Source organism: Akebia trifoliata, chromosome 1 (assembly GCF_017979445.1).
Source record: "Akebia trifoliata isolate Shusen 1 chromosome 1, ASM1797944v1, whole genome shotgun sequence".
Classification (NCBI taxonomy): domain Eukaryota; kingdom Viridiplantae; phylum Streptophyta; class Magnoliopsida; order Ranunculales; family Lardizabalaceae; genus Akebia; species Akebia trifoliata.
Genome location: NC_141375.1, coordinates 31756979 through 32044358, shown reverse-complemented (window position 1 = coordinate 32044358; position 287380 = coordinate 31756979). Strand labels below are relative to the sequence as shown.

Here is a 287380-nt window from a genome sequence, read left to right as displayed (position 1 = left end):
TACAATGAGTATATTACATCTTCAAATTTTTTTCTTTTCTTGAAAATTGTGATTATTAATATATAAAAAAATGAATATTTTAGTTGATCTTATTATTTTTCTTCTCTCTTTAAATTTGTTTATAGTTTTATGTATATAAATCCTTACAAATACTAAATTACCTAGTATTAAGGAGGAATGAATTAACCCAACCAACCCGACTTGATTAGGGTTCAGGTTGAGCATTTCATGCTCGAGGTCGGGTTGGACAAGGGCAAGTGCTCGGGTTGGTGTTTGTCAAGTTTAGGTTGGAGCACAGCTTGATCCCCAACCCGGCCCAACCTGCCCAAGTTAAAACCCTAATTTGGGTAGATAGAAATGACTAGATGATCAAAGTGAGGGTATTCTGATCATTTTGTATTGACCCGTGGAAGGCATGATATTAAATCTCATCCGAGACGATCTCGATATTGTCCAACAAGAAGTAGGATTTACAAGTCATCTTAGACTTAACATTATGTGAGATAAACCATATGACTTAGACGATATTTTAAAAATCTCATACAAGTCAGTAAAACTCAACTGATTCAATTTGAATTTAATAAAATTTTGATTAAAATAATTAAATTTTTTAAAATTTAAATGTTTATTATATAAATAAAATTTGTTTTTATTACTGAACATCTTCTAATCTATCTTGTTTTATTAAAAAATATGTAATTATTTTTATTTAAATATATATATGAATTAATAATTTTAAATTAAGTTAAATGGTATATGTTGTCCAAGATGAATTGACTCATCCAAGTCAACTCAGTCTCATTTATAGACGAGACAAGGCAGCAAACCGAGTTTTGAAATCATGATGGAAGGCTCATCTCAAAAAGGTATGTCAAGGTTTGAAAATATTGTGGTATTTCTAACTTCAACCAAAATCTGGAGGGGCACACATAAATTACTCTTACTTTAAATCATCAAACATGTTTTATCAAGGAAATATTTGGCAGAAGAAGAGAAAATATTAGGAGTTCGTTTGGTGTATATGAAGTACGAATAAAACAACATGGAAAGGTTGGAAAAAATACATGTCAATCAAGGATTTCACAAAATCAAGATCGAACAATGACATGAACTAGCACGTATTGAAGGCATCACCAATCTAAACAACTACTCACTTGTGATTAGTCATCCGCAATTCTATGAAATCCTCGATTGATTTTTTTTTTTCATGAAAAATTCTCTCCGTTGATTCAAGGGAATGACACATCCCGAGTTAGATTACCCAATCCACTTCAAGATGGTAACAAGGTGAGTCAAAAAACCTATTGACTTGTCAGCAATTTTTGTGACCATGACTCAATATGAATCGACTGATTGGAGTTTGACTTGCATTCCACTTCTAACCCAGTTGTACAATTTATTTAGCTTGACTTGTATTCCTTTTTAACTTTTTTGTGATGAGCGGTACCACAGAAGACAGTGAATCGAGTCTGTATTTGGGCTTTGCCTAATCCATAAACTATGGTCTTGTTCAAGGATTAGTCCTGTTGCAATGAGGTAATGGCACTGAAATCCTAGATGTTATGGATTGAGAGGCTAATCATGCCTCTTATGACTCAAAACAGGTTATTTAGACATGCCTCCAAGTTTTGACGAATTTTTCACATACCCGAGTTTAAAAACTAAAGACATAATCTTCACCTTAATCATCTCTGAGAGACTATCATAAAATCTTCAATCTCTCACCAAAAAACCCTCCATTTTTTTTTTCTCAAAATCTTTCTTTGCAATCATTCAGTTACTATTTTTGATTGGTAAATTTTTTGGTGTTGCGACTAAGTAAACTTATTTTTAATGAGCTGAGTGAGTTGGTGGTGACTGGGAATTGAACCCAGTTCAATGTTTTTTCCTGAATACAATACTGATTGTGGATGCCAAACTCTTTCAAACTTTAATCTTAAGCTCTATTGACTTATTGATTGATTTCGAATAAGTAAAAAAAGATTTAGTAGAGTAGCGTAATTTCTTAGAGTGAAATTTTGTACTTCTGATTTCATCATTTATGTTTATATAAAATTTTGAAAGTCCTTGGCCATATCATGTTTTCTTATGTCTATTATGTCATTTTTATTGAAAAATACAATACTTGAAATCCTTTCTAGAATTTGTGAAAGTTCATTTGCAAATAACAAGTTCTTGTCAATGTTTGATTATGGTGTCTTCGATCTTCGAATTGCCAAACCACATATTGTCCATTATGTACTCATTATAAAGAGAACGCGAGCCAATAATCGTCGTTATAATCTTTGATATTCAAAGTTTAATTTATCAGAACAAACCCTATGGTTGTCCGTGCACCTTTAAATCTCATCCAATGGACTTTCAATGCAACAAAATTGCTGGCTTAAGGACAACCGTAGCACTCATGAACACTCTAAGGGCCATTTTGGAATTAGGAGTCATCCAATGGACTCGTTCTCATCTTTGTTTGGTATTTGGAATGATATAGTCAAATGCAAGAATTGAATTTTGAACCATTTTATACTGACTCTGAATTTTTTAGGTACTTTTTCAAACACGACCTCTTCTAACACAGGCCATCATGAATCACGAATCACAAATCACAAATCACGAACCATGTTTTGTACACCTTTAAATAATAAAATTAATAAAATAATATTGAAGTGACTTCAGGCTGGAACCTCATAGAACACTTATTGACGTGAAAGTGTATGAGAATCATAAGTGCTTTTTATTGGGATATGAGTGAAAAAGCATCTATGATTCCTATCCACTTCCACATCAAAAAGTGTGATATGAGATTTTAACTTGAGATCACTCCAGCACTACTCATATTAATATTAGGAGGCTTTTTAAAGAGATTAGGATTTCTTCTTCTAGGTTTGAGAGAGAGAGAGAGAGAAGAAAAGAGGTGTACAAGGATTTCAAGACTTAGGTTTGGGATTAAAATAGTGTTTGTTTCTTGTACGGTACTTCTCATTTGATTTCTTAATGAAAAAGATTGGATTTATCCATGAACGTAAGCATCATTGCCGAATCACGTAAATTTTGAATAATTTTTTGTTTGCTTTGTTATTTTCTTTTTAATTGTATTGAACAAATACCTCAAAATTCACAATAGGATTCCTACGAAGAAATAATACAAATCAATTGTGACTTTTAGGATTTAATACAGTAACTATAACGTATTTAAACACAAAGTTCGAGATTAAGAGATTCAATGGGTATGATAATTTAGTGTAGAGAAGATAAAAGAGAATCTCGATTCATGTGGGATATATTGGAACTCTCTACAATGCTAAAGGTTTCTTTACATGTAAAAATATTGCAATTTTTTTTTTAATCCGGTGACCCCGTAGTTCTGGAGTTGACTCAATAGGCTTTGGAGTGGACTCGAGTTTTAGAGTTTTAAAACTATGGCTCAATAGTTGTCTTTGACGGAAGAGACTTTCAGAGGGAAATGACCAACTTGTCCTCAATTATTTCTTTCTACTATCTGGAGAAAAAAATCAAAGATACAAGGGTAAATCTGGCCTTTCATTTGATATTTCCCAAGGAAATTTCACTACAAGTCTCTGATCTATCAGTGGTGGAAAAAAAAAACATATACCAAGTTCAGGGGATTTACAAGGTTAGAATTGGTAGTTAACTATGATAAATGGAAACAGAGATACGAAACAACTAGCACAAAGAGGCTGTCAAATCAAAAGGGTCCCATCTAGAAAGGTAGATCAAGCTGACCAAATGGCTATACACACAAACATACCATGGTTTTAAATCTCAGCCGAGACGACCGAAACCGAGACGATTCCTCTAATACATCTCAGTATCATCCAACAACAATATAGATAGACAAGGCAAGGATGAGATTTAAAAGCATGGTTCATTTGTCTCATTGTTGAATTAGAAAACTCAAACATATCAGAAAATTTGTTTGAGACGATTCGGTCTTGTTAAGGGACAAAACAAGACGTCAAAACGAGTTTCAAAACCAAGACGAACACACACACACACACACACACACAAAATCCAATAAAACTGTTCAACTGGGTTGGTTTGGTGATATGGATATTAAGCAGAAATCAGTCTAATGAAAAATATCTCAGTTTCTCTAAAAGGACAATTACTCACATTGTGGAGATCCAAGTATATCAAATGTATATTCTGATATCTGCATAAATAATTGAAGGCATAACTTTACATCAAGTACACATGGCACACATACTTTAAATCTCGTTTATTCTTTATTGCCTCCATTTAGGCAATTAGTCATAACGTGCCCCAATGACCATCCCATTGCCTGTTAATCATGACCAGGTCGATTACCATGAACAATGGGTCCAGGATTCGGTATCGGAGATCTGATTTTTGGAGGAGCTTCCCTTGTGCTCCGACGGAACCCACTTCCTGTCATCCATCAAAGTTCTAACAAATAAGAAATGATTCGGTAACTTAAGGATTGAGCTGAGTCACTGATATACCAATTTCATATTCAAATACGAGGAACGAAGTTAAGGTGTCGATTGATCATCTTATAAAAGTATAGGGACATATATGAGTTTTGTTGTAGGTAGGGATAAGAATTAACAAGTATATACCTTGTGTAGGTTGCTTGCCTTGGAAAGAAGGAAGAAGATGTACCACAATTGATTCTGCCTTGAGAGAACATAAATTTTGTGATGCTAATAGAATAAGCAAAGCAAGAAAACAAGCCTGTGAAACACTGCAAAACAACTTCCCCATTTTCTTTTTAGTTCTTCCTTTTGAATCAAGGCCAGAGATGAGAAGAAATGGAACAACAAGAACCTTATGGATTGATGGGCTCTATAATTCTGTCTATTTTTATATTGATCAAGTACATTTAATTTGAGCATTCTCATATTACTGACTTGTGAAGCTTTATTCAAAAAAGTCACTCCCAACCTAATCAGTTTTTTCAAGGATCCAACCACACTTATTTATTTTTATTTTTACAAAGTCAAATTGCACTTATCAAATGAAGACATGCGTCACCTAGAAATCCAAGTTGACTCTAGGTCAACTTGATCCATCTGTCAGGGAACACCAAAAATATTTGTTGATCTAGCAGATCTTTCTGGATCCCTAAAAACCAAGGGTTTAACTGTCTGAAATCTTGGATAGGAAAGTATTCTAATTAGTTAAGGATTTGATCAGATACATCCTTATTCAAGATTCACTTTCTAAAAAAGATAAGGATCTAGGAGGAAATCAGATCTAGGGAAGATCCCGAGCTTTTCTTTATAAAAAGGAGATTAGAGACATCAAAGGTATACTTTTCCACCCCATTTATTGTTACTCTGTTATTTTTTCTGGCTTACTTGATTAGGGTCTCAAATAGGTTTTATTGCATGCACACCTAGGAGTAACAAAAGTGAAGATCTTAAGGACTCACCAATCTAGAGGTGGAGCAATTTTTGCATCCATAATATGGCACCTAATGTTGGATACTTACAAGGAAAGAAGCAACCAACTCTCCAATGACGAGAGTGAGGGCTACTTTTGAACAATAATCGAATCGAAGTTAGAATTTTCTATTTGACTTAGTCAAAGAAAGAATCAAGGTTGCCAAGATGTAGAGTACACCCAAGGCAAGATGTGTTATCGCCATAACCAAATCAAGGTTTCGCGGTAGGGATAACTCCAAGAGTATTCTCGGGATGGGTAAATTTTCATGGGACAAGTAAAAAACTCTAAGAGGATTATCATTTGCACATAACATGTACATTCCAATAGGGTTGCAAGTTGGGCGGGCCAAACACAAACCCAATGGGTTCAACCTGACCTTGGATTAGGCTTGGGCACACTTAGCTAAGATTTGGGTCCGGGAAAAAAAAATTATTGAACCAAATCGGGTTGGATTCGGGCATAGATGTCGGTTGCCAGATTTGGGTGAAACTCAAAACTAATATGGTTATAATTTAAAAATATTTTTTGTTTCTTTCTCTGTATAGTTCAGTTCTTGGTTTGAGCCGGACCAAGTTGCCCGCACCCCTACAATAAATATATTACATACCTGTCAGGTTAATATAAGTCATTATCATTGCTAAATTATCTAATATTAAAGAGGAATTTATCTAATATTAATGAGAAATGATCCAATTGAAAAGGTCAGATTACGCACGGGCACAGGCATATGCATGGATTGGTATTTGTCAAATGTGGATTGGGCACAGATTGATCCCCAACCCGACTGAGTTGCAGCCCTACATGTCAATATTTGATTATGGCGTCTTCGATCTCCAAATTGTCAAACCATTTGACCCATAGCCATTGTAGTAAGGCCTTTTTCTTCATTATCTTAAAGGGTTTCTATATCGTCAACTGAAAGATTTGAACTTTTTAACCATTTTATTTCTGCTGACCCTGTATGTTTACTTTTCCAACACATTCCATCAGGAATCGTGAGCGGCGTAGGCCCACCACCCGAGTAACGGCATTCCTCGCTTCCTGTCGCTATCGTAGACATTATATATTTAGTATACCAAATACGGTTGTATATACATACTTACATACTGACTGACCGACCGACAAGAAGCACTGCCACTGTGCCATCCAAAGAAAACGACATTAAGAGGTGGGCCATCCAATAGGCCCAGGGGTCCACCACCATATTCACGTGAGGTTACACTCCGCATAGTACGAATTCTGGTGGGTCTCACCATGTGACGAACCTAACTATTAACCATACTGTTGCAAAACCCCAGCCTGTCGGACCAACTGTCCATGGTTAAAGCACTAGTACGCAACTGGATCTCGACCATTTGATACCAATCCAACGGTGCAAACGAAATCACCCCACCAATCTATGATGCACGATGTTGCCATTAATAAAAGTAAAAAGCTCTTAGACTCCCACACGTACTGCGCGTGAGCGACATTCTGCCGTAGCCCACAGTTGTTTTTAACAGATTAGAAATTCAGAGCGAAATGACCAATTTGTCCTCGATTATTTTTTTGTACAATTAGGAGAAAAGATGCATGCATAGATAAAAGAGTAAATCCGCCCTTTCAATTGATATTTCCCAAGGTAATTTTTACTGCAAGTCTCTGATCTGTTGGTGCAGGAAAAACACCAAGTTGAGGATTTAACAGTTAGAATTGGAAGTTAAACTATTTTACTGAAACAGAGATACGAAACTATTATACAAGAAGACTGCAAAAACTAGGGTCCACAATTCAATGGGTTTCATCCAGAAGGTTCACTAGGACAAAGATCAAGCCGAACAATTACCATAGACTCTAAAAAACGAATAAAAATCCAATAACATTATTCAACTGGTTTGGTGACAAGGGTACCAAGGAGAAATCAGTCCTGCCAAAGGAATACTCCAGGTTCTCTTCAAGGACGATTAGACAGACTTTGTGGAGATTTGCAGCTTAACTATCACATATATACATTAACTTAGAACATATATGCACTTTTGGAATGGTGGATCAAAAAAGAAGCAAAGAACAAAGATAGCATGGACTGGGGGTTCTTTAGTTACTATGTTCCTGGGAGAGCGTGTACATAAAGAATCAAACTAACACGAGCTTCTGATTCATAAAAGAACCTAAACAGCAAGTGACAATGACAAAGATCGGCAAAAATATATGCTACATCTGTACGGAAGGAGAAAAAAAAGCGATTGGAGATACCATGGGGTTCCTTTATCGATTGATGTTGCAGTCCCGCAAGTAAACTTGATCATAATCGACGAACTTCGCCCAGTAGCCTTTGTACTTAGGAATGCCTATTTCTAGCCATGGTTTCATGTTTCCGTTGTAGTGTATGACAGCCGCTCGGTCAATTTCCTTCTGGTTGACAGTTGGATTGTAGCCAAGGCCCAAGACATGCCAAGACCGATCTATGGGAAACGTTCGGTTCCAAAATGTTATCAGACCGGGTGGCAGGGTGCCCAACTTCCATAGCTGTCTCCCCTGGTTCTGTGTGCAAAAAATGTGTTTCAGAATTCAAATTTCTTATACAATAGCGAAAATGAGTTTTCACGTGTGAACATTGAGCATAGCAATTGAGGATAAATGCATGTCAGAACACAGCAATTGAGGATAAATGCATGTCAGAATACGTTCTATGGTAACATGCTTGACATATGGTTTGAAAACTTAAAATTGAACTTAAATTCAAGGTCACAGTATCAGTTGGGTACTCATTTCAATTTTTTGAATTCAGAGAACATATGATTTAGTAGTACTTTTTCTAGATAACTAATTAGGAAGAATTTCCTCATGTCTCAAGCTTACAGCAACAACTAGGCACACCTAGCAATAGATTTTAGTTGTACCAAGGCCCACCTATCACCAATCACAAGCTCGATGGAGTGTTCTCAAAACTTATTTACCTCAGTTCATGTTTGGGGGGCCTTCATACACTTAAAGAAGTTCATCAAGTATTTTTTTTTTTTTTCATAGGCAAGATGTTTTTAGGTCCTCCATGGGATCTCCAACAAGGCATGAGAATGTTGGCGTTCAAGGCTTTAGTTTTTGGGTTTTTGGTTGACATTTCAGTGTCAATGTGTAGGACATGAGAATGTTGGTGTTCAAGGCTTTAGTTTTTGACTAACATTTCAGTGTCAATGTGTAGGATTTCAGTTTATATCTCAGCATTTAAATTTTTTTTTTTTTTTTTTTTTGAGTTCAGAGAAATCAGATACAAGCAACAGTTACTTTAAAAAGATTCATCACAGTTATATAAAGATAAATAAACATATATCCCTTACCAGCTTCTGCCATGTGTGGTACACTTCAGTTATGTTCTGCTTCTTCCATTCCTCCAAATCAAAGACATTCATTCCATAGGCCCATCCACAAGCACGAGGGTCAAAGTTCTTGGAAATAAGAGGATTAGAGAAGTTGAGATAGCGATCAAAACGGTGAAAGCTTTCCCCACAAGTCTCAACTGCACCATTAACCTTCCCTTTCAGATTGAGTGACCAAAGACCAGTGAGATCTCTCTGCACTACTATATCATCATCTAAGAAGAGCACTTTATTGAGCTTCGGGAAGATCTCTGGCAAGTAAAAACGCAGGTGATTTAAGATAGAAAGGTATTTTGGGTTCCGGAACTTCAAGTTTGAATCAGAGTTTGCTCGATGAGCCTTGAAGTAATAATCTATCATGGACTGAGAACCAAGCTGCTTAAGAACAGGACTGTAACTTGAGTTCAGCCATGTAAATTCTTCAATGCTCTGAACCTGTATAGTAGCTTTGCCTGGCGGATTAGCTAGAAACCACATTCTCATTGCCGCATAATTGAGCCTATCAGTGACAATGTGGAAAACATGATTCGCTGGTTCCTGTATATACTATGCACTATCAGCTACAAAACCTTGGATATTTGTAGACAAAACATAAACCTATCAACTAGAGCTTCACCTTAGCATGATTAACAGTTGAATTTACAACCACTGCCGCAGCCAATATGTTGTCCGAGAATAGCGCATAGTGGTAGAGCGAGGGGTCTTCTAGTTTTTCTTCATTTGGGAATTGTTGCTCGCTAGAATTCAACGAATAGTACTCTGTTGAAAGCCGTAATGGAAGACAGTGGAGACCTTTAGGAAGGGTTTTGGCCGCAAGTTGCGTCAAGAACATGGTCTGCTTCTTGTGCACTCTGAGCTGTTCTTCTGTTGAATGGAGTATAGCACGAAGCTTCTTTATCACAGCGGCACAGTCGTCTTGAATTTGCTTTCCCTTGGCCAAAGTTTGCTCCATTGCCTTCAATTTGTCGTAGGCACTGGATTCAGACAACACAAACCATAGCTTAAAACAACTGTAAGATTGTAAAGTGAAAAGGTGCTTCACCACTAGAAGATATTCTCTATAAAAAATCTCGTACATAAACTCCAAAGGAAAAAAAAAAGGTTCGGCACATAAACAGAATCAAAGATGGTCATGGAACTTACTTCCTTGGTAGCTCAGAATCCTTAGTTGCATCTCCAAGTGCTCTCTGAACTTCCTTCACTCGCAGTCGGAGTTCCCTAATAAAGTGGGGGTTGTTTCGAGTAGCTCCAAGGCCCAGGTAAACCTTTGCTCTAATAAGCTGATCTTTAAGGTGGCGAACTCGGGCGTCTGGCATGACAATTTCGCCATTTGGCCTTGCCATTTTATTCTTTGGAGGTTCGTCTGAATTGGTTTTTCCATCAGCATTTACAGATTGTTGCCCGGCTTTGTCGTCCTGAAATCAGAAGTCAAAAAAAAAAATGAAAATCAGAAATTACTTCTAACTTTTGGGCGTCAGAAATTCATATTTTTCTTTTTCGACTTCTCATATCATCTGAGAATGATGAATCATATTTTGTTTAAATTATTCTAACTAACAGATCTTCAGGAAAAGACTCAATCTTGTATTTGATAGTTAGCATAACAACAGGCTCCATTCTACAACTAGCCTCACTTACCAACCAATACAACTAGAAATGTGTACGACAGTGAATTTCTTCAAACCCTTAGAATCATAGTATCTGCTGTTCGAATTTTCACGCAACCAAATGGTAAATTTCAATTTTAAAAGCGTAGTTAACTTAGTAGAAAAAGATCAGATTAACAAGTTCAGAACGAGGAGGGTGCTATGCGATCACATCAATAATCATAGTGTTTTCTAATTCTGTATCTCAGTAATCACTTTATGTGGAACCTCAAAGCAGACATGTAACCCACTAAAAAGAATAGTCATGGAAACCATTTTAAAAAAAACTTTATATTCCAAACAACTTATAACCAATTAAATCCAACCTTTAAAAGTCAGAACCTTGAAAGATGACTATTTCCATCACCAGAACCAATAATCACAACCACGAATATACCCATAATTAGATCAAATAAGCCCCTCCTAATCAACAAAAGTGACCCAATACCCACAATTATTTAAATATTTTGCAGGATAAGAATCACAAGGGGATCCTACGCATAAGAAACCAAAAACAGACACCCATTGAAGACTTCTTCATGGTTGACCCATTCTCAGGTATCCTAAAATTGAAATTATCACGAATCAAGCAAAAACAGATCTAACAATAAAATTATGACCTTCGGTTTCTCTTCCTTCACCACATCATTTGTTCTTTCCTCGCCTTTCTTTTCCCCAATTGATTTGTTTATTTGTAATCCATCACTCCCATTTCCTTCACGAACTCCATCATTCACTTGCTTGATGGGGTTTTCTGTAGCAGACAATACTCTGGTTTTGTGCTCAGTGGACTCTGCTAATGGTAATTCTGCAAATAAAAAGCATATAAACATTTACATCAGAATAGAGTAATTTATATTAACATGTTGCTTAAGATAACTTCGAATTTGAAAATTTTCCGATCCCTTTTAGTTTTCTTCATCAGCAACTCTAATTCCAAATTCGACAAACAGTTCCAAAAAAGAAAAAAATCAAATCTAAGGAATTACCAACGACAATACAGCTTAAGCAAATACCTTCAACTGAATCTTCGATCTCGTCAGAAAACAATGTAGAATTCCTCGAATTATCAGAATAGACGATTCCAATAGGTTCTTTCAAGGTATTTGATGATTCCTACTTGATTATGAAAAATAAAAATAACAGAAATCAAATCGGGTCTGATATTCAGTAATTTATTTAGAAAATTAGGATGAATCCAGGGGAAAAAAGAAAAAAAGAAAGAAAGATTACCTGCGGAAGCACATTTAATTTCCTGATCTCGCCACCGAAACTCTGAAAGAAAAACACAAAATAAAATAAATCGATTAGTTTTTCATCAAAGCAGTTGAAAATAAAAATCAGATCTTCGGATAGAATAAAACTTACAAGAGTCGAAACATCTTCAATGAATTCGTTTCTAGCTGCGAGAACATCAAGAAACACCCCAAAAGAGAGAGAGAGAGAGAGAGAGAGATCAAATTAGAGGAAAACAAATCAAAACAAACAAAAAATCTGTAAATTTTCTCTCTTTCTTTCATCACTGAAACTTACAGTCCAAACTAATGAAACTTCCGAGTCTATCTGTATATAGAACGATCGGTGCAAGAACTGTTACAACCAGCAAAAACAAAACCGGTTTTCTCACCATCATCGTTTTCCAACCAAAACCACCTTTCATCCAACAACCAAACCTAAGCAACTTTTTTTAAACAACAAAACCGCTCATTTCCCAATAAAACCACGCGTCCGTACAAATCTGCACTGAGAAACCGCTTTTCACCAAACCAGGTAAAGTCTTTTTGCAGAGGAAACCGCTTATCTTCGAAAAATGACCATTTCCATCCACGCCAATCTTCTTCTAAGAAAGAAGAGAAGAATTCGCAAAACAACGCTTTTGACTACAGATTCTTCAGAACAGAGTAAGATCTTGCATTGCGGAAAACCGCTTTTCGTAAGGAAGCACTGAGACTAAAACCGCTTTTTTATGTGGGGAGAGAAGGATATAGGGCGGTATGAGGAAAAAGAATCAGAGAGAAACCATTATTTGTGCTCACCTGTAGTCCTGTACATCCCTCACATCCGCGTTTAACTTCGACATCTTTTCACCCCATCGCTGACGTGGAATGCCACGTGGATTGATTTTGTAAGGCATGATTGACGGACTGCTTTCCACATCGTCTGAAGTGAAGGATTAATCGCTAACGATATCCGATTCCTCGGCATTTCATTTCGGAAAGAGACTCGTCCAATTCTCTAAGACAAGTTGCAAAAGATCTGCCATGTTTCTTGTGTTGGATTGGATCGGTAAAGCTTCCTTTTATTAAACAAATACACGAGGGCAATTTTGTCATTTCAGGTGAATTTCGTTTAATTCTGCTATGGGCTTAGAACTGCATCTAAGGTCCGGCCCAAATATGATTTACTCTTGCCACGTTTCAGCATTCCATAACTACACGGATCCAACTCAAAGATTTCCTCGCTTCGATTGTCGAGCCATCACAAATGGGCGAGGAATTTTATAGACTACGCCACGTCATTCATAAGGCGTATAATACACGTATATAAATAAACGTATACGTATAGTATTAAAACGCCTAAGGATAGAAAGGCCTCGAAGAAGTGTCGGCACAACGGCTGAGAGGTTCCCATGCTTTTTTATATTTAATGAAATAATAATTGCATTGTACACAAAAGTGTACAGCGATCAATGAACTTGATTGCTTGGTACCGCGCCTCACATTTTTTTAACTAACTCAACTGCACAAATTCGCTACTAATTTAACTTTTCAAATACCAACTACTATGAATTTTAGAGGAAATATGGTTCCATTGAGACTTGTAAACGATTACATGCCCTTGTAAAATTCCCTAAGAAATTGTATAAATTTTAATGGAGAAATTTGTAAGAGACAGCGCAAATCACAAGTCCTCCATTACACCTTAACCTTGAAAGAATATATAATTATGCAGTTTTATAAAAATCCCTATTAGATCACCTCACTTTAATCATGAAAAAGTTGGCTCTCTGTTGCAGTAAGGAATACTTAAATGACAATAATAATTTTTCTCTTTTTGTGATGATCTTATTTTGGTTCAATAGATTCTTGATAGATATTTTCTTAAAGGATGTTGATTTTCTAACTCGGTATGATAGAATCACTCAAAAACTCACGGGCGCCGCATGTGCAAGAATCATAGATTTTTTTTCTTTGGGATACACAACTGCATAAGTTTATGGGGATGTGCGGTTGTGTATCCCAAGGGAAAAAAATTAGATGATCTAGCTTTAAATCTTAGACAACCTAGTTCACCTATGCTAACCATTGCCTACCTTGGAAGAAAAAATTTCTTCACCATTGAACGATTGATTGATTGATTGATCAATTAAAAGAGATTGAGAGAGATGAGTGCGTAGGTGACTTCATCCATGACATCTAAGTTTATGGTAAAAAAAAAAGAAGAGTAGATTCCTTAATCCAAAATTTTGAAGTAAATTGGGAAAAAGAAAAAACTTTCTTTATAATTGATTTTAGTGATAGTTCAGATTGCTTAAGCATTTATAGTTCGATTGAAATGGTGTTTAATGGTGAATCGAGGTAATTGTCGGACTCAATTTTTTGTCTAATCATTTCAAAGTTAATAAATAGTGATATGAGTTTGGTTTGAGTTTCTATGAAAGGAGTGCAACTTTTTTTTCTTAAAGTAAAATCCCGCCATGAAGTGCAAGGAGAATTTTTTTAGTGATGGATCCATCTAGTTTGGTCATTTTCCTTTATTCCTCAAATAACTATCATTATGTCCTTCAAATTTGTACGGATTTACTTTTTTTTTTCTCCCCAATTTTTAGACAAGTAGTATACACATGGTCGAGCAATAGCGATGATATTGTACTCTTTGGGTTATGTAGTAAACGACAACAATGTATATAATTGAACACATAAATGATTAGTTACTAATTAAAAGTCTAGATATTTCTAATATCCAACAATGTGCAAAGGCATCAAACTTATGACAATGATTGGGATTCAATAAAACTAGTCTTGTTCTCCTATTCTATTATGCTCAATCATGTATTATTACGAGCAAGAGTGAGTACACATTTACTTTCACTATATCTATTCATGTTTTGAGTCTTCCTCTAGTTGAATATGCCCAAATCATCGATCATAGGCGACTTTCTATATTTCTCCGGAAAAAAAAATGACCGAGATGGTAAGATATTTTGAAGATCTCTTAGAAAAAAAAATCCATAGAAAAGCTGAACAGATCCCTAGGAATTCTGTATTTCCTTCACATCTCAGCTGTAAGTTTTTGAAGCTTGGAATAAGTCCTTAAAGTCTAATCACTTTCACATACTTTCCCATATTTAAATACGTCTATATTAGAATGATTACGAGGCCCAGAACAAGAGACTTGAAGATGAAGAATATAAGCGTGGAATACACATAAAGAACCCTCCTTTTCCCCTTTCTCTTTTTTCCTTTTTCCTGTTTTTTGTCTTTCAAGTACGTATTTTTTTTTTTTTTTCCCATGCTTTACGCTTGTATGTTTTATTTATTTTTCCTCAATATATATTTGTTTACTTTAGATACACATAAACTATATTATAACATATTTCAACTCTGGGCCAATTAATTCAAGTTTCAAGGTGAATCATTTTAAGTTTCAAGTTTTCTCATCAAATCCCTACAAACACGGCATACCTGAAATCCAGTGAAATTTTCTCCCCTAAATTCCAACGTACTCAACTCATTTAGTTTTATATCATATTTGGTTTGAACAATTTTCTAAAATAATCCTGGTATTGATGTATTGTGATCCAATATGACAGAAATTAGAAATTTTATTTTCTACATGGTATTAGACCCCTCATTGAGAATAATTAAGACCAAAAGTGGTATGGGCAACAATCAATCCATGGTGGAATGTACCTTGACTTATTTGTAGTCCAACAAAAACATTCAGATCATGTTTATTTTTCGGATAATACTAAATGGACTCAAAATAAGATATTCAAATACACTCAATTGACGTGGAATGTGCACCTAAGGAAAAATTTCTATGGTTTTGTGTGCATTCCACGTCAATTGAGTGTCTTTTTCTTGAGTCAATTTAGCACGGCTCTTATTTATTTTTGTGAGTGATAGTCCCTCATCGCTTACGTACCATGACCTTGGGCTATATATAAATTAACATGAGGCAATCCTCACCTTATAAACTAGGTTTGTGAGGATGAGTTAGGCCCATGGACTTTTACATGGTATCAAAGTAGATACGTGAGGGGCAGAATGAGCGATAGTCTTACGTCGTCTGGGTATCATGACCTTGCGCTCTATATAAATCTGAGGTAATCTTCACGTTACAAACCGGTTTTGTGAGGATGATTAGGCCCATGGGCTTTTATAGATTTATCCAATTTGAGTTGATTTGTTTATCGTTCTTTAATAGTTATATGATCACTAGAGAACTCTTCGTCTACAAGTGTTGAATTCTTCACCATGTGTGTGTGGTGTTCTCTGTCAAAATGATCCGACACAATTGTAACCTTGATGTGAAGTTGGACTCCCATCCTAACTTCAGAAGGGTTGAAAGTAACCTCCCTTGTCTTGGGAGTCATCCTGAGAACACATATAACCATAACAAACTAGGGGTGCATATTGGATTGGGTAAATTCGAGATCCGAACCAATCCAAAGCTTTTGGATTGGATTGGTTCGGATTAAACACACCCACAGTTTGGGTACGAATCGAAGAAAAAAAATCTGGTTAATTTGATTCGGTTTCGGATTATAATATAATAGAACCAAACCAATCCGAAAACTGAACCAATTATATATATATATATATATATATATATATATATTTTAAAAAATAAAAATTTCGATTTTTTATTTCTTTCTTCTTCTTCCTGTTCGAAGAATTCTGAAAACAGAACCCTAGCCGCCGTCGTTCTAAATATCAGTCGTCTCTCTCACTCACCTCACCTCACCACCTTGCGAACTCATAGGAAAACGAAGATTGAACTCTCTCTCTCTCTCTCTCTCCCTCTCTGATTCAAAAAGCTTCAATAAATCTTTGAGCTATCGATCTCTCAGGCGCCTTTAATTAATGGTAAACAAATTTAAATTTTTCTCGAATGGATCTTGAATATATTTCTTATTTGTTTAGGAGAATAACATAAAATGCACTAAATGCCATTATTTTAAACCTCAAGCCAAAATCCCTTCATTTTTCTTGGAGAATTTTTTTCATTTTCAACTTATTGAACTCATCATCTATAAAATCTACTGTTTTCTACTTATTGAACCTCATCTGTATCAAATTTCTTAAATGAAATATAGAAAATTTTTAATTTTTTTATTATCCCAAAATCCACGCTTAAAAAAAGTCCTACTTGTTTTTAAGCTTTGAAGATTGAAGGAGATAAAATGTTTGGATTGAGGAAGAAGATATCTATCTTTAATAAGTATGAGAACCGAGAACCAATCTGAACTAAGATTGTATTGAATTGATTCAGTTCTATAGGGTAATTGGATTAGTTCGATTTCAAATTTATAGAACCAATCATGTTTGATTCGATTCCAATTTTGTCAAAATCCGAACCAATCCGAACCATGTACACTCTTATAACAAACCAACGGTCATCCAAAACCCCATAACAGATTGTGAGTAACACAATAAAAACAACTCCCAAGAATAAAGAGACCCCTTTAATACCAACCCGTGACACGGGCTAGCATGCATACATAGCATAGAAGAGGCACAAGCCACGATGATTTCTTGGATGAGTGTGACGTGCGGGTGTTGCATGTGCCCCGAGATTAGTCCTTAGACAAGACCAGGCAAAGCCCAAATACGGGCTCAGTCCATTGTCTATAGGGACACCCGGTTATATAAAAAAATAAATAGTAAATATTGTGAGACCTCATAGAAGTAATTGTGTTAACATAAAAGTAATATCATGCAGACTGATTGGGTCAAATCCACATAATCTCTCAATTTATGATTGGCATCCACAATTATCATGTTGGATTAAAAAAATAATCAGACTTGTTTGAAGATGATTTAAATAATATGGTTCAGGTTTTGTCCCACACATTGTCTTTAAAAAGACTTGAACCCACAATATTTTGTTTTGTATGTTAAGATCTTATTGTACGAAAGTAGAAATGTTAAAAAATTAAAGTTAAAACACACTTTGATCTTATTTTAATCCCACATTGGAAAGGAACAGAGTTTTATCCTGACTTGAATATAGTCACTCATTTCTTGTTCCCTCTTATTCAAATAGAGATAATAGACAAATGATAAAACGGTGAAGTTGCTCTGATCGTGATCATGCATATGAGCATGTGTGCAACTCCATTTGGACATTTTTGAAACGAGTCAGGATCCAGAAGAGTGGCCACATGTTGTGATCTGGTAAGGGTTTTAAGAGACATTGAGCACCTCATCAAGCCGTTTTTTGTATGGCATGCATCCCAATGTGTTTGTTTTCTAGTAAACACGTGCCACGCAGACCCCTTATATTGCTTTAGGAACGAGACACCGTTCTGGATCGGTACTCTTTTGAAACACGCTCTCTTCTATGGATTATGGGCCCATGCATTAATTTCATTTTGTTGAAAATCCAAATGCATTATGAGTAATGGTTTTAAAACATCCTTCTCAGCTCATCCCCCCTAAAATCCAAATTGATTCATCCAAGTCAGCTCATCTTGGTCGAGTCAAATAGTTAAATATAAGTTAATTCTTATAACTTTGTAATTTATATTTAAACAACAATTATTCTCTATCGTAAAGTGGATTAGTAGAAACACATTTACAAAATCTTATTTTTAAGATCACAGACATTTTAATTGTTCAAATTTGATTATTTTATATCAAAAACATCAAAACCAATTTGACCATAGCAAGATTTTCAAATATTGCACTACTTATATCAAATATCTAACGAGTCAATATGATGGATGACTCATTTTGCCCCTCCACATAATGTACAATTTGGGAACAACTTCACAACAAATATATCCCAAAATGTTATTAACCAAAGAGAATATGCATCAAAACCAAAATCATGATTCCTCTTCTGTGACCAAAAACAGAATTCTAAAGGCAAAGATCAAAGAAAAGGAAACATCTCTCACCTTTACACTATTTCCTCACCACTCGTGACTCACCCGTTAGAAACTTTTCTTGGTCCAATGGAAATTGGCTGATTCAGAACAGAACTCCAAATGCAATCAACACCATCAATCTGATCACCATCAAAAAGCCATGATTCGTCCTCCAACTTCTCGCTTGGGATCTCAATAAGAATGGGTGTTCGATACAATTCATCACTCTCACTAGTAACATCGATTGCAGCGGCTGAGAATACGTCGTCGAATTTCCAAACATCTTCATTAACCAAATTTTCTTTCAGCCATGGGAAATCAAAGACTTCTAATGACTTAAACGACGAATCAGATATTTTGAAAAAATTGTAGTCATCGAAGCCCATATGTTCTTGCTTCTTAGCATTCTTCTCAAAATCTTTATTTTCTTCTTCTCTTCCTCTTTTCCTGTTCTCTAGTTCCATTTTTTTTTTTTTTTTTTTTGAGAAATTCTATACAAAAAGATAGAAATGAGATGCAGAAATATTTGATTATAAAGTAACAAAAAGATTTATCTCAAACAGCTCAGAAATAAGTATCAATTAATTAAGTTTAATAGGAAAGGTAGCTCGAAAAGCTTGGAAAAAAAAAAAGATTCAGCAATTTTTGAATTTCGAAAATCTTGAAAGAAAGATCGAATAGAATCTGATTCACGAAAATCTTGAAAAAGGAAAAAAAAAGCTTGAAAAACACAGAGAAATTCAACTAAAAAGACCCTGAAAATCTCAACATCAAAGCAGAAACCTTCAAATATATAAGAAATGATATCAAACTGAAGGAATCGAAATGTGAAGGAACTCCAACAATAATAGCTGCGAGAAATCAATAAGAAACGATCGAAATCATCTGAAACTCAAAATTAACTTTAATCTACAGAGAGAACTCTAAGAAACCTCCGTAATCAACAAGAAATCGAACGAGAATCATCGAAAAAGACGAGGATTCAAATCCATTTTTATAGGCAAAGAGAGAGAGAGATCAAACTAATAACAGGTGTACTGATTTTAATTATTTAAATACTAACCACTCTCTTTGTTTCGCACGCTTTCGTATGATCGTTATTCTCACACGCCACGATAACCTGAGTGAAACCGTCTCAACGACATGCTTTTTGATCCAGCTTTCTACCTCTATCTCTCTCTTTCTGAGAAAGAAATCGGTTTCTATTTTTCTCTCACATTCTTTGCATTAATTTATAATACACGAGAAAAACTTTGCTATCCAATCCGAAGAGCAAAGTTTTCTGCGCTACAAATCAAGACTGATCTGATTGGTTATTGATTGATTATTGGATTCAAATCAGATTTCCTTTTATGATATCCAACTGATAAATGTCTCCAATCAAAGCTGATTTTAGGTTTTTATCTTTATATACGAAGATCGATTAAAATTTAAGTTGGTGACTCTGAAGTAGAATGTTGCTTGGCATTTTGGGAGTAGACATCAAATTTAACACTTTAAGTGAAGTAGCAAAGTTTTTCTTTGACGAGACAATCCTCAACACAGCTTCCTCGTTGATTTCTTCCGAATTTAGTTTATTTGCCAAGTTTGCCCCTTTGTGAGATACTTAATTACAGTTATGATTCACGTAGATCCTTGGTTGAGAAGTTCAAACTTCATTTTGAGATTGGTAAAATTTCCTAAGAAAGAGGAAAATACTAGGTTGGGACTCTCCATCAAACAGATGATGAACAATATACTTACCGAATCCAAGAAAATGAATATCGGTCCTTTTAGACCATATCACTAATCCACAAAGAACGTGCAGTCACCTCCCACCACATGCAACATAAATTTTTTTGGGATAAATCCCTAAAAATGGCTCTAAGGAGGGATTCGAACTCAGGACCCCCACTTCTTATAGGTGTGATCTTGGTCATCTCATCAATTCTTATTGATCTATAGATTAGTATTGATTTCCTAGAAATTTGCTTTTCGAAGCACTATTTAGGAACATAATTCCTTGTTAAATGTATGCTTGACAGCCCACTTTAGAGTTCATTTTATTAGAGTATTAGTTCATGTTGTATGATATGAGGATGTACATTGAGACATCAAATCATTATCTTAATGTAGTTAAGTATCATGGAGTTAGATTAGTTATGTTGTACAATTTCTCTTATGTACAATTCATCTATTGAGAGTCTTAAACATTGAGGCTTGTGTCTCCCTAAAAAAAGATGATTTTGATATATCCCTATACGTTTTGATCAATATTAGATATAGCCTCCTATGTTTTTAAATTGATATCACAACCCTGTGAGTTAGGTATTCTCTAAGAAATTAAAATAAATGACCTAAATATCCTCTTGTAAAAAATCCTTTAAGTTTTTACCTTTAGCCATCAACGTTAATATTTTAATTTCTTCAACATCCAAACCTCAACAATAAGAAATGATTTTAGGAGACATATAAGGATGGATTTTTTCAAAATCAGTCATCCTGGATAAAATCTCTTATCCTCAACCTTTAACATGAAAATTCTAGGGTGAATATAGGGAAATTCTCATTCCATTATACTATTCAAATTAATTCTCAAAAGTTGAGGATGCTTTGGGAATTATCTAAAAATTCTACCTATTTCAACATACAAATCTCAAGAGTGAGATAACTTTTTCTTGGGAGAAGAAAAGAAGATGATAACTGATTTTGAGTAGAAAAATCAAGGATTTTAGTTAAAGATTAAAGACAAGGGTATTTAAATCATTATGTGTTAGCTCATGAAAGAAGACCTTGGTCAAGAAAGGTACGTCATATATATCTCTAATATTGACCAAAACGTTGACCGCTATGTCAAACTACTCAACAGCCAAAACAAAAAACAAAAAAAAACAAAAATTTGCAATTCATGAAAAGTTAAAAAATGTGTGCCCCAGATGGAAGATAAGGATGCTTTACCACCTTCATATTGGAAAATGTGGCACACATTCTAGTGGTTTTTAACATAATTTAAGCGGTCGGTCCCGCGCCACACTCCCACCTATGATAAAACCGCGTCTCACGATAACACGATGATGGTAAGAAAACCAACCTCCCTTCCTCACCTATATAGCAACCCTACAAGAAGAAAGAAAGTTAGATGCAACATCCAATAACTAACTGGCACGAATTCCGAGTGTTTATGCGAAAACAAATCTTTGTTTTTTCTCCCTATTACAAAAAATAAAAATTAAAAAACACAGAAAAAGTTAACTTTTATTCTCTGGTACACCATTTATCAATTGAAAGAGAACGAATTTGGTTAAAAAAGAATAAAAACCTAACTATATGACATACCAAGGATCATCGTATCCCACATCAATAATATAGATAAATAAAGAGTTGTAATAATATATTATCACTCGCTAGGTGACATACTCAAATGACTTCATGACGGGAAAAGTTCGAATACTATAAATTTGTATGCTTTGGGATACACGATTGCACATCCCTGTAAAAAAGTGTATCTTAAGGGAATCATGTATCCCGAGGTATGTAGATCCACGATTCTAAAAAATTTTCACGTCATGAACTCATAAATAAAATCTATATAATAAAACACAATGTTGTTCTCTTTCCTTTATCTTGGTATTTACATAGAAAGTATCTCACAGATTTTTTTTTCTTTTTTACTTTTTATCTTCACCCACCCTCCTAGAATATTCCTAATTTTATTATTTTTCCTTTTTGACAATTTTTTTTTCAAAAAATGCTTCTAAATTTTGTATATTATTTTTTTTCCTTTTATACCTCCCCCTTTTTAATATAATGCCCTTCCAACTTTATTGTCTTTCCTCTTTTCCTCTCTATTTTTCGATAATACCCTTCCAACTTTATTATTTTTTTCCTCTTTACTTGATGGGGTCAACTACTGATGTTTTCCTATAGTTAGATCTGAGGAAGGGCTTTGGAAAATATAATAATTCTTACTATATTAATATATTTATACTAGAATTTGTGTATCCTCATCTTTGGTGTTTGTGAGCCCTTATGAAGTCATTTTTTCTTGCACTTAGTGAAGTAAACTTATACGATCTTCATAAGCACATTGAAGAACAGAGGTTGCAAATACCAATGATGATATAAGTTGATAATGCATATTTGAGAAATCTGATATAAAGGAGATGTCACTGGCAAAGACCAACATTTATCGAGGCATATTTTGAATTGCCCTAATCAAATCAAAATAACGTTGGTTTGTAGTACTGTCGGGATAGATCTTAAGAATATCTTAGACCCAAATTTATTGTTTCTCATTTGGACTCGGGTATACATAATTTAGGGACCAAACCCGACCATTAGACAGGCCGGGCTCCGACTAGATTTTTGAAGCCCAATTAGGATCGAACTGTTTACGACCCGGCCCATTGGTAGCCCTGGTCCAGAATGACAATGGTGCATCTTCTCTCGATATCTCCTTTAAATTGGACCATGGTCCAATACCAAAAACTCTAACGCATATGCCCTAAAAGTCTAAACATACCATCCATTCGATGGAGTTTTAAAAGGGGGTTTATGCTCCCGCTTATCAACTGGCTTTGCTTTTCGAGCCCTAGAGTTCTTCTCTCACTCTCAATCGCCCAAAAATGAAGCTCGTTAGGTACGATTTTGTTTTTCTCTCTGTTTAATTTTTTGTTCTTAGAAACATTAATTCCAATATCTGATCTTCTCCTTGTTTGCGTTGTTGGATTCCAAAAATAAAAAGGTTTTTGATGAAGTTGAACAACGAAACTGTATCAATCGAGCTCAAGAACGGGACTGTTGTTCATGGCACCATCACAGGTTCCTCCATCGCTTTGTTTCAGTTTTCTAATTAACATATACTGATCTTCTGATTCTCATTTGCGTTACCGTACGGTTAGGGTTTTTGTTAAACCCTAAAGTTTCTCTTTTTGTTTGTTCTTCTATTATGTGATTAGTTGATGGAGATCTCTCCATGCCATTAGTAAACATCTTCAACTTTTGGAGCTAGTAGTAGATTTGAGGTTCTTTGTTTCCTTATTTGGAAGAGAATAATGGAATATAGGAGTTTCTCTTTTTGTTTGTTCTTCTATTATGTGATTAGTTGATGGAGATCTCTCCATGCCATTAGTAAACATCTTCAACTTTTGGAGCTAGTAGTAGATTTGAGGTTCTTTGTTTCCTTATTTGGAAGAGAATAATGGAATATAGGATATAAATATGCAATGAGAATTAAAGAATCAAGTAAATTTGGAAATTTCCTTTATCAATTTAGAATGGGATTTGGTTGAGTGTTTTGAGTTTTGCAATAGAGCCCTCACTAGTACACGTTCATTGAGCAAAACAAATTAGAAGAAATCATATAAAAGGAGAGTTTTTTGGCACGTGAAACTTGTAACCATCAATTGACTTTCCAAAGAAAGTCTCCATCTTTGGAGAAATTGATGTTTTATGAACTTATTCAAATAAAGTGGGTGTTCCACTAGGGTGAAGCCTTGGAAATGATCAAAAGGAGAATCTTCATTATCTATTTTGTGTCCATTTAAAAAAAAAAACTTTGAGCACTGGTCATAGCTAAACATCTTCTGAACTTTTTAGTGACCACGTGTAGATGTAAATCCCTTTCAGAAGATACTACCTTGTTAAAATCAAGCACCAATTAGTTCTACAATTTTACTTATTAAAAAAAAAAAAAAAAATCAACCACCAATTCCTTCAAATTGATTTAATCTGTATAGCCCTGGGAAAGCATGATCCAAAGTGTCTTCATGTCATCACTCTTCTTCGGAAATCTAACTCCATTTGTGCATCACTAAATATAATTGTCTCTGTAATCTCATGAAATTGTAGCACAAAAATGTATGAGTAAAATTAGAAATGGGCAAGAGAATAAAATAAGAAAAATTCTCTAAAAGTTCAAAATAAGAAAAATTTAGCATGAAATTCACACACGTGTCTTATCGCTCAAATGAAAATTCTAAACAGTTGATAAAAATCATTTTTTTGAACTTAAATAAATGGTAAAACACTCTTACTTGAACTTTACTTCATTTGTCTTCCTTTTTATTGTCTATTTGTTCCCCAAATATGTTTATGAGTAAAACAAAATGGTAGTCCATGAATAAGGTTCAACAGAGCTTCAAATTGTACGGTTACATTGAGCTCCATTGGTGGCTGTTTGGGGACCCACAGTTCCCTCCAAACTGAAATTTTTTATTTGGACTGCAGTTTGGGGTAGACTCCTAACAATGGACAACCTGATTTGGAGGGGATTCTGGGGGGTTAATGGTTGTCAATGTGTCTCCTCAACGGTGAATCAGGGGACCACCTTTTCCTTCATTGTCTATTTGCTGCCCAGATTTGGGGTCATTTCTTTGGGCTGTTCGGTATTGTCAGGTGCATCCCAGCCACAGTGAGGCAATTATTTGAAGGATGGTTTATCCAATGTTGGGGCATTGGAAAGAAAGGAATAGGAGAGTGTTTGAAGCTAAATCATCGGACATTCAATCGATTATCTTGTCAGTACTATGCTCCTTCTATTGGTGCAAAGCTTTTGACCAATTTAAAGGGGTGGGTTTTGATGATTTTGTAGTCAATTGGGATCGGGTTTGCAATCTTCAATTACTTTAGTGGCTTTGTATTCGGTCGTTGCTTGGTTGGTCACCTCACCCGACCTCACATTTATTCTTAATAAAAATTTTGGCTTATCAAAAAAAACAAAAAAAATTGTAGGGGGAAAGAAGATACAGAAATGGTATCTGAATCGGAATGTTTCATTTCTGTTCACTCATTCTACGGAAACTTAAATGTAGCTCTAGTCAGATCTCTTGAACATTCAATAATTGCTGGTTTGCTGAATAATAGAGGCTTTTGTTTTGATAGCACTGTTGGGTAAGCACCTAACTATGTAAGTTCGATGATGGTACAAGGCGTCTAACACAATCCTTTGAGACTGAAGTTCTGACACTTAAGCATGTATTATAATGTAATATTTTAGTCATATTTAACTTAGAAGTTAAAAAAATAATAATAAGGAAAGTATAAGAAAGCATTTGTAAAATATGTGAAGTTTTAGTATTCAAAGTTTATTTCAAAGGTATGTCGCGAATGGAGTTTTGGCATCTAGAATATATGCAGCTAATCATCATTCTTTCAATTGCAATTGTTCTTTGATGTAGACTTGTTTGCTTGTGCCTGATTTACCATATCCAAGAACAACTTTTCGATACTAATAATAACTGTGACTGGAAAGGTGCCAGCTTGCTAAGTTGGTTAATGCCTATGAATGTTGGTTCCATGACCTTGGCTGAAAACCTGCCTTCACCTGCCTGATTACAAACTACCATCTTTGCTTATCCGAAGTTCCAACTTAGTTAAGTGGTAAGACGTGTGGAGTGTTGTTCCCACGTCCTAGATTCAAACCCTCTTGAACCAACTTCATTTGCTAACCACCAACTTTATACCTATTTAAAAAAAAAAAAAACTATCTTGCTTATAATAAAATAAATAAATAAATAGCAGTGATTGGTAGAAGAAAGAACTAGAAACAGCTAATTTTTTTTGTGAAATCATGTCTTCTGACTAATGTCTGGATTGTTGCAGGAGTGGATATTAGTATGAATACTCATTTGAAGACGGTGAAACTGACACTGAAGGGGAAAAACCCAGTGACTCTTGATCACCTGAGTGTGAGGGGTAACAACATTCGTTATTACATCCTTCCTGATAGCATAAACCTTGAGACTTTACTCGTTGAGGAGACTCCTAGGGTCAAACCCAAAAAGCCAACTGCTGGTATACTTTTATTTATGGTGCAAATCATTTATGATAATTGATCAAAAACATTTCACAATTTCAACAAAATTTCGTTTTGGACTTTTGTTTGAATTGGATTGTGCCTGTTATTTAAAATCTATGTTGGTCTTTTTTTATCTTCAGGGAGGGCTTTGGGACGTGGTCGAGGCCGTGGGCGTGGACGTGGGCGTGGCCGAGGACGCTAGGTGTTGCCTTCTTACCAATTTTTGCAGCATCTGCTTATGTACAAATAGCTTGCGTGCATGGGGAGAAATTTAGTGGAGATGTTTGTTTGAAGCTTAAGAACAGCAAGATTTCTACTTACCTTTTTTATTATATTGCTAGGATGTCCTAATGTTACTTAAGCCTTTGTTATTTGAGTATTTCAAACAGAAATGCTATCTTAGAGCACATTGATTTATTAAACCATGTGGGGATGAATGGAATGAGATCTATAAACATTCAATTTGTTTCAGCAGGTTAATGAAGTTTTATCATTATCAACAAGAGGCACTTGTTGCAAAATTTTCATATGGCACTAGTGTGTTAAAATATACAGTCTTGCATTATATACTAATTAATGCCTTGGTACATTACAAAAGGATGAAAATGCAAAATATTTGCCTTTTCAACATTTACGAATGTCTTTGATGACTTATATCTAGGGGGGAGATGGGGGAAATCAGAGGATTCTTCTGGACAGTAAATTGAAGAGTTGCCATGCCCATGCTACTCTCAATCAAACAATGTTTGTCCAATTTTCTTGTCGCCCACCACAAACAACCTATGGAAAGCAATATTGCAGTTGGTAGAATATGATGATCTAGCTGTAAAACAACAAAAAGAGTTTATCAAGCATATGTGGGAATGAAGAAAAGTTCATGGTACAGGGTGTGGGCGGATGCAAATGATAGTTCTTTGAAATCAATCTACGTTAGAAGGCAAATCAATCGATAAACGATGAATTATTCTAAATCTTAGCCTTTTGTTTATGTGGATAAATCTTAACTATTGGATTTTGTGTTCACTTGGTGGAGATCATGTGTTTTCTCACTCTTCACGAGTGAACGGATCCCAACCCAAAACTAAAAGCACACACCAATTCAAAATTTCCAAAAATTACCCAGCATTAAAAAAGAAAATAAAGTAATTACCCTGTGATGCGTTAGTTACAAAGACCCAAGAATTAACAAATAACCAAATCAAGAAAAGAAAATTTGCAAGAGATTGAGAAGTTCCAACTTTTCCCAATTCAACAGTTCTGTACTGAACTCTATAAAAGCATTTCCATTAATCAAAATCTTACAAATTATTAAATATCCAACTGGTAAAAAGGCCTAATGTAGCTGTAATTGGCTTCTACAAGGCTACAACATTAAATGAACCAAGTACATTTAGATTACGGGTTTCCTTTTCATCTCTTTAAATACTTGCCCATTAGCAGCACTTCCTTGTCAAAAAATCATAAAGGCTTTCCATGTTCATCAATATATGAATTTTGGACTCTAAAACCAGAGATTAAGCAACAATAACCCAAAATCCAAATCTTCAAGCTGCCTGCCTGCCAAAAACAATATTAACAGAAAAACAAGATGGACAACACCTTCATAAATGCCTAATAAGATGAACAAAATTGTGGCCCATCTCTCGACAAGGGGGGCCATTATGACCCAATGGAAGCTTGCGTTCTTGGAACTGAACCCAAAGTTTTGAGCAGATTCATCGAAGGTCTTCTCACAGAATGGGTTAGGAGGATCATAAGTGTCAACAGAGTTAATGCTCCAGCTTGATGGGCAGACCCAAGGGAAACTGGAACATATGTGAGAAGTGTAGATATTCCCAGTGTGACCTGCAATAATGATAAAATTAAGGAAACAGTTACTAAGCAATTACTTAAAAAACATATTGGCACTAGGAAAGACACATTTTATATATGTGAACACAAAACAACCTGAAGACCAGCCATGCCCATGGTGCTCCCAATTAAAGATTTCACTGCAGGATGTATGTCCAACTTTCTTGTCGCCCACCACAAACCACAGATTGAAAGCAATGTGGTCGTTGCTAGAATACGATGATCGAGCTGTAAAACAATCAAAAAATGAATATAATTTAATTACTACTGAAATAATAATACTCTTTAAAGAACTTCTGGGTACGAAAGGCCTTATTAGCCATTTCTCATTTTAAGCTAGTGCACATAGTTTACTGAATCGGAAGCAAATCAAGCCTGCCTCATTTGAAAAGCATGGTCAATCACAAAAATAGAGAGACTAAATCACCATAAAGGTTAGGAAAACACTTTCATAAAAAATAATTTGATAGATAACTACAATTTAAACTGTCAAATCGACAAATAAAACCATGAAAGTATCTGTATACCCAATAACTTAGCATGGAAAAGGTTACCTGTACGGTTGATGTGTTCTCAAAGAAGTTGCGCATAAGTGGTTCCATGCTAAAAATATCATCTGGAATCCATGTATCACCCATCTTTGGAAAAGTATTAAAAGCATGACCCTGGTAACCGAGCATGTGATCAGTTATTACATCATAATTTGCTTTTGGGTGACAAGTGACAACCACCTAGGCTATCCACTAAATATTTGAAAATAATGAAACAAATGAGAAGAATGGGAATAATTTCATACAGCATCATTTCCTGCGACAAAAGCTCCTGACACAACAGTAATGCCAACAAGGAAGCTTATAGGGAGGGCAAGTCTCTGAACTTTAGATGCCCCACGAACCCAAGCAAGAGATTCAGAAGGTGGTTCAGGCATGACAACTGAAAGACCAGTCCAAAGAAGGCCACAGTATATAACAAACGCTGATGTAAGATGAGCTGCAAGACGGTAAGGGCTGACTCTCGGCTGAACATATTCAGAAACTGGCTCCTACGAAAGCAGAACCATATTAGTGAATTTCATGACTAAAACAAGTCAACACACATTAAAAGAATGTTTAAGTGCTTCTTACTTCTAAACCACTTTTCACCATCCACCAGCCAATTAGTCCCTGCCCAGCACCAAGTGCAAGGAGACAAGAGAGTCTCAGACCAAGTCGAAAGGTTATAAATCTCTTGCTAAGAAAATATGTAAATGGAAGAGCAAACATGACACCAAGCCCCCTTCCCCACATCCGATGTGCATATTCCATCCAATATATGAATTTAAAATCTTCAATGCTCATCCCTTTATTTACTCTGCAAGTGATCAAAGGGTGATTAAGATTGCCAAGGTTACTGGATCTTGTAATCCCACAAAAAACAATATAATAACCGAGATATCTCTTCTTAGTTACAAGCCCAATATGACTAAGACAAGGTACCAAGACATTAAAGATGGAATATGAATAGCTATTCTAAACAAGAAATACTTGTTCTATCAAGAACTAGACGAAGTTGGTTCGACACATTGCAAAACAACTTTGAGGTCGTGGGTTCAAGTCTAGCTTACCCATAACAATAAAAATAAAGAACTAGACGAAGTTCTATGTAATTAAAAGCAATTAAAATGAAAACTCAAGAGTAACAGCATTGCAACTTGAAAGCATATTGAAATCTCTAAGTAAACCTCATACTTCAGAATTTCACAGAGCAGGTATAATTGCTTTTAATTAGTGAAGAGACATTGTGTTGTTTAGACCTTTTTTTTATAATTAGGGTTGGTGGTTATGTTGTTTAGACTAACCGCTTATACTCAGGGGATTGCTTATATTTCTCGAATTCAACCAACCATTGCTCCTCTGATAGAGGAGGGAGTTTGCCAGTGAATTTCCAATCAGTCATGGACAGACCAGATCGGGTAAGTCGTGTAACACCACCAAGTACCACCATACTGAACACCCAAGCTGCAGAACCAAAAATCCATATTCCTATCATTTTCTGAGCGCGAGGTCCTGCAGTAACCAGTAACTTCAATCCCTCTTTACTTGACGAGCAGATGGATGCAGTGGTGGTCATATTCCTTGAGCATGGACTAGAAAATCCCTGAAAATCAAATTAACAGATAAAATCACTCAGTTTTTTTTTTCCCCCCTCAAAAACAAAAAAAACTATTTAACATTAAATGACAGACAGTCATTAAGTAGGGATTTAAAACCAACTGAAAAAACATAAAAAGTTATAAGTACAAGCAGTATAAACACAAGAATTGCAAATCCATACCATCTCCCAACAGATATGTGGGTCATCATGCCATGAGCAATAACAAAATAAGGATGACGAAAGTAGTGAAAATAACACTTTCTTATTATCAAATTTGATGAGCGTCGCGCCCAGATCTTTTAAATAAGATGCATAAGCAAATTGGGAAATCAAAACTGTTGGTCAATCGACAAAAAGATGTCAGGAGCATAGAACAGGAGTGAAGTGCAAACAGTGAAAATGGCCAGTAAAATTCTTTACCTATGAAATTGGTTCAATTCAAAAGAGTCCCACATTACTTGGTAAAGAATTGTGGTTAGGATCTATCAATGATTAGCACAAGCTACATAACACACAAACACTACCCTACAGCCATGGATACCCCCCCCCCCCCTACCCAACACACACACACACACAAAATGCCATGTACTGAAATCTGATAGGAAGGTTCTTTTATTTATTTATTTATTTTGTGTGTGTGTGGGTGGGGACTAAGTGTGTTTCAAATCTGTTGAGTAACATATCATCTTGAACAAACACATCTTTGCTTGATTTGAAACTAAGATTTCAGTATGTCAAGAAATGTGATTGAAAATAAAACAATGTTTCTGCATTAAACTCAATGAATGGTTCAAGGAGAGGTGGAGCTAAAGTCACTACTCTTAAGTTCAATTCTACAAGGATGGAGTCGAGAAAGGCCTTCCGATCGTTACACAACTGACGAACAAAATTTATTTGGAATAATGCAAGAGCGTAAAGAGACCGAAAATTCTAATTGAATTAAAATTGAGGTGAAGAATTTTGGAATAATGCAAGATTGTAAGAGCATCTCCAACAGGTCTCTAAAACTCTAAATATAGAGGGAGAGAGGTAAGAACCTAACTCAAACTGGTCTCTATTTTAGAGAAACCTCCTCTTATTTCACAGTTTACATCTTCAAATATAGAGATCTGGAGAAATTTTGAAGGACTCTGTAAATCATTATTCACCTTTTTTAAATACCTACTTTATCACCCTTTTTCCTTAAATATCATTTTTGATCTTCTCCTTTTATGGAACATGTTTTAAATACCATTTTTGTCCCCTTCTCTTTTCAACTTTTCAAGTGAATGAATAGCATTTTAGAGAAGGGGCCGGCTGGAGTTCAAATTGGTTCGGAGATGATGCCAATTTCAAGGAAAATTTTATTAGAGACATGGATTGGAGATGTGGCAAAGAGATTGAAAATTCTAATTGAATTAAAATTGAGGCTACAAACATCGTAAACAGCTATAGATAGAATTAAATGAAGGAACGTGACTGACGAACCCAGATTTTTGAAGTAAGGATTTGATGATGACGATGAAAACTAACATCAGAAACACCACATCTTATGATCACATTATACAAACATTGCAACTTTATGAATCAATTTAGTTCTACGTAAATCCCTAATTCTTGCAATCAACCAATTAAATTTCTTGAAAAAAGTTCAAATTTCTACCAAACAGAATAAAATGAGTAAAGTGTAGTTCGTAATTTCAGTAGTTTTTGTCCATAGATCATCAATAGGATCTGGACAAATGAATGAACAAGTGAAATACGATAAAACATAATCCCGGAAAATGAATCGTAGCAGAAAGTTGGATAGAAGAATTCGAACCTTGTAAAGGGATCTGAAGCCGTAGAAAGAGTTTTTTTGGGCAAATGAACTAGCAGAGGGTTTGGAGGATTGAAGAAAGGATTCATTTGAAACCCTTGAAGAGGTGTCCTTGATGCGAGGGAAGTAATTTAGGGTTTTGTTGCTTCGGAGAAGCGAAATCAATCTGCTCCGAAACATTCCTCTCGCTTTCCCTTTCACTCTCGATTCTCAAATGAGGGATTTTACCGGGGTTTTACGTTTTAGTGATCACTTGGGCGTTGGAGTGGACACTCGTACAGCCATGTATCACGTGCGATGCATGTTGGCTCATGAGAAGGGCATTTATGTTATTTGTGATTGTGGTTTTAAAACTTGGTTTCGTGTCTCGTCTTGTCCATGCCAGATACCAAGTCATTTTGGATGGGTTTTCCGATATGTTTGAGACGTTTTGTTAAAAAAAAAAAATGAAAAATGAAAAATGAATGTGGGATTGAATATCTCATCCAAAAAATTGACTTGTCTGTCTATCTCGTCCATGCTTGATAGCAAGACAACTTGAGCAATATGTCTCGGTCTCGGAAGAGTTTTGAAATCATGTTTGTGATCCGGCTATAAATCGAATGGAAAAAACTTTACTAGGGTGACATTACCTCACCCCTTATTAGCAATCTCCCATTTAATTCTTGAAAAATTCATGACTTTTTCATTTTTTTTTTCAATGAGTATTAGTTTTCAGATTATTGAATTATTTGAATAATTCACAGATTTTAAGTTTGAAAAGAATAAACATCATTTTTTTTATGAATTTTATGACTTACAAATTTTATAAACTTCAGTGGAAAAAAATGCTACTTTAACTTGTTGTATGTTGCAAAGTGTAAACTTAAAGTTGTGACGTGTAAAACAAGTCGACTTTCAAACGATGCTACAAATTTTTTGAGGAATTCACCTTTTTACGTGATAAGTGTCTATTTTATCTTTTAAAAAATAATGACATGCTCTACATTTATTTGAGAGTACATCTTAATTTTTCAAATTGATGATTTATCCCTTGACTTTGATCTTCTTTTAAAAATCAATGGAACAATAACCTCAATGTCCTCATTATCACCACCATCACCATCACTACTAGCATCATCATCATATGTCCGAATTTTTTATTTTTGAATTTTTGAAATGAAATGGATAATACACATATAAAGTATATGCCACATATTTTTCATTTATCTAATTTTTTGTCAAATTTTAGATCGGATTTTTACAATCAAACATCGAATAGAACTTGAATTTTTCATGAATCGAATTTTTGTTGTATTCTGAATTGCTATCAAGAATCTTACCAATGATCAGATGAGTTTTCGCACAAAAATTTACAAGGCAAAATAACGTTATGATTACCTTCATTTTAATACCAACTTAAATAATACATAAAAATTATTCATGGTAAAAAAAAATAGGAAATTACTAAAAGAGAATTAAATATTTTAATATTTATAAAAAATATTAGTTTTTAAAAATTTATCAAAAAAGATTTAATCACGGGACAGCCCTACATCTTAATAATTCACCCGACTATCTAGTGTTTTAATGTGTTTTATTACTTCTATGATGAAAATGTCTAAGAGGTACACATTAAAACGTTGGACAGTCCAGCTGTCCAATGACTTGAATCGTTTTTGATAATTTTTGAAAAAATAGATTTTTTATAAATATTAAAATATTTTACCCTCTTTTAATAATCTTCTCAAAAAATGCATATATAAATCTTATCTATTTCGGACGTAATACTCATCAGACTCCACAAGAAGAAGCATTGGAAGTGACCTAGTCGGTTGTGACTTTCATTTAATATCCTTTTGGCCCCCAAAGTAATCCTTTCAAGTTATTCGTACCATGAATGCCAACTTTGCGGGGGAAGATTATTCTTCTTTTTTCGGATACTTTGAGTAGTCTTTTTCGACTTCACTCCTAAGGTTTGAATTGAACTAATATACCTGATAACAGAAATCCATCTAATAAAGAGAATAGAAATAGTGTCTATGTGATATGTTTTGATTGGAAATTAAAATTCATTAAACTTTTAACTAAACCGTTCTCTTCATGACACGCAACCTGATGTATTTAGTCTGTAATAAGAACAAATGTCTACATAGGAATGGGACACCACTCTAAAGCACCTACATTTAAATGTTGCTAAAAAATTAAGATCTTATGAACTGGGGTTGTAACATGATTTTAAAACTCGTCTGAGCTTGAGATGTATTGCCTGAGTTAATTCAGTATCAGAACTTAACAAGATCAATTCACAAAGTCACTATTTTTTACCAAACTTTAGGACTCACAATTTTTTGATTTTTTGAACAAGTCTCAAACATATTGAAAAACGAGATAAGACGCGAAACCAAATTTTAAAACCATGGGTTGTGATACATTCGCAAAAAAATTCAAATATAACTCGTTAATAACAAATGTACGAAGAAGACGATATTATTATAAAGAGTAAATTAGACTTTTCTAACAACAAACTGCATGTACATGCGATCACAATCAAACTAACAATTGAGATAAGAGAAATAACTTAGATTAACTAAGAATCAATATACGTTTTCTAGAGATCCATTTCATATGGGAATCACCAAGGATCAGGTATGGATCAATCAAGTCCTCCCATAAAATGAGAGAAATTCCTTAAATTATTTTTCATTTTTTATTTAAATGTACCAACTTTATTTATATTTTGTATATCATCAAAAGGGATTTGATTCTATTCGAACACAATCGGTTTATTAAACTGAGATCTTAAAAAACCAATTCTTATTGCTGCCCCAATGTTTCGAGATATTAAGTAAAAGATCTCAGGTGAAGAGGGTAAATTGAGAATAGAAAGAGATTTATGGGCTATGCGCGAAATAAAGGATTGCAAATACAACTCTATTTAACAAAAGGACCTCCTTCTTCTTAGATATTACAATAAGGCCCTTCCCACATATAAGAGATTTGATACTGTGCTTTAACTTTCCAGTCCCATGGGACGCCCAGTGGTCCACTCTAGTCAAATGGGAGACTCCGATAAGATTCGATCCACTTTTAGTGGTAACCCACTTTGAAACTCAACGTACGGATAAGCCATGGGTTGATCAACACCTTCTTGTTTCCATCTACAAACAAGATAAAAGGCCTTAAAATTTAAGGAAAAAATAGATAACATGGAGAAAATAGGGGTTGTTTGGCTACTGTGTTATCCAAAAATTATGTTGGTTTAAGCAAATTTCAATTATGGGCCAGGCCCATGGACAAAAAATATTGAGTTTCAACTTTCAACCCGTGAAAATGCACAAATCCAATGGTGCTATATATCACCAATCAAGTGTTTTACAGTGGATAAGTCCATCTACGTATCTGGAGGTCTTGTTTAACGCATCTTGAGACCTGTTAGTCCCCAGATGAGGCTTAGTGAAGCCTTTTTTTTCCTCACTAAGTAAGGCTAGTCGGACTCAAAAAAATGGCCTTACAAAAACTCCTGCAACTCTAATCAAATATACTATTATTGTTGCAACCAAACACCCCCTGAAATAAAACAGACTAATTACCTGAAATTTAGTACAAGGTGGTGGAGGAAGAATGCAGTCTCCACTTTGGCAAGTTCAGATCCAGGGCAGAATCTTGCTCCTCCACCAAATGGAGTAAATTTCTTGCATGTTTGGTTCTGTCCCTGAAATTATAACTTTATTATTGCAAATTATCTATCATAAAAATATAATTACAACAAAAGTCAGGTTATAGAAGATGAACCCACTTTTGGTGGGACTCATCCAAACAACCCCCCCACCCCAAATATATAAAAATAAAATCTATTCTGATGATGATGCAAACCCATGTGGATCTATTAAGATAATAGAATATGGTCAAGACCAAGTATTGATATTAGATAGTTAATCTGTTTAGTGGGCTGTTGACTCATGAGATTTTCTTAGTGGGACCATCACATGTTGGGGTCGTAATCCTCTTTTATGCAAATAATTAGTGCTGCAGATGCACAGGACCATAGAAAGTAAAAGTCTGATCCACAACCCCACCATTGTTATTTATTTATTTATTTATTTTACACTTTTACTTAAAATAACAATATGACTTTTATTGAAAATTTTATAAAATAAAAATAAATATTACCTCCCATCTCCAAGGATGAAACATTGGTGCACTTGCATGAAGAGATGGGTCTAGATGTGCTGCACTAAATACTGGTAGGACCTTCCAACCACATGGAATCAAATAATCTGAAATGTGAAGAAAGCAGATTTTTCTTATAATTAAATAACTCATGCATGCAAGATTATTATGTGTAAAGTATCTAATTTGTTTAATTTATATAGAAACCTTTAAATCTGACATCTTTGATAGCTTTTCGATGCACAAATTTGACAATGTTCCCACACCTAAGAGTTTCATTAATAACCTACATTTAAAATATCACAAAAACAAATCACACCATCATTTTCCTTGAAAAAAATAAGAAAGTTTATAATAAAAAAATTACTGAGTTAGGGAGTGAGAGATTCTTACATTTTGAGTAAATTCCATCTTCTTATAGTCTTCCCAGTTCAAATACTCATCTTTTTGCTTGATTTTTCTTATATTCTGATGTTCTAACTGTGAAAAATAATAAGAGAAAATTATATTTGATTTCAATTCTGAGATAGAACTTAAAAAAGACATAGAAGAGAAGAAAAAAGGAAGTTACCTTTAACTGTTCTAGTGCAGTTGGTGACTGACCAAGAAATTGTACTGCCATGGTCATCAAGAGAGAAGTTGTTTCATAGCCACCCAACAAAGAATCAAGAACAAAACTCACTTTTTCATCTTCAGACAAGGTGTTAACTGATAGAAGAATCTCTAGGAAATCACCCTTGTTAGAATTTTCACCATTTTTTCTCCTTTCTTCCACAATTGCTTTCACAGTGGAAGATATCCTTGTTCTAGCCTGTAAAGTGAGACCAAAAGTTGATCACAAAGAGTGTTTCCTCTAAAAAGTTAATAGATGATGAACAATATTAAAGAAAGAAAGTTATCAAAAAGATTTACCTGAACAGCTCTTGCATATGGGGTGCCAGGAATAAAAAATGGGAAAGAGATCAATCCTTTCATGAAAGTGAGGAAATCTTCGAGTATCTTTGTAGTTTGTGAATCATCTGGTGTTAATCCGAGGACTTGCTTTACTATTACATTGAATGTGAACTGGGAAGTTAAAAGAAAATTGCATGAGTACCTTTGATTTTTTTGTCTAATAATTCATAAATAAAATTCTAGCTTTATTGGGTATTTTGAGATTTATTGTTTTGGGTTTCTTTTGAGATTTATTTACCTTTCTGGCTTCCTCACAGAAGATGACTTCTTGTTCGTCTTTCCATGAACCCAATATCTCAATGGCTATCTTCTCTATATCATTGAGGTACTCAGGCTTTGATTTAGTTGTGCTGACCATTGTCAGAGCCAAGTTTCTAAGTCTCTTGTGTGTGTCTCCCACCACCACAAGCATGGAAGATTTCCCAAGAACTCCATGAATGGGTTTTGGGTAACTGCATTGGAACAATTTGTCTTCATTTTGAAGTATGAAGTAGTTCAACTCTTGGTCACATGAGACAATTGTAGGGGAACAAAATAGATGGGATTTGAAAACTTTCCCATACCTGCAAAACCCAAAATCTTACAAATCTCTTAGACACCCACCTAGATTATTCAATGTAACAAGTAATTATGAGCCACACCCACATCAAGAAAAGAACCAAAGTGCACAGGAAACTAAGTCTTGTGATGGAAATGATGGTGTCATTATTATAAAAAAATGTTGAAAATTAAGAGTTTTTTTTTTTAATTATTATTTTTACCTTGAACAATGGCCTTGAAGAAAGGAGCCAAGAGTATTTGAAGCATGGGGTTTCAAGAAACTGAGGGTTTCACCAAGTATAGGCCAACCAAAGCTGCCTCTTGGAGCAACACCAAACTTCAACAACAAGGGGAAGAAATGATTGAAGATTAGACCCAAAAAAATCCCAATCAGACCAACTAAAACAACAAAACAAAGACCTCCAACCATGAGTGTATTCTATTCTACTAAACTGTCTCTCCTATTTTCAATGGACACAGTTTTTGAGTTGAAAACGCCCTGCAATTGCAAATTTAATTGGCTCCAAAGCCTACCACCCTCAAATTCCTATATATAGAGGTGAGAAAGCGAGGCTACTATTTATTTGACACAGGAAGCAAAGCAATTGAACTTTTTTTTTTTTTTGCAGGTTATTATAGGTCGGTGAGATTAACATTATTAGTCGGCCTACGTAATGTAATCAGCCCAGTCTAGGATCTACTTTCTTATTTGAATAATAATAACCAGAACTTAAATTCTATATTTGCTCCCCATTCAAATATTTGTTGATTGCCTGCCATGCCATATTATTAGTTTTCAAACGATATTTAAAGTCACAATACGCTCTTTGATGGTACGTGGGCCCACCATTTATTTACCTCTTTTTTTTTTTTTTTTTTTTGTTGTTGACGTTGTGGGGTTGCTATTTTAAGAGAGTTTCATTTTATTAACAACTTCAGCTATAGAAATCAGAATCTCGAACCCTCATCCTGCCTTACTTTTACGTTAAGTAGTTTATATTTTCATTCTTAGTTGATTTTTACCAGTTTTAGTAATTTTTTATATTAACTATTTTCGTGTTTTAGTAGGATTAGAATTTTTTTTATTATAAAAGGGTTGTAACTTCAATGCAGAAATAATATTTAGTGTAATAAAATTCCTCTTTAAAAATTAGTGGATTCCAAATTTTCATATTCCTTCATTATTTCACACTGCATCATTCTTAGTAATAATAGATTACATATCTCATGTTCTTTATGCAATGATTTTTTTTCTTAACTGAAAGAGGAACCACACCCATTCGATATGAATAACTATTAAACTCACTCAAACAAAGACATACACATGACATGGAAAGTGCACATAATCATAATTTTTCTTGTGTATCTTGCGAAATAAAGTCAATGGTTCTGTGCACATTCCATGTCAGTTGAGAGTATTTGAGTGACTTTTTAAAGTCAGTTTAACATGGTTGAGTGGATGTTATTGCAATCTCAATAACATTTTCTTTTGACGAACACTTAGCTTACTAATTTGTAAGATTTCAAATCTTGTTAAGGATCGTTGCACCCAAATGAATTACTACATTGAGAATTTAAAACCACAGCCTTTTAGATTTCTTGAAAAAACTCAATAAAAAAAAAAAAAATTGAAATTCATCCAAGGTGTTGAAAAAGTCAGCCAAACTCCCAAATTTAAAGTTAAAATTCATCTGTTAAAAAAAAAATCAAAATTCTTAAAATCTTGTCTTCAACATCCTTATGGCATCGGATGGTATCCTTAAATGCCACAGTGTGAAATCACAACCTCAATAAGATTTGAAATCTAACTATATTCTTTTTTAACAAAATTAAGTACTTTTCTAGCCTCAATCTACAGTTGAGACTTGTCGACATGTCCCTTAGGATTTGAGGAAAAATGCAGATTTCCTAAATTTCGATTCCAATCTTGTAGGGATTAATACATATCTTCCTAGGGATACATTTTTCCTGGGAATCACTAACATCCCAAGGGCCATCGTGATGGAGAGCCTAAACCCTTGAGTTGAGACATGAAACCAACAGTTTACCTTTTTTTCTGACAATTTCTTTTTTTTTTTCCAGTTTTAACGCATGTAAGGATTTTTACACAGTTGACTTCACGTGGAACCCTATTGGCTGACCACGGGACTGTAATATAAAGTAGAAAATACACTCAACACTTCACGCTTCCAATAATATGTAATTACATTTACAAGTTAGTGGATCAAAGCTATTGTTAGGCTACCTATAAATAGAACTCCCCTTTCAATCAGACACACATCGACAGACTAACCCAACGAAGTAAGGGAAATGGAGAGCTTTCTCATGTAATGTATACATCATATCTCTACTCTTTGCCCTCTTGAACATGTAAATGGTAAAACCCATGTTCCTTATCAAAATACATTCCATCTTTTATAGTTGAGGGGGATTTATAATACTAGGGAATCTCCAACAATACTAACTAAAGTAATTAAAGAATATCTAGTCAAAAAATAATAAATACTACTTTAATTTATATAAATTTTTATTTCAATTCTAAGGGACTCAACATTTATTTTTTGTTTTTTTGTTTTTTTTCTTTCTTTTGATACTTATATTAATAATTTTACTTTTATCAATAAATTCATATGACCTTAAAATTTTAAAATCTCTTATATTTTTATAATATTTTAACAATAATTAGTTTGCAAGCCTGTTGCATTTAGCTAGTCAAAATAGACACGTACACTATTTTAAAGTTTGGGTACCCATTTTGATAATTAATAAATACGCGACTCATTTGATAAATATTTTAAAGCTTGATTGGTTAGTTAGTAGTCATGGCTTCTATATGACCAATTTGATTCTTTCCCCGAAAATAATATACCCAAACAAGAAAATAGACTTCTTGCTATATCTTACTTCCATATTTTCTCTCTTTAAAGGGAACCAATTTAGAGATTGAGTCGTAATTTTCTAACTCCCCTCCCCACGTAGTTGTTCATAGAATCATAAAATTTACCCTCGAGATAATTTTACGGGACTGTAATATAAAGTAGAAAATACACTCTACAGTACTCCAGGCCTCCAATAATATGTAATTACATTTACAAGTTAGTGGACCAAAGCTATTGTTAGGCTACCTATAAATCGAACTCCCCTTTCGATCAGGCACACATTGGCAGACTAACCCAACGAAGTAAGGGAAATGGAGAGCTTTCTCATGTGTTGTATACATCATATCTCTTCTCTCTGCCCTCTAGAACATTGTAAATGGAAAAACCCATCTTCCTTATCAAAATACATTCCATCTTTTACCGTTCGGGGTGATTTGCAATACTTAGAGAATCTCCAATAATGCTTAGCTGAAGTAAGTAATGAATATTTGGTTAAAAAAATTATAAATATTACTTTAATTTATATAAATTTTAATTTCAAATGCAACAGACTCAACATTTCTTTTTTGTTTTTATATTTCTAATATTTATATTATTAATTTTACTTTTATCAAGAGACTCATATGACCTTAAACTTCTAAAATATCTTATTTTTTTTATAATATTTTTTGCATGCTCCCTACATTTAGCGAGTCAAAGCATACACGTACACTATTTTAAAGTTTGGGTACCCATTTTGCTAATAAATAAATACACGACTCATTTGATAAATATTTTAAAACATGATTGGTTAGTAGTCATGGCTTCTATATGACCGATTTGATTCTTTCCTCGAAAATAATATACCCAAACAAAAAAATAGACTTCTTGCTATATCTTACTTCCATTTTTTCTCTCTTTAAAGGGAACCAATTTAGAGATTGAGTCGTGATTTTCTAACTCCCCCAAACTCTCCCCACGTGGTTGCTCATAGAATCATAAAATTTTCCCTCGAGATAATTTTACAAGACTGTAATATAAAGTAGAAAATACACTCTTTACTCCACACTTAATGTGTAATTACATTTACAAGTTAGTGGACCAAAGCTATTTTTTAGGCTACCTATAAATAGAACTTCCCTTTCGATCAGACGCACGTTGACAAACTAACCCAACAAAGTAAGGGAAATGGAGAGCTTTCTTATGTGTTGTATACATCATATCTCTTCTCTCTGCCCTCTTGAACATTGTAAGTGGCAACACCCATCTTCCTTATCAAAATACATGGATCTTTTACCATTAGGGTGATTTGCAATACTTAGAGAATCTCCAACAATGCTATCGAAAGTAATTAAAGAATATCTGGTAAAAAAAAAAATATATTACTTTAATTTATAGAAATTTTAATTCTAATTCCAAGGGACTCAACATTTTTTTTTTTGTTTTTTTATTTCTAATATTTATATTATTAATTTTACTTTTATCAAGAGACTCATGAAATTAAACTTTTAAAGTCTCTTTATTTTTTTATAATATTTTTTGTACAATAATTAGTTTGCATGCCCGCTACATTTAGCTAGTCAAAGTAGACACGTACACTATTTTAAAGTTTGGGTACCCATTTTGATAATAAATAAATATGCAACTCACTTGATAAATATTTTAAAACATGATTGGTTAGTGGTCATGTCTTCTGTATGACCGATTTGATTCTTTTCCCGAAAATAATATACCCAAACAAGAAAATAGACTTCTTGCTATATCTTATTTCCATCTTTTCTCTTTTTAAAGGGAGCCAATTTAGAGATTAAGTAGTGATTTTCTAACTCCTCCAAACTCTCCCCTTGTGATTGTGCATAGAATCATAGATTTTTCCTTCGAGATACACAACTACACATACCCATAAATATGTGGGGTTGTGTATCCTAAGAAAAAAAAATCTATGATTCTATGCACAATCATTCATGAAGAGTTTTGGGGGGAGTTTGTCAGGAGGGGAATCAATGTATCGTTATTCTTTAGAGATACATGGAGTGGACTACATGTGGACAGCTTATACAACTACAACAACAATAATAATGAAAAGCTTTCCTTTTCATAGGCTTCTATTTTAGGATCTTAATTTGGTCCTACGAAATAATGGCTGTTTGGATATATTAAAATTTGACACATTTAACTCATTTGTTGATATGGAGAAATTTTATGACCAATTACTTTCCCATGGTGACTTTATTTAAACATGGTTATCATCATTCTTTGTATCTGGTTAATAAATTAATTTTAATTTCTAGCTCAATTTCCTTTTTATTGGGTATTTTTTCTGTCTCTAATCGAATTTGTGGTGTTAAACAATCTAATAATTTATTATATTTTGAGCTCATAATTTTACTTTGATGATCAAATTAATCAATTATTAAATTTTAAATTACATACCTTTATCTTCAATAATACTCTCTTTTATAGTCTAATAAATGTAGATTAAGCATAATAGCATTTGTAACTGAATAGTACTGGGGTGACATAGGATTTATTGTGATTCTTACAATTCTGACGTGAAAATGCGTAGATGATTTTTACTCATGTCACGAGGAAACACATTTATGATTATGTGAACGTCAGACTTGTGAGAATCGCAGTAAATGCTCTGTGTCATTTCAGTATTTTCCTTTGTAACCACCATCAGAATCTAAGAGCCAAGAACTTATTAAAAAATATATATTATTTCTCTATTTATTTAAGCGGTTATTATTTTCACACCAATTTTTATTAATGCCACACTAATTCCTATATAAATGGTGTAAAGAATTGAACACAGCTGATGTGGCGTTAGTAAAAATTTGTGTGACAATAGCAACCCTTTTATTTACTTATTAAAATCATCCTTAATCACCCAAGCTGTCACCACTCTTAGTCGTTTAGATGAAGTCTGGCATAGTTGTCATTGATTTGACGTTGGATTGTATATCCCTATAGGCTATAGGCCATGAAAAGAAATTGAAAATAACTCCAAGTAAAGGGAAGGAGAGGAGTCAAAGCATATCCTGCAACCTGTTCTTCTTGGGTTTCTCAAAATTATTGTATCCAAAGGGACCAATCCCACCCCTTTATATCTTTTTCCACGTGAGGTGGGTACCAGCACTTCTGGTGAGAATCCAAATTGCAGCTAAGGATGGTGCTACAATTCAACAATAAGAAAAATTAAATAATAAAGAATAAATTTAAACAACTTTAGCTCTGAATTAATCTATTTTTGAGATCATCAAAACTCCCTTCCACATTTATTATTAAGAATTTTAACGATCCCAAATCATGTGATAAATGATTTGATTGGATCAGAATCTTTTACTTTAAAAGAAAGCTAATTTACCATTCCATGCATCAAAATTTTTTTTAAAGAAATTTACATTATTCAAATTAATTCTGAAAATCATAATATATTATTTTAAAAAAATATTTTTTTATATAAAAAATAATAATCAAATTTTAATATAAAAAATCACTTACACACATTAATGAGACAACTCTGGAATAAAATAATCAACCTTTATCATAAAGATAAATTATAGAGATAATGTAATAATGTGTATGAGATGCCTTATATCGTTATCGTGATACATCTCATTTCATATGTTAAATATTTCAATTAGATTCAATTTAAAAATATTAACTTTAATTATTATATAGGAACGGATTTAGCGAGAGCACTTGTTCTTACAAAGTTTTTTTAAATTTATGAATTATTGTAATAAATATTAACGATACATAAAACTATTTGTATCTATTACAATTACACACATAAACACAAACACACATACAAATTTATATTAATTACTCTCATGTGGGCAAAATCTTGACTCACCCCTGTAACTCATGGGGTGATTCTCCATCAACAAGATGGTCAGGACATTAGAATTATCAAAAATTTATATATAAATATATGAAAAAAGAATCTTAATACCTAAATAGATTGATAGTAACTTGTAGGAAATGTATGCTTTTACACAAATCCTGATAGAACCTTTAATCTATATAAATCCTAATCGGTTTCATGCACATTATGAAATTGCCTATATAACTTATATATATTAGTTAACAAAATCGTACACTTGAGAGATTCATCAAATTAATTATTAAATAATTAGAAATTAAAAATTAAAAGATGGAAGTTTAAAGGAATGATTCTGTGATTATTCAAGGATTGGGCAATTTTTCTTTCTCTCACGTTATTCAAGATAGTACGAGTAGATGTCAGTTGGACCAAATTGTTAGCTTGTTTGTCTCTCTCTCTATATATCTTTTGTTTGTTAGTTACAGAGACAGTAAAGGGAAAAATCTGATTCGAATATATAGAGACAGCGTAGAGAGATTGAGATTTGACCGGTTTCTCTTTGGAGACATATGGGTGTGAGAATCATATATCAATAAAATATTGGTGCCTTCCACTTTGGTCAAACAACTGGTACATTTTACGTACGGAATCCTCTGCCCTCTTTTTTTCAAGAAAGTAAAAAAAAAAAAGCCAAAATGATAAATCAATGATCTTACATCACCCAGACTCTCAACCACGTGGTCAAACCTTGTCCACATTCTCACAATCCTGTACCATCTCACCAATTATAGAAGATTGTAATAAACAAAACAATCTCTTGGTGTGTATAATTTATCACATTTGTTCTATAATTAATCCAAACTCCCATATATCATGAACCTTCAACTATAAAGGCCCTCCCTCGGGATTCACAAAACATACCCATTTGAAGGATCATCCTATGGTCAAGATAGCGAGATTACATTAAGTCACAGCTGACATCATCACTTACAAATTTTTGAGTCCCTAGTCCCCTCTCCTCTCTCAGTAGAACAAGTAGTGGACTGCTGTGGGGTTTGGTCAAACATGTACAGTAGAATCCAAGTTGCACGTGTAACCATGTGGTCCAAACGATAGAATCATTATTGGGGACAATCTTTGGTGCTAAGCCGTACTCCCGCGCGTGTGATAAAAGTCAGTTCGGCAAAAAGAACGAGAAAAGAAAAGCAGCGGTTGGTAATCAATCTCTGGCTTCCGTAGTCATGATTTTGGGTTGCACGTGGGAAGCATCTAGAGTGATATTATTCCTTTTGAAATTCTCGTGCTTTGTCTAACCATCATTTAAAGCTGCTCATGCTGGATTTGCATGATTATTTGAGATCAAAGTGGATGACCACGACTTTGATGGTCCCATAACTATAGTAAATCTCAATATATAGAAGATTGATGATAGGTATGATAAGAGATTGATGAAAGTTTAAGGGGATATAATTGTTGGATATTTTAATATAATACACTTTTAAATTTACATCGAGTATGTAGTGTTTGTCACATCAAGCATATAAGGGTAGTTTTATAATTAAAAAATATATTTTTGTAAATTATAAATGTCATTCAATAGATATGAGTACATGTTCTTGTGTAATTTGCGTTTCATCAAGATAAGGTGTTTCAGAAGATGTTTTCGAGTCTGAATGAAAATGAGTGATCAAAAAAAAAAAAGTGATTTTTTGAAAAAAAAAATAGGAAAATCATCCCATCCATTAGTCTTGTTCGAATGTCCTCCTCTTCAACAACTCTTTATGTGTGGTGAGGTACATTATTTTCCCATCAGAGGTTTAGAACTTTTCAAGTAGACGGGCATAATCTTTGACCTATTGAATGAGCAATTCACTAAAACATAGATATTAGTGGATCTTAGATTAATTTTTGTAAATTCTGTGAGCAAAAAAATAAAAAAATCGATTGCAAAGAGAGTTTTCAGCTTTACCCTTATAGTAGTTAGGTAAGAAAAAAATCATACACTGTAGAAAATGTGTATGAGCTTGAGTGCTTGACCAACTAAATAGGTTTTTCATTTCTTTAAATCATTCAAAATTAAGTGGGTGGCAACAATAATTTAAATGTAAAACCATCCTAGAGCAATGGCTCATAATCATTCTCATCTTTCTACTCGATTTGGAGCAAATCTTTCTAATCAAAATCTATCTTTCTAATTTTTCAATAGATTTTGGAAAAAATTTCTTGGGTAAATTACCATAACTAGTAGATTCTATTAGATCTTCTCCTAATAATGTTATGATCACGAAAATAAAAAAAAAGGTACAGGAATTGAAGTATTGAGGGTTGACAACAATTCTCCAAATGAATTCCAATGGTGGGACTTGAAGTTCAGAGTCTTCGTAGAGTATCGAACATAGAATGTCATCATGGATCACCATAGGAATATTATCGGGACTGAGCATAAGTAGAGTGGGAGAGTGGAGTTGTAACTTGGACCATTTTAGGTGCAAGTAGTGACTTACACCAAACTTCATTAGTCTACCCTTCAAAAAGGTCCTCAGTTTGTAGGTCTCCCAATGTCATTTATTCTCTCTCCCTCATTTCTTTCTTTCCCCCTTATCTATATTAAAGCTTTCTTCTTCTTTTTCTAGGATTTTTCCAAATAGAAGAAGAATACCTTAAGAAATGAGATAAAAGAGGGAAAAACTCACAAATCCTACTACTTATCCTATCTTAGCTTTCTATCACAATCCCTCTTTTCCCTCTATAAATCTATCCTTCTCCCTCCATTTCTTTCTCATTGGTTTAATTGTGGAGATTAGAGCGAGATGATGTCATAAAAAATAAAAAATAATAGGTAATCTCTAGTCCTCCCACCCCTTTGAAAATCATGTAATTCTAGATTGGTTATTAATTAGGGAAAATTAGTTAAAGGACCTTGGCGGAGGGATTTCTTTCTAATTAGTCCCTAAGTTTTAGGACTTCTCCTAATAGTCCATTTAGTAAAACTTTTCTTTCTAATGATCCTTGAACCTCACTATCCACATTTCTCACGATTGAAATGCCGAATGTGCCCAAACCATTCGAACTCAGCGTTTTCGACAATAAATAAAAAAGTGGTGTGCTCAACAATAATGAGGGACCATGAAGAAATGAAAAGTTTACTAAATGGACTATCAAGATATCACGCAAAATTCAAGGAATATTTAGAAAGAAGTCCCTCCGTCAGGGTTCTTTAAATAATTTTCCCTATTAGTTATAAGAAAAAAGAATGATGTGGCAATGTAGGTTTACATTTTTCTTTTGTGGGGACCAATAATGACGTTACAATGGCACGTCGAGATCAACCCAAGCTCCAATAGAAGGACACTCAACCCCAAACGGGGGATAAAGCCTTGTTCGTTGATGATGACGATGATGATAATTAATGGTTCAGCTGGCCCAATAAGGCTACCATACACAGGGTAATAATGTCCAAGTCCCAAAAAAAAATTATTTAACTAGAGCATTGGGCTAATATAATCAGGTCCAAGCCAGACTAATAGGCAGGCTTATAGATGCTTCCCAAGCCCAATCAAAAGGGTAATTGCCCATTAAGATGGGCTCATCATGTATGTTTATATTAAATACCATGAATGAGTCCATGTTACAATTTGGTCCCATTGGCCCAATTGCAGGAACCTATATGCCCAACTAGTTGGAATAAATGATCCTAGTCATCTCATCAAATCAATAGTTTCATCACCCATACACATGTAGATACTATACTCATTTGTGTAGATGTTGTTGGCATAGTTCCACAACTCGGTACTCAGGGTGTGCAATGTATAAAGTGTGGGCAGCCCTTTCCTTGAAAGCCGATTTTCAAGGATGATTGAGGCCCATGGGCTTTAACAGATGTGTGATTGCAACTTCATGACCCGTCAAGAAATTTTAGAAAGGAGATTGGACTATAACAATCCAAGGCAAATTCATCTCATCATCCAAAAGGTTGCAAGTAAAGCTTTCATAAACCAATTTGCCCCCAAATTCTTTCTTCTTTCATTTTAAAATGGAGAAAAAAAGTATTGCAAGTATACTAAAACAATGGTCCAGGCTATTTGCACCCACCGTTTAATGCTTAGTGCACCCACTTTCCTCTATACATACATCTCATTACAAAATATGTTTTAAGTGAGGTAAGCACAAATGGTGGGTGCATTCAAATTCTTTCTTCCATGGTTTTAAAATGGAGAAAAAGGAAGATGATTGCAAACTTTCGCGAAACCAATTTGCCTTCAAATTCTTTCAACTATATAAAACTTTTACTAAATCCATTTGTGTTCCAACTATTTTTTCTTCCGTTTTAAAATGAAAAATTTGTTACCAACCCAAAGAGATTTGAGATTTAATTTTCTGCACCATTAACACCTAATTATTTTTCAAGTATCTATTAGATGGGTTTTTGTTAATGTGTGTCCTTAGGACACACGTTAAGCTACATTAAATACACTCTGAAAATTGAATTTTCTATCAAAATTGCTCTCAATTTTTTTTTATGTATCAAAAATATCATCAAAATACTTATTTCTAAGGTGTGTTTAATGCAGCTTAACTTGTGCCCAAAGGGCACATTTTTACAAAACCCCTATTATAACATTTGGTATCAGAGTCAACACCACATCTCATTCATTCAAATTTTAGAATGAGTGACTTAAGGAAATGATTACCTAGGAGTCCAAATAGAGGGTATAAAATGAAAGTTGCTTCAAAATGGACATTGGGAACATTAAAGGAAGGGGAATTTTTTGCTCACAGTGCTTGTAGAATTCGGGATCCATCGATCACATAAGCCCATGTATATTGAATGGGCCCATACAAAACAACTCTTGTTAGGCTTGACGTGGCTTGCACTGGAGAGTCTATGAGCACTGTGACAAAAAACTTATGCGAGCAAAAAATCACTCAGTGGAAGGAAGGACTTAGGAAAAGAATTACAGGCATGGAAAGAGGGTTATTAATTTATTATAGCATGGTTTTAAAATCTATCTCATCTTGTCTCACCCCCACCAAAGATATTGAGTTCGCTCATTTGAGTTATCTCGTTGGACGATATAACTCAACCTTTTGACTTGTTTTACAATTATATATATATATATATATATATATATATATATATATATATATATATATATATATACATACTAATAATATAATTATTTATAAATTCAGATGGATTAGAAGATTATTAGTTATAATATCATATTTTAATTTAAAAAATAAAATATTTAAACTATACAAAATAATTATCTTAATAAAAGAAATACAAAACCCTAGTTGACATGGTTAAGTTTTATTGATTACTCAGTCGAGATTGTTAAAATATCATCTCAATAATCTCGATTGTCAAACGAGAATTTGTGAGAGATGATTCACATGCTATTCCTTAAGGTGTCGAGTCGTCTCAATATCAAATTTAAAATTTATATGTAAGGCCCACAATTGCTATAATTTTGTGGGAATAAACTTCTTATCCAAGTTACAATTTTTTGATAATAAACATCTTATCAATTTTTGTAAGATTCATTTTATTATTTTTCATTTTCACCCCTCTAATTTTATTATATATATATTTTTTTGGATCGACTAGTTGCACACCACTAATTGTTGGTTGCATTTTTATATTAAAAAAAATTACTTTTTTTTATTAAATTTGATTTTAATCTACTAATCGCACTTTATTATGATAATCATATAATTTAGGGGCTTATTCATCCTTCCCATGCCTTCTTTTATATTTTTGTGATTTTACTTATTTTCTCTTTCGTACCAATTGAAGGTATTGATTTTCCAATCTCTATTTATGCTTTATTATTTAGAAATTGATAATAAAATAAAATAAAATAAAAGCTTTGCTTGAATTCTATGTCTTGGAATTCTATGATTAGTGGTCAGCCTGAACTATTGATATGGATTCCAACGAGTTTCTTAAGCTTTACAATGAAGTTAAAATAAGTCAAAACCAATCCTTCCTCGGTTTATCACTCTGAAAACATTATAAGGGATTTGTGATGTTTACACACAAGTTAGACCAAACAAAAATAGGGAAGCAAAAGAAGAAAAGGAGTGCAATATTTTGCTATTATTTTTGAAGTAGAATCATCTAAATGAAGGCAAAGGGAAATTTTTAAGTGATGGTGCAATTGGTAATGGGTGGTGTGCAACTAGTTGATCCCTTTTCCTTTTTACCCCTTTAATATATATATAGGGAAATGTTCAACACCGTACACTTTACCCTATGCTTTACCAAACATGTTTTGTCCTACATGGGTTAAAAGTTTTGGAATGGGCTGATTTTTGGTGAGGATGATCTCTACGATTAGAACATCTTCTTCACCAAAAATCAACCCATTCCGAAGTTTCTAGCCCTATGTTTACAAATTGAAAAATCGTGGACCGTCCATTTTTTGTAAACCATTTTTTATGGGGTTAGAAGTTTTGGAATGGGCTGATTTTTGGTAAGACTGATCTCTACGTTACCAAAAATCATTCTTACCAAAAATCAGCCCATTCCAAAACTTCTAACCCATGTAGAACAAAACACGTTTGATAAAACATAGGGTAACATAGGGTAAAGTGTAATGGGACCCATATATATATATATATATATATATACCCCCCTTAACTCCTAAAGATGATGCGGGCAAGCTCTAATCGTTTATAAGAGGGAAAGTCATCAAACATGTTAACTGCAAATCATGGTTTTCTATTATAATCGTGAAAGAATTATGAAACGTAACTTCCCTCACCATAGACGGAGTTTTTTTTTTTTTTGTGCTCACATAGTCTTTAGTGTGTGCCACGTCAAGCACAACAAGGGTAGTTTTGTAAATTAGAAATACATTTAATACACATGGGCTTATGTGATTGGGATCTCCAATTCTGTGACCACTGTGAGCAAATATTTTTTCCAATAAGACCACCTAAGAATTTTTTGGTTTATTAGTATAAAATCCAATTATACAACTATGGTTTATTAGTATAAAATCCAATTATACAACTATGTCCAAGGAACAGTTGAGATGGGAAGAGATTCCCTGGCAACATGATCTCTATAAAATTACACTTCCTAGAGATCTGCTTCCCGAGGAATCCCACATTCATTGGAGACCATAATTTTAAATCTCATCTGAAATCAAGACGACTCACTCGATATGTCTCGGCATGGTCCACCAATGAGACGGATAGATAAGTCCAAATGTATCGGACGAGATTTAAAATTACGATTCATTTATCTTATTGTTGAATAAGACAACTCAAATGTATTAAAAAACTTGTCTAAGACAATTCGGTCTCGTTCATGGACGAAACGTCAAAACGAGTTTTAAAAACATGTTCGAGACACGAGTTCAATGTGTTGGAAACTCAAATTTGGTATGGTTTTAAATTTGAATTTGAGTAAGGGCTTGGAGATGGCCTAAATTAAATCTCAAGAATCCTTATTCCAACATTCTATAACACGCCATCTCATTGTCCTGTACATTTCTAATTGGTACAAACGGAATTCCCGTGCTATCGAATTTGGGGATCCGAAAATCTGACCAATGATGTCTTACGCTTACCTCTTCAAGTACATAATAATCGGAGACACTGGTAAATTTTCATTCATCTCTCCTCTTTTATTATTATTATTATTATTATTATTATTATTTTATACATTTCAATTTGTTTGGATGACTTGTTCATGCAAGATAATTAATGGATTTTTCTGGCTTCTTGATTTTAAGAAGCATTCCTGTGTAGTCTGGGTTGAATTTTTGGTAATTTTTGAATTTCCCTTTGTTTGAATTCCTTTTGATTTGGACCTTGGACCCATTTTTTTTTTTTGTTGTTGTGAATCTAGGTGTGTTCTTCATCTAAATTCTTCTTGATCATCACCAAAACCTTATCCCAAAAGTTTTAGATGGGTAGAAGGAATCCTGTTTTCCTTCAAGTTTGTCTAGAGTCATGTCTTTTGTTAGAGTGTGTTCATATCATCTATCTTTTTCTCAATCCATAGCTCTTTTGGCCTTCCTCTCGATCTTTTAGAGGACTACTCATACATTTTCACATTGGGTTTCAGTTCTAATTGTATCTTTTATTAGTTGTGCCTAATCTATGAACGTGTTGTTCTTAATTAACCAACATTCAGATTCATAAAGCATATCCGGTCTTACTATTATCTTATAAAATTTAATTTTAATTTTGATTCTATTGGGACTTTTTGGTTACATGACACTCTAGAAGCACATCTCCACGATAGAACCATGGTGACGAAGAGGAATGTACCGATAAAAAAAATGGTTTCTTCGGGATATTTCTTCGTCATTAATTTTTTATTGGACCTTCTTTTATACGTGTTTCATTGCTAAGGTTGCTTCAAAAGAAAAAAAAAATCATGAAAATTCAATGGTGTTTTCTTCCTTGGTTTTATGACAGTGGTTGATGGGGATCATTGATATAAACCCTAAGAAGGTGTTTATGTGTTTAATGTTTTATTATCATGTTAGGTGTCCTAGTTGTCATTGTTTCTGTCTTCTATATGTTGAGCTTTGAAGACCCACTAGGGGTGTCAGTCGTTGTAAGGTTGATCAATCAAACACTTACTCATGTTTAAAATAGAGGATAAATAATATTTATATATATATATATATATATATATATATATATATATATATATATATTAAAAGAAATCAAAGAAAAACGAATCAATGTTATAACACATTATGTGTTGGGGTCGGTGAGTTTGATCCATGGGTTTATAATTATGGTAATGATTTTCTTGTTAATGGTTAAAAGACCACTGTGGGTGTGATATATTTGTAGTGTTCAACACAATTTCATGTGCCTTGAATGTTGATATTTGAGCATTATTTCGTTCCACCTATCTTGTTTTGCCTTCTCTTAAGTTTAATTTATGGGGAAGCTTTATCTTTTGAAATCCCAATGAGAGGAAGTACAAAATTTATGTGGGTTTGGTTATCTATTATACAGGAGTTGGAAAATCATGTCTTCTTCTACAATTCACTGACAAACGGTTCCAACCAGTGCACGACTTAACCATTGGTGTTGAATTTGGGGCGAGGATGATCACGATTGATAGCAAGCCAATAAAGTTGCAAATATGGGATACGGTTTGTTTGCTTGCTCCTATTGTTTGTGGATTTGCCATATACAAAAGTTGGTTAAATGAATCATTGGACTAAATCTTTTATGGGTTGTAGTTCAATGGCCTCATTATGATAAATTATACGCTATTCTTTGGTTGGTCCTTCACCTTAGGTTTAGGTATATATATAATCCTACCAAACTCAAAATCACAATATTTAATATCTACATCCCCTAGCACAGAGATACCGAAAGAGTTCATTTGTAAAATAAGGGGAGAGGCCCATATATGATGTCAGATTAACCATCACATGGATTGTATGCCCAAGTGCCATGTGTCATCAACTATGTGACACTAAGCACCATGAAGGCTCGAGAAACAGTCCATCGAGCAACTAAGTGCTAGTGGAAGCCATGAATACACCAACAAAACACTTGAAATACATGATGTAATTTTAGCAAGACATTCGTTGTGCGTGGATATGTCTGCAACACATTGCATTACCTCATTTGGTGGTGTTATTATTATGGGATATAATTGGAGGCAAGGTTTTATGGCCCCTAAAAAAGCACTCATTGATGCTTCCATATAGAACACATTGGTGTTGATGTAACAAGGAGACTCCTGTTGGAGACCATATCATAAAACTAAATGTTCGGATAGGTGTCAGAGCATGTTTTAACACCCATAACAGATTTGAAGGTGCATTCTAACTCACATGACAAAAATCTTGTGCTGAAGCACTTTCTCACTCTCTATTATGTGACCCAGATGTTGTCACTCCCTCGACTTTTCCCCCATTTCGTTGTCACTCCAGTGCCTTTATTCCTTTTATCTCCCTTGACACAAAAACAACTACTTAATGACTATCAACTTGATTTAGGCAGAAGTTGGAGGCACCTGTTGATTAATGTTAACCTAGTTTAATTTTTCTTTATATGTGCCTATATTTTGAAGCGTGGGCGTGTGAAAATACCACATACCATATTGGGTTGAGATTCATAAGACTTGGGACCATGTTTATTTGAGGGCTTTTATACATACATTTAATTGATAATTAAAAAAAAATCATTGGCACAGCTGGTTGAGGTAACCAGCAAAGAAAGTACACAACTTTCTTCAGCGTGGTTTACTTTATCACCTACTCTGTAATGGAATTATAGTGGTGCATTGTCTTTGCGGTTTCCAATGGTCTTTTCATAGGGTATTGGGCTTAAGATCAACTATTGCTTGGGCAAGAGAGGACTTGGGTACCGAGACTTTTCACCAAATGGGGACGTTGGACGCCAAAGTGCATTCTTATACGTCCCCCTGATATCTTCTTGTTCATGGTATCACCTATTTGGGTACGTTTTCCTATCCAAAAGAAGGAAAAAAAAATATAAAAGAAGAATGATTTGGTCTTTGGATGGTTTATTGGGTCCAAACTTCTTGTACAGGACATGTTTTATTCTGATGGCGACTTGTGCACCTAGCCTTATGGCAGGATCTTCTCCCTAAATGGCACATTGTGCACATTCATCAGTATGTGGGATTGTTCCCCAAGTTGTGAAATTATGTGGCCTCCTCCCTCGACAAGGATGAAGTCGATGTTTCATGCCAACTGTTTAAAAAGCCAGCTATCTCAAAGCATGGGGGTCCCCATTTGCGGAACCAATTTTTGCCATCCACAAACGTTTAGGAATCTTATTCTGTTGCTGGCTATATCTAGTTGGTACTCTATTCAAGTTCTAATGTTATCAGAGCTTGTCCTGTTTGTCGAGTTGTTGAAATTAGCATGGTGTTTCATTCTTTCAAGTTTCTCGTGAAGTTATGTGATTTAGAGCTCTTATTTTCACCAAACTCTTTCTCAACCTTTTGGATTTATGCTAAGCTTTCACAGCCTTGCTATTAGATTTTATTATGAAAGTTGACAAGAAATTCACAACATCCTGTGCACTCTTGTCTTAGTAGTTTATGGTTAATCAGTTTCAATTATCCTTATAAGTAATAAAAAACTCTGAGGTACATATAAGTCTGTTATATTTCGTATCTGCTGGCAATAAAATTTAATGATGCTGAAGTTTCTGTGCAATATACAAGGCAGGCCAAGAATCCTTCCGATCCATTACAAGGTCCTATTACAGAGGGGCTGCTGGTGCATTGCTAGTCTACGATATCACCAGGTACTACTTGTATTGTGTAAAGGTATGTAACAAGGTAGTTTGATCTTTTAGAGAAAAAAAAAAAGAAAATGCACCATTACTTTTATTGTTTTTAGCTTATAATTCAGGAAAAATTTAAATAACTACAGAGCAAGGAATTTAATTATTTTGATAAAGTATTTGGGGAAAATTAGATGTCATTTAAATTTAGAAAGGCTGCACAATACTGTGGAAATAAAAAAGTTATATTTTCCAATGTAATATAACAATCAACGTATATTCTCTTTTCTCCTATTATATTGGTACACTGCAGGTTGTGAGCAAATCACAAAGATTAAGTACAATTCTTTACTGCATTTCGATTTGTGGTTTTCAAGGGGTATATTTCGATAGGCACACAACGACAACTATTTTTTTTTTTTTTCATATCTTAGGAGGGAGACTTTTAATCACCTGGCAAGTTGGCTGGAAGATGCAAGGCAGCATGCAAATGCAAACATGACGATTATGCTCATTGGCAACAAGTGCGATCTTGCACACAGAAGAGCTGTGAGTACAGAGGAAGGCGAGCAGTTTGCCAAGGAACATGGGTTGATATTCATGGAGGCCTCTGCAAAAACTGCTCAGAATGTCGAGGAGGTGATGAAATTTACTGATAATGCTGAAGAATGTTTTCCACCATGAACCTGGTTTTTTCAGCAATTATTCTGATCTGAGCTTAACTTTTCTATATCCCTTTCTTTGTTTCTAAAATGAGAATTGTTTTGTAGGCTTTTATAAGCACTGCAGCGAAAATCTACAAGAAGATTCAAGAAGGGGTTTTTGACGTATCAAATGAGGTTAGCTTCGTTTTATCTTTTGCATGTTGGCTGGCTTGTGTCGTTATATTATTCTCATGGGAAGATTGAAACTGTAGGGAAACAAGCACACCATTGCATTAAAACACCTTCATACGTATGTTACTTCATTAGAAATTAAGGATGCTTTTCACTTTCGTTTCTTTACTAGAACTTAAAATAGTTTGAAAGAAAGGTACTCGTTGGCTGTTTAAAGGTTAAACTTTTTTGAAAATCCATTTTCTTCGTAGTCTTTCAGATAAGATACTTATCTTCTTGTTCTTTTTTTTTTTACTATTTATAAAATTCCATCGCCAAGTTGGAAAAAGGGCCATCTCTTACTAACTCATTTGCACAACCTGAGGCAAACTTATGGAGGCATAAGGGTGATTCTATTTATTTTATCCCAATGAGTGGCTTGTTTGTAATTTCTGGGGGTTGATTTGCATGTTTCGATATAATGGGTCGGCATAATTTGAGGATAAATTGTGCAAGTAATTGTTTGCAAGAAAACAAAAAGTAAAAGAAATAAAACATAGTAAAGTGATTGAAATCAGGTTTTGAATCCAGGTCTGTGGTACTTGGTCACAAAATTATTATTTAATTGATCAACATCTTCACATATTATGGTGTATTTATCAAGTAGGTTTGCACTCTTATGATTGACTGATTTTGGCTAAATATCAAGTGAGGACTTTTGTCTTTACTTTTCAAACTCAATGGAAGAGAACACCCATTGTTATGGATTGTGCCATTTTTATTCTGCTTCTGACCTTGTATGCAGTCTTATGGAATAAAAGTTGGATATGGAGGAACGCCCGGACCTTCGGGAGGAAGAGATGGCTCTGTTTCTCAAGTGGGGGGCTGTTGCAGTTGAACTTTTGTGCTCACTTCAACTAAATTAAATCCCTCTACTTGCTTTATCATGTTTTATTACCTCTCTTGTTCATTTGTTGACTGAAATTTATTAGTTGGTTTCTTTTTATTTCAGGAACTCGAGCCAATGAAATATGGTAAATGGAAATCCTTGTACAATTCTGCTTATTTTCCTCTACTCTTCGCTCGTACTGTTTCATGAGTTATATGTGATTTTTTTTTCTAAGGTCCAAGTCTCTTGACAAAAAATTACCATTCTTGGCTGATTTTAATGAGATTTACATCCTTATTACTTTTAAAAAGGGTAAAAATATCTTTAATATAACATAAATGAATTTATTTTTTCTCCATTGTTCTCTTCTTTCTACGATTATTCTTATTTTACTAAGCTCCTCTCTGTAGTGCAAACTCACCTCTCTCAAGACCCTCATAATTGTTGGACTAATGCTTCTCACCATATGAAAGTCAACGCGTATAATCATAGAGTCTTAGAAAAAGTTGGTTTTGCATCAGTTGTGTTGAGACGATCGCCAATTGTTTTCTGCGTGATTTGGTTAATTAATCGAGTTTTTCGTATGGTGTGTATGATTGCACGGGAAAATGCGATTTGCAGGTATTAGGTGTATAATTTCATATTTTCATGTCTTGGTGGAAAAATATTTTCCGACCTGTTGACTTCTAAAAATGCCATTCTCTAATTCTCTAATGTCATTCTGACCAAATGAACTATATTTAAAAAAAATGGGTAGATTACACTTTGACCTCCTGTAATTTGGTATAATTTCATTTTGACCTCTTAATATTTTGATAATTACACTTACCTCCCTATAATTATCTAAGGGGTTCACTTCCCCCTTCTGTCAAATGGCCGTCAACTTAAAATTCATTTTATAAAGGCCATTTTGCCATTTTTAAAATGTTATTTTTTTTAATAATAAAAAATAAGCCAAATGCCTAGACAGTGATATTTAATTAGAATGCTGATTTTCTAATTAGAAATTCTTCACTCGATCAATACTCGGCTCACATGACATGGACTCGGAGTCATAGATCTTTTTCCTTGAGATACACAACTTCAATCTTTTATGGGGATGTGTAATTGTGTATTCTGAGGAAAAAGATCTATGGTTTTGTGCTCATGCCAAGTCGGTCGAGTATTGACCGAGCGAAGACTTTCTACTTAGAAAATCGTTATTTATTTAATAATAATTAATTTATTAAATCTAATAAAAAATAACATAAAATTAGAGGGTAAAATAGGAACATCCAAATTTTAATCCCATCCAGAGATAAGTGTAATTATCAAAATGAATTATACCAAATTATAAGAGGTCAAAGTGTAATTTACCCTTAAAGGATGATATTTTCATGGGTTGAAAAAATCCTAATGTCATTAAAATAAAATAAAAACAAATCTCATTTTAACATTTTCTAAGTTGCATTATGTGAAATTTTATCTCTACGATCATGCATGCCATCCTGTTTTGTTAAGTCGTGCTGGTGTAACATTAAGATTGGCATTAATTCACACATCACTGACGTAGAGGTGAGCATAGAACCATGTATGTTTTTCACTCGTAGTTTGATGAAAAGCATCTATTGCTCCATACATACATTGGCATTAGTAATGTGTGAATCAATGTCATGGTAACATTTTTCTTGTACCAGTGAAGAGAAGTCGATATTCGAATTTGCTACTTCACCAATCCTAATCAAAAATTTTATTTCATTTTAAAAATTAAGTCTTAGACAAAATTAAAAAAATTAAATATTGATTCCAAATTTTTAAGAGGAGACTTTAATAATGATGACGACGAAGACGAAGGTGCAAGACAGTGGCGTATTGGATTTTAGACTTTGATGACGACAACAGCCACACTTTATAAGATTATTACAATATTTTTTTGTGGGAATAAAGATTAAAGAATTTTTGGTGGGGTACCTCAAATATGCATAAAAATTCAGAGTGGTATGCCTAAATTACCCTTTAATTTACTACTCTCCCCCTTGCGGGTCTCGAATCTTGATTCTTGACTTCTATCTCTCTCTCTCTCTGCCTCTCTTCACTCTCCATTCGTAAACAGTAACATTTCTTCTTTCTTTATTTTTCCTTCCCTCAGCTTATAGGGTTTTGGGGTCTCGTTGATCCCTAATTCTTCAGATCTCAACACACACAACAGCTTCTCAGCCTAAGCTTACTCTCTCTATCTCTCTTCTTCTTCTCTCTTTGGAATTTCTGTTTCAGTGATTTTACTTCTTCTTGATCAATCTTCCTTCCTTCCTTCCTTCCTTCCATGGCTTCAGCTGGGAATCCAAATCAAGCTGGACCATTCGACATGCAAAAACTATTCAATCCTTCAAACCCTAATTCACCAAACCCTAACACATCTCTATTCCCCACATCTTCTTATACTCCATCCCCTTCTGCTTATCCTCCACTCACTGGCCCTTTCTCCTACCCACCTCAAACTGCCCCATTTCATCCACACTATCTCCCTTTCCCACAAGAACAACAACTTGCTAACATGCAGCACCAACGTCCCTTCCCTTATCCTACACCCCCTTTACAACCTCCTCCAAACCTCCCCTCCCCAAACCATAATCACGGAGCCAGATTGATGGCTCTATTGGGTACAAACACACCCTCCAACCAAGAATCGGCCCCTCCTCCGATGCCCACATCATCGACAACGTCTTCGGCTTCTTTACCTTCTGAATATTCAATGCCCGTGAACCCTCCAATCTTGCCAATGATTCCATCAGCCGTACCCACCAACCTGGCAATCCCGCAGACCACACCAACGAGATCGGTGACTAGCAAGATCCCTAAGGGGCGTCACTTGATTGGCGATCACGTGGTGTATGATGTGGATGTTAGGTTTCAGGGTGAGGTGCAACCACAGCTTGAGGTAACTCCTATTACAAAGTATGTATCGGATCCTGGGCTTGTTGTTGGCCGGCAGATTGCAGTTAATAGGACATATATATGTTATGGATTGAAGTTGGGGGCCATCCGAGTCCTTAACATAAATACCGCATTGAGATCTTTGTTACGTGGACACACTCAGGTTGGCTGTTTTGCATAACTTGAATTCAGCTCTAACATAGTTGTTTCTACAAGTTTGTGCTTTAGTTGATTTGGGAATATTTGTTTATAATCTGTTATTATGTTCGATAATTAAATTTGAGTGACTATTTCTTATTTCGTTTGTAGGGCGAGACCATATTCTGACTTGTTGGTTCCTAAGTTTATGTCATTTCAGGTTGAATGTTTAGGCTTTAGTGTCACACAATGTTGAGCTTATGGACGTTTCATAAAATCATTCAATCTATAATTCAATTATGTCATGTTCCATTCCGAAAAAAAAAAAGTTTCATGATTTAACTTGAGTACTATTATTAAAAAAAGCACCTAAAGTATTTTACGATAGTTTATGGATAAAGGGTGATGAAATGGATATGCAGATAATTTCCAATGATTTTGTTATTTATGTTGCCACTCAGTAAAGATGGGTTTTGAACCTAGGTCTATTGTATCAATGCCAACAGACATTACGAACTAAGCTAGTTGACACCTTCAACTATTTGATTATTGATTATGAAAGCGAAATGATATGGATAATGGTCACAAAGTTGAAATTTGACCTAGGATGCTAAAATATGACGTATTCAATCACACTTTCTTTAAGAAATTTCCCATGTTTCTTTTAGTTTGGAAATGAAAAATCAAAACAAAACATCTTAAGGATTTATATTTGTTTTATACCAAGAAATATGAAGTAGGTAGTGTTTACACTTGGTCTTGCAGTTAAATGGTTCAGTCCAATGTTGCATGAAGCATTTTATATCTAAGCTACCTCACCCATTGAGGACTTCTACTCCTTCCTAGTCACAATCAATTTTTTTTTCTCGATGTAAGGGTTTGTGACACTCTAGCCAAGACTTGCCAAAAGAAAATTAAATGATTCAAGTACTCGCACAACCTGGAAAGCTGGAACATTTCCTCCGCCAGGTCAATTCACATTTCTTTTCAACTAAAGAATGGGGAATCTTTCTCCTGTTACATGAATCACATTTCATCTAGGAAAATCCATCTCTTTCTCAACAAGGTCTTTGCCATTTGATCCAATAGCCTTTGTGCTCAATAACTGATCCTACTAACATTCATCCATGTGTAGTCCAAACAATAAGGAATATGCAACTCGTGCATATAGTATTGAAGGTCACCAACCCCTACTGCAATCCTTGGTCATCACCCATGTATTATGTATGTGTAGCATCCAATATCCAATGGTGCACATAGGACACTTAGCCAAGCCAACATGCCAAACATTACCCACCAGAATCATTCATGTACACACCTCATTTTTATGCTATTAAACTATGTGACAGCTCGGCCTAGGGGCACTGTGCTTCCCTGCAATCTACGACGTGTTTGAATTAGGATATCATAGGATAGCTTATTCCGTTAAATAGTATAGCATCTCCCATGATGAGAAGCATCACAAGCCTTGTGAGCCAACTGATCTCTAGTCTGGGCTTGGCCCCATGGCATGTTCTATGTCGATGGGAAAACTTAATGTCTTACACAGTATCCTAAGAATCAGCCTTCGGTGGTCCCATGAAGCCATCATTCCATGCAGCCAAGCCAAGGTGTTGTCCAACCGGGGGGGGGGGGGGGGGGGAGTTAAGGTTGAGCAATGCCCCCCTCCTAAAGGGACTGCTAAGCGTTTCCCAGTCGAGAAAGAAAGTGTAAACTTTGTAGCCAAGCATTTTGAATATTGACGAAGATACAATTCAAGCATATTTACCAAAATCTTATTCATGTATGCTCCTCATCCAACCCAACCTTCTTTCTATGCGGCCAAGCCAAGGAGATGGCCACAGTGAAGGCCATCAAAATTTTCATGACATCCCTATCCTACTTTATATCATCAAATCCAACTATTAATTTCTGCTCATAGTCTGGATATTGTTAATAATCCAAGTTTTTTGGTAAGCATAATAAAAATAAAAAATTAAACGAACTTTATTAGAATGCATAAGAAATGCAAGGGAGCCAAGAAGGAGACCTACCAAGAGGCTAATTAAAAGTTCAAGTTCCTTTCGGCAGTTAATAAAGCTGTGATGTTGCTAATTTAATCGTGTGATCTATTACTTTTGTTTTCATGAATTTTGAGTGTCCAATATCCATTCTTATTCTCTGTGATCTGTTATCTTTATCTTATCCTCTGAATTCACAAGAATGATTATTGAACAATCTAGGCTCTGCTATTTATGAGTTCACCATTTAAAAAAAGGCAATTTCATTTTCATATCTTTATTTTTTTTTCACATCTATGCTAATCATTTTTGTCCTGTATTTTTTTTGTTAGAGGGTTACGGATATGGCTTTCTTTGCTGAGGAAGTGCACCTCTTGGCCAGGTATCCATTTTTGTTGCCTTTTGATTTTCTCCATTTTTCTGTTCTTGGAAGTGTGCTTACTTGTTTCTTTGCAGTGCGAGTGTAGATGGGAGGATTTTTGTATGGAAAATTAATGAAGGTTCAGATGAGGAAGATAAACCACAGATTACGGGAAAAATCATTATTGCCATTCAGATAGTTGGAGAAGGGGAATCAGTACACCCACGAGTCTGTTGGCACTCCCACAAACAAGTAATAATGAATTATAATAAGTATTTCCTGCAACAAGAGTTACAGTTTAAATGTGAATTCTCTTTACAAGGCTTAAAATAATTCAGCTATTGGTAATGGAGTTGCTTCAAAGTCTAGGTAAGTGTCCTAAGAATTTTCTTACAAAAATATTTTACAGGAATTTTTAGTGGTTGCTATTGGAAAGTGTGTTCTGAAAATTGATACCACAAAAGTTGGAAAAGGCCAAGTGTTTTTGGCAGAGGAACCTCTCAAGTGTTCTGTAGATAAACTGATTGATGGGGTCCAAATGGTTGGTAAACACGATGGGGGAGTGACTGACTTGTCAATGTGCCAGTGGATGACCACTCGTTTAGTCTCAGCATCGTCAGATGGCACGGTTTGTATTTTGCTTATTTTTCTTCTGTTCTTTGCGCATTTTTTTGCTCTAAACAATTATCGATGCATCTGTGGTTGATTAAGTGGTCTATGGTATGTCCTTGGAATGTGTGTGCACACATATGTTAGTAATGTCGGTATTCTATCATATAAACATTGATTCTTGGTTGTAAATGAGGATCTGAGTGTTAGGCTATCATAAGCATTAGGATGAGTTCAATTATGAGTTCTTGTGATCTTTGCTTCACACCTGTGTATCTGATGTTGCGTTGCAGGGCAAACATTTTTTGGTAATTTCCTTTTACATATGTGGTTATAGGGTAGTGGGCCTAGTAGCTAGGCCCAAACATTATTCCTTGCAATATAGTCCTACTTATGTAGGACAGTGGAGAACTTTTATCATAGTTCCCCTTAAGTGAAGAATTTTCTGTTTGTTGGTGGGGTGGGAAAAAGGCTTTATGATGATGATGTGATTTATCTAAACTAGGATCCAGAACATGAACAAAACAGGTACATGATAATGGATGGAATAAACAGGAGAACCAGAGAAAAGAGTTTGAATTGGAGAATTATTGCCTATAACTCGAGAGGGCATACAATTTACTAAATATCAAGCAGTGTTGACAAATTCAGACCACAAAGACTTGGGCTCTTGAATTTGAAACAACCGAGCACAAGTTACCTCAAGAAGATGTCTGATTTTCTTTTAATCAACGCCATTTCTCGGGGGAGTCCTCGCTTTCCAAGCAATGTGATTATTTCTTTTGAAGTGAAACGCAAATCTTCATAATGAAAACAAATTCTCATTGCATAATGACGGTCTTAAATCCTTTAATTGAAGAGCTTGTCTTACACTAGGATTAAACCTCAAAACTCTTGATGCAGTGCAAAAGATCGAACAATTATTAATGATTTGTTTCATAATTATAATGGATGGGTTGGCAATATTCAAAAATAAATTGCCTGGTGGACTTCCAGTACTGTTTCTATGTTGGAACACTGAATTCTCTACCATTTAAAATGGTCAAGTTCATGGATTTATCATTTCTAAATAATGCTGGAGAAATTTCCTTGGACTTCGAAGAGTTGTTTTTATTCATATACTTTTTTAAATATTTGCATTTGTTTCTTGATTTCGTCTGCTTTGGCTCCAGATCATGAAATATGTTCTTCACCCATTTTATGTTTGTTTTGTAAAACAGGTAAAGATATGGGAAGATCGTAAGGCACTACCCCTTGTGGTATTGAGGCCTCATGATGGCCAACCTGTTAACTCGGTTACATTCTTGACCGCACCTCACCGTCCTGATCACATTATTCTTATAACAGCGGTATGCACTCCCTCAGTTTTCGTGTTTGTTAAATAGAGTTTCTGTTCATGCTGTCTATATGCTTTTGAATTGTAAGTATTTCTATTGTTTGTTGGGTAACCAGTCAACAAGAGATTACATACCTATAAAAAAATGTGTTTCAAATGTGGCAGTTCCCAAAGTGTTAGGCATTGTGATTCTTTGGTAAATATTGATTTAGAAACAGTATATGCTGAACTGACAATTTTTGTTTTTGAATGTGATTTTCAGGGGCCTCTGAACCGGGAAATTAAGATATGGGCCTCAGCAAGCGAAGAAGGGTGGCTACTTCCCAGTGATGCTGAATCGTGGCAGTGCACTCAGACTTTGGATCTGAAGAGTTCTGCTGAAACTCAAATTGAGGAAGCATTCTTTAATCAAGTTGTAGCCTTTCCGCATGCGGGGCTTATTCTACTTGCAAATGCTAAAAAGAATGCTATTTATGCCATACACCTAGAATATGGTCCATACCCGGCAGCAACTCGCATGGATTATATAGCAGAGTTTACTGTCACAATGCCTATTTTGAGTCTTACTGGAACGAGTGACCGCTTACCTGATGGGGATCATGTCGTTCAGGTTTACTGTGTCCAGACACAAGCTATACAACAGTATGCTTTGAACTTGTCTCAGTGCTTGCCTCCAGCAATGGAGAGCATGGGTTTAGAGAAGATAGATTCCAGTTCTCGTGCTTTTGAAACACCTAGTTCAAATGGGTTTACTGGTTTGGATCAATCTCAGGGAAGTGTGCCCACTGATGTTGCACCCAAACAAAATATACGAATTAGCAGCTCTGAGGGTACACTTACAGCTAGATATCCCATAAACTTGGGAGCTGGTGAAGGTCCTAGCTTGCATGAATCATCTTCTTTGGGTATGGAATCGAAGCAAAATGCTTTGCCCATGGTAATGTCCGATAGCGATATTATCTGTGGTGCATCACCTCCTCTTCCGTTGAGTCCAAGGTTATCTGGAAAACTAACTGGTATTAGAAGCCCATCAAATAGCTTTGAATCAGCACTCAGTGATCTTGGTGTTGAGCAACCTGTTCTTGATCATCATTCTGTTGAGAAGAGAGTGGACGCTGTTCTTACAAACTTGCCTGATGTTACTTCCTTTGACAACAACTCCATGAAGGGTGGAAACAAAGTTATGCAAAATGATATTTCTATGGTGCCAAATGCTCCTGCTGTGTTCAAACACCCTACCCATCTGATAACTCCTTCGGAGATATTATTGAGGGCTGTTTCATCCTCCGAGAATACTCAGGGAGTGGAAGGGGGAGAATCAAAGATTCAACATGTGGTGGTCAGCAATGACGTGGATAGTGTTGAGGTGGAGGTTAAAGTTGTGGGTGAGACTGGATCAAGTCAGCATGACAAATTTGACCCTCAAAGAGAACCCCCCCACATTCTTGCTGCAGGGAAGGAGAAATCCTTTTCTTCCCAGGCTTCAGATCTTAGTGTCGAGTTGGCCAGAGAGTGCTGTGCCTTGGCTAGTGAAACTCAATGTGTAGAGGAGGTTCAGCAAGTTGATGATGCTGGTCTTTCTGAGGCATTGGACCGGCCTCCAATTTCTGGTGAGGAAGAAGTCATAGATTTTTCAAAAGATGTATCTGGAAAGGTTTCTGACTCAAGTGCTACTGCGACTACAGTTCCAATGTCCACTGCCCTGGCTACAAAAGGGAAGAAACCAAAGGGGAAAAACTCTCAAGTGTCTGCTCCATCTTCACCTTCTCCAAGCCCTTTCAACTCGACAGATTCTTCCAATGAACCAGGAAGCAGTTCAAGTATCCTTTCTACGGAGGCTGCTTTCTCTCATATTCTGACTATGCAGGAGACTCTCAACCAGGTAATTGTTCCGAGTTTTGCTTTCTGGCATATGTTGATATACCCATACGATGGTTCATTAGATTTCTCCACATGATGTTAAGTTTCTGTAGGAATGACTAATATGGTTTTATTTGTTTCATAAAAGTATGTCTTGGCATGTATGTTTCTTTCCGTTGGGGTGTGAGATGTTTTGTTTCTTTGTTTTCTTCTTTCCTTTCTCCTGTGTTGGGTTTGTTATCTCAACCCTCTTTCTTTCTTCTCAAAGAGTTCTTATTAAAAAAAAGAAAAACTTGTGTTACATCATCCTGCTACCTAGACCTTGTGTTTTGAAAATTATTACGAATTTCTAAGTTATATTTTGTGCACATACACCTACATACAGTCATGTTTAGTATATTTATGTGATATTCTTTTAACTCTTTTCAGCCTGAGTATGTGGGATACTCATGGAGATGATTCGAAAGCTTATTTTGGTATAACTTCATTTGTTTTGTTTTTTCTCTCTCTATATTTGCAGTTAATGGCCATGCAAAAAGAAATGCAGAAGCAGATGACGTCAATGGTGTCAGGCCCTGTTACCAAAGAAGGCAAAAGAGTGGAGGCAGCCCTAGGCCGGAGCATGGAGAAAGCTCTTAAGGCCAACAATGATGCTTTGTGGGCTCGTTTCCTTGAAGAGAATGCAAAACATGAGAAGTTAGAACGAGATCGTACACAGCAGATTGCAAATTTGATAACCAATTGTATGAACAAAGATTTTCCTGCCTTGTTAGAGAGAATATTGAAGAAGGAACTATCTGCTATAGGACAAGCCATAGCTCGCCTAGTTACTCCGGCAGTGGAGAAATCCATTTCATCTGCTATCACCGAGTCATTCCAGGTTCAAATCTTGGGTTTCATCTATTAAACTCTTCTCGCTCCCTCTTGATCTTACCTTACCATGCTTCTTGTGCAGAGAGGTGTTGGAGACAAGGCCGTGAGCCAACTGGAGAAGTCAGTCAATTCAAAACTTGAAGCTACAGTGGTTAGGCAAATTCAAGCACAGTTCCAAAATGCTGGCAAACTAGCACTTCAGGTATATATGGGTTTTTCATGAAGTATCTTGTATGGGCACACTTATCTAATTCAGATATCTATATTCAATTTGCTCGTATCTTGTATGCTAACCTGATGTAAATTTTCTTCTTTACCCTGGATTGGGACCGGCAGTTTTGTGTAAATAAACACTACACTGCTGGAGTTAAATGTTAAAAAAATGAATAGAGATGGCGGAAATAGCCTCTGTGAATCTGAAGAACCTTTTCTGATCTAATTTCTGAACGTGGAACCCATACATGCAGGATGCATTAAGGTCTACTTTGGAAGCTTCTGTGATTCCTGCATTTGAGATGTCTTGCAAAGTTATGTTTGAGCAAGTTGATGCAGCATTCCAGAGAGGGATGGTTGAACATACTACCGCTGCTCATCAGCAATTTGAATCTACACATTCTCCATTGGCAATTGCTTTGAGGGTATGTAACTGCTATTTGTGATATTCATAGTCGGTGTAGATCGGCTTCTTTTGAATTTTTTTCTTACCTCTATATTCACTCTTGTTTGACTTTTCTCATGATCATGGTTTTGCACAATGTTCAATTACAGCTATTTCCTACATAGATGAAAAATCACATTACATTTCTTTGATAATTTTACAAATCGAGGTTTTTTTTGGATAATTTTTGTTGGGATGTGCTCTATTTTGGAAATTAGGAAATGTTGCAAGAAATAATGTTTTCTACAGATGTCTAGAATATTATGATATATGCATTGGATCTTGTTGTTGTAATTTATTGAATAAAAACTTCAAGATTTCTCAGTTTTATTAAGTGTTTTTTTCTTTTCTTCTTTCAACTTTACAATTTTCATTATCAAACCCAAGAACTAAGAATTTTAAAATTCCTTGAGAATATAGTTTACAGACCATTACCAAAACATGCTTTGTGATACTTTCACACGTCCATGTTTGAACAACTCATGTGATACTTCACACTCCGATGAGTGAATTTCAAAACATTCATGTTAAGTCTCTATACTTCTACTGATTTTTTTAATAGGTATACTTATACTGAATTTTTCAAAGAATTTTGTAGAAATCTATACAGATGAGCTGATACCGTTATAGACTCCCACCTAAATGGAAAAAAGGTCCTTTTGAATTCCTCCCGTGCTTTGGGCCTAAGGAACAATGATACTTAAAATGGACCACCATATGCATCCGACAACATTCCTTTCTACCCATTACTTAAAATTGGAAGTATAGGACATGCACAACCATAGTTTTCCAGACCTATGTAACATAGAAATGGAAACATGTAATGGTGTCTGGCACAAGTATGAAATATCAGGCACATGGCCCCGCATTCATCACGTTGGTATACTTGATTCCATATGTTGTAAGATTTGTAATTTAGAACACTTCAGTTCTCGTTTATTTCTCCTAGAATTGGTGGAGAGACGGCTAATTTTTGTATGTTGGGAAATATCATTATTATCAAGGTTTAAAATCTCGTTTTGTAGCGTTCTTTCAGTCAGGAGAAAAACCAAGACAGTCTCAACCAAAATATTATGAGACATCGAAACATACCAAGACAGGCCAAAACATTCCAGAAACATTGAATGTTTCAAGACCAAGCTGAAACTGGAATGTCTTGGCTGAAACATCCCGAGATGGTACTGAACTTTAAACCTTGATGATTTTTGCCTGATCCAATGCCTATATTGCATTTGCAGTAAAAGAGTAATTGAACAAACACTGACTAAGACAGGACCTGATGGTTCACAAGTGGCTAAATATTTGCTAAGTATTCAATATAGAAAGAATATATTTAGGTAATCTGATGTACATCAAAACCATATGAATAATATATACGTAGTTGGTGAAAGAAAAGTTATATATTTAGGATGGTGTGGGAATTTTGTGGAGAACAGAGTGTCCTTGTTTCATATGTCCTGACAAAAGATGTCGAATACCATCATGTAGTTGATAGTTATTTCATGTTTCACATACATTTTTTTTCTATTTTCGGCTGTTAACTTTATTGTTTTACTTGCAGGATGCAATTAATTCAGCATCATCAATTACTCAAACAATAACTGAAGAATTTGCTGATGGCCAGCGCAAGCTCTTGGCGCTTGCAGCTGCAGGAGCAAACTCAAATGCAGGAAATCCCTTGGTTACGCAATTAAGCAATGGACCTTTGGGTGGTCTCCATGAGATGGTATGTTCTGCCTAGTTTCTGTGCAAGGATACAATTGCTCCATCTGAGAAAATAGATCTCCAGATGTTGAATAGCACCACCTCTTATGTGGGCATTGCTTTGGTCTTTCTGAGTTTAAGCTACCCCTGTACAACAGGTTGAGACGCCTTTCGATCCAACCAAAGAACTGTCCAGATTGATATCAGAACGCAAATTTGAGGAAGCATTTACTGGAGCCCTGCAAAGAAGTGATGTTTCGATCGTGTCCTGGTTGTGTTCTCAGGTATGCTTTGCATTCACATGCATGTACATAGTGGTCTACGGATGATGCAGATGCATACATGTGTTTACTTGTTTGGACTGTTCAAATATCAGGCCGTCCAAACACAATCCAAATATCACATCATTCTGAATCCTGTATTTAAATCAGCATACTTTTACCCTTGAATTTTATGACCTTTTTTCTTTTCCTGCCACCTGATATAAGATCTTTTGAACAAATGGCCAAAAGACTGACCTGTCTGGTGTGCTTTGGGGTGGGGGGTCCTTATCAGATTCGGATAAACAGTCCTAATAGTGATGTAGTTCATTTTGTTCTTATAGGGGGTTGATGGTATGTTTTCTTTGTGTGGTATTCTATTGGAGATGTTTTCATAGTGGGTCATCTCGTTGAATACTAATTGCATGAAAAAAAATGATCTTTTTTTTCTCTCTTTAGTCGCTGTTAGTGGTCTTGCTGAGGAACCTGATGTAGGTTTGGTTTGGCTGAGAGAGACACCATGGTTTACTGCTCACTATCAAATTTTTTCTCATTCTAATGTGGATATACTTTCTCGATTTGTTTTAGATTGGAAGATGGATTAGAATTATCTATGTTATAACATCATGTATGCCCAAATCTCCAATTTACTGGATTCTAGTATAGAACTACTTACTTGGCAACTATTTTATCTCTTGGATTCTTATTGATTCACCTTTTTTGTTTTCTTCCCTTCTTTTATCAGGTTGATTTACAGGGGATTTTGTCAATTGTGCCACTCCCTCTGAGCCAAGGAGTTGTTTTGGCCCTTCTCCAACAGTTAGCATGCGATATCAGCAATGAGACATCTCGGAAGCTGAAATGGATGACAGATGTGGCTGTTGCCATAAACCCAGCTGATCCTACGATTGCTGTGCATGTTCGGCCCATTTTCGAACAGGTCTATCAAATATTGGGCCATCACCGTTCCCTACCCACCACCTCTGCTGCCCAAGCTAACAACATTCGCCTTGTCATGCATGTGATCAATTCCATGTTGATGAGCTGTAAATGAGTGTGTGCGGGATTAACATAGCGACTTTTGTTTTGTATAGAAAAGTGGGAAATTTGTTTTTTTTTTTTAAATATTTAAATTGTTACTTGGAAGAATATTGTGTTGCTTATGTAAAATAGGTTAGTTTGAGATGTTATTAGGTGGTAAAGAGTTTTTGTTTTTTTCCTTCCCCATTTTAGCCTTTTCTCCCCCTCAAGGTGGACGGGTGGGTGGTGTTTTTAAGGTGGGCGCCGATAACAAACAATATGACCAACCTCCTTTTGGAACAGTTTTTTTAGGTCACACAAAACAAATGCATCTTCTCATCCAGTGGGCCACAATAAACAAAAGAATATAATCAGAAACTGACTAAAAAACGGATATACTCAACTGGCTTGGAATGTGTACGGAAATGTAGTTTTTTCCAAGTGTATCTCGAGAAAAACATGTATGGTTCTGTGGACATGCCACTTCAATTCACGATCCTAATACACAGACAAGAAACAGGACCACATTAATATTCTGAGTGCTAGGAAAATAGAATGGCTAAATTTTATCTTCTTTTTATCATAAAACACCGGTGGAATTTTACAATATATATATATATATATATGTGACTTGCCATGTATATTTCCATTGCAATAACGATGGAGTTGGCTTCTTTGAGAGCAATCCTCTCTGGTTTTTTGTAGCATTTTCAATTTTTAATTACTAACCGCAGCTAATCAGATCCAACAACCCTTCATCATTTCAACTTGTTCTGGTTTACTACTTCTTACATGTAAAGTGTATATCCTTTGTGATAAAAGTATGGGGAATTAGTAATTCTCAGCGAGGGCAGTTTAGTTTATTAGAAATTAATAAAAAATTCTTAATCCAGATTTATTGACACACCAACTTTTGCTAAGAGCACGCCAATTCATATGAAATCATCAAAGAGATTTTGGGATTTAAATACCTATGAATTCGTAGATATTAGAAGTGACGAACTCACGAGTTTGTAGGTTTAAGAGAGATTCGCCCCTAAAGAATTGGCACACATCTTGGAGTGCTCTTAGTAAAAGTTGGTGTGGCAATATAAGTTCTCTTAATTTTTTTTTGGTTACCCACCCTATTTGGAATTACGATTCTAGAAATCCAACGAAGGGATTGAGATGTGAAGATAAATATAGATGGACTAATGGAAAAGAGTTTCTCCAAGGGAACTAAGGAAGCACATTCACAATGGAACACCGTCTCATCTTAGCCATTCGTTTGATACTGGACACGTAACATCATTGTACACGTGGACCATTAGTTTAGGACTTCAGATCCTTCGTTTCTACGAACATGCGAGTCGCATTACCTAAATAGTGTTCTCCTTCCCATCCACGTTCTTTCCCGAATTCAACCAAACATCATTAAAGCAAATTAAAGAAAATATAGACTTTGATTTCTTTGCAAAAAAGTTATCTCAAAGGAAAATAATTTCCAATGAATAAAAAAACAACAAAGATCGAGCCATACAATTTTCCCCATATTTACCCATGATCCACTATATGTCAGAGAAGAATTACTATTAATCGAACCTATTATTCAAATAATTGACATTTTGCCACGTCATCCCATTTATGTACATGTTGTTGTGTTCCAACCCACCCACTACCAGCACTGATCGGTTTCCCACCTTCTTGTCTGACGCACAAAATCAAAGGAGCTTCCGGTCGCATATCTGGACCGCCTTCCTGCACCTACAGAGAGATCATAGCGAGCCTTAGCCGTTGGATCTGAAAGCGTAGCGTAGGCATTATGAATCGCAATGAAATTACGACTGTCCGATTCCGAGGTCGCTGCATCCGGATGAAACCGCTTTGCCAAACTCCTGTAAGCGGTTTTGATCTCAATTAGAGAAGCTGTTTCTTTGACTCCCAAAACATCGTAGAGGTTCGCTGGTTTCCTCACCTGGATTCTTGAAACGGTTTCAGCGGAGGCTTGAGCCTTAATCTTGGTAGGATTCCGGCTGGTGTAAGACATCGGACGGCAAGATCTGGACGTTTCCATGGACGAGAAGCTGTTTTCCGGCATGGATTGCGGTGAAAACCTGACAGGGAGAGTTACTAGACTGCTAAACATCTGGAGGGTTTAGGGAAGATTAGCGGAGAGAGAAGCGGTTTTAAGGTCACAGAGAAGCGGGATCGAGTCTTATAAGGAGAACGAAAAAATTATAGAGAAAGACAGAAAGCGGCCAATGGGCGACTGCCCTTGTTTTGGCCCACTGTTCTGTAAAACCGCGTTGGAGGGTGTAATATCCAACTGTGCACGCGTTGGTTTTAATCTATCAAATGTTTGGATGAGGCTGCCACGTATACAAAGGCTAAGTGGGGACTACTAATAATTTAGAAAGAAGAAAATACTTATCCGTTTGGATAAAGTGGCCTTCGCGGCGGGGGACACCTCGACGTGGTGGGGGGCGTATGTTCATAGATGCATTTTATTCATACCTCAGAGAAAATACATCTATGGGTATGCATGCGCCACCACGTCGAGATGTCCCCATGTGTATCTATTGGGATCACTCTAGCATTAATCGTGTAAATATTATGTGAAAAATGTCAAACTAACATTAAAATTGACATCACGTTTAGACGTGGATGTGTTTATAGGACCATAGATTTTTTTCATCGAGATACAAGTGAGAAGCATCTATGGTTCTGGGCACACACCACTGTCCTAGACGATGTTAAGTTTTGTGTTACTCTAGCGCGACTCATATTATGTTGATTAATGTTGGAGTGACCTCAATAAGGGACATTTTGACGTGGTGGCATACTCATCTTCGTAGATGTGTTTTCTTAGAGATAGACATAGAATACATCTACGGACATGTGCACACCACCACACCAAGATGTCCCTCGTGTGTCACCCATTGAGGTCACTTTAACACGATTCTTATGTTTTTTTACAATTGTTCTAGCTGGATGATAATTATACCACAAAAACTTTTATGTGGGTTTAATATTCCAGTTGTACTTCCTTTTTTGACTCACAGTGACTTACATTGGATGATCCAAACACCCAACATCATTAGCCGTTTCACTTAAAAAGGAGTATTTTTGTCTGTGGTGCCGCAATGTTTGATGGACCATTGAGATTGAAAGATAATTCGTAATGAAATTGATCTCTAGGAATCCATTCCTATCTTAACCTAATATTGGGCGTTGTGGGTCCAACTATGTTGATGATGAAAGTATGCAAGGAATCATATTTTTCACTTGTATCTCAATGAAAAGCATCTATGGTTCCACATCCACATTAACAAAGTGTGAATCAATGATTTTTAAAGTCACTATGTATTGTTGAAAAACATTTATATTCCATAGTGTGAATCGATGTGAATTTTAAAGTCATTGTATTATTATTATTATTATTTTTTTCAATGGGTAAGCTGGACTTGAACCACAAACACAAAATTGCTTTGCAATGTGTCGAGCCATTGAGCCATGGGTCTTAGCCCTACAAAAAACAATATTTGAAATTATATGATGATTTTTGTGGGTATGTCTACTAAGTGGATATAAGACATGGTCCAAATGACATGGCACTTGGTTGGCGGGTTCACAAAATCACATATTTATTTCACATATTTTGGTGAGCTTAGAAATAACAATTTAGAGTATGATGAAAATTTCAATAGGATAATAGCATGATTTAGAATCGAGGTTTACGAATTCAATAAGAAATACTAAAGTAATGTATAAGAAAAAAATACAATTCTAAAAAATAGTTTAATATCATTCAGAATTAAACTGAGAAAAAATGATATAAGTTTTGCACTTCTGCATTAGTAGGTTATTAGTCCCAATTAACCCTAAGTGATTGGCCTAATGGCAAGCCAAGCCTTGGTAAGTTTCTCTGGAAGGATAGGCCAAGTGTTCGAACCCCCATGAAACTATGAATTCCTTGGGGCCACCCTCCAAGGTTTGATTGACTCTCGACTTAACCAATTGGACGCTGGAACTTTCGAGAGAGCGTGTGTGTAATCGTTGGATTAGTCTCACCCCAAGGTTGGGCATACCCACGAATAAAAAGGTTAGTGATTCTAATTTGTTAGGAGTATTTATAATTGTTTTCTTCGAGAGAAAATATTTTAATTCTTTTTTTAGTCTTTGAGTATAGTGAAATCTGCGTGACATTGTGCCTTTTAGCAAATTTAGATTCTCAACATAAATTATGGTGCTGTGGTTGATTTCTTTTCTTCTTCATTCTCTTTAATTAATTTTGTAATTCGGGGATATGGATTGATGTTTCCAACATATCCATCTATGATCATCATTGTGTCATGCCAAGTGTTGCTCAATAAATAACTTTCGACCAATAGACTTCTGCAACCAAGGTTATAAATCTAGTATCAAAGTTTTAAAAAATTAAGACTCTCAACAAAAGTATTCGCAAAACTTTCAATTTTTTAAATTCAATATTTTGATCTCGATCAAAATTAGAAAGCTTCACTTTAAATATTTTGAGTTGTACAAAATTTCAAACCATACAGACATTGAATCACACTTCGATTATGCCTACAAAAAAATAAGTCAACTGTAAAAAAACAACACTTTCACCCAAAGAGCCCAAAAACCCCAAGTTTAGTTTTGTTGTAACATCAAACTCGAAGTGATGATTTAAATTAAATAGTATCATTGGAGAAGAAGATTATTAAAAAATAAACAGAAAATAATGCCTACAACTTAAGATTTGGGGGAAAGGTTGAAAAATATAATATTAAAAAATAATAATAAAATAGATTTTTTTTTTAAATTAAAGAAGATAATTAAAAAAACTGAAAAATTTAAGAACCATGGGTGAAGAAGGTTTAAATCCAAAAACATGAAAATTTTAAATTTTACATTTTAATAGATGTTTATATTTGATTTTTTAAAAGAAGCTAAAATCTTTATTTCAAATTGATGGGATCGGATCTAATATGGACCATCTGATAGAGAAGATCAAAACATGACCTATATCAGTATTAAAATTATTATTAGCATATGCTCTCACGTAAACCAATTTTTTTTCGAATCTTATATTTCTCATTGCAAGACTCGTGGCGATACATCCAAGAAGTTTAAAAAGCCGAGACAAAGCGTTTTTATGTACGGATTGCTTTTGGGCCTTGGAATCTGACGTGGACAAGTAGGTTGGTTGGTGATGGGTAAAATTGTTTCTAGAAGATGTACAGTAGTAGAATGAGACTTGGCACGTACAAGGCTACCTATAGCAAGTGTGGGGAGTGGGGACCATTTTACCTGTTTTTGTGACTTAAGGTGTCGTATCTATCTTGGCACGCGAAAATGGCGTCCTTAAGCTCGTCTTCTCTCATCAAATATCTTGTTTTGGTATAGAGGTGTTTTCTCGCGTGGGTCCCATTTTTCTTCATCATTCACAAAGGATAGGCCCGTTTGATTGCTGGTTGAACATAGGTGAAAAAATGATTTTTCATGAAAAATCAACATTTCTTATAATTTGGTCATCAATTTTTTCTGTCGACAATCATTTTTTCCACTAAAATGGAATCTTTGTCAAAGTGGATTTATGTTTTTCCTCTGGAACCAAATCCTGGGAAATTGAAATTCCCCCTTCCCCTCCCCTGCCCCCTACACCCTCATCATAGATGCATTGATCATTTACTCGGGATACGTAAGAAAATTTTATAGTTATATTTATCCCGAGACAAATGATTTACGATTTTGTGATGAGGGCGTGTGTCAAAGAGGGGTGTTAGAAAATCATTAATCTTTATCATTTTCTCTTGATCATTTAATTTCCCTTAAAAATCAAACTTCCTACAATCAAACAGATCTATAGTGTTTTAGTTGTTCTTCTTTTATTGGTTGTGATTGGTACATATGGAGTCTTCTAGAAGCTTTTCTTAAACCCATTGAGATTAATTAAATTTTAATATTTTTTATTGTTTAGTTTAATGAACCAATCCCCAAATAACCTACCCAACAAAGACCTTATATTTATATGAAAATATTATACTGCCATCAGCATAATATATATTATGATGAGATTCCATCTCTAATGCAAAAGAATTTAACCGAAACAGCCATTATTAGTGCATATTATACAATTGACTAGTGAGTCTTCTTAACCCATAAAACCCAACACTTATAAAGAATTCGGTTGCTTATAGATTTCCATTAATATAATATAATATAATAATTTAATCGTTCGTTTGATTATAAAACCTTAATTCAATATCTTAGTGGCCAACAATGTGACCGATAGATTTCTTGAGTTACAAGTTAAGAAGATATGTAAACCTTAAAGAAGATAAAAGAGTGACATATATATTATGCTAGCTTTTGATTTATTTCATAAATATGATCGGAGAATGATTTCTTTTTCGAATTTGAGAATTTTATTAATCGATTATATCTCGAGAAAGTCAAAATCCATTCATATTTCTAGATTTAATATTCAAAATGACGACGATATACAAATTTTATATAATGAACATAAAAATAATGTAATCAAGTAGCACGTGATTTGTCAGTTAGATGATTATGATGTCATAATCAAATATCACTGTTTAAAAAAAGCTTCCATGAAACTTTGAAAAGAACATTTATTACAATTTCTAAATATAATTAAGCATGACAAATTATGAGACAATCAAAGGTTTTCAAAAGTTATATAAGATCGACAAAGTTCAATAATTTTACTTTAAACAACTCCGTTTCTTCATCAAAATTTTTACTAATTTAATTGTTAAATTATAATTATCGGAGTAATGAAGTTGAAATTTGACAACCAAAACGTCAATAGGCAGAAGAACAGAGTATTGAGTTGGAAATGATTTGATACACTCAATTATTACAATATTCCATCAAGGTATTCTTGATTGTGTACGGTATTGATATTTTCCACGAGAAATTATGTTGATTTTGTTTTTAAATTGTGTGGCATTCTTATTCTATTCTTCTCACCGGCCTTATATATTTGGTTTCTCGAGATCTTCATTGTACTTTTCTAAGGATATAATGCTCGCTTATTTCAATAGGAATCTGCTGAACTGCCTTCGTTTGGACACTATGTCCAACACTTAGAATGTGATGGGGCATAGAGAATCATAGGTTTCTTTTAGTATTAAGGAAAGAAGTCTGTGGTTATCTGTGCACCACCACGTTAGTTTAGTGTTGAACATAGTGTCCAACGAAGGTAGTGTAAGTTCAATACGAGATGAGTTTCTAATAAACTCAAAGCTTAATAATAAATAGAAAAATACTTTGATGTTAGATTTGGGGCTCTAGACGTTTTTGTGTGGATCCAATCTATTGGTGTATTTGATACACCTTGTATGGTTCATCTCTATGAAGTGTCACATACAACTTTCCAAAAGGGGAATGTGGAGAAGAGTGATGGAAAGCCAAATCCAGACACACATCTTAGGTATAAGCCCACACAAGTTTACAATACAACATAATAATAATTTGATTATGGTTCAGTTTAAGCGACTCACAATTTGCCACATTCTTTTTTTGTTGTGCCAAGAGAAAATATCTCTACGACAATATCGATAACAAGTTAAGAACATAGCTCCCAAAGATTTGGGGTTGGCTAAACGACTCTTGTTCTTCCAGTTTGATCTTTCCAAAACCAAGTCTTTGATATCAAGAGTGAGTTCATAACTACTCTATTATCTCCATATCCAACTTCTTTTGGGTCTTCCTTTCATTTATTTAGGATATTCGATTTGAATATTCATTAAGTAGAGTACTGTAATTAGTCTTTGAACATGCCCAAACCGTCTTGATCAACTTCATAATTTATTGTTGATTAGATTTACTATTACATTTTTTCAATTGCGTTGTTGTTGTTTTTTTTTTTTTTTTTTTCAATTTTATCTTTCCTAATTTTTTTATTCATCTATTTCAACTTCTCATCTCTATTATGCTTAATTTTGTGTTTTGCTGCAAAATGACTCTGTTTTGCTAATGTGTAACAAGAGTAATAATAAAAAAAAGGAGAAATGAACAAATAAAATTTACGTGGTTTAGTAAAATGCCTATGTCCTTGAAGGAAAGGAAGAAAAAATCCACTATCAATGATAATGATTACAGACTCTTTGTCCTCAGCTGCAAAGAATCATACAAAGCAAAAAAGATAAGAAAATCCTACTTGAAAATACAAATAGACCAAAAAAAATTTGTCCGCATCCCTGCCCCCTCCCCCGTGTAAGCCCAATAAGAAAAATGGACATCTCACAATAGACTAAGTAGCACTACATGTGCAAAGAGAGAGCCATAATTTTTAGTTGAATGGATACCACTCGTATCTTGAGATAAAGCATTTATGATTTTCTCTACCTCCTCAAGTACACTCTTAGTGTTACTTGGAGTGTTATTTCGTCACTTGAGTATTTTTTTTTTTTTTTTTTTTCTCAATTTATTACCATGATGCTTAACAGAAAATATTTTAATTTAGAATTGTGTTGGGGTGACCTCATTTTGCACTTTTTTGATGTGGAGGTGCTCACAGAACCATAGATGCTTTTCACTTTGTATCTCGATGAAAGCATATATGTTCTTACACGCCTCCATGTCAGCAAAGTGTGAAATGAGGTCAATCGTTGAGGTCACTTCAGCAATATTCTTTAAAATTATTAGTCAAATTATGCTGATTAAGTTAATTAAATAGGTCTCCCCTTCCTTAAAATTTAACCGACTTTGTGACTATGGTCCAAACCCTCTAAATGCTTAGTTACTTACAACGTATAATGTAATCCACCAATTCTGTTCTTGGTAGAATGAGCAATAATAAAGATCGGCAACAAAAATCCAAAGATCCATATATTGAGCGATGAACATCTCCAACCATGCACGTGGGCATGGATGCTGTCCCATCACTAATATTAGGTGTTCTAAAGGCCAAAATATGAGCATCATCATTAAAGTCTTATCTAAGAATAAATATTTTCATAAATTATGGGCTCTTAATCTATAAAATAATTTATTTTAAATGAAAATGACCCCCACGGATGATCTTTGCCCCAAAAAAAGGACCATTGAAATTATTTATATATATATATATATATATATGGGAAATGTTCAGCACCCTAAGTTTTACCACACACTTTAACAAACGTTTTTTGTCCTACATGGGTTAGAAGTTTTGGAATGAGTTGATTTTGGTGAGGATGATCTCTATGATTAGAAGATCATCCTCCCAAAAATCAGCCCATTCCGAAATGTTTAGCCCCATGTTTACACGTTGAAAAGTCGTGGACCGTCCATTTTTTGTAAATCAATTTTGATGGGGTTAGAAGTTTTGGAATGAGCTGATTTTTGGTGAGGATGATCTCCTCACCATAGAGATCATCCTCACCAAAAATCAGCTCATTCCAAAACTTCTAACCCATGTAAGACAAAACGCGTTTGTTAAAGTGTGTGGTAAAACTTAGGGTGCCGAACGGGACCCTATATATATATATTGTCAGAGTTTTGGTTTCAAGGGGATTGAAAATTAGCAATACCTATATGATCCCTTGGAACAATTTCAATGCTAATGCTATATTTACCTCTCTCAATTTCATTCATTAATATTTTAGACAATAAAGTGCAAAAATGTTATATTTAGTTCATATCTCTCGAATGCTTTATCTATATAAAAAAAAATGCAACTTGTATGTTTTAAATGACAATTTGGTGAATTTTTTTTTTTTTCCGTTTAAAAGTCATTTTAATGTTCTTGAGATATTATAAAATTAATGTCAAATATAACATTGATTTTAACATATTCTATTTTAAAGAAGGCATTTCAATACTTGCATTAAAGAGCATTTGTGAGAGACTGTCCAAATTTTGAAATTACCACAAAATTTCAGATATTGTAAGAGATGCTCTTTTAAACTTGTGACAAAAGAGAATATACACATTCAAATCACAAATTGAAATTTGGAACGAACCGCCATAACAACACAGATACCTATAACTCAATTTTGCTACAAAACCATGTGAAAGATTTCTTAATATGTTTTGTCAATTTAAAACATGAGGAATTGAAGTATAAGCCTTTTGTCATTCTTTTCCTTCAATGCATTAGTCGTCATAGTAAATAAATTTGTATTTGATAATCATTGGGGGTTAATTGAGACGGTAAAGAGCAATTGGATTTGCTCGCTAAGTCGTGTCTTCAAATCTCTACCTTCACAGAAATGTAGCTACTTAAATACTACATACGACTGGGTGTTGGATGGCATGTGCGGCTAGGTAGATTAGTCTCACCAAAGGTGGGGATACGCCTTGGGCTATCAAAAAAGAAAAAAAAATTGTATTTAACAATTATTCAAGGGCTGTTGGTTTAGTTGATTATAATAAATCAGGAAATTTTTTACAAAACATTCGGAGTTTATTTTGAGTTTCTTTCGAAAAATCCAATCTTGTGCGATTAAAAAGTTGAAGAGGAAGAAGTGTTGAGGTTGAAGGTTACAAATCTAAGGTTGATGACGATTAATTTTTAATTTACAAAAAAATAAAATAAAAGAATGTTTAATAAAAAATAATATAATAGCCACCCCTTGCACAACAGACACATTCTCTGCCACTGGGTCACCCCTGCAACTTTCTTTAAGCTATATAACGGCTACAAAGCTGACTCTTAAATGCTCATTTGCATCATCGCTTCCGTCATTTGTTGTTGAACTTTCAAGGTCAAATCTCTGTACTGGAGCACGACAAGAGGTTGAATAAAAAAACGTCTTTTGTCACCTTTTAAAATTGAAGATGTGGACGGACTTTCGTTCTAAAGCCCCCTTAGAGGGCCATAGGCCATAGATGATGCTCGAGCTCATGATGAAGTCGACATTGAGCTCACTTACTAGTTCATTGAAGATGCATTTTTAAATTAAAATACAACAAGCATTAGATCAGCCTATACCAACCATGGCCCAATCAAGGCCCATTTGAGTTGTGTTATTTGTTTTTTAAACACATCTAGAATACTTGATTCGTCATCGATCTTTGAAATCAATCATGGTGTAACTATATCTCATTGAGGACACATTTAGCAGAAACAATTCTTTAACGATCTTTCAGACATGCAAATGATTTGCAACTATTCAATTTATTGGGGATACAAATTTGACGATAGTGGGTCAGGAGCAATGAAATCAATAGATTTTGTGGATTCAAAATATGCTAAACTCACAACAATCTTTGTTCTCCCAGTAGTTTGAGAGACGGTATTAGAATATCAAATAGAATTCATTGTAATTATAAGGTATATATTACTACAACAAATCATTTTCTTAAAGATCAGGATAATTTTATATTAGTTTAAGATTAGGACTAGATTAGATGAGAGATAATTTTTCTCTACTAAGGATTTATATTGTTATTTTCCGCTTCAATCCAGGAATGTTCGTTATAAATCATGGGCTTGAGCTTGGTATTGGGCTTGAAGAGAGGCCATTTAGATGGGAAAATTGGGCCAAGCCTCGCCTTGGATTGGACTTGGGCTAAATCTCGAATTTCAAACTTACCACGTGGAGAACAAGAAGCTGGTCCAACACACCACCTAAACTGACGTGCCACACTCTTAGACATGAGTTTTAGCCCACCCTTTACTGGGCACACAAACGAATGCAACCAATCAGATTAGTTTGTGTGGTGTGGATTTCTTCATCAGTGGGCCATAAAGAATTGTCCACGTGGCACTAAGTGCGGTGAAGGTACATATAGGGCCACGATGGATGTGGTCCGTCCTCTTGTTCTATTGTAATTGTACCTAGTCGAGAGATCATCTAATAAGGAGAGCTACTGAATGTGAAAAGTAACTCTCTTAAGTTTTAATCGACCTTTCTTTTGACAAGTATATATAAAATCGAAGAGAACTTGCTGGGTAAGTAAGACTTACGAGTTAAAGACTTAAGAGGGAAGATTTCTCTGCAAAAGCTTCTTGAATCTGTTCTCACTTCTCACGAATCCGATCTAAGAAGATGAAGCTCACTGTGATGACCACTGACGAACAGTTCATCACGTTAGACATCGATCCAGACGAATCTGTAATTCTCAAATCCTTCTGGAACCCTAATTCCTTGTGTTTCATCGATTTTGTCTGATCAGTTTCTCTTTCCACTGCTCTATTATACATTTTTTTTAAAATATATTTAAGATTCACTTTCATCTAGATCTAGCTTCGATTCTGTTCATAATTTTGATGTAATTGTGTGTTTTACAGGTTGAAAACGTGAAGGCTCTGCTCGAAGTGGAGGTGAGATGGCCTAGTTTCAATTTTCGAATTTTTTCCCACAATCTTCTTTGTTTTTTTTTTTTTAATTAAAAAAAAACTCTTATTGAGTTTGATTTTCGTCTGTGCAGACTAGAGTTCCACTTCAACAGCAACAGTTGCTTTTCAATGGGAATGAGATAAAGAATGCTAATCGATTGAGCATTCTCGGCATCAGAGATGGAGATTTAGTAATGATGGTCTCAAATGTTTCTAGGTATCACTTACACAATTATGTTGCTTTTTGATTAATGCAAAGATACCGAATTGCATTGGCGATATTTCATGTGGTATCATCAATAGTCACTTAATTTGATAAAAAAGTTGAAATTTTGATGAGAGTTGGAATTTGATTCATGTGTGCTAAATTGCAGTGTAGTTTTGATTAGAATAGCTTTCAATCTTCTAATATGTTAATTGTGACCTAATTAACATATTAGTTAACAATGACCTCTTGTCGAGAAAACAGCTCGCTCACTGTCGAAATTTTCTCTAGACAAATGATCCAAGTTAAGAAAACCACCTTGGAGAGGATACTGAAAACTCGCTTGTCAGGTCCAGAAGTATGGGAAAATTTTGAAGGGTGTGGATAAGTTTGAAAAGGAGATTAGATACAAAGTTGGGATGGGGGATAAGGTGAGATTTTGGGAGAATGTTTGGTGTGGAACTTCAGCTCTGTCTACACAATATCCATCCTTGAACGCTTGCTCTTTGAAAAAGAATAACTCAGTAAGGCAGTGTCTGAATCGGGTTGAGAACACGGACTCTTGGGATCTGGGATTTAGGAGGAATTTCAATGATTGGGAATTGACGGAGGTTGCATCTCTTCTAGATCTTCTTGATTTGGTCCAATTCAGAGAGAACAACAGGACAGAAGGGAATGGGTCAAGGCTAAGAATTGTCTGCTTCCGGTGGGTGAGATTTCTTTCTCTTCATCTATCATTTGGTCCTCTCTTGTTCCTTCGAAGGTGTCGTTCTTTCTTTGGCTTGCCTTTTTGGGTAGAATTCTTACCTTGGATAACTTGATCTATCGGGGGTGGATTACTCCAAATTTTTGTTTTCTTTGTTCTAGGGATGGGGAGTCTGTCAACCACATTCTTATTCATTGCCCTTTCTCCCGTGCCATTTGGGTATTATTCTTATCTCACTTCAGGTGGATTGGGTCCTTCCTTTATCTTTTTGTGCGCTTCTAGAGGGTTGGAGCTTCAACATCTTCCTTGCTAGAAGGAGGCATCTTTGGGCTATCCTCCCTTTCGCTATTGCTTGAGGTCTCTGGAGAGAGCGCAACAATAGGGTATTCCATAGCAAGGAGAACTCGTCTCACGCAGTGATGTTGGAGATTTTGGGTCTTCTGTTTCTTTGGTCAAAGTTGAGTAAAGTCTTTGAGGGATTGTCGTTTCAAGACATTGTATTTAATTGGGATACCGTTTGTGACGTGTAGGTCCCCGCTGGGTGTGTTTTTTCTTTTTATTTGCGGTTTTTGTTTCTTGTTATTTTTCTCTCTTGTTGTTAGGGAGCTATCTCAGCCTCCCCTTCTTCTTCTCTTTTCATTAATATAATTTATATTTATCAAAAAAAAAAAAATTTCATCTCCCAATCATTCAAGTTTCTTGTAAAACCCAAATTCCAGTACAATCCCTCTTTGTTCCTCTCCCTACAATCCCTAATAAGGCAAGCCCGCTTTTTATTTGACAATGAGAACATTGATGGAAGCAGATCTTCAACTTATAAATTATCATTGCTACTCCATACATCTTCCCATAACAGAGCTCTATCACCCCTACCAATTTTGAACTGAACCCCTTTTTAAAATTCACTTCTAACATTTCGGATGCCTCTTCAAATGTTGAGATCATTTGATTATCGCACATCTACACTGTCCGACCTTCTTAACTTGCACTCATACTTACTCACCAGTTGCAGTCTTTTTCTGGCCGAATTTCCATAACAAAGTTTTGTTCATATCTTGAATATTTCTCACTTTCAACCTCTCCCCACTTTTTTGGATAACAAAATTTCTTCACATGCACCCTTCAAAAGAAAATTCTTTATTAGACTCTCCAACCTATGCGTCAAAGATAGTGAGATAAAAAACATTTAACATTCTTATTTGGAAAGTTGTTTAGTGTGCTATTGATTAATGTGACTCTCCCCCTTTTGAATATAAGAGAACTTTTCAAAATTGACAACCTCTTGGCAAATCTTTTTACCACCATGTTCTGGATGGTTTTGGAGATAGAATTGGCCTCTAATGGGAAACATAGGTAGACACATGGGAAACTCCATTAACCCATACCAAATTGGTTGTCCTCTAGCATCTACAACATCCCCTTCACCATAAATCTGGTTCTTTGGGATAGATTAATTCGTGAACCAGAAATTATCGCTAGGTGATGCTTCCCATTCGTCTCCTGATTTGGGATCTCACTCCTGCTTTCACTTGCTAATAGAATTCAGCTAGAACACGTGTGCAACAATCACTTCACTGGTTTTGTACCTGATTTCCTTTCCACATCTGTTCCCGCTTCATGCAACTAAGATCTAGGACTTAAAGAAGTGTTGGGAATGATCATATCACCTTATCGTGGTGGCTTCGTGAAGGGATGACATATGGGATGAGCTGTTCATAATAAATATTATGACCATGTCAACTATGACTCTCTAGACTAAATGTTGGCTAGAACGGGGTTTGGGTTCAGATGAAGGAAGTGGATCTGAATTTGCATTTCGTCAATGTCTTTCTATATTAGTGGTAGTACTTATTCTACCGGGTTCTTTAGAGGCTCAAAAGGTCTGAGATTAGATGATCCTCAGATTTGTTCCTTTTTAGTACTGTTGTTGGAGCATTGGGCATGTCATTTCTAAGATGAAGGAAGAGGGTATGATAAAAGGTTTTAGATTGGGTGTAGATCACATTCTTTTCCTCTTTTAATAAGTTTACTGGGTTAATACCAATAGAAAAAGGTTACAAGGAGGTTTAGGAGGCCTACCGAGAGAGACTAGAAGAGAAAGAAAAGGAGAAAAAAAATCCAAGGACAACATACCAGTGACTACATGTCATCCTTTCAAACGATCTCCACCTAAAACTGAAATCCTAGAAAAAGAGCCCCCTGAAATCATTTTAAATTTACACCAGAAGAAATTGAAAATTGAAAATGCTAATATGAGCTCAAGTATGCTGTGTGGACACCCAAATGCATTTTCCCCCAAATTAAGTATGGGCATCAGAATTATTGGTGTTCCAAGGAAATCTAGATCTATGAGTCAACCCAATCTTTAATGGTTATTTTTCATGAAAGTGGTATATCAGCACATCTTCTGTTGCTATCGACCTCTCATCCAACAGTTTTGTTTTAGGTAGCTGGCTAATCATGCTATATTTGAGGCTTATAGATTAGAGGTAGCTTTTTCCTTATTTTGTCAGATGTTGTTTTCCAGGGTCCTCTGCCGTGTACTTTATTGTTTATTCTTTTCATTATAATTTATGCATGACTGGCTCTTAAGTTTTTTAGTTGAATCCTCATACCTTTACCTTCTATCTTTTATTCTTATTTTCCATTAATAAACCATGCTGTCGCGTTTCTCACTGGGTTTATTTTGCTCTATCTTGAAATGGTGCCTATGACATGTCTTCTGAGGACTTTTTTCAACCCAAATTATTTCAGTGCGTCTACCAATGATCTGAGCTTCAACCCAGATGGTTCTGCCGTGAATCCTGGAGCCTTCCAGCAGCATGTTCGGGGTGATTCTAATATGATGACACAACTCCTTCAGGTAATCTTGGTCATCATGTTCTCCAGTCTTTTCTGTTTGATGATCAAGAAGGTTTACTAGGACTGTTTCAAATTCGAGTCAAATAGATTTTTATGTACAGATGCACTGAATTATTCTGCTTCACAAATTCACTGTGCTGATAGCACCCCCCCTCCCCCTAAAAAAAATGTTAGCATTCTTACTACTGGATTTTTTATTTTTTCCATATCAAGTTTGTGGGTGGGTTTCTTTTATTTTTTAACCTTCTTTTGTTCTAAATTTTTAGTTCTTTTGCATAATCATTTATGTTCATTCAACTTACAGAATGATCCTGAGTTTGCACAAGTTATTCTTGGGAATGATCTCAATAGATTGCAGAGCCTCTTGAAAGAACGTCATCAACAAAGATCCGAATTAAGGCGTAAACAAGAAGAGGAACTTGTAAGGAACTTATTTCAGCCCATCACTTGTTCTCAGAGTCTGGCCTTTCGGCAATGATATCATTTCCTATGTTTCAACTGCATTGATTGTTGCTTTCTTTATTGATGATATTTTTATTTGTTTATGAATTTTAACATGCTTGTAATGTTGTGTGTCTCCTGAGATTATTTCTCAGAAGCATATGTAGATATATGATAAGCCAAGGTTTGAGGTTCTGATGAAGTCTTGTTTTGTTTAGTTATAGCTGACTGCATTGTCCTTTCTTGTGACTAAATCTATTTATTATGTGAATTTTCTCTCAGTCTTAGCATTTCCAAAGTATTTTAGATTTTTAGCATCTTAATTTAACTTAACTGCTGACTCACCAACATTCTTTGTATTGTTATACCCAGGCACTGTTGTATGCAGATCCTTTTGATGTTGAATCACAAAAGAAAATTGAAGCTTCCATTCGCCAGGTTGGTTCCCTTTTTTAATGCATTTTCCTTATTTTTTTTGTATAAATGAAAAATAATTTATAGAAAGTGAGTAAAAAAGGCAAGGACCGGGAAAGAGACTATGCTACATATAGGGATCTTTTTTGGCTGTATTATGCACATGTCTATATTCCCCGAGGTCTCTCTGTTCGACTTCACATAGAAATCTTTAATTAAAGCCGTTTTGAGGTTTAGATTTTTCAATCAATTAGATTGCTGTCCCATCTTTGATTTATAGACCTATAATTGTCCTCAGTGACCCTCCTCCATAAACTATCAATGTCCTCATGGAACCTCCAGAGTACAGCCCAAAAGAAGTCAAAATTTCACCAAATATTTTCGCTCTTCTAGCCTTCCTACTAGGTGAGTTATTCAATGTTGATATCGATGTCTATTTTGGTCGGCTTGTAAATAGGAATATTTTGTAGTTATATTTCAATGAATATGGAAATTCATGGAAATGATTGAAACGTTGAAATATTGAGAATTTTTTTATTGAAGTTATGGAAAATGAAAAATTGATATTAAAGCCCACTCACTAGTCATCAAAATATAACAAACAACCATATGGAGTGTGGAACTGAAGGTCGATGAAGTTCCGCTACTATTTGGTGTAGGAACAACTATTTAGAAAAAGAAATTGTCTGTTAAATTTTGTTTCAAGCATTGTGGAATGTAAATATTTCAGTGTTTTTATGGAAATACGTCAAAATTTTAATACAACGATCATCACTATGGATTGCAGAAAGGAATTGATGAGAACTGGGCGGCTGCATTAGAATACAATCCTGAAGCTTTTGCAAGGGTGGTACGTGCCATCTCCTTTCCTTTATATGCACTTAGGTTTCTTATGTACATATATGTTTTTTTTAATTTTTAATTTTTTTAATGTTATTCTTCAGGTCATGTTGTATGTAGACATGGAAGTCAATGGTGTACCGTTAAAGGTAGTGACAAGCATCTCTTATCCTGTTGGCAATTTTTTTTTGAAAAATATGAAATTAATAAATAGAAAAGAGTGATGGTTAAGATGACCATCACAATGTAAAAGAACACAGAATTAGTCCTTTTGGTTACATCCTGTTGGCATTGTTAATCCCATCATTCTTGACCAAGCTTTAAATTTTTTACATGATAGGTTACATTAGAATTAGATTCCTCTTTATCTCATGGGCTTGATAAGGGTTTTTAGTTTTTTAAAATAGACTTCCTGGGCCAGATATACGAGGCTGACAGATTTCCTTATGTGTAATCATCTTCCCTATTCTTACAGATTGGTCACCCCTCTCTTCGTTGGCCAAAACACATTTAAATTGTTGAATCATGCTTGTCTCTTTTCCTTAGAAATTTGTAATCATTTCTCCGTGAAGCCCAATGAGGGAAGTAGATTTAAATTTTGGGGATCAAGAGTTGAAATAGACCTCTTATAACATTTGCTGTATCTTGCTTCTCACTTATGAATTCTGCTCCAATTGGTTAAAAAAGAAAGTGCTTTCATTGGACATCTTCTTTTCCTTTCTTTTTTGGGTAAGCATCAATTGTTCTCCTTTGTTCCAGGCATTTGTTGATAGTGGAGCGCAGTCAACAATAATATCTAAAAGCTGTGCTGAGCGTTGTGGGTAGGTTCTTTTGCGTTTCTAAGAATGGTTTTTTAATTTATATCAGCAGTTACACTTCCTTTTCCTTTGTCAGATGGTGTTTTTGAAATAAATTGGTAGAATGCATACACATACAGATACTAATACCCCATGATTGCCTCTTGCAGCACTTTCCTTTTCAACCATGTTTTGGGCTGAATTAACATAATATACGATGTTTGTATTTGTATACATGCCTGTGTAAAGGTTTATTTTTCGAGGATTATATATATATTGGATCAGCAGGCTTTTTTTTGGTTTAGATTTCCTTTCTTTGGCCTACGAGGATCTTCTCCTCTGCGCTGTTTTCTTTTTGGGGATTCTTCCCTTTTTTCTTGTCTTCACTTTTACCTATCAAAAGTAACAAACAAGTCTGCCTTTACCTGAACCTCTTATTGCTTCAATTAGATTTTTAGACTATTTTCATATATAATATATGTCTCTCTAGAAACTAAAATACCATGTCACTTGCCCCAATAGCTGCATGGAATATTTGCCTGGTACAAAAATGTTCCAAGAGTTAGTGCACCTCGCCGGGTTTTCACTTCTAAAGACTGTGCCTTGTTGCTTACACTTCACATGCCTTGAAATCATATCTTCACCATTCTAATAAGCTTTGAGATAATGTGAAATTTCTGGATACATTGATGTCCAGTGATAATGGTTACATAGATTTGGTTAACATAACCGCATAACTACCCTAACTACATCACCAATACAATTCAGTGTATCTCGACTCACTTTAATAAGCTACTAGATAACTACTACTCTAACAATAGAAAGCTTTTACATTGTGATCTTTCTGTTGATTCATTGAAAATTTTGTGAGTAATGAATGTTCTTTTGATATCCGATCAAAAAAAAAAAAAAATCTTCTTTTGATAAATTAGTTGATTTTTTGATACATGTTTATCAGCATCATGGCTACTTTGTGGCTATAGAAATATCAGAGAAACATAAGTTCATGCATTAATGCAACTCTATCTTACATATGCTGTTGTTTTATTTGTATATCATCGCCATAAGCATATACACATTACCCTAATTATTGAGGTTGGCAACATGAATCTGATTTCACCATTTAATTCTATCATGGACCATATATGTTGTCATGGCATGTTCCTTCATATATTTTCTTACTACTTCCATCCATGTCATTTTCAGTCTTCCTCTTTGCCATTTAGAGTCCGTAATTTTTTCCAAAGCGCTTTCTTCTCACTGGTCTTGTTTGTTTTTTATCATCATCATATTATCTTTTCTTTTCATATCTGAATTGACAATTATGTAACAAGGACACTGGCATGGGTGGATGTCTGACTCTAATATGAAGTGTTAGATACACAAACCACCTAAACTTAGAACATCAACATGTTCATACAGTTCACTTGATATACTGAGAACTACATTTTCTAAAATAATTTATCTTATATTTAGACAACATAGGAAGAATGTAGATATGGTTATGCTGAACTTGAATAAAAATTAATAAACAATAGATAATTATTAGCTGCAAGCAAAATGTTCAAATAGATTAATGTTTGTTTGGAAAAGTGTGTCTGCATGCAATGTGTCTGACATGTGAGTACGGCTCTATTTCTGATACTGTAAATGGAATTTTATTGTATCGTAGTGTGGAAATGATTAAGATCTTCTTTTAGCACTTAGCTGTATACAGAATTGGAAGGCGCACTTATGATTCTCTTTCTGTTGATGTTGGCTGTCGTTTCAGATTATTGAGACTCCTGGATGAGCGTTACAAGGGCATTGCTCATGGAGTTGGTCAATCAGAAATATTGGGCCGAATACATGTAGCACCAATAAAGGTAATCTGTTTACTGGCCATCAAGTCAAAGCGTTCGAATTGCTTTCTATTGTCCTACTCCAAAAGAAGGCTGGTGTTCCTTCACATACTGTATTACTCGCTATACACAATTCTAGTTGTTTGAGAGTGTTACCTCTTATATTTATTAAGTTATTGGGTTGTTTTATGGTGTAGTTTTCATTTGTTTCTTTCCATATTTTATTTTATAATTTTCTGAATTAAAATGTTATATTATAATACATGTGGGCATGAGGCTTCTCAAAGGCGCTGTGTCAGGCACCTGTGTTGGACACTGAACTGCCACATGAACCTGTGATATTCTTACATAGATATCATATTAACTAACCATTTTAGTATTTTTTTTTTTTTCCAATTTTCCACTAATTAGGTACTGTATGAGTACTATCAGGAGCAATAATTTTTTTTGGTCCAATGGCATCTATTTGATGTTGTTTCTTGGTTAATTTCTTTTCATCCATCAGATGCTAACTCATATACGCAAAACCTTGTCTGGAGCTATACTGCTTAACACTTTAACTCTTATGTGGGATTTTCTCACCTTGTGAATGATTAGGGATGCATTTTACAATTTGTTTGTTTGTGGCAGATTGGGAATGTATTTTACCATTGCTCCTTCATGGTACTGGATGCTCCCAATATGGAATTCCTTTTTGGGCTTGATATGCTCCGTAAGCATCAGGTAACAAGCTTATTAGGTCTAATGTCTGCTTGTTTGCGACGCCTGGTAATGATTTCTAACTAAACAACTGTGCACAGTGTATAATAGATTTGAAGGAGAATGTCCTAAGAGTTGGTGGAGGAGAGGTTTCAGTACCATTTTTGCAAGGTTGATCTTGTGTTCAGTCATATTTATTTAAAATTTATCAGACTTTACAGTTACCGCCTTGTAATGCTGGACTTTCCTCTATTTTTATATGTGATTCTCTCAGTAATGTTTGTGATTTTTTTTTTGGGAGAAATGTGCTGAAAATCTGCATAATTTTTACAGAGAAGGACATTCCTTCCCATTTTCTTGATGAAGATAGGTTTTCCAAGAAAGATTCTGGATTGGTTCCTGTAAGTAAAGTCTGAACATTATGCTCTTGCTAAAAGCACAAAAACTGTTTTAATTTCATTTCTACATGATGTATAAGACCAATATGTGTTAGTGTAGATATATCGTTTTCTTAGCCCTGTTGTACCTTATGCTCTATAAAAATTATGCTTTATGTATGCTAACAATCTAAATTCTCACTCAATTTTTTTATCCCGTCAATATTTGGTCTCTTATTTTCCCCCATAATTCCCTATGTGCACTCTGTAATTTTAGCTTTTATCACTTGTGATTCTCCAGGGAAAATCAGGAACGAAAGAAAATGTTAATGTGCCCGCAGGAGGCCAGTCTTCTGGTTAGCTTTGGAAACTGCTCATAGCAATTATATTTTCCACTTCTTGAATTTATAATTAAAATCTCTTCTTTAATCTGGGGAAGGCCTACATGGTTCAAAATATCGGAATTTATCGACCGGTACATATCGGTCTTGACCGAGATGATACGAAACACTGACCACGAAGCATTGAGTGTTTCAACAAATGTATCAGTCGATACGGTATCAGTTTTTTCACTGACTGAAACATTCCTTCGATATGACATTTAAAACCTTGGGCCTACTTGCCCTTCCTCTTGTCTTTAATTGATTCAGACAGATAGACAATTCAATATATCTGAGGCTGAATTTGATTGCGTGACTGCCACAGTATCAAATAGTTCTAGGGTCTCCATTTTTTTATTCTTACAAAACCTTGGTGTTTAAAACAATGCTGGCATAAGCAATACAATTCTCGATTGCATGTGTCCACTAATTTTCAACACCAAGGATTCTCAGATCCATGATGTTGGGAACTAAGCTCATGTGATGATATGACTCCTGGTTTTGCAAATGACATTACTGAAGTTCTCTTTCTTACAGGAACTGCTCGTGATAACTCGACACAGGTAAAATGTTTCTGTTGATTGCTGTTTCATCTCTATTATTGACCTTGCAGAAATCCCAAGCATTAATATGCATTTATTTTCTTTGGTTTTGTTAGGATCGATATTTTACTTTAAGGTTTTTATTAAGTTGGATTAATTCTTTAACATATGTTCATTGGATCTTTTTTTTTTTTTTTTTTGATGGGTAAGCTGGACTTGAACCCACAACCTCAAAGTTGTTTTGCAATGTGTCAAACCAACTGAGCTATGGGTCTAAATCCCGTATGTTCATTGGATCTGCGTTGCATAAATATTGGTATCAAGTGGTTATGAAGTGTCAATTTTGCAGATCCAGAAAAAATTAGAACTTGTGAACTCCACACTACATTTAATAATGGACAATAGAACATATTTAAATACCATATTTGCTACAAAGAAATTTCAATTGGAAGGGGTAGAAATCATAATGCGCAACAATACTTATAAGTATCTTTGCCCGAACAAATGAATGAAGAAATTTGAAAGTGTTGCACAGATTGGAGTGTTGAAATTTGAGAAATGTCTGGCATAAGTAGGTCACCACCCATTGAACAATTGTTGAAACATAGCATTGGATCAAATCCTTAATGAGGATGATTGTTGAATGCAGGGACCTGATTTTGAAGCTAAGGTTGTCAAGCTTGTTGAGCTTGGGTTTGGAAGAGATGCCGTGATACAAGCTCTCAAGCTTTTCAACGGTAATGAAGAACAGGCAGCCGGATATCTTTTTGGGGGTTAAATGTCATTCCCGTGTATTTTATTGATTTTTGCCTAACATTATTTTTACAAATTTAACAATTCTCCGAACAAGAAAAGAAATGTTTTCCTTGTCAACATTCAGAGACGAGATTTGCAATTAAAATTAAAATTTAGGAATGCTAATTTTTTTTAGTGGTAAGACTTGTTTGCCAATGTTGTTTATCAGAGATTAATTAGTGGTGCTACATTGCACCAAACTAACATAATAAGCGTGGGACATCAAATTTTAGGGTATTTTTATTGAATTGGTATTGGAGTAAGGTTTGTTCCATCATTATGCACAAGTCCCTACTTCATGTACCTACTACTGTATTGAAGTTGACACCATAATACCTCAAGGAAACCAATGGGAGAACCCTTGACTACACCACTTTACTTTTCCTGGTAGCCTGTTAGGATAATCGCCCCATATAAGTTCAACTAAAAGGAGATTGATTGATAGACTGAGTTGGACCCAATTATTTGTAGAAAACAATAGATCTTTGGTGCATACATTTTAGTTTTTTAATAAAATAAATTACCCTGAATTTAAAACCTACATTAACTACCAACTAAATTCCAAACTTGTATTCAGGCATCACCAAACCACTTGTGCCAACTTTTAATCATCGGCATTTGCTGCTGCCTTCACCACAATGGGACTCCTCACATGGTGCTCACCATCTGACCATATGAGCCCCCCAAACACGTACTCACTTCCCACACTAGAGGCTCTTCTCTTACTCTTGGCCTCTAGGGTCACCTTGAATTTCTTCTTTTCACCGATGGTCTCGAATTTCAGTGTCTTGGGTTTGACGGTCACTGAAATTCCACTAAGGCCATGCATGCGAACACTATATGTACCAGGTGTTCCCACATTCTTAAGCATTCTAGTCACTGTGATCTTGCGTCTGAACTTGGGGATCGATATTGACGGGTAATTGAAATCAACGAGTCTAATTGAATCACGATTGCAGGTGTAGGGCTCGTCGTCTATGAATTCCTTCATTTGGGTTGTGTTGTAGCCAAGGCTGCACAGGAAGTTCAAGTAATCCGTGATCGTTAAGTCGTAGACCAAGCCTGGATCCATGGCACTGTTTGGTCGAACATGGCCCGCACCGTAGTTGAATGGTGTAGCCTTGAAAAGGGTAAAATTAACTATGGGCTCTCTGATATTGTCACGAGTACTCGCTGAAAAGGTATCATGAAAGGAAGGAGAGTTAGTACTACAGTATACACTATACACCAATGTTTTTAAAACCAAACAAGTGATTGAACTGAAGATTTATCAAATCGATTGGACCCTGTTGGACTATCAGTTCCTTCTGATTTTTGAACACTAATATGTAGCCACAATTAAAAACATGGATTGAACTCAATAATAAATCATCATAATTGTAAAATCTTACCCCAAAATTCTTTGGGAAGGCTGATTAAACCTTGTTTCTCCATTTAATTTTATATGAAGTCGAGTCTTATATAATTTTATGATGAGGGATGGAATATGTACTATATATATATATATATATATATATATATATTTATTGTTAGGGTATCTATTCAAAATTTAATTTTGTGACTAAGCATTTACTAATCCAACTTATTATAAGAAAAATTATAATTATTTAAACCTAATATATAAAAGGAATGATATTGAACTGTTTTATTCGTCCGAGACAAGACTAGAGAATAGTTTTTAAAACCATATTATTGATAAATCATATATTGAGATCCATTCAAGGGTATTTTTAATAATTAGGAAATTATTTAATGTGAATTTCGGTCAATAATATGCATCCTTCTTTCAGACTCAAAGGTGGGGATTTCTCACCTGTGGTCATGATTGCTGATTTAATTGCTGCGGAACTCCAGTTGGGGTGTAGTGTTTTCAGAAGCCCTGCAATTCCTGAAATATGGGGGCATGACATCGATGTGCCGGATTTGAAGTAGAATGGGACCCGACGCATATCGAATGGGAGCCTTGAAGGACCTACTGCTTGGGTATAGGCAGCTAGAACATTTACCCCCGGTGCCGTGATATCAGGCTGAACAACACATAACACCAATCAATTAATTAATGGCATCACATTTGATGCTGGACAAGTTGAAGAGGAATTCATGGAACGATTGGATCGCCAAAGGTCCAAGCGAAAGGCGCCCACGGGCTTGATTAGCAACGGAGTCAAAATCATCCGTGGGTCCACGAGATTTACTGAAAATTGATTAACCAACCTTGAGAATCTCTGGTGTGATTGTATTGGGCCCTTGAGACGAGAAATCAATCATGTATGGCGCTGGTTGTGTATTTAGTTCTGTAGTTCCCCCAGTTATGTAAGCCACAGGTGACCTATATATAAAGAAACACAAATTAATTTCACATCAACTACCTTAGAAATGGATCAACTTTTACTTGGTTGGTAGAATTGATGGGGAATAAGTATAGGAGAAGCGCTTATTATATACTTGGTAGACTTGATGTAGGCTACAATGGCAAGACCATCAGCTGCAGAAACATGTGAAGTGGGAAGAAGGTGAGATTCACCAGAGTTACTCGAGTACTGTCAGGTTGGTCAATGAGGATCATCCCAATGCCACCGGCCTCAGCGACCACCAACCCCTTCTCTAATCTCTCATTCACTCCGCGAAGGCAACTTACTATCTTACCCTTCACTTTAGCTGGATCAAGGGATCCAACAAAGCAGAGACTCCTGCACAAATAATTAAGGAAGTTGAGTTTACTAAATCAGTACTAATTAAATTATAGGGGGGAAGTGACCGTACCCCTGTGCAATTACCAATAATAATGTTGTTCTTATAAGTATTTTGATGCTTTCAAAGTGTGGAGAAATAGAAAGAAAATTAAATTAAAAATAAAAAAATAAAAATTGATATGTGTGATTTCCATAGACTAAAGATTTCCCTAAGAATTTACAGAAAAATTTCAACAATAGAAGCTCGAATTCTAAGACTGTAAGTAATATGATGAAGTGCCTGAAATTTCAAAAAACAATATATTATGTAAATATTTGTTATTAATTAGATTATAATCATAGTATTTGGAACCATATGTTATTTCAAGAGAAAGAGAAAATATTCAAATCTTATTCATTGAATGACTACTCATCTGTTATATTTTTCATTCATAATATAGTGTGAGTTAGTTAATATATTCTTACGCATTATGGCGCGATGCATTTGCAGCTTTAGCATCTATTGAACGAATCATTGGGTAGAACTTCTCTGGCATAAGTCTAGTCGAAAAGCTCGAACCCTAATAGGAAAGAAAATAAACAATATCAAAATTATGTACTGTTAAATATTTGAATCTAAATTGGCTTGCATTAAGATTTTATTCCAAATCCCCAAATGTGTATTGTCTGCTAAAATTTATTTATTTATTGGGGAGTATTTTTGTATCTACCACTTATATACTTCTATGCATTAGTGATATTCTCATTTATCAAAATCCAGTAATATGACACGGGTTTGGAACTTGACTCTGCATTATGTGTGCATTAGCAACACCATGCATGTAAATTCGCCTATCATTTTGGTGGTCCAGCATTAGAGAGGTCCATGTCCATTCATGGAAAGAGTGATACACTTGCTACCCTCACTAACAAAGAAGAGATCAAGAGACAACTCTTAGATTGTAGGTGATGAATTCTTTCTGACCCTATGAGCAAGGGCGAAGCCAGGGTTTTATCTAGGTGGAGGGGCAACTAAGATACAAATTTTAAAAATTCTTGTTGTGACATTGTAATTATTGGATTGAAGCTGGCACGATTTTAAAATGTGTTGTACTATATAGGATTTGGTTTATCTTTATAAGTCAAATTCTTAACGTTCTGCTGTTCGATATAGGATTAATCACTCTTTCTTGTCATTTCATCCCGCAACGTGATGGTTTCACTTAGATCCCTCGATCTCCGCAACCCTTTCTACGTCCAGCCACCGATCACTTGAATGGACATATATAGCCGAGTGATTGGAGTGATAGCTAATTTTAAATAGTTTAGGAAGAAGAAGACGAAAAGGGGACCTTGTATTGCTTGTTATTGCCGAGTGTAACATATGACGGGAGCTCCCTATCCATGGTGCTGGCTGCAACTGTTATAATCCAAGGTGCCAAATTAGAAATTGTCCCTGCCCTCGGACCCGAATTTCCACCCGAGCAAACTACAACCATCCCTTTCTTAACGGCATGAAACGATCCAATCGCAATTCCATCCAAGAAATAGTCTTTGGGGCGTCCCCCAACCGAAACAGACAGCACATCAACACCATCATGTATCGCTGCATCGAAGGCAGCGAGCATGTCCGCATCAAAACATGAGAAACGACTGCCCACAGGCCAGCAAACCTTGTATGAAGCTACTCGGGCATTAGGTGACCCTCCTTTGGCTGTTCCATTGGCCATACCCAACAAGTTTGCTCCCGGAACGAAACGTCCACCAGCTGTAGAGAGGGTGTGGCGTCCCATGGCCACTGAGGTCGTCACGTGCAGTATCGAAGGTAGAGTTGATTGGGCCCACAGCGGCCTCGTAGCCTTTGTGGAAGTACCTCGCCCCAATTAACTTCCTGCAAAGTTAGTTACAAACCGTTATTAACCGTTATTGTAGGTAGGTAATTTAGATTTTAGCGTGACAAGACCTGTTGCACCGCACTGAATCTTTGGTATCACAATATCCTTTCCATTTTGATGGAATGGGTCCCATTCCTTCATCATTGAAGCTCTCCGATTCGGGCCACACACCTGCAACTCATGAACTAAATAATTAACAAAAATTAATGTTAAATTCTCGACAATGGACTAGGTTTGGGTCAGGATCGATTCAGGACCAACCCAGTTTTAGGTATATTAATGGATTGGATCTCAATTCTCAACAACTCATTACTGAGTCAACTCTATATTAATTCAGTTTCCGAGTTGGCTCGATAAGCATAATGGTATCTAGTTGAGTAGTCGACTTTTAAAACTTTGGTCTCTGATACTCTATTCTATTAATAGCAATATGCAACTTGTCCTACTAAAAAATATTCTAACTTGGTTTCATAAAATATATGTAATTAATTGTGACCCATCTCACATTAGAAATGGCCAGTTAAGGCCTATTAGACTAATTAGTCAATGGATTAAACCCTTGGGCTTAAAATTAAGTGAAATTATAAAAATAATTTTATTAGAGATAATTAAAAATCCAAATTATTCATCCATCAAACTGACCTCAGTTTTAATTGTTTAAGGTTTGAAGTAGTTGTCAAGTGGTTGATGAGTCTCTCTCTTTCTCTCTATTTTTTTTTATTGTTGGATGTGCAAGGACTGATTTTTTTTTTTTTTTAATGCAACTTTTTTAAAATTCATCTTAGTTAAAATTCTAAGCAAGAGAGATGAGAAAAACAAAACAAACAAAAAATAAGACAAACTTCACAAAACACAAGGATTTACATGGCTCGACGGTGTGCTAACATCCAAGGATCAAATCAAGAAAATTACTATTTTCTCTTAAGTTTTATAGTCCTACAACTTTTTATTTATAAAACTTGGAATCGTCAAAACACGGCTATCTCCTTAAAATAGAAATCTTCAAAATATAAAATATAAAAAAAAAAAATTTAAGAAAATATTACACAATTATTCTTCTCGTAATCCTAAAAAAATTAGGTACTGCCAATAGAATACAAGACATTTATACAACAAAAGAGAGAGAGAGAGAGAGAGAGAGGAAATTCACCCGTGTCTAGGTTGCCAATGACAACATCTTCACCAAATCTTGCTTTTGGCCAAATTGATTCTGCTGTTAGTTCACCATTTCTCTCTAATCCAAGAAACTCCCATGACCGAGTTGTATGTAATTCGTTTTCCTCATTTAAGAATACCGATACAACTTCCGGATGCTCTACATTTAAATAGTAAGCAAAATTAAAACAAAACAAAAATTACAAAGAGAAGGAATACAATAATCACCATCTAACAAATTCTAGAATCCGATGTTGTAGATTCGTATTTTGGATTGTCAGAATCATATTAAATTGAGAATCCAGAACTCAGTTTGGTTATCCTGTTTTAGAATCAAAGCTCTACATTGATTTTGGTTATCAAAGCTCTACATTGTTTTAGAAAAGTTGGCACTTTTCCATTATATAGGTTCACTTGACTCTGCCCATTAGTAAAAAATAGGTGGTTCTATGTTTTTTCATTTAAGAATAATGATTTTCTGACTTCCCACGTGGCTGTGCATTGAAACATAGATTTTTCCTTGGGATATAGAACTACACATTTTCTGAGGATATGCAGTGTGTATCCCGAGGAAGAATTATGTCACATGGGGAGTATCCGATGTCGATAGAGTCAGAAAATGTTGATTTATACGTAGAGTAATGATTTTCAAACTCTCCTGATGTGGCATGGGCTAAAAACATAGATCTTCTTGTCTCGGGATACACACTACAAATATTTATAGAGATTTGCATGTGTATCTCGAGGCAAAAAATCTATGGTTTTAGAACATACCTAGTCAGTAGGGGAGTCCGGTTATCACTTTGAGTAATCATTGTTGGATACTCAATTTGCTACATTTTTTAGATTTATAAAGTTTCTAGAATTTATTTCTTTAATTTTTTAAAAGGGTAATAATGATTTTCCCACTTGAGATGTCTGCCGCTTCTTCCTCGTGTAAATTGGCAGCGAAACCATTGATGTGTCTTGTGTATGAGTAAAACATCGCCTCTTTTGCTTCTCTCTACTGCATTTGACAAGAAAAAAAAATATACTTGAGTTCTATTGAAATAAGAAGAAAAATTTAACTACAAACAGTAAGAAAATTTTCTCACCTGCCCAAGAAAGAACTCAAGAAAACGTGATGGAACTCTGTTATTCGATCAGAATCCACTGGAGAAGATCTCGGGCCATGTGAGTGTCCCCCAAAGTACACCACGTAAGACTGAACAAAAACAACACCCATTAATCAAAACATGCCCGACCCGAGTTGCACCCACCATGGTGCCATTTTTAGGGTATGGTCCAATCCAGCAATCCTGATGGGCTTAACAATAACAATCCCAAAGTTTTGGGTTAAGGGTATAGTACAATTAATTAATTAAATTTTTTTTTTTTTTCAAATGTGTTCATTAAATAATTTTAGAGTCCTATAAACACGGGGAGTAGTTAAAACCTCACTCTCACAAAATAGAAAGTACTTTCTATAATTAAGTGCTCAAAATTGTAGATCTTTCCCTTTGTGTATCTTGAAGAAAATGATATATGGTGTTATGCATTTGCCACGTCAACCGTGTACAAACCAAAGTAGTTTTTAGCTTGTTAGTTTATCACGACTCTTACTTTGTTTATTAAGTACTTTCTACTTTTTATACAAAGTAGAAAGTAAATTGAAAGAAAGTTACATTAGGAGGGAAAAGTTTTTTGAAAGTAGGAAGTATTTTTCTTTCGCTTTTTACAAAGTTAAGATTTTAGGGGCTATGTGAAAATCACATGTTTGTGGAGTCCGCTAACGATTTGACTTGGATTGGAGATATTGGGCCAAGACTAAGGTTAGATTGGGCTTTGTTTAACCCCTCTAAGGCATCAAACCCATTGGAGTTCATCTCTACCGAAGGACAAGAATCTAACAAATGAAACCAAATAAAGCTATGAAATCAATTTTGAGAAAAAAAAACAAAAAAAAAAATAGAAAAAGAAATGATACTTGCCTTTCTGCTAGCAACGACGGGCTTCTGCATGAGAGAAACAAGAAAGATAGCTAGAAGGACAAGCGAAATCCTCCATAATTCCCATCACTTTTCTTTTTAACTTGTTTCTTTACTTGGATTGGAGTTATTGGGCCAAGGCTAAGGTTAGATTGGGCTTCTCTATAAACCTGAGATTGGGCTTTTTAAAACCCCTCTAAGGCCTGAAACCCATTGGTGTTCATCTCTACCAAAGGACAAGAATCTAACAAATGAAACCAAACAAAGCTATTGAAATCAATTTTGAGAAAAAAAAAGAAAAATAGAAAAAGAAATGATACTTGCCTTTCTGCTAGCAAAGACGGGCTTCTGCATGAGAGAAACAAGAAAGATTGGTAGAAGGACAAGCGAAATCCTCATAATTCCCATCACTTTTCTTTCTAACTTGTTTCTTTTTCTTAGTAATAATTTAAAAGGATCACTCCTATATCATCTGCTTTTATAGATAAGCTTTCATATGTTGGATGGATCATGGATACACACTTAATATATTTTTAACTACGGTCAGAGTAGGAAACTTAATATTATATGGGTCTGTATAAGAAGCTTCTTCTACTCAACTTGAACCTTCGTGCAACGTTGACTCTTCTTGTTCTTCTTGTTCGGTTGTTTGTAATGTGCACACATGCATAATAATCAAGAAAATTTCTAGGCTCAACCCAAAATTTGATTAGGTCCACCTTTTCTTATATTACCAAGAAAATTGTATCCCTAGAAAAATAAAAAAAAAACATTACTAATCCCCAAGAAATCAGTATCGTTCACAATGAAATATATGTTTTTCTGCTTATCACAACCATCCATTTGATGGAGAACCTCAAGAAAGTCCCTTATCTTAATGCAGAAAATGCACAATTTGAGTGTTTCTTAATCATTTCGACGTCTTCTTTTTAATATAAATCTTGGATGAAATTCCAATAAAAACTAATTTTGATCTCTAGGAAATATCTGTTTAACCTCATATCTCGACCGTATGTCTTGATGAAGAGCCTCGTATGAGATTGAAAAAGTCCTAGTAATTATTATTAATTATTAGTGTCAATAAGTAACTTTTATATGATGGCTTGGAATCTCTCTTTGCTTGCTTAGAAAAATGATAATCAACAGTAATTATACTGACCGTTTACGTCTTGTTGATTAGTCGCTTACCCAATCAAAGAAAATCAAGAAAACCAACACGCGTGATTTGGCTGCCACCCTTCCCTTGTCACTACGGACTTTTCTAAGCTTAAACCAGAGTGAGGTTGAAACTTGAGATTCGAGGAAGACGCACACTGATTTTTTTAATTGGACCAAGTCCAATCAGTTGAATACTTGGGCCAGGTTGTGTAAAATTTCTAACCTGGTCCTGGTCCTGGTCCTGGTCCACCTAAATAGGGGCCAATTTTCAGGCCTGGCCATAACAAAAAAAAACCTTCACTTGGGTAATTTAAATCAACGAGTCTAATTGAATCACGATTGCAGGTGTAGGGCTCGTCTTCTATGAACTCCTTCATTTGGGTTGTGTTGTAGCCGAGGCTGCACAGGAAGTTCAAGTAATCGGTGATGGTTAAGTCATAGACCAAGCCTGGATCCATGGCGCTGTTTGGTCAAACATGGCCCGCACCGCACCATAGTTGAATGGTGTAGCCTTGAAAGGGGTAAAATCTACTATGGGTTCTCTGATATTGTCACGAGTACTCGCTGAAAAGGTATCATGAAAAGAAGGAGAGTTAATGTTAGTGCTATAGCATGCATTATACAACAATTTTTTTTAAGACCAAACCAAGTGATTGGCCCGGAAATTTATCAGATTGGTTGGAATTGGATCCTGGTTCAATTTGGTTGGGAATCAATTTATATTTTTTATCAAAAAATAAACATGTATACATTTCCCCCTTTTCCCCCTTAATTACCTTTTGTTTATGTTCATAGAAAAATAACACCCATAGGGTTCATAAACCAAACAGATTTCAAAACAAAATTCGGCCGACCTTGTTGGACTATCAGTTCCTTCAGATTTTTGGAACCTACTAGGTAGTCATAATTAATAATATTGGTTGAACAAAATGAAAATTTCAACAATAAAGATCAAAATTCTAAACAATATAAGCAATACGAATAGCCGGAAATTTTACGAACAGTATATGTGTAAATCTTTTTTGTTAGTTAATGATCTTAATTAATATATATTTAGTTCTATAGTATTTTTTTTATAAGTATAATTTTAATTGAAGAAGGAAGAATTACAAGAAACACAAAGAGAAGGTCGAGATAGTCCCTAAGGGAAGAAAGTACAATGAACCAAATAAAAACAATACATTAGGTGCTACAAAAGGAATTCTATATAAAACAACAAAATCATCAAAAGTAATCCTCAAGAACCACCCACAAGAGCACACTCTCACTTACCTAGTGCCGCTCATTGTTGCCATTGCACGTGTTGCAGGACTAATCCTTGGGCAAGACCATGGTCTATGGACTGGGCAAAGCCCAAATACAGGCCTAGTCCATTGTCTACTGGGATACTCGATTTAAAAAACAAAGATAAATTTTTATTTTTGAAAAAAATCATTAATTTGTATATTTAGTATAACAAATTATAAGTAAGTTATTAATTTTGTTGATAATATTTTAATTTTTTTAAAGAATTTTTATTTATTTATAATGATTTGATATACTTTTAACTCATTTGAGTATTGAGAACTAGAACTGACTCATTGACACCCCCTACATATTATTTATATATATTTTTAATAATTAGATGGCTTGGAATCTCTCTTTGTTCCTTAGAAAAATAATAATCAACCATAATTTTATCGACCACTCAGAAGTAGGTGATGAGTTGCACACTCCATTCAAACAAAATCTAGAAAACCAGCATGGGCATATCTAACCTTCCCTCGTTAGTTGTCAATTGTAATTGTAGATTTTCTTCCTTCAATAAACAAGTTATGATTGGAGGAGGACTGAGTGATTTTTTTAATTGGACCTACTCTAATCTGTTACATAATCAGGCCTGATCCATAAAATTCTGTGTCTCTAAGCCCGACCCACCTAAAACTGGGCCAATTTCTGTTGGTGTTGTTTTTTTTACTTTTCTAAGGGGTGGAAAAAGGGAATAGATTTGGCATAGTGTCAAAGAAAGAAGAAAATAAATTCGACTGTGAAATAATGGCCCACCAAGTCACGATCCATGAGCCATAGCCCAAGTCACAGGTGTTTCACGACCTCTAAGGTCTTTGTGGGACCCTTTTTCCCAAAAAATAAATCAACAGACATTGAATGGACAACTCTAAGAAGGTGCTTTAACTTAAAAAGTCACACCTGTTGGGCTGAAAAACGAAGCACCAAGAGAATAAATAGAAATCACACACGGAAAATAAGGATTTATATGATTCGACAATGTGGCCTATGTTCACAGATTAAAATAAAATCAATCAATATTTTGTTTCTTAATTTTACAGTCTTAAAAATCATTATTATAAAATAAAAAATTACTAAAACTGTCTATCTCCCCCAATATAAAAAAATTATAATATTAATAAAAAAAAAAAAAAAAACAACTATAAAAGAATATTACACAATTCTCTCTTTAGTAATACCATAAAATTTGGACTGAGCACCCTAGCAACTCTGTGCATCGCCAACAAAATATATGACATTTTACACTATAGATGTTAGAATACATACATAGACGGGGCATGATACAATCAAGACAACAAATAATTCTATCATAGATAACAAAAATTCTATAAAGAGGACTCCCAAGCATGAAAAGAAAAATTATGAAATCTTTTAACTCCAATATTAATCGCAGCGTAATGTTTTAGTCAAATTTCCATCTCACCATTTTGATTTATGCATTTTGGAAAGATTTATCAATGTCGAACTTAAAAAATCGAAATTAATATTGACAATTCAACCTTGGGTCTCGACAATTTTAATTTTTTTAATTTTCAAGGTTAAGACTAACAAATCTTCATGAAATACTCAAAATGCATTCATTGTGATGGTGAAACCAAAAATCAAATTAATTGTTACATCTTGATTAACATTGAAGGTGATGGTTTTGCACCTTTCTTCATATCTGATGATCCTATTTATGTATATTTTTATTATTATATCCCTCATCAAATAATTTGTTGTATATTTTTATTAAAGGAATTGCATAATTGGAAATTGAGAAGCTGACGTAAGATTGATGACGGAAGCAATAGAGGTGGGCAAAGGGACAAATACGAGTTAGGTTAATGGGGATTCAAGGGGGTAATTTCTCAAAAAGTCGATCCCAATACTTTATCGAAGACTTTGACTTACCTAGAACCATTTAATTATCGGGTAATTTAGTAATTTAGCCGTACCCCACCACAATTTGCTGAATATATGAGGTACACCATAGTTTCAAACTGATGACACTTGTCCCTTGACCCCAGTTTAATAAAAGTAACAATGAAATGACCTAAAAGCCCTCATCTCAACCTCTTGTCAAAGCCCTTAATTTTTCTCCAAAAATCTGTCATCTATAAGCTCTTGAACTTCTATTGTAAATCTTAATTTTAACCAGTTCAACCTCATCTTCAGTACATCAATCTTTAATCTCTTTAAGAAAATTCTTGATTTTTCTATAAAAAAAACCCTTTGTAGTATATACTCTACTTCCCAAAATCATATACTATTGTTGATGTTTGAATGTTGAAGGAGAAGGAATCTTATGGTTTGAAGATGAGGGAAAAATTATTCTAAAGGTTGGAGACGATTGATGGTGGGAAAAAAATCAAGGGATTTTGATCGTAAAATGAAGGTGATGGTATTTAAGTCATTTTCAAAGTCTTCTATAGTAGAACCAGGTCTAGGGATATGTCATCTGTTGAAAACATAGGGGGTATATCAAATATTCACAAAAACTTGGAGGGGATCTCCCCTTATTCGCCGCCAAGATGGACCACCACATGGTATTTATTGATATTTATTAATTACATTATAATATTTATTCATTTTTGTACTAGAATGTCCTCTATCACATCTTTTCATGATGGGATACAAATACAATAATGATATAATGTATCTCATGTACCATAATATGATACATCTTATTCTCTAACAATTCTATTAAAGTCAATAAACTATATATAATTATGTGTATTTTATACCAAGTTATATCAAAGGTTTCATGGCCATTATGATCATTTATTGATTAAACATATTAATCAATAAACTAAGACCATTGGAGTCAACGGAATTCAACTCATCAATAAATTAAGATCATTTACATTCTGTTTTATTATCTAAGATTCCATGGTCTATGCAACTCAAGCCAGGATGAATGGTATGCTTGCCAAGAGATTCCTTCAGATGATAAGGAGCTTTCAAAGCATGGCAAATGCTTCATTTGCACCAGAGCTTCTGAGTTCAAATTTGATGATTTCTGCGAAACAGAAACCAAAGCTACAGCTCCCCAATGAGCCCAATATGGTTTCCATCTATAGGGTCCCAGCTAACATGCGCCAGTTGGAGACCAAAGCATATGACCCCAACATTGTTTCAATTGGCCCTTACAACCATGGCCTAGCACGGTTACAAGCCATGGAAGAAATAAAAAAGAAGTCGTTTCATCGACTTCTCAATGACCCAAATTGGGATCATGGGGTCACATTCGAGACCCTTTGTGATGCCATGAAGAGCTTAGAAGGTAAGGCAAGGGCATGTTATTCCGAGACCATCAAGCTTGAGAGCGACGAATTTCTTGAGACTATGGTCATTGATGGTTGTTTCATCCTTGAACTCTTTCGCGAATCAGTTAAGGAGAGAAGCACAAGCAATCCTGTCTTCACAACGCTATGGACATTGCCACTTTTACGTCGTGACCTGATCATGCTCGAGAATCAAATTCCCTTATTTGTGTTATCTCGATTATTCGATTTAACACGATATCCGGGGAACCCAATGACAACATCATCACTAACAGATCTTGCACTCAAATTCTTCAATCCTCTAATGCCTAGAGATCATGTAACTCTCAATGAAAGTATTGCAACGACGAGAAACCTCGGAGGGGAGCACTTACTCGATCTATTTCGTTCTAGTTTGCTTCCTCGATCTAGCATGATCCGAGGGAAGCAACCTCACATGTTTCGTTCGATCAAAGAAATTCAAGATGCCGGTGTCAAGCTCGAGAAAAGAGAGAATCATGGAACCTTGGACATGAGCTTTATGAAAGTTGGTGTTCCAAAGATCCTCCCTTGGCACTTAAGTTTCATGAAAATGGTGTTCTAAAGATCCCGCCTTTGATCATGGAGGACTATACTGGCACTCTATTACGCAACATTGTCGCCTTCGAACAATGTCACCCGCCTTGCAAACCCGACTTCACGTCATATGTGTTCTTCATAGATGGCCTTATAAATACGGCCGAGGATGTTGGACTTCTACATTATGCAGGGGTCATCCAACATTCTTTGGGTAGTGAGAAAGAGTTAGCCGATCTCTTCAATGGGCTCTGTAGGGAGGTTGCTCGTGATGTTGACGAGTCCTATCTACGTTCGCTCTCGATGGATCTAAACGAATATTGCAATAGAAATTGGAACAGGTGGCGAGCTACCTTAGTGCACGATTATTTCAGTAGCCCGTGGACACTTCTCTCTTTGATCTCTGCCTTTTTATTTTTGGCTCTCACTGTAATTCAGACTTACTTTGTTATGCATCGACAATAATTCCATTCAAAAATGAAGTCAATTGGGTATACCACCAGTTAATGAACACTTGCTCTGCTTTGTTAAAAAAACTAAATAAATAAATTGTGGAACAATTATGTTTGATAATGTAATGCATCCTTTCACACATTATCAATGAAATTAGATTAATTTTAAGTCAAATTAGTTAGTAATGTAAATCAAGAAATCCATTTTTGTTCAGAAATTTAACATTTGGAATTGGGTTGGGAACCGAATCTTCGTACTCGTTGTGCAACCCATGATTCTGTTTTGAGCCCACTGGCCACGAACTTCTGGTTCATCATGGGCTTCGTGATGGTAACTAGTCTGATAGTAATTTTCATTTTTGTGTAATTGATTTATGGAGGAATCCAAGAGATTGATGACACTCCAATTCTTTACTCCACAATCTCACAATAAAGAAAGTATTACAACAACGCTAAATAACTCGGAGAGTAAATAGAATGGATGATCATATTGTTGTGTAAATGTCTTGTATTTTGGTCAACGTAAGTCCTTGTGTTTTATGCGATTGTGTTATCTTTGCTATTTCAATTATTTCACACATCGATTTTAAATTTCAATCTCTCCTCCATCACCGGGCTAATCAATGCAAGCACCAATAATTTTATCTGATCATTACTTGGTTGAGACCAAGTAACAATGCGAATAGAAATCCACCTTTAGCGATGATTTAGGATTGAACAACTTGATAAATTAAACTAGTAATTCACTGTAGCAGCGTAGCTTAATCTTCCCTTTCGAAAATTATCCAATCTATTTCCCTTAATAATCAGCAATTTTACAAAAACAACCTCCATAAAATAAATTTTCCTTAAAATTTTTTTTTTTCAGTTTCTAAGAGCAACTCCAACACACGACTTATCCCACCACCCATCCCCTTTCATTTAGGGCTTAAAGTGGGTCAAATTTTATCCGAAATCCGAGTGAACCGAATCCGATTTTTAACGGATTTGGTTTCTCCAAGCGTATATGAATTAAAATATGGTCGGATATGGGTTGATGTCCCTTAACCCGAGTCGGATATGGACCCATCCTTATATCCGAATGATATATTATTTTGTATATTATATGTTATATTTTTATATTTTTTTAATCGATCATTCAACAACAAATGATTATTAGGTGTAATGGTTGAAGCTTTTTTTCAAAAGGGGAAATGTCTTAAGTCAAATCACATTTTTTTAATAAATTTCTTTGTAATGATTTGAAATTATCTGACCCAAATCAATTAATTCGGTCGGATCGGATCTAGACTTGAATTAAAAATCCGGATATAGATATAGGTAGACACATATCAGGCCCAAACTTGACTTGTTTTAAGCCCAACTTTATTGTCCATTTTAGGTCATGAAATCCAAAATAGGGGTTTCCAACGCACAACCCATCCCACAACCTTTTTTGGGTCGTGAGATTTTCACAACCCAGAATAGGTCGCTCCACATAGCTTCTCCATTTTTTTGAAGGAAAAAAATTCTGACAATTAAACTAAAAGAATGATGATTTTCGATTCCCCCTCTGACATACTTCCTCTCTACTCTCCTAACGTGGAATGTGATAGAATCGTAGATTTTATATTCTCGGCATGCACAACTACACATCCCCATAAACATATGAAGTTGTGTATCTCGAAAAAAAAAACGATTGTATCACATGCCACATCGGGAGAGTAGAGAGTGAATATGTTAGAGGAGGGAGATAGATAAACACGACTCTAACTGAAAAATATTATAATTTCAAATCCTTTAAAATTGAGGTTGAATTAAAATATTTATAGATAACAATTTTTTGGTAGCATAATTGGAATGCACCCCATGAATATTTAAGTGACTATCTATAATGCCCAGGATTACCCATTTATGGGTACAGAAATGGGTATCCCCCTTGGAGTTACTCTAATATCCTTTACACAATCCAATATACCTTTTTCCCTATCAGTGCATTATTTTTTCACACTATCCCCGTACCCTTGAGCTTTCTAATCTTGTGAGTGAAGTTGTTTGTCCCAAATTGTTACTGTATTATTACATCAAGGTTGTGCCGTAAGTCCACAGCCTTATTGTGCACAACAGTGATTAGTAATAGCTGATAGATAATTTGTACCATAACTCTCACTGCCCCCACCATACATTGTCATTTTATATAGAATGAAATCCAGCGTTCCTTCCCTCCACAACCTTTTTTGGGTCGTGAGATTTTCACAACCCAGAATAGGTCGCTCCACATAGCTTCTCCATTTTTTTGGAGGAAAAAAATTCTGACAATTAACTAAAAGAATGATGATTTTCTGATTCCCCCCTCTGACATACTTCCTCTCTACTCTCCTAACGTGGAATGTGATAGAATCGTAGATTTTATATTCTCGGCATGCACAACTACACATCCCCATAAACATATGAAGTTGTGTATCTCGAAAAAAAAAACGATTGTATCACATGCCACATCGGGAGAGTAGAGAGTGAATATGTTAGAGGAGGGAGATAGAGAAACACGACTCTAACTGAAAATATTATAATTTCAAATCCTTTAAAAATTGAGTTGAATTAAAATATTTATAGATAACAATTTTTTGGTAGCATAATTGGAATGCATACCCCATGAATATTTAAAGTGACTATCTATATGCCCAGGATTACCCATTTATGGGTACAGAAATGGGTATCCCCCTTGGAGTTACTCTAATATCCTTTAACAATCCAATATACCTTTTTCCCTATCATGCATTATTTTTCACTACTCCCCGTACCCTTGAGCTTTCTAATCTTGTGATTGAAGTTGTTTGTCCAAAATTGTTACTGTAGTTATTACATCAAGGTTGTGCCGTAAGTCCACAGCCTTATTGTGCACAACAGTGATTAGTAATAGGCTGATAGATAATTTGTACCATAACTCTCACTGCCCCCACATACATTGTCATTTTATATAGAATGAAATCCAGCGTTCCTTCACTCACTCTTTTAGGACCCACAAACCCAATACCGCCTAACCCACTTTTCTACCTACTGAAATTTGGTCTGATTCATGATTTCCAGCATTTGGAATATTGAACACTTTCCATCAAGGATTTGTAATTGTGTTTTCTATTCAGGTTTTAGGCTCAACTAACGGACCAAAAGTTCAAGGTGTTAGTGATCATAGTGGTCTGATTTTAAAGATACTCAAACGAGATGATCAATGTCAAACATTCCATCACATTTGCTCTTCGTAGATCCCATTGACTTGTTCAATGCCCCCCCACTCTCTTGTTTTTTTTAATTTTTTATAATTGGGTATCTTTGTAGATAGCGACTAGGACTGTATTTGAGATTTTTTGTCAAATTCATAGACCATGGTCTTGTCCAAGGACTAGTCCCGAGGCACATGCAACACTCGCATATCACACACACTAAGTAAGTGATGGTGTGCCCTCGCAGGTGGCCCGTATTTGTTTAATATCCCCTTTGTTCAAGATTCTCTCTCTCATAAATTAAGTTTTGTGTTTTTTGATATAAGATAACTATTTTTTTAATAATTTATATATTTTTTGTATATAAAATAAATTTTATGACTGATCATTTACTAACTCACCTTATAATAAAATATATATCTAAAAACATTGCATAGTAATAAACTCATTTGAGATGACTTGGATGAGTCAACTCAGTATCTCATAACGAGATGAGAGGAGATGCACATGGTTTATAATCTTCCACCCCACCCCTCCTATTCCCATTGATTTCCCCGCAGCAGTTGGAATCCAACTTTAACGATTAGCCTTATATAATTGAGTGATTTAAACATGCCCCTTCACATTTTAATCAATATTAGAGATATCCTTGTGTTTTCAAAATGTGAACATGCCTCTTAACTTGAAATTATCTAAATGTCCCTCTCTTTAAACTCAAGACCAAATCCCTAGATTTTTTTGAAGAAAATTTGTCATCTTCAAAATCTTAATCTTATTTTCAACTTATTCATCCTCGTCATCAAGGTATTGTAGAAAATCCTTAGTCTTTCTACCCAAAAGACATTATGTGAAAAAAAGGATAAATTCGATGTCATGATCCGTCGAATTTAACCATTTTTTTTTACTTAGTGTTAAAAAGATTTACATTGAACTTACCCCTCTTTCATGTAGTTATATCATGATTTTTCGTTTAAAATCATATCTTATTCTTGAGGTTTGACGATTGAAAGAGAGAAAATTGAAAGATTCAAGATGAAGATAAAAGTCGTTTATCTTCAAGTTGTAAAAACCTATTCAATCTCATTGTGATCCATCTTCTTTGATGTCTTGGATATGATAAGTTTTTTTTTTTTCATTTTTCTTTTTTTTTAAAGGGGGGTATTAAGGTTATTTAAACTAGTCTTTCATAACAGACTTATATTAAAGGGACATGTCATCAATTTGAAAACACAAGAGGTATCTCTAATATTCACCAAAACGCTGAGGGGCTTGTCTAAATGAATATATAATATTTTCCAAACGGCCGTTAAATCATTCGTCGCTCCACGCACATGAGGAGTGCAAGACTGGCCTTGTTTTATGCAGTGGCATAGGCGCCGTCCACTACTGGTCAAAAGCCGTTAACCGTACCAACCTCTACTGATACAGTGCACAGAACTGATAATATGGTTCCGAATGTACTTTAGTATAGTACCACGTTGATGTCATCCATTGGATTTAGACATCATAACGTCAGTGTTTTCTATTTCAAAAGACTGAAATTGAGCTAGTGATAATAATATGATGGATCCTTTACGCCAGTAATCAACTTTACCTGTGACATACTTTCATTGTGGGCTTGGGCCCATATGATAGCCTGCTAATAAAGTCCATGATAGAAATAGATCAAGTGGGGAGTTGGGTAGGTTTACTCAACTACTGGAGTAGAGGATCTACACTTATATTAATAGCAAAAGTAAGTCACGTTTTCCAATGTTAGAAAAAATCCAAACTTGTCCTCATCCAGCAAAAACCCAGGCTACTTCTGGCTCTATCTATGGAACTATTTGTTGCCTCCTTCTTAAGGACCTGTCATTTAAACTCTACATGGATTTTCTCTTGTCGTTGCTTCTCTTCTTCTCTACTTTAATTACTCTATAAATTCTACTATAATCCCCACAAGGAATGTAAGATACATTGATAGTTTGAAGATAATTAGTAGTAGAGAAATAGATAGAGCAAGTGAGAGGAGCATCTATACTTCCTCCAACTTCTCTACTAGGCCACAATATATATTGTAAGTTTCACTAATATAAGTTCTTCTCTAACTATCTACTAAATCAGCTCTACTAGTTTATATAAGTAGTTGATTTTAGCTATCTTTTTGTTTTTGGTTGATTGACATACATACCCAAATTAGCTACACACTTTATAGTAAATGTCACCAAACTAAGTTCTTCTCTTTATGTGCTTGAAAATATTGAAATATTCTTACTCTCTTTATGTTATTAGTTGTATTGTATATATGTGATGATACTGCGGATGTTTATATTAGGGAAGCTTCTTTGGATGTATTCTTACTATTTCTTTAGCATTAATGGGAAAGTTCAGTCTGTATTAATCTTACTAAGCCTCTTTAAATGGATAAAATTAAACTTCAATCACATTATATTTGTGCATCTGACAGGTGTTAGAGATGTATGATCGAAAGAGCAAGGATTCGAATGAAGGCCTACAATGATTTCATGCAAGTGACATGAATTGATCTGCCTGGCTCCCTGAATGCCACCTATGAAGTTTGTCAAGAGTGTTGACACTTACTAGTTGGCATCAGAGGAGCCATGCAGACCCAGACAAATTGACGGCCATGATTTCAGGTGCATGTTTGAATATGTTTAGTTTATGATTTAAATTTAGAGTCTTGATTAATGCACATGGTAAATCAAATGCAGTTGACGTGGCAAGGGCACATAACCATAGATCTTTTTCTTTGGGATACATAAGGAAAAAGATCTGCGATTGTCTGCCCTTGCCACATCAGCTACAGACAAACCGCCTATGATTTACCTTGTGCATTCATCATTATTCTTAAATTTAATTAAGAATCATGATAATTTTTGTGTACTCACTTTAACTCCCCCTTCACGTAACCGTACATCCTTTGCTTTGTGATACACAAGTTCAGATATTTATGGTTTTGTACAGTGATGTAAAGGGGGCCAAAGTGAATACACAAAAAACAAAAAGGGGTTAGATTATCGTGACTCTTTAATTAATGATATACTAATTGTGATCAAAATCCAGTAGGAAGTTGTAGATGCAGAAATTCGCTCTACATCGAGATATTCCCTAAAGTAATTTTTGCCCAAGGGGACCTACAAAAAGACCACTCCGACGATCAAGTTAGAATCGATGCCGAGCTATTAAAGAGTTCTTAGAGTTAAAATTTTTCTCACCCCCTATGGATTGCAACCTTTTTCCTTTATAGGAATATTCCTCCGTGATTTTGTCTAACAGCTTCGATGAGTTGACCTAGAGTAGTTAACCTACTCTCCGGTTTGTCAGCTGTAGGGGTTGTTACAACTACCCTGGAAAATCTAAAATAGTTACAATCGATCTGTTAGGGTATAAGTTGTCACATCTGTCAATCAGCGGTAGAGCTGTCAAATCCGTCTTTCCGACCTATGCAAATTTGCGATATCTATGAAACCTATCCTCCGAGTTACTCGATGGGTCGGCAACCATTCATATGAGCTATGTGTCAACCATCCAAGAATCACCCTCTATAGAAGTCAAGATTTTTTCCCGGCTATCCTCAAGAGCCACCAATTTTTCCACACTTGAGTTTTGTAGGATATATGTGATCTACAATGAGATGAGTTTAGGGTTGATTCGGTGAAAATAATAATTTAGTATTTTTAAATAATAATTAATAGCTAAAAAAAAACTCAATTAAGTTGAAATTCTAAGCCAGTAAAAATTTTAGGGTAAATTATACCATTTCTTGCCGGTGTATATGGGGAAATTCCCATTCCAGTACACTATTCGTTTTAATTCCCAAACATGCTTTTTAGTGAGATCGTCACTTTTAGAAGAAATAATAGTGATCTCACCATTAAATAAGTAGTAGTGATCTTGTCATTAAACTCAATTTTTTAGAATAGATACTAGTGATCTCAAACTCATGTTTTAATTTTATCAGCGAGATTGTCACTTTAAAATTAAAATAAATACTTGCGATCTTGCTATGCATGTTTTTGAAATTAAAATGAACAGTGTACTGAAAATGAAAAAGCATTGTGCATGTTTTGAGAATTTTCTCAAAAAAGTATTTGAAGTTGGAACAATAGAGACCAAAAGCTTTTGAGTTGGCATTGGTAACCGATTTTCTTTGAGATCACAAAATATCATCCTTCATCAACTCATCGTCATGTGAACCCTATAAAACCACACGCAAAATTGTAACAAGTATGCATGTCTATGACTATGGGGGTCCACATGGAAATGAATCAAAGATCTTAGGTTTGTCACATATGGGTGAAATGCGTAATGATTTTGTAATTCAACTTGATAGGGTGACTCCAAAACTCAATTGACGTGTACTCTGTAAGAGTCGTAGTTTTCCTAGGGATACACATAAAAATTATGATTCTTGCACCTACCACGTCAATGAATTTTTGAGTTATATGCTACCAGGTTGAATTACAAAATCAGCACTCAGATAAAATTGATGTGGTTTAGAAATTTCTGAATATTTTTGTGAGGATATGTTCAAGACAAGAGACTATAAATAGGCCCCAATTACAGGGAATTCTCATACCACGGTCCACGCTAGTATCTAAAAAACTCAGTTTGTTTTTGTTCTAAGTCATGATAATATGACTCACCAGGTGGCCTACTCAAATGACTCCGTGACATACTAGTTTGGGTGCTATATATCTGTATGTTTCAGGATACACGATTGCACTTCCTCATTAAAAAGTGTATCATGAGGGAATCATGTATCCCGAGGCATACAGATCTACGGTACCCAAACTTGCCACGTCATGGAATCATTTGAATATGCCATCTAGCGAGTCATATTATCACCACTCTTTTTCTCTAAAGCAGCCTGGCTAGGCCAGCCATTGGGCCCACTTTACACATCCAATCCTAATGGAATCGTGATAATCTGACTACCGCATGTGGCAAACTCAATTAGCTGGTACAAGTCGGGCTGAGGGGACTGCTCTTGCCCAGCCTTTACAGGGGGGGGGGGGGGGGGGGGGGGGCAGCAAATATTTGATAGTTTGGCGATTGAGCAAGTGCACGAGCCCTTCAAAATTCAATTCTTTTGGTGGAGGACTTACATTTCAATCAATCCCCATAAAAGATCTAGTGCAAGGCCTTCTCCAGAGAAATCATTGCCTCTCCAACAGCTATTAGAATCCATCAATCGAACAAAGAAGCAACACAGAGAATTCTCCAAAGAGAAAATAGTTATTTCTCTATCGACAAAGTGTGGAATTTGAAAAGGCGAACAAACAACACATCCAAGAAGAAAAAGATTGCAAGCCCTTTTCTGAAGAAAACAAAATCTCATTCTCAGTTAATAAAGGATGAAACCAAGCAAGAAGAGATGCTACACCAAAACTCGATGAGAAATAAGTATGCAGACCCTTCTTTGGAGAGAGTATAGTGACCTAGTGTAACTGAGATTTGTATCACCATTTTACAAAGATCATTCATCATCTTGTTTTGCATATTTTTTTGGGGGCACACTAGACCCAGTGATGTTTACCCATTCACCCGTAGAATCTAAGCTCTATTCCCCAAGGGCATGGAATCCTAACAAGGAAGGTATCTCGAGAAATTGATGAAGATAGAATTAGGTCTCAATAGGAGAATCGATGTTTTACTACCATCACAAATTTAATGTTGGACACAGTATTCATACTGGAAATTATGATCTTACTTTTTAGGAATGGTTCTGATTCATGATAGAAATTTCTCAGATTCAATGAATAGAAATATGTAGTACTTTTTATTTTGATTATTAAAGTTCTATCAAAGGGAAAAAAATTTGCTTACAGAAAAGTCAATCCGGTATTTTATAAAATATCGATAACCAATCATGAAATTTAACAAGGGTAGATATTTTAAGCATCATTCCTCTTCCTTGACTTGTAACTTATGTGGCATGTGTTGAGGTGTGGGAGGAGGGTTTACTCCACACTAGGTGCATACCATTGGGACTCTTTTCCTTAAGCTAAAAGTTTTTCTATGAATAATGCTGAAGTCATCTCAGGCTGGAACCTCATATCACACTTCTTGACATAAAAGTGCATGGAATCATAGATGTGTTTCATCGAGATACCGGTGAACAAGCATTCTTATCCACTTTCACATCAAGAATTGCGATATGAGATTCCAACTTGAGGCCACTCCAGAACGACTCATATATTATTGCATCCAACAAATCAAATAGGTTAGGGAGTAATGCTGAAGTGACCTCAGGCTAGAATCTCGTATTGCACTTGTTGACGAAAAAATGCTTTTCATCGAGATACAAGTGAAAAAGCATCTATGGTTCATATCCACTTTCACGTCAAGAAGTGTGATATGAGATTCCAGCATGACTCAATAAGTTACCATAAATTAAAATGCTACGTTTTTTTTTCTTAACTTTTAAGGTTGATTTACCAAAAATGCCCTTAAAATGGTGAAATCCTCATTTATGTGCACTATGAATTTTAATTTCCAATTTGATAACTTATTATTTTTAAGATTAAAGGTCAAAAAATTATTATTTTATAATATGGAAATTTTTTAACCATTTACTAAAATTAAAGCCAAAAAATATTTACTATTTTATCAAAAAGGAAAAAATTTCTCCACTTTTAAATTAAACATTTTAATTACCAGTATGAAATGGGAATTTCATGATTTTTACTATTTTATCAAAAAGGACAAATATTCTCCAATTTTAAATTAAATATCTTAATTACCAATATGAAATGGGAATTTCATAAATAAATAAAAAATTCTACATTTTGAAAATTTCACCAACTTTTTCAACTTGGTTCGACTCAAACTCAGCTCTACACAGATTTGGCTTGGGTTGAGGTACGAGTAGCTCAGATCTGGATTGAATTTACAATGACGGGCCCAAAGTTGGGTTGGACATGGGCTTGGATCAGAAAGCCTTAAACCAAACCCAACCCGCATAAATTTCAGCCCTAGGTTATTGTAGCCACCAGCCCAACACTCAATGTTTCCTCTCTAGTGAAGAGAGATCAACCTCACAAAAATTCGTCGAGCTCTAATATTTCTAATCCTACGAAAAATGGTTTATGGGTTAACAATGTGCCCTAAGGGCATACGTTAAAGTGCAATAAATACACTTTGAAAATTGGATTTTGAACCAAAAATGCCCTTAAAACACTTTCTTTTTACCAAAATACCTTCACATTCAAATTTTCAAAGTGTATTTATTGCACGGGAACAAGTTGCAATCAATTATTTCTAACATTTTTCTTGCAACCCAATTGAGCTTATATTTTATGGTTATAATAAGGTGTAAAATCTCGTTTTGAGACACTACTTTTGTTAGGAAAAAATTTGATTGAAGTAGCCTTGACCGTAATATTTTGGGGCATTCAGAGTCAATCAGAATTATTCAATATTCCAGGTTCGATGTTTCGTATAGATTTCGCCCAAATTCAAAGTATTCTATCGAAATATTCAAAACGTTGAACCATGATTATTAGGTAGCAAAACTATTTGTGATTATTAGATCTTGCACTCCTGAGATGTGCATAACGTTCTCGATAGTTATGGGAGAAAAATAAAACTAGACCGACTCTAAATGTAAAGGTCAAGAAGAACAAAAAGGTTAACTTGAAAATATAAGTTGAGGTGTTGGAAGTGCCTAAGCGTCATTCACCAACATGACATTATCAAACATCTAGATTTAGAAGGGATCGTGATTAAATGTAACATTTTTAATTAAATAATAAGGAAAAATATGAATTTTTTTTTTCTCAAAAGAATGGGAAGTAAAATCTATAAATAGTGGATTGGCCAAATTTAAGGTATATAATGTTGATTCTGTCTTAGTATTACTTGGTTAAATTGTATCTGACTTGATCGTCAAAGAGTTTTCAGATTGACTCCCCGTTGGAATTGCAGAGGAAACAATGTCAAAAGAAAGAAAAAACTCCAGGGGAGAGTGCAAAAGGATTGAAAGATTGGATTTTACACCTTCCACGGTAATACTATCTATTCATATTGAGATTCATATAATTAGGCAAACTAACTTCTTCGATCAACCTTTGGATTGTGATACCGGTGTTTGCCTACAAACTAGATTTTGATGGCAATTCTTAATAAATTTCTAATTTATATTGTCAATTAACATGTTTCAATTATGTTAATAATCATCATTGGCTGAGGTAATATAAATCATTAATTGAACCCACCTCAACTAAGGCGTTTCAGTTAAGGTGATGTGAAGTAGGAAACTTTCTAAAAATTAGATACATTTAATACATGTGATTGGTGGATATTGTTTTTCACGAATCATGCTAGGGTAACGTTGAAATTAACATTGTTTGGGACATTTTGTGCGCACAGAAGCATAAATGATTTTCACTCATATCTCGATGAAAATAAATTATGATTGATACACATCCACGTCGGCAATGTCCCAAACTATGTCAATTTGATATTTATACGCTAATTTCTAGATTAACACGTCTTAGAACAGTGTTTGATCTTTACACCGGAAAAACCCAATTGAGTCAAGTTTTGAGTTGCCAATTTTGATTTGAATAGAACATGTGATGAGTTGAGTTGAGTCGTTATTGGTTTGAGAGTGGTCCCACTTCCCCCGTGTTTAACTAAAATCCTCAAATGTCGGTGTTGAAATTAGCGTAAAAGTGTGTCCATCATACGTCGTGGTTCCCATGTTGACTTGAGATCAGAGTTATTTTAATGCGTATCCAATGTATCATTATCGATTGGGACAAAGAATTCAGTACCGAAATTTGTCGAAGTGGTCAAGGTCAAGATGCAAGTTGGATTCGGTTGAACCCATATAGCTTTACAAAGAAATTAAAGATAATGCGTTCTGTTTTAAAATTAACTTCTTCTATCATATGAAAGAGTTAGCATTAACGCTGTATTTGAATTAAGAGAAATGAAAAAAAATTAGAGATGAAAAAATAAATGAGTTTTTCTTTCTTTTTCTTATTTGGATGGTTAAGTGAGTGGAGAAGATAAAAATTAAAAAAAAAAAACAAGAAAAAAAATTTGTAAATATCCTTTCTCTAAAAAAATGGAGAGAAATATAGGGAAATCTTTTAAAAATATTTTATAATTCTAACTTTATCTCTAGATCTCTTTTATATTATTTTAAGATTTCAAAACTGTCTTAATTTCTCTCCTTTCTATCCAAACATGATAAAGAGAAATTGTGCTTCTTTTCTCTCCACTTCTCTCAATCCAAATATAGTATAAATGTGTTGTGGAATTTTAAATATTTTTCTAATTATTAAAAGGATTTTGTTAAAGTGTGCTCTTAAGGCACATGTTAAAGCGCAATGAATACACTTAGGAAGTTGGACTATAAGGGTGTTTTAGTGAAAAATGAATTTTTAAGGGCATTTTTGGCACAGATTCCAATTTTGAAAGTGTGTTTATTGCACTTTAACACGTGCCCTTAGGACACACGTTTACAAGACCCTTATTAAATTTATATGCTTTTCCTAAATTTGTATCTCAAAGAAAGAAAAAATTTCAAATTTTATAATGCAAAATAATTCACAAAAAGTGACGGCTCATGTGATTTCACTGTTGACACCCATTCTTGACAAATAAATATTCTTATGATTTACTTCAATATATTTGAATCATTGGAGCACTAGTTTGGTCGCTTGTTTTTATCACATTGATTTAGACTTTATAAGAGGATTAGGGATCACATAAGTGTCATTGCATACATCTAACATACTTTGGTTAAGGTATACTGCAATGGATACTTGCACATTACAAATCAAGATATCGTATGGACTTTTTAGTCCCGTGACGGGATATTATTATGTATGCTTGGGCATTATAAGTTAAGATAGCGCGTGTGGACTATATATTTATCCTAAGACTTGGGTTCAAAATCTGTTAATTTTCATCTTGGCCTCTAATAATCACTAATCCTTATTTGTCATAATAAAAATAATGATGATGATGACGGTAATATATTTAAAAGTTAAAATAAATAGAGTCATGCTTAGTCGTGTTAGAATTCACACCGGTTAGGACATTTGTGTGCACAGAACAATAGATGCTTCTCGCTCGTATCTCGATGAAAAATATTTATAATTCAGTAGATACATCCACGTCAACAATGTCTCAAACGATGTCAATTTAATTAATTAAATGTTACTTCAGCATCATTCCTTTAAGAATTTAGCTTGAAAATTAAGCAAAAGGAAAGTGTGCCAGTTTTGGTTCGATAGAAAGTTAGAAACTAATAATAGTCCTTAAAGTCAAGAGTTGAGATCAAAACCAGAGCAACCTTCCAAGTAACATCATCTGACAGGCAAAGAGACAGATAGAAGAACTTCTTTCTTCTTCTTCTTCTTCTCATCCTGTAAAAACGAAGTAGAGAGAGAGAGAGAGTTTCTTCAATATTCTTCCACCCTGACCCGGCTATGCTATGAAGTATGAAAATCTAGTGAACTAATTAATGGAAGACGATTCGAACTCAAACTCCATTTCATCTCCTTCCTTCAAATTTCATTGGGACGTGTTTCTTAGTTTCAGTGGCGATGGCGAAGACACCTTCATTCATCGCCTCTACACAGAGCTCGTAAATAATTCCATCCGTACGTTTCGATACGAAGACGAGTTGGGCAGGGGAGAGGAATTCGATCCAAGTTTATTCACTACTATCAAGGATTCGGCTCTCTCCATCGCAGTGATCTCCAGGAAATACGCCAATTCGACGCGGTGCCTCGATGGGTTGGTCAAGATCTTGGAATGTCGTCGATTGGTTCTTCCGGTTTTTTATCAAGTCGATCCTTCTGACGTCCGCCGCCAAAGGGGACCCTTTGAAGAGGATTTCAGAAACCATGAACGAGTTTTTGGAGAAAACTCAGTTAGGGTTTCGAGATGGAAGAAAGCTATGGAGAAACTTGGAAATATTTCTGGTTGGGATACCAAGAATTGGTTCGTATTCTCTCTCTTGTCTCTTCTCCCTTTCGTTAATAGTTTATTATTTTGGCTTATTGACAGCGAGAGAGAGTATATAACTCTAAATGCCAGAAACCCTAAATATATTTGAGATGTTTATAAAACTCAAAACAGAATAGAAGATTTTGTGTTGTCGTCTGTGTGCTCTGTGCTGTCTGCCCAACTGTGTTGGGAACAGATTTTTACATTAAAGAAAGAGAACTTCTATTGGTGCACCAACTTTTTCTTATCTAACCCCAACTAAAAATATATAGAACAATTAAATCCGGATGAGAGTAGCCATACTTATTTTAGGAGAGAATGTCGGGTCTGAATGTTTTCCTCTTTGTTAGCCAAGAATGTGAAACCAAGAGTCGTGATAATCTGACTTAGGCACTTAGCATACTCAATCTACACCCCTGACGTTACATGCTCCGGGACTGTAGATATACTCTCGTCCGGATACAAAACTGCACCTTTTTATGGGGAACCCTAGTTCTGTATCATGAGGAGAGCAGATCTACAATCCCTGAGCCTGTCACGTCAAGGGTGTCCATTGAGTATGCCACGTGCCTAAGTCAGATTATCAGGACTCTTAAATAAAAAAAATGTATGAGATTTGATTGAATCATGTTTAATTACTAGAGTTTGCCCGTGCCTATGCCAACCTTTTTGGTGCTAGGGAAGGTTTGGGGGGGTGTAAATAAGAGAGGGAGGAGAGGAAAGACAATAAAATTAAAAGGGTAAAAAAGAAAGGTAATACACACAAAACTATAATTTGATGAGAGGTTTATCCCTCACAAAATTGTATCAAAGTGAATCCTACTAGTTGTATTTTATTATATAGATAATCATTTATCTCGCTAATACACATTTTATGAATTTTTGTTTTGGTTATGAAATATTTATATAATTTTTTTTCAAGGAAAGAAAATGAATTAAATTTATATAAACAGGAAATACAGAAAAATATGGGCATACCCCTTCTTGTGAATCACGAAAGGACTCGACAAAAATATCAAACAATCTAGAAGATTAGCCTATACTAGTCTAACAACATTGAGAAAAGTCAAGAACTGACAATGAGTTTTTTTTTTTTTTTTTGATAAATATATATTATATTAATGAAAAAAGAAGAAGGGGAGGCTGAGATAGCCCCCTAACAACAAGAGAGAAACCTTCTAATCATAGAGACAAACACTTAACTAGAAATTAAATCGATCTATCCGAACCACTCATCTTTTGCTCTGAATTTTGTTCCAATTGGTGAACCTAGGTGGGGCCACGATTTTTTCCTCCTTGATTTTCCTTGTTCTTGATACTAGTTCTGATTCAATTTCCCATTCACCACTTCTTCCGATCCTCCATTCAAGCTTTTGTTGGAGAGAGCTATCATTCTCCATTAGCAAAGCAGGGAAGGGATTTAGTTGTAACAAGTAGTTTTGTTGGTTGGTTAATTAATTGGCTACATTTTATTAATGAAATTGGTTGGATTGGTATTATTTTGGATACAACAAAAATCATTCTATTAGATTGCATAATTACCTTGTGTCCGAATTGAGAAAGTCTATGGCTCAGATTTTTAGTATTCTCTTATTTATCACTTGGGTCTATTATTTAGGCAGAATAACGTTGCCTATTGTCGCTAAGAAATTGAAAGAAACCTCTTAACTTTTCAAGGTGAGATGTGCTCTTTGATAGGTGGTTGAGGGATGTGTAATTTTGTAGTTTATTTCGTTTTGCTTAATTTCTATTCGTATGTTATGAGAAATTTTGGTGTGAAAAATATTGGTACTCATTTAAATGCTGTGTTTTTATCTCCATTTGGGGTTTGTTAACTAATTAATTGGGGGTGCCAATAGAAGTTAGAGTGTATGACATGCCAAGTTGGAAAGCTATGGGTCAGCATTATTTATTATAATTTAATAAAATAGTCGTTGGGAAGCTCACTTCTTGACCCAGTAATGAAATATGTATTTCAATAGATTAAATAAAGAGGAATTCAAGCAAGCAAAGCCCCATAAAAGACAAGAACAATTTAATGGCTTAGATGTGTTGCTTGCTAGGATTTGTGTTAAATAAATTAAGCAGCCAAAGAAGAAGTTCTCCTCACCCAATGAACACACACTGTATTATTCTTCAATGTTTCTCAATTTTATTTATAACCAAGTTGGGAAATCAATTGGATTATTGAATTCCAGTACTATCTTAATCACAGTGTATTATAAATTTCTACAATTTGTTTCCTTCCGAAGTTCTTTTAGCAAATGAGTGTATGTGGTCAAATATTATGGGCGTTCTCTTTCAGTTTTTTTATGAGTTGAGTCTCTATCTAGAGCGGTGTCCCGTTCCTATAATAACATAGTGTCTACATGGCACATTTTGGTTGGAGATTAAACACATCGGGCTACGTGTAATGTAGAAAATGGACTGGTTAGGAGCCCGATGTCCTTTGAACTCCTACTAAAATGAGCCACGTTGACAACGGTGCTATTCTTTAGGAATGGGACACCTTACTTATGATTTTAGACTTTAGAGTTGTGCTTTTTGAGGACCTTGTTTTTAGAAGGGTCTTGCTTTGTAAGGTTAACGGCTAATCTTGTCCTACATTTTTGGTGGCCATCTTGTCCCGCTTCCTTAATAAATATTTTTTACTTATAAAAAAATAAAATAAAATAAAATAAAATCTGATGTTGATTCGTTCCACCAGTAGTAAAGTTGCTTTTCATTTATTTGTAACGTTTGATCCGCTTCACATACTTAGTTCTCACCCTGCCATTCAATGTTCTAAGCTTTCTTGTTTAAATCAGAATAGTTGTTTCTGTTATTTACCATATGGTTTGTTGGCAGGAAAGAACCAAAGTTGATACAAGATTTAGTTGAAAAGATTTTGAGTAAATTAAGTAATATTCCCTTGGAGGTGGCTAAACATCCTACTAGTGGTCTTCATATGCGTGTAGAAGAAGTGATCAGGTGGTTAGATGTTAAATCCAGTGGTGTTCGAATTCTTGGACTTCGAGGCATGGGTGGCATTGGCAAGACAACCCTTGCTAAGGCTGTTTATAATAAAATTGTTGCTCAATTTGAACATCGGATCTTCATTTCAAATATCAGATCAACTTCAAAACCACATAATGGTTTAATCTCCCTTCAAAATAAATTTATCTGTGATCTTTGCAAAATAAATTCACCCGTGGATGAGGTTAGTAAGGGTATCAGGGTGATCAGAGAAGGAATTCATGAGAAACGAGTTCTTGTCGTTCTAGATGATGTTGATGATGAAAGACAACTTGATGCACTAGCTGTTAAGAGAGATTGGTTTTGTGCAGGAAGTAGGATCATTATCACCACAAGAGATAACAACATTTTGATGCCACAGCTAGTGAATGAAATCTATGAGGTGAAGGAGTTGACTGACACTGAGTCACTTCAACTCTTTAGTAATCATGCATTTGGAAGAGAGAAACCTACCGACACTTACATGCATCTCTCCTTGAAATTTGTGTCCTGCATTAAAGGACTTCCATTGGCTTTAGAAGTACTGGGTGCTTTTATGTTTGATAAGAGAAGAATAGTGGAGTGGGAAGATGAATTGGCAAAGCTGAAAAAGATTAGTCCCGGTGACCTTCATAAGGTTTTGAAGCTGAGTTTTGATGGGCTAGATAAAGAAGAGAAGCGTGTATTCCTTGACATTGCATGCTTCTTTGTTGAAATGGGAATGGAGAGTGAAAGTGTAATCGATATATTGAAGGGATGTGGTTTCAATGCAGATATAGCAATCACAGTCCTTACCTCAAAATCTCTAGTTAGGATTGTCAGTGATGGTACCTTGTGGATGCATGATCAACTCAGAGACATGGGAAGACAAATTGTTCGAGAAGAATGCCTTGGAGATCCTGGTATGCATAGTAGATTGTGGGATCCCGATGAAATACTATCCGTTCTGAAATATGAAAAGGTATGGGGTAAATACCTTCTATATTCATCCTTGCGCAACTTCTATATTTTAATTTTAATGAAGTGCGTAAAGAAAACTCGTTGGAAATGAACCAAAACGGCTTTGGTAGACTTGATATGTAATGTGTTTGTTTTAATATCCAAAATTACCTTATGATTCGTTTTGTGTTGTTTTAGGTAACTTAATTATGTTTTATATTCTTCTCAAAATTCAAAAGATAACCCTGATTTATTTTAACCTTTTCCAGTACATTTTTGTTTTTCGTACACAAGCAAGCCAGTTTTAGCAGTTGGATAGTTGCTCCATCTTACTAAATTAATCCAATGTTTCCTATAAACAAAGTACCAACAATCCAATGTCTTTTTTTAGAGACAATGCTGATTAGTTTCTTATCTTATTTTAGTTTATTTTCTTTCCAATGGCTTTATTATACCCATTTTTAGAATATTTCTCCTATGATTGTGCTCATAGGGATCGGAAAGGATTGAAGGCATCATCCTCGACTTCAATAAGAGTGGTATCGAGTTTTTAAGCTCCAAAGAAGTTTCTGAACTCACCAATCAGAGAAGTCTCAATATTGTTAGGTACTTGAAGGGAAAATTCAAGAATCCATCTGATTGTGAAGCAAAGAAAGAGAAAGCGGTGAAGTTGTGCTCTAAACCGTTTGCACCCATGGCTAATCTAAGATTGCTTCAAATCAATCATGTGAACTTGGAGGGAAAATTTAAATATATACCTGGTCAGCTGAAATGGCTACAATGGAAAGGATGCCCTTTGGAAACTATCCCTTCGGATTTCTGTCCTATGGAACTTGCTGTCCTTGATCTCACTGGGAGCAAGATCAAACAATTATGGGCCCAGTCGTCAACGAGCGTGCACAAGGTAATTTTCACTAAACCTGTTTTAACTAGGTATGACCTAGTGTGTGGCAGCACAATCTTTCTTAATTATTTTCCTTTTCTTAATATTTTTTACAAATCTCGCTGCCCAATCACCCAAGTCATTAAATGGCAGCTGGTTTTCTTTATGCTTTGGATTTTTTGTGACGTACATATACAACCAATCTCAGCTGAAAAATGTGTGTTATTGGACAGATGGCTGCGAAGTTGAAGGTTTTGAATTTCCATGATTGCTATAATCTAACTGTTACACCTGATTTCACTGGACACCAACACCTGGAAAAGCTGATTCTTGAAAACTGTGTAAATTTGAGTGGGATTCATAAATCAATCGGGGATGTGAGAACATTACGGATCTTGAATCTGACAAACTGTTCAAAACTGGTGGAATTTCCTAACGATATTTCTGGATTGAGATGTCTTGAAATCCTTATCCTCTCCCGTTGCTCCTGCCTTAGAGAACTGCCAGAAAACATGACAGGCCTGGAGTCTTTAAAGGAGCTTTATGTTGATGGAACCGCTATTACAAAGGTACCCGATTCTATATTCTGTCTTGTGAAACTTGAAATGTTCATTCTGAATGGATGCAGGTCTCTGAAACGGCTTCCCAATTCCATAGGATTACTGGTTTATCTAAGAGAGCTTTCTCTTAATGATTGTGCTGTAATGGAAATACCAGATTCCATTAGATCTTTGACAAATCTTGAAACACTAAGTTTGATGAGGTGTCCGCTCGATGCAATTCCTGGTTCCATAGGCAATCTGGATTCATTGGCTGAACTTTCCTTAATGGTAGTTCAATAAAAGAACTGCCAGCTTCCATTGGTTTATTATCCCATTTGAAGTTCTTATCGGTTGGTAGTTCAATAAAAAAAATGCCAGCATCCATTGGTGGATTAGCGTCTATGATTGAGCTTCGATTAGACGGTACATCAATCGTAGAATTACCAGATGAGATTGAAACCTTGAACCTCCTTAAGAAGCTTGAGATGAGGAATTGTAAATCGCTTAGCCGTTTACCAGATACAATTGGAAATATGTTTAGTCTAACTAGTTTGGTCCTAGTTAATGCCATCATAACAGAGTTGCCGGAGTCGATAGGGCTATTGCAGAATCTTGAGAGATTAAATGTAAACCAATGTAGACATCTTAACAGGCTACCGGCTTCAATTGGAAAGTTGAACTGTCTGTGGGAGTTTTTAATGGAGGAAACTGGTGTGACAGAATTACCTGAAGAATTCGGGATGCTATCAAGCTTAATGGTACTGAAAATGGCAAAATCTCGGCATCTTGAACAGCCACAAAACATGGGGGAGCATACAGAGCTGACTGTTCTCAATGGACAAGAGAGCTCTAATCTCATTCTTCCAGCTTCTTTCTCGAGGCTCTCCTGCTTAGAGATTCTAGATGCTCGTTCTTGCAAAATATCCGGAATAATTCCTGCGGAATTTGGGAAGTTGTCATCATTAGAGCATTTGAATCTGAGCCACAACAATTTCTGCAGCCTTCCATCAAGCCTGAGGGGACTTTCTATTTTGAAAGAACTTCATTTAACCCATTGCGCAGAGCTTAAGTCTCTCCCACCACTTCCCTCAAGTTTGACTATTGTCAATGTTGCAAATTGTACTGGATTGGAAAGTATATCCGATCTATCAAACTTGGAATATTTGGAGGAGCTGCAGCTGACGAATTGCAATAAAGTAATGGATGTTCCAGGCCTTGAACGCTTGAAGTCTTTGAAAAGGTTGAACATGAGTGGTTGCACAGCATGTTACTCTGTTGTAAAGGGAAGACTTCTTAAGGTAATCTTCTGCTTCTCTTCGTGGTTTTCTCATTTTTGTATGAAATGTGAATGTTGTGGTTTTCATGGTGTATGGTTCACTTGCAGGCTGCTTTGAGGCGTTTTCGTAATTTTAGTGTCCCTGGAAGTGAAATTCCAGACTGGTTTGATCAGGAAGTCACAAGTTTCTCAAGCTGCAAAAACAGCGAGATCAAATATGTGATTATATGTGTTGTTGTCTCTCTCGACCAACAGAAAAAGGATGATTTCAGAGATCACCTCCCTGGAATAGTAGACATTAAAGCAAATCTCATCAGAGAGAACACCAATAAATTTTCGACCGTACTGATCTTAGGAGGAGTTCCCAAGACCGATGACGATCAAGTTTACTTTTGTCGATATCCGAATTGTTATCCATTAGTTTCCATGTTAGAAGATGGTGATAAGATACAGGTGACAATGCAGGATCCACCAATTTTTAATGGACTTCAACTGAAGAAGTATGGGATTCATCTGGTTTTCGAAGATGATGATGACTATGATGATGATGAAGAAGCATTGGATGAATCCGAACAATCTGTTTCGGAAAGACTGACAAAGTTTTTCACCTCCACTGAAAGAGGTTCTGCCCATGGCTCTGAAGCTGATTCTTGTCAGATTGTAATGAGTGATTCAAGAATTTGAAAGAAGAAAGGATAAGAAGATAAAACCATGGAAGTCTTCTCGTATCACTGGGTGCTGCTGCTCTTAACTACATTGTTGGCCGTATTTTTAAATGATTTCTTTTACTATTTTCATGTTGTAAAACGTTGCATAATCCATGTAGTTTGAACTTTGAAGTTTGTCGTATCAATGCGTAGAACAGTTGGGAGATCTTCTCAAGTTCAGATCATGGTTTTAAGATGTAATAAGTATAAGGAATTCAACTCGAAATGCTCGATCTGTGAGAAACAAAAATAGAGAAAAAACACACGTCGAAAAAAGAAAGTAACCACACGCACAAGACAGTATTTACGTGGTTCAACAATTTACCTATGTTCACGGAGTTACAAAGATTTCACTATTATCGAGAAGAATTATAAAGTGACACTCCTGTCTCAAAAAAAATCCCATCAAATGCCACTCAACATTTTTTTGAGTTGGATCCGATCGTCAATGGGATCAAACATGATTAAGCTCCACAAAGCCCAACAATAAGTATACTTTGGAAATTGGATTTTGAACCAAAAATGCCCTTAAAACATTTTGTTTTTACCAAAATACCTTCACATTCAAATTTCCGAAGTATATCTATTGCACAGGCACACGTTGCAATCAATTATTTCTGACATTTTTCTTTCAACCCAATTGAGCTTGTAATTCATGGTTTTAATAAGGTGTAAAATCTCGTTTTGAGACACTACTTTGGTTAGGAAAAAATTTGATCGAAGTGGCCTTGACCGAAATATTTGAGGCATTCAGAGTCGATCAGAATTATTCAATATTTCAGGTTCAATGTTTTTGTTTGGATTTCGACCAAATTCAAGGTATTATTGAAATATTCAAAATGTTGAACCATGATTATAGGTGGCAAAATTATTTGTGATTATTTGATCTTGCACTCCTCTAGATGTGCATAATGTTCTCGATAATTATGGGGAAAAAAATAAACTTGATCGACTCAAGGCGTAAAGGTCAAGAAGCACAAAAAGGTTGACTTGAAAATATAAGTTGATGTGTTGGAAGGGCCTGAGCATCATTCACCGACATGACATTATCAAACATCTAGATTTAGAAGGGATCGTGATTAAATATAACATTTTTAATTAAATAATAAGGAAAAATATTGAAAGAAATTCGAAATAATGGGAAGTAAAATCTATAAATAGTGAATTGGCCAAATCGAAGGTGTACAATGTTGATTTCTTCTTACTATTACTTTGTTAAATTGTATCTGACTTGATAGTCAAAGAGTTTTCAGATTGACTCCCCGTTGGAGTTGCAGAGGAAACAATGTCAAAAGGAAGTAAAAACTTAAAAGGAGAGTGCGAAAGGATTGAAAGATTGGATTTAACACCCTCCACGATAATAATATCCATTCATATAATTACGTAGATTAACTTCTTCGATCAACTTTTGGGTTGTGATATTGGTGTTTGCTTACTAACTTGATTTTGATGACAAAATTCGTCAATTGATATTTGCGGATCATAATAAATTCCTAATTTATATTGTCGATTAACATACCTCAATTATGTTAATAATCAACTTTGGTCGAGGTAATATAAATCACTAATTGAACCCACCTCAACTAAGGTGTTTCGGTTAAGGTAATGTAAAGTAGAAAACATTTTAAAATTGAGATGCATCCAACACATGTGATTGGTGGATCTTTTTTTCACGAGTCGTGCTGGAATAACAATGAAATTGACATTGTTTGGAACATTTTGTGTGCATAGAATTACAAATGATTTTCGCTTGTATCTTGATGAAAATAACCTATGATTAATACACATTCACGTCAGCAATGTCCCTTGGAATTTCGTCATATTCAGCACACGAAATGGAGATTCAACCAATAAGTCAATGGATGAGATAGTAAAAGTTGGGTGCGAATAGAAACTCTCTCTCTCTCTCTCTATATATATATATATATATATATTTTTGTCATATTTACGATTTATATGAGCCATCTAATGGTAACAATTGTTGAGTTGTTTGAATGTGTTATAATGCTATTTATGTGTAATAATTTAACAAACTTTTCAATTTTAAATTGTGTGTTTTAATCTTAATTAGGGTTGATAAACTAATTCAGGTGTGTAATAAGTAAAAGTTGGGTACCAATAGCAGCTCATTAATGTAAGTATTTTTTCCCAACTTTATAATGCCAGATCAATATATGCAATTCCTTGGCATTTGGCATTTTCTTGTTTTGTTTTTCTATTCGCTAATTTTTGTGTTAACACGTCTTATAACATCGTTTGATCCTTATAGCAGAAAAAACCCAATTGAATTGCCAATTTTGACTTGAATAGGACATGTGATGACTTGTTATTGATTTGAGAGTGGTCCCACTTCCCCCGTGTTTAACTAAAATCCTCAAATGTCGGTGTTGAAATTAACGTAAGAGTATCCATCTTACCTAAGTCGTGGTTATTTAATGCGTGTCCAATGTATCATTATCGATTAGGACAAAGAATTTAGTAGATAGTAATGACAGTTGAACCGAAATTTGTCGAATTGGTCAAGGTCAAGACACAAGTTGGATTTGGTGAACCCACCCATCAGTTTTTTATAAAAAAAAAAAAAAATTAAGATAATGCGTTTTATTTTAAAATTAACTTTTTCTATTATATAAAAGAGTTAGTTGTGTTTGGATTAAAAAAAATGGAGAGAAGAGAAAGAAAAAAAAAAAAGAATTTTTTTTCGTTTCTCTTATTTAGATGGTTAAGTGAGGAGAAAAGATAAAATATTTAGAAAAAAATGTGAATTTTTTTTCTCTCTAAAAATGGAGAGAAACCTTTTTAAAATATTTTATAATTCCTCTTTATCTATCTCTTTTACGATATTTTAAATTTTTAAAATTTTCTTAATTTTTTTCTTGTCGATCTAAACATGATGAAGAGAAATTGTGTTTCTCTTTTCTCCACTTCTCTCAATCCAAACATAGTATAAATGTGTTACTGATTTTTAAATATTTCTCTAATTATTAAATGGATTTTGTAAAGGTGTGCCCTTAAGACAAATATTAAAGTGCAATGAATACACTTAAGAAGTTGGAATATAAAGGTGTTTTAGTAAAAAAAAATGAATTTTTAAAGGCATTTTTGGTACATATTCCAATTTTTAAAGTGTGTTTATTGCACTTTAAGGTGTGCCCTTAGGGCTCACGTTAACAAGACCCTTATTAAATTTATATGCTTTACCTAAAATTGTATCTCAAAGAAAGAAAAATTTTCAAATTTTGTAATGCAAAATAATTCACAAAAAGTGATAGCTCATGTGATTTCATTGTTGAACAACAATTGTCGACAAATGAATATTCTTATGATTTACCTCATTATATTTGAATTGTTGGAACACTAGTTTGATCCATTTTTTTATAACATTGATTTAGATCTTGTAAGAGGATTAGGAACCACATAAGTGTCATCGCATACATCTAACATACTTCTGATAACATATATTGTAATGGATACTTGTACATTACAAATTAAGATATCGCATGTACTTTTCAATCCCATGACAGGATATTATTATGTATGCTTGGGCATTACAAGTAGAGACAACACGTGGACTATTATCCCACGACTTGGGTTCACAATCCATTAATTTCCATCTTCGCCTCTAATAACCATTAATCCTTATTTGCCATAATAAAAATAATGATGATCATGACAATGACGATGGCAATATATTTAAAAGTTAAAATAGATTAGGGAATGTAAGAATTTCTAATTTCTAAACACATCTAAAATTTTCACGGTAACTTGATAATCAAATTAATATTTATTTATTTTACTTGCTTCCTCACCCCCTTTAAACTACTAGTGAGATTTATAATTCAAATTGCTAAATCATTGAGATTAATGTTCGTTTCAAATATTGAGATTGACTTTTTAAAATCATATAAATCAATGAATGTAAATTATCAATCTCTACATTTGAACGTAAATCATTGAGATCAACAATTGAAATTGTCACGCTTGAATTTTTTTATGATTGTCGATCTCAGCATTTCAACATGAATCATTGAGTCTGTCATTTTTGAAGATTTGGATTACCGTTGAGGGGCCAAATTTTACCTACTGGAGGGGTATTTTGAAAGAATATGACTGGAAGAGATCTTGCTTAAGTTTACCAATGGCCTTATGGTGCACATTTTTTTATACGTCAATTCTAACAAATGGAAGATTGTTGATTTCTTTACATTGATTGAGTATTCAAAATATTTTCTTCAGATACCTTCCTGTGGAATACTCTTTAAATCAAAATCGTCGAAAATGGGTCACTCCTATGTGGCATTCGTGTGGTCTATTGGGGGCAACCAATTGTAACTTTAGTCGTGTTGGAATTGACATCGGTTAGAACATTTGTGTGCACAGAACAATATATGCTTCTCACTCATATCTCGATGAAAAATATTTATAATTCAATAGATACATCCACGTCAGCAATGTCCCAACGATGTCAATTTAATTAATTAATTAATTAAATGTTACTTCAGCATGAAAATTAAGCAAAAAGAAAGTGCGGCAGTTTTGGTTCGATAGAAAACTAATAATAGTCCTTAAAGTCAAGAGTTAAGACCAAAGCCAGACCAACCTTCCAAGTAACATCATCTGACATGCAAAGAGACAGATAGAAAGACTTCTTTCTTCTTCTTCTCAACCTGTAAAAACGAAGTAGAGAGAGAGAGAGAGAGAGAGTTTCTTCAATATTCTTCCACCCAGACCCGGCTATACTATGAAGTATGAAAATCTAATGAACTAATTAATGGAAGACGATTCGAACTCATACTCCATTTCATCTCCTTCCTTCAAATTTCATTGGGACGTGTTTCTTAGTTTCGGTGGCGATGGCGAAGACACCTTCATTCATCGCCTCTACACAGAGCTCGTAAATAATTCCATCCGTACGTTTCGATACGAAGACGAGTTGGACAGGGGAGAGGAATTCGATCCAAGTTTATTCACTACTATCAAGGATTCGGCTCTCTCCATCGCAGTGATCTCCAGGAAATACGCCAGTTCGACGCGGTGCCTCGATGGGTTGGTCAAGATCTTGGAATGTCGTAGATTGGTTCTTCCGGTTTTTTATCAAGTCGATCCTTCTGACGTCCGCCGCCAAAGGGGACCCTTTGAAGAGGATTTCAGAAACCATGAACGAGTTTTTGGAGAAAACTCAGTTAGGGTTTCGAGATGGAAGAAAGCTATGGAGAAACTTGGAAATATTTCTGGTTGGGATACCAAGAATTGGTTCGTATTCTCTCTCTTGTCTTTTCTCCCTTTCGTTAATAGTTTATTATTTCGGATTATTGACAGCGAGAGAGAGTATATGACTCTAAATGCCAGAAACCCTAAATATATTTGAGATGTTTATAAAACTCATAACAGAATAGAAGATTTTGTGTTGTCGTCTGTGTGCTCTGTGCCTGTGTGCCCAACTGTGTTGGGAACAGATTTTTATATTAAAGAAAGAGAACTTCTATTGGTGCACCAACTTTTACTTATCTAACCCCAACTAAAAATATATAGAACAATTGAATCCGGATGAGAGTAGCCATACTTATTTTAGGAGAGAACGTCCGGTCTGAATGTTTTCCTCTTTGTTAGGAGAGGAAAGACAATAAAATTAAAAGGGTAAAAAAGAAAGGTAATACACAAAACTATGGTTTGATGAGAGGTTTATCCCTCACAAAATTGTATCAAAGTGAATCCTACTAGTTTTATTTTATTATATAGATAATCATTTATCTCGCTAATACACATTTTATGAATTTTTTGTTTTGGTTATGAAATATTTATATAATTTTCTTTCTAGGCAAGAAAATGAATTAAATTTATATAAACAGGAAATACAGAAAAAATATGGGCATACCCCTTCTTGTGAATCACGAAAAGACTCGATAAAAATATCAAACAATCTAGAAGATTAGCCTATACTAGTTTGACAACATTGAGAGAAGTCAAGAACTGACATTGAGTTGCCTCAAAACCTTCTAATCATAGAGACAAACACTTAACTATAAATTAAATCGATTTATCTGAACTACTCATCTTTTGCTCTGGATTTTGTGCCAATTGGTGAACCTAGGTGGGACCACGATTTTTTCCTCCTTGATTTTCCCTTTTTTGGTCTTGATACCAGTTCTGATTCAATTTCCCATTCACCTCTTCTTCCGATCCTCCATTAGCAAAGCAGGGAAGGGATTTAGTTGTAACAAGTAGTTTTGTTGGTTGGTTAATTAATTGGCTACATTTTATTAATGAAATTGGTTGGATTGGTATTATTTTGGATACAACAAAAATCATTCTATTAGATTGCATAATTACCTTGTGTCCAAATTGAGAAAGTCTATGGCTCAGATTTTTAGTATTCTCTTATTTATCACTTGGGTCTATTATTTAGGCAGAATACCGTCGCCTATTGTCGCTAAGAAATTGGAAGAAACCTCTTAACTTTTCAAGGTGAGATGTGCTCTTTGATAGGTTGTTGAGGGATGTGTAATTTTGTGGTTTTTTTCGTTTTGCTTAATTTCTATTCGTATGGTATGAGAAATTTTGGTGCGAAAAATATTAGTACTCATTTTAAATGGTGTGTTTTTATCTCCATTTGGGGTGTGTTAACTAATTAGTTGGGGGTGCCAATAGAAGTTAGTGTATGAAAGGCCAAGTTGGAAAGCTATGGGTCAGTATTATTTATTATAATTTAATAAAACAGTCGTATGGAAGATCACTTCTTGACCCAGTAATGAAATATGTATTTCGATAGATTAAATAAAGAGGAATTCAAGCAAGCAAAGCCCCATAAAAGATGAGAACAATTTAACGGCTTAGATGTGTTCCTTGCTAGGATTTGTGTTAAATAAATTAAGCAGCCAAAGAAGTTCTCCTTACCCAATGAATACGCACTGTATTATTCTTTAATGTTTCTCAATTTTATTTATACCCAAGTTGGGAAATCAACTGGATTATTGAATTCCAGTACTATCTTAATCACAGTGTATTATAAATTTCTACAATTTGTTTTCTTCCGAAGTTCTTTTACCAAGTGAGTTTATGTGGGCAAATATTATGGTTGTTTTCTTTAAGTTGTTTTATGAGTTGAATCGCTATCAAGAGCGGTGTCCCGTTTCTATAATAACATTCAGTGTTTACATGGCACATTTTGCTTGGAGATTAAACACATCGGGCTATGTGCAATGTAGAAAATGGACTGGTTAGGAGCCCGATGTCCTTTGAACTCCTACTAAAACGAGCCACGTTGACGACGGTGCTATTCTTTAGGAATGGGACACTACTTATGAGTTCAGACTTTAGAGGTGTGTTTTTTGAGGACCTTCTTTTTAGAAGGGACTTGCTTTGTAAGGTTAACGGCTAATCTTGTCCTACATTTTTGGTGGCCATCTTATCCTGCTTCCTTAATAAATACTTTTTACTTATCAAAAAATAAAATAAAATAAAATCTGATGTTGATTCGTTCCACCAGTAGTAAAGTTGCTTTTCATTTATTTGTAGTGTTTAATCTGCTTCACATATATGAGTTTTTTTTCCCTTATAGTTGAACCTTCTCTCGGTCATGTTTTACATCTTTTTGTCATATGTTTTATATTTATGACCACTGTTGTGGCATATACACATACTTAGTTCTCACCCTGTCATTTGATGTTCTAAGCTTTCTTGTTTAAATCAGAATAGTTGTTTCTGTTATTTACCATATGGTTTGTTGGCAGGAAAGAACCAAAGTTGATACAAGATTTAGTTGAAAAGATTTTAAGTAAATTGAGTAATATTCCCTTGGAGGTGGCTAAACATCCTACTAGTGGTCTTCATAGTCGTGTAGAAGAAGTGATCAGAAGGTTAGATGTTAAATCCAGTGGTGTTCGAATTCTTGGACTTCATGGCATGGGTGGCATTGGCAAGACAACCCTTGCTAAGGCTGTTTATAATAGAATTGTTACTCAATTCGAACATCGGATCTTCATTTCAAATATCAGATCAACTTCAAAACCACATAATGGTTTAATCTCCCTTCAAAATGAATTTATCTGTGATCTTTGCAAAATAAATTCACCTGTGGATGAGGTTAGTAAGGGTATCAGGGTGATCAGAGAAGGAATTCAGGAGAAACGAGTTCTTGTTGTTCTAGATGATGTTGATGATGAAAGACAACTTGATGCACTAGCTGTTAAGAGAGATTGGTTTTGTGCAGGAAGTAGGATCATTATCACAACAAGAGATAACAACGTTTTGATGCCACAGCTAGTGAATGAAATCTATGAGGTGAAAGAGTTGAATGACACTGAGTCACTTCAACTCTTTAGTTATCATGCATTTGGAAGGGAGAAACCTACCAACACTTACATGCATCTCTCCTTGAAATTTGTGTCCTGCATGAAAGGACTTCCTTTGGCTTTAGAAGTACTGGGTGCTTTTATGTTTGATAAGAGAAGAATAGTGGAGTGGGAAGATGAATTGGCAAAGCTGAAAAAGATTAGTCCCGGTGACCTTCATAAGGTTTTGAAGCTGAGTTTTGATGGGCTAGATAAAGAAGAGAAGCGTGTATTCCTCGACATTGCATGCTTCTTTGTTGAAATGAGAGTGGAGAGGGAAAGTGCAATCGATATATTGAAGGGATGTGGTTTCAATGCAGATGTAGTAATCACAGTCCTTACCTCAAAATCTCTAGTTAGGATAGTCAGTGATGGTACCTTGTGGATGCATGATCAACTCAGAGACATGGGAAGACAAATTGTTCAAGAAGAATGCCTCGGAGATCCTGGTATGCGTAGTAGATTGTGGGATCCCGATGAAATACTATCCGTTCTGAAATATGAAAAGGTATGGGGTAAATACCTTCTATATTCGTCCTTAGGTAACTTCTATATTTTAATTTTAATGAAGTGCGTAAAGAAAACTCGTTGGAAATGAACCAAAACGGCTTTGGTAGACTTGACTTTATATGTTATGTGTTTTAATATCCAAAAGTACCTTATGATTCGTTTTATGTTGTTTTAGCTAACTTAGTTATGTGTTATATTCTTCTCAAAATTCAAAAGATAACCCTGATTTATTTTAACCTTTTCCAGGACATTTTTGTTTTTCGGTACACAAGCAAGTCAGTTTTAGTAGTTGGATAGTTGCACCATCTTACTAAGTTAATCCAATGTTTCCCATAAACAAAGTACCAACAATCCAATGTCTTTTTTTCTTTTATAGAGACAATGCTGATTAGTTTCTTGTCTTATTTTATTTTATTTTCTTTCCAATGGCTTTATACCCATTTTTAGAATATTTCTCCTATGATTGTGGTCATAGGGATCGGAAAGGATTGAAGGCATCATCCTTGACTTCAATAAGAGTGGTATCAAGTTTTTAAGCTCCAAAGGGAAAGCAGTGAAGTTGTGCTCTAAACCCTTTGCTCCCATGGCTAATCTAAGACTGCTTCAAATCAATCATGTGAACTTGGAGGGAAAATTTAAATATATACCTGGTCAGCTGAAATGGCTACAATGGAAAGGATGCCCTTTGGAAGCTCTCCCTTCGGATTTCTGTCCTCTGGAACTTGCTGTCCTTGATCTCACTAGGAGCAAGATCAAACAATTATGGGACCAGTCGTCGACGAGAGTGCACAAGGTAATTTTCACTAAACCTGTTTTAACTTGGTATGACCTAGTGTGTGGCAGCACAATCTTTCTTAATTATTTTCCTTTTCTTAGTATTTTTTACAAGTCTCGCTGTCAAATCACCCAAGTCATTAAATTAGCAGCTGGTTTTCTTTATGCTTTGGATTTGTTATGATGTACATATACATTCAATCTCAGCTGAAAAATGTATGTTATTGGACAGATGGCTGCAAAGTTGAAGGTTTTGAATCTCCATGATTGCCATAATCTAACTGTTTCACCTGATTTCACTGGACACCAACACCTGGAAAAGTTGATTCTTGAAAACTGTGTAAATTTGAGTGGGATTCATAAATCAATCGGGGATGTGCGAACATTACGAATCTTGAATCTGACAAACTGTTCAAAACTGGTGGAATTTCCTAACGATATTTCTGGATTGAGATGTCTTGAAATCCTTATCCTCTCCCGTTGCTCTAGACTTAGAGAACTGCCAGAAAACATGACAAGCCTGGAGTCTTTAAAGGAGCTTTATGTTGATGGAACTGCTATTACAAAGGTACCCAATTCTATATTCCGGCTTGTGAAACTTGAAATGTTCGTTCTGGATGGATGCAGGTCTCTGAAACGGCTTCCCAATTCCATAGGATTACTGGTTTCTCTAAGAGTGCTTTCTCTTAATGATTGTACTTTAATGGAAATACCGGATTCCATTGGATCTTTGACAAATCTTGAAACACTAGGTTTGATGAGGTGTCCGCTCGATGCAATTCCTTATTCCATTGGCAATCTGGAATCATTGGTTAAACTTTTCCTTAATGGTAGTTCAATAAAAAAACTGCCAGCATCCATTGGTGGATTAGCTTCTTTGGTTGAGCTTGATTTAGATGGTACATCAATCATAGAATTACCAGATGAGATTGAAACCTTGAACCTCCTTAAGAAGCTTGAGATGAGGAAGTGTAAATCACTTCACCATTTACCAGATACAATTGGAAATATGTTTAGTCTAACTAGATTGGTCCTATTTAATGCCAACATAACAGAGTTGCCGGAGTCGATAGGGCTATTGCAGAACCTTGAGAGATTAAATGTAAACCAATGTAGATATCTTAACAGGCTACCGGCTTCAATTGGAAAGTTGAAGTGTCTGTGGCAGATTTTAATGGAGAAAACTGGTGTGACAGCATTACCTGAAGAATTCGGGATGCTATCTAGCTTAATGGTACTGAAAATGGCAAAATCTCGGCATCTTGAACAGCCACAAAACATGGGGGAGCATACAGAGCTGACTGTTCTCAATGGACAAGAGAGCTCTAATCTCATTCTTCCAGCTTCTTTCTCGGGGCTCTCCTGCTTAAAGATTCTAGATGCTCGTTCTTGGAAAATATCCGGAATAATTCCTGAAGAATTTGGGAAGTTGTCATCATTAGAGCATTTGAATCTGAGCCACAACAATTTCTGCAGCCTTCCCTCAAGCCTGAGGGGACTTTCTATTCTGAAAGAGCTTCATTTAACCAATTGCAGAGAGCTTAAGTCTCTCCCACCACTTCCCTCAAGTTTGACTACTGTCAATGCTGCAAATTGTACTGGATTGGAAAGTATATCCGATCTATCAAACTTGGAATATTTAGAGGAGCTGCAGCTGACGAATTGCGATAAAGTAATGGATGTTCCAGGCCTTGAACGCTTGAAGTCTTTGAATAGGTTGAACATGAGTGGTTGCACAGCATGTTGCTCTGTTGTAAAGGGAAGACTTCGTAAGGTAATCTTCTCCTTCTCTTTGTGGTTTTCTCATTTTTGTATGAAATGTGAATGTTGTGGTTTCAAGGTGTATGGTTCACTTGCAGGCTGCTTTGAGGCGTTTTCATAATTTTAGTGTCCCTGGAAGTGAAATTCCAGACTGGTTTGATCGAGAAGTCACAAGTTTCTCAAGTCGCAAAAACAGAGAGATCAAATATGTGATTATATGTGTTGTTGTCTCTCTTGACCAACAGAAAAAGGATGATTTCAGAGATCACCTCCCTGGAATAGTAGACATTAAAGCAAATCTCATCCGAGAGAACACGAATAAATTTTCAGCCGCATTGATCTTAGGAGGAGTTCCCAAGACCGATGACGATCAAGTTTACTTTTGTCGATATCCGAATTGTTATCCATTAGTTTCCATGTTAGAAGATGGTGATAAGATACAGATGACAATGCAGGATCCACCACTTTTTAATGGACTTCAACTGAAGAAGTATGGGATTCATCTGGTTTTCGAAGATGATGATGACTATGATGATGACGAAGAAACATTGGATGAATCCGAACAATCTGTTTCAGAAAGACTGACAAAGTTTTTCACCTCCACTGAAAGAGGTCCTGCCCATGGCTCTGAAGCTGTTTCTTGTGAGATTGTAATGAGTGATTCAAAGGATAAGAAGATAAAACCAAGGAAGTCTTCTTTTATCACTGGCTGCTGCTGCTCATAAGTACATTGTTGGCTGTATTTGTTAATGATTTCTTGTACTATTTTCATGTTGTAAAACGGTGCATAATCCATGTAGTTTGAACTTTGAAGTTTGTCGTGTTAATGCGTAGAACAGTTGGGAGATCTTCTCAAGTTCAGATCATGGATTTAAGACTCGTTATCATGTCTTGTCTCTGTAAGTACAGTTTGGAACTTGGATTTTGAATCAAAAATACCCTTAAAACATTTTCTTTTTACCCAAATACTGTCATATTCCAATTTCCAAAGTGTATTTATTGCACAGGCACACGTTGCAATCAATTATTTCTAACATTTTTCTTGCAACCCAATTGAGCTTTGTATTTCATGGTTATAATAAGGTGTAAAATCTTGTTTTGAGACACTACTTTGGTTAGGAAAAAATTTGATCGAAGTGGCCTTGACCGAAATATTTTGAGGCATTCAGAGTCAATCAGAATTATTCAATATTTCAGGTTCAATGTTTCGTTTGGATTTCAACCAAATTCAAGGTATTCTATTGAAATATTCAAAATGTTGAACCATGATTATTAGGTGGCAAAATTATTTGTGATTATTTGATCTTGCACTCCTCTAGATGTGCATAATGTTCTCGATAATTATGGGAGAAAAATAAAACTTGATCGACTCAAGGCGTAAAGGTCAAGAAGCACAAAAAGGTTGACTTGAAAATATAAGTTGAGGTGTTGGAAGGGTCTGAGCGTCATTCACTGACATGACATTATCAAACATCTAGATTTATATGGGATCGTGATTAAATATAACATTTTTGATAAAATAATAAGGAGAAATATGGAAAGAAATCCGAAAGAATGGGAAGTAAAATCTATAAATAGTGAATTGGCCAAATCAAAGGAATACAATGTTGATTTCGGCTTAGTATTACTTGGTTAAATTGTATCTAACTTGACTGTCAAAGATTTTTCAGATCGACTCCCGTTGGAATTGCAAAGGAAATCATGTCAAAAGGAAGAAAAAACTCAAGGGAAGAGTGTGAAAGGATTGAAAGAGTGGATTTTAGACCCTCCACAATAATGATATCTATTCATATAATTAGGTAAATTAACTTCTTCGATCAACCTTTGGGTTGTGATACCGGTGTTTGCCTACTAACTAGATTTTGATGACAAAATTAGTGAATTAATATTTGCAGATCATAATAAATTTCTAATTCATATTATCGATTAACAAACCTCAATTATGTTAATAATCAACTTTGGTTGAGGTAATATAAATCATTAATGGAACCCACCGCAACTAAGGCGTTTCGGTTAAGGTAATGTAAATTAGAAAACTTTTTTAAATTGAGATGCATCCAATACATGTGATTAGTGGATCTTTTTTACATGAGTCGTGACATCATTTGGGACATTGGTGTGCACATAACCATAAATGATTTTCATTAGTATCTCGACGAAAATAATGTATGATTGGTACACATCTACGTTAGCAATGTCTCAAACGATGTCAATTTCAATGCGATTTCAGCATTTTCCATTTTTTTTTTTAATTTTTTATCTATTCGCTAATTTCTGCGTTAACACGTCTTATAATAGTGCTTGATCTTTATACCAGAAAAACCCAATTGAGTCAAGTTTTGAGTTGCCAATTTTGATTTGAATAGAACATGTGATGACTAGAGTTGAGTCGTTATTAGTTTGAGAGTGGTCCCACTTCCCCCGTGTTTAACTAAAATCCTCAAATGTCGGTGTTGAAATTAGCGTAAAAGTGTGTCCATCATACGTAGTGGTTATCCAATGTATCATTATCGATTAGGACAAAGAATTCAGTACATAATAACGACAGTTGAACTGAAACTTGTCGAATTGTCAAGGACAAGACACAAGTTGGATTTGGTTGAACCCACCCATATAGCTTTATAAAAAAAAATTAAGATAATGCGTTCTATTTTAAAACTAACTTCTTCCATTATATAAAAGAGTTCGGTTTAAATAGAGTTTGAATTGAGAGAAATGGAAAGAAAAGAAAATAAATGAGTTTTTCTTCGTTTCTCTTGTATAGATGATTAAGTGGGAGAGAGAAGATACAAAATTTAGAAAAAAGAAAAAAACAAATGTGAATTTTCTTTCTCTCCAAAAGTGGAGAGAAGAGGAGAAAAATAGAGAGAAACCTTTTAAAAATATTTTATAATTTCAAATTTACTTCTAGATCTTTTTTACGATATTTTAAAATTGTCCTAATTTCTCTTCTATCTATCTAAACATGATAAAGAGAAATTGTGTTTCTCTTCTCTCCACTTCTCTCAATCGAAACATAGTATAAATGCCTTATTGACTTTTAAATATTTTTCTAACTATTAAATGGATTTTGTTAAGGTGTGCACTTAAGGCACACGTTTAAGTGCAATGAATCCACTTAGGAAGTTGGAATATAAGAGTGTTTTAGTAAAAAATAATTTTTTAAGAGAATTTTTTTTGTACAAATTCCAACTTTCAAAATGTATTTATTGCACTTTAACATATGTCCTAAGAGCACACGTTAATGAGACCCTTACTAAAATTATATGCTTTTCCTAAAATTGTATCTCAAAGAAAGAAAAAAATTCAAATTTTGTAATGTAAAATAATTAGCAAAAAGTGATGGCTCATGTGATTTCACTATTGAACACCAATTGTCGACAAATAAATATTCTTACGATTTACCTCATTATATTTGAATCGTTGGAACACTAGTTTGATCCATTTTTTTTTTTATAACATTGATTTAGACTTTGTAAGAGGATTAGGGACCACATAAGTGTCATTGTGTACATCTGACATACTTTTGGTACGGGATAAGTTATATTGTAATGGATACTTGCACATTACAAATTAAGATATCACATGGACTTTTCAATCTCATGATGAGATATAATTATGTATGCTTGGGCATCACAAGTTCAGATAGCGCGTGAACTATTATCCCACGACTTGAGTTCAAAATTGATTAATTCCCATCTTTGCCTCTAATAACCTTTAGTCCTTACTTGCCATAATAAAAATAATGATGATGATGACACTGATGACGGCAATATATTTAAAAGTTGAAATAAATAGAGTCATGCTTGCCTAAAAATTAGGGAATATAAGAATTTATAATTTCTAAACAGGCCTAAATTTTTCACAGTAACTTGATAATCAAATTAATATATTTTTTTTCTTTGCTTCCTCACTCCCTTTAAACTACTAGTGAGATTTATAATTTAAATTGCTAAATCATTGAGATTAATCTTTGTTTCGAACATTGAGATTGACTTTTTAAAATCATATAAATTAGTGATTGTAAATTATCGATATCAACATTTGAACATAAATCATTGAGATCAACAATTGAAATCGTCGATTGAATATTTTTATAATTGTCGATCTCATCATTTCAACATGAATCATTGAGATGAAAGTTTTGAGTCGTCATTTTTGACGATTTGGATTTACTGTTGAGGGGCCAAATTACCAACTCGAGGAGCATTTTGAAAGAATATGACTGGAAGAAAATGATTCCTTCTTGCTTAAGTTTACCAATGGCCTTACAGTACGCATTTTTTTATACATCAATTCCAACAATTGGAAGATTGTTGATTTCTTTACATTGATTGAGGATTCAAAATATTTTCTTTAGTTACCTTTTGTGTGGATTACTCTTTAAATCAAAACCGTCGAAAATGGGGCTGATTCCTGTGAACCATTTGTGTGGTCTGTGGGGGCAACAAATACCGCTCAAGTCAACATCAAAGCCAGATCAAGCTTCCAAGTAACATCACTGACACGTAAAGGGTTAGAGAGAAACACTGCTTTATTCCTCTCCTCTCCTCCTATAACTGGTGTGAGAGAGAGAGAGAGAGAATGAAAATCTTGTGAACTCGTACGGAGAGTGATGGAAGACGATTCGAACTTCAACTCCATTTCATCTCCTTCATTCAAATTCCGTTGGGACGTGTTCCTTAGTTTCAGAGGCGAAGACACTCGCCACACCTTCACTCATGAGCTCTACATAGAGCTCGTACGTAATGGCATCCGTACCTTCATAGACGATGAAGCGTTGGATAGGGGAGAGGAAATCGCTCCTACTTTGTTGACCGCGATCGAGGATTCCGCTCTCTCCATCGCGGTGATCTCGAGGAGATACGCGAATTCGAGGTGGTGCCTCGATGAGTTGGCCAAGATCTTGGAATGTCGTCGATTGATTCTTCCGGTTTTTTATCAAGTCGATCCCTCTGACGTCCGCCGCCAAAGGGGACCCTTTGAAGAGGATTTCAGAAACCACGAACGAGTTTTTGAAGAAAACCCAGATAGGGTTTTGAGATGGAAGAAAACTATGGAGAAAGTTGGAAATATTTCTGGTTGGGATACCAAGACTTGGTTCGTATTCTTTCTCTTGTCTCTTCTCCCTTTCGTTATTAGTTTATTATTTCGGACTTTAAATTATTGACAGCGAGAGAGAGTATATAACTCTAAATGCCAGAAACCCTAAATATATTTTGAGGTGTTTATAAAACTCAAAACAGAATAGAAGATTTTGTGTTGTCGTCTCTGTGCTCTGTGCCTGTCTGCCCATCTGTGTTGGGAACAGATTTTTTTATTAAAGAAAGAGAACTTCTATTGGTGCACCAACTTTTACTTATCTTACCCCAACTAAAAATCTATAGAACAATTGAATCGTGTTGAGAGTAGCCATACTTATTTTAGGAGAGAACGTCCGCTCTGAATGTTTTCCTCTTTGTTACCCAAGAATATTAAATCAAGAGTCGTGGTAATCTGATTTAGGCACTTAGCATACTCAATCTACACCCTTGACGGTACATGGTCAGGGACTGTAGATATACTCTCCTCGGGATACAAAACTGCACTTTTTTATGGGTAACCATAGTTCTGTATCCTGAGGAGAGCAGATCTACGAACCCTGAGCCTGTCACGTCAAGGGTGTCCATTGAGCATGCCACGTGCCTAAGTCAGATTATCAGGACTCTTAAATAAAAAACTGTATGAGATTTGATTGAATCATATTTAATTACTAGGGTTTGTCTGTGCCTATGCCAACCTCTTAGGTGCTACAGAAGAGGGGGGGTTAAATAAGAGAGGGGGAGGAGAGGAAAGACAATAAAATTAAAAGGGTAAACAAGAAAGGTAATATACACAAAACTATAGTTTGATGAGAGGTTTATCCCTCACAAAATTGTATCAAAGTGGATCCTACTAGTTGTATTTTATTGTATAGATATTCATTTATCTCGCTAATACACATTTTATGAATTTTTTTTTTGGTTATGAAATATTTATATATATTTTTTTCTAGGCAAGAAAATGAATTAAATTCATATAAACAGGAAATATAGAAAAATATGGGCATACCCCTTCTTGTGAATCACGAAAAGACTCGATAAAAATATCAAACAATCCAGAAGATTAGCCTATACTAGACTGACAACATTGAGAAAAATCAAGAACTGACAATGAGTTGCCTCAAGACCTTCTAATCATAGAGACAAACACTTAACTATAAATTAAATCGATCTATCCGAAATACTCATCGTTTGCTTTGAATTTTGTTCCAATTGGCGAACCTAGGTGGGATCACGATTTTTTCCTCCTTGATTTTCCTTGTTCTTGATACTAGTTTTAATTCAATTTCCCATTCACCTCTTCTTCCAATCCTCCATTCAAACTTTTGTTGGAGAGAGCTATCATTCTCCATTAACAAAGCAGGGAAGGGATTTAGTTGTAACAAGTAGTTTTGTTGGTTGGTTAATTAATTGACCACATTTTATTAATGAAATTGGTTGGGATTGGTATTATTTTGGATACAACAAAATCATTCTATTAGATTGAATAAGTGCCTTGTGTCCGAATTGAGAAAGTCTACGGCTCAGATTTTTAGTATTCTCTTATTTATCACTTGAGTCTATTATTTAGGAAGAATACCGTTGGCTATTGTCACTAAGAAATTGAAAGAAACCTCTTAACTTTTAAAAGTGCGATGTGCTCTTTGATTGGTTGTTGAGGGATTTGTAATTTTGTGGTTTTTTTCGTTTTGCTTAATTTCTATTCGTATGTTATGATAAATTTTGGTGCAAAAAATATTAGTACTCATTTTAAATGGTGTGTTTTATCTCTATTTGGGGTGTGTTAACTAATTTAAGTAATTGGGGGTGCCAATAGAAGTTAGAGTGTATGAAATGCCAAGTTGGAAAGCTATGGGTCAGTATTATTTATTATAATTTAATAAAACAGTCGTTCAGAAGCTCATTTCTTGACCCAGTAATGAAATATGGATTTCGATAGATTAAATAAAGAGGAATTCAAGCAAGCAAAGCCCCATAAAAGACAAGAACAATTTAACGGCTTAGATGTGTTGCCTGCTAGGATTTGTGTTAAATAAATTAAGAAGCCTCACCCAATGAACACACACTGTATTATTCTTCAATGTTTCTCAATTTTATTTATAACCAAGTTGGGAAATCAATTGGATTATTGAATTCCAGTACTATCTTAATCACAGTGTATTATAAATTTCTACAATTTGTTTCCTTCCGAAGTTCTTTTAGCAAATGAGTGTATGTGGTCAAATATTATGGTCGTTCTCTTTCAGTTGTTTTATGAGTTGAGTCGCTATCCAAAGCGGTGTCCCGTTCCTATAATAACATACAGTGTCTATGTCGCACATTTTGGTTGGAGATTAAACACATCGGGCTACGTGCAATGTAGAAAATGGACTGGTTAGGAGCCCGATGTCCTTTGAACTCCTACTAAAACGACCCACGTTGACAACGGTGCTATTCTTTAGGAGTGGGACACCTTACTTATGATTTTAGACTTTAGAGGTGTGTTTTTTGAGGACCTTCTTTTTAGAAGGGACTTGCTTTGTTAGGTTAACTGCTAATCTTGTCCTACATTTTTGGTGGCCATCTTGTCCTGCTTCCTTAATAAATATTTTTACTTATCAAAAAATAAAATAAAATAAAATCTGGTGTTGATTCGTTCCACTAGTAGTGAAGTTGGTTTTCATTTATTTGTAGCGTTTGATCTGTTTCACATGTATGAATTTTTTTTCCCTTATAGTTGAACCTTCTCACAGTCATGTTTTACATCTGTTTGCCATATGTTTTATATTTATGACCACTGGTGTGGTAGATACACATGCTTAGTTCTCACCCTGCCATTTGATGTTCTAAGCTTTCTTGTTTAAATCAGAATAGTTGTTTCTGTTATTTACCATATGGTTTGTTGGCAGGAAAGAACCAAAGCTGATACAAGATTTAGTTAAAAAGATTTTGAGTAAATTGAGTAATATTCCCTTGGGAGTTGCTAAACATCCTACTAGTGGTCTTAATACTCGTGTAGAAGAAGTGATGAGGAGGTTAGATGTTAAATCCAGTGATGTTCGAATTCTTGGACTTCACGGCGTGGGTGGCATTGGCAAGACAACCCTTGCTAAGGCTGTTTATAATAAAATTTCTACTCAATTTGAACATCGGATCTTCATTTCAAATATCAGATCAACTTCAAAACCACATAATGGTTTAATCTCCCTTCAAAATGAATTTATCCATGATCTTTGCAAAATAAATTCACCTGTGGATGAGGTTAGTAAGGGAATCAGGGTGATCAGAGAAGGAATTCAGGAGAAACGAGTTCTTGTTGTTCTAGATGATGTTGATGATGAAAGACAACTTGATGTACTAGCTGTTAAGAGAGATTGGTTTTGTGCAGGAAGTAGGATCATTATCACAACAAGAGATAACGACGTTTTGATGCCACAGCTAGTGAATGAAATCTATGAGGTGAAAGAGTTGAATGACACTGAGTCACTTCAACTCTTTAGTTATCATGCATTTGGAAGAGAGGAACCTACTGACACTTACATGCATCTCTCCTCGAAATTTGTGTCCTGCATGAAAGGACTTCCTTTGGCTTTAGAAGTACTGGGTGCTTTTATGTTTGATAAGAGAAGAATAGTGGAGTGGGAAGATGAATTGGCAAAGCTGAAAAAGATTAGTCCCGGTGACCTTCATAAGGTTTTGAAGCTGAGTTTTGATGGGCTAGATAAAGAAGAGAAGCGTGTATTCCTTGACATTGCATGCTTCTTTGTTGAAATGGGAGTGGAGAGGGAAAGTGCAATCGATATATTGAAGGGATGTGGTTTCAGTGCAGATATAGCAATCACAGTCCTTACCTCAAAATCTCTAGTTAGGATTGTCAGTGATGGTACCTTGTGGATGCATGATCAACTCAGAGACATGGGAAGACAAATTGTTCGAGAAGAATGCCTCGGAGATCCTGGTAGGCATAGTAGATTGTGGGATCCCGATGAAATACTATCCGTTCTGAAATATGAAAAGGTATGGGTAAATACCTTCTATATTCGTTCTTAAGCAACTTCTATATTTTTATTTTAATGAAGTGCGTAAAGAAAACTCGTTGGAAATGAACCAGAACGGCTTTGGTGGACTTGATATGTAATGTGTTTGTTTTAATATCCAAAAGTACCTTATGATTCGTTTTATGTTGTTTTAGCTAACTTAGTTATGTTTTATATTCTTCTCAAAATTCAAAAGATAACCCTGATTTATTTTAACCTTTTCCAGTACATTTTTGTTTTTTGGTACACAAGCAAGTCAGTTTTAGTGTTGGATAGTTGCACCATCTTACTAAATTAATCCAATGTTTCCTATAAACAAAGTACCAACAATCCGATGTCTTTTTTTTAGAGACAATGCTGATTAGTTTCTTATCTTATTTTATTTTATTTTATTTTCTTTCCAATGGCTTTATACCCATTTTTAGATTATTTCTCTTATGATTGTGCTCATAGGGATCGGAAAGGATTGAAGGCCTCATCCTTGACTTTAACAAGAGTGGTACCGAGTTTTTAAGCTCCAAAGAAGTTTCTGAACTCACCAATCAGAGTAGTCCCAATATCGTTAGATACTTGAAGGGAATATTCAAGAATCCTTCTGATTGTGAAGCAAAGAAAGAGAAAGCGATGAAGTTGTGCTCTAAACCGTTTGCACCCATGGCTAATCTAAGACTGCTTCAAATCAATCATGTGAACTTGGTGGGAAAATTTAAAGATATACCCGGTCAGCTGAAATGGCTACAATGGAAAGGATGCCCTTTGGAAGCTCTCCCTTCGGATTTCTGTCCTCTGGAACTTGCTGTCCTTGATCTCACTGGGAGCAAGATCAAACAATTATGGGACCAATCATCGACGAGCGTGCACAAGGTAATTTTCACTAAACCTGTTTTAAGTTGGTATGACCTAGTGTGTGACAGCACAATCTTTCTTAATTATTTTCCTTTTCTTAGTACGTTTTACAAGTCTCTCTGCCAAATCAAGTCATTAAATGGCGGCTGGTTTTCTTTATGCTTTGGATTTGTTATGATATACATATACATTGAATCTCAGCTGAAAAATGTGTGTTATTGGACAGATGGCTGCAAAATTGAAGGTTTTGAATCTCCATGGTTGCTATAATCTAACTGTTTCACCAGATTTCACTGGACACCAATACCTAGAAAAGCTGATTCTTGAAAACTGTGTAAATTTGAGTGGGATTCATAAATCAATCGGGGATGTGAGAACATTACGAATCTTGAATCTGACAAACTGTTCAAAACTGGTGGAATTTCCTAACGATATTTCTGGATTGAGATCTCTTGAAATCCTTATCCTTTCCCGTTGTTCCAGACTTAGAGAACTGCCAGAAAACATGAGAAGCCTGAAGTCTTTAATGGAGCTTTATGTTGATGGAACTGCTATTACGAAGGTACCCGATTCTATATTCCGTCTTGTGAAACTTGAAATGTTCATTCTGAATGGATGCATGCTTCTGGAACGGCTTCCCAATTCCATAGGAAAACTGGTTTCTCTCAGAGAGCTTTCTCTTAATGATTGTGCTTTAATGGAAATACCGGATTCCATTGAATCTTTGACAAATCTTGAAACACTAAGTTTGATGAGGTGCTGTTCGCTCGATGCAATTCCTGATTCCATAGGCAATCTGGAATCATTGGTTAAACTTCTCCTTAATGGTAGTTCAATAAAAGAACTGCCAACTTCCATTGGTTTATTGTCCCATCTGATGTACTTATCGGTTGGTGGCCGTCGATTTATTAACAATCTGCCTGCATCCATTGGTGGATTAGCTTCTATGGTTGAGCTTCGATTAGACGGTACATCAATAGTAGAATTACCAGATGAGATTGGAACCTTGAACCTCCTTAAGAAGCTTGAGATGAGGAATTGTAAATTGCTTAGCCGTTTACCAGATACAATTGGAAATATGTTTAGTCTAACTAGTTTGGTCCTAGTTAATGCCAACATAACAGAGTTGCCGGAGTCAATAGGGCTATTGGAGAACCTTGAGAGATTAAATGTAAGCCAATGTAGACATCTTAACAGGCTACCGGCTTCAATTGGAAAGTTGAAGTGTCTGTGGGAGTTTTTAATGGAGGAAACTGGTGTGACAGAATTACCTGAAGAATTCGGGATGCTATCAAGCTTAATGGTACTGAAAATGGCAAAATCTTGGCATCTTGAACAGCCACAAAGCATGGGGGAGCATACAGAGCTGACTGTTCTCAATGGACAAGAGAACTCTAATCTCGTTCTTCCAGCTTCTTTCTCGAGGCTCTCCTGCTTAGAGATTCTAGATGCTCGTTCTTGCAAAATATCTGGAACAATTCCTGAAGAATTTGGGAAGTTGTCATCATTAGAGCATTTGAATCTGAGCCACAACAATTTCTGCAGCCTTCCATCAAGCCTGAGGGGACTTTCTATTTTGAAAGAACTTCATTTAACCCATTGCGCAGAGCTTAAGTCTCTCCCACCACTTCCCTCAAGTTTGACTACTGTCAATGTTGCAAATTGTACTGGATTGGAAAGTATATCTGATCTATCAAACTTGGAATATTTAGAGGAGCTGCACCTGACGAATTGCAATAAAGTAATGGATGTTCCAGGACTTGAACGCTTGAAGTCTTTGAAAAGGTTGAACATGAGTGGTTGCACAGCATGTACTCTATTGTAAAGGGAAGACTTCTTAAGGTAATCTTCTCCTTCTCTACTTGGTTTTCTCATTTTTGTATGAAATGTGAATGTTGTGGTTTTCATGGTGTATGGTCACTTGCAGGGTGCTTTGAGGCGTTTCTCCCTGGAATAGTAGACATTAAAGCAAATCTCATCCGAGAGAACACCAATAAATTTTCGACCGTATTGATCTTAGAAGGAGTTCCCAAGACTTGACGATCAAGTTTACTTTTGTCGATACCCGCATTGTTAACCCTTAGTTTCCATGTTAGAAGATGGTGATAAGATACAGGTGACAATGCAGGATCCACCATTTTTTCATGGACTTCAACTGAAGAAGTATGGGATTCATCTGGTTTTTGAAGATGATGATGACTATGATGATGACGAAGAAACATTGGGTGAACTGAACAATCTGTTTCGGAAAGATTGACAAAGTTTTTCACCTCCACTGAAAGAGGTCCTGCCCATTGCTCTGAAGATGATTCTTGGGAGATTGTAATGAGTGATTCAAGAATTTGAAAGAAGAAAGGATAAGAAGATAAAACCTTGGAAGTCTTCTTTTATCACTGGGTGCTGCTGCTCTTAAGTACATTGTTGGCTGTATTTCTTAATGATTTCTTTTACTATTTTCATGTTGTAAAACGGTGCATAATCCATGTGATTTGAACTTTGAAGTTTGTCGTGTTAATGCGTAGAACTGTTGGGAGATCGACTCAAGTTCAGATCATGGTTTTAAGACTCATTATAATGTCTTGTCTCGATCATGAACGATTACCCCCTGACATTACCTGAGATTTTTCAAATATCTGAACAGAAATAAGAACTCATTGGATGATATTTGAAACCATTGTTTGGATGTGTCACCATAAATCTTGTGCAACAATCAGTGGACCCCCTTTGAAGATTCCTTGGCATAGAAATCAGTCTTCTTGACTGATCTCAACCATTTGATAAATAGATGTTCCTTGCTTATTATTTTTGGCCAAAGAAGTGTGATGCACCTGACCATTAGTGTGTGTTAAGTAATACTTCTGAACTCTGAATAGAGGTGGTCCATTTTAAAATTCAAATTTTAAAAGTATTATTTCCGTTTGTTTTCGTTAAGATTTCAGGTTTTAGAATTAAAATTCAGAAATTTTGAATTAATATTGGAGGGATGTTAGATGAAACTTCTAAAATTTGATTTGATTCTTAAAGTACCATCTCAAAACCTTAATTTATATCATTTCTTATTTTTTTATTGAATCTTAAAGCCCTTATTTTTAATATTTCTATGCTTCTTTGTTTTTTACCTCTCTTTCATTTACAACTGTGTTGTCAAGGTCTCTTCCCTTTTTCTCGTTTCGTGTTTGAAAATCCTATATTTTTATACCAACCTTAAAATCCTATATTTTTCAAATAAAATATAAGTGATTATTTATTTTTTTGAGCATTGTCTTGTTGGAATATAATTTTTTAAGTATGAATTCAATTGAAAACAATACTTTTGGGATGTTTGATTTATTAGAAATTGAAATAAAATATATAGATGATTTCATTATGCATAACATGTTATGTTTTTTGATTAATAATTTATTAAAATTACAAAAGAATAATATTGTCAAAATTACCATTATCTTTTAAAATTCTATTTGTAACTAGAAATTTTTAAAAATGATAAATAAATAATTTTTTCAAAATAAGATTTCAAATTTCAGAAAGCAGACTTCAAACTTCAGAAGCGTTACTAAACATACCCTTAGTATTACTTTTCATTTTGCTTTAAAATAAGAAAAAACTGTGAAAATTGTTCTAACATTTAACTGATTTATAAACAATCATAAAATTTAAAATTAAAAGTGATATTTAATTAATTCCCTAAAAAGCCACTCACGTTTCACTCACTTGACGTACATCAGCACACAAACTAGTGATTTTTTTCAAGTCATTTTATCATCAGTCTTAAATTAAGGTTAGAGTCGTGATAATCCTCGAAAAACGTATGCGGTCTGTATGTGATTGATACGGCAAGTTCACAGAGCCGTAGATCTATTTCGAGTAGTAGTCTTAAGGTTACCTCCACCACCTTTGTAACTTTAGTTGTGTTGGAATTGACATCGTTTTGGACATTTGTGTGCACAGAACAATAGTTACTTCTCACTCGTATCTCGATGAAACTTATTTATAATTCAATAAATACATCCACGTCAGCAGTGTCCCAGACGATGTCAATTTAAAAGTTACTTCAGCATTATTCATTTAAGAATTTGGCTTGAAAATTAAGCAAAAAGAAAGTGCGGCAATTTTGGTTCGGTAGTCCTTAAAGTCAGAAGTCAAGACCAAAAGACAGATAGAAAGACTTCTTTCTTCTTCTTTGGTTTTTTTTTTTTGATAAATGAAAGACTTCTTTCTTCTTCTTCTTCTTCTCAACCTGTAAAAACGTAGTAGAGAGAGAGAGAGATCTTCAATATTGTTCCACCCTGCTATGCTATGAAGTATGAAAATCTAGTGAACTAATTAATGGAAGACGATTCGAACTCAAACTCCATTTCATCTCCTTCCTTCAAATTTCATTGGGACGTGTTTCTTAGTTTCAGTGGCGATGGCGAAGACACCTTCATTCATCGCCTCTACACAGAGCTCGTAAATAATTCCATCCGTACGTTTCGATACGAAGACGAGTTGGACAGGGGAGAGGAATTCGATCCAAGTTTATTCACTGCTATCGAGGATTCGGCTCTCTCCATCGCAGTGATCTCCAGGAAATACGCGAATTCGACGCGGTGCCTCGATGGGTTGGTCAAGATCTTGGAATGTCGTCGATTGGTTCTTCCGGTTTTTTATCAAGTCGATCCTTCTGACGTCCGCCGCCAAAGGGGACCCTTTGAAGAGGATTTCAGAAACCATGAACGAGTTTTTGGAGAAAACTCAGTTAGGGTTTCGAGATGGAAGAAAGCTATGGAGAAACTTGGAAATATTTCTGGTTGGGATTCCAAGAATTGGTTCGTATTCTCTATTTTCTGCATCTCGTTATAAGTTTATTATTCAAATTGTTGACAACGAGAGAGAGAGAGAGAGAGAGAGAGAGAGAGAGAGAGATTAGAAATGCCTGAAACCCTAAATAGATATATGTTATAATTTAATAAAATAATTGTTTGGAATCTTCACATCTTGACCCAGTAATAAAATATGTGTTTCCATGGATTAACTAACTAAACAAGCAAAATCCCAATGAACCCGGTTTGATGTGTTGCTTGCTAGGATTTGTGTTAAATAAATTAAGCAGCCAATGAACACGCACTTTGTTATTCTTTAATGTTTAATCCAATTAAATTCCAGTACTATCTCAATCACAGTGTATTGTAAATTTCTATATTTTGGTTCATTTCCATGTTCTCTAAGCAAGTGAGTGTGTATGGTCAATCATAATGGTTGTTATCTTCGAACATGAATCCATTACCATTTTCGATGTGGTAAACGAGCACCTTCTTAGTTAGGATTTATTGAGTCCTTTTTCTATATGTGTGTGTGTGTGTGTGTGTGTGTGTGTGTGTGTGTGTGTGATGATACAATAACACCGATGAATCAATCAGTCGGTAAATTTTACCTTAAAAAACTGCTAATCCATCAATAATTATAATATCAGGGAAAATGAATCAAATTTGATTTTCGGGAAAAAAAATATATAGTTTTCCAAGATTTTGGTCATAGTCTCCCACGAACCATTGAAAACTTAATTTTTACCATGATTAGAGCACCCCACCTATGTCGACATTGAAGGAGGTATGTCGAAATGCCTCCAAAGATTTTTTGGCCTATGTTATCATTGTTTGGTCAATGTCAACAAAAAGAAAAAATGGGGTGTTGAAACCTATTATGGTGCTCAAATCATAGAAACAAGTTAAAATGATGCCCTTAGTAATATGGGCAACCTTACTAAGAAATAGGGTGCCTTTAACACGGGCCTTTTTCAATAATAGTGCAAATCATGGCACCAAAGGTGAAAAATAGGATTCATTATTTTCCTTGGTGAATACCTGTTTTGATATGTCGATCAAACTTCATGTTTTGGAAGTTGAATAATTTGTGGGTCTAAGGTTTTAGAGCAGAAGAAGGTTTACATATTGTAAAAGATAGTCTTTGTAACACAGTAAATCAAATTGCATACCCCAAGATTTAATATGAAGTGATTGAATTCTCAAACACAGTCAAAGAGAGGATTCTTTGGAGCTTCACTCCCTTTGCGGTTTATTGGGACCTATGGAAGGAGCAGATTGTAGGATTTCAAAAGGAAAGGTGAGTTCATTTCAGGTCATTGTTAGTATTTTGAATTTTTTGTTTTTCTGGAGTAAGTTGTTGTATGAGTTTAGAGGTGTGTTTTCTCAGGACCTTTTTAGAAGGGACTTGCTTTGTAAGGTTAAATGCTAATCTGTCCTGCATTTTTGGAGGCCAGCTAGTCCTACTTCCTTAATAACATTTTTTAATAATAAAAAAAATTGAAAAAATTAAACATTGCTTCGTTCCACCAGTTGTAACCATTGTGATTATAAAGCTTCGGTTTCTAGATTGAAATTAATTGCATCATTAGAGCGGCTTACTCATGAAAAAAGAATCGAAAGTAAAGTTGCCTTTCATTTATTTGTATTGTTTGATACACTTAACAAAAAAAAAATTGTTTGATCTGTCTCTCATGTTTGAGTTTTTTTCCTTTAGCATTGACCCTCCTCTTTCTATCATTTTTTAAGTCTTTTTGACATTGTTTTGTATGTTTTATATTTATGAACATTGGTGTCAAGGTAAACATTCTATCTTAGTCCTCACCCTGGCATTTGATGTTGTAAGCTTTCTTGTTTACTTCTATTATTTACTTCTGATATGGTTTGTTTGCAGGATAGAATCACAATTGATACAAGCATTAGTTAAACAGATTTTGACCAAATTGAGTAATATTCCCTTGGGGGTGGCTAAACATCAAATAGGTCTCCATGCTCGTGTAGAAGAAGTGACGAGGATATTAGATGTTAAATCCAGTGGTATTCGAGTTGTTGGACTTCATGGGATGGGTGGCATTGGCAAGACAACCCTTGCTAAGGCTGTTTATAATAAAATTGTTACCCAATTTGAGCATCGAATCTTCATTTCAAATATCAGTACAACTTCGAAATCACATAATGGTTTAATTTCCCTTCAAAATGAATTTATTCGTGACCTTTGCAAAAAAAATTCACTTGTGAATGAGGTCAGTAAGGGTATCATGGAAATCCGAGCAGGAATTCATGAGAAACGAGTTCTTATTGTCCTTGACGATGTTGATGATGAAAGCCAACTTGATGCACTAGCTGTTAAAAGAGATTGGTTTCATGTAGGAAGTAGGATCATTATCACAACAAGAGATAACAATGTTTTGATGCCACAGCATGTGAATGAAATCTATGAGGTGAAAGTGTTGAATGACACCGAATCACTTCAACTCTTTAGTTATCATGCATTTGGAAGACAGAAACCTACTGAAACTTACATGAATCTCTCCTTGAAACTTGTGTCCTGCATGCAAGGACTTCCTTTGGCTTTAGAAGTAATGGGTGCTTTTTTTTCCGATAAGAGAAGAATAGTGGAGTGGGAAGATGGACTGGAAAAGTTAAAAAAGATTAGTCCCAGTAACCTTCATGAAGTTTTGAAGATGAGTTTTGATGGGCTAGATGAACAAGAGAAGCATATATTCCTCGACATTGCATGCTTCTTTGCTGAAATGAAAACAAAGAAGGAAAGTGCAATTGATATATTTAAGGGATGCGGTTTCAACGCAGAGAAAGCAATCAGAGTCCTTACTGCAAAATCTCTAATCAAGATTGTCAGTGATAGTGTCTTGTGGATGCATGATCAACTTAGAGACATGGGAAGACAAATTGTTCGACAAGAAAACTTTGGAGATCCTGGTATGCGTAGTAGATTGTGGGATCCTGATGAAATAATACATGTTTTGAAATATGAAAAGGTATGGTCAAAACACCATCTATTTTCTTCGCTTAAGCAACTCTTTACTTTAAGTTTTATCGAGCCCACAAAGAGAAGTAGTTGCAGATGAACCAAAATGGACTTGATGTATTATATATTTGTTTTTTAGGAGCCCAAAGTACCTTATGAATTTTTTTTATGTTGTTTTAGCTAAACTTAATTAACAAATATCTTGCATACTGTGCTTGTCTTTTATTAGGTAAGTTGGTTCTAGCTGTTTCTTTGGAAGACAATGATGATTAATTTATTTTATTTTTCTTTCTGATGGCTTTATACCAGTTTTTAGAATATTTCTCCTATGATTGTCCTTAGGGATCGAAAAGTATTGAAGGTATCATCCTTGATTTCGAAAAGACTGGTGAAGAGCTTCTAAGCTCTAATGATATTTCTGAACTACCCAATCAGAGATGGCCCAATATCATTACATACTTGAAGGAAAAAATCAAGAATCCTTCTGATTGTGAAGCAGAGAAAGAGAAAGAGAAACAGGTACAGTTGTGCTCTAAACCATTTGAGCCCATGATTAATCTAAGACTGCTTCAAATCAATCATGCGACCTTGGAGGGAAAATTTAAACATATACTTGGTAAGCTGAAATGGCTGCAATGGAAAAAATGCCCTTTGGAAGCTCTCCCTTCTGATTTCTGTCTTCCGGAACTTGCTGTCCTTGATCTCACCGAGAGCAAGATCAAACAATTATGGGACCAGACATGGAGGAATGTGCACAAGGTAATTTTCACTAATTAGACACTTTACAGTTATGATTTTTAAGTGGTAGTATCCATTTTTGAATTGGAATTCCTAGCTTATATCAGCAATGTGCCCCTGCAATCTTAACAGATATGGACAAACCCAGATGTTCTAAACCTAGAGGCATAGACCTATCATTTTGGACCTGATTAATAATCAGATCAGACCTGGACACCCCATTATTAAATTTTCAATTATTACCAGATCCAATACTTAAAATTACTCATTATTGATCGCTCTGGGTATGACCCTTTTAGAACTCTTCATAAACCTGCTTTAACTTAGTATGATCTTGTTCTCAGCAGTCTTTCCCTAATTGATTTCATCTTCTTTTCTTACTATTTTTTATAAGTCCACTACCAAATTACCCAAGTCATTTAATGGAAGCTGGTTTTCTTTAGGCTTCAGATTCTTTATGATATATAATTTCAATCTCAGCTGAAAAATGTGTGTTATTGGACAGATGGCTGGAAAGTTGATGGTTTTGAATCTCTGTGGTTGCTATAACCTAACTGTTACCCCTAATTTCGCTGGACACCAGCACCTGGAAAAGCTTATTCTTGAGGGTTGCATAAATTTAAGTGAAATTCATAAATCAATTGGGGATGTGATAACATTAAGAGTCTTGAACCTAAGAAACTGTTCAAAACTGGTGGAATTTCCAAATAATATTTCCAGATTAAGAGATCTTGAAATCCTTATCCTCTCCAATTGCTCTGGACTGAAAGAATTGCCAGACATGAGAAGCATGGAGTCTTTAAAGGAGCTTCTCATTGATAAAACTGCTATAGTGAAGCTACCTGATTCTATATTTGGCCTTGCGAAACTTGAAAAGTTCAGTCTAAATGGATGCATGTCACTGGAACAACTGTCCAATTCCATAGGAAAACTAGCTTCTCTAAGAGAGCTTTCTCTTGACAGTTGTACTCTAAAAGAAATACCCGATTCCATCGGATCTTTGACAAACCTTGAAACACTAAACTTGATGAGGTGTCGGTCACTCGATGCAATTCCTGATTCCATAGGCAAGCTGGAATCATTGTTAGAACTTCTCCTTCACGGTAGCTCAATCAAAGAACTGCCAGCTTCCATATTTTCATTGTACAATCTGAAGTACTTATCAGTTGGTAGCTGTCGTTTTCTTCAGAAACTGCCTGCATCCATTGGTGGATTAACATCATTGGTTGAGCTTCAATTAAACAGTACATTAATCATAGAATTACCAGACGAGATTGGAACCTTGAACCTACTTCAGAAACTTGAGATGAGGGATTGCGAATCGCTTCGCTGTTTACCAGTTTCAATTGGAAATATGTCAAGTTTAACTAGTTTGGTCCTAGTTAATGCCATTATAACAGAGTTGCCAGAGTCCATAGGGCTATTGAAGAACCTTGAGAGATTAGATTTAAACCAATGTAGACAGCTCAAGAGGCTACCAGCTTCAATCGGAAATTTGAAGTGTCTGCGGGAGTTTTCAATGGAGGAAACTGGTGTGGTGGAATTACCTGAAAAATTCGGGATGCTATCAAGCTTAATGGTACTGAAAATGAAGAAACCTCCGCATCTTGAACAGCCTCATAACATGAGGGAGTGTACAATACAAGAGAGCTCTAAGTTTGTTCTTCCGGCTTCTTTCTCAAGGCTCTCCTTTTTACAGTATCTGGATGCAAGTTATTGCAAAATATCCGGCATAATTTCTGATGAAGTTGAGAACTTAACATCATTAGAATACTTGAATCTAAGCGACAACAATTTCTGCAGGCTTCCATCCAGCCTGATGGGCCTCTCTATTCTCAAAGATCTTCGTTTAAACCATTGCACAGAACTTAAGTCTCTCCCACCACTTCCCTCAAGTTTGACTACTGTCAATGTTATGAATTGTAATGTATTGGAAAGTATATCTGATATATCGAACTTGGAGCATTTACAAGAGCTTTGCCTGACAAATTGCAAGAAAGTAATGGATATTCCAGGCCTTGAACGCTTAAAGTCTTTGGAAAGGTTGTACATGAGTGGTTGCACAGCTTGTCACTCTGTTGTAAAGAAAAGACTTTGTAAGGTAACCTTTCTCCCTCCCTTTCTCTGTGGTTTGCTCCATAGTGTGTGAATGTTGTGGTTCTCATGGTATGGTTCACTTGCAGGTTTCTTTGAAGCGTTTTCGCAATTTAAGTCTCCCTGGAAGTGAAATTCCGAACTGGTTTGATCAGGAAGTGCCAGGTTTTTCAAGCCGCAAAAACTGTGAGATCAAAGGTGTGATTATTTGTGTTGTTGTCTCTCTCGACCAACAGAAACATGATGATTTCAGAGATAAACTCCTCACGATAGTAGACATTCAAGCAAAGATCTTCAGAGGGAACGACTGGATATTTTCAACAGTATTGAAGTTAAGGGGAGTTCCAACAACCAATGAAGATCATGTTTACTTGTGTCGATATCTAAATTTTAGTCCCTTAGTTTTCATGTTAAAAGATGGAGATAAGATACGAGTGAATGTGCGGGATCCACCAAACTTTAATGGACTTCAACTGAAGAAGTATGGGATTCATCTGGTTTTCGAAGATGATGATGACTATGATTATGAAGAAGAATCATTGGTTGAAACAGAACAATCTGTTTCGGAAAGACTGACGAAGTTTTTCAAGTCCTCGGAAGGAGAAGCTGCCCATGGCTCTGAAGCTGATTCTGGTGAGTTTGTAAGGAGTGATTCAAGAATTTGAAGGAAGAATGGATTAAAAAAAACCATGGAAGTCTTATTTTCTGGTTTCCTTCATTATTTGCATGTCGTAAGAGGCACATGGATTCCTGTAAACGTGCTTGCTGTTTGAACTGTGAAAGATTATTCTGTTGTGTTAATGCTTAGAACAATTTCAAATGTGCCAGAGATTCATAGATTATCATTCAAAGAGGTTTGAGTTCATTACATTAAATTATAAAAAGAGTAAGCAGCACAATCACATCTTAGCAATCAAAACATGAAGAGATGATAAGATCTCTTCGATATTGTCAATGCCACGTACTTTCACACAACCCATCCTCTTCTATGTGTGCAAATGATGTATATTTGTCTCGTGGTGTGAATTTGAAGGTAAAACAATCTCCTAAAGGAAATGTTTTGTTACTTTCAATGTCGCCACCTCTCTTATTATGGTACCCCGGATAATCAGACTTCCGGAAATCCACTTTCTCGAGCAACACAAGACCAGCTTTCTTGGCTAGCTTAGTGATCTTCCATCTATTGTAGGGATAGTCATCCCTGTGTGACACGTGTACTTCACCATCTTCAGTCAACATCTCACGTGCGTTAAAGAAGAAAGCTGATAAGAGCTCCATGTGCATCCTGTTAATTAATTTGATCCCATGAAACCAAACTCATCATCAATGAAGTAGAACTGATGTTTGAAAATAATTAACGTAGCTATATATATTTATATATAATGCCTATATTTTGAAGTTCAATCAAACAAGAAGATTTCAATGCATGTGGCCCTTACTGGATTAAGGAATTGTCTCTTTCACATAATGTAGGGAAATGGCCTGCGTGAGGGAAGTTGTAGATGATGCGGTTGAACTTCACATTAATGAGCTTGGGATGACCATCCATGTCATACACATCGACTCCATGCAACACAAGACATCCCAATCTTTTTAGCTCCTTGAGATGAGGTTTACAACTCCAATGCTTTTTGCACAACTTACCTGAAACGAAAAACACATGCATCATGACAATGGTATATAGGTAAACATATTCAATCTCAACTGGATGCTTTCTTAATTTTATTGTATTATAGTGGAAATATAACTGTAAAAATAATGCATTGGAGACTAAAATCAAATATATAACAATCTTATTTGAAGATCAATCACCAGCTTTTGGACTTGAAGCATTCATCTGTCATTATTACTTCTTCTCATAATTTTAGAACTCGAAAATTCTATTCCAAGTCCATCGACTCAAGTCAAATAAAAAGCTTGTGAGTTGACCCAGATTAGTCAAATAAAAATAAATTAAATTTATAAAAAAAATAAAAATATTTTTTTTCGTTGTTCAAAATAATACCATATATAGCAAATATAGTTCAGTTTAGTTTCTAACCTGACTCGTGCATTTTTTAGCCAACTCAGCTCATTTGAAATATTGAATTGGCGAGAGTTTTAGAACGATGCTTCTTCTGCCCAAGAGGTTCGATTGGCCAAGTTGATTTTCAAAACAACTCGAAAATTAACTACAACAGAACGAGTTCTAGGAAAACATACTCTCAGAAAAATACCGAGTCGACTCATTAACTCGTAAAGTAGTAATTAATAGTTAAAACTATAAGTACAACTAATCACTAATGGACGTACGCAAGGCTCATGAGTGTACCCGTAAACTGGATTCTTGAATGAATTAGTGACATTGTTACCTTTAGAATCAAGAGAAGTGGCAACCATGTTATGTGCGGAACCAAAAGCCTTAGCCAAACATGCAGAGAAAGAGAAGTCGCCCTCCCCAACCAGCAATATCTTATGAGAGCTGCAGTAATGCTTTATCCATCTCTCTTCTTCTTTCAACAACTCTTTTATCCTCAGTTTCTCTCTTAGTTCTTTTTCTAATTTTAACAAAACATCTGTGTATGTAATAAGTAGCTCAACTTCTTTACTTGAGTTGTAGGAAACATCAGACTTGGGTTGAGAGCTCTGTATGTTGTGAAAACTCGCACTCGTTTTATCTTCAACTTCACCACGATACTTAAAACTTGAGTTGTAGGAAACATCAGACTTTGGTTGAGAGCTCTGTATGTTTTGAAAACGTGCACTCCTTTTATCTTCAACTTCACCACGATAATTAGAACTTGAGATGTAGGAAACATCAGAGTTGGGTTGAGAACTCTGTATGTTTTGAAAACTTGCACTCCTTTTATCTTCATCGCTATTATTAGAGAGATATTGGCCCATTTAAGCTGCTGCTCCCTCTTCTTCACTCGTTGCGAGTCATATATAGCCACTGAAAAAAAAAAAGTGTGAATCCAGTACATTTGGAGAGGATTCTTAGATTATGTTACACGTGTTCTAAAGCTATTTCCCCATAGGAGAAGAAAACTCCAAAAAAAAAATACTTCCTTACTGAGGAAAGTTACACGACCGCGTCTCATGTGGCTTCCAAAATCATGGTTTGATCACAATATTTTAAAGACTGATAATCTAATGCTATTTGTACCCTCTCTGACGTGGCAGTGCAAAGAGTCAAAGATCTTTTTCTTTGTGTTTGTTGGAGAAAAAAGATCTCGAGTTACCTATACTATGTCATTAAGTATTTAAGAAAGGGTTTTGTTAACATGTGTCTAAAGTGCGATATTAAGATGCATTAAATATACCTTGAAAATAAGCAATTGAGAGTAATTTTTAGATAAAAAATAATTTTTGATGGAAAAATAAATTTTAAAGGTGTATTTAATGTATCTTAAAGTGTGCCCTTAGAGCCATAATTTTAAATCTCATCAGAGATTGAAATGACTCGTCCGATTCATCTCGATATCTTCCACCAACAAAACAGATAGACAAGTCATCTCATAGGCATGATTAGTTATGATTCTGAGGCATGATTTTAAATCCCATTTAAAATGACTTGATCTTATTCATGAACGAGATGAGACATCAAAATGAGTTTTAAAGCCATTATAGCACATGTTAACAAAACCCTTTTAAAAAATGTCAAAAAAAAAAATGATTTTTTACCCTCAAATTTTAATTTTAAATTTAGGAGTCAAGAAGGTAATTTTTTATGCAACATAAAAGGGGGAAAATAAAATTATATGCTTAATAAATTAAAGTTCAAAGATCAAAAGAAAGAAAATAACCTATAAAATATTCTTTCAAAATATATATAGGTCTAGATTGGGGGACAACTATTTGTTACAACATTTTTTACATTGTTCGAATGTCATCCATTTTACAAAATCCAATGGCATCTAATGATGTTGTAAAAATCATTGAAAAAATAGATATCATCCGGATGGTATTGAAAAAAAAATATTATAATAAATAGTAGTCCTCACACACACACACACACACACACATATATATATATATATGGGGAGTGTTCGGCAAACAATCTTAAGGAGACATGTGGAGCCAAAATTTATCTCATATGACTTAAAATTTTTGAATTGGGCTGATTTTTTGTGATAATAATCACTATAGTGAGGAGATCATCCTTACAAAAAATTAGCAAAATCTGAAACTTCTGACCCCATTAAAAGTGATTTACAAATTTGAAGAATTGTGGACCGTCGATTTTTATCGTTAATTTGTAAATCACTTTTGATGGAATTAGAAGTTTTAGATTAGGTTGATATTTTGTGAAGGTGATCTACTCACCATAGAGATCATCCTTACAGAAAATCAGTCCAATACAAAATTTTTAAGTTATATAGGACAATCCCAAGATTGTCCCCCCCCCCCCCCCCCCTTTATATATATATATATAGTGTGGTGTTCGACAACCAAAGTTTTATGATTTCTTGTAAAGATGATCTCTATGATTTACAAATTAATTAATGATAAAAATTGATGATTCAGGAGTTATCAACTTGTAAATTGGGGGTAGAAGTTTTAAAAGGACTAATTTTTATCGTTAATTTGTAAATCACTTTTGATGGGATTAGAAGTTTTAGATTAGGTTGATATTTTGTGAAGGTGATCTACTCACCATATAGATCATCCTCACAAATAATCATCTCATTCTGATAAAACACTTTGACTATGTTATTGGTTACGTTATTGACAAACACTTCAAAACTGGTTTAAAATAAATTTTAAATATATATTTATATTTAAATAATAGTGTTTTTTATATTATAAACTAAATTAATAGATGTTTAATCACAATTTTATTCTAAACACAAATATTGACATTCTAAAAAAAAATTATTTGTATAAACAACTTACCAGGTTTAATCAAATTCTACTCCATCCAAAGTTATCAAGTGGCGCCTCTCATTCAATTTCAGCAATACAATCTGACTGAAATTTCTCTACAAAATCTACATTGTAGTCCAATAAATTACACTATGAAGAGAAAATAAACACAAATCGAACAACTCTCGTACTAATGCACGAGAGAAGCTAAAAATAGAATTAAATTACAAACCTTAACCTGACTACTGTAGGAAAAATGCATTAATTCCCCTATCAATCGATCTTGTTGAAAGAATCATAAATCAAAGAAGAAGGACATTTCATTAATTCAATGATACTTACAGATATTTTTACTTCTTCAATCATCGAAATCTCGAGTGTTAGAATGTGATCATGAGCTCCAATATCAAAAAACTCTGACCTGCTTTTTGATTAATCAAAGAGATCATCTTTGATAAAGTGAGAACAGAGGAAGAAAAAGAAGAAGTGAGAAACGTATTGGAGGAGAAAAGGGGATTCTGATTGTGAGATAACCAGTGAGAAACGCACATGAATTGTTGCTTTTGAAGCTCCCACTGAAGTCGTTTTCACGAATAAAGCTGAAACAACTTCAACGCGAGTTACTCCCGTACGAATTAAGGAAAAAAACTGACGGTTGAGATGCATACTAATCCCCAAAAGTTTTCTACTGATCTCTAGGAAATCTGTGCTTTTTTGTACTTTATCCTAATCGTCAGCTGTCTGATGGAAAGCCTCAATTGAATCTAATTCTCATGCTGGATATGTGGAAAGAGTTCTCATAACTTGACTCCCCTACGAGGCATACTCAAAATTATCTCCATAGATATATGCCGTTCTGTATCCCGAGGCAAAAAGATTTATGGGTCTAGCACATACCACGTCAAGAGAGTATTTTGAGTATGCCACGTGGGAGAGTCATATCTCATGTGGAAAAGGAGGAGAGGGGACTTTATTTGTACGAGAGAAACTATGTTGATTTTTAAAATGACCAAAATAGCCTTTGTTTATCTACACCGTACATATACTTGGTTGTTAATGAACATTTTCTCTTAATGGTCTTATTGTTTTGATCAGATTCCTCTTTCCTTTTTAATCTTTTTTCAAGATTAATCCCATCTCTTCCCTCCTCAATTATTCTTCTTTATTCCTCCCATTATCTTTTTATTCTTTTCTTTTGCTAAGTGTTTTTTTTTTTTTTTTGAAATATTCTTTAAAGTAGAAAAAATTGTAAAATTTTCATTTTAATGTACAATTCATTTTAATTTCAATAATAATAAATTTTGAAAATTTTCTTTTACGGAATTAAAATATTTCACTTAAAGAGGTGGGGAATTTATTTTTTTCTGTTTTATGAAATAATAAACATTTTTCCCATTTTAATTTTAATACACAATTTTTTTTTAACCATTTCATATTCTAGATATTGATAATTTTCCCGTTTTCAAAAATAAAATGAATAATGTATTGAAATGGGAATTTTCCCATTTTCAATGTATATTTTTGATAACTCAGATTAAATGTAAAACTTTTTTATATCAAGACATGAATAGAGTTAATGGACTAAATTAAGTCCTTAACAAATTTTTACAAACATAATCTTTATTTTCTTGTCAAAAAATAATGAGAGAGGAGCTAGAATTAATTTTTAACACAAGTTAAAATTTATATAATACTAAGGATTGGGCAAAGCCCAAATCTGGGCCCGGCCCATTGTCTAGATCGATATCCGGTTATCAAAAAAAAAATTTAATAAAACACAATGGTGAATCCTATTCTAATTATAGTTTGTGAGGTATGAACATCCCACTCCATCCATAGAGTGGGTTCACAAGATCCCACTTTATTGAGTATGAATTTACTATTAATAAATTTTTGTGCTAAGTTGATGATTCAATGACATGATGTCACTTATATTGAAAAAAGTATTAAAACCGAAACTCCTAATAATCTAAATTTTTTCCCTCTGCCTTTTTTTAATACACGTGGCATTATGCTATTGGTTCATCAACTTAGCACATAAATTTTTTAACAACAAATTCTTACTCTACTTAATCATCTTTTGTTTTCAATTCATCGTCTTTTCTCTCTTCTTTCAAAAATATCAATTTTATGATATTTTCTCATTACCCTTTAACCCCAAAGATAATGCTTGTGTTGGTGGCACATCAAAACTCTAATATATTCATAAGAGATGGAACACTGAAATATTATATATTTTCATTATTAGTATACAACTTTTATGTTTTACATGTGAAAATTTTATACATTCACTTGAGAATTAAAAGAAACTTTAAAATCAAAAGAAACAACCAACTATTTCGTATTGGTTTTATCTATCAAATCATATAAGTTACGATCACCCCTCATTTTCACATAAAATCTTTGTTATATGCCTTTTACTTTTAGATTAAGCTAAAGATTCACAAATATTTAATTAATAAAATTGTAATATATATTCAAAATGTTGAGTCATTGTGCTTGATTTGCTCCATTAATCATTCGAATTTGTGTGTGGCAGAGTGGGTGAATTTGAACGAGAGAGAGATTAGTGAAGATAGAAAAAAAAAGAGTAGAGAACGAGGAAAGAGAGGACGCCCCAAACCAAACTATCTTAGTAAAAACGAAAAAAAAAAATGCTGAAATGACTTGAAACAACGTTAATGAATGTACTAGAGTGTGCAAATGTGAAAAAAACAAAGCATTTATCTGTTTTTTCTCAAGAGACAATGAGTACCATGCCAAGGAAAATTGATGGTTCTCTTTACACACAATGCTACTTCCATCGAAAAAGAGAGTTGCTATTGGCACCCCAACTTTTACTTACTACATCTCAATTTTTTTAATAAAAAGAGCAAATGGTTAAGAATAAGTAAAGTTGGATTGGTGATAGAAGCTCAATCATTTTTGTTTGTTAGATTTCTATTTTTAATTTTTAAGATTTTATCTGAGACTAATTATAATTATAAATAATTATTAAAATTATTTGAACGAGTGTTATACTATTTTGTAATGATGATGAATGCACACGGTTGACGTGACAAGGGCACAAAATCGCAATTTATTTTTTTGATATATCCTAATGAAAAAGATCTATGGTTCTATGCCCTTACCACATCATCCATGTATCAAAATCATGTGCATTAATCATGACTCTTTTGTAAAATCAAGATCATAAATTAGAGTCGTCCTCAATGCACGTAGTTGAGTAGGTATGAGAATTTTTAGAAGAGAGATTTACCCAACGGACTCCATTGTTGCATTTTTATTACAAATACTTCCTTGGAGTTCTGATAACTCCAAGGGAACATTACTTTATTAAGTTTGTTATCCACCAAACCTCAATTTATTAAGTTTGTTATCCAGTAAACCCTAGAGTGGGATACACGTCATAAAATACAAATTTATGAGGTTAATTTGTTACTTAACATATGTTGGAGTGGATTTTAACTGTATAAATTTGTAGCATCCAGAAACATAATTTGATTTCATTGGGTAATAAAGAACAAAATTCTAAAAACTTTGACATAAAAAATCAAAGAAAAATATTTGTTTCCACCGTTGAACTTTAGTTTTAAATTTGAGAGGTCGATAGTCATCCACTTTCAACACCCACGATCAAGTTCAAAAAGGGTTTCTTTTTTAATCTAAGTTTTTTCCATAAAACCTAGAAGACTGTATTTTTGGATTGCTAATTTGATTATCCATGTGGGCCCAAAGACCCTTAGTAAGTTTTGAAATCTTATTAAGTAAGTCATAATAGCATGATTCACAAAGTAAGGTTTGTTCAAGTAACGAACTCGGTAAAGTCAGGGAGTTTTTGTAATAAAATTGCAACAGATAGGTCCGGCAAGTAAAATTTACAAAGATTTAGGAGCTATTGCTAGTCTGCGACTCCCCCACTGTGAGACTCTGAGAGTGAACACCTCACAAGGGGAGAGTAATGGAAGATGATTTGAACTCAAACTCAATTTCATCTCCTTCCTTCAAATTTCGTTGGGATGTGTTCCTTAGTTTCAGAGACGAAGACAACTTCACTCATCGCCTCTACACTGAGCTCGTACGTAATTCCATCCGTACGTTTCGATACGACGAAGAGTTAGACAGAGAAGAAGAAACCGATCCAAGTTTGTTAACTGCGATCGAAGATTCCGCTCTCTCCATCGCGGTGATCTCGAGGACATACGCGAATTCGAGGCGATGCCTCGATGAGTTGACCAAGATCTTGGAATGTCGTCGATTGGTTCTTCCGGTTTTTTACCAAGTCGATCCATCTGATGTCCGCCGCCAAAGGGGACCCTTTGAAGATGATTTCAGAAACCATGAACGAGTTTTCGGGGAAAACTCATATAGGGTTTCGAGATGGAAGAAAGCTATGGAGAAAGTTGGAGGGATTTCTGGTTGGGATTCCAAGAATTGGTTCGTATTCTCTCTCCTCATTTTCTTTATTAGTTTATTTTATTATTTCGGACTTCAAATTGGTCGCACCGAGAGAGAGAGTGTGTGTTTGTTTATAAATTATAAATGCCATAAATCCTAATAAATTGAGAGGTGTTATAAACTAAACCAGCAAAGCCCCACAAGCCACAAGACAAGAAATTTATTTATTTTAAAGTTTAATGACTTAGATTAGATGTGTTGCTTGCTAGTAGTTGTGTTAAATAAATTAAGCAGCCAATGAAGACGCACTTTGTTATTCTCTAATGTTTCTCAATTTTATTTGTTGGCACAAGTTGGGAATTTTTTAATTCAATCGAATTCCAGTACTATCTTAAGAATAATGATGAATGCACACGGCCTTGCTATGCGGTTGGGTACACGGCTGACGTGGCAAAGGCACAGAACCACACATCTGTTTCCTGTGTATCCTGATGAAAACAATCTATGTACTGTGCCCTTGCCACATCAGCCACATACTAAGACTGTGCACATTCATCATGACTCCTATCTTCATCACACTGTATTATAAATTTCTATATTTTGGTTCCTTTCCAAGTTCTTTAAGCATGTGAGTGTATTTGGTAAAACATAATGATGTTTTCTTTGTAAATGAATCCATTTGAGGGAGAGAGAGAAACTAACAGAAATTGATAATTATTTCTAAAAAATTGCAAATTATAGCGTCCACCTTGGCTTTGTAGTTAAAACAGTTCTTGTGACTCAAAGGCTTGACTTGAAGATATCAAGTGCTCCATTTTAAACAACTTGTCAACGAAGAAAATAGGGTTTTTGTTCATTTCTCTGTCGTTAGTTTTGTTTTGTTGCACAACTTTTTTATTTCATTGTTTAAAATGGGGTGTCTTGGTAGATTCTCTGCCCTCCCTCCAAATCTCTCTATAACATATTTTTCTTACCTTGCTTAGTTATTGACATGATACACAACCTACTATCATTTGATTTTTTTTTTTTTTTTAATATATCTTATTTATGGGTTTTGTTAACATGTGCCAGGGCACACGTTAAAGTGCAATAAATACACTTTGGAAATTGGAATATGAGGGCATTTTGGTAAAAAGTAATATTTTCAGTACAAAATCCAATTTCCAAAGTGTATTTATTGCACTTTAATGTGTGCCCTAGGGGCACACCTTAACAAAACCCTTATTTATTACTAATAAAAAAATGCATATCTTATACATCATCGCTACCATCTGCTCATCTAAGTTTGATTTTCTTATTATTTAGTTATTATGTAATTAATTACCAGGTAAGAACCATTGGTTGTATATTATAGAATTGACTAAACTGAGTGATACACATGTTATCTTCGTCCTCAATCCTCACCCTGCCATTTGATGTTGTAAGCTTTCTTGTTTATATAAGAGTGGTTGTTTCTATTATTTACCTCTGGTATGGTTTGTTGGCAGGCAAGAAGCACAGTTGATACAAACATTGGTTAAAAAGATTTTGATTAAATTGAGTAATATTCCTTTAGGGGTAGCTAAACATCCTATTGGTCTCCATGCTCGTGTAGAAGAAGTGATGAGGATGTTAGATGTTAAATCCAGTGGTGTTCGAGTTGTTGGATTTCATGGCATGGGTGGCATTGGCAAGACAACCCTTGCTAAGGCTGTTTATAATAAAATTGTTGCTCAATTTGAACATCGAATCTTCATTTCAAATATCAGTACAACTTCGAAATTGCATAATGGTTTAATTTCCCTTCAAAATGAATTTATTCGTGATCTTTGCAAAAAAGATTCACTTGCGAATGAGGTCAGTAAGGGTATCATGGAAATCCGAGCAGGAATTCATGAGAAACGAGTTCTTATTGTTCTTGATGATGTTGGTGATGAAAGCCAACTTGATGCACTAGCTGTTAAAAGGGATTGGTTTCATGTAGGAAGTAGGATCATTATCACAACAAGAGATAACAATGTTTTGATGCCGCAGCTAGTGAATGAAATCTATGAGGTGAAAGTGTTGAATGACACCGATTCACTTGAACTCTTTAGTTATCATGCATTTGGAAGACAGAAACCTACTGAAACTTACATGAATCTCTCCTTGAAATTTGTGTCCTGCATGCAAGGACTACCTTTGGCTTTAGAAGTAATGGGTGCTTTTTTGTCCGATAAGAGAAGAATAGTGGAGTGGGAAGATGAACTGGAAAAGTTAAAAAAGATTAGTCCCGGTGACCTTCATGAAGTTTTGAAGATGAGTTTCAATGGGCTAGATGAACAAGAGAAGTGCATATTCCTTGATATGGCATGCTTCTTTGTTGAAATGGCAATGAAGAGGGAAACTACAATCGATATATTGAAGGGATGTGGTTTCAATGCAGAGAAAGCAATCACAGTCCTTACCGCAAAATCTCTAATTAAGATTCTCTTTGGTGATACCCTGTGGATGCATGATCAACTTAGAGACATGGGAAGACAAATTGTCCTACAAGAAAACCTTGGAGATCCTGGTATGCGTAGTAGATTGTGGGATCCTGAGGAAATAATATCCGTTTTGAGATATGAAAAGGTTTGGGCTAAATATCTTCTATTTTTCTTCCTTAAGCAACTTCTATATTTTAAATGTTATAAAGCCGTAAAGAAAAAGTACTTGGAAATGCACCAAACTAGTATTTGTTGTAGCAGCCCAAAGTACCATATGATTCTTTTTATGTTGTTTTAGCTAACTTAATTATGTTTCATATTAGAACCCCGAGGTATTTTAACCTTATCCAATACATTTTTTCTTTTTCAGTACGCAAGCAAGTCAGTTTTAGTAGTTGAAGATTGGTTTCTCTTAAAAGTCTGTTGGTATTGATGCCCTGAAACATTACTCTTTGTTAACAATGAAAAGTAGCCTATTAAATTTTTTCGAATAAATTTTTTTACGATAAAAGAAGTAACTTCCAATGTTGTGCTTTTGAAATGGAATTGCTATTTCCTATGCCAATTCTACTTCATCCATGGACAAAAATGTCTTCTCATTCCTATTGTGGTTCATCCACTGCCCAATTTACTTCGTTCAATCAACTGAAATAGCATTCGGGCTCTGGATTAATTACTAATTATTCAATGTATTTTTTCTGAAGAGTGCTGATTTGTTTATTTTATTTTTCTTTCCAATAGCTTTATACCAGTTTTTAGAATATTTCTTCTATGATGTCCTTAGGGATCGAAAAGTATTGAAGGCATCATCCTCGACTTCAAAAGGAATGGTAAGAAGTTTCTAAGCACTAAAGATATTTCAGAAACGACCAATCAGAGAAAGCCCAATGTCATTAGATACTTGAAGGAAAAATTTAAGAATCCTTCTGATTGTGAAGCAGAGAAAGAGAAATTAGTAAAGTTGTGCTCTAAACCATTTTCACCAATGGTTAATCTAAGACTGCTTCAAATCAATTATGTGGACTTGGAGGGAAATTTTAAACATATACCTCGTGAGCTGAAATGGCTGCAATGGAAACAATGTCCTTTGGATTCTCTCCCTTCTGATTTCTGTACTCCAGAACTTGCTGTCCTTGATCTCACTGAGAGCAAGATCAAACAAGTATGGGACCAGACACGAAGGAGTGTGCACAAGGTAATTTTCACTAATCACGCACTTTACAGTTATGATTTTTAAATGGTAGGACCCATGTTTGAATTGGAATTCCTAGCTTATATCAGCACTGTGCCCCTGCAATCTAGTAGGGATGGGTATATCATTTTGTACCTGATCAATAATCAGATCAAGCCTCGGTACCCCCAGTATTAAATTTCTAATTATTACTGGATCCAATACTTAATTACTCATTATCGATCGGCTCTAGCTATATCTTTTAGACACCCATGATAAGGTCAGTTTGGTACCCAAACTGAACATGATCCATTTAGATTTCTTCCTAAACCTGTTCTCAGCACAATCTTTAGTTAATTGTTTTCCTTTTCTTTTGTTACTATGTTTTAGAAGTCCCACTGCCAAATTACCCAAGTAATTAAATGGAAGCTGGTTTATGCTTTGGATTCTTTATGATATATATTTTCAATCTCAGCTGAAAATTCTGTGTTATTGAACAGATTGCTGAAAAGTTGATGGTTTTGGATCTCCGTGGTTGTGATAATCTAACTGTTACCCCTAATTTCGCCAGACATCGACACCTAGAAAAGCTGATTCTTGAGGACTGCAAAAAATTGAGTGAAATTCATAAATCAATTGGGGATGTGAGAACGTTACGAATCTTGAACCTTAGAAACTGTTCAAAACTCGTGGAATTTCCTAATAATATTTCTGGATTGGGAGATCTTGAAATCCTTATCCTTTCCAATTGCTCTAGACTGAGAGAATTGCCAGAGGACATGAGAAGCTTGAGGTCTTTAAGGGAGCTTCTCGTTGATGGTACTGCTATTGTGAAGCTACCCAATTCTATATTTCACCTTGAGAAACTTGAAATATTCAATCTAAATGGATGCGTGTCACTAGAACAACTGCCCAATTCCATAGGAAAACTGGTAACTCTAAGCGAGCTTTCCCTTAATGGTTGTGCTTTAAAAGAAATACCTGATTCCATTGGATCTTTGACAAATCTTGAAACACTAAGTTTGATGTGGTGTCGATCACTCAATGGAATTCCTGATTCCATTGGAAAGCTTGAATCATTACTAGAACTTCTCCTTGATCATAGTTCAATCAAAGAACTGCCAGCTTCCATTGGTTCATTGTCCCATTTGAAGTACTTATCAGTTGTTGGTTGTCCATTTCTTAAAAAACTGCCTTCTTCCATTGGTAGATTAGCTTCTGTGGTTCAGCTAAAATTAAACCGGACGTCAATCTTAGAATTACCAAATGAGATTGGAAACTTGGGCCTACTTAAGAAGTTTGAGATGAGGTATTGTAAATCACTTAGCCGTTTTCCAGATACAATTGGAAATATGTTAAGTCTAACTACTTTGGTCCTAATTAAAGGCATCATAACAGAGTTGCCAGAGTCCATAGGACTATTGGAGAACCTTGAGATTTTAAATGTAAATGAATGTAAACAGCTCAACAGGATACCAGCTTCAATTGGAAAATTGAAGCGTCTGCGGGAGTTTTTAATGATAGCAACCAGTGTGACAGAATTGCCTGAAGAATTCGGGATGCTATCAAGCTTAATGGTATTGAGAATGGAAAAACAACCACCAAACGTGGGGGAACATACAATTCTAACCGTTCTCAATGCACAAGAGAGCTCTAATCTCGTTCTTACAGCTTCTTTCTCAAGGCTTTCCTTGTTAAAGAATCTGAATGCTCGCTCTTGCAAAATATCCGGCATAATTCCTGATGAATTTGAGAAGCTGTCTTCATTAGAATATTTGAATCTAGGCCACAACAATTTCTGTAGCCTCCCATCCAGTCTGAGGGGTCTTTCTATTCTCAAAGAGCTTCATTTAGCCCATTGCACAGAGCTGAAGTCTCTCCCACGACTTCCCTCAAGTTTGACTTTTGTCGATGTTACGGATTGTAGTGTATTAGAAAGTATATCTGATCTATCAAACTTGGAGCATTTAGAGGAGCTTCACCTCACGAATTGCAAGAAAGTAATAGATATTCCAGGCCTTGAACGCTTGAAGTCTTTGAAAAGTTTGTACATGAGTGGTTGCACCGCATGTTACTCAGTTTTAAAGAGAAGACTTCCCAAGGTTACCTTCTCCCTCCTGCATTGGTTTTCTATCGCTGTGTGTGAATGTTGTGGTGCTCATGGCATGGTTCACTTGCAGGTTGCTTTGAAGCGTCTACACAATTTGAGTGTCCCTGGAAGTGAAATTCCAAACTGGTTTGAGAAGGAAGTGCCATGTTTTGAAGGACGCAAAAACCATGAAATCAAAGGTCTTATTATATGTGTTGTTGTCTCTCTCGATCAACAAAAACAGGTTGTATCTCACGATCAACAAAGACATGATGGTTTTAGAGATGAACACACTGATATAGAAGACATCCTAGCAGAGATCATCAGAGATAACACCCGCAAGTTTTCAACTGTATTGTCCTTAAAAGGAGTTCCAAAGACCGAAGATGATCAATTTTACTTATGTCGACATCCAAATTTTAGTCCCTTAGTTTTCTTGTTAAAAGATGGTGATAAGATACAGGTGACAGTGCGAGATCCACCAACATTTAGTGGACTTCAACTGAAGAAGTACGGGATTCGTCTGGTTTTTGAAGATGATGATGACTATGATGGTGATGAAGAATCATTTAGCGAAACAGAACAATCTGTTTCGGAAAGACTGACAAAGTTTTTCACATCCTCGGAAGGAGGAGCTGCCCGCAGCTCTGAAGCTGATTCTGATGAGGTTGTAAAGATTGATTCACGAATTTGCACGTTGTAAGAGGCACATGGATCCATGTAAACATACTTGTCATTTGATCTTTGAAAGACTATTTTGTTGTGTTAATGCTTAGAAGTTAGAACAGTTTGAGATGAGCCAGATGCAGAGATTATCATTCAAAGAGGATCGGTTTCATTACATAAAATGCAAAAAAGTAAGCATCACAATCACATCTTAGCAATCAAACATGCAAAGACGATAAGCTCTTTGTGAGATCATCAATGCCACTTTCACATGACACGTCTTTCTCATTCATTTTCGAATTATAATCGTCACATGGTGTGAATTTGAAGGTAAAGGAGTCTCTTAAAGGAAATGTTTTGTTACTCTTAATGTCACCACCTCTCTTATTATGGTACCCAGGATAATCAGACTTACTAAACTCCACTTTCTCCAACAACCCAAGACCAGCTTTCTTGGCTAGTTTCTTGATCTTCCATCTATTGTAGGGATTGTCATCCCTGTGTGACACGTGTACTTCACCATCTTCTGTCAACATCTTACGTGCACTATTGAAGAAATCTGATAAGAGCTCCTTGTGCATCCTGTTAATTAATTTTCCCCAACAAACCAAACTCAAACTGATGAGATTTAGTAGATATAATGCTTGAAATTAAAAGTAGGAAATTTCAATGGATGGACGGTTGGAATAAATTCTTATTTATTAAATGATAAGTTACACATTACTTACGTGATTAGGCAATCGTCTCTTTCACGTAACGGAGGGAAATGGCCTGCATGAGGGAAGTTGAAGATGATGCGATCGAATTTCATGCTAATGAGATTGGGATGACTATCCATGTCATAAACATTGACTCCATGAAAAACGAGGCATCCTAATATTTGTAGCTCCTCGAGATGAGGTACACAACTCCAATGCTTTGTCCACAACCTATCTGGAAAAAGAAAAAAAAAAAATTCATGCATGCATGATGACATGCACGTAAGCACGTCATTCATGACAATGGTACTAACAATATTCAATCTCAACAGTATACTTAAGACAGATGATTGATCTTAGTTACTAGATTAGTTGAATCCATTTTGGTAGAGCTGTCACCAAACGGGGGTTCGGCCTGGGTTTTGTTGAGCTCTTACGGGACTCAAAAGAAGCAGACTCTACCTAGACCAGTCCTACACCCCTATCGAGTCTAAGTCAACTAAACAGTAGCCCAGACCTAATTGACAAAGGGGTATAGGGTTTGGGTCAAATAAAATGATTAAAATTCAATATATTTAATAAAAATGTACTTTTCAAATAATTTTTGTGTTTGAAGATTATACGTACATTTGGAAAAATTGAAATTTGTGATCAAAATGCGCTTTGAAAAAATTATATGTATATTACCAAAATACCCCCACCCCCCAATGCTTATTACCAATGTTTATTTATTGCACTTTAACGTAGAAAGCTAATGGGCCGGCGGGCACAATTGGCACCCCACGACATTTAAAAAAAATCTCCACCCTAAAAACGGTCGAATTATCATCCTACACAGTAAAGCAATAAATAGATAAAGCACAAATAATATGACACGTGGCAGAAAGCAAGAAACAAGACCTGATGAAATGTAATGTTACTCTGCTCATAGTAGAGGATCCCACGCAGTACTGTAAAGTGTCAGCCAGTATTTGTACGGTAAAGATTTTCTGGTTAGCTTGCTTTTGCCATTTGATGTTGTAAAAGTGAAATTAATCTGTTGATTCAATATGTGGGCCAAGCTAGATGGATGGTCTGGATTGATTTGTTGGCGGGCCAGTTAGTTGTCTTAGGTTGGGATACTAGGGTCTATCAATCAAAATACCTTTATAAACGTAAGAGTTGGCGATCATAATAGTTGCAGTTCCAATGATGGCCAATAATTAGGGAGGTTGGAAGATTGAAAAAAAGGAAAGAGAGACCCCACCAAACCATTAAACCATTGTTGGTTAGGTTAAACTGGTTTGAAATGTGTCAAACCAAGTGAGCTCTCTCATTAAAATAGTAAAAATGTTCTCCAATGTTTGAGGACTAGATGACAAAGCTGTATCATATGTGTGGTGCTTTTTTAACTAAACTTTGGGTTAATTTGAATAATAATTTTATTTTTTTAAGCTTGAGTTTTAAATGTGCAAAACTTCAAAATAAGCTACATTTAAATTTTCTCCATTTTCACACAGCATAGCACGTACGCTCTTGAAGAAGGCTAACAAGATGTCTTTGTTCCTCCTGTTAATTTCTACCCGGCCCACACAAACCAGAAGAACTAGCATTATTAGTTAATTTTACTTATATAAGCTTGAGAGTATTTAATTTCCAGGATTTAACTAGTCAGGACCGTAGATTATGAAAATAGCTCTAATTAAATGGCTTATAATGAGTTATTAGGATTTGAGTTTATTTAAGATATTTGATATAATACTTACTAGATGAGGAATTCGCCTGATTCACGAAATCGAAGGAAATGGCCGACATGAGGAAAGTTGAAAACAATGCGATCGAACTTCATGGTTAATTTCATTCACATTGATTTTATGCAACACAAGACATCCTAGTCTTTGTAGCTCGTCGAGGATGGCGAGGTTTGCAAATAAACAAATACTTTTTGCACAACGTTTCTGAGAGGAAATTAAACCTTTTGAATCAACATAATTGAAAAAGGACAATTATTAATAGGATTTTGAGTGAACTTTGAGAGAAATTTTATAATAAGGTGGGCTCAGCTACTGGATTCATATGTTGGTGGGCCATCTATTAAAAAAAATTGTTACCTAGAGAGTCGAGAGAGGTGGCGACCATGTTTGTAGCAGAGCCAAATGCCCTAGCTAGACACATAGAAAAAGAGAAATCTCCTTCACCCACCAATAAAATCTTCTGATTGCTACTGTAATGTTTTATCCATTTGACTTCCTTCGCCATTGTCCTCGGTCGTGTGTAAGGTGCATCTGTGTGTCTGTGTGTATTATATAGTAATTTATCATCCATTATTGAGAGTTATTATATATTAAATGAACTACATTTATTCATTTTATATATTCCCTAAGAGACGGAATTCTGCAAAATTGAAAGGAGAATCAGCAGTTTCAAGAATGAAGTTATGGAGATTAGTTAGAGAAATGTTGGGACTTGGGAGGTGTAAATTAAGAAGAGGAGCCATTCCATTATGCCCTTACCCCCGCCAAAATCATTCTGACATGCTCTTATCTTTTAATATGAGGTTATATGGACCAATAAAATTGAGCCACCTGGCATACTCTCCTAACGTGGCATGTCCTAGAATCATAGATTTTATGTCTCGAGATATACATTTGCATATTTCCATAAATATGTGCAAATGAGTATCACGAGGAGAAAATATCTATGGTTCTAGTACATGCCACACATCTGGAGAGTATTTTGAGTATGCCACATGGGGGAGTCAAAAAATCATTACTCTTTTTTGTAATTGATTAAGAATCGTGATAAAATGACTCCTCCACGTGATACACTCAATCGACTCCTCCTGACTTGATGTGCTAGAACTATAGATCTATACTCCTCCGGATGGAATGAAAAAAACTTCAAGGACTCTCGAGTAAGGGAACTGGTTTGATTAATTAGCTTATAATTGTATTACCTTCTATTAAAATTGATATGAGTGATACGGGTGTTAACTCAAGGAAGGAAGGCATCAAGAAAATATGGACAATCACAAAGGTAGCTGTTCTGTTGGACAAAGTTCAAATATAACTTGGACTTGTCCCATTGTCTACATAGATGATAATAGGGCACCCAACGTGGTGCAAAATATGGCAATATGTACAGGTCCTACAGTATCTTTGTAAAAGTTGGTTCAAAGTTAACTCTAGGTTAAAAAAAATAAAAAATAAAAAGAAAGAAAGAAAGAAAGGATCGCGGCGATAAAGCTTCACGGACTATCTCTTGAAATTGAGCCACACACAACAATTTGCACGAATTTTGGACAAATCTAAGTTTCTTGATCCACTGACATAATGGATATAGGTAGAGTTCTCTAAGATGAAGGAGGTGATGAGGCTTCGAGCGCTCTCAAAGTGATGGAAATAATGGATGTAAGTAGAATTCTATAAGATGAAGGAGGTGATGAAGCTTCGTGGAGTCTCAAAGTGATGGAAATTAATGGCTTATCTTATATTATCTTCTATTAAAATTAGTTGAATGGTGCGGTGTCAACTCAAGGAAGGAATGCATCAAGAAAATATGGACAATCACAAAGGTAGTTCCACTAGACAATATTCAAAGATAACTTGGAATTGTTTGATTGTCTACATAAATAATAATATGGGCACGAAAGGTGGCGCAAACGGGCAATGATTATGTCCAAAGGTATCTTTGGAAAACTGGTTCGAAGTGTTTCAATGGAACTTGGTCATCTCGATGATTGCAATCAGACACATCAAGAAGTATGTGATGGATCTCTTGGAGCTATTCTTGGCTTCTTCAAGAAATTTATATTTTTCGGCCTAAATTTCTAATATTTCATATTTTCATTCGTGGAGAGCGGCAAATCAATATGCTAATTTCTTGATCCTCATCTTTCATAGGTTGGATAGATTTAAATTATCTTTTTTTATTTTTAGTAAAAGTAAGGTCCCTCAACCTTAAAGCTTACTTATAAAATGAAAAAAAAAAACATAGAAATAATGTATATAATAATATACTTTAAGGTCTCATGAAGATGCTAATACCAAAATAAAAAAGGGGACAATTTGACACCATACCAACAAGTGTCATATAGAGTCCACATTGGACAAGTACCAATTCGGCTTCAATGTACATCGGACTGATCTATAAAAGATCAAACATGTGCTAACTTAGAAAAGTCGTGATGATAAGACTTGAGTTTCATCTTTTATGTACATTAAACATCTGGTTGTGTTATCCCTGTGGACTTACTCACCTACTGTATGATGAGATTCTCTATCTAAAATTAACCAAAGTAATTTTTCTTGTAATAAAATTTACCTTAACATTATTTTATCTGGTTTGTTAGGTTCGATTCGGATTCACAATTCACGATTCACGATTCACATTCACATTCACATTCACCATTCTAGAATGAAAGTTTTTGTAAAGGGCATTGAAGCCATTTATGACCTAGGCCAACGGGTGTATTAGTACCCTGACGTAGCATGTGCTAGAACCATATATCTTTTTTCTTGGGATACACTATTGCACATATTTATGGAGATGTACAATTATGTATTTGTGGTTCTAGCCCATGCCGCGTCAAGGAGCATATGTCAGAGGGGGTGTCAGAAAATCACGACTCTTTCACAAATCCAATATGAACCAAATTGCAAACCAATTCGCTTGTAACTTAGTTTAATAAGATAAATTTGAAATTTGTGCAATGTTGTAAAATTCTACCTAGAAAATGGCTCAAGAATGTGGGTCCAACTTACAAGAAATCAGAATGATTGGCTATTTTCTACCCACCCGATTAGATCCTTTGTCATGTAATCGATAATCATTCAATTTAAGCGTGTTTTTTGAGTTGTTTCGAATCCAATTATTAGAAATCACCAATCAAGTTGATTGTATCTGGTGTGGAACACACATTCATAGGTAAGTGGACCACAATGAAGGTTCAAGTTGAATGACCGGCACGTGCAAAAGTCATGAGGCACGCATGCATGATAGTAGGGGCCAAAGTAATCATGCTCACTCATACAAAATGTTTATCTCGTCAAAAAGCTAGAGATAAGCCATGGATTACTCATCCATTCCATTAGAGAAAAACTTTGATATCCTTTGTGCTGATTGCTGAAGAAGAAATTTTGGAGAAATACCCATTTTACAAACTTTTTGGGCCCACTAATCAAATGAGTGCTGGACCCACTCTTTGGTGGGCCTACATCCCAAAAGTTAATATAATTTGAGCCCAATAGATTTGAGCTTTTTTGAATTTTATTTCAGGTAATAAATTCAATACTGGAAAATAATCAATCAGACTGATCTTTGTGTTTCTAGATTCAGTAAAAGGTAGGCCACGCATCCATGTATTCAGTGGGCCCAAAAGAGTGTACCACGCGGGTGTTTTTAAGTGGTGGACATCAAACTTCTCCACCGACCACTTGAGATTACAGTTTTTCTCCACTTGTGACCGTTGCGTAAAAAGTTTTCACTTTTTCCCTACCTGAGGTCAAAGGATTCCTCGTGTTACCACATTTTAGGAAGAAAGGCAAATTCTAAATAGGATTTATAGTTTCTTTTGAGAGCTGCTATTGGCACCTCAACTTTTACCTCTTACGCTCCAATTATAAAATAAAAATATAAATCAATGGCTGAGAATAAGTAAAAATTGGGGTGCCCATAGAAAATCTCACTTTTTTTTATTAGATATATATATTTGTTAGATTTAGAATTTTATATGAGCCTAACCCTAATTGTAAACACCTTCAAAAGTTGTTTGAATTTGTAATAATGCTTTGTAATGTTGAGGTAATGACTTGAATCAAGCTTTTGTTGTGTTTGAATTGTGTTTTAATAAGTAAAAGATGGGGTGCCAATAGCAATTCTCTTTCTTTAAAAGCAAATCAAAGTATTCTTATTAATTTCATATAAAGGGAACATGTCTAGAGAAAGACTACTAAAAATCAAGGGGTTCTTACCATTGAGCAGTGTTTAGTTGTCAAAAATTTTTTATTTTATTATAGATGGATCATTTTGCATGTATTATAATATATCATTTTGAACACATTTATGTTTAAAAAATTACTATTTATATAAAATTAGCATTTTTCAATTTTTTTAAAATATTTTTCAAATAAATTATCTAGTTTTATAACATGTATTCATCCATCTAGTGCAAGACTGGTTTTTATGATTTAAAAATGATAATAGATTGATTTTGTATTAACAATACTCACCCTTCTCTCACTATAATAGTAAGATATATAAGCGTGGATCGTGTACTTTTGGGAGTTTGTTTGCAGTCCAACTATCGATCTGCTTGTGCACTACATACTCTTCAGTCCTTTTAGTAAATTGGAAAAATAATAATAATTAGCCAATATAAGATTTGTAAACCACAAATCTAGTTGATTGGTGATTTCTAACCATTGGATTTAAGTACTCTTTTATATTGTACTTTATAAACAAAGCCCATGGGTGGTTGATTTCATGTCTGATATGGCTGAAATGATCATCAATCAGTGGGCCTGAAATGATTCACAAAGGAGACCAGGAGTCAGTTTGCATTCCAACACCCGGGAGTACAAGACTAACACTATTCACAAATATAGTTTATTTAGCTTCTAAGGAAAGTCTTCTCTTTCATGACTTTAACTATTTTAATATCGGTTTAATAAAGTTAGGTTATAATTTGAGAGAGGGAAATTTTGTTATATGGTCCATTTAAAGGCGGACGGAGAATAAAAGCTACATAAAAAGCTAACAAATGCAATCATTTAAAGGGAAGGATCCAACGTTCGAATTGGGCCTGGCCTTTTTGTTTATTTGATCTAATGGTCCAACGTTTATATTTTTCTGCTTTATACTACTTCTCTTTCACCAAACCCAAGGTTATGTGGACCTCTCCCCTTAAATACGAAATATTTTTAGTTTTAAGAACAATGCACTCTTAAGGTGGGAACTATTGATGATATCAAACCTTACCAGCTAAAGATGTAATTTCTTGCGGACCATACATCATTTGATGTTTCGATGGTTAGGATCATCCGGTTGGTGCAGTTCTGATTGATAAGGTGCCACTTGATCGGATAACTTTGGATCTGGGTTGAGGATTTGGATTTCAAAAGGTTACGATCCATTATAACCTGTCAAATTGGTTCTAAATCAATTGTCTTGATCAAATAAAATTGGAGAAGTATATATATATATATATATTTGAGAAAAGAAAAAGAATAAAATATTTTTAATTTAACATAATATAATGATGGTAGAATGTGATTCACCTTTATCTTATATGTTTTACTTGCAATCAAGTTTGCCGATTAACGAATGTTAGTGATGGGAAGTATCCCATCCAAGAGGGCATCAAATGAACGGTTCTGATATTCTAAGTAGAGATGTGGAGCATCATATAATGGTGGAACGGTGAGCTAATCATAAATCATCATCATTTATCACAAAACATATCAAAATTTGGCCTGATCTTGCTGTCGAGTCCAACACACAAGAGGTTCCCACAGCTGAGAACACTTGTCATAAACTAATTAGCCCAATTTTATAAAATTAAAAATGCACTCGAGTCTTAATTGACTCATTTAATGTACCGGTACACCACTATCTTAACGTCCTCTCTTCTTCTGAATCAATGGAGTGTTAACGGCGTTATCTCTCCGTTACGACAACAATCTTTATTTTGTCCAATAAAGTAGGACAATAGAACGTTTCATCACGGTGACTTTTTTAACGACAAACGTCGTTTGATGTTCTCTATTAAACAAGACGGTTGAGATAACTGGGGGAAAAAAAAAACACAAATATCCTAAACTAATCCCGTCAACCGTTTGTTTGATGGACAACATCAAACGTCACTTGAGACTATTATTTTCTTTTCAAAAAGAATTCGCTCTTAATTAAGTCTTCACTCTCATCTCACTCTGCATTTAATAATAAGAAGCTCTCTCAATTTCAAAATTATCTCTCTGCCTGTCACAACACACGAGAAACTTGTTTTTTCTTCGCTTTCTGGTTCAGATCGCACGAAGTTCAATGGAAAATCATAAAAACGTTGGTTTTTTCTCACATTGATCCGTATTTTGGACAACATTAAAGGTATTTGAAGAGATAGAGTTATAGATTAATGTACTTGTTTGTTGTTGTTTCTCGTTTATGATCTCTTTCTTAAGGTTATTTTTATCAAATTCAAGTTTTCTTTTGTTTGATTTTTGTAAAATTTCTTCAAATAAAGCCAGAGAGAAAAAGAGAGTAGTGTGTTTGTACCTGTAAAAGTGCTTCTCGATCGCAAGGTTTCAGAAAAAGAGAAGCAAAGATGCCGCAGGAAACAATTTGTAATCCAACATTCTCTTCTCCATGTAAGAACTTGAGAGGTGGACTAAAGGGGTTGAACACTCATGATGTCTCGTTTTCTGATGAGATAATCAACGATGATGAATTGGCTCAAAGAAAAGCTGGAGAAGCAGGTACATATATCCTCTCTTCTAAGTACATTGCTCCCATGTTTTTCTTACCGATACGATACATTGATACATTCAGTATTTTAGCGACTTTTCTAGTATGTAACTAACAGCTAGGATTCCTAGGGATCAGTATCAGATGGGAATTACTTCCCATCTCAACCATCCACGTTCATTTAAAAATTAGGATGATTAATTAGGGTGAAGAAAATTGGGGAAGAACATGATTTGGCCTTTTCTACTATATACATCATTTGATTGATTAATTAGTTTGGCATAATTTTTTTGGTTAGTAATAAATTCGACACCAAAGGGTCTTGGAGAAAAGTTAATCTATGGGTATTTTACCAAAACGGCTGATTATTTTGAGAAATTATTAATTTAGATACATTTTTTTTAATATCCACTTTGATATATATTTACCGTTTGGAGATTAAACTGAATTTATTTTCATTCTTTTATTTTAAACATTAAATAAAAACTAAAGTCATAATCTTTTACCTGTGGAATTGTGGCTCACACATAGTAGGATAGAAAACTAAATTCTCAAAAAGGCTAAAACAAATAAATAGTACTCTTTGATAAAGTTTTGAAAAATATGACAAATCCGTAGTTTTTTTTACCTTATACATGATGATCATTTTGGTACTTTCCCCTTAATCTAAGATAGTGCCGTTGCTCATGACGAGTGGGTTAGGTGTTAAAATGAAGTGGACCTCACCCACTAAGCCACTACCACTTCCTAATTTTATCATTCAAGTGGTCCACCATCGCCATCGACCCAACCTAGTCTCTAATCATAGGGATGGTTTTAATTTTAAATGAGTCATCTTGGTATTGATAAGCAATGGGATGGATATACAAGGTGTCTCACCATCTCACGAGATAAACAAGATGTTTTAGATGATATTTTGAAAATCTTAATCAAGTCAGTAAAACTCAGTCGATTCAATTGGTATTTTGTTAATTTTAATTAAAATAATTAATTTTTTTAAAATTTAATTATTTAATATATAAATAAAATATAATTTTATAACTAAACATTTTCAAAAGTTATAAAAAAAAAATTAATTTAAAAATATATAAATAAATTATTATAAATCGAATTAAAAAATTTATCTCGTCGTCCGAGACAACTCAATCTCGTCCATGTACGAGGGGAGAAGGCAAAACCGAGTTTTGAAACCATGATCTTCACTCTTGTAAAATAAAATATGTTGTATGTATAATCTCGAGGACTAACCTCTTAACTACTCTACTTGGTTGGTCTGCAATTTCTGAAAAAATTGCCGTACAAAATTTGTAGATTGGCTGTAGATCACAAGTTTGAATTAATCGATCATCAATGCTAGAAGGGATTATGTAACATAGGTGCCTATGACAACACCAAGATCATAAATGATGGACATTAGGTTTCATTAAACTTAAAGTCAACTCACCACCTGTGTACCGTACGTACCCTTGGGTGTCTTTTGACCCCACAGTTCAACTTCATTCCACTTTATGATCACGAAAATAAAGGAAGTAATTGAATTTGGAAGCACTACTTGTGATGTAAAAGATAAATTTAGGTTTTTTCTTTAATAATAGATATAATTAAGGTTTAGTTTGCTCAAAGACTAACTTATAAATTTGTATAAAGATAAACGAATAGAGTAGTCGAATACCTTGTTAGCCTTTGACTACCCTTCTCAAGCAGGAAAGAAAAAATCTTGCATATTTTTAATTGGAATTACAAACACTGAATGGTACAAACTTGGGGTCAAGGAATTATTTTTTCTATGGTCTCAAATTCAAATTCCACTACCCATAAAAAGTTTTGGTGGCCACAAATTGGAAAGCTACCCAACAGAGGAGTAACCAAGGCCTGGGTGCAGGATGTAGGGACTAGTTTGGTGCGCGTAAACTATCCTAAATATCCTTCGATATTAATAAAAAATATATATCACATCACCTCAAGAGACTTTTTCTTAGTTGTTCTTTTATATGTAAACAAACTTTATCTTAGTTTTATTAGAACTATTCATAATATTTAGCAAATGCACTACTGCTAATTTTATCTTTCTTAATTCTTTTTACTTATTCATGTCTACATTATCAATTCTGCTATACTTAATTCATTGAAATTATAAAGATAAGGCATGGAATTTGATATTCTCTACTAATTAATTTGTCAAGGGAGTGTTTGGTAATAATGTTTAGAGAAAACCTTTCCTTAAAATCTTACTTAGAGCTATTAAGCTCAAATGGATTACCAAATTGACAATGCTACACCACAGCTCTATAGATTTCATGAACAAACTCAAATTCAAAAAAATAATTAAAAAAATAATTTTTTTGGGACTTGTTCTATCGATCCAAGGTTTTAAAAATAATGACTATTGACCTCCCGTCAAACTCTCAAATTTAAAATTAAAATTCAATGATGAAAACTAATCTATTTTATAGTCTATAGAATTTTGTCCCTTTACATCCCTAATGCATTGGATTTTGTTTTTGATGCCACCAGACGAGTTCAATGACTCTTAGTAAGATTTGAAATCTTACCAAGTTAGTAAAATTACTCTAATGTTTACTCTCACTCTCATTGGACCAAAACCAATTGAAATAAAAATGCTTCACTCCCAACTCCTAATTGTAAAAAAAAAACAAAGTTAAACCAAAGTGTAATGATTTTGTAATTCAATTTTGACAGAATAACTCACAAAGTCATTGATGTGGTATATGCAAGAATCGTAGATTTTTTTCTTAGGATACACAACTAGACATTTTACATGTGTAGCTGTGTTTCTTAAGACTACGATTCATGTACTTGAAACGTCAGTGAGTTTTTTGAGTTATTCTGTCAAATTGAGTTAGAGAATAAACACTCAAAATTAAAAGAGTTGTGATTTTCTAACTTTGCCTCAGACAACTACCCCCAAACTCTCTTGACGTGGTTGTGCATAGAACCCATGATTTTTAAACTTGGTATTACATCTCATCTCGTTCAACTTCGATACCAAGTTGACTCGGATGATACGTCTCATCTTGTTTGACATTGAGACAATGGTTTTTAACCATTTAAAAAATCTGAAAAATTTAGAAATAATTCAGAAATAATTTATATAAAAAAATGAATCCAAAAAAATATAAAATTAAAAAAAAAAAAAAAAAAGCTAATATGTCTCATTTAACTCTCGAGTTAAATCATTACTACGCTGTCACGTTCGTATCGCCCAAGATAATCGAAAATATCATCCGAGATGATTCACTTATCTCACGATACGCGGCATCTCATAACACTTTGTGAGTTGGTCTCGTTGGACTTCGATACGGAGTTAACTCAGGTGATATGCCTCGGTCTCAGATGAGTTTAAAAACCATGATAGAACCATATAATTTTTTTTTTCATTGGGATACAACTGCATGTTCTCATAAATATGGGCAGTTGTATATTCCGGGGGAAAGAAATCGACGGCTCAGGTGGGAGTTTGTTGAGGGGGGAGTCATTTTACCATGGAAAATGCTGAATTGCCTTCGTTGGACACTGTGTTCAACACTGAGACGATGTGGTGGTGTATAGAGAATCGTCGATTTTTTATTTGTATCTCGAGGAAAGAAATCTGTGATTGTCTCTGCACTGCCGACGAAGGCAGTGTAGGACGGTTCTTCTATCATTATTCTTATTCAAACTAAAATGGTCGTTTTGTTTCATTTCCATAATTCCATTCTCACAACTTTGTCTGTTACAGCTTCTAGAAGGTTTCAAGCGACGGAATGGCTGCGGCAGATGGATCATGGCGCGTCCAGAGTTCTACCCAAACATCCCTCCGAAGAGGAATTCTGTCTTTCTCTCCGGAACGGTCTCATTCTATGCAACGTTCTCAACAAAGTCAATCCAGGCGCAGTTTCAAAGGTATTCCCCGCCTTTTGCTAAAATGAGCCCTTATGTTTTGTTCACCACCCTCAACCGTATTTCAAACTCTACTGCTGTTCCCGCCATTTTTTTTTTTTTTTTGGAATTTGACATGGATGTTGATACCTACATAGGTGGTGGAAAATCCGATTCAAACGGTTCAATCAACCGATGTAGCGGCCCAGTCCGCGATTCAGTATTTCGAGAACATGAGGAATTTCCTTCTTGCCGTTGGAGAGATGAAGCTCTTGACATTTGAAGCATCTGATTTGGAAAAGGTTTGAATTTTATAGGATTTAAATGTGTTTCGTAGAAATAATGATGTTTGACCTTATCCTATTAGATTTAAATTTTAAAATGCTATATTTTTCACAAAATTCGAACTTCCGTTCGTCTATGATTCTTGTTTTTTGAAGTTGAAAAATCTTGATTTACAGGGAGGGTCATCTGTGAAGGTCGTGGATTGCATTTTGTGTCTGAAAGGATACTATGAGTGGAAGCAAGCAGGTGGAATTGGTGTTTGGAGGTATGGTGGTACTGTGAAGATCACATCATTACCGAAGGATTCACCATCGTCATCGTTGATTGGTAGTGAAAGTGCTGATGACTCTTTTGATGATTCGGACTCCTCACATGGTCAACAACTCTTAGAATTTCTCCATCACTCTAATGAGGTCTCACTTGAAAAAGCCAAGGCAGTTGATGCTCTGACTTTTCTCTTTGATCGTTTTGGGCTTGGGCTTCTACGGGCTTATCTTACAGAGTGGAGCGCTATTGAGGACCTGCCGTTGAATGCAATGGTAGGTAAGCTCCTTTCATTTTTGTACTGTAGTTGATTTTTCTACTTGTTTTATGTCCATTTACTAACTTACTAACTTAGATGAGTACAAGAAATAATTTCACAAAAAAGCTCACAAAAATAAAGGAACCATAGAATAAGTGAAACTCTATGTTACATGAAACTTCAAAATTGGTGTCTTTACCAATGTCCACAGTTTGCAATTTAAATTACGTGTTATGATAACATTGATGGAATCAACTTGTACTCTATGACGCCTAATACTAAAACATGTCCATCATATTTGTATCCAATGATACAACATCGATATTGGATACTGCATGTATACTTCTACCCTTCTATTATCGTATCTCCTTTTGGATTCTATGATGCAATAAAAAAATGATAATCGTTGTGCCTAGGTGAAGGTACTCACCGTTGCCTTTGAAACCCCCTATAGTTGTCCCCCAAAAAAATGGAAAAGAAAAAAATAAATTCTTTGTTGGTTTAAGGCCAACAAAATTAATACAATAAAAAAAAAATTTGTTTTGTAGCTTAAAAAATTAAAAGTTCAAGAATAATAGTTGGCATAACCTTATCTGTATCCTTGTCCTAGATTTTGGAAAATGAAAAGGTTTATACTGTTTCCCTTAACAGGTTTGTATTCGTATATGTATATGAGCAAATGACACTATACTTGAATCTGTTTAGACGACGAGAGAAAAATGATATGGAGAAGAGTTTGATTGACTTTCTCTTTCTTTTCTTTTTTTTTTCTTTCTTCTTTTTCTGTACTAAGCATAACTAACTATGAGAATAGATGATTATTTAGTTCATGGTGTAAGAACTTAGTCAATTCAAAGCTGAGATCTTAGTATCAAGTGCAAACATCAACTTATAAATCGACCAATTTAGCATTGCTTCGCTGTTTGCATTGATTTGGCTTGGTCTAAGACATTGACAGATGGGTTCTAGTAAATTTCTTGTAAGGGTTGGTGAAAAATGAAGAAGTATTAGCTCTTTAAATAGATTTCTTGTAATGCTTTTACAAAGCACAAAACCTTTTGGTATCCCAGATGCACTGATGCCTCTACCACCTAAACTCCTATATGGTTCCAAAATTACTTTTTTCTTTTTTTTTTTCTCTAGGAAGAATTTTGGGGTTATAATTATCTAGCAACATTCTTTCTTTGGTCCACAATCAAAGACGGTATAGGATCTAATATTATGTCATTGCTGTTTTTTTTAGCTTGTCGATACTGTGCTCCGGAAGGTGGTTAAAGATTTCACAGGTTTCCTTGTTTCCCAGGGTAATCAGGTATATAACTCACTAATTCTTGAACTGTCTATGTATCTTTTATTCCTGGGGTTCATTAGAAAGCACTCTTCTAGGATTGATTTGTGATTGAATGACAAATTTTATTCTTTCTATGCTACCATCTACAGCTTGGATTGCTTCTGAAGGAAATTTTGAATGATGACACTAATTCTTTGTCAAAAGCTGAATTCATAGAAGTCGTTTCAAAGTATCTAGGCCAAAGAATCAATGTGGTCTCAAATAATTTCTCAACATTCTGCAATTGTGGGGGAAAACGTGGAAGAATCCAACGTAGTGACAATCACTGTGCCAGACATGTGGAGCAACTTGATTTTCAACAGGAACAACTTGAGGTATGAAATCATTTTTCATAACTTGTTTCTCTTTTTGGTTTGTTTATTTCCCTAACCTTGCTGATGTCTTCTTTGAGATTTACATATCACATGTCAATTAATACAATTTGCTTAGAAAATGAACAACAAAAGGATGCAATCTCATAAACATAAAAACTTGCCGGTAGACTGTAAGGAGTAAGGACAGCCTTCAAACAACATAGGGGTAAATTGATACTTATGCCATGGTCGAACCAACGGACAGCCTTCAAACAACATAGGGGTAAATGGGTACTTATTCCATGGTCGAACCAACATTCCATGTGTCCGAATATCATCCAATGAGATTTCATTTTTGAACCTGACTACCAGATCAAATTGTAGGTTCTCAGCCCTGGTACATCTTACATGTACCTTGATGCTTTTGGTAGACTGACCAACCAGATAGGTACCTTAGATTTAATCTAACATAATTTTAGTGGCCCTTATAACATGTTTGTGATTAACACACATGTGCCTTTGCTATCTGGCCAGCTTCAAATTGGATCCTTTATTTATGTCCAATAGTTCACTTCTATGATTGAATTTGATCCCCATGAGATACTTGGTCCTGTACCCGGGTAATGGTTATATAGGTTGCTAATAAGTCTCCCATGTAGATTTTCCATGCTAATTAATCTTTACTAGAATGTCTTGTCGTGTCAACTATCATTACTCTACGGATAGGTTTCATGCATTTCTTATAATAGCATGTTTTGGGTATTTGCAGGACATAAAGTCAGCCTTTCAAGAGACAAGATTTAATGTTCATCAGATTCAATCCAACTGGGAGGAAGAACTTAAAAGACTAGGTGAGAAGCAAAGATTGTTGAAACTAGAGGTTAAACTTTTAGTTAAATAGAAGAGTTCAACTCAATTTTATTTGCTTTATTTAAAAATAAAAATAATAATCTTCAAGCTATGTCTTTAGCTTAAACTCACACCATTCACATTTGTTTTCTCAGTGCATCATATTAAAGGCCTTGAAGTGGCTTCCTCTTCCTACCATAAAGTTTTAGAGGAAAATCGTTTGCTCTACAATCAAGTACAAGACCTTAAAGGTAATCCCACCTAATATTGTGTAGTCATCATTCTAAAGTTCTTATTAATTTTTTTTAAGAATTGGGACCTATTTAATGGAAATATGAATTTCTCACAGGGAGCATTAGGGTTTACTGTAGAGTGAGGCCCTTCTTACCAGGGCAATCTGATGGGCAGTCTACAGTAGATTATATTGGAGAAAATGGGAATATAATGATTGCCAATCCTCATAAGCGAGGAAAAGATGCAAGGAGGGTATTTTCATTCAACAAAGTGTTTGGAACAAATGTGACACAACGTAGGTTTTCTTTCTCAAAGTAGGACATATTATCAAATACTATGTTTATGATTTCTTCCTGCAATTTGGGGAAATTCTAAGAAAAGTTTAATGGTGATTTTGCCTTGAATAAGAAGATAATGTCAAACCAAAACTTGCAGGCAGAAGAAATCACTAGAAAAACAAGTTTATGGCTTTGAGGAAACAACAAGTTTCTGCAATTTTCCAATATGTATTCCGTTACTAGAGTATATGAATGTATTTGTATATATTTCTATATTGCTCATGCTAAAAAATTTCTGGTACAGATCAAGTGTATGCTGATACCCAGCCTTTAATCAGATCTGTTCTAGATGGTTACAATGTGTGCATCTTCGCATATGGACAAACGGGCTCAGGGAAGACTTACACAATGGTAATGCCAAACATATTTTAGTTGCCATAACTGTTCATTCACAACTCAATAATCTACTTCTATGTTCGAGAAAGCACAAAGATTAATTGTTCTGTTTTGGCAAAAATGCTTACTTTTCCTTGAATATCTTTAATGAGTTATTTATTGTTGTCACCAACTATGCCTTAATTCTAAATATTTGGTGTTGGAAACAAGAATCCAATTTACCATAAACTTTACCTAGTGATTTATCTTTTTATCAATCCATGTGTCATCAGATATTTTATTACTACCTCAATCTACTTCAGTTTTGGTTCCTCATGCCCTTTTAGAATTCTAAACTTCTGCCCAAGCACTTCTTTTCCCTAGTGCTCAATTTTGGTCTATGTTGGACATGTAAAAATCATCATAATCGCCTTCACTTCATTTTACCTCCCATTGGGGCTATTCCTATGATCCCCTAATGTGCTCAGTTCTGATTTTGGGTAAATTGTCCATATGTTCTACTATAATCTTTCCACAAACCTGTTTCCTAGTTGCCTAACCTCCAGTTCGATAAAGCAACTATCAGTATTGCAGTGTATTATAAAAATTTCACTCTAGTCTGATGGGTACGCTTTGGTCTCATTAACTTCAAAGTGTTGTCCACTTTAGCCATCCAACGACAATTTTATGGGTTCCACCCTCACCAAAATAATAAAAATGTTCATATTGGGTGTTTTGTGGCTATCAATATTCACTAACAAATCATCCCATAAGTTTCCATACTAAAGTTGTGTTGTGCATATTTTTTCTTAGTCCCGATTTTAAAATCCTTAGTTTCTATGGTTTACCATCATGGTTTTAGTTTTGTATCCACTCTCGTCTCATCAACTAACAATATATTGTCTGAAAATAACATGTACTAAAGAATCTGAACTTGAGTATGAGTAGTTAGTCCGTCTATTATAACTAGAGAAAAAATGTCTCAAGGCTAACCTTTGACGTAAACCCACTTATAGCACCACGAGAAATTCTCATACGTGTTACTTCTCTGACATATATGTCCTTAATAGTGCCAATATTCTTACTCACCAAATTAATTCTTTCAGGATTCTATAATATACTTTTAATTAATAAGTACCATATGAAAATTTCTTCCTCCTTTCTCAAACCATCTCCGGCAATCCTTAGTAGGATGATAATCTTACTGATTGATCTCCCTGTCACAAATTGTTTGAGGGAAAGAGTAAAAGTTTTTGATTTTGCAGAGTGGACCTGATTTAACAACAGAGGAGACGTGGGGTGTAAACTACCGAGCTTTAAGTGACTTATTCCAAATATCAAAAGCTAGGATGGATGCTATAACATATGAAGTTAGCGTTCAGATGATTGAAATATACAACGAACAAGTCAGGGATCTACTAGTGTCTGATGGCTCTAATAGAAGATATCCTTTTGTTTTTTTTTTTTTCGAAATATTCTTCTTGTATTTTCATTTTCATTTTTCCAAGTGAGGGGGAGGGTAATCACACGCTCCCCCATTCCAGTCTACATTGGAATTTCAATGTCGATGTGTCAATGGAATCAATTCTTGCAAATCATGTTTGATGTGCCTTAACTTCTTGCACATTAGATATATGGAACAATTCACAATCACAACTGAATGGCCTCAATGTACCTGATGCAAGCTTGGTTCCGGTTAAATGTACTCGAGATGTTTTGGATTTGATGAAAATCGGCCAGAGGAATCGTGCAGTGGGTGCTACAGCACTAAATGAACGGAGCAGCCGTTCTCATAGGTGTTAACTTTTTCCTGTTCCCCTTGTTTTATTTTCTCTTAATTATTTTCTTATTCTGTGATCCTTACAGCTTGTTTGTGGGTTTTTTTTTTTTTTTGTTATTCTTCTGAAGTGTATTAACAGTTCATGTCCAAGGAAAAGAACTAGTCTCCCGATCCATCCTCCGAGGTTGCCTCCATCTGGTGGACCTAGCTGGAAGTGAGCGCGTAGATAAATCTGAGGCTGTTGGAGAGAGACTAAAGGAAGCCCAATACATAAACAGATCGCTTTCTGCTCTTGGAGATGTTATTTCCTCCCTAGCACAAAAAAGTAAACATATTCCTTACAGAAATAGCAAGCTCACTCAAGTGTTGCAAGACTCGTTAGGTAATACTCTGTTCTGATGATAAAGGATTGTTACTCTCATTGTTCTTACCACATTCTTTGAATAATTGTTCTTACCACAATCTTTTTATTATAGGTGGGCAAGCTAAAACATTGATGTTTGTACATATAAATCCTGAAGTTAATTCTTTTGGAGAGACAATTAGCACATTGAAATTTGCTGAGCGGGTAGCCTCGATAGAGCTTGGAGCAGCTCGTTCTAATAAAGAGACTGGTGAAATAAGAGAATTTAAAGAAGAGGTTTGGTCATTGTTAATCTCTTGTTTAATTCTACCTTGAAAATGTGTCGTTTCTCTGTATAACTTAAAAAAAATTGTCATCCTTCCAGATCTCAAATCTCAAACTGGAATTAGAGAGGAAGGAAGCTGAGATGGAACAACTGAAAGGTGGGAATATTCGGATAGGCGTCGAGTTACAAAAAACAAGAACGCTTTCACCTTTACCTTTGCCTAGAATTGTTACAAGTGCTAGTGTAAAACCTGAATTTACACAGCGGCCCGTCGATGACACTAGAAGCATTGAGGTGACCCATAAAATTCTCAAAAACTCCTACTTTGACATTATATAAATATGTAAACAGTTGATTTTTATCCTCTTTGGAAAATTGAATTTCAGGTTCGGAGTTGTTCGTCAGGAAGGCAAAGAAGGTCTTATTTCCCCTCAGGATTCACAGACAAGGATCCTATTCCAAAGATGCCTTTCCTTGCCGAAGAGGGGTTAATGAACTCCGGGAAGCCAAGATCACCATCCCCTCCTGTGAGGAGATCGGTCTCCACTGACCGAGGGTCCCTCATTAAAAGCAGGCTCAAGCTTGACACGCTTGACAATCAACCCGCTGTCAAATTACAGTTTCCGGCAAGAGTAGCTATTAACAAATCTGTTTCTACGATACCCATGATCCCACCAACACTCGCAAAGCAAGAGAACATTTCCGAAACGTTCTACAACTTCCACCGGGCCCATGCTAGGAAAATCCACCCAGAAAATGAAGATGAGCAGTTTAAGCAAGTACTCAATGTTAGACAAGGTGGCATTAGGAAAAACAAGGCTGAGAGTAAGACCAAGGTCAAACATCAGTTTCCAGCTAGAATGCAAAAGAATGAGGTCACATTAACAATGCTTTCTGAAGCAGAAATGGGAGGAAAGGTGGAGGAGGCTCGAAAGAGTGATTTTTCAGAAACAGAAAATGAGAATGGTCTTGTTGGGTCCCCAATGCATAGTAGTTATGGTACGAAAAAGATTCGACAGAACTTTCTTGAAGCCAGGTACAATCTTATTGTTTCTTAGGTCCATCTTTGTTGCTTGACCTACATGTATCACATGCATCATAGTAGAGGCGGACCCATACATTGAGTCCCATGTAGGGGTCACCTACAGTAAGCTATGACCCAATTGATTGATCATAATCACCTGATCTGCCCTATTATTTGTTTGAGATCTGTTATGGGTTTCTCATTATATAATGCATTGATGGGTCTCTCATTTTATTTTTTATTTTCTCTTGGGTTGACCAAAGAATTATTTCCATCTTGCAGAGGATTAGTGCAGGCAGTAGAGCCCTCACTGGCAGAAAAGCATGAGAATAGGCTTCAAAATGGCATAATTCGCAATGGGAAGGAAAGCAGCAACACTTCCATGCCCAATTTGAGGAGAAGCCGGTCTTCTCCTCGTGGCAAATTTGCAATCTTACCTTGAAAATCCACACATATACTTCTGTATTGGTTCATCTATTTCCCCGATTTCTTGATTGTTTGTACAGGTGACATTTACAAAGAATCCAAATTTCATATAATCGTTGACCGAAACCTAGAGATTTGAGGTGGTAATCCCGAATGGTTTTTTTTTTGGTTTCTTTCTTCGGTGTGGTATTATATTTGTATTTGATCACTTTATATGTTTCTCAGTTAATAATCTATTTACATATCAATAGATCAAATTAACTATAGTGCTCGCGGTATAGTTGTAGTATTTTATTCTGTTTGCAGATCAAACCTGCAGGATTCTCCCATTTATATGGCTTTGGGGGGGTGCCTGGATCTAAGATTAGCCATGAACACAGTAACTCGATGTTATCTCCAAAAAAGATGCTGAAATTGTAGTTTTTTTCTCCATGTTCAGAGCAAGTTATGTACTCCCGGCAAGGGGGGGATACGACTCGACCCATTTGCGTTCCACACGATATGCTCTTTCAGGCTCACTGACCCATGATTATTGACATCTAACCATCTCACATTTTCATCCTGGGCTTGGAAGAGCCTGTGATGAAAAATGCTGATATCGAACGTCTAAAAGTCACCAATCAGGCCAATTTTTTATGTCTAAAACATTCATCGGTCAGTCAGCCATGGAAGACAGATAAGTCGTGTTGCAATGAATTTCCATCATCCATTTGATCTAGAGCTCATATTTAATGAAATAATAAAAATCTTGTTGAGGGTCAGTGGGCAAAATTTTCCAATGGGCCCTGTCGTCCTATCAATCAATAAATTAATTTATGTGAAAACCTGAGGTCATTTTGCTATTTTAAGCATTCTTTTTCGGGCATCTCTTGACAACCTCATGAGAGCGAGCTTTTCCACCCCAACGAATGTTACATCTATTCCTCCAAATCCTCCTTACTACAGGAACAATGGCAGCCATTTTCCAGCCGTTTTCCACCCATTTTTTCTCCTGAAATCAATACTTTTTGTGGGAATTATTATATGGATATCATATCGATCATTTGAGATGCTCACACTGGACGTCGATTCATTTTTGGTACTTGTTTCCACCTATTCATTTGAGAATTATACGGGGTCTAACAAAGTTCATCAGAGGTAATGTGAAATTTATCCACATCAGGTGTGGCAATTATATTTTACCTATAGAGATGATTCCCTTACCGGTTTTAATTTTAAATCTCTGATTCATTTCGTCGTAATTCGAGTATAAAAGAAATAGAAATCTATTACGGGATTTCAAGAATCTCTGTAGAGATCAGCTAATTGATTAGACCCAATGCCAGGCTCGTAAGGGCTTGATATTGAGGTCACAGGTTTGATCTCAACTTTGTGTCGAAAAGAATAAGCTAAATAATGTCCTCTCATCGCCCTGCAAGAACACAGTCATTATTGGATCCACATTCATCGGCAGAGAAATTGACAGATGATCCCACGGGGAACAAGTCAGCCCAATGCACCGTCACTTGTCTCTACCAAGCAAACATTGTGGGAATGTGGCGTAATGTAACCTTTGTGTGGTGCAAGAATCTAATCAACCATTCTCTCAACATTACAGTTGACACCCTTGGCAACATAAATCACTACATTTGCAAAATTGACTTCAAACCTTGGCATTTTTGGAGCAAAAAAGGGTTCAAGGCATTCGAGGTGGAGGGAAATCAAGTAGACGTCTTCTGGGATCTCCGGGTAGCCAAATTCAATGGTGGCTCTGAACCTTGTATGGATTACTATGTTGCCTTGGTTTTCGATGGAGAGGTGGTATTACTGTTAGGGGATATTAAGAAAAAAGCTTATAAAAGAACCAAATCAAGACCCTCACTTGTAGATGCTGTATTAGTATATAAGAAGGAACATGTTTTTGGTAAGAAATGTTTCTCTACAAGAGCTAAGTTCGATCAAAGGAAAAGGATCATGATATCGTTGTTGAAAATTCATTATTGGGACCTAGAGATCCTGAAATGTGGATTAGCATTGATGGAATTGTGTTGGTTCATGTTTCCAAGTTACAATGGAAATTTAGGGGAAACGAGACGGTGTTAGTTGATAAGTTTCCCGTGCAAGTGTTCTGGGATGTTCACGATTGGTTGTTTGGTACCAATGGTTCAGGCCACGGATTGTTCATTTTCAAGCTCGGGGCACCACAATACGGATTAGATTACGACAGAGATGGTAGTGGGGGTGGTGAAAATGATACCGAAGTTGCACAACGCTTTACTCAAAGCAGTCCATCGGTTCCCGAGTTCAGCCTTTTTCTATATGCATGGAAGATTGAATGAGACTAATTTTTTTTTTGGGGTGGTCAAGTCAAAATTGGGTAAGGGTTTTCTGAGATTATAAATGTTTGTCGTGTGCATCACAGCTAAACATGACACCTTATGCAAATTGAAAGAGTCCAAATATGAAATCTTATTTCGTTATTTAACTCTATCATGAATCACATCTTCGATCGAGGCAAGTTTATATAAATATTACTGTGATTGGTTTATCGAAAGACACAGCCCAGCTTTGTTGGGTCATTTGGGGCATAATGGGTGTTCTCTCTTGTGTAAATGTACTTGGCAAAACAATTTATGAACATTTTGATCTTGGGATAAAATTTCTAGATTGTTAATTTATTCTTAATTATTTTTATTCATTGTTGTAAACCCAATTCATTTCTAAATACAAGAGTCCTTTAAGAAATTTCAATTGATCTAAACATCTGTTACATTTTATGTTATTTGTACCAATAATTGGTTTATGGATGAGTATTGTAATAGTAGCCGATATGGCAATGAACCTATGTGCCTATGACTTTATTTTCTAGGAAATCCTTGTCTCAAAAGATTCTGAATCCCCAAAAGATTCCTTTAAATGAAAATATTATTGTTTGGAATTTTGATCAAGAGCAACCTAATGAAAACCTTAAAATGGTTTTGATCGTTTGGTTTGAACCAAATATTTGACAAACATAACCCAAGACCGACTTAGAGTGATCATGAAGAGGTTTCCCGATGGACCTAAACACCAGAGAGCTTTGCGCTCTTGCGAGAAGCTCAAAGTTGCTGTCGGAGCTGATCCGAACACCACCACGAGTACTCAGCTTCTTATAGGAGCTGAGAAATGGAAGCCGAAGCGTATCTCGATGCCTAATTATGATTGGTGATTTCTAATCATTTTATTTGTGCAATTTCCATCATGAATCACCAAAGTATTTTATCCATGGGCCTGGCCCATTCTTTTTGTGCTGCACACTTAAAGTGGCTCGCCCGTCCGCTTGGGTATCTATTCTTGCATAAGCATCAACTTCGAAGATATCAAACACAAAACCTTAACCATCTAAATTTCCCGCTCGATTATGCTCTATTCGCGCTTTTTCCTCTGCAAAGAACCCTAATAAATGGCGACTTTCTCTTGGAATCTCAGCTTCAAAATCTCTTTCGAGCTTGGCTCTAAGGTTCTTCTAAGTCCATGGTATTTCTTACCGTTCGAAGTTCGATTTATTTATTTTTATTATTATTTTTTTTTTTTTCATAATTCTCGTCTTCAACTAGAATGCATCACCGAAATTGATATTTTTTTAGAGAGATTGAGAAGTATACAGGTATTCTGCATAAAAATTTGAAATTATTGTATTTTATGGTGATTTTAATGTTGGTTTTTTCAATTTTAGGGTTAAGAAGGCTAGTTTTATCAGTTGTTGCAGAAATTATCAGTCATCTGGTCCCGTTAGGTACATTCCGAAGCAATACTCCAAGGTTGAAGAAACACAGATTTCTCCGCCTAGGAACAACTTAGAGGAAACAGAATCTGGTAATTGTTTGGATTCAATTTCTTTAAGAAACAGTGTTTCGCAGAGAGGTTCGATTTCGGGCAAGGGGTTCCAGAATCAGATTTCCTATTTTAATGGAATTTCGTGCTCCGAAACTGGTACTAACGCTCTCATAGGTTAAATATCTAAGTGGAGCAATTCTGCGACAATGATGTTATTGTTTGATTATGTGTATTTGGGTCTGATTATGCTTTGTTTATAAAGTGAAATCTAGCAATGTTTTTGGAGATAGCATGGATTCTTTTGAGATTGAAGATGAGAGTGATCATGAGCTCGATGATTTCAGAATCTCGTTCAAGAATGAGGCCTTTGAAGAGGATTCCAAACGAGTTAATAAACCTAAACAAGATTCTGAGATTATTGCAAATAAAGCAACTAACAGAATTTCGGACATCGAAACTGGTACAACCCCGTTGAATTTCGACCATGCAATCAGAAATGTTTCTATTGTTCAATTATGTTTTAATGGTTCTGATTACGGTCTGTTTGTACAGTGAAATCAAGCAATGTGCACGGAGATTTCATTGAATATTTTGAGTTGGAAGACGAGAGTAATTGTGAGCCTGAGGAGGTTTTTAATGATTTCAGAATTGATGTTGGGAATGAAGCTTTTGAATTGGGTGCAAAAAGAAATAGTAAAACTAAACAAGATGCTGAGAAATTTTCAATTGAAGCACTTGCAACAAGGTTGGAGCATCTTCATTTTCTTCTATTTTGAAGTTGGCTTGATTTTTTATTTTTTGTTTTTTATTTTTGTTTTGTTTCTGTTTCATGTGTTATGGTTCACTTTTTTCCATCTTATTCTGTTATTTTTTTGAAACATAAGTTCTGTCTCTGCAGAGCATTTACAGCACTTGAGTTGCGAAAGAAACTGTGTGGAAAGAAATTTCCCGTCAATATAATAGATGAAGTGTTAACAGATTTTAAGAGAAGGTCGGTAACTTTCTTAAGTATATCCAAATTGTAGTGGTGTTACTGCTAAACTTATTATTCTAACCCACTTTTGGGGGAACATATTTTTAGTAATACTTTCAAAGAATTATTGGACAAGAACCTTTAGTCACTTGAACCTCATATTCCTGCTTCATCTTCATTTTCATTTTCTATTCTTTATTCCAAATATTGGGGTCTGCAACGTAAATCCCATTTCATATACATATAATGTAAGTGTTAATTAGAGTGGCGACTAACATTGGTCTTAAAAAAAAAAAAAACAAGAAAAAAAGAAGAAGAATGCATGACTGTCTTGAGTCTAGAAAATATAAAAATCACTTGTGATCTGTTAGACAACCATGTTCATCACTTGCCATCTTATTTCTTGGCATTTGATCTTGAATTTAAGAGTGATGAAAGTTATAGAAGACTTTTGTTAAGATGGCTTTATAGCTCATCAACATAGTTTCAAGTAGAAGTAGATTATTTCCAACAGCATATGCATATGATTAACCTACAGTTGCATGTTTCTAAGCGAGATTCAACATTTTGGTTTACTGCAGGGGGTTGATTAATGATTATTTATACGCAGAAACATTTTCTCAGTCAAGATGGTCTTCCTTATCATGGGGACCAAGGCGAATCAAACAAGTAAACTCTCCCTTTTGGAACTCTTCGTAGATTATTCTATTAAACATTTTACAGCTAGTTTTTTATATTTGCGCCTTATATGAATTTGTTTTGCTTGTTTGGTTAGCCATTAACTTTTATTCTCTTTTCTATGCTACTTGGTGATCCTTTTACTTAAGTCTGCAATTAGATTTAATTAGTTTATGATGAAATTGGATGTTACAAATATAAATTTCATCATCATCAGAGCATTATCCCAAAGTATTAGGGTTAGCTGAACCAATCAAGCTCCTCAATTCTGTCTAAAGCCATATCTATTGTTAATTCTAGTGTGTTTATATTTGTTCTCACTGTCTCAATCCATGTTCTTTTGGTCTCCTCTAGCTCTTGTAGAACTTTCAAATTGCTCATTCCTTCTAACTGGATTTACAGACTAATAAATTTTTAACAGTTTTGATTCTGTGGAATGGATTTAGAAGATAATCATGTTCAATCTTGAAATAAATTCCTCCTCTTTATTATGTAGCGACTTTGAAAAGAATAATCAAAGGGAAATGGTAGCACAATTTCGTTACTATGATTTTAGAGTGTATGCTGACCAAACTGCCTTTGAAAGAATATAGACTAATGGGCAGGGGCGTATTTAGAGTGAGGGCACTTCCCCCCCCCCCCCCCCCCCCCCACCCCCCCAAAGAATTTTCAAATCTACTAAGGATTAATGAGCTATTGCGACAGATAACAGTTGTGGATAAAGAAATCCTCCGCTATTGCCCCTGGAAAAAAATTCACACTTGTAGTTTCCCCCACAAAAAAAATTTACACTCTTAGTTGTATCCACACAAAATTTTCCACTGTTTCATTGTGTGGGAAAAATCTTGGCTCTGCCCCTGCTAACGGGACATTAAAAAAATAAATAAAATGTTTGGTAGGAATGTGAATCAATGAATTCCAGAAAGGAAGATTATTGGATTCATTGAAATGTATTAATATACTGTGTGAACTTTTAACACAAATCTTATTACAAAATTAACCCTCATGATTTCTTCTAAGAACATGATCGTATGCTTTTATTAGTGGCATTAATCTTTATGCTTTACACTGATTAATAAAATTTCTTCTGTCCATGGATACAGGAAGATTTTAAAGTAAAAACATCCAACCTCAAAGTGGATTCCACACACCACAAATTCTTCCATAGCCGGATTGAGCAATCTTAATCCACCTTAAAAAAAATTTCATACTAAACCAATTTAGGAGCTCAACAATGTCCTTCTAGATCCCCTGGTCATTAATATTCATTTTCAATAGAATCTTCAGTAATCACAGGTTTCGTCATTCCCGTTGCTTTTCGGTTAATGGTTAGGTCTGAACTCATATCACCTCTTGATCGGTGATAGGGCTGAACTCATATGAACAAGACGGCTGTCTAGGATACCACCCGTTTTCCTCCCTTATGGTCTATCATCTTTCTCTACAGAGTACAGACTACATCGCTGCATTGAAAGTCATTTACTGACAAGAGTCAAATTCATCTTCTTCAAGTGTCTCAAACCAAGGTTCTCTCCCAATTTAGTTCCCCATCACTTATCCCATTCCATGAGATGGATTGGATAAAGCAAAGGGAGGAGATAGCATGGTATTGGTACAATTGTATGATCTTGAATGCTGCCTGAACTACTCATCACTATCAAAGCCTTCTTCCAAGATTTTGGGGTATTAAAATTAGATAAGCTAGTACGGACACCAAATTGTTAGGAGGAACGACTCAACAAAACCCAGAAAGGGAGGGGATTGGACTCTGAATATTATGAAAGTACCAAGTAAAGCTTATGATCTTTTTACCAAAATAACCCTTCAAGTGAGTTTTGTTCAAAGCCAGGATCCCGAAGGTCAGGTCTTGGTTTTTACCTTTTCTGCTTGGAACATAACCAGGTAACATGGTCAATAAATGAGAAATATATAGTTTGCCTAATGATACATAAAACATTGAGCTGATAATACTCTATTTCAGGGCAATCAAAAGTGTTTTGAACACTCCATTAGTTATGTCTAATTTTGACTTTCATCCTTTTTTCCCTTAATTTTTGTTTCAATTATATGCTTGAACCAAGAGAGTGCACCATGTCGAATCAGGCACTTCTCCAAAAGGGGGTGACACCAGCAGATGCAGACAAGGCCATGAAACATGTATTCGAGGGTGATGATTCAGGTGGTGATAAGGAACCAATTCTCGGAATGTCCAAACTTTCAATGGAGCATCTCTTTGTTCAGGCCTCAAAGAAATGGCTGCAGGGTCAAGATGTGCCTCTTGAGAAGCGAAAATCAAGGATTGTTAGGTGGCTGCAGTACCGGGGATTCAACTGGGGAGTAACCGGGTTTATCTTAAAGAAGTTGGAGTCACAGTATCCATCCTAAATCGTTGAGAACCTGATATAGGTATTACTCACTCGGCCCCGTCGTGAAGGAAATGGTCATGGGATGCTTGCGAGGTTCAGAGATCACGTCAGTTATCTTGTGACTTGGCATTGGACGGCTATGGTGGCATTCCTCTGTGCCATGTGATGCACAACGGTGGTACATGTCTTTCCACCTGGTTAAGTACTAGCACGACAAGGTTACCCCTAGAAAGTGACATGGAAAAAGCCTCGATAGTGACGAATGGCACCCAGACACTAACAAGTTTGCACCTTTTGAATATCAACATGCTTCACTAAAAGTGCAATTGTTGTATGTTTTATTGTCAATGAACACCAACATTTCTAGTAATTTGTATATATGCCAGCCGAGTCCTGGTCCTACCTCACACACACACAACACAAATAATTTGTATATATGGACTCATCTTGTGTGTAAAACAATACAATATATGTACACATATATCTGCCCAGGCATAAGTAACATGTGCTTGAGCTGAAGGAAAGAGTGCTGTTTTCATTGCTGAAAGTCTCTCTCAGAACAGCACATGACATGTGATGTTAGAGGAGCACGGGCCACGTGAGCCCTGCTGGAAAGATGGTGAGAGTGCTCTCAGCTCATTCCCTCAATAAATTCTAGTAATATAATCTAGACACCCAATCCATTTCAACAACTTCCACTGACCCTACCCCCTTTTAACCTTCTCATCTCCCAAGACATACCACCTCAACCATAATTCCGGAGCCATTGATGAAGAAATTCTTTGTTCCTACTTCACCAGAACTTTGTGAAATTCTGTACTTATCTACCATGGTTTCAAGGGATGGATGAGCTAATGTCCTGTATAAATTTTGAGTTTTTTCCAGCTGGAAGATCTTGACCATCTTATCGGTGGGGTTCTCTGTAAATTATTGAAGTGTTGATCGAACGATTAAAACCCTCTCGATTGATGATTAAATTTATAAAAAAAAATTGTGTTAGATCTATTTATACAGGTGAATTGGAATGGATAGCGAATAATTGTGTCTCGTAAAACAAATATTTTAATAATTTATTAAAATTTACAATAACCATTAAGAGGGACAGATTACAATGCTAACTCCAGTTAAATCTATGCTCTAATATTACAGTGGGCAGAACCGTAGAAGCTTCCTAATCTGCTCTTAGATTGATTCATCAGGAAATGCAAAAGAACAGTCGGAAGATCCTTGTTGGATCATACGCTGAATAGGCAGAATAGGTGAAGTGGAAAGAGTTGTGCCACCCTTAGACTGGTTGTGATCTGAATTTGCGACATCTATGTGTTGGATCTCCTTAAGCATCGCGACTACATCCTTCATCATCGGACGGTCATCAGTGCGTGTGCTGATACATAGGAATGAAACTGCGAGTGTTTGAAGCATCTCGTGTATCTGAGGATCAGGCCGTCCTTGAAGCTTTGGATCAAGGATATCAACTGGATCCCGCTTGCTGTGCAAGTGATCTCGAACCCATTGAACCAAGTATGCACCTCCAGGCAAGGTTGGGTCTAATGGGTGTCTTCCTGTCAAAACTTCTAGTAGAACTACACCAAAACTGTACACATCACTCTTCTCAGTTATACGTTGCATCGTTGCGTGCTCTGAAAAAATGAATAAAAAGAAATCCGATCCAATTAAAACTAACCAAATTCACTAAACTCTACAACTTAAAACACCATAAGAAGGAAATCGAACATAAAAAAAACAAAAGAAATGGGATGGAATTGTTACCAGGAGCCATGTATCCATAAGAACCGGCAAGCTGAGGTTTGAGATTCAATTTGGAATGTTCATCGCTGCCATCTCTATTCACAAGCCTAGCTAGACCAAAATCAGCCAGGTAAGGCTCAAACCTAGGACCCAACAACACATTCATGGCCTTTACATCCCCATGCAAGATAGCAGGCATGCAGTCGTGGTGCAAGTATGCAAGGGCGTGTGCCACCCCTAACACAACGTTGTACCTCGCCTCCCATTCCGCTACGCCCTTACCAACTCCACCTCCATGAAGAAGTGTGCTTAAGCTCCCATTCGGGAGGTAATCATAAAGCAACAACTTCATGCTTTGGTTCGAACACCACCCCAAGAGCCTCACAATGTTCCTATGTCGAATAGACCCCAATGTCTGGATCTCAGATCCAAACGCTCCCGACTCTTCGGATGACCACATCTTCTTAACCGCAAGTGTCTCCCCATTTGGGATGGGCACTCTGTAGACCACTCCAGAGCTCCCCGTGCCTATCACATTGGATGATATCAAATTCCGGACAATATCATCAATGGAGAATTCGAGTTTCTGATAAAGTGTCATCTCCCATTTGTCGTCCTCCATAAGCCCATTGATACCTACATGTGCACGTAACAATGTGTACAATGCAAATAGTAGTAGTACCGCACTGGCACTGATGAGGACCGACATTGCTAACTTCATTGCCGATTTGGAGTGAGTTTTAGGTCCCATGTGGATGGCAGGCGCCATGACCCCACCAGGGATGTACAGTGCATTGTTTCCGGTGAGATCGCTCAGTGGGAGTTTTCTGAAGAATGGGGTGTTAGGCAATTGACCAGAGAAGTCATTGAAGGAGATGTTGAGAGTGACAAGGTTCTGAAGGCTTGCAAGCATATCAACATTCCCGGTGAGCTTGTTGTGCGAAATATCAAGGATACCCAGCTTGTCAAGGCTGGAGAATTGGGTTGGGATTTCCCCTGAAAGCTGATTACAGCTGAGATTGAGAGAGATTTCGAGCACCGGAATCTGAGTCAATTCCTTTGGTATCTCCCCGGATAAACTATTCTCCCCAAGATCTAATAATTGTAACTTACTACATGACCCTATCTCAGAAGGAATTGAGCCAGAAAATTGATTCTTCCCCATAATGAGTTTAGTCAACTCAATCAATGATCCAAGACTTGGAGTCAATGGACCCGTAAGCCTATTGTCTGAAATATCGACAAGTTGTAGGCTTTTTGGTAGTGTTTCGGGTAGAGAACCAGTTAGCCCATTGGAATGGAGATCAAGAAACTCAAGATTTTCGCATCCAGAGATTGATGGTGGAATCTCTCCAACAAACTTGTTATTGCTCATGTCGAAGAAATTCAAATTCTTCAAATTCCCAATCTCTGCTGGAATTGTCCCTGCAAGCCTGTTATCATTCAATCGAAACCGATACAAGTTTGTACAGTTTCCAATATCGGGAGGTATAAAACCCGATAAATCATTAGATAGCAGAAGTAACTTAGTAAGGTTTGTCAACCCGAAGATTTGTTTCGGTATTGGGCCAAATAGGTGGTTGTAAGATAGATCAAGGGCCTGAAGATCACGACAATTTGCGAGACTCTCAGGGATACTCCCCGTAAGCCTGTTCTGCCAAGCGAAGAACAACGTCAAACTTTTCAATTTACCGATACCCGTGGGAATCTCCCCTGAAATACTGTTATTGTCGACTTCGAAATGAGTCAGAGATGTCCAGTTTGAGATTTCAGAAGGAATAGTACCTGATAACTGGTTAAGGCTCAGTTGAAGCTCTTGAAGTCCCCAAAGATTTCCTAAACTTCTTGGAATACTTCCCGAAAGCAGATTCTCTGATAAATCCACAATCATCAACTCTTGGCAGCTTCCGAGCTCATATGGGATCGTACCCACTAAGCTGTTCTGCCACAATAGTAGACTCTGAAGCTTCTTTAGCTCCCCGATTTGCCTTGGGAGCGAACCCGAGATTGAATTCTGATATAAGTACAAGCATTGCAACTCGGTGCAATTTCCAATCTCTTCGGGGATGGGACCGGATAAAAGAGAGGAATAAATTGCTATGGTTTGAATCTTCTTCAGTGATCCTATCGACGAAGGAAGACTTCCCGTTATGCTGGTCGCTGCGAGGCCCAACAGAACTAAATTGCTGCAATTTCCTATCTCCCATGGAAGTTCACCTTTTAGATTTTGATTCCCGCCCACCCGTAAGACTTCTAGCTTACTTAATTTTCCGATACTCTTCGGGATTTCACCGCTGAGTTGATTGTCGTAGAGAGTCAGATAAACAAGGCTTGAAAGATTTCCAATGTCAGTAGGAATTACGCCTCCAAGCAAATTTGAACTGAGAGAGAGACTTTGTAACTTGGTTAGCTTGCAAATTTCGATTGGAATTTCACCAGAGATAGCATTGCTGCTAAGATCGATGGAACTTAATTCACGATATTCTCCGAATTCTCTTGGGATTGGACCTGTGAGATTGGTTTCTGATAGGATGAGAGTTTTCAAGGACTTGAGAGGTTGAAAATTTGAAGGCAATGGGCCTTGCAAATCCAATGATTTCAAGCTTATTTGGTTTACTTCGTTGTTCGATTCGCAGACGATCCCGAACCAATTGCAAGGATTTGGGTCTAAAGGATTCCATGTTTTTAGTGAATCTGTGGAACTGTTTATAGTGTTTTTCCATGATAAAAGAGCTTGGCCTTGTTCATCAATGGAGAAACAACACAAGAAGAAGAGAGAGTTTATTGAGAGAAAGAAAGTGAAAGAGAAGATATTGGGAGAAAGAAAGAGATTCTTTGGGTTTGAAGGCATTGTTGATGGGTAAGAAGAGGTGATCTGTTTTGGGATTGTAGAGGGGAGAACCCCATGTTTTGTTTATAGAAGTAAAGCAGAAGATCTAGATCCAAACTATCCTCTTTTTTCTATTATTATTGTAATTTGTTATTGGTGTTGTTAATTGATAGATGGTGATGCAGATGGGTTTCTGATTTAATTTATGGAAATGGGTTTTTTGTTTTCTACTGCCCATAGATGTGCCACATTTTGGGTTTTAGTTCCTCTAATGAATTGGGTAATTTTTTGTCATTGAAATTAACTGTCAGATATGAAAATGGGGATTGTTGGTTTGTCTATATAGACTAGAGTTTGGGTTTTTTTTTTTCATTATTTATTGTTTCCGTACTAAGAGTCACTTTTCTTGTGTTTCCTTCTATTTGATTCTTTGTTTTTTGTTACATTTCTTCTGTTGATACAGTTTCTTCAGTTTTTCTATTGGCCAAAGAACAAAGGGTGGGAGGTAAATTCTTTTATTTTTTATTTTTTATTTTTTATGTTTTTGTTTTGGGTTTCAATTAAGAGAAAATAGATAATGCTTCCTGCACCCCATACGGTACAGGTAACATTCTGACTCATCAATCCAAAACGGATCAGTTAATGGACCACATTCTAATAATCAGGCCAACTGGACACAGGCAATCATCCAATGTGGGGACCTTTTTACGTACTGTTAGCCTATTTTCTTTCATCTCTTGGTTTTAGTTATTTGATAGATCATTAGGATTCCTTTGGCCTTAACACATTGGTTTGATTTTCCATTGTGATTCTATTGGAAATTACGGATAATGGTCTAAGTATTTTAAGAACATCATAATAGAAATAAACCAAATTTTCTTTCTATAATTTTAATTTAATTGTCTAATTATATTTATTGACCCATCAGATGTCCTATATTTTTAAGTATTTATGACAGTAGAAAAAATCAATATTGTATTTGAGAGAAAATAACACCAAACCCCTCCAGAGACATCTCAAACGTTATTCATACGGGTATTGACAAAGGTGATTGACCTGAATTGACGTGCTGACACTACTTTGTCAAAGTTAAGCTATTGAGGTTGGTAACCTAAGCATGATATACGAATTGTCAAGAGAATACCTACATGTTAGTATAGAATGAGCGGATTTAGAAGGATGCCGACACATGACTATTTAGCCATGTATCAATATTCCCAAGCATGATAATGACAAAGTAATTCCTTATACTAGCAGAAATATCAAATTTTATAAATAAAGGCTCATTTATGGTAAAATAAGCAATTTTTCCATCTTGAATCATAAATCTTACCAAATTTAACTAATTTGATTGTCGAAGTATTTTTGTAGATCCCATCAGAGAAGCAAGGAGTTTCCAATTCCAATTCTTATTATAGAGCTCAAATCAACAGAGCTACATAGACTAATGGCAAGACCAAGATTTTGTACACACAGTATCTATGTACCTTTCGGGGATGCCTACACACTTGAATAGTTGGACGCTACCGATGCAATTCTTCACATATATTACTAATTAGTCATGATTTTCTAACTCAAAATTTTTCACTCGGTCTGTACTTAGCTGACATGGCAAGGGTACAAAATCATAGATCTTTTTCTTCAAGATGCACAAGGAAAAGATCAACAATTCTGTACCCTTGCCATGTCAACCGAGTACAGACTGAGAGTGAAAATTTTCGAGTTAGAAAATCATTAGCGATTACTAATACACCCAACGACTAATTGGATCATGTCTATTCGTAATGGGCAATTGGATCCGAGCCATGGAGGAGTCAACCATAAGCATGGAGAGTAAAACATACATGTTTAGTTTTGATTATTGTGATGTATTAAATTGAATTTTCCCCAATGAATTAGAGGGCATTAACTTACTTTCCAATGGAACTTTATATCATGTTAGTTAAATTGTATTTCAGTACTTTTGTTTTTGAAAGGTGTATTTCAGTACTGTTCAGAAAAAGATGGGGGTATTGCTGAAATAAGAAAAGAAAAAATTGTGAGGGAAAAGTAAATGAATTTTAGGTTGTAAATTATAAAGAAAGATTTGTCTATTTGTTGAGTGTGAATTAAGCTGAAACTAAGGGATCCGTTTTGGTAAATCAAGATACGAAATGGGTTTTCAATTCTACCTTTTAAGTGATTGATGGAGATCTATTTTGGTTAGTTTATATTTGGAGGGAGTGCGTGGAATCTATACGAGTGGTGAAAGTGCACATGGAAGTAAGTGAGGATGTAAGTAAAATAAATAAATATGAGTTTAATTAATTGCAAATCTAGTCATGTTGTCGGCCGGCCTTTGCTGTAAAGGAGAGAAAAGAAAGAGAACTGACTATGGCCTTGGGTGGATCATGGTTTTAAACTCGGCTGATCCCTTGTTGACTCGTCGAATCTATATAAAAATGGATCCCGTTTGACTCGCCCAAATTCTGGCTCAAACCCACCAATTTTGGTAAAATAGGCAGAGTCACCTTGTTAGATTAATTTTGAGGTTTTTTTTTTTTTTATATTTTAAATGATCTTTTTAAATGTTCATTATTGATATAATGTGATTGTAGTTGTTTAGTTGGATTCTCTGTACTTCTTAGTCAAACAATCTTTTAACTAACCTTGCAAAAAAAAAAAAAATTCCAATCATCCATCTTGTGATTCAATCATTGATGATCAAGTTAGTGATACTTCAATACAATAACAATGTATATGGCCATAAAATTGCATAAATTTCCTTTTGAAAGCCAATACTTCTCGATATATGTTAGTTTGTTAACAATATCTCTTCGTTGTTAGATGTCTCAAGCACACATTGCATTAGACATTGGTTGGTCGTGTCACGTGCATGCAACCGTCATTTTGGCTTCTTGATCTTAGACGAAATGTTCAAGAGAATCCCAAGTCCCCTCTCGGAGATCATCCATGGGAATTATCAAGCAATTGGGCTCTAGAAAGGGTCAAGAACTACTACTACCCAAACAATATCAAATATGAATTCAGTTTATAATATGAAAAAGAAAAAAAAAAAAATGTTGAAGTGACATTGAAATTCATATCGTTCCACACATTGTTGATGTGGAAGTGTGTATGAATCAAAATGCTTTTCATTGAGATACGATCAATAAGCATCTATTATTATGTGCAAACCTCCAGGTCGGCAATGTGTGAAACAATGCCAATTTTAATGTCTCTCCAACATGACATTAAAAATTGTTACTTTTGAAATCTAAAACAATTCATGCCAATAACCTGTCTACAAGGAATTTACTTGGGATCGATTCCTATTGAGTCTGAGTCCATCGTAAAATCCAGTTCTTGAAACCATGATGTGGAAGAGAGTAACAACAACATGAGTTTTTAATACTATTATTTACAAATAAATCCAAATGATTTATATATGAGATTATGAATTATGAAATGGTATTTAATTTAGCAAAGAGTCTGACCATGTGACATCACGAGTTTGGAATCGCATGTGCGCGCACACTCACACTCCTCTCCCCATTGGCAGGCCCGCATCCATCCATATACTTTTTGTACGTTTTGGCCGAAATGGTTGATAGGAACTTAACGTGTCCGGTACCGATATTTTAAATATACGAAATAGAAGGATATATATATATACCATGAGCCAAAGATTTTGAAGTAAAAATAATAATAAAAAAGGACAACAAAAACGACACTAAAAGAAGAGACAGAGACGCACCATCCAACAACTGTAAAAGTAAGAATAAAAATTTTAAAAAACAGAAACGGTCCCCTCTACATATTTCAACATTTTCTCCTATCTATAACTACAAGTAAAGGAGGTAACTCGCTCAAATTATTATGTATCGTAACGTATTGGGTTTGCATTTTGCAGTGGATTAGGGTGATAAACATTTGGGTAATTTAGACATGCCCCTCCATGTTTCAGTGAATATTTGAAATATCACCCTGTATTTTCAAACTAATGACATGCCATCCCTTGACTGTGGTCTTAATGAGAGACTAATTAAAAATGACAGAACCTATCCCCCATCTTCAAACTCTTACCAGTTACCAAACCCTGTTTTTTTTTTCTCCCAATAAACCTAATCAAAGTTTTTATTCTAAAGTTGAAGAGTTATAAGTGACGAATTTTTAAAGGGAAAATCAAGGGTCATTGGTTAGAGGTTGAATACATGGGTATTTCTGTCATTTTCATTAGTCTCTTATAGAAAACTAATCGTCAAGAAGGACATGCCACAGTTCAAAAATGAAAAGGGGTCTCTGACATATTAACCAAAGCCCAAGGGATATGTCCAAAATACCCTAAAGAAAAGAGAAAGCCGCACCTTCCCCAAAGATTAAAGAGGCATTTAAATTTAATAATAATGATAGAAAGACAGAAGTACCCTAGTGATTCTCATTATCATTTGATTAATCAATTTCAGTTGCACACCATCACGCACATGAAGGGAACATTAGTTTATGAACATTGCCATCATTCTGGTGCTAGGCACGAGCAAGACACGTGAGAGGGTTAATAATGCAAAGAAGGTGGCATCAAATTATTTCAAGTAAACCCTCTCCATCAAGGGGTTGAGAGTATTGTTTAAAAATGGGCTTTGTCGGGGCTATAAACCCTATTATGGTCAAATCGTTGTCCCTAAAAAATAAAGTTGCATTTCGTAATCTTTCCCTAAATTCAGGATTGGGGGGGTCCAAAAACACTTGTCTTTGAGTTTATTAAAAAGATAATGGATGTAAGGTGGGGAAGCTCGTCGATTTTATTTTAATATTTTATGCTTAATTTATAAACTTCAATTTGCTAGCAAAAACCCATTCAAACTTTTCCAAAGTCTTACCCATCTTAGTCAAAACATAAGTGCTAATTACCTTTATTTTTTTTAAGTTTAGGTCTTGCTATTGTGGGGTCGTTATCTTGTTTTTCTAATCGAATAATTATAAATGCACCCCACGAATTAATAAGGGCAAATCAATCATAGTTGAATTGTTTTGTCTTGTATCTGTTAAAAGTTTCGGAATGAACTGATTTTTTGTGAGGAAAATCTTTAAATAAAAAATCAGTTCATTTCGAAACTTGTAATCCCATCAAAATTGACTAACAAAAAATAATGAATAATTTATAGTTCTTGAATTTATTTTGATAGGATTAGAAGTTTTGGAATTAGTTGATTTTTAGTGATGATTTCTTCATCATAGAGATCATCATCACCAAAAATCAGTTCATTCCATAACTTTTAATCAATGTAAGACAAGACAATTCGACTATAATGTGAATTGTCCTTATTAATTCATGAGGTGCTTTTATAATTACCCTTTCTAATTTATAAGAATCTTGACGTCATGTGCGTCCATCGGAACGTGCTAAAATGAAAATAGAAAAACAAAAGGGGAATCTTCTCTCTTATTTCCTTTCTTTCTTTCTTTCTTCTCATTTATTTATTTATTTTTTTTTTTTAAAGGAGAAATAAAATTGGCTTGGTTGAATTGAGGCAGCCATTCAGCTTTTGCTACTTTTTGAATCCTCCTGTTTATAGGATTTGCATCTGAAATCGTATGGTTGGACAGTCGACCACACGACCACACTACTATACCAAACAATTGTTCGGGATAACACTCGAGACTCATTAAAGTTTAATGATTGAGCCATTGACAGCTACACATCATCCTTTAGGGTTCCATGAATTAGTTGAATAGACTTTTCTAGACCTTGTGACGCCTCTTCCCTGAGTCCCATTTTGAAGCTGGCAGCCCCCCCATCAAAATTTGAAGCAACCTTCCTCATTACAAAGCACGTGGTATTTTGAATTTATTTCACGCCTCTACATATCTGCCAAATTTTGAAATACCTCCTTGAAAATGCCACGTATAATCCAGTGGAGATGGTTCCTTCAGAATTTTGAAGTGAGCTGTCAGCTTCATAGTTTTTTCCGACTTCCTCATATTGAGCCAATAAACCTACCAAAAAGCACCCATCAGCTTTGATCTTATCATAGAGCCTAACACTGTGTGAGCCACCAAAGGAGAAAGAACTACATACAACCCTAAACATAACTGTCAGGAGAGATTTTTTTTTTTTTTTTTTTTGCTCCAGACGACTTTCAAAAGTGCACAATTTAAAATTATTTTATAAAACCAAAAAAATTAACCCACACCTGATCCAGGTCCACTATGTTGGGCTTGGGCTTGACTGACTTATAAGACGGCATTAAGTTGGTCAAAGGTACAGCGGCTATAGCCCACCCCATTAGGCAAACCAAGTACCGCCTGAACGGCTGAACCTGCCCATTGACAACTCTAGGTACCACCAGAGAGAGAGAAGGGGTACAAAGTAGCACATGTTTTGCTGCAGCCTAAAGATGTTGTATATGACATTATGACTTGACTCTAAAGAGAGAAGGGCTTGACTTTCGACACTTTTCGTTGGGTTCATATCATTTGATTATGGATCAGCAATATTGACACACATGTGTACCCCAACTTAATGTTCAAATATGTCCTAATTTTTTTGTTTAATATTTCAATAACAAAATGAGAACCAATAGGAGTGTAAACAAGTTGAAGATGAGAAATGTTCAGCACCATACATTTTGGCAAAACATTTTTCAAAACATGGGTTAGAAGTTTTGGAATGGGCTGATTTTTGGTGATGATGATCTCCACGGTGGCGATCATCATCACCAAAAATCAGCCCATTCCAAAACTTCTAACCCCATCAAAAATGGTTTACAAAAAATGAACGGTCCACGATTTTTCAACTTGTAAACATGGGGCTAGAAATTTTGGAATTGGCTGATTTTTGGTGAGGATGATCTCCTCACTGTAGAGATCATCCTCATCAAAAATCAGCCCATTTCAAAACTTCTAACCCACGTAGGACAAAAATGATTGGCTAAAATGTTGGCCAAAATGTTTGGTGCTGAACGGGACCGTTGAAGATAGTACTACTAGCTTCCGATTCTAGTAGTTTGGAATCTAAACCAAACCAATTTGGACTTGGATTAGTAAATGATTTTAAAAGAGTTTTTTTTGTCTCATCTCTCTTTAAACAACAATATTGATGCTATTAAAGATATGTATTAAAGTTCTAACTCATGGATTCGATTAGGAGGGATAAAAGAGAAACCAACACCAGTGGAAGAGATAAAATGGGAGAGTTTTCAGTTACAATGGAGATCTTTATTAAATCGATATCTTTTTGCACTAGTTATTAATGGATTGATTGCTAATATTCAATGATCAGCCCATCGTCGCTGTATATTATTTGCAAATGATATAACATTGGATTGACAAGGAACAATGAGTTGATGGGAAATATATATAAATATATATATATAGGGTCAGGTTCAAGGGTCATATGAGAAAACATACGTAAAAACTTTCGTTTTTAATAAAATTTTAAAATATGGGTTAGAAATTTTGGATTGAGCTGATTTTTTGTGAGGATGATCTCTATGATGGGAAGATCATCCAAAAAAAAAAAAAATCAGCCCAATCTGAAACTTCTAACCCCATTAAAAGTGATTTAGAATGTGGACCGTCGATTTTTTACCAATTTTTATCACTAATTTGTAAATCACTTTTGATGGATTTAGAAGTTTCTGATTGAGCTGATTTTTTGTGAGGATGATCTTTTCATCATAGTGACCATCCTTGCAAAAAATCAGCTCAATCCAAAACCTCTAACTCTTATTTTGAAAAACGAAAGTTTTTTCATATGTTTTCTCATATGGCCCTTGAACCGCCCCTATATATATATATATATTGCTCCCAGAAATCTGGGATCCACCAATCACATGTACCAACGTGTATTGAATGACATTTCTAATTTACAGAAGTAAGCTCGTTAGTTACAAAACTACCCTTGTATGCTTGACATAGCAAGCACCAAGGAGCCTGTGAGCAAAAAACGACTCGTGTTCATAGAACTGAATGTATGATTCATGAGGGTTAAGATAGATGAATGAAAAAAGATAAAAATGTTAAACCCTTTCCTTACGAACATTGTAAGATTTTGAGCCTTACTAAGGGTCATTTTCAAATGGATTACCACATCAGAAATCCAACACTACAGCCTTCAAGTTTCATCGAAAAACTCAGATCAAAAAAGCAATTTCTTTTGCACTTGATCCAAGGTTTTGAAAATGGACAGCTACCGAACTTCCACATAACTCTCAAAATTAAAAATGAAATTCAACCGTGAAAAATAACTTTATGTTATTTATTTTTTATTTTTTTCAAAATTCATAGAATGTCATCCTCTAGAACCCTGAAGCATTGGATCATGTTTTGGATGCAAAGAGGTGAGTCCAAGGACCCTTCTTACTAGGCCAATGCAGACTCAAGAAATATGTAAACTTAGGAATATGTCTCACAAACTAAAAAGATGCAAGAAACATACATTTAAATTTTGATACGATTGGCCATGTGCAAAAAAAAAAAAAAACCAATAGCAACACTAGTAACAAGAAACACTTTGACACATGCGAGATTTCTATGTTGACAAGTAGATGATTGATCGGAAAAATATATATTAATAAAGGAACATTGATTGAATATATAATTAATGATAAAGTAATATAATGGAAGAAGATTCATATTACCTCCTTCAGGGATTGGGATAAGGTGTGGATGATAAAAATTGACAATTTCGTAGTACAACAATTGTAAAACTGCTAAGCTTGTTATGGAACTGTTGGGAAAGTATAAAGCTGGAAACAAGAAAAGGATTCTAAAATTCTTCCCAGAAAGTAAGGCCAGGACATTTAATAGACCGAGACATTATTACTTGGTGCTTGGCTATTATTAGATTGCTTCGCTTAAATTGTTGTCCTAATCCCAGCCTGATTCAAGATCATCTTTCCTTCATTATTAGAAGATGGGAAATGGGAATATGGGAATATGGGATTGCAGAAAAAACTTTGAAGCGGCCAGCCCACTTCAAAGTAGGGATGTGAAATAGAGACAAAAAGCCGTCTGTCATATTACGAAGAGGATTCTACCAAAATTTTGAAGCAGGCTAACCGCTTCAAAGCCGGACTCTGGGATTGCTAGGTAAGGTAGCCAACCTCAACTTAATTTATGCCACTTGTTAATGGGAACTAGCTAACTGTTTACAGCTATTCCCCTTCTAAAAGATTTAATAAGTTTCTTAAAATATTCACACAAAAAAAAAAAGATTAACAGGAAAGTAAAAGATATTGTAATTTAAAAAAATAATAATGAATAAAGAATGAAAGATCAATCTCTCAAAGATCAAAGATTGCAAGGCCTACCTGTATATGGGTGAAGCAAATGCCTCTTGGTTGAGTTTTCCCTAAATAGTTTTCTGACAGATGTTAACATTCTTATTCTTCTTCTAACTTAAAGGAGGTGGAGATGGAAGTCTGTTTCTGCAACAACATGGGATTTAGGGTTTAAGGAAAGTGAAAGCATTCCGCCCTTTTGCAATAACTTATAAATACTACGTTGATTACGATATGGATCTCATTTTTCAGAGCAATATTTATCCTTTTATGGGCAAAAACCGCTGTTTTGTCTTCCACTGTTAGAAATCAAAGGTGAAAGAAGAATTATCTATCAGGTATTTACTGTGGTTATTGTGGGGTTTCTTCAAATGTGACGGGGACACAAATAAAAAATGATTTATTCTAATCTTACAGATGAAGGATTGCCTTCAACATAACCGATTGAAATCTTGTGTTCTCCATCATCTCGGAGAACAATGATAACTGTGAAGTCTTGTTATAGCCCTCTTAGTTTATCACTCTATTGGAGCTACTCCTACATATTCCTGAATGGATTTGTTTCTAATTTTATGTTTTCTAGTCTTTAAACTCATCCATCTCAACGTCTTCATTTCTTCTACGCTCGATTTATTAACATAATGCTTCTTGAACCCCCAACATTCAGCTTCATAAAGCATAATTGGTCTTGTTGCCGCCTTATAAATTTTCCTTTCAATTTGATTGATATGCAGCTGTCCCATGGCGCCCCAAAAGTACACCTCCACCTCCACTTTAATCATCCAGCTCTAATTCTATGTGCAAAATTTTCCTCAATCTCTACCATTAAGTATAATAGATCCGAGATGATGGAAGTGGTCACTTCATGGTATTTCTACACCATTAATGGTACCATTTAAGTTGGTTCATTCAAACAGTAGACTGTGGGAGATATATGACATTTGAACCTACAAAACCATCTAACATGGGTGGCTTGCAAGCTACCAGTTCAAAATATCAGTAAAAAAGAAGAGAAAACAAGGATCATGTTATTAACCATCCCAGTTTCCAACTGCATTATAGACATTTGACTTTGAAGATGATCTCCAAATGCGTGTTTTTTCTCTATTTCATGTTTCCGATTGACTGACAGATCATAATCTGTTATGAACAAGAAATCGTGAAATATTTAATTTCTGAACATCAATGGTCCAAGGTTCTCCTTTTTCAATTGTCAATTAAGACAAAATAGATGCACCATAAAAATATAACTGCTGTTAAGCAGAGTGCGTCTCATAACATTTCAACCCTAAAAGGACACATTTGGCCAAAAAAGGGAAAAATTAAAGATACGAAATTGAAAAGATATCCATGTCACCTGCCAAAGCATTTCAGTATTGAGGAGGTAAGAGTCGACGAAAGGAACTTCAGTCCAGCAGATCCTCCCGGGAAGTATGATATTGAGTAGTATGAAAGTGCAAGGACCTAGGTAAGATTTGGCAAATATCAATACCAAGTTAGATTTGATAACTGGGATAATAGCTTGTACATCTTTCTTGTTTCACCTTTGTATTCTTGAAGAAAGCTAAGAAATGAGGTTATTATGAAGATAAAGATAACATCTATATGAAGTCAAAACTAAATTTTTAAAAGCCAAAAACAAAAACAAAAAAAGCGATCTGCAGAAAGCAAAGGAAAACAAAAACAAGATAAGAAAATTGAATGGTGTTCCTCATCCCAATATAAATTATCTAATAGCGGAAAATATTAAACAAAGAAAGAAAGGGAAATGCATAAAGGAGAGATTTAATACCTGTAAAACTGAGAAGAACACAGAGAGAATATAACTGTGAACCACCATGGAAACATAGATGGTCCCGACCATAGTACCAATGAATCCAAGTGTAAAAGGAAGTCTCTGCAAAGAACAATAAATGAATAAATAAATAGTTGACATGTGAAAACAAAGTCATCACATTTGTTCTAACAAATAAGAGAAAGCATGCTTCAAGACAAAATAGAAACAAAGTCCACATACCTCTTTTGATATCATGTGCGCAAGCTGATTCTTTGGACCTTTAAGTGCAAAGAAGGATCCTATAATGAAGGCACAGCCGAGGGTAAAGCAAATAGCAAACTTCTGCGGCATTAGCACCATGACTGGAAGAAACATGGTGAATGCGATGAATACGAAGAAAACTCCAGTGGCCAAGAGCAGCCCGAAGTACATGAGAGATTTCCCTGAAGGAACATTGCTAGTAGCAGAATGAAAGCTTCCAGGCAAATCCTTAACTCCCTTGGAAACACTACAGAAAAAGGAACAAATCAAAGTAAACCACACTTGCACAGAAAAGAAGAACAATTTAGTAATAAGTCCTTAAACCAATCCACATATACATCAATTTCCAGTAAGAGAAGAAAAGCATAAGCAGAACCTTAAATCAAATCGATTCAGCAAAAAGTACTTTTACAAAAGAATATAGTAAGAAATATCAAGTTTTCTGTTTGTAGAATATCATGAAAAAGAAAAGAACCTGACATCATGTTTCCTTAGCAGCCTCCATCCCCATAGGCCACACACTTTCCTGGAAGTCTTGTTTTTAACATTATCATAAAACACTCTCCCAATTAAGGACTTTGGCATAGTTTAGAAGGGACCATTACAATGGCTTGTGGTGTTTTAATGGTAGAAAACAGTATGGGTAATGAAATAGAGGGGATACAGACACAATGACATTATAACTGGTTTTTTAAATCATGGGCTTTGTGATCTTATACATTTTTATTGATGAATTTTCTTTCCATGGAGAACAAGACATCACTGACAAAAGAACACAAGTCGAGTAACAGATAAAGATGATGAAATTTTTGGCACACAAAATTATATAACTCCAGTACAACATGATATCTGAAACTACCATGCTCTAAATCTAGTACAATTCAGAACTACCTTGCCAATATGAAAAAGGTTTTGAGTTCAAGTGAAGATTCCCAAAAGCTAGCAAGCAAGTCAAAGACATGGAGACAAAGCTGGGAATCGGAAAAATTCAAAAACAAAAACCAGCAAAATTCAGAAATAATCAGGGAAAATTGTTACTTAATACAACATTGAACAAAACTCCAAAATTTCTTAATAAGTTATAATATAAAAATATATTTTTAGAGCTTTATGAATAAGTCGGGATTAAATCACCGATTGAAAGAAGCGTGAATTAATCGTGACTAAAAAATCGGAAAATTTTGTCAATGTGGTCAGAGACTAGAGGACTTCTGATGTAGAGAAAAGAACCAAACAAACTAAAGAAGCTAAGGATCAATCTACAAGGTCTCAAAAGATAAAATCAACTCACCATACTTCGAATTCTCACCTAAAACCCAGCAACTGAATGATAAATGGAAATACAGTGATCCAAAAGATTTATAACATGTAAGCCGCTTTTCTTTCGGATTTTACAAGAAATGTCAAAGCCAACTCAAAATCTAGGATTCTTGTTCAAACAAATCAAGCCAGTCTACAAGATTACAACTGGAATTTTCACTTTCATACCTAACATATCAAGGGAACCACAGCATATGATCATATACAAAACAGAATCACACAATAGATGAAACAAACAAATCTCAAGTTTAGACTTCAGAAAACAATTTCAAATTGCCACTCCTAGATCTATCTTGAATTTTCGGAAACTTCAAATTTTTCAGAAAATCAATTCTAATTACGTGTTAAGAAACAATTTAGGAGCCAAATTCAACAAAATCAGATATTAAACAACAATCAAACACACGTAACCCTAAATCAAAGTTCAGAACAGAACACCTGCAAAGGATCTTAAACCTAAACACAAACAAATACATCGAAACGTTAACCCTAAATCCACAATAACAACAACAAAATAAAAAAGCTTGAGATTGGATCTTACACGTTGAAAGAACCGGTGACCTTATCATTAGCGGTTCTTACAGCGGCTTCGAGATCGATCACTATGCTGGAAGATCCAGTCTCCTCCGAAGCTCTGGAGGATGCGTAAGAGTTCCAATCAGCGAGGAGAGACGAGGGTTTTTGTTGATCTTCGTTGCTGGGACCCCCCATGAACCAAGCTTGCGCGGTTTTCTGCATAATAACTCCAACACAAAACACCCAATTCTCTTCTCTGAGAAATCTCTAATAAGACTACAGAAAGTGTTATGGAGTTCTACGTTTCGGAGATCTGATTATGATTACATCACCCTAATTTCCGCCATTAATGGAGTTTCTAATTTCTCTACTCTGAAACTTTCGAAGTAATTCAGTTTACGCGTGGGGAAAAAAAACGAGGGGGGGAGGGAGGAAAGGGGTGGAATTATTTTAAAGACCCTGATGGAGGGCTTTCTTCCCAAATAGCCCCCAAGATTTTGTCGATGGCTTGATAGTCCATCTAGGTAACTTTTCTTTTCTTAACGGTCCTTCATCGTTGACAAGCTCATCACTTTCATTTATCGTCCACATCAACTTTTTTATTGTCAAGCTCACCGCTTGATAGTTTTATCGTTGAATTTGACAATTTTTTTTTTTAATATTGAACTCGACAATAAAAGATGGTGAATTTGAAGTTAGTAAAATCCATCCATTTTTGTTTTTCAAGTTTTTTCGACTAAAATACATTAAAAATTGATTGAAAACTTGAGATAATGACTTTGTCTAGAAGATTTCAATCCAAAAGAATCATCCTTGATCGTTTTTCATCAAAAAATGAAGAATAAAAAATCTTAGTTTTTTACATACGTCTTTAAAATATTTGAAAATTTTTTGAAAATGATTTCTTCTTCCTTCTAAAATTCCATGAGTTTTTAAAACTCGATTGGGATGTCAAAAGTCCATTTTTTGGATGAAAATGGTGAGATCAAATGGTTAGGGCATTCAATCGTGAAAAATGTGATAAATAAAGTTCAAGGGCTGATTAAAAAAGAAAATTTTACTAAATGAATTATTAAAATAAGTCCTAAAACTTAGTAGGGGTGTCAATGTATACCCATTTAATCGAAATCTAACAAGAACCGAATACCCCAGTTCCAGATCTCTTTTTATTGGAATCGACTAGAATCGAATCCAAAATGGAATCGAACCGATAGAAATCGAAACCGTTAGGTTTTATCCAATGGGTACTCGTGGGTACCCAGAACCAATTTATTTTGTCATTTCTTTTTATACTATAGATAATTTAAGGTATTTTTTATTTTAAAAATAAATGCATGTTATATAAAATTCTTCAATTTTTCATATAAATTATCGATTGAAATTTAAAATGAGTTACTCTTCAAAAAAATTATTACTTTTAATAAAGATAAATTTTTATTTCTGAAAAAAATAATTAATTTGTATTTTAAGTACAACAAACTATAACTAAGTTAACACTTTTGTTGATAGTATATGTTAATTTTTTTATTTATTTATAATGATTTGAAATATTTATTTTGTCATTTGATTATTGAGAATTGAAACCGATGGGTACTTGTGATTTTTTACGGTTCCGATTCCAATTCCATTTATTTTGGAACCGAAACTAGAATGGACAAGAACAAAAATCAAACTAATATAATGGTTATTGTTCTAAGTTCCTTAGGAACCGAATCGAAAACTACCCATTGACACCGCTAAAACTTAAGGGTTGATTAGAAATAAATCCCTCAACCATGGTTTTTTAAGTAATTTCCCCCCCCCCCAAAAAAAAAAATCCCCTATTTCTATGTAAGAAATATAAAATTACTTAAATAACCTCATTTTCGAATTGTAATTTTTCTATCCAAACCTAAGCATCTTCGACAATTTTTAGTGAAACAGATGAGGATGAAATTATGAGTAAAAAGATTAAGGATTTTTTTTTTCTTCCCACAAGATATTTAAAGACAAGATTGAAGTTGCAAAGCTTGGAGATGCCAACTATTCCATATTAAAAAGAATGATTTTAAGAAGAAGACGTACATGTGGGTGTATGCATTAAAATTTTTAAAGAAACTTTGTAACTATACAAATTATTGGAAAATCCCTAAAATCAAATTTGGGCTTATACATTCTAATTTGAACCCATTGATTGAGACGATCATATGGTTTGGGTTTGGACTATTGCAAATAATACCCATGATGTAAAACAAAGTTAAGTGATCCATATTAAATGTTGGGCCTCACATCCAAATAAATGATTTTGGCCCACCAATAATCCATAGAATCCTTAAAATTAAATTTGTACGAATTTAACCTTTAAATAAATCAATCAAAGTTCTTTAAGTTAAGGCATAATTAGAAAATTAAACTATCTTTAAGTTTATAAATACAAAAACCTCCATCATTAAGAGGGGGATCTAAATCACTTCCTTTTAAAATACAAAAACTCTCCTTCTAAAGAAGAAAAAATTCTCAAGCCCTCCTTTAGAGATAAAGTAAAATTCTTCAAAAAATTTGGACTCCAATTAAAAGAAGATCAAGTTTAAAGTCCTTTTTCAGAAGTCGAGAAATTATTCTCATTCCATAAAGCACTAAGTCTAGAGAAAAGAAAAATATATAGAAACATCTAAGAAAATCAAACACAAACAAAGTCATCACCAAAATAATATTTTTAGAGAGAAAAAAGCTACACACGTCATCTTTATTTTTTTACTTGAATATTAATCAAAGGAAAACACTGAGATTTGTATTATCATTTTCATCAAAATTAATAAAATTATTTGAAATCTTATTTTACAAATCTCGAGGTAGATCTATAATATTTATCATTGACAGTAGGCGATATAATATTTTATATTAATTCTTGAAAGGAGATTGAGGTCATGAGTTACTTATGCCATCTCTTGAAAACATAAAGGGTACCCCAAATATTCATTTAAAAAATGTGGAATAGGTACTTCTATATCACCCAAAAAAATCTAACAACAAACCGTTGTCATTGGTCCAATCTGGAAGATTAACACAATATGACCTAAATGCCCTTATTGTCAAATTTCCAAAGTAGTTCCAACTATTGGAAAACATTTTCTTTAAGAGACGGGATATTCTTTTAAAGATAGGTCTTCAAGATCTCTAATTTCTATCTAAATTTTTAATCTATCCAAACATATCATGAATTCATCATTTGGAGAAAATTCTAATTGTTTTCTTCAAATTTCATTAATTTTTATTTTTTTCCAAAATTAGCCTCAATACAAAAATCTTAGATTTTTTCTATCTAAATTTCTCTCATTTTTCTTTTATCTCCCCAAAATCCTATCCAGAATCTTAGCGTTGAAGATGGAAAAAAAAAAAAAAAGACTTGACCAAGTCGATTATAAGGGTATTTAGGTCATTTTAAATCAATTTATTATAGGGTATCTCGAAAACATTGCGCGTCGGCTTAATAACCGACGTGGCTCAAACGCTGGTACGCAAATCCTTCGCATAAAACTCGGTCACTTTCTTACAGAATCAGGCTCTTAAGTCCTAACGACTTAACAAATTGTTCGATGACGAGAAACTCACGTGATATGTGCACGTGTGAAAAGAAAATTCTTTTTATATTGCCAGGGAAACGAAATTTACAATAGACTGCAAGTGTAAGGCCCTAGACTCGTATAATTGTATAAACGAATTTGATGTCTCTGCCATAAGATAAAAAGAGATCTGGTTATATCAAAATTCTATATTTGGTATTTCAGATACTTAGAATAGAAGGCTCTAGAAACCCAAGGGGAACTTTATATATACAGAATGTTTTCGGGCCCTCATTTGTATCTGTTATTAAAACCCTAGATTTCGAAAGCTTGTTTTTCTTTCGCATTTCCCCCCTCTTTGGAAAAAGCTCGCGTCGTCACCATCAATGGCGGACACAGAGACGTTTGCGTTCCAGGCTGAGATCAATCAGCTTTTGAGTCTGATCATCAATACCTTCTACAGCAACAAAGAGATCTTCCTTCGGGAGCTCATCAGCAACGCTTCCGATGTAAGTTGTAATTAGGTTTTTTGTAGGTTCTAATCGCATTTCATAGTTTTTCTTTCAATTTTATGCTCTGGTGTGAGTTTGATTTGAGTCACAATCATGATCTTCGTTTCCTGTTATCGTTTTTTTTGCTTGATCTGTGAAAAAAAGGAATCCTTTGGTTTCATTTCTTTTATGATGTGTTTTTTTCTACGATCGGTAAAAAAAAACCTTGTAGAAGATTAGGTTTAGAGCCTGATCTTTCATTACTGTCTCAACTCTGTAATATATGATCTGCTGCAGAACAAAAATCCTGATGTATATCTCTCTTTACTGTTCTTGTTAGCTTGATGAGTATGTAAAACTGTTCTCGAGTCTATTTATATTAATCCTTTTCATATTTTATGAATTTTCTGATTCTGAGTATTAAAATGCTGGTTTTGATCACATATTTGTTCGTCCGTACTGCTAGAGTTTGTTATAAAAAAAACATTATCGTTTAATTCTCATGTTTTTTAAGATCATGTGTTTGCTAATAATGTTGCCTGAGGATCAAGATTCTTTGCTTGCTAGTGTAATTTATGAGTAGAGTAGAAATTCCGACTTTATGAATCTTTCTCTTGTATTTTAATTTGAAAAATAAAAATAAAAAAATAGACCGTGGTAGAAATTCTGACTTTTATGAATCCTTCCCCTGTAATTTAATTTGAAAAAAATAAATATATGAAGGCCTTGGACAAGATCCGGTTCGAGAGCTTGACAGACAAGAGCAAACTCAAAGGCCAACCGGAGCTTTTTATTCACATTGTCCCAGACAAGACTAATAAAAGTCTCTCCATCATAGACAGTGGCATTGGCATGACAAAGTCTGGTGAGTAGTAGCTTAGCTTTCGTTTTAACGTGTTTATTTTTTAACCTAAATATAAATAGGAACCTCTTTCTTATTTCCCAATTTTCGTTGTTTTTTCCAGATCTTGTGAACAATCTTGGTACCATTGCGAGGTCTGGAACCAAGGAGTTCATGGAAGCCTTGGCTGCTGGCGCAGATGTAAGCATGATTGGACAGTTCGGTGTCGGATTCTACTCGGCTTATCTTGTTGCTGAGAAGGTGATTGTTATCACAAAGCACAATGATGATGAGCAATATGTATGGGAATCTCAAGCTGGTGGATCCTTCACTGTCACTAGAGATACCTCTGGTGAGAATCTTGGTAGGGGTACCAAGATCACTCTCTTCCTCAAGGAAGATCAGTTGGAATATCTCGAGGAGCGCAGACTCAAGGATCTGATCAAGAAGCACTCCGAATTCATCAGCTATCCAATCTCTCTTTGGACTGAGAAGACCACTGAGAAGGAGATTTCGGATGATGAGGATGAGGAAGAGAAGAAAGATGAGGAGGGTAATGTAGAAGATGTTGACGAAGAAAAGGAAGAGAAGAAAAAGAAGAAAATTAAGGAGGTCTCACATGAATGGGCTGTGTTAAATAAACAGAAGCCTATTTGGATGAGAAAGCCTGAGGAGATCAACAAGGAGGAGTATGCAGCTTTCTACAAGAGTTTGACTAATGACTGGGAGGAGCATTTAGCCGTGAAGCACTTCTCAGTTGAGGGTCAGCTTGAGTTTAAAGCTGTTCTCTTTGTGCCAAAGAGAGCCCCCTTTGATCTCTTTGACACTAGGAAGAAGCCCAACAACATCAAGCTCTATGTCCGTCGTGTTTTTATCATGGACAACTGTGAGGAGTTGATGCCGGAGTATTTGAGCTTCGTTAAGGGTATTGTTGATTCTGAGGACCTTCCCCTAAACATCTCCAGAGAGACTCTGCAGCAAAACAAAATTCTCAAGGTTATCCGGAAGAATCTTGTGAAGAAGTGTGTTGAGCTCTTCTTTGAGATTGCGGAGAATAAGGAGGACTACAACAAGTTCTACGAGGCTTTCTCAAAGAATCTCAAGCTTGGCATCCACGAGGACTCACAGAACAAGTCTAAGCTTGCTGAATTGCTTCGGTACCACTCCAGTAAGAGTGGGGATGAGATGACCAGCTTGAAAGACTATGTAACAAGGATGAAAGAGGGTCAGAATGATATCTTCTACATCACGGGCGAAAGTAAGAAGGCTGTTGAGAACTCTCCCTTCCTTGAGAAGCTGAAGAAGAAGGGGTATGAAGTCCTTTACATGGTTGATGCCATTGATGAGTATGCGATTGGTCAGTTGAAGGAATTTGAAGGGAAGAAGTTGGTTTCTGCAACCAAGGAAGGTTTGAAGTTAGAAGAGAGTGAGGATGAGAAAAAGAAGAAGGAAAACTTGAAGGAGAAGTTTGAGGGTCTTTGCAAGGTGATCAAGGATGTTTTGGGCGATAGGGTGGAGAAGGTTGTGGTTTCAGACCGTGTTGTGGATTCCCCGTGCTGTTTGGTCACTGGAGAGTATGGTTGGACAGCTAACATGGAGAGGATAATGAAGGCACAGGCTTTGAGGGATTCAAGCATGGCTGGATACATGTCGAGCAAGAAGACTATGGAGATCAACCCTGAGAACTCCATTATGGAGGAGCTCAGGAAGAGGGCTGATGCTGACAAGAATGACAAGTCAGTGAAGGATTTGGTTCTCTTGCTGTTTGAGACTGCTCTTCTCACATCTGGCTTTAGCCTTGAGGAACCCAATACCTTTGGAAACCGGATCCACAGGATGCTGAAGTTGGGGTTGAGCATCGATGAGGAGGAAGGTGGTGGTGATGCCGAAGCTGATGCTGATATGCCCCATTTGGAGGATGTAGATGCTGATGCTGAGGGCAGCAAAATGGAGGAGGTTGACTAAATCTTTCTTTCTTCATGCGGCTATGATTCTGAGATATTTTGTTAGTTTTTCTTTTTTTCTTTTTTAACATGTTTGGAAACAATTTGAGGAGGCTGGCTTCTTTTGTTAGTTTTAGTTCTCTAGTATTCAAGCATGTTTGCTCTATATTACAAGTAGTATTTAGCATGTACTCTTTTCAGACCAATTTTTAATTTTTGATTTTTTAAAGAATCTTCCTAGTAATCAGTTGGAGCATTATGGCTCTCGGAAGGGGATGTTTGGGAGGGTGTGGGTGAAAGCATCTAATTACCGATCAAATTAAAAAAAAAAAAAAAAAAAGCATCTAATTTCTGCATAAACAAGTATCTTAACCTATTATTTGCAGAAGTGTTTAATACTCATTAGTCAAATTGTTTCCAAAGGTTATACGGTTCATAAAAAATCAGCTCATTTTGAAATTTCTAATCCTAATTTACAAGTCGTGCACTGTCTAATTTTTGTAAATCACTTTTGATGGGGTTAGAAGTTTTGGAATAGGCTGATTTTTGGTGAGGATGATCTCCTCATCATAGAGATCATCCTCACAAAAAATCAGCTCATTCCAAAGTTTCTAATCGATATTTTGAAAAATGTTTGGCACCAAACTTGGCAAACTTTAGGGTTGCTGAACTGTCTCATATATATATATATAGGATCAGGTTCAAACGACAACCATTTCAACACACATAGACAACGTGTTTTGTCTTATATGGGAAAAAAATGTTTGGAATGGGCTGATTTTTTGTGAGGATGATCTATGTGGTGAGGAAATCATCCTTGCCAAAAATCAGCTCATTATGAAACTTCTAGACTGTCCAATTCTTGTTGAAAAATTATAGACCGTCCAATTTTTGTAAATCAATTTTGATGGGGTTACAAGTTTTGGAATGGGATGATTTTTTGCCAGGATGATCCCCTCATCACAGAGATCATCCTCACAAAAAATCAGCTCATTCCAAACATTTTTGCCCATATAAGACAAACACGTTGTCTATATGTGTGTCGCAATGTGTGTTCCAGGAACCCGACCCATATATATATATGTGGGAAATGTTCAGCAACAAACATTTTTCAAAACATGGGTTAGAGGTTTTGGAATGGGCTGATTTTTGGTGAGGATGATCTCTACGGTGAGGAGATCATCATTACCAAAAATCAGCTCATTCCAAAACTTCTAACCCCATCAAAATTGATTTACAAAAAATGGACGGTCCACGATTTTTCAACTTGTAAACTGGGGTTAGAAGTTTTGGAATGGGCTGATTTTTGGTGAGGATGATCTCCTCACCACCGTAGATCATCCTCACCAAAAATCAGCCCATTCCAAAACCTTTAACCCATGTTTTGAAAAATGTTTTGCCAAAATGTTTGTTGCTGAACATTTCCCATATATATATATATATATAGAGAGAGAGAGAGAGAGAGAGAGAGACCCTTTTCCTTACTAAGATGACGAGCAAAAAGGCTTTACTAGTCAAAAAGACCTCGGTATGTGTAAGACCAGACCTCAAGATTTGTTATTAATCTCGAGGCCTTTTTTTTTTAATTATATGGTGGATGAAAAGGCTTAGTAAGGCCTCTTTTCCTCACACAGTTATGAATCATTTGCTCAGCTTATTTTCTGGCATGTGAAATACTAAGCACAAATTTCGTACAAACAGGCTGTGATGAATGCTACTCATGGTAGAAGAAGCCAACTGTTTAGAAATCAATAACCTCAAAGCACAAAGAGTGGATGTGGCCAATAAATCACATCCTTTAGAATATTCTGGCTATACAAACTGAGCACATAAAAAAGGAAAGTTACAGTGTCTGTCTATATAGCCTTTTTCTTATAAGTTACTCATTTTATGTTGGATCATAATCCAAATCAACTTGAATACTACAAGGTTTGCAAGACAAAATTGTACAACTTGTAACCTGTATTTGTCACATAATTTAAACTGATTGGCAGAAATGTAAGACAACAAGGTAGTTCCATAGGAAAAGTAGGTTTCCCTTGCTTGTCCACCAACCTAAAATTTTCCATACTCCAGTTTCAGGGATGCAAAACTTAATTCCCGTCATTTATTTTTTATAATCTAAACCAAAGCTCTCTTTCTCTCTCTCTCCTGGTCCTTCCAAAGTTAAGCTCACATGGAAATCTAGAAGGAAACAAACAGAGCCTCTTAGGTCAGGTATCATTGACTTGTGAGTTAAATACAAAGCTCGGGAATGTAGTTGTAATGTCCCTGTTCATTGAGAACGAAACAAATATCAGCACATCCAAACAAATAATGTAAAGCATTTTAGCCAAACTAGAGCAGAGATAATAATTAAGAAGATAGTTATCAAAAAATTAATAAGATAATCAATATTATTAAAGGTATTTTAATTAGACCATGTATGAAATAATTTCGTATATGGGTAATCATCTCCTAGCAAATATCCAGACTGACTGATTTCCCTCATTGTTGGACAGCTTCTAAAAAGTCTGGATCTTGAGTTTGTTTTGGCCATGTGTACGTGCTTCCTTCACTGCTGCAACTTTCATTATTGCGAAAGCAAAATCTAACATCTACAACTGTAGTTTCTCTTATTGATTTGGGGCAATGGAAACTCGGAATAGCCTACATACACAAGCATATCTGTATTTACCTAATAAGAACATAAATTGGTATTCAAAATTCAGTATTAATACCGATTACTTGAGATTTATGTATTCAAGATTGGGTTATTGTATTTCTGGTTTCTCTAAACGCATATGTTTCTAACTGCTCTTCAGTGGCTTATCAAAGGGAGTTAATACAAATCTATGTGATAAAGAGAGCACACTATAAATTGCTGGATAAAGATTTTATTGTTGCTTGTTAAATGAATAAGATAAGAATTAAGAAATAATATAAAATTCTAATTACTCGAGGTATGGAAGGGTCATATTCTTCAAGAGAGATGGATGTCGCAAAACAAGACTCCGCCACTCTTCCTTATCAATCTTCCCGTCATGTTTTGTATCAGCTTCCTCGAAGGTCTGGTATTAGAACAAGAATGGGCAAATCTTACAAAGAGTCAGAGAGATTTACAAGAAACTTCCCTATACTTACAAATAAAAAAAATTACTTAAAAGTTCAAGACATTTTAAAACATAAGCAGAAAGAAGAGGATCCATATATCATCAACGTGGTTACATTTAGCCTTTATGAATTGATATATTGTTAACAAATATATAGCAGGAAACATGTTTCAGAAGAATCTACAAGAAATATGCTGTAAAGCAGAATTTAAAAAAAATAGATTTATGCTGATCTCCGAAATCAGAACGGCAAATCAGGGATTGATGCAACTGAACAATTTTTGTTTATAGAATTTCTATGTAAAAATTGAAACTAAAAGGGGTTCCATGGCTCAATAATGACTGACTGCATCCCATGGAGCTCTTCGTCACTGAGGATCATGCACTGGCAACACCCAGCACTTCATATGTTCATATGAAGCCAACATTAGAGGTCAAACACAAGGTTCCCTTACATTCAATGACCCATAGATTGTGGAAGAACATTCTGGATGGACAATTTCATGGGCTTTAAGTAGTGAGGTTGACTTGTGGAGTTTTACGTACATTCTTGGCCATATTCTAGAGCCTACACTTCAGCTGAAATTTGTCCATCCATTTCTATCAAATTGCAACAAGTATCTGGCTAAAGACAACGTACACATTTTTCTCACGCACGAAGAGAGAATTCTTTTCCCTAAAGCTTCAAGGGTTGAGGATGATCCCTGGTGTTTGACCTACATTCTGGGCCATATTCTAGAGCCTTCACTTGAGCAGTAATTTGTCTATGCCTTTCTCTTAAAGGTCAAGAAATATCTGGCTGCATGCATGTATAGATATTTTTCTTATGCACGAAGAGAATTCTTTTCCCTATTTTTGAATTTTCTATCTTCAATGAAGTTGATTTTTTTTTTTTCCTCTTTAGGTACACTCTTGCCCTCTCCATTCATCTGTTCTCCAAAACCCTTCATGAAAAAAAAATCTTCTAAGAGCTATTTCTTTTCTGTAGGCATCAATGATCAAACCTCCACCTCACTCCTGAATTTTGTGGAGTGATTCCGAGGAATCATTTTTTTGCTCTGACTTCCATTGTAGATCAGTTTGTATGTTTCCTTTCTCCCCCTAAACCTTCGTATCATATTACAAGAACCCAGTGTTGGTTTTCATCTCTATAACCTAATTGTGCAACCAGTCCAGCTAAGTCCTTACCTAACACACACACACAAAAAAAAAAAATTGTCCTGGATGGAGGATGATTGCGTCAGGTTGGCAGCCAGCATTAGACTTGTGAATGACCTCTCCATAGGAATTCAAAATTAGAAAAATCCTTCCCATCGGCCTCTATGTTCACTACGATATTACTACTGCAAAATACTAGATAATTTCTTCTTTGCAATGGTGTCTTAGAACTCTCTTTCTTCTTAAAATATCTCCAACAGTTGCATGAATCCAAGTCCTCTTTATTAGACAGCATAGCATTGATTAGTTACCCATCCCCAATTAAGAGCAAGTCTCGGGAACTAATAGGCGAGCACCCACATATTCGTGGGTTAAATACTACTAATAGAGGAGGGTAGTGAAAGCTAAGTATGGGGAGAGAAGATTTGGTTGGCTTAGTGGAGAGGCTAGGGGTACTTTTGGTTGTAATGTTTGGAGAGGAATTCTGAAGAGCATTGACCAGTTCGAGAGAGGGCTTAGATTTAAAGTGGGATCGGGGGATAAGGTTAGGTTTTGGGAGTATTGGTGGTGTGCTAGCTCGTCTCTATCAACTCGATACCCCTCTTTGTACACTTGTTAGCTGAAAAAGAACTGTCCAGTTAAAGATTGTCCGGTTCGAAGCGATAGCAATCATTCTTGGACTTTGGGCTTCATGAGGAATTTCAATGATTGGGAGATTACGGAGGTTATACCTCTTTTTGATCTCCTAAACTCTTTTCACTTAAAGGAAAACGATCTGGATAGGAAGGAATGGTTCAAGGCTAAGGGTAAAGTTTTTGCAGTCCACTTGTTCTGTAAGTGTTTACTTCCATCTTTCAAAGTTTCTTTCTCAGCCTCCATCATTTGGTCCACTTTGGTTCTCTCCAAAGTTTCTTTCTTTGTGGGCTTGCTTCCTTAGGGAGAATTCTCACTTCGAATAATTTAATTTCCCGAGGCTGAGTTACTCCAAAATTTTGTCCTATATGTTTGAAATATGGGGAATTTGTGAAACACATTTTAATTCATTGTCCTTTTTCACGAAATATTTGGATGTTTTTTCTATCTCGTTTCCAAGTGGATTGGGTATTACCTCAATCTTTTTTTTTTTTTTGCTTTGGGAAGGGTGGCCCTTCAATACCTTCTCTCTTAGAAAGAGACACCTTTAGACTATCCTTCCTTTTGCCATTGCTTGGGGCTTATGGAAAGAGAGGAACAACAGAGTGTTCCAAAGCAAGGTGAGTACGACTTACTCTGTGTTATTGGAGATTTTGGGCCTTTTGTATTTATGGTTCAACTTGAGCAGAGATTTTGTGGGAGTTTATTTCCAAGACATTGTTTTTAGATGGAGTTTGATTTGTGATGCGTAATTTTTACTTTTTTGTAGCTTTCTTCTTTGTATTTTTTTGGTTGCCCTTATTTTTGTTTCTAGTTGTTCTTCCTTGTTTGGGGGCTATCTCAGCCTCCCTTCCCTTTTTCTTTATTATCAATATAAAAAAATACTGCTTATGATTAGATCTTGAACAACCCCACCCCACCATTTCTCTACTTGATATTTTACTAGAGCTAGGCTTGGTCTGTGGGTAAATCTTGCCTAATGGTACACCATGAATCATTAGTAATTCTAGTCAAATAAACAAATCAACATTGCCATAACACACCTCACAATTATGTTGACAAGAAATATTTGAAGAGGTAATCCGAATTTTACAAATGGAAGATGGAAAACAGATAATGGGTTACTTTAATGATTTAGGGGCGTGCACATAATTAAACACTCAATAATCTAAACCTTCAATGGGTACAACAACTATAAATTATATGGACAATGACTGTGAAGTACTATTTTATTGAGAATATGTGCCCAATAGTCCCCTAATAAAGAATGCAGACCATGTAAGTCCCACTTAATAAAATATTAACCTATTAAGGATCTTTTGAAGATGTTTTTAAGAAAAATACCTGAAATACCCTTTTAACAACTTTACAAAGTGATTTGATCTAAAAATTGACTAATTTAATGGTTATTAATATTTCTGTGAAAAATGAAAAATAAATATTTGTATTTATTAAAAGGAGAGATGATGACCATACTCATCTCCACCATCATCTTTGTTGTAGTAATCTCCATGTGAGTTAAAGATTATTAGTTTTGGGAAGAGAAAACAAGGTTTTTTTTTTTTTTTTTTTCATTCATATCTTTTTTTTTTATCTATAAGAGATGACCATAGTCAAGGGGCTTGTCATTAATTTTAAAACATAGGAGTACCTCAAATATTCTCAAATAAACACGTTTCTTTAAATGTCAAAAATCGTTGAAAGGGTAATTACAGTATTTTTGCTTCAAAAATCATTTTTAAACTAATATTTGATAAAAAGAGCACTAAAGAGTCCATATTTTTTTAGAAGGGAATTGGGTCTTTGTGGTCATTGTCCCTAAATTATATCATTCGCAATTTTCCAATTAGAATAAATATAAATAATCAGTTCTTGAGTCAAGTAAAACTAAAGTTTAAAGAGTGAGCGAAATATCAAAACCACTATCAATGTGAATAAATTAAAACTCATATATATATATATATATTTTGCTTATCGTGGGTATCACCACCCTTTGGGTGAAACTAATCCCACAGTCACACGCACCACCACCTCAGAAAGTCCTACGTGCAATTGGTTGAGTCAAGGGTCAACCGAATCCTGGAGGGTGGCCCCAAGGAATTTATAGCTTCGTGGGGTTTCAAACACTTGACCTACCCTTCCTGAGTGGCTTATCAAGGCTCAGCTTGCCACTAGGCCAACCCCTTGGGGGTTATATATAGCACCAATATGTGAAAGAAACAAAAATGTGTGAATAAATCATTGGAGTAAAGGAGTACCTTGTCAATGATGCTTTCTATTACATCATCAGAGAGATTCATACCCGATTCAGCAAGTGTAGCCACTACCATGTGCTTCACCTTGAAATAAGTCAGAAAGTCAAAATTCTTTTAGAATAACTTGTTAGGAATAGACCTGAGCAATAGTACTTAAAATGGGTCAGATATGAGTGTGTCCATATCCAAACCATTTTACTTTTATTAAAACCATATCCGGATTCAACCCGACCAAATTTATTGATTCAGATCAATCGGGTTGGATAATGTCAAACCGTTTAAGATTATTTTAAATAAAATTGCTAGAATGTGATTGAATCGTGACTTGAACTCAAGACCTCTCCATTTTGAAGAGATGCCTTGACCACCCACCCAACCGTTGTTGGTTGGCGAAAGTTGGTTTAAAAAATATAATAATACGTCTTGCAAAGTAATATATCATTCGGATCTTGGCGGATATAAGGATGGAACTAGATCCGACTCGGGTCTAGGGACATCAACCCATATCCGAACCATATTTTAATTTGGATATACTTGATGAAACCAAACCCACTAAATTCGGATTTGGATCACTCGGATTTCGGAAGGAAATCCGTACCATTTTAGGCCCTACTGAGCAAGGAACTTCCACAAATTAGAGGTTCAACTAAAGTGACATAAACACTGGTTCCAAACTCAGTTGTGCATGGTCTATGATTTAAAAAAAAAATTTAATTATGTATTTATTTTTGACAAATACGGACTATAAAATTTAAAAATAGAATAACCAAAGTTCTAGGAAATGAAAAAACATAGGAAATAATCATATGATACCGAAATACAACTCATCATGATCCACTCAAATATGAAATGTCATCTACTATCATTTACAGGTGGTGGGAAATGTGTAACTTATTATATTGGTGTAGCTCACAGGACCATTTAATCCCTTGTGACCTCTTTATCTTTTACAATGATAGCAGAATGGGAAAAATGCTAATCCATACTACATTAAAAGAGGTATATGGGTGAATAGTCCTAAGCATTGGAGATTCACATTCCAGTTACCAAAGTAGAATTAGGTGACATCTAGATATTCAGTTACTCCAAAGGTACTAGAGGAGGTGACTATTATGTTCTATACTATCCGTAGGTTTCAGAATTCTATAATTTTTTTCTTTAAGAAGTTGTTTTACAGTAAAACAAAAAGTCGTTTTTAAGCATAGATTTCAAGAAGGATGCAACAGATTCAGCTCCAGATATACACATAATCAACCTTGCTATACGAATATCTAGTGAACCAAACCTAAACTGTTACAGATTTTGGTCCTTAAGCTCCAAGATTCCAACGTAGGAATTCGTTTTGGTTGAGGGTGGGAGGGGGGGCCTCATACAAACAATATACGACATAAACCAGTTTCAAGGATGCCTATTACACCTTGCTTTAAAATATATCAGCTAGCTCATTGGGAGTTTGGCTAAACAAGTAAAAGGCGTCTACTATCTGTAATGAACTAATTATTCAACTATAAATCTCGAGTTCTCACAAGGTGTTTTACTTGAGTATGTCTCTGTGCAAGTTGCAAACACTATGAGAAATAGCATATTTTCTTTCCATGCTTTGAACATCAGACTAGTAGCAAGCATCAAAGGCATGCAAGAAACACCCTCCAATTGTTGACGAGGTTTGGACATCAGACTAATAACAAGTGTTAAAGGCATGTGATACATGTAATCACGAAAAAAAGTAATCCACTATACAATCTAGTAGCATTTTAAAATAGATGATGCTGCTCACCTTCAAAAAATGCCTAAAAATATCCAGTAACAGTATAAGATTGATTATGTATTTACATTTGATAGTTGAAGACCTACATCCCAATTAAAATTTTCTAATAGCACAAAGGAAAAAGAGAAAAATAATGGAAGGCCTTTTTTAGCAATAAAAGTCAATCCAATCATAGAAAAAGATTAATTTTCGTAATATAAAACGAAAATAGAATATTTTAGTGTGAAGTATTATGCCAGTGCATTTCAGTCCATTTCTTATTCTAAACATGAATCTTAGATATTGAAACAAAATAGAGTAAATCAGGAAAATAAGGTGTTTCATGATATGCATAATAAATAAGATTTTATTTTGTATAAATACAGACTTGGGATAAGAGGCTTTGATGATGATATGTGCAAACTTGTAACAGCTAGTTAAAGTTGCAAGTTTTGACAGATTTTTTTTCCTGTAAAATAGGAATTTATTGGAGGAGAAAGTCACACAGCCAAGACTACAAATATACACAACGAGTGAGAGCAAGTCACTCTAAACCATGAATATGAACATTAAAGCAGTACACATTAATGTTTGATGGATTCAAACCTTAAATAAGTATACGTTAAGGTTTTTTTTTCCTTGCATTTTATCACACAAAGCCATGGATATAAAGTTATCAATTAATTAATAAACAATAACTACCTCATATCTCTGGATGAACCCTTGCTGCTTCAGATCATATAGTTGAAAAGAAACTGCAATTTAAGAATGTGTAAGTTTTGGTTCACCAATATATTTCCATATTTATGAGATGCAGGTCACAAAAAGGAAACACTAATTAAGGTTCAATCCAAGTAATATATTGATATTCCACCAGTTTTTTTCATGAGTAAGAGGGTATAGGCGGGGTTTTGATCCCAGGTCTGGGGTAAAATTCTTGCAGATTCATATAAATACAAATTTTTCTTGTCATTGGCCAATCCATATCATACTTAGTCCATGAGCTCCAACAGATAATAATAACAACAAAGAAAGAAAGAAAAAATAAAGACTTGCCAAAACAGCATATAAGCTTAAAAAGCTGACTTACAATCAATCTTATCGTCAATTGAAGCATTGGGGTGAAAGACGGAAAGGGCGCGTGCAAATTCTTCGAAACCTAATATTAAATTGTGCTTTGTGTCAAACAAGTCAAATACCTGAAAAATTAAAACCATGGGCAAACCAATCATCATGAGATTTTCTCAAAAACTCTTTAAAAAAATAAAAATTCTGGTGAAGGTTACTGAGTTACTTATTTTATTTTATTGGTAAAAAGGAAAGGTTAGCAAGTTCAATGATATGGAATCTAAATCCTGTTGATGATGTTGTAATATACTATTGGAATAAAATCAAGGGATGCGACCATCTAAAGCTTAAAACAAAACATACAACATATGCTCCATAAACTAAGTTCTGAAGATGCCACTGTTGGGATAAGACTATTATGATGATGAGCACATGATATGATTAAAAATAATAATAATAATGAAATGCAGAAGGTAGACATCAAAGAAAACAAAAGGAAGTGTTAAGATTTAATGTAGCAGAAAAATACCCGGTCTGCAAATAAGCTTTCCTTGTTTTTATTCTTGAATAATGCCAACTGGAACTCTTCCTGTAAGATGATAGTTGAAAGTACCACAACTGAATTACCATGGTCCATGAGAGGCAAATAAAAATGTCAATGTGGATCAAACTTGAGAAAGCTGAACTACAAAGGGAATCCACAAATCTCATCTACATTCAGTACAACAAAATTATTTCTAACTCCACATCTAGACAAAATAATGACCTAAATGGAATATATTCTACCTTGTTGATCAAGCCGTCATCAATTACAGATCGGCTGATCTTCTTGAATAACTCATACAGTGCTTCTATTTCGCTTACACTAACTGAAATCATATTGAAGGAGAAAAGATTAAAGCAAAATCAGCGCGCATTGTTTAATGTTTGCTTCAGGCGAAGAGAGAGGATAAAGGGCACTAATTAGTATAAAGAAAGGTAACAGATGAATAAATTGAGTAAGGGTAAACCAGATCATAAATGTCGTGTTTTAAGAAAAAGAATGATCACCTTCGAATGAATAAATAAAATGAAATACTATGTGAACCCACTAAACACAAGAAAATGTCACTGGCAACAATAGAGGGGAACGTGAATTCACACTCATCTTTACAAAAGAAAGAAACATTTCAGAAAATGATGGATTACGTACAGACTGTCTCCCTCGCAATAGATTCTGGATCTTCAAGGCCTCGTGGTTGCTTGTGCAAACCAAGATCACAACACCTTAGCAGGAAAGCAAATAGATCACCCAATCCCTCTAGGCACGACAACATGGTGTTTCCCAATTGTCAAAATGCTCCATACCTGTATACAATAAGAAGCATTGTTCAGGTCATATTAACCAAGATATAAAATTAATATACAGTTGGACATAGAAAGGACCTTTTGAACATTTACTGATTATGCCACCCCAAGCCCAAATGCAAAGGACCATAGATTCTGATAGCGAAATCAAAATTTTATCTGTTGCAACAGGGACACAAAGATGGTCATTATGATGTGACTTACAAGAAATGCCCTTTCGAGCTAAAGAAAAATCTAGAAGCCAGGAAAATACCAAGACAATGTGCACACAACTGGCATAAAAACCACGGAGGATTAGAAGTTCATTTTTTTTTTTTAAAGCTCTAGAAGAAAATATAGCTGAGCATCACATGATAGAGCATTAATTCTTCTGTAAACATCACATTTCTTTTTGGCTTTTGAGATATGTGAATTTCTTCCTTTTTTTTTTTATGGCTAAAGTGGTTGGTACATTCCCATGACTGCTTGTACAGGGCAGTAGCTGCCTTGTCCAACCAAGCTGACCCTTTGAAATTAGGCGATTTCTATTCCATTGAGGAAACCTGACTGTCATGGGATTAAACTGAAAACTTCTCACTTGAGTAGATACACAAACCATCTGAGTTATTAAATGGGTACATTGGTCTCTTTCAATTAATTCAAGCTGAACAGAATTTATGAAATTGGGCTTAAAGTAATAAGAAAAGGACTTGAATCCTTAAAACATGGGGTAAATGCCACCAAATAGAATCAAATGAGCTGCATAAATAGGGGCAAATAACAAATGAAAGAGGCACACACGCATATGCAAGACTACAATAGTAAATACAATGATGAAACAAATCAAGAGGGAATTAATGAAACAAATAAAAATACAATACACTTTATTTCGACTATAAAATAGTCACTTTCTAATATTAGTAATAAATTATCACAAACCCAAGTTATTAGCTATTATCACTTGATTTGTTAACAATGATGAAACAAATGAAGAAGGAATTTATGAAACAAATCAGTTCATTTTATTCTGACTATAAAATGGTGCTTTCTAATATTAGTATGAAGAACTCGGCGTTTTTGTGCCCTATCCTCCTTGTCACAGGCATATGTATTTTACAAATTATCACAAACCGAAGTTATTAACAAGTATCACTTGAGGCCTGTACTTCAATATAACGGAACATCTCTTTTTCTTAAGGATAAAATAAAGGATTATGTTGGAACACAAGAAATATTTCATTCCGAATCAAGGCATAAGAAACTTCGCAATTTTGGAATGAATGAATGGAAAAACTGGTTAAGGGGTCATTCTCAATACGATTTATCCCAGACTAGATGGTCTAGATTAGGACTGCAAAAATGGCGAAATAGAGTCAATCAAAGTTATATGGTTCAAAAAAAAGACTCAAAAAATTTGGATTCATATGATAAAGACCTATTAATTCATTATGACAACAACAACAAAAAAAAGTATACATTGGATTGATTACCTAGTCAAAAAGAAACATTAAAAACACCGACTCAAAAACTATAGACATAAATATATTAATTCTAGTAATAATTCCAAGAAAAAAAATGACAACCTATGTAACAAAAACACGTAAAATATGTAGCTGCATGACAATGGAAAAGTCTCAGACCAATAGATCCTCACAAACCCGATACACTACATTGTCCTATAATATATTCCATTTTTCAAGTGGTGTACATTAAAGCCACTTTTAATTCATGTACAACCACACATGATTTCGTTAAGTCAGGTTATTCAATCGACTTACAAAAAGGTCAAGTGTAATTTACATTAATAATATGATATATATATATGGAAAATTATTAAAAAAAGGACTGATTTTTTAATTATGTATTAAAAAATAATATTTTTTTTAAGAAATTACCGAAAACGATTTGACACGCTGAATTGTCCAGCGTTTTTCAAATCATTAGTTGTCCAGTGTTTTAAGCTTCTTTCCATATCTAAGTAGTAGGAAGAGTATGGCTAGCCTTACTCACTTAGCAAGATTTCAAATCTTACTAAAGGTCGTTGAGTTCACCTTGTGGCATCCAAAAACAGGATACGATGCCACAGGGATGTAGAGGAAAAAATTCTCTAAACTAAAATGAAAAATTAATAAAGGTTATTTTTAACTTAAAATTTGAGAGTTTGGTGGGAGTTTAGTAGCCTGTCCATTTTCAAAACCTTGGATCAAGCTCAAAAAAAATTATTTTTTTGAACTTTTTCTTTTTTTTGGGATCTAAGGTTTTTAATAAAATCTAGAGGGATGTGGTGTTGGATTGCCAATTTGGTAGTCCATTTGAGTTTAATGACTCTTAGCAAGATACTAAATCTTACTAATTTGGTAAGAGAAGTGTTTTCTATAATGCTTAGGAAACGTAGGAAAGCGCAAAACACTGGATAGTCCAGCATCTTAAATTGGTTTTTGTAATTTAAAAAAATATATATTTTGATAATTAATGAAAAAATTAACCCTTTTATATACATATATATATATATAGATAGAGAGAGAGAGAGAAAGAGAGAGAGAGAAAAAAAAACACAATGGTGAGCCCCACTCCTTTTATCTCTACATAAAGAGGGGTGGGGATTTAATCTCACCACAAATCTTGAAGAAAACTTTTAACCTGATTGTCTTTCCACTTCTCTTCTTTTCCAAGAATGCACTTCAAACTTTCTTGTCTTTCCTCTTTTACTTCCCTTTCCAAGAACACCCCTTTAACTTCTTAAATTCTTTCCTGTTCTCCCTCATGAACAATGAAAACCAAGTCAACCCAACCAACCCAAGTTGTATCTCAAATTTGGCTTGGGTGGTCTGATCTTGGCTTGGGTTGCACTTAGTTTGAATCATTTGAAACTCAGGTTGGACTCAGATTGTCCCCAACCTGCCCAAGTTGCACTCCTAAAACACATGCATTGCAAAAACTACCTACAAAACAATTATTTCATCGGACTAATTGTCTACCCAAATGAAATAGACTTATTACACCAGGAAAATAATTCACCACATTGATGGCATCCATCTTATATCCAAGCTTTGCAAATAAAGAAGCTTTAGAAACACATGGGATATAGATGGAATGGGACTAAAATGAGTAACCACAAAATCTACAACAAAAAGGGCAATTTGGTACAACTAGCAATAGATCCAAGAGCATATTATGCCAATATAGTCAGAAGGGCTTTGGGGCTCAAGATTCAAGAAGACTGGAAACTATGGTGTCTCAACTTTTAGGCTCTCATTATTTGTCCAGATGGGTTCCAGGAGGAAGAAAGAGATCCATACATGTTCCACTTTATACAAGCTAGAACCCTCCGTGGTAAGCTTGATTGCTAGTACCTCCCTTATTATACTAAATATCATTTTACAATTCATTAAACCAAATTCAATAAGCCAAGATTTCCATAAATCCAATATGTCAGGTCTTCAAAACATTAATGATCCGAAGGTGCCAGTTAGCTTAGTTAGTAAAGTCTATGGGTGATGATACCATAGACCTAGGTTCAAAGAGAAGTTTTTTGCTCACGTGGTCCGGGATAGACCAATCAAATAAGCCTGCATGTATTGAGAGCATCCCCAATTTACAAACTACCCTCATTTAGGCTTTATGTGACACGTAGTGGAGAGCAGTGTGAACAAAAAATTCTTGGATTCAAATCCCTCCCGCCATCACCGAGTTAGTGATCTCATTTAAAACAAGCTCACCAAAAATATTTAATGATCCTGAAAATGAATGCATGCACCACTAACTAATACCACCCAACTCAGATTCTAGAAGAAAAAAATTGTCCTCGCTTTGATAACCACTAGCGTACACCAGAATCTCCCAAGGCTAATCGCAATTAAGAAACTGGAAACCTAAAGGGCTGCTATTATATAATTAAACAATTCCCAGCACAACTAATTATTAAATTCGAAAGTTCCTTTGTCTCTATTAGAATTAGGAACACTCAATTAATTAGGGAAAAAAGAACCAAACCACCATAATTTACGAATTCAACTACCGAAACCGACCAAAATAAACAGTAACTGAGGCAAACACGATTAGATTACCTTGTACAAGCTTCGAAACTAAATTAAAATACAAATAAACATTAAAAATCTAAATTGAAAAGATACAGATCTGGAAATTCAATAACTGGCACAAATCGTTTACCAAATACAAATCTGTCAACCGTAATACAACCGATTTCGAACCTCATTTCCAGATCTTAGAACTTCAATTCCGAGCAAAAAATCACTAATTAATCCAAGGTCAAACAAAACTCCAATCTGTTCAATTCTTCCTAGATAACGATGTGCGATAACAAATAGAACAAATGCATAGAAATTAGGAACAGAGAAATAAAGAGGAATCGAAAAGAAAAAATGTACGGTCGAATAGAGGTTAAAGAGAGAGAGATTTGATACCTTTAGAGGATCCATGGCGGATTCTAGTGGGAGAGAAAAGAATCGAGATTCTGCAACATGTCTCGCTGCTTATGATTTTGTTTATCTTTATCCTCCTTTCGGTCGGAGCTGGTGATGATTATGATGGAAAAGATGAGAGAAGAGATTCCGGGACTTTGCAGCTGCCTGGCCAGTTGAAAATTTTGAAGAAACCCTATTCGTCAATTGACACGTGGAATTCTTCATTGGATACACCACGTGTAATTCAAAGGAGATGGTTGTACTGAAATTTTGATGTGAGATAATCGCTTCAAAGTTTTTTTCCTAAAGGAGAGATGGAGAGAGAAGAAATAATTAATTTGGCGGATTACAAGTGACGACGTTGATTGTTGAGCTATAACATGTTAGACCGTGGGACAAGCTGACGCAAAAATACGAATTTATTCGCAATCCCACTTGAATACTCGCTCCATCCACTCAATCGTGATCCACGATTTTCTTCTTATTTTATGTAAAGAGGTCGATTAAATTGATTTAGTGGAATTTATCTACAAATTCATGATCAACTAAGTAATATCCTACTTAATGAATTCTAGACTTCTAGTATCAATTTGCTAAGGTAGTATTTGTTAACGCAATTGAGAATTGCACTTTTGCTCGATAATTGGACGGTTTTTAACACGATTAGATCACAATTCTTACTCTCATGGGAAGCTGGAAGGGTGACCGAATGAAGCTTATTTGTTGTACTTTCAGCTCCTCCGAAACAATCGAAATGTAAATTTGATTTTTTTATTCTATTTTCATTAAATATGAATAATTTTGGATGGTCAAACAATACATTGTGTTATCTTTGATATGATGATCATTGTATTCAAAATTCATCTATCATCTATTATAATAATGGAGGATGTTTTTCGTTGGGTATCAAGGGATGACACGTGATACATAAAGATTCGAATTAAACACGAAGATCCGAATTAACTCGTCAAAGAGTAATTTCGATGACTTGATCACAAATCAATCATGGATTCAGGTCTCATTAGTCGAAAAAATATTTGGTCAATGATGCATGATAGAACTGTTCAATCAGTCAAAATTCATAAAAGTCAAGAATTTAATTACAATCTCAATGAGAGAAAGTCTTAAGAAATACGAAAATCACGTAGTACAATTAGGATCTCAATCAGAAGTAGGATTGTCTTCTATATCAACCATTTGAAATTTAGGATTTCAGATTTAATAAAAAAAAAATCGACAAGATCAATTCACTAAACCTTAGATTTTTGTCAAGAAAATCTTCAATTAGAGGATTTGGTTCTATTTTCATTGGGTCGAAATAACAAGTTGGGTTGTTCTTCGAGGACCAAAAGGGATGAGGTACGAGTCTGTAGATCTATACGGAAGTTTTATGAGCACTTATTGCAATTTTAATGGCGACAACAGTAAGGACGAGTGGTAACGACAACGTATTAGGTACGAAGGCATTGATACCACCAGGAAGAAGCTCATGTAAAATCGAAAGGGGCTGATACAACCAAAGAGAAGGGCATGAATCTGTACTAAGCTGTGAGAAGGAAGGGACATTAAGAAACCGTTATCATCAAGCCAATTCTGATATGGGCAGGTTCTTCAGATTTATGGAGGCAAAGGTATGACAAGTCGACTCTGACTCTCATGTGACTTAAGTCAACAGAGGTAGCTACTAAAAGACTAAAAATTAGGATGGATGCTTTCCTGTGCATCAAACTTGATGCGTGCGGAACTCGTATTTCTATTTTGGAAGTAAATAAAAAATACTAAAAAGATTTGGGGATGAATTGGTTGCTAAAAATACACGTCAACTTATGATGGGTATTTAAAATCATCTTCTCGAAGGGAGAAGAATGGGGGACAGTCAACCACGATAGTTCATATCTCAATTGCTTTGATAGGGTATAACCAAAGGTAGCAACTTGGAAAGGTGTAAGATATTAAAGCTAGCTACCATTAAGTCAAGTGGTTGGTGTTTCTTGTTAACCATGTTATCTGGTACACTACGTACCATTGGGGAGATGTCAATCAGTAAGGTCGACGAAGGGCTGCTATTGAAACTTTAAAGCAATCATATCCATAGGAACGAAAATGAAAGGGGATGTATTGTCTTCAAGGGCCGTGATGCTGACAGGCATTTTTCTTACCTTCTTATATTTATGCTTTTAAAAAGTATGGGAGGGGGAAGTCGGTAAGATGAGTTGGGCGTTATTGTCTTCAAGGGCATGAGAAATGGGTTGGGGAGTTTTGGATTGTTTTAGGCATACAAGGTATTTGATTAAATGCTACAAAACGGGGGTTAATTCAAATTGAACTCGATGAGTTGAGTCACTTAACTGTCAACTTAATCAAGTCAACTAACATGTTGTGTGAAATGATTAAATTACTCAAGGACTTAATCACGTCGAATCAATTTTTTGTTAGTTGGATCGGCTTGACAAGTAAGGTTTGAGGCTAGTTTTGTGCTTAACTCGATTGAGTCTAGGGACCCATTGAGTTAAATGATATACTTGGGAGCTAATTTTATACTCAACTCAACCAATTTGAAGGATTCTTCTGAACCAAGTAATTCAATTTATAACACACAAATTCGATTGAATCAAGAGATTCCGTTTTATCACGTGACTAATAATTGAAAATTCGTCTAAGCCAAGAAGCTCAATGGATTAAAATGGTAAATTTATTTGAGGGCTTAACCCGAGTCCAACTAGTCAAATCATATGGTACAAGTAGAGGTCCAATTCAAATGACTAATTTGTTAGTAGGAAATTGGCCTCGATTCAACGAGTCAAGTGAATTTGGCTTAAGAAATTGATTTATAAATTGAATTCGGTCAGACTATGTTATTTTAGGCAAAGACACAAATCGATAACACTAGATTGAGAATATATTGTTTTTTTATGTAATTGTTATTATTTCAATTACTTAAAGAGATGTCGATTGCAAAGGAATTTAGCGCCACACCCGACTCACATGGGAAGTTCGGTCTACATTCTAAGTCGATCGTACGGGACCACTTAGCATCACACCAGACTCGTATGGGGAGTTCGATCTACATCCTATGTCAGTCAACTCATAAGGGGAGTCTGGTTCACATCCTAAGTTGGTCGTGTGGGACTACTTAGCGCCACACTCGACTCATATGGTGAGTCATGGTCTACATCTTAAGTCGGTCGTGCGAGACCACTCAACACCACACCCGACTCATATGGAAAATCTTGATTCGTGTGGTAGCTAAGCCCGACAATTTGGTGTTGGCAAATCTTGGTTCGTATGGGAGCCAAGCCCAATCGTTTGGGGTTGGTAAGTTTTAGCTCATTGGGAAAGCCAAGCCTAGTCGTTTGGGATTAGCAAGTCTTGATTCATGTAGGAGTCAAGCCCGACCATTTAAGGTTGGCAAGTCTTGGTTCATATGAGAATTATGCCCGACCATTTGGGGTTGGCAAGTCTTAGCTCATTAAAAGAGTCAAACCCAATCGTTTAGGGTTAGCAAGTCTTTATTAGTGTGGGATCCAAGTCCGACCGTTAGGGGTCGGCAAACCTTGGCTCATTACGAGAACCAAACCTAACCATAAGGGGGTCGGCACATAGCAAAAGTCTTGGCACTTAAAGGAAATCAAGCTCGATCGTTGGGGGTAGGCCCTTCGTTAATTAAAACTTGGATCATGAGGGAAACAAGCCCGACCAATGAGGGTCAGGCTAACTCGTATTTGTTTTTAATAATGATTGGTTCGTAAATGAGCGAAGTCCGATCGTTTGGGAATTGGGAAAACATTGGCTCATTACGGGAACGAAGTCCAACCGTAAGGAGGTTGGCTTATAACGAAAGCCTTGGCTCATTACAAAAGCCAAGTCCGACCAATTGGGATTGACAAGCATTAATTCATTATGAGAGCCAAGCCTAACCGTTTGGGATTAACAAATCTTCGCTCATTATGAGAGTTAAGCCTGACCGTTTGGGATTGGCAATTCTTGGCTCATTGCGGGAGCCAAGCCCGACCATTTGGGGTTGATAAATCTTAGCTCATTACGGGAGCCAAACCTGATCGCAAGGAAGCCGACTTACAAGAAAAGCCTTGGTTCAATACGAGAGCCAAGTCCGATCATTTAGGGGTTTGAAAAACCTTGATTCATTACGGGTGCCAAGTCCAACCGTAAGAGATCAACACACATTGAAAGTCTTGGCGAAAAAAGGGAATCAAGTCCAAACATTGGGGGTTGGTACCGTAAATAGGTTGGCTTAGAACGAAATCCTCGGCTCAAAATGGAAGTCAAGCCCGACCATTTGGGGGTTTGAAAAACCTTAGCTCATTAAGGGCACCATGCCCTATTGTAAGGGTTCGGCACACAATGAAAGTCTTGGCACGTAAAGAAAACCAAACCCGAACATTGGGGGTCGATTCTTCGCTAATAAAAACTTAATTCATAAGGGAACCAAACCCAATCAATGAAAGTCGGGTTAATTCGTCATTATTTTTAATATTGACTAGTTTGCAAGGGACCAAGTCCAAACATAATGGGTGTGTTTAATTAAGTTTTGTTCCAAGACCGACCATATGAGGTTATATCTATTGGCTTAAGAGTTTGGCTCATTATGGCACCAAGTCCAGTCGATAAAGAGGAAATGACAAAAAAATGGGAAAAATAGACAATGCATTTATGAAAAATATTTCGAAACATGTAATAAACCAATGGTTCAAATAAACCAAGGTAATTATATCATTACACTTTCGAAGGTAAACACAGGCAGATGACACATGACATAGACATAGACATTGACTGAACAAATCTTAGATCTTGAAATGAGAATTTATAAGGTGTGTGGCCACGTGTCACATGGTACCCTTCATTTATTCTTGGGCGATTGGACCAAAAGTCCAAACCCCCAGAAGGGGTATTATGGAGGATGTTTTCGTTAGGTACTAAGGGGTGACACATGTCACTTAGGGATTCAAATTAGACATGGAGATCCGAGCCAATTCATCTGAGGGTAAGTTCGATGGTTCGGTCACAAACCAATAATGGGTTGGGGTCTTGGTTGGTTAGGGAAATATTAGTTCAAGAATGCATGGTTGAGCCGTTCAATCAGCCTAAATCCCTAAAATTCAAGAATCATTTCAAAAGTGATTAAAATCTTAGTAAGGGAAAGTATTGAGGAAGAAGGAATGCATGAGGATGGGATATTGACTAGATATATTCCAAATCACCAATTAAGATCTCCTTCTAAAATAAATAAGGGTAAAATTGATAACAAGATCTAAAGGAATCTTAGGGTTTTATCTCTATAAATAGATGGACAGAGGTACCAAAACGTATAAGTTCTCCCTCTTTTAAATTTGACACTATTTTTGTTCTAAGATTCTGATTTAGACGTCGAGGAAGTATTGTTGCAGACACACCCAAGGGCACGAGGAGGGAAGATCGCGAGTATCATTACAAATCTCGAGGTAATGCAAGTTTTTGCATCTACAATAACATTACTTGATATACATAAAGGGTAAGGTTTGGTTGACAATCTTAGGACAACAACGTTGATTGACAAAATTTGTCCGATATAACTTAAAATTTTTAGATTGAACTGATTTTTTGCGAGATGAACTTTATGATGAGGAGATCATCCTCACAAAAAATTAGCCCAATCTGAAACTTCTAACCCCCCATCAAAAGTGATTTACAAATTTACAATAAAAATCAACAATCCACAATTCTTCAACTTTGTAAATCCCTTTTGATGGGGTTGGGAGTTTCAAATTGGGCTGATTTTTTGTGAGGATGATTTCCTCACAATAGAGATCTTCCTCACAAAAAATCTGCTCAATTCGAAACCTTTAAGCCATATAGATCAAATTTGGTTAACCAACATTGTCATCCTAAGATTGTTAGCCGAACGCCTCCCATACATAAATGTGGTCTAAAATAGTAATTTAAATGAATCCTGCATTTTTCTTGTCAAATTTAAATCAACATTTTACAAGGTTAAATTTGTCATAATAGAAAGAAATTCCGTGATGGCAGTCTCTAAATAATGAATAATTCACTGTGATATATATATATACACACATTTGGGTGTGGTTCACGGGACATAAGTAAAAACATATGTAAAAACAATGGTTTTTCAAAATATGGATTAGAAGTTTCGGACTAAGCTGATTTTTTGTGAGGATGATCTTCTCATCATAGAGATTATCCTCACAAAAAATCAGCTCAATCCAAAACTTCCAACCCATATTTTGAAAAATCATTATTTTCACATATATTTTTACTTATGTCCCATGAACCGTCTCCTATGCATTTTATGGTGAATTAAGAAGAATAATTTGGGAGATATTAAAACACATGATCTTAATTGTAAAAGCAGAAAATATAATAGTTAGAATGTATATGTATCCCAATAATACACATGTCACTAGTACTTATCCCAATGATAGATCTTGACACTTGGATTTCTTGTTAACACCATGAAGATCATGTGTGTTTTTTTGTGAGTCATTCTTTACAAGTCATTGAAACTTGACCTTATATATTAGGGGTACAACTTGACTTGATCTAAAGTCAAATTGGAACTCAACCGACATATGTCGGTTCCACTAGATAAGAACCAGAACCGAACCAAGTTCCATTGGAACCAAACCAACCCAAATTGAACTAAGGTCGGTTTGGTTTGGTTCTATGGGTTGCCAATATTCTATAAATTGTAAATAATATTTTTTTAATAAAAAAATAAATATATAATAAACATAAATTTTCATACAATAAATCACTAATCTATTCATAAAAAATCATTAGTTTAATCATAAAAGATCATTAATCAATGTCTTAACTCCTAAAATAATTTATAATAATTGTTATATATATATATATATATATATTGCATAAGGATTCAATTCTCAGTTTGGTTTGATTATGTACAAGCTTGATTCGAGAACCAAACTAAATTAATCGATTCTCCATTTTCATAACCCGGAACCAAACCTCAACTTGTTCTAAACCGAACCAAACCACTCAAAGCTATCGGTTTGGTTTAGTTCTCGATTTGAACCGGACCAAGTTGCACCCTACTATATATGTTATAATGAGAGGAGTGTGAGTATTATTTATACAAATCCATATTAATCCATATTTTAAATTATAAAACTCATTAATGCATTCAAAATAATCTATATGATATAAAATGCAAAAATAGTGTTAGTTTTAAAATTCTTTTGACAAATAACGAAATGTGCAAGAATTAACAATTTTAAAAGGTCTTTACCTAGCATCAAGTGCATACATTTCATTATACGTGCATGCATGTATAATATAATTTACATATTGTCTCACATTTTATTTTGTCAAGACATAATTTATCCAGAACCAATCAGATAGGTTATCAAATTAGATCTTTATTGAAACTCGAGTCCTTAATCCATATCCAAAGTTATCAGATCAAATTTTGGGTCTGGTCCAATAATCACAATCCTAATCTCATATGGTAAGTAGATCTATAACGCAGAAAATGAGTTCAACAAATGATCAAAACCATTGCTTTTAGGGACTTTTTCTTAAAGGAGGTATGAGTCTTTTTTTAATAAGATTAAGGGGATGCTCTTGGAGTTGCATTTAGATTACAAAAAGAATGGGAGTGGATAATGAACGATGATTGTAACAAGTAGAAAATGGATTCAAAAGGTATTGAGGTAAAAAAAAAAAAAAAGGCTAAAAAAGAAGAGAAGTGGTGATACTTATATGTGACAATTTCTAATTTGAGCATAAAAATGAAATACCCTCTTATTCTGTAATTAATTTGTTACTATATGATTAACAAAATAGTTTTGAATCTTGATTTCAAGTCTCGTTCAAGAACAATGCCAAGATTCATCTCAATCGTAGATGATTTTTTACGTTTTTTTTCTGGATCAAATATTAAAATAATAAAATAATAAGAAGATTAGTACAAGAACTGAAGAAGAATAAGAAAATAAATCCTGATTTTGGCCATCTTATTATCTCATTCTTGAATGATACCCAATTATATTGATCTCTGATGATTTCTAAAATCACAAGTCAGTTATTTGCTGTATCATTCTCAGATGGTTGTTAAAATCATGAGAGTAGTGCCTTTTCCGATTGTATATATGTCTAAAGGAAAGGAAAATAATAATGACTCCCCCTATGACATATGCTCCCTGACGTGGCATATGCTAGAATCGTAAACTTTTCTCCTCGGGATACATCATTGCACATCTCCATAAATATGTGCAGTTGTGTATCCCGATGAAAAATCTATGATTCTAGTCCATCCAATGTCAAAAAACATATGTTAAAGGGGGGCATCTGAAAATCACGACTCATAGGAAAATAGTACTCAGATATGCTTCAAACTTAGAGCTAAGGTAGGAAGATATTCATTGGAATTCTCTAGAAAATGTATTTCTTGAAAATCTCTATATTTCCATCATTATGAGTTGCACCTTTAATTTCAATCTTAAAAAGTTAAAAAAAATAAAATAAAAAATTGATCCATATAATATGTCAATAATCGTTTTCGAGGCCTTCGCAGAAATTTTATTTTTTCGACGGAAAGAATCTTGCTCCTCTCATCCATAGTACTAGATAAATTTTCAAAATTATAATATCGTCCAACTTCTTAATTTGCAAAGCTCGTGATTGTTTCAAGGAATTAAAATATGTAATTTGCATTTGTTCACGTAGCCATTATCAAACTATGGAGATATACATGTTCTTTCTCTCACATATGAACATCTGAAATAGATTTTCCCCACCAGTTTCACTAATTTACGTACCAATTGATTGTTAATTTCTTTAATTCGGCTTCTTCCTATGCATGGAGTTCTTCGTCCATGTGAAAGAGATTCATTTAAGCGGTTGCTTTAGAAATTATCTTTTTCTTCAAGAAAATTATAATCATTGGATACAAGTTTAAGTGTTCGTTTCTCAAAATCACCAAGAATATGGCATCAGAATGATGGGCGTCTGGCATTCTTATCTAACATTTGACTCGCATCGTGGTATTATTTACCTGAGTAGATTGCATTAACTGTCGTGGTTTGTGGAACTTAGTATTGGTCAACAATGAGGTATTGTAAATCAAGCCACACCTTCGCGCCGATTGAGCTTCCTGGGGTATTTATATTTTTCGTTTTTGATGAAAGATTGTAACATGTAATTACGAGAGATTCATTTCATAGTAGAATCGGTGTGATCTATGGACGTGCCTCATTCTTAAGGGAATCACGTAAAATCTTTGTGTTTCTTTGTGTGGTTACATCTTTTCTTGTGATTATTTTTCGATTCGTTTTCTTGATTCAATTGCATTTGTTTTCTTAACGTTAACCATCGATAATCTTGAAAGATAACCCCCGCCCCCTCCCCCTGACACACACTCGCTCTGTTTTCCCCTGAATCCATTGCCTTAAGCCCACTTATAATAACAAAAACTAATACCAAAGATGTTGGGTTGGCTAACTAAATAAGTTTATTCCTCCATTCTACTTAATCCAAAATCAAGTATTTTGCTATTGAGGAGTGAATTTGTATTTTATTTCATTATGTCCATCTAATTGGCTCTTTTGGGTTATCTGGTCATTCTTTTTTAACCTTCAATTTAATATATCTTTTAATTATAATTGACCTTATGTCAAATATGTCTAGATCATTGATCCTAGTAGGCTATTCGTATCACCTAATGGAGCTATTCCTACATTTTTGTAAGGCTTTTATTTATTTGTAATTTTACTCTTTTTTATAAGATTTCCACTTATTTAACTTAATATATTTATATTTATTATACTTTAATTAGTATATTAATATGATGCTTCTTGATTTGTCAATATTGTTTTTCATCTCACTATAATTTTATAGTAAAAATACCAAAGTATTTTTCGCAAGAGATGGACAACCAATGAAACTGAAAATTTGTTTGTCTGTTTTTTTTTTTTTTTTTTTTTTATCATCTAAAGGTTGAAAACAATTGCCATTTTGAAAAATGAGAGATCCTCAATTTCTTGAATTATTTACTACACCCCAATTAAAAATTATTATCTCAACATTATTAAATATTATAATACATGTTCAAACAATTATGATGAGACTCATATAAAATCTTAAATCAAAAAATAGAAATGGTGCAAAATTAAAAAAATAAAAAAATAAAAAATTGAGAGTTGCTATTGACATCTGAACTTTAATTATTCCACACCGTTGATTTATTTATTTTCATTATTTTTAATTGGGGTGTAATAAGTAAAAGTTGAGGTGCTGATAGCAGCTCTCAGAATATATAAAGTTTGCTTTGTTTTGGTTTGGTTTTGGAGGTTGAATTGGAGGACATTATGCTTATTTTATGCCTTAATCTCTCACAGAAGACCCTAGTCAAGGGGTATGTCATCATTTTGTAAAGCCGTTAAATTTCACTTATACTTAGAACGTTATCTCAAAATGTTTAATGGTAGGTTTCATTATATTAAAGTGGATTCACTTTTTCGTAGTTTATTCACCACGTGGAAAAGCATTCATAAAAAATGGTACTTTTGATGACGTGAGATGACGAAATATCTTTCTTAGACGTGAAGTGGTCCAACGTGTCATGTGCTGCACGTACTCATCCCTTAAAAGGTACACCTAGGTTACGAAATTCAAAGAGAAGATTACGCCAACGTCCTCTGACTTTGTGTGTAATTACTCACGTGCCACCAACTAATAAAACTTAATAATGTGAAATCTATATCAAACCTCGTTGAGATATAATCCATGTGAGATTTGTCCTAACAAAATCACGTGATGGTAGGTGGCTGGGGTCCACTACCTTCATATAAACGTGGAAAGTTTGACACGTCAACCTCGGTGCCAGTGATGTATCTCTAACATTCGTCCTCATACTCCGATGGTCAATTCCAACTATTGATTTTTAGTTTTGTTGACTTTGTGGAAATTATCCCTTAAACTGATCTTAGACCTTTAATTAGGTCCGAATTGGTTAAATCCAAATTTGACCAAGGCGGGTTCAAGTTCGATTCAAGGTGGAGTATGGTATTATCACCAATAGATTTTACTAACTAAGTTAATTAGTCTTAGATTGCCACTTTTCTCAATTTCAAGATGATAGATGTGTAGAAGTATGATTCAAAAATAATTAAATCCGATCAAGTATGTGTGTGTTTTAAGGTCCATTTAAGATAATTTAGGTTGAATTTATAATTTATATAAGTGATCCATTTATGTGGTGTTTGTAAAAGGAGTTTTGCTTTATTTTATTGCAAATCTAACTTCAAGTCTAAATCGTTTATAAAGAAGAAAATAGAGAAAAAGAGGAGGTTAAGAAATTTAGAAAGATTGAAATTTAGAAAAAGATGAAACTAGGTGATAGAGGTGTTTTCTTGTATCGATTTATCTTATTTTCTTCATAGTGAAATCGAATTCTAACATTCATATCTCCGTAAATGTAACTTTTGGATAAATCATGTAAAATCTCATGTTGTAAGTATTGTATTCTCATTATTTCTTTATATAATTGTTTAATATTCTTTGTATTTATTGTTATTAGTTGAATTTATCATTTATTGTCATTATCAAACAAGGTCTTGGAATGTGTGACATACAAGGTGTTTGGTGAAATACCTAAGTTTCATATAAGTGTTCACATACACAACAAGTTGTGGTTTTCCTAACATAATTTTAAAACTTGTTTTGACATCTCATCTTGTCTCTGAATGAGATGGAGTCATCTCGGATGAAATTTTCGATGCATTTGAGTCATCTCGTTTAAAAACGATAATGATGAATTATGATTTTAAACCTAGTCCAATACATTTGACTTGATTATCCGTCTCGTTGGTAGATAATATCGAAACATATCGTATGAATCGTCTCGATCTTGGACAAGATTTAAAATATTGCTTCCTACAGTCTAATTATTTATGAAATTCTCAAACATGAATTGCTACATGATTTTTTTCCTCTGACAATTGAACATATACATGAAGACTTCAATAAGGTGTTAATGAGGAGGAGAACATAACAATGTTAATAAGTCCATTAAGACTCCTGTAACGTATTTTGAGGAGGAGAACATCAAATGTTTGATGTTCATAGGAACAACAAATTTGCTACTCTCACGTCAGCCGTAATAGTTACTGTGCCATGGGGTTTCATCAAATTCGTTACATTGGCTTTCGTAGTAAATTCGTCTGCTTCTTCAAATTGAGAAAAAGTGAACTTTGTGCTCATTACTGTTCATTAAGTTCTTGTTTTTTTAGGTTTTGTAGTTGCGTGCATTTAAACACACGGATAAGGTTGATAGGTGGGAATGCTTTCCAACAATACCCCAGGTTTGTTATTTAATTCCATTTTTATCCTTCTCCTTCCACTGAAAAAGGAGAATGCCCAATTCTTACCCGTGGAAGCGAAAGAGCAATCTTTTCACTCTCAAATCTATTTTCACTTTATTTTCTACTATCGATTCCCACGTTTACAAACAGCTCAGGAGGACCATCGTCTCATGGTGGGGAAGGGTGGCATTTTCGTTAATTTTATTAAAGGTCCGTACATTAAATTCAATTGTCCGACTATCAGACAGATTTCCATCTTTTTAAAAATCCCAATCCCAAACCAGAACTCAAGTGTCATTTACATGTTCTCCACTAAAATTGAGAAAACTCTTTTCAACCTTACTTTTCTAAGTTGATAACAAATTCATCCTTCATGAAATAACCATATTCTAGAAAGTTACCACAAATGATAATATAGTATTTAATATTTTTAAACACAAAATTATCTATGAAAATATAAAAATACCCTCGTTTTTTATGTATTTTTGTGAGGTTCCCTTTCTTTTTCCATCTTATAGAAACTTTGATGACATTTATTTGATAATGTATTGTTTTTTTTAATGTTTTAATAAATTTAATAAGTTCTAAAATTGTAAAAAAAATTAAAATGTTATACATATATATACATATATTTTCTTGTCACTCTAGAACCTAATTGTTAAAAGACATAAGAAAAAAAAAAGAAAATACAAAAAAATCTATTTTGATTTTTCAAGATTTGATATACAAGTGGTACAATTTTAATGTGTTGGGGCCTTTTTTTGGGGCCTTTTTTCGGGGCCAACACCATTGAATGTTACAGTTATCTCTTGAATGGGTTTTGTTTGGCACCCAACAATTTGGCCAACATGTTTTGTCCTACATGGGTTAGAAGTTTTGGAATAGGCTGATTTTTGGTGAGGATGATCTCTATGGTGAGGAGATCATCTTCACCAAAAATCAACCCATTCCAAAACTTCTAACCCCATCATAAATGGGTTACAAAAAATGGACGGTCCATGATTTTTTAACTTGTAAACATGGGGTTAGAAGTTTTGGAATGGGCTGATTTTTGGTGAGGATGATCTCCTCACCATAGATATCATCCTCATCAAAAATCAGCCCATTCCAAAACATCTAACCCATGTAGGACAAAACATGTTGGACAAATTGTTGGGTGCTAAACATTTCCCCTCTTGAATAATGCTGAAGTAACATTGGGGGGGAGGGTGGGGGGGACATAACCATAAATGCTTTCATCGAGATCTTATCCGTATCTAGCACACACATCTACATCAATCGATGTCCCCCCACAATGTTACTCTAGCACGACTCTTATCTTTTTTATGTTTTATTTACAAAGAAGTGAAAGAAGATTTTTAAAGGTAGTTGAGAAAGTAAAATTGGGGTGAGTAAAAACAAAGAAATCTATTTTGAATTCTCAAGATTTGATATACCAATGGTTTTAAAACTTGGTATGACAATAATAACTAATATTGGATCATTTTCTATATTCAAATATAGAATCTATGTACTTTACTAATTAATTAATTAATTTTTTTTTATTTGTATATATACTAAAAGATTGACATGAATGTCATGCAATCAAATGACTTAGTAAACATCAACCTTCAATTAGGAAAAAAAATCAATCATATTTTAGACTTGTTCCCACCAAGTACACAACATTCAATCCCCCTTATTTGGATTAGCTTCAAAATGTGCTTCTGGGAGATCTAAGGTAAATAAGAGTACAAGATTAGCCCGTCAAACCAACGAGTATCCACAAATGAAAAAGTCATGAGTTCAAGCCTCCTAATTAGTCATTTTCAGAGATTTATTCCGATTTATTTTGTATGTATGATTTATGGAGTATTGCATGTACCCACAGACAGAGTTACATATAGGCGAATGGGGGCTATAATCCACACTGAACTTTTGAATTTTTTTTACTCCCTATACTTGAATCATTATTAGAGGTAGTGCATTTTTTTAAGTATGACTAGCCTTACTAGGTTATGATTGGCTTAGCTTGTGGCATCCAACAACATGATTTGAAGCTTTAGGGTTGTAAAGGAATACCCAAAAGGGGTAAATTTTGAATATGAGTTTTTTCCATTATATCTAGATGGATGTCGTATTGGATTGTTAATGTGGTAATCCATTTGAACAAAGCAACCCTTTGTAAGGCTTAAAATCTTACTATGTTAGTGTGGACACGGGATTTTCGATATTTTGAAATATCCCTCCACTTTGGGGTGTTTTGGAGTCGCCACCATTCAAATTCGGAAAGGGGTGTGAATGGTCACCCGAAATTATTTTTCTTTGAAAAGCATGTCATTTAGACGTTTGATGACTCACGTATGGATAGAGCACATTCGGTCCAACCTTTGATTCAAAGGTAAGGGGGTCCATTTATGGAGTAGGGAAGGTGTTAGGCACCTTACTCCATCCACGTAATGTGGTAACCTCGGATTCCATTTTTTTGAAATAGAAAAAAAATGAAATTAAAAAAAAACATTTGATATGTGCCCTCAAGTGTGAAGGGCTTTCGATATAGGTTCAAATCATTGAGGGCACCCTTATGAAGAAGGGGCCCTTTGGTGATTTAGACCATAGTGGTGTGTGCAAATGTGTAGAGAAAGGGAGAGTAGAAGAGGGAAGTTGGGGGGTGTCCTTTTGTCAAACCAACCTTGACCTTCCTTGACTTCCTTTGACTTTCTTTGATTTCTTTTTCCTTGCTTGACTTGTTGGAGAGAAGGTTGAGAGTTGAGAGTTGAGAGTTGGGTGTTGAGAGTAGAGTAGGAGTAGAGAGTTGAGGTGAGTTGTGGTTTTTTAGAGGTTTTTTGTCAAATTTTCATTAGTTATTGTAAGGGGAGAATGGATGGGTTTTTATAGAAGTTGGAGGGTTATTTTAGGGGTATAATGGGGTGAAGGATTGAGAAGTGATAGAATGGTATGGGGTATAAGAGAAGGGTGGGTGTAATTTGATGGAGGTTGGAGGGTATTTAGGGAAGGGGGGTTAAATGGGTTGTTTACAACCCAAATGGGTTGGATCTTTCAACCCATTTTGGTTGAGTGTTAGATGAAGGAGAATTGATGAGAGTGGTTGAGATGATGAGATTGTTTAAAGGGGGTAATTAATTGGTGGTTGTGATTAGGTGGTGTTTGGTTTAAGAGAATGGAGGATTTAAGAGGGTGGTTGATGATATTTTGGGAGGGTGAGGGAGATGATGACATGTGTCAAAGTGGGTGGAAATGAAGGGTGGAGATGAGTTGATGGGAAAGGATGAGTGTTTGATTTGAGAGGATGGGTGTAGGTGTAGGTTGTAGAGATGGGTTTTGTAGGAAATGATGAGAGTAGATTAGGGGAGGGTAATAGGTTATAAGTGTTTGATTTGAGAGAATGGATATGATAGGTTAGGGTAGAGTTATGGGTTGAATTAATTTTTTGGAGGGAAGTAATGGAGTTGGTTGGTTGGATGAGGGAGGTGGAAGGGGGTGATGACATGTGTCATATTGGGTGATTGGTTGTGATGTTGGGCTTAAGTAGAGAATTGGGCTTGGGTAATATGTTGGGTTGAGTTGAATGGGCTTGGGTAGTGGGTAGGATAAGGATGGGTTTAGGTTGAATGATTGAATGGGCTTGGGTATTGGGTATGATAAGGATGGGTTTGGACTTGCATTTGGTTGGATTGAAGAATGTAGGAGGGTGATGAGGTGTTGGGTCCATGGGCCACGTGAGTAACCTTGGGCCGTTTATTGAAAAATAATGACAGAATAAATTGAAATTTTGTAGGTTTGGGATTCGGAGTCCATTCCGATTTTTTCGATTTTTTGGGGCATTTTACGTCGAGGGCCCGGTCAAATTTGGGTGTCTACAGTTAGTAAGGAAAGTATTTTTCTTTTTACCGATGACGTGTTGTCTCTGCGGCTCCACCCAAGTTAAAAGGGGAAAATGGTTCGACTTGCTTTACTAACTTGAGTAAGATTTCAACTCATACTAAGAGTCGTTGAGCTCACCTTGTGACATTCAAAACATGATATGATGCCACATGATTGTAGAGGATAATATTATATAAACTTTGTAAAAAGAAATCCAAAAAAATGTTATTTTTTCCTGTTGAATTTTAATTTTAAAATTGAGAGTTTCATGTAAGTCTTGAGTCATACATATTCAAAATTTGGATCAAGTCCCCCCAAAATTACTTTTTGAATTGTTTATTTATTTATTTTTCGTTAAGTTTTCCATGAAATCTAGAGGTCCGTGGTGTTGGACAATCCACCTGAGCTCAAAGACACTTAGTAAGAGTTAAAATCTTATCAAGTTAATAAGTAAATTATTTTTTGAAAAGAGATTCATCGGGCATAATTATTGTATTTTTATTAAAATAAAAATCATTTGGAGTTGTGATGACTTCATGGGAACCTTACTCTATAAAGTTTGTTACCCAACAAACTTTGAAGTGAGATCCACATTATTCTAAAATGTTAAATACCTATAAATGCTCTCATTTTTTAAATAAAATACTTATTATTTGTTATTTTCTCTCAACATGTATCAATTATCTCTCTCAAAATCATTATTAAACCTACATAGACACATTGACAATCCAACACCACAATCATGTTGATTTCATTAGAAAACTCAAATTTAAAAACAAAAATAAATAAATAAAATATTTTTAGGTTTGATTCAAGATTTTAGAAGGTGAGAGAGTGGGGGTTATAACATAAATTTAATTTAATAAAATAAAAATATTATAGGTATTTAATATTTTAAAATGATGTAGATCCTATTTAGAAATTTGTTGGGTAACAATCTTGATAAAGTAAGATTTCCTTAGAGTTGTCAAAAATCTAAGGGAGTTTTTGTAATAAAAATACAATAATAAGAATTGTCCGGTAAATATGTTTTTAAAAAGAATTAAGAAAGGGTGATCTAACCCCCATTGACAAAAACCCTGGCCCCCACGGCATGTAACCCGAAGATTTGATACGGTGCTTTAAGACGTCACTTGCCCGTATTCGAACACTTTCATCATAAAAAAAAAATAAAAAAATAAAAAAATAAAAAATTAACTCAGTGACAATCTCCTCTCTCCTTAGTGACAATATACTATGATCAAACAGTAATTTATCATTTTCTTAGTACCTATTATTGGTTTAATCCAATTAAAAAAAAGAAAAAAATCACCTATATTCATTGGTTGGGCGGCTAGTGGGGTGATCCTTCTACTCCTCTAAATACCCTTATCGGAATAAATAATTAACAAAAAAATGCCCTTTTTTCTAAAGAGTTTGACTACTCTTACTAAGATAGCGAAGAAAAAGGGCCTTACGAAGTCTCATCCACCACACAAAAAGGACCCCGAGATTCGAAAAGAAGTTCGTAAGATTGATACAAAATCTCGAGATATTTTTGACGGTGAAGGAAGCTTAGGAAGGCCTCTTTCCACACTATGTTAGTAAGGAAAGGGTTTCTCTTTTCAGAAAGGCAGTCGGGCCTAATTTCACACCTATGAGTGTGAGAGTGGGGCCCACTTGTATGCACTTTTATCCTAAATTTCACCTCTAAAATCCCCAAAATATCTGTGGACTTTGGGATATTTTTCGAGTGCAGAAAGGTTCTCAACCGAGCTTTTTCCGCCATTTTCACTCTTGAAGATCTGTTAGTTGGTAATTCTCTTCCAATTTGTTCTGTTCTTTGAACTTCTTGTTGATTTCTTCGCGATTCACGAGTTGAAATTAGCGTTTTTTTGTCGACTTTTGGTGATTTCCACCCACTTTTGTGGAGGTTTTGGAATTTCTGAAGGAAAGTAGTTGATTTTGTTGCAGAGTGACCGATTTTGAGAAGAGTGCTTTATTGAATATTTTTTTTTTAAGGATTTGTTAGAAATGTTTCGAATTTGAGTTTTTTATTACAAATTTTGAGGGTTTTGGGTGGTGGATTTGGTTGAGAGGCTTCTTTTTGGTTTTGTGGAAATCTGGAAATTACACGTTTTTGCTACTTCTGACAAAAAAGAGTTTTTTTTTTTACTCTCCCTTTTTTAAGACGATATATTGGGGACGGTGAGAGATACATATTCGTTGTGAGTTACTGGGAATTTTATATGTAACTTTTATAAAATTTTAAGGTGATTTGTGAAAAAATAAATAAAAATTTAAAGAAGAATTTGGGATGGAATAGATAATTGGATTTTTTCCCCATAAATTCTGTTTTTATGGAGATCTGTTCTTATTTTTGTTGAAAAAGTGGATTCTTTTTGAGAGACTTTACATTTCCACTGCTCATCGAAGACTTGCAGAAAACAAGACTTTAGTTTCACTTATCATAATTTTGTTAATTCTCAACAACGAGACTATGTTTCTTTTATTTCTTTTTTGATCTGTTTTTTTTTTCTTTAAGTGCTTTAAGCATGAGAAGCGCTTGATGATGGGAGCAGTCTTTCAATGGATGAAAGCTGTTTCCATTTATGCCTTTCTGCAAATATCTTTTTATTAGTGTATAATTTCTTGTTTAACAGTCTGTTTGGATTGAGAGAAACAGAGAAAAAAGATGAGAAGAGAAGAGAATAGAAGAGAAAAGAAGAGAACAGAAAGCAACTTTCTCTCCACTCTGGAGAGAAAAGAAGTGAAAACAATAGAATAGGAAGTAATTTGTTCTATTTTCTCACTTTCTTTCCGAATCTCTCCAATTTGGGGGAGAAAACAATGGAACAATTTTCTCTTCTCTCCTCACTTCACTTCCCAAGAAAACTAAGTCCTTTCTCTTCTGTTTTTTTGTTTTTTTTTTGTTTTGATAAATATAAATTTTATTAAAGAAGAATACGAGGAGGGGAGGCTGAGTTAGCCCCCAAACAACAAAACAAGAAAAACAACAAGAAATGAGAACATGACAGGAAAAGCACATCCGGCGTGATGCTTCGGATCACAAATGTCGCCCCAATTAAATACAAAATGTCACCTTTTCTCTTCATTTCTCTCAATATAAACAGATAAATCTGTTTGTTTGCTTTGAATTTTAAATTTCAAGGAGTTCTTTTTGGGTTCTTTTTGTTTCAACTGTCATGTAAATATCCTATATGTGAATAAAAATGTGTTTCTGTATCACTTTTTTGCCAATTTAACAGAGACAATTGCCAATTTTATATTAATAGTTTTCCTCCTTTTATTCTACGCAAAGTTCTTTATTCTGTGATAGCTCCACAAGTAGCTCTTGACATTTCTGTAACATTCATTGAAGGTTGTAGAAGTATTCAGCGGAGTTGTGGTCCATACGAGAAGTGTGTTTCAGGAGGTTAGATTTATATCTTCGTAAGAGCTTTCGAAATAAAACAAACTGTATCGTTCCGCCCAACTGATTAGTAGCCGAGAGGGCTGAACAGTGAAAAATGGGTCAACTTTGTGATTTCTGTGGGGAGCAAAGGTCCATGGTATATTGTCGATCCGATGCTGCTTGCTTATGTTTGTCTTGCGATCGAAACGTCCATTCCGCAAACGCTCTATCTAGACGCCACACTAGGACCCTTTTGTGTGAAAGATGCAATTCTCAGCCTGCCTTAGTTAGGTGTGTCGAAGAGAACCTTTCACTTTGTCAAAATTGTGATTGGAATGGGCACAGAGGCTCTACCTCATCCCCAACACATAAGAGACAGACTATCAACTGTTACTCTGGCTGTCCTTCAGCATCAGAACTTTCTAGAATCTGGTCATTTGTTCTGGACTTCCCTTCTAAAGATAATTCCAACCATGAGCAAGGTACGGGTTTAATGAGCATTGACGAGAAATGCGTCAGCAACTCTTGGGGGCCTTCGGAAAATAACAATACAGTGGGCCTAGCAGCTGGAACCGGAATGAGTTATGTGGATAAGTTTGATACTTGGATGGGATCCTCTTCAATGCGTCCAACAAACCCCATGCCATGCAGTATGGATCAGATGTCTAGATCCGTGGATTCAACCACACCTAAGGTAACTTAATGACTACGGAACATTATTATATAAATTGGTGCATGTATTTTCCTATTGGAACTAAGCTAAGCAACATGTAGGTTCTGAGGGTCAGTACATCAGTGAGATTCCTGTATACCTTGCAGACATGCAGGGAGGTGTGGCACATCATTTGATGTCTTCCACACTAGGAATATCTTATCCCACATATTTTTTTGTCCGTTGAATAATTGCACTAACGCTATGTAGATTGTCTCGTTTGTTGGCTTTGGTTGCTCACATTGTACTTTTTTTTCCTTCTATCTTTTATGATCTTAGAATGGTCTCCTCCAGCTCCTTTTTTGTGTTTGTATTCTTGTTTGTGCTCTAATGAAATCTTATTCTCACATATAAAAAAAATCACTTGCACATGGGAAACTCTCTTCTGAAACCCTTTTAACCGTATTACTTTTTTATCTTTTTATTTTTAATAAAATTTCATCATTGTTGATTTTCTTTTGTTTTGCACAAGAGATCTTTTAGGTTGGACTCCTTATAATAGTTCCCAATACCCTGAATGTGTGACTGCAGTTGGCATTGGTCTATTGTCGTTACAGTCTACCTGGTAGGCTCCTACATTTCCTCATTTGGACGTATGTAGCTGCTGACCTGTTTGAACTTTACCCAATCGTGCAACAATGTGTGCTGATAAAAAGCCACATGAGGATTAACATCCAAATAAGCACTACTAGTTTTGCAAAACTATAGAGATGCAACTCCATTTTCTAGGGAAAGTTTTGGGCTTGACTCATTAATTCTGGCTATAGTTGAATTTAAGAATTTGGCCTATTTGGATGGTCCAATTTCCTGGATGCTCCTTCCATTTTGAGTACTTAATCACCTTAAGCAGTGTTGTTTTCCAGAATTCCAGAATTCAGAGATGCCTATGTCTTTGCTTTTGTAAGGTGTTCTTAATTTTACTGGATTTTATGGTATCATTGAAATAGCTCTACTCCAGATTCTTGGTTTCTCGAAAGAAGAATCTTGGATGAGTTGTGAAATGGCACATTTCTAAACATATGGCCCTGTTGTCTTGAATAAGTTATTAAATTGGCAGTTTCTCTCATATTAATCTTGGATCCTACCCGGCTACAGCACATTCTTTTACTAGTTTGATCTCAAATGAAAAATCTAGTGTCAGTTATTACAGTAGGCAAAGACAGCATGGAGGGGAGTGGATAATTTTGTGTAGGCTGATGCTTAGTGTTACTTTACTACACTCAAAATAATAAATCACTTTTCTTATGTTCTAAGTTATATTACCCAATATGCAGCAATGCTGTCCTGGAACACAAGGCCTTGGACTTTGTGAAGACGATGTTTATGATGACTTCAATGTGGCTGATGTTGACTTGAATTTTGAGAACTATGATGAACTTTTTGGTGTATCCCAGAGCAATTCGGAACACCTCTTTGAGAATGGTGGGTTTGATAGCTTGTTTGGGATGAAGGACATGTCTGTTGCTGAATCCAATTGCCAGGTTGAGTTTTTCACAGAGGATCTCTCCGTAACTTATTCTTCTATTTGCACAATCTTGCATTTGGTACCCATCCTTCATCTGTCATTATTATTTTTTTAAATATGATTTTGATATTATTATTGTTCCATCAGTTGCTTGTTTTTTTGCAAGATTTACACAACTGCTGATAGACTGGTCTCACAGTTAATAAGAAAAGTAGCACTTTATGAATAGGTCGAACCTTCTTTTATAGGAAAAGGCTTTAGGTGGTTGACACTTAATCATGGTTTTGTGTGAAGCTTAGTAATGTTCTTACCAAAAATTGAATCCGATAATTTCCCCAGTTGTGATTCTCCTTCTACATGGATTTTACCAGGGTAACATAACTCGGATTTGGAAGCTACATAACAATAACTGTTTGAACCCATGGTTTTAGAAATAATTCAAGAAAAAATAACCATTGGAAAATTAATGAATCCCCACTGCAGATTTTATGGGTGAGATTAGGGATTGTATGCTAACATAATTTAGATAAATTGATGGAGGTGCTTGTAAAGTCCTGATTTCTTCACTACCACTTCCTTCAATAACCTGTCGGTCTCAAGCTTGCAAACTATTTCATTTTTCCTAATCGACCAAGACACTGCATATGGAAGCGTGCGCCCAAAAACTTTTTCTTAGGGGAGAAAGGTTTCACCCACCAGCCCTCAACCATCATGTACATACTCTTCTGGAATGGCTTGCCATCTTGTCCTCTCCTCTATGTATCATGTACGCGGTTGGGATTTGGAAACCACGACTAATCAGGTGTAACACCATGAGAATCTTACCAAGGATGGCGCTAGCCTGGAAAACAATACTACTGAAAATGGAATACAAGTTCCCCATACTAATCTAGCGAGAAAGGGAACTTGGTTCAATATGTTCAGATATATATAGAAGGATTTTATAGAGAATGTCCCCTTTTTAGCTCCAAATCCAGGTTCCCTTCTGGCTTTGAGTGCCAAATAGGAAAACAGAAAGCGAATATTATTTTAAATTTCAAAATGCTAAAAATAATTTAATGTATGTTTTGTTGACTTGACTCAATGGATATCCAAATCAAGTTGAGTTTTCATGTTTTCAGGCATTGCTTCAGACAAATCCTTGGTTCTTCCTTCCTTTGCTGGTTTCACGGAAGGAAAAAAATCAGAAGAATGTCTTTTTTTGCCTTGATGCGATTATATAGTTATACATCTGGATGCCTCCAAAAGAAGGAATCTAAGTACCAGAAAATCTGAGTCAGTGCTATGAAATACATGACCAGTGTGTGGGGGTTGGGAACAAATGTTTGACATATCTTATATAGCTGACTTCCTAGTCAAGGAGTACTGGACTCAATCGTAGTAACCATCTTATTTATCATTTTCTTTTGGACTGTAAGTCAATATATCAGGTGAATGGATCATTAGCTTGTAATGGCTTATGTCTGAGTCCCAGGTGGAAACGGTCAAATGGTAGGTTCCCATCCTTGTACATTTGTGAAGCATGTTTTCTTATCAATAAACACATCTTTGTTAGTGTACGAATATTTGAAGTAGTCTTCAATATGAATGTTAGATACGTGATCATGCCAGCAAAATCTTTCTGTTAGAACTGATTTTGCATATCCATCTTATTAGGGTTTTATATGACAGTCACACTAGGAAAAAAAATCACCATTTCGTTTGCTAGTTATTATTGAGTGCAGCCAACTTATAGGCATTATATGCTTTTTTACAGGGGCCTTCGGCTGGAAAGTTTAAAGCATTGCAACCAGCATGTAGCAATACAGTTTCCGTTGATTCCACGATGAGCACTAAAACTGAACCAATCCTTTGTTACCCAGAAGGGAAAGCTCATTCTGGTATCTCACTTTCATTTTCTGGTTTGACTGTGGAGAGTAATGCTGGAGATTATCAAGACTGTGGAGTATCTTCTATGCTTCCCATGGGCGAGCCTCCGTGGTATCCCCCTGGTGCTGAAAACTCATTGCCATCAGCTAGCAGAGACAGTGCTGTCATGCGTTATAAGGAAAAGAAGAAGGCACGCAAGTAAGTATCGATACAAAACATTTGTTCTTGTATACATGGATAAATACATAAATATGAAATATACGGTATTTAACGTATCTATGTTGCATACTTAAATGAACACACATTTTGCTTAGAAATGCAGATATGAAATATGTGATGCAAACTAGTTTGTTTTCATTGTTGCCTAAATTAAGCAATATCTGAATAATTTGCTGATTCAACTTTAGTTTTCATATTAAATTGACTTGGATGGAATTTCAAATTGTTTCAATATTTTGGGTTTTAAAACATTAATTTTTGGTTGTGGAACTCCATAACAGGTTCGAGAAGAAAATAAGGTATGAGTCTCGCAAGGCGAGGGCTGATGTAAGAAAGCGTGTGAAGGGACGATTTGTCAAGGCTGGAGATGCTTATGACTATGACCCAATGTGCCAGACCAAAAGTTTCTGAGAGTACATTTTCAAACTCTACTTATAGAGTTATAGTTTTAAAAAGGATGATAGTACTCTGAGAGAAGGTTGATGGGTCTGACAAATTGCATCATTTGTTTCACAGGATCCGAGATCAACATCTGTAAAAAGAGTGGATATCAAGAAGCCGAATACAAAATCTCAACTAATGAAAATTCAGGTCAAGTTGGGGCTGTCCATCACTAATGACGCACGCTGAAAATGACCCCACCTTTGTTCAACTTATCAAACAGGTGGTTTTTTCCCTCGAGGGCCAAAGCATATATTCAGCCTGTTCTGGGAAAGTGGAGGGCATTTCAGTTCTTTCCCCGTAATTATGCGTGCATGCATTTTATTTTCAGATCTCTCTGTTTCTCTCTCCTACCTAATCACAATCAGGAACTCGGATACTGTGGCATCACAGGTGGGAATACCTCGCTGACAGGTCAGACAATAGAAGCTTCTTTTTAAGTTGTCCATAACTGTAATTTTTTTTATCCCCATTTGAGACGAGTAGAATATGATCATCTATGCATGTATTTGAGAGGAATCAATCTGTACTAATTGATACAAGACAGCAAATTTATTTATTTGAGAGGAAGTCTACAAAGGAGCAAAAATAATCTAGTTTCTTATTTGGTTTTGATTTGTAGATGTAAGTGGGACCTTGAATATGTATTTACTTTCACGTGTTGTATCAATGATTCAGTGCTAGTTTGCTTCTGTAAATGCTTTTCAGTCCAGAGATCATCATAATAAATTGCCTTATTTAATATTAAAAAATAATCTGAATTTACGATTTTCTATGTAATGTTTGCTAACTCGGATGTTGAACACCTCCATTCAGCTGCACTGGTTTGAGGATTTCTCTTTCGTGTCACATGATTTGTTTCATTACCTAAGATGCCATTTCTGAGAAAACATTTGCATTGGTTGAAAATGCAATGTGATACGAACTTGATTTTGACGATGACATGTCATGTGCTCAACCTAGTTTGGCCAGCCTAACATACCATTGGGCCAACTTCGGTAGCTGAGGAAAAAATGACAAACCCTCCTAATAGATCTTAAGGTTCTCATCAAGTGAGGTAGTACTTATTCACCCCCAAGAGATCCAATAAACGATTGTGAAATGCAGAGAGAATTATCACGCAGTCATGCAAGTATCCTGCCTTAACTGGGTTAGTGAGATTCAGTGAATTTGTACTAATCAATTTGTGATGCAATATTATGATTCGTTGAATTTTTTCATTGGATTGACACAAAATGAGCAAATCTAGAAATTTTTTCATGCGTGACTCTTACAATCTTTTAACAATATGGTTGTACTTGTAATTTGCATGCTTGAATTACATATGGAGAAAAGAAACAAACCGAACGTACTAGGTGAACTATGAATTACAGATCAAAAATCGAACAAAGTAAATCAACAAACCAGGTAACAAAGGGATCGATTGCCAACATGACAACTCAGACCAGATCTTAGACGATTCACATGATAAATTTTGCTTATTTCATGAATGATATTGAGATGACTCAAATGAGTTTTATTTACTTTGTTGATATTTATAAAATATTGGGTGAGTTATATCAAACTCATCAAGATGAGATGACTTGGGCTAATAGACGACACTTTAAAAGGAATGATGCATAAACATAGGATAATGCCGAAGTAACATTAAAATGCACATCGCTTGTACATTTTGATGTGGTGGTGCACACATAACCATAGATGCTTTTCATCAAGATACAAGCGAAAAGCATTTATGTTTATGTGTGCACAACTACATTAGAATGTTAGAGATGTACATTTCAATGTTACTCCAGCACGACTCATAAACGTGTATATATATATATATATATATATATATATATATATACACACACACGCTTGACTATCTCAGTATCATTCTTGAAACTAGCGAAACTTACTATGTAAATTATCCAAGATTTGGTATGACTTGTCAAACATTTACAAAACATCTAATGAGTTAATAAAATCCACTTGATCAATTTTTTTTATAAAAATAACTACTGTTTAATAATTTAAATATTTGTATTTTATAAATGTAAGTATGATTTGGTGATTAGACATTATCTAATTCACCATATTTTATTAAGAATTTATAACTTTGAATCTAATTTTTTTTTAACTTATAAATAACTTTATACCGATACCAATGAGTGATTGTTTGCTCACAACCCAACACCATTTTGACAAGTGGAGCTGATGACATAAGCAATAAGAGTAGAACTTTTCTCTGAGCCACACTGAAAAAACAAAATTTCCTGATTAGATCACCTTGTGGCATTCCAAAACACAATCCAATACCATAGGGTTGTAAATGATGAAATTCTATGTATTTAAAAAACAAAGTTAATTATTAAAAAAAATATATTTTTCACCGAAGAATTTTAATTTTAAATTTGAGTGTTTAGTAACCATTCATTTTCAACACCTTTTGATCAAGTTCGAAAAACTTTTTTTTTTTTACCACGAGTCTTTTCATGAAATTTAGAAGACTGTGGCACTGGATTGCCAATAGTGTAATGATTTTTTGATGCCCCTTTGGCATGCACCCCCGTCACAAAATCGTAGATTATTTAATACGCATAATCATAAATCTTTTTCCTATGTGCCCTAAGGCAAATGATTTAAGGTATTGTGATGGGCTTAGGGATTATGTCAGAAAGGGGGCACTATCCATGTGGATCTCACAATACCTTTTAAGATTTGAAATCTAAAAATTAAGATTTCTGGACAATGGACACGTGGGAAGGAGAGAGAAAATTTCTCTCTTATTATTTACTTATGAACGTCCCATGTGAAGCCAGTGTTTGGCTATGCGCAAATAGTCACTCCAAATTTCAAAATTTCCACTCATTGTTGTGACTTGTGAGACATTGAGCACCAAGATGGAAACGTGAAACATGGAGATTGAAAAAATCATGAGTTGATATTGAGTGTTTTTTTTTTCTTCTCATAATCCAACACCCATTTGACATATGGTGCAACATGACATCAATAATAAAGAGAAAATTTCTCTCTTACTGATAGTGAAAAATGGAAATTTCATCACCTTGTTGTATTAAAAAACATGATCCGATATCATAAGTTATTTTTCACTATTGAATTTTTAGTTTTTTCATTTCCATGCGTCAAACTCAAAAAATAACTTTTTTTTTTTTTTTTTTGAATATAACTTTTCCCATAAAATCTATAAGAATGTGAAATTAGATTGGCAATGTAATATTAATCCATGAGGTGTCAATGACCTATTTTACGATTTTAAATCTTAAAATTCAAATGTGTGTGTGTGTGTTATTTTTTTTCCTATCTATTGCTGATGTCATTTTGAAATGTGTGTGCGGAGAGATTTTCTGGGCAATTGCTGATGTCATTTTTGCCATATGTCAAACGGCTGTTGGTCTGTGAGCAAATTTGCTCAGAGACTCGGAATTTTAAAAAGGAAACGTCCAAAATACCCTCCATTTGTTTGTTGGAATAAAAATCCCACAAAAATCTCACGTTGTCATGGAAGTTGAGATCACGGATCCTCTGTGGCAAGCTTTCCTTGTAGCATTATTACGCCATTCACAACACACCACGTGAGTAAATTAAAATTTTAACACAAATAATTAACTCTAGTTAATATCTTACTTTTTATTTACAATCTAATTAAAAAAGACAAAAAATAAAAATTAAAAAAAAAATCTCATTGTTTTCGTCATCCACAAAACAGAACTCGTTTCTTTCATCACCATTCTTTACTTCACACATCGATAGCCAATCAATCACCGAAAAAATTCAGATTTTTTTTAATGGACCTAAGATTCTTTCCTCTCTCTCTTTATTAGATACATTGTTCTGAAAATAAATTAGAGAAAAAAACTCTTATCTCCTGCAATAAAGAAAGAACTGCTATTGCCATCCCAACTTTTGTGATTGGTCTAATAAATAGTGTGGTAGTTGTGCTTATGTGGAAAGCTTAATCTCTATTCCTGATAAGGATTTGAGATAGAAAAATAAAGACTTGTATTATTTTATTTTAATTTTTTGTTGGCTGCCTTTGATGGTAATTCTTTTGAGTGTGGGATTAAAGTTGTAATTTACTATACTTAATAGCTTTTTAAGGTTTGCTGATTTGGAAATTTTTATTGATTTATCATCGTTTAGAAAACACATTTGTGTGATGAGTTTGGGTATTAGGACCAGCTTGGACCGAGTGAATAAATAAGTGATACGTTGCTTCTTATTAACTAGAGGTCAGTCGTAGGTAACAAAATAAATAGTGGGTTTTATTCTTTTATTGTAAGGCGGTGTTTGTTTGCGCTATTTTTCAGCGCTTATTGTTGAAAAAAAATTAAATTCAGCACTTTTGTCAAAATAGCGCGTTTGTTTACTCGTGCTTATTGCTGAAAATAAGTGAAAAAAATTCAGCACTATTTTGATGCTGAAAAAAAGTGCTGAAGCGGTAAGCACTTCGCTTTTTTCAACACGGACAAGTATGCCCTTTGTTTTTTTGAGTATGGACAAGTATGCCCTTATTCTTAAAAGGATATTACCTCTTATATCCTATGAATAAGTATATAAACACCAAACAAATTAATAAACCCACACCATATCTAAATTATTTTGTCTTATATGGGTTAAAATTTTTAGAATGAATTGATTTTTGGTGAGGATGATCTCTACAATGAGGAGATCATCCTCATAAAAAATCAGCACATCTTGAAACTTCTAACCTATCAAAACAAGTTCAAGAACCGTAAATTGTCCCTTTTTTTTTTTGAAAACTATTTTTAACGAGTTAGAAGTTTCAAAATAGGCTGATTTTTGGTGAGGATGATCTCTAGACCATATAAACCATCCTCACTAAAAATTTGCTCATTCCAAAAACTTTAATCCATATAAAACAAAACAAAAAATGACTATAGTGTGAGTCGCCCTTATTAATTCATAGGGTGCTTTTATAATTACACATCCTTCATTTTCATCGAAATTTATTCATCCAAAATTAAGTTTTTTTTAAAGTTGATTTCAAATTTTGGTGACTTGTATGACATTATTATTTTTAATTTGAAATTTGTGGGTTTTTATAAATAGAAATTATTATTTATAAATTGAAGATTTGAGTATTATTTATTATTTAAAAATAAATTGTATTTTAATTTTATAAGAAATAATATATTTTATTGTGTTTGATAATAAATAAGCATTTGAAAGATGCAAACAATGTATAATATGATTGTAAGGGTAACAAAGACAATTTATCAGTTTCAGCAATGTGTAACAAACATGATTCAGCATCTAAACAAACAACTTTTTCAGCACTTAAATTCAGCGCTTATAAGTTTCAGCGCTTAATGCTATTCAGCACTTATTTTTTTCAGTTTAACAAACAGCACCTAAGTGTTTCCTAAAAATAGGGAGTTTGAGAGACGTTTCTCATAGGAGTACTTCACAGGAGTCATGATAAAATGACTTGTCATGTGGCATACTCACTCAATCGACTCACTAATATGAACAAATTTGAAAACCCGTAGATCTTTTCATCTCGGGATACATGATTTCCGCAGGTTACACTTTTTTTATGGGGAAGTGCAATCTTGTATAATACAGATCTATGGTTCTTGAATTTGTCACGTCAATGAGATGATTTAGTATGCCACCTGACAAGTCGTTTTATCACAACACTTCCTATGGAGAAAGAGATGGAGTTTAAGAGAAATTCTATTGGAAAAAAAAAAATAATATAGGCATTTTAAAATGAGTTGTGATAAAATGACTCGTCAAGATAGCATACTCAATCGATCGTAGATCTGTATGCCTTCATATACACGATTGCACTTTCCCATAAAAAAAGTGTATCCCGAAGGCATCATGTATCCCAAGGTGGAAAGATCTTCGATTTCCAAATTTATCCACCTCAATGAGTCTATTGAGTATGCCTACTGATGAATCATTTTATTAGAACTCTATTAAAAAGGTGGGTTTAGTAAGATTTAAAATCTTATTAATGTTTGTTAGGCCTCATGAATTGTCACAATGGAAATCCAAACCCAACTCGTTTTGGAAAAATAAAAATTCAAAAATAAATAAAATAAAAAACAATCACAGGATGCGTAGTGGGAGTTAAAGAAAAAAGTAAGGAAAATTTATTTTAAGGACCCTCACAAAGAGATTTTTTTCTACGTAATCCCTAAATTTCTAGTTATTGGTTGACATGACATTTAATAAACTTTTTTCTTTCTAAATGATCTCTAGACCTCATCTCCCACATTTCTCATGGTTAAATGTCTTAATAATTTATTTTCATAAAAAAAATTGAATTTTTGACACCTGAATCAAGTATCGAGAATTCCATTCCCTTAAAAAGGGTTTAAGAAAGAAGAATAAGCCATTTTAAAGGAAATTTTTAAATATTTTGAAGATGTAAGTAAAAATTTAGGTGGTTTTCACTTTTTTTTCTTAGTTTTTGGATGAAAATTGATCAATAATGATTCTTTTGGGTTGAAATCATTTAAACAAGTCGTTATTATAAGTTTTTAGTCGATCTTTCCACGTATTTTAGTCGGAAAAACTTGAAACTTGAAAGTGTGTGGGTTTTACCAGTGTTAAGTTCACTACTTTTATTACAGTAATTAAAAAAGCGTCGAGTTAGACAATAAATAAAAAGTGCTGAACTCGACAGTAAATAGTGGTAAGTTCGACAGTAAAAAATGTGAACTCGACACAATATGAGTAGGGGTATCAATGGGTTAGGAATTTAGAACTATAACCATTATGTTTAGTTTAGCTCTGGGTCTAGTTCCAAAATAAATGGAATCAGAACCGTTAAAAATCATTATAATAGAATGAGAAAAAAAGTATTTCCAATCATTATAAAAAAAAATTCCTTTCAAAATTAATATAGGGTCCCGTTCAGCACTAAACATTTAGGCCAACATTTTAGCCAACCATTTTTGTCCAACATGGGTTAGAAGTTTTGGAATGGGCTGATTTTTGGTGAGGATGATCTCTACACCGAGGAGATCATCGTCACCAAAAATCAGCCCATTCCAAAACTTCTAGCCCCATGTTTACAAGTTGAAAAATCGTGGACCGTCCATTTTTTGTAAATCATATTTGATCTGGTTAGAAGTTTTGGAATGGGCTGATTTTTGGTGATGATGATCTCCTCACCGTAGAGATCATCCTCACCAAAAATCAGCCCATTCCAAAACTCCTAACCCATGTTTTGAAAAATGTTTTGCCAAAATGTTTGGTGCTCAATATTTTCCATTAATATATTATCAAAAAAATATTAACTTATTTATAATTTATTAAATTAAAGATACAAATTAATGATTTTTTTTTCAAAAATAAAAATTTATCTTAGTTAAAGTAATAAATTCCTAGAAGAGAACTCATTTTAAACTCCATCTAATAATTTATATGAAAACTTATTGAATTTTGTAAAAGGAAATAACAAAATAAATTGGTTTCGGGTACCCGCGGATACCATTGGATGGATCTAACAATTTCGATTTCTATCGGTTCCATTTTCAGCCCGACTCTAATCGATTTCGATTCTAGTTAAATGGGTACCCATTGACACCCCTAAGTATGAGGGACCATTAAGAAAGAAGTGCAAATCTTAGGGACTATTTAGAAAGAAACCCTTCCGCGAGGATCTTTAAATAATGGCCAGTTGTTGATATCACCTTGTGTCATCCAAAAACATGATCCGATGAAGATAAAATTCTATGAATTTAAATAAATAAAAAAATTACTTTTCATTAATAAATTTTAATTTTAAATTTATGTTTGTGATTTTATTAGCCATCTATTTTCAAAACCTTGAATTGAGTCCAACAAATTTTTTTTTGTTTGGAATTGAGTTTTTCAATGAAGTCTAGAGGGCCGTGACGGTCGATTTCCTATTTGACAATATCTTGAATTTTCAATTTGATAATCTATTAAAAATCTGACTAAGTTAGTAAGGAAAGTATTTCTAGAATAACCCTTGCGTCACAAACGCATCCAACAAGAAATCTCAAAGCCAAACACTTTCCTTACCAACATAGGAATATCTTAACCTTGCTAAGAGTCGTTGATTCGGTGATCGTATATATATATATATAAGAGTCGTGATAGTCTATCAATTTTATTTGTTAATAAATTGATATAGAATTTTAATTTTAGTAGGTTTCTATTTTTTATTATTTTCTAATTTTCTATCTAAAATAAATCGTTTAGAAAAAGATCTTTTGTAATCTAAATGTATATTTTCAGATTTTATTTGTTATTGTCACAGAGTTTTACTTTTGGTAGGTTATTAATTTTTGGGATTTCCAGATTTTTTCACTAGGATAAATCGATAAGTTTCTAAGAGAAAAAGATTTTTTTTTTTTTTTTTTTTTTTAAATTTAAATCTAATTTTTTAGATTTTATTTGTTGATAATGTGGTTATAACTTAGAACGCGAGAAAGAATAGTTGTAATTTTTTAAAATTTCAAAATCGGATCGTGCTTGTAGCCGATTTCAACGGTTTGAATCATCGCTTTAAAAAAACCGATCGTTCTTTATCGAAGAACGGTTCTTAGAGAACCGAACCCATTTATGTGAAAATTCCGTTTCCTCTTTTCGGCTAAGAAATAAGAAATAATCTCTCTCTCTCTCTCTTAAACCATCTCTTGTTCTTGATCTTCAATTATCTCTCTCCATCTCTTCATCTACAATCGTTCTGCTTCTTCATCTCCATGGTTTCTACTATTGATCTTCAATCATCTCTTGAGCTAGAGTCGTTCTTCATAGATTCTACTAATGATCCAGTGGTAGACCCACTCACAAGGAATACGTGCAAATCTGTTATAGGAACCAGGTACGTCCAATATCTCATTTTATGACTGATTTAATTTCCTTTATCAAATCAATCTCATAGAAGAATAATGTCGATGATTCTTGACCTGATCAGTTGTTATTGTCCTTGTTGATCCACTTTAAAATTTTAGGGTTTTTTTTTTTTTTTCTTTTTTTAAGGATTTTTTATGCCAAAAAAAAAAAAAAAAATCTTAATCCCTAAAATAACAAAACCCATCTTTAGAAAATGTTTTTAATGTTATCTCAAGTATCTAAATATTTCAATTTCACATATTTATATATGTATTTTCTTTTTTCTTTTTCTTCAGAGATGGAGGGTTTCTTTGTTTGAAGTATTTGTCTAATCATCTCATCATTGAGATACTCCAAAGAACATCTGGTAGTTCTTTAATAAGATATAAACAAGTATGTAAGAAATGGCATTCATGGATCAACGATCCTGATTTCATCAAACACCATTTTGATCAAGCAATAAAGGATTCTTCCATCAATTTAGTTGTCTTAAGTACTCGTTTCCTACATGGATCATTTTTTCTAACATCCATTCGTCAACAATGGAATGCCAAGAAAGATGTTCAACATGTGGATCAAAACTGGAAGGTTGAGTTATTGTTCGACTACGAAATAACGAAAGGTGCCTTTGATGAAGATCTTAACATGTTGACATGCAATGGTTTGATCTGTCTTTATGGAAGAAGGAAGAGTCATGTATGCAATCCAACAACAAGAGAATTTATCACTCTTCCAGATAGTGCACCATACAAAGTAGGCCCATGTACACTAGGATTCCATGCACCAACCATGCAATATAAATTGGTCCAATTGATACATGGGTTGTCGTTGGAAGATGCAAATAATATTTTGATGTGTGAGGTACTTAATATCGGATCCACTAATCCGTCGTGGAAGCTCATCGTGGATGACAGAATTGGTAGAATCAAGCTAGCTGAAAGTCCTGTATGTGTGGATAGCATGATATATTGGATCACCATAGATGAGGAAGATAAAACATGTATCCTTTCTTTTGATGTTGGAGCTGAAACATTTAATTTGATTTTTCTACCAGCACCTCTCCTGGAGAGTGATGAGGAGGTGGAGTACATCGACTTTCATTTGGTAGGACTGAGAAATAATCTTTGTTTGGCGGAGCGGAAAAACAAGTCATATATGATGGTTATATGGATGCTAGAGAATAGTGTTAACGATTTGTGGGACGTTAAATACTATATTGATGTGAGTCCAATTGTACATTTGGACCATGAAATTGTTCCAATCTGGATTGGAAATGGGAAAATATTGTTCAAGAGGGTGTCAGGATTATTTTCGTACAACATAAAGAGTGATAAATTTACACAAATTCTCTCTAATGTTACTTGGATTGAAGCCGGTGCATATGTGGAAAGTTTAATCCCTATTCTTGATAAGGATTTGAAATAGAAAAATAGAGATTTGTATTATTTTTACTTTTTTACTTCTTTTTTGGTAATTCTTTGAGTGGGATTAAAGTTGTAATTTACTATATTTTAAAGGTTTTCTGATATTGTCTTTTTTATTGATTTATTTTTGTTTACAAGGCACATTTGTATGTTTATTTATGTGTTCATTTTTTCTTTACTTCTCTAGGGTCCAACTATGATGGACTTGTGTCTTCTTAACTGTGTTGCAACCCCAACTAGGACGAGCAATACTAGTGTCATGAGACATTAATTGTTCTTCCCCCTAATGAGTTTCAATGGAGAATATATTAGCTTCTCGAAACTCAGTCTCATAGTCAGCAAAAACGCCCTAAAAGATTAAATATATAACATGAGTGATTGAGAATTCTACAAGATCGAAGCAGCTCCACTATTCTTGATAACTTTTGGAGATGTGATATGGCTTTTTAAGTTATGTGACTGCCCATTGAATGAAAAGGGAAGGGAGAAGACATATTTCAAACCTGAATATCAAGATTTTTATAAGTATGATAGATGTCATTATTACATATAATAGTTTCTTCTCATCCTCATTGGCGTGTTCAAGTGCTTTTTCAACCAACCAAGAGCTCTTAAAATCTTCGATATCACTTCCAATCTGATCATCCCCAACAAGAGTGGGATCTTTCAGAGACATTGGGGGCTAATAAATTAAGTATTTCTAGAGCCATATACCGAGTTAGAATAACTCTAGAGCTTACCTTACCAATCACTTTGGGCTCACTGAATCACAGCTCCCTCGAAGTGGGTTGAACTAGGAGATGCAATCATCTTGTATCGGTATCTTATCATTCTTGCCAATATGATTTAAGAATCACATAGCCCTCAATCAAATGAACACTTGATCTAAAAGCAAAAAAAAAACCCATAAAAGCATCCTTTTAGTTGAAAAGTTCTGGAGTGTAGTTCCAGTAAACCTCTTACCATGTTCTCAACTGTGTCAGATGAATACCCAATTACCCATAAAACAAATAAATTACAATTACCAAATCTCATTTACCAAGTACTAACTATCCGAATCACCATAGTAACAAAATTTAGAATTGGTAATTATTCGTTGAAGGTTCAATTTGATTAATTTGAGGAAGTTCTGTATCATCTTCAAACTCTCTCTCTCTCTCTCTTTATATATATATATATATGGGTCACGTTCCTAAGACTCATATTGAGACTCACATTGCGACACACCGTTTTGTCTTATATGGGAAAAAATGTTTGGAATGAGCTGATTTTTTGTGAGGATGATTTCTGTGATGAGGGGATCATCCTGGCAAAAAATCATCCCATTCCAAAACTTCTAACCCCATCAAAATTGATTTCCAAAAATTGGACGGTCTAGAAGTTTCATAATGAGCTGATTTTTGGCAATGATGATCTCCTCACCATAGAGATCATCCTCACAAAAAATCAGCCCATTCCAAATATTTTGCCCATATAAGACAAAACGGTGTGTCGCAATGTGAGTCCCAATATGAGTCTTAGGAACTCTGTTCTCTCTATATATATATATATATATCCTATCTTCTTCTTCTTCTTGATATTTGAATGTTAAAAAAAAAACTAATAATTTGGAGGTGAAGGGTAAAAACGTTACCGCATTACATGATTAATTGAGGGATCATCGATTAAGTCATAAATCAACTAACCTCTTAAGTCGGAGTATTTTACGAATTTTTTTGAAAAATTCTTAGAATTTTGTGACTATGCAAATCACTAGCTATTCCTAAATAACTAAGAACCAAATGTTAAATGCAAAACAAGCTTGATTCCTAAGTGGGATATCGCCAAAAAAATGAAGCTCCAATTCATAATCAAGGACACAAAACCCATTTCTTACTTTACAAACTGCTCAAAAGAAAACTTATACAACTTGGACAGTAAAAAAAATAGTGTTTTATACTGACTAATATAATTTTAAAATATAATTAATAAAATTTTAAAATCAAAGGTGTATAAAGGTAAGTGCACTACGAAACCTTACACGGTTACATAATTTTGCCAAAAGTTTTATATGTATGGCATTTTCACCTGAAAAAAAAGAGTTGAAGATTTACTTCATTTTATTTAGTCCAAATCACGAACCGAATTTTGTTAAATGAATGCAAAATACAAAAGATTAAACAAATCCAAATATCACATAGTTATGAAATTGGCCAAAAAGAAGTTGAAATCAAGTTAAAAATTTTCAAACATATTGTAAGTTAAAAGAGCAATGGATTAAACAGGGAAAAGGCCAAATCCAACGACTGGGTTTTCACCAATTGCATCTAATTCCAAGTACACTCTGAGAAAACTGAGAAATTCAATCGGGAAATTTTGACAGGCATGAATTTTAGAAATTGAATTTCGCCGGCCCCGGGCTGTTGAAACTTTTGATGTTTCCCAGATTCGACAGCATATAGCCATCAAATTTCTCTCATCTTCCATTAATTTGACCATTTTGGCCTGTTGAAAAAAATTACAGAATGAAAAATTAGACACCTTGGTCTGTCGAATTTTATGAAATTCAACGGCCTTGAGCCGTCAAATATCGTTTTTTTTTTTTTTTTTTTTCACATTGTGGTAGGGCTGGCAACGAGTCGGATGTTACCCACTATATAATTCAAAAATTTAGGATTTGGTTCTAAATTTGAACCTAAATTCGATCTGATGAAAATCAATAAATTATTTCATTTTAATCCAACAGATGAAAATAAATAAAATAAAAAATAAAATCCATCCCCAAACCCTTGCCTTTCTCTTTCTTTAACATTAAAAAAATACCCAAATTTTCTCCTCAAACCCCATTGCCTAGGGCTGGCAATGGGTCGTGTGTGGGTAAGATGAAGTTATTTTCATATCTTTATCCAACTTTATATCCTGAGGATATTCATATCCGACTATTTATCCAGTTTTTAAAGGATATCCGTATCCAACTTCTAACCAAATTTCAAGTAGATATCCAAGTCGGATATACATACCTCATTGTAAAGATGATGGAAAAAACCTTAATTTGGGTTATACATATATTTTACTGTGAATTTACCATATTAAACTTAGATAAATGAATATTCGGGTTGGATAAGACGCATATCCATATCCAACCCTAAACATATTCGAATAAAAATAATTAAGGATGAAATTACCCGAATTCTTAATTGGATAAAAAAATTATACTTATACTGGCCCGAATAATTTAGGTTGGATGAGTCGGGTAAGCGGGTATTATTTGATGTCACAAACAATGGAAGGCACCTTTGATGAAAATCTCTACATGTTGACATGTAATGGTTTGCTTTGTCTTTTGAAGGAAGAGCCAAGTACGCGATCCAATCACAAAAGAAGTTATCACTCTTCCAAAAGGCACATCACACAAAGTAGGCCCATCTACACTAGGATTTCATGCACCGACAATGCAATATAAATCAGTCCAATTATTATATAATCATTGGTTGTCAATGGGTGCTGCATATAATATTTTGATGGGTGATGTAGTTACTCTTGGTACCACTAATTCGGTGTGGAAGCTTATCATGGACAATAAAATTCATAGAATCAAGAAAGCTAAAAGTCTTGTACATGTGGATAACTTAGGGTCCGTTCTTTACAGAAGCTAGCTTCAGTTCTAGAAGAAATAGGAGTCCAGAGTCTGAAAAACTACATCTAGTAGAAGCTTGTTTATTACAGAAGCACATAAGCAGGAAATTGATGTTCTTGACAGCTTTTTATTACTAGATTCTGGTAAAATGATCAGAATACCCTTAATGTTAATAATGTACCAAAAATAACCAAAATACCTTAATAAATATATAATTATACTATATTTATAATAAATTTATATTAAAAAATTATATAAATAATATTTTCAATTTAAATAAATTTATAAATTTTATAATTTTATCGAAATTTCGGTAGCATTTCCTCTTTAAAATGGACATATGAAATTTTTTTGATAAAGAAAATAACTGCGTAATACACAATCCAATATCCACATAAATATGAACAGTGTTTTGATAATAAAGTAGTGATGATGAATTATTTTTGGTCTTGATAGTAAAGATGAAGGGTATTTTGGTAATAATACCCTTTTGGAAGATGAAGGGTATTTTGATAAAGATGAACGGTATTTTGGTAATCCTTTTTTATTTTTTAAGGTTAAGTTTAGTTGAAATTTTGATTAAAGATAAAGGTTATTTTGATAAAGATGAAGGGTATTTTGGTAATCTTCTTTTAATGTTTAAGATTAAGTGTGGTTGAAAATTTGATTAAAGATTAAGGGTATTTTGATATTTTTTTTTTTTTTTTAAGGTTAAGTTTGATTGAAAATTTGATTAAAAATGAATGGTATTTTGGTAATCTCCTTTTATTTTTTAAGATTGAGTTTGGTTGAAAATTTGATTAAAGATAGAGGGTATTTTGATAATTCTCTTTTATTTTTTTTAAGGTTAAGTTTGATTGAAAATTTGATTAAAGATGAAGAATATTTTGGTAATCTTCTTTTGTTTTTTAAGGTTAAGTTAGGTTGGAAATTTAATTAGAGATGAAAGGTATTTTGGTAACTGCACTTAAATCGTTTTACGTTTTTATTTCGCACAAAAACCATTTGAAGAAGTCCTTCTTTGACGACTTCAATTAAGAGCTATTTTGAGCTTCATTTGAAATTTGTGAGAGCCAAAAATCCCAAATGAACATCATTCAGCTGATTTTTTTGATTTAAAAGCCAAAAAAAAAAACTAGCTCCTGAAGCTCAAATGAACTGGCCCTTAATATCCAAAAAAGCTACGGGTTTGTTTGAATTGACTTCTTCAAGTGCTTTTGGCTCCTACGGGAAGCCAAAAGCACTATATCAAACGTTTAGATACATAAGCACTAGGATAAGTAATTACGCAAAAGAATAAAAAGAATACTTTTGAGAGAAGTGCTGAGACCAATATGTCTCAAAATTATTTTTGCGTGGAGCAATTTTGTCTGTCAAATATTAGTTGCGGTTCCAATTATACCCTCACGAGATTTTACATTTTACTCGATATATCCCTCATCAACTCATTAAAACACAAAACTCTGTGAGAAGTACTTCTCAAAACCTGTATCCAAACACAAAACTCTGTCAAAATTACTCTAAATAGTACTTCAAAAAGTACTTCTAGTAATACTTATGTTCTAAGTACTTCTGGCTCCTGTATCTACACGGACCCTAAAAGTTCACTACCCACTTTATTACTTTTCCTCTTCACATCCTTCAATTTTATCCTCACCCCCTTTTTTACAATAATATCTTCTTCTTTTTTTCTCTTTTTTTCTCATTTTCAATAATACCCTTTTAACTTTATTATCTTTCCTCTTTTACCCTTTTATCCCCAACGAGGATGCCCATGCCGTAATGTGTATGTCGGTCAGGACCCCTTGACTTCTAAGAATAATTAATGAAAAAAAACACATAATCCCAACCCTTTAAATATAAAATCCAATGGTTGAGATTTATCATCGGGATATGTATCTTTGAGATCTGTGTTATCAAGATACTCATAAATATTAACCATTGGATTTTGTGTTTAAAGGGTTGGGATCACAAGTTTTTTTTCATGAGTCATTCTTAGGAGTCAGCGGATCCCAACCCTACATATATGTTCTTAGTTGTTGTTTCTTTCGTGAAAAAAAAATATATTTTGATCTTTTAGATATTAAATACTTGTCTTTATTAAAATAAAATAAAAAAACTAAAAGCACTTCAATACTAATGAGATTTTTAATATTTATAAAAGTGTCATTACATAAGTACTAAAATACCTTTATTTTTTTCGTTAAAGATAAAATCACTATAAATATTATTAAAAATGAATAATATTTGACAATGTTTGAGGCTTTCCATCAAATATAAGTTGAGATGTGAGTAAGATCGTAGATCGTCCAAATCCATTGAA

At 34.9% G+C, this 287380-nt stretch overlaps 23 protein-coding genes, 1 long non-coding RNA gene and 2 pseudogenes across 32 annotated transcripts; 15 read left to right on the top strand and 11 right to left on the bottom strand.

Annotated features, from left to right (window-relative positions):
• Window positions 1-4388: 4388 nt before the first annotated feature.
• Window positions 4389-12673, bottom strand: GAUT4 (galacturonosyltransferase 4). 3 transcript variants are annotated; one of them, XM_086452647.1, is made up of 10 exons: window positions 11960-12673; window positions 11795-11829; window positions 11660-11701; window positions 11443-11542; window positions 11047-11234; window positions 9924-10195; window positions 9397-9754; window positions 8742-9317; window positions 7660-7947; window positions 4389-4407 (listed from the first exon to the last, which is right to left on the bottom strand). In XM_086452647.1, the coding sequence occupies exons 1-9, from the start codon at window positions 12084-12086 to the stop codon at window positions 7672-7674; spliced, it is 1974 nt and encodes a 657-aa protein (XP_086308773.1). In that variant the 5' UTR covers window positions 12087-12673; the 3' UTR covers window positions 4389-4407; window positions 7660-7671. The 3 variants fall into 3 exon arrangements, with proteins under 3 accessions (XP_086308773.1, XP_086308766.1, XP_086308758.1); XM_086452640.1 differs by lacking the exon at window positions 4389-4407 and adding an exon at window positions 6365-6900; XM_086452632.1 differs by lacking the exon at window positions 4389-4407 and having other exon boundaries at window positions 7114-7947; window positions 11960-12672.
• Window positions 12674-18325: 5652 nt separating this feature from the next.
• Window positions 18326-19978, bottom strand: LOC147411805 (uncharacterized). Its single transcript, XR_015181164.1, has 2 exons — window positions 19588-19978; window positions 18326-19015 (listed from the first exon to the last, which is right to left on the bottom strand). It is a non-coding gene; the product is annotated as an uncharacterized LOC147411805 (long non-coding RNA).
• A 3011-nt stretch (window positions 19979-22989) lies between these two features.
• On the top strand, window positions 22990-26804 carry LOC147411804 (small nuclear ribonucleoprotein SmD1a-like). The gene is made up of 4 exons (XM_086452613.1): window positions 22990-23142; window positions 23248-23324; window positions 26106-26297; window positions 26442-26804. The coding sequence occupies exons 1-4, from the start codon at window positions 23129-23131 to the stop codon at window positions 26501-26503; spliced, it is 345 nt and encodes a 114-aa protein (XP_086308739.1). The 5' UTR covers window positions 22990-23128; the 3' UTR covers window positions 26504-26804.
• A 720-nt stretch (window positions 26805-27524) lies between these two features.
• Window positions 27525-32327, bottom strand: COX15 (cytochrome c oxidase 15). The gene is made up of 7 exons (XM_086452602.1): window positions 32087-32327; window positions 29990-30288; window positions 29277-29502; window positions 28949-29194; window positions 28707-28817; window positions 28249-28380; window positions 27525-28146 (listed from the first exon to the last, which is right to left on the bottom strand). Exons 1-7 carry the CDS (start codon window positions 32261-32263, stop codon window positions 27961-27963), a joined length of 1377 nt encoding a protein of 458 aa, XP_086308728.1. The 5' UTR covers window positions 32264-32327; the 3' UTR covers window positions 27525-27960.
• Window positions 32328-34938: 2611 nt separating this feature from the next.
• LOC147411802 (cytochrome P450 724B1-like) lies at window positions 34939-38385 on the bottom strand. The gene is made up of 9 exons (XM_086452589.1): window positions 37951-38385; window positions 37428-37752; window positions 37148-37300; window positions 36807-37046; window positions 36629-36715; window positions 36443-36521; window positions 36236-36342; window positions 35656-35777; window positions 34939-35223 (listed from the first exon to the last, which is right to left on the bottom strand). The coding sequence occupies exons 1-9, from the start codon at window positions 38157-38159 to the stop codon at window positions 35118-35120; spliced, it is 1428 nt and encodes a 475-aa protein (XP_086308715.1). The 5' UTR covers window positions 38160-38385; the 3' UTR covers window positions 34939-35117.
• Window positions 38386-51731: 13346 nt separating this feature from the next.
• LOC147411801 (ras-related protein RABB1c-like) lies at window positions 51732-57549 on the top strand. Its single transcript, XM_086452563.1, has 6 exons — window positions 51732-52030; window positions 53411-53550; window positions 55608-55690; window positions 56104-56308; window positions 56440-56508; window positions 57290-57549. The coding sequence occupies exons 1-6, from the start codon at window positions 51982-51984 to the stop codon at window positions 57380-57382; spliced, it is 639 nt and encodes a 212-aa protein (XP_086308689.1). The 5' UTR covers window positions 51732-51981; the 3' UTR covers window positions 57383-57549.
• A 1816-nt stretch (window positions 57550-59365) lies between these two features.
• LOC147411800 (enhancer of mRNA-decapping protein 4-like) lies at window positions 59366-71304 on the top strand. Of its 2 annotated transcripts, XM_086452540.1 has the most exons (13): window positions 59366-60449; window positions 62757-62806; window positions 62881-63037; window positions 63195-63413; window positions 64615-64743; window positions 64993-66340; window positions 66416-66612; window positions 67111-67470; window positions 67546-67665; window positions 67931-68101; window positions 69683-69847; window positions 69984-70109; window positions 70831-71304. In XM_086452540.1, exons 1-13 carry the CDS (start codon window positions 59676-59678, stop codon window positions 71137-71139), a joined length of 4125 nt encoding a protein of 1374 aa, XP_086308666.1. In that variant the 5' UTR covers window positions 59366-59675; the 3' UTR covers window positions 71140-71304. The 2 variants fall into 2 exon arrangements, with proteins under 2 accessions (XP_086308666.1, XP_086308658.1); XM_086452532.1 differs by having other exon boundaries at window positions 59368-60449; window positions 64993-66612.
• A 1455-nt stretch (window positions 71305-72759) lies between these two features.
• LOC147411799 (Chaperone DnaJ-domain superfamily protein) lies at window positions 72760-73182 on the bottom strand. Its single transcript, XM_086432452.1, has one exon. It carries the CDS (start codon window positions 73180-73182, stop codon window positions 72760-72762), a length of 423 nt encoding a protein of 140 aa, XP_086288578.1.
• A 9715-nt stretch (window positions 73183-82897) lies between these two features.
• Window positions 82898-94423, top strand: DDI1 (ubiquitin family protein). The gene is made up of 16 exons (XM_086452552.1): window positions 82898-83158; window positions 83335-83367; window positions 83475-83599; window positions 87048-87156; window positions 87460-87576; window positions 87969-88034; window positions 88798-88860; window positions 88955-88999; window positions 89610-89671; window positions 91419-91512; window positions 92119-92211; window positions 92289-92358; window positions 92521-92588; window positions 92866-92920; window positions 93482-93507; window positions 94136-94423. Exons 1-16 carry the CDS (start codon window positions 83093-83095, stop codon window positions 94262-94264), a joined length of 1221 nt encoding a protein of 406 aa, XP_086308678.1. The 5' UTR covers window positions 82898-83092; the 3' UTR covers window positions 94265-94423.
• A 351-nt stretch (window positions 94424-94774) lies between these two features.
• On the bottom strand, window positions 94775-101228 carry LOC147411797 (subtilisin-like protease SBT5.3; annotated as a pseudogene). The gene is made up of 10 exons (XR_015181162.1): window positions 101098-101228; window positions 100913-101004; window positions 99999-100163; window positions 98917-99019; window positions 98306-98844; window positions 97440-97534; window positions 96727-96971; window positions 96496-96610; window positions 96095-96308; window positions 94775-95454 (listed from the first exon to the last, which is right to left on the bottom strand). The product of XR_015181162.1 is annotated as a subtilisin-like protease SBT5.3 (transcript).
• Window positions 101229-107286: 6058 nt separating this feature from the next.
• Window positions 107287-108264, top strand: LOC147411796 (UPF0481 protein At3g47200-like). Its single transcript, XM_086432451.1, has one exon. The coding sequence runs from the start codon at window positions 107287-107289 to the stop codon at window positions 108262-108264; it is 978 nt and encodes a 325-aa protein (XP_086288577.1).
• Window positions 108265-108281: 17 nt separating this feature from the next.
• On the top strand, window positions 108282-108701 carry LOC147411795 (UPF0481 protein At3g47200-like). Its single transcript, XM_086432450.1, has one exon. The coding sequence runs from the start codon at window positions 108282-108284 to the stop codon at window positions 108699-108701; it is 420 nt and encodes a 139-aa protein (XP_086288576.1).
• Window positions 108702-122110: 13409 nt separating this feature from the next.
• Window positions 122111-142441, top strand: LOC147411794 (uncharacterized). The gene is given in 11 exon segments (XM_086432447.1): window positions 122111-122853; window positions 125707-126814; window positions 127286-127696; window positions 127909-128514; window positions 128517-129515; window positions 129602-130174; window positions 134969-135453; window positions 137931-139038; window positions 139516-139833; window positions 140047-141588; window positions 141674-142441. Coding segments are annotated over 11 exon segments (8259 nt in total). The 5' UTR covers window positions 122111-122371; the 3' UTR covers window positions 142301-142441.
• Window positions 142442-145829: 3388 nt separating this feature from the next.
• On the top strand, window positions 145830-154083 carry LOC147411793 (disease resistance protein RPV1-like). Its single transcript, XM_086432442.1, is given in 7 exon segments — window positions 145830-146675; window positions 149545-150652; window positions 151126-151536; window positions 151745-153341; window positions 153446-153525; window positions 153596-153746; window positions 153749-154083. Coding segments are annotated over 7 exon segments (3948 nt in total). The 5' UTR covers window positions 145830-146190; the 3' UTR covers window positions 153865-154083.
• Window positions 154084-155621: 1538 nt separating this feature from the next.
• On the top strand, window positions 155622-177860 carry LOC147411791 (uncharacterized). Its single transcript, XM_086432433.1, has 10 exons — window positions 155622-156326; window positions 158215-159319; window positions 159652-160068; window positions 160553-162148; window positions 162231-162803; window positions 170927-171423; window positions 172872-173976; window positions 174616-175026; window positions 175503-177104; window positions 177183-177860. Exons 1-10 carry the CDS (start codon window positions 155845-155847, stop codon window positions 177792-177794), a joined length of 8400 nt encoding a protein of 2799 aa, XP_086288559.1. The 5' UTR covers window positions 155622-155844; the 3' UTR covers window positions 177795-177860.
• On the bottom strand, window positions 162964-167526 carry LOC147411792 (uncharacterized protein At4g26485-like). Its single transcript, XM_086452522.1, has 5 exons — window positions 167329-167526; window positions 167017-167111; window positions 164493-165073; window positions 163581-163785; window positions 162964-163426 (listed from the first exon to the last, which is right to left on the bottom strand). Exons 3-5 carry the CDS (start codon window positions 165022-165024, stop codon window positions 163093-163095), a joined length of 1071 nt encoding a protein of 356 aa, XP_086308648.1. The 5' UTR covers window positions 165025-165073; window positions 167017-167111; window positions 167329-167526; the 3' UTR covers window positions 162964-163092.
• A 115-nt stretch (window positions 177861-177975) lies between the features above and the next one.
• Window positions 177976-180693, bottom strand: LOC147411790 (uncharacterized protein At4g26485 pseudogene; annotated as a pseudogene).
• Window positions 180694-186297: 5604 nt separating this feature from the next.
• Window positions 186298-199050, top strand: KP1 (kinesin-like protein 1). Its single transcript, XM_086452508.1, has 18 exons — window positions 186298-186537; window positions 186674-186905; window positions 190634-190797; window positions 190932-191075; window positions 191235-191597; window positions 192825-192893; window positions 193022-193246; window positions 193995-194076; window positions 194230-194325; window positions 194424-194603; window positions 194891-194997; window positions 196227-196407; window positions 196589-196757; window positions 196870-197123; window positions 197218-197381; window positions 197470-197664; window positions 197757-198406; window positions 198677-199050. Exons 2-18 carry the CDS (start codon window positions 186755-186757, stop codon window positions 198834-198836), a joined length of 3354 nt encoding a protein of 1117 aa, XP_086308634.1. The 5' UTR covers window positions 186298-186537; window positions 186674-186754; the 3' UTR covers window positions 198837-199050.
• A 642-nt stretch (window positions 199051-199692) lies between these two features.
• Window positions 199693-201826, top strand: LOC147411788 (kinesin-like protein (DUF868)). The gene is given in 2 exon segments (XM_086452495.1): window positions 199693-200753; window positions 200756-201826. Coding segments are annotated over 2 exon segments (921 nt in total). The 5' UTR covers window positions 199693-200215; the 3' UTR covers window positions 201139-201826.
• A 101-nt stretch (window positions 201827-201927) lies between these two features.
• On the top strand, window positions 201928-207179 carry LOC147411787 (regulatory protein RecX family protein). Of its 2 annotated transcripts, none has more exons than XM_086452483.1 (7): window positions 201928-202315; window positions 202515-202654; window positions 202878-203075; window positions 203168-203360; window positions 203514-203606; window positions 204170-204257; window positions 206370-207179. In XM_086452483.1, exons 1-7 carry the CDS (start codon window positions 202242-202244, stop codon window positions 206649-206651), a joined length of 1068 nt encoding a protein of 355 aa, XP_086308609.1. In that variant the 5' UTR covers window positions 201928-202241; the 3' UTR covers window positions 206652-207179. The 2 variants fall into 2 exon arrangements, with proteins under 2 accessions (XP_086308609.1, XP_086308600.1); XM_086452474.1 differs by having other exon boundaries at window positions 202515-202771.
• A 501-nt stretch (window positions 207180-207680) lies between these two features.
• LOC147411786 (LRR receptor-like serine/threonine-protein kinase RGI3) lies at window positions 207681-211397 on the bottom strand. The gene is made up of 2 exons (XM_086452465.1): window positions 208403-211397; window positions 207681-208272 (listed from the first exon to the last, which is right to left on the bottom strand). Exons 1-2 carry the CDS (start codon window positions 211230-211232, stop codon window positions 207815-207817), a joined length of 3288 nt encoding a protein of 1095 aa, XP_086308591.1. The 5' UTR covers window positions 211233-211397; the 3' UTR covers window positions 207681-207814.
• A 10218-nt stretch (window positions 211398-221615) lies between these two features.
• LOC147411785 (protein transport protein sft2-like) lies at window positions 221616-224763 on the bottom strand. The gene is made up of 4 exons (XM_086452459.1): window positions 224374-224763; window positions 222492-222759; window positions 222267-222371; window positions 221616-221938 (listed from the first exon to the last, which is right to left on the bottom strand). The coding sequence occupies exons 1-4, from the start codon at window positions 224568-224570 to the stop codon at window positions 221828-221830; spliced, it is 681 nt and encodes a 226-aa protein (XP_086308585.1). The 5' UTR covers window positions 224571-224763; the 3' UTR covers window positions 221616-221827.
• Window positions 224764-228177: 3414 nt separating this feature from the next.
• LOC147411784 (heat shock cognate protein 80-like) lies at window positions 228178-231397 on the top strand. Its single transcript, XM_086452447.1, has 3 exons — window positions 228178-228399; window positions 229105-229246; window positions 229347-231397. The coding sequence occupies exons 1-3, from the start codon at window positions 228277-228279 to the stop codon at window positions 231185-231187; spliced, it is 2106 nt and encodes a 701-aa protein (XP_086308573.1). The 5' UTR covers window positions 228178-228276; the 3' UTR covers window positions 231188-231397.
• A 1492-nt stretch (window positions 231398-232889) lies between these two features.
• On the bottom strand, window positions 232890-247065 carry LOC147411783 (calcineurin B-like protein 3). 4 transcript variants are annotated; one of them, XM_086452431.1, is made up of 10 exons: window positions 246869-247065; window positions 242544-242624; window positions 242311-242465; window positions 241905-241987; window positions 241648-241707; window positions 241141-241249; window positions 240753-240805; window positions 238307-238381; window positions 234103-234215; window positions 232890-233436 (listed from the first exon to the last, which is right to left on the bottom strand). In XM_086452431.1, the coding sequence occupies exons 3-10, from the start codon at window positions 242432-242434 to the stop codon at window positions 233379-233381; spliced, it is 675 nt and encodes a 224-aa protein (XP_086308557.1). In that variant the 5' UTR covers window positions 242435-242465; window positions 242544-242624; window positions 246869-247065; the 3' UTR covers window positions 232890-233378. The 4 variants fall into 4 exon arrangements, with proteins under 4 accessions (XP_086308557.1, XP_086308541.1, XP_086308549.1 ...); XM_086452415.1 differs by having other exon boundaries at window positions 238307-238387; window positions 246869-247043; XM_086452423.1 differs by lacking the exon at window positions 246869-247065 and adding an exon at window positions 246656-246697 and having other exon boundaries at window positions 238307-238387.
• A 17643-nt stretch (window positions 247066-264708) lies between these two features.
• LOC147411782 (zinc finger protein CONSTANS-LIKE 9-like) lies at window positions 264709-271868 on the top strand. Its single transcript, XM_086452404.1, has 6 exons — window positions 264709-264864; window positions 266432-267158; window positions 268451-268657; window positions 270398-270708; window positions 271011-271142; window positions 271246-271868. Exons 2-5 carry the CDS (start codon window positions 266580-266582, stop codon window positions 271138-271140), a joined length of 1227 nt encoding a protein of 408 aa, XP_086308530.1. The 5' UTR covers window positions 264709-264864; window positions 266432-266579; the 3' UTR covers window positions 271141-271142; window positions 271246-271868.
• Window positions 271869-279346: 7478 nt separating this feature from the next.
• On the top strand, window positions 279347-281501 carry LOC147411781 (F-box/LRR-repeat/kelch-repeat protein At1g09650-like). Its single transcript, XM_086456149.1, has 2 exons — window positions 279347-280006; window positions 280314-281501. The coding sequence occupies exons 1-2, from the start codon at window positions 279885-279887 to the stop codon at window positions 281440-281442; spliced, it is 1251 nt and encodes a 416-aa protein (XP_086312275.1). The 5' UTR covers window positions 279347-279884; the 3' UTR covers window positions 281443-281501.
• Window positions 281502-287380: the final 5879 nt, after the last annotated feature.

Bases quoted from the DNA above. Each gene is read 5' to 3' on its own strand.
- LOC147411786 (XM_086452465.1), bottom strand. From the start codon at position 211,232: ATGCCTTCAAACCCAAAGAATCTCTTTCTTTCTCCCAATATCTTCTCT. The intron at 208,273-208,402 runs GTAACAATTCCA...TCATTTTTTCAG, and splicing joins TTATGGATACATGGCTCCTG to AGCACGCAACGATGCAACGT.
- LOC147411785 (XM_086452459.1), bottom strand. From the start codon at position 224,570: ATGCAGAAAACCGCGCAAGCTTGGTTCATGGGGGGTCCCAGCAACGAA. The intron at 222,760-224,373 runs GTAAGATCCAAT...CTTTTTCTGTAG, and splicing joins GTCACCGGTTCTTTCAACGT to TGTTTCCAAGGGAGTTAAGG. The intron at 221,939-222,266 runs GTATTAAATCTC...AATCTTACCTAG, and splicing joins TGTTCTTCTCAGTTTTACAG to GTCCTTGCACTTTCATACTA.
- LOC147411801 (XM_086452563.1), top strand. From the start codon at position 51,982: ATGATGTCTTACGCTTACCTCTTCAAGTACATAATAATCGGAGACACT. The intron at 55,691-56,103 runs GTACTACTTGTA...TTCATATCTTAG, and splicing joins CTAGTCTACGATATCACCAG to GAGGGAGACTTTTAATCACC. The intron at 56,509-57,289 runs GTTAGCTTCGTT...CCTTGTATGCAG, and splicing joins TTTTTGACGTATCAAATGAG to TCTTATGGAATAAAAGTTGG.
- LOC147411791 (XM_086432433.1), top strand. From the start codon at position 155,845: ATGGAAGACGATTCGAACTCAAACTCCATTTCATCTCCTTCCTTCAAA. The intron at 162,804-170,926 runs TGAAGGAAGAAT...CTCTGAGAGTGA, and splicing joins TAAGGAGTGATTCAAGAATT to ACACCTCACAAGGGGAGAGT. The intron at 175,027-175,502 runs GTAATTTTCACT...GTTATTGAACAG, and splicing joins CACGAAGGAGTGTGCACAAG to ATTGCTGAAAAGTTGATGGT.
- DDI1 (XM_086452552.1), top strand. From the start codon at position 83,093: ATGAAGCTCACTGTGATGACCACTGACGAACAGTTCATCACGTTAGAC. The intron at 88,035-88,797 runs GTTGGTTCCCTT...TATGGATTGCAG, and splicing joins TTGAAGCTTCCATTCGCCAG to AAAGGAATTGATGAGAACTG. The intron at 92,212-92,288 runs GTAACAAGCTTA...AACTGTGCACAG, and splicing joins ATATGCTCCGTAAGCATCAG to TGTATAATAGATTTGAAGGA.
- LOC147411781 (XM_086456149.1), top strand. From the start codon at position 279,885: ATGGTTTCTACTATTGATCTTCAATCATCTCTTGAGCTAGAGTCGTTC. The intron at 280,007-280,313 runs GTACGTCCAATA...CTTTTTCTTCAG, and splicing joins AAATCTGTTATAGGAACCAG to AGATGGAGGGTTTCTTTGTT.
- LOC147411796 (XM_086432451.1), top strand. From the start codon at position 107,287: ATGGTCTATGCAACTCAAGCCAGGATGAATGGTATGCTTGCCAAGAGA.
- COX15 (XM_086452602.1), bottom strand. From the start codon at position 32,263: ATGTTTCGGAGCAGATTGATTTCGCTTCTCCGAAGCAACAAAACCCTA. The intron at 29,503-29,989 runs GTTAGTCTAAAC...GATCACTTGCAG, and splicing joins CAATCCCCTGAGTATAAGCG to AGTAAATAAAGGGATGAGCA. The intron at 28,147-28,248 runs GTTGTTTTGTGT...TCATTATTGCAG, and splicing joins TGGGCATGGCTGGTCTTCAG to GTCACACTGGGAATATCTAC.
- LOC147411802 (XM_086452589.1), bottom strand. From the start codon at position 38,159: ATGGTTGGAGGTCTTTGTTTTGTTGTTTTAGTTGGTCTGATTGGGATT. The intron at 37,753-37,950 runs GTAAAAATAATA...TGGGTTTTGCAG, and splicing joins CTTCAAGGCCATTGTTCAAG to GTATGGGAAAGTTTTCAAAT. The intron at 35,778-36,235 runs GTAATATTTATT...TTATAATTTCAG, and splicing joins TTCATCCTTGGAGATGGGAG to GGACAGAACCAAACATGCAA.
- LOC147411782 (XM_086452404.1), top strand. From the start codon at position 266,580: ATGGGTCAACTTTGTGATTTCTGTGGGGAGCAAAGGTCCATGGTATAT. The intron at 268,658-270,397 runs GTTGAGTTTTTC...GCTTTTTTACAG, and splicing joins TTGCTGAATCCAATTGCCAG to GGGCCTTCGGCTGGAAAGTT. The intron at 270,709-271,010 runs GTAAGTATCGAT...ACTCCATAACAG, and splicing joins GAAAAGAAGAAGGCACGCAA to GTTCGAGAAGAAAATAAGGT.
- LOC147411799 (XM_086432452.1), bottom strand. From the start codon at position 73,182: ATGCCGGAAAACAGCTTCTCGTCCATGGAAACGTCCAGATCTTGCCGT.
- LOC147411804 (XM_086452613.1), top strand. The intron at 23,325-26,105 runs GTTCCTCCATCG...GGATTGTTGCAG, and splicing joins TGTTCATGGCACCATCACAG to GAGTGGATATTAGTATGAAT. The intron at 26,298-26,441 runs GTATACTTTTAT...TTTTATCTTCAG, and splicing joins ACCCAAAAAGCCAACTGCTG to GGAGGGCTTTGGGACGTGGT.
- LOC147411783 (XM_086452415.1), bottom strand. From the start codon at position 242,434: ATGTTGTCGTGCCTAGAGGGATTGGGTGATCTATTTGCTTTCCTGCTA. The intron at 238,388-240,752 runs GTAGTTATTGTT...ACTTATTTCAAG, and splicing joins GGTTCATCCAGAGATATGAG to GTGAAGCACATGGTAGTGGC. The intron at 233,437-234,102 runs GTAATTAGAATT...CTCAATGAACAG, and splicing joins ATGACCCTTCCATACCTCGA to GGACATTACAACTACATTCC.
- KP1 (XM_086452508.1), top strand. From the start codon at position 186,755: ATGCCGCAGGAAACAATTTGTAATCCAACATTCTCTTCTCCATGTAAG. The intron at 197,665-197,756 runs GTGACCCATAAA...ATTGAATTTCAG, and splicing joins ATGACACTAGAAGCATTGAG to GTTCGGAGTTGTTCGTCAGG. The intron at 198,407-198,676 runs GTACAATCTTAT...TCCATCTTGCAG, and splicing joins CAGAACTTTCTTGAAGCCAG to AGGATTAGTGCAGGCAGTAG.
- LOC147411800 (XM_086452532.1), top strand. From the start codon at position 59,676: ATGGCTTCAGCTGGGAATCCAAATCAAGCTGGACCATTCGACATGCAA. The intron at 67,666-67,930 runs GTATATATGGGT...CCATACATGCAG, and splicing joins CTGGCAAACTAGCACTTCAG to GATGCATTAAGGTCTACTTT. The intron at 70,110-70,830 runs GTATGCTTTGCA...TTCTTTTATCAG, and splicing joins TGTCCTGGTTGTGTTCTCAG to GTTGATTTACAGGGGATTTT.
- LOC147411784 (XM_086452447.1), top strand. From the start codon at position 228,277: ATGGCGGACACAGAGACGTTTGCGTTCCAGGCTGAGATCAATCAGCTT. The intron at 228,400-229,104 runs GTAAGTTGTAAT...AAATATATGAAG, and splicing joins TCATCAGCAACGCTTCCGAT to GCCTTGGACAAGATCCGGTT. The intron at 229,247-229,346 runs GTGAGTAGTAGC...TGTTTTTTCCAG, and splicing joins CATTGGCATGACAAAGTCTG to ATCTTGTGAACAATCTTGGT.
- LOC147411787 (XM_086452474.1), top strand. From the start codon at position 202,242: ATGGCGACTTTCTCTTGGAATCTCAGCTTCAAAATCTCTTTCGAGCTT. The intron at 203,076-203,167 runs GTACAACCCCGT...CTGTTTGTACAG, and splicing joins AATTTCGGACATCGAAACTG to TGAAATCAAGCAATGTGCAC. The intron at 203,607-204,169 runs GTCGGTAACTTT...GGTTTACTGCAG, and splicing joins TTAACAGATTTTAAGAGAAG to GGGGTTGATTAATGATTATT.
- LOC147411792 (XM_086452522.1), bottom strand. From the start codon at position 165,024: ATGGGCCAATATCTCTCTAATAATAGCGATGAAGATAAAAGGAGTGCA. The intron at 163,786-164,492 runs GTAACAATGTCA...TTTTCGTTTCAG, and splicing joins CACTTCTCTTGATTCTAAAG to GTAAGTTGTGCAAAAAGCAT. The intron at 163,427-163,580 runs GTAAGGGCCACA...ATTAATTAACAG, and splicing joins AGAGACAATTCCTTAATCCA to GATGCACATGGAGCTCTTAT.
- LOC147411795 (XM_086432450.1), top strand. From the start codon at position 108,282: ATGGAGGACTATACTGGCACTCTATTACGCAACATTGTCGCCTTCGAA.
- GAUT4 (XM_086452647.1), bottom strand. From the start codon at position 12,086: ATGAAAGGTGGTTTTGGTTGGAAAACGATGATGGTGAGAAAACCGGTT. The intron at 11,830-11,959 runs GTAAGTTTCAGT...ATGTTCTCGCAG, and splicing joins AAGTTTCATTAGTTTGGACT to CTAGAAACGAATTCATTGAA. The intron at 9,318-9,396 runs GTGAAGCTCTAG...TAGTATATACAG, and splicing joins CAACTGTTAATCATGCTAAG to GAACCAGCGAATCATGTTTT.